The sequence below is a fragment of the Dermochelys coriacea genome, chromosome 1, assembly GCF_009764565.3.
Source record: "Dermochelys coriacea isolate rDerCor1 chromosome 1, rDerCor1.pri.v4, whole genome shotgun sequence".
NCBI classification, from domain to species: Eukaryota; Metazoa; Chordata; order Testudines; family Dermochelyidae; genus Dermochelys; species Dermochelys coriacea.
In genome coordinates, this window is record NC_050068.2 from 258,202,763 (window position 1) to 258,446,555 (window position 243,793).

Sequence of the window (243,793 nt, forward strand, 5' to 3'; positions counted from 1 at the left end):
GCGCTGGCTGGATGGGGTGGTCGTTATAGACCAAGGGTTTCTCAAACTGGGGGTCAGGACCCCTCAGGGGGTCGCAAGGTTATTATATGGGGGGGTCACGAACTGTCAGCCACCACCCCGCCCCCCCTTTATAATGATTTTAAATATGTTTAAAAGTGCTTTTGAATTTATAAGGGGCATCGCACTCAGAGGCTTGCTATGTGAAAGGTTTGTGAAAGGTCCCAGTACAAAAGTTTGAGAATCACCGTTAATGTTGACAATGGGACGGGAGCGCTGGCTGTGGTCGGGTCCCTGTAGACAATGGGGCGGGAGTACTGGCTGGAGGGGAAGTCATTCTAGTTCACAATATGGAAGCTCCACATATGGCCCCCGCTCCCATACCTCACGCTCCCCAGAGCTGTCAGAGGCCCTGCCGCAGTCATGCCTTGTGCACTGCAGCGTGCAAAATCTCCATATCATTCCAAGTGGGTGCCTCCCCTTCCCCTTTGGCCATGTGCAATTGGCGCCACGCACAGACGGTATAGGCTGACTCACTCCTCTTTATGTCATGGCTCGGGCTGCCTGGTCCATCTCCCCTGCTATAATTTTGATGAAGAGAGAACCAGAATTACCTCCCCTCCACTCCTCCCGCAAAGCCCGACTCATTTCCCCCAGTCAAAGGCGAGACCATTTGGCTTCTGTCTCTCCCTCTCTCCATCTCCAGTCCCCCCCCCCTGTGCTATATTTTTTCTTCTAATGAGGACAACACCTGCTTCCCAACCGCATTTCAATACCCCAGCAACCTTTCCCCATGCGTGTGAAACATCGCAATTGGAGCAGGGATCTGGGGAGAGGTGGGGGGCTACCACAGTCTGCAGGCATCTCAGATTCCCTGTGCAAGCACATGCCCAACGCCCCTTCTCCTCTCCCCTCCCGCCACCCTGCAGCCCGGTCTGGAGCAAGCCTGCAATGAATTCCAGCACTTGGAGGAAATAGGGAAAGGGAAAGAGAGGAAGGGAAGCTTTGTAACTAGCTCCCTGGGGAAAGAGAGAGGTGGGGGAATTGGGGGTGGTTGGATCAAGGTGGGGGCAAACAGCACCAAGACAGGACTGAAGAAATAACAATGAGCTGGCCAAATCTGTGGGGTACAGCAGCCTAGGAATGAGAGGTGACTTGGTGGGGGCAACGGTGAGCCCCATATTGGCTCCACGAAGGAGTCTCATGGCTGGAGATGGAACCTGGGGTTAAGTTGCTGTGGGACTGGATATGAAGGGCCCAACTGCCTGGATGCAAAGCTCTAAGAGTCCCACTGCCCCCAGCCTCCTGTGTCCAGTATAATCACATACCTAGTAATATATAACACTCATGGTGCTCCATCTACCCTTCCCAGGCTGTTGTGCAGAGGGTAATGCCTCCTTATAAGACACAGGGCCAGGCTTAGAACCCATCCAGTTTAGGGGAGGCAGATTCAGGGTGAGCATCATATCTGCACAGTTTGTGCCATCCTTATGGAAGATTCTGCATCTCCGCCACCTACCCCATCCCTCTGTCCTCACTGAGGGAGTGCCATGCCCCTAGTCCCAGCCCATGGTTTGATGAGGCCATACTGCGGGCCAGAGCCTCTCAAGCCTCTAGAAGAGAGGGGCAAGGAGACATGATTCAGTGTATGGATCACCCATCAGGAGATGATGCGGTCACCATTGCTAGAGGTGTCCCCAAAGATTCTGTGCAAAGCTAGGTTCTGAGGGCCAGAGGGGAAGCCTGAGGCACAATATTCATGGGAGTGGCATCAAGGTGCGTCAGACCAACAGTGAGCACCTGTCCAAAGAGAAACCTGAATCTTTCACTCATGCAGCACTCAAGGCAGCAGATGCACAGATGAACCTGGTGAGAGCGCAGGGAGAGACAGGCAGAGAGAGAGTGATTGTGAGGGAGAGAGAGACAGAGGGAAGCAGACAGAGGGATGGAGAGACAGGTGGAAGGACATGCTGAGGGATGAAATGACAGAGAGGCAGAGGGAGACAGAGAAGATGTAGTAAGTGAGCTAAGCAGAGAATGGGGGAGAAATGAAGAGAGATGCAGTGAGCGAGGGCTGGTGTCATTGGCGGGGACTCTGTTAGGTTGCAATATAAATGGAAATTCTCTCTGAGCTGGATCAATGCGACATTGGCAAATGAAACAAGGATGCTGTAGAAACAAACAAAAACAAGACAGCCAGGGCAGCCTAGCTAATCCCTTCCCAAGACCCCTCAGATAACTTTGCCCCTTTCAATTAGTGTAGCCTGTCTGGCTGAGTTGGTGCTGTCAGGGTGTGGGACACTGGCTGCAGATCATTTCAAGGGGGGGCAGATCATTGTCTCCTTTGCTCTCCTTATTGGTAGATTAGCACATACATCTACTGGGCTCCCTCTTCCTTTCTCCTTTCCCTGTCCCCCTCTTCCTTTGGTCACTGGCTGGCCAATTCTGGTAACTATGACAATCCTGCTTGGCCTTACCTCGCCCCACTTCAGCTGCTGCCCCTCCCCTACCTTCCACAGAGTCTGTTATGCTGCGTTAGCGTTTCTAAATGGCCCCCTGGGGGCCCAAGAAATACACTAATGGCCCCTGGAGCCGTAGCCACTAATTATTATCCCTCAGTAATAGAATTAGTCCTTCCCCAACAGGTCCCAGTGGAGATGGAGAGGCTGGGCCGAATCATTGCTCATGACACACAGAGTATGTTGCTGTCTAAAGACCAGGCGGTGCCTTGAGAGGAGCTGTAATCAGTAGGATTGGTTGTGTGCATGTGGTGGGGTGGATGGGAAGAAGATCCCTTCTAATCTAGATAAGCTGGCATAGCCCTGGAAGACTTCTATATACCCCCAGGGGTACGTATATCCCTGGTTGAGAACCACTGGTCTAGGACAGCGGTCTCCAAAGTGGGGTGCGCAAGAACATCCCTGGGGGTGCACGGCAGGAGGAGCGCCGCCGAAGGAGCGCCACTGGCACGGCAGCGGCAGCACTCCTGGACCTCTGATTCTTCGGCGGCACACCAGCAGGCAGCTCGGCTCTCCCCGCTCCGTCTTCGGCAGCATGCCGGCGGCACCTCGGCTCTCCCTGCTCTGTCTTTGGTGGCATGCTGGCGGCAGCTCTTTTTTTTGTTGCTGCTTCCCTAGAGCTGGCCCTGGGGGTGCGCAATCCAAAAAGTTTGGAGACCAATGGTTTAGAGGACCATGGTCCCCAGGTGATCTGGACTCTCACATCCTGCAGCACATTCACCACCTGACCTTGAAACCTGATCATGACTTTTTTCTTCTTCTCTCCTCTAGCTCTCTTTCCCCCTCCATCTACTCTTGCCCGATCCCCAGCACTCCACTCTCTTCTAGCTTCACTCCCTGTTCAGCTTCCTCTGGGCTTTTCATCTCCTCTGGTCCCACTCCCAAAATCACCTTTAAGCCCTTTCTCCTCTAGGCCTCCCAGCTCTTCCCTTTCCACTCAGCCCAATTCCTACTTCCAGGGCCACCTCTAAGCCTCCCCTCATCTCCTTTAGCCTCACTCCCCCAACCTTTCATTTTCTCTAGCTCCCTATCTTCCGTCTTCTTCCATTGCCTGCAACTAATGGTGCTGGAGCAGGAGTTTATTGCATGGAACAGTGTGTGATGGTCATATGCCCTTGTCTCTCACACTCTCTAGCTTCATTAGCTGCTCATTCCTATAGGTGCGATCCCAGGGGAAAGAGGCATGGCTGAAGGAAAGCCATCACTGTGGCATTAGGGAAATGGGTCTCACAATGTTTTAGCCACCATCACCTTTTCCCTTGGCTACAGCAAATTTGCACCTAGGCCTCTGGCAATGTAAGTCCCAGAGCTGGAATGCTGAGCGGGATAGGAGACTCTGCTTCCCTGTAGAAGAGAATGGGGAAGTCTAGCTATTGGCAGGTTTTATTTCCATAAATGAAAATGCTGCTTACCATCATTCCACAGGGCATGGGAGAGGACATGACTTTAGCAGAGAGGTATATGTTTTATTGGCGAAAGGATCCCCTCAGCCTAGGATTGAACCCAGCTCCAATTGCTGCCATTACCACCTGGCAGAAGGGTTACATCAAAGTGAGGCCACACCAGTGAGAATGAGGCAGCCTGCATGTCATCCCGATGGCACAGCCTCCATGATGTGCACTGTGGAGTGAGACCCGGAGGATTCCCTCCCTGTGCCACTTAAGCCCAATAGCACCAATTTCACAGCCACAAGGCCTTTGTTTGCAGAAAGTCAAGGGAGATAATGGGCATGCATGAGCAACGTTAGACAGAGTGGGCTTCCCCTGGACAGGGACATGGATGCAGTGCCATGCTGAGGGAGCAAAGGCTGGTCAAAGGGAGAGGGGATCTGGGGGGGATTCATGTTAAGTGGCTGTGCAAGCTCTATCCTGCCTTAGGTAATCAAGCCCCAGTCTCCCAAGTACAGTAGGATTTATTTCCAGGTGCCTGTAAATTGAACTCCACTCTCCGTAATGCAACAGGATCCACCTCTTGGTGTGCAGGGATTGAACCCCAGCCTCCCCAGTGCAGTAGCATCTATACTTCAGTCCCTAGGAATCAGCCACCCATCTCTTCAATGCTATAAATCTCTGCCCACAACCTGGAGGTCAAGTCCCAGTCTCTCCAGTGAAGTAGGAGCTCAGTCAGGAACCAAATCCCAGTTTGCTCACTTTGGCAGAAGCCCAACCAAGCCCTACCAAGCCCTGGGAATTGAATCCCGGTTTATCTCCCCAGGAATACCTCCCCAGCCCTGCCGGCTGCCTCTCCCCAGAAGAACAGAACAGATTTCAATGACTTTGGAGCTGTTTGTTTCTCTCTTGATTTTTCACAAGTGATTATGAGAGTCAGAATTTGTCATCCACACAATGAAAGGAAAATGAACCTTTAATCACAGAAATGCTGATCTACCAGCTGAGACAGAGAGGACGGGGGGGGGGGGGAGGGGGGAAGAACAGAGCAGGGAGAAGAAGGGCAAGAAAGAGAGAGAGCCAAGAAGAGAAAATGAAACAGACAGCAAAGAAATGATACAGGGACAGAGGGGGGAAGTATAAAAAAGATTGAAATGGAGACAAACTGAAAGGAAAGAGAAGGAATATAGTGAAAAGTGGACCAGATAAATAGACAGATAAATAAAGGCAAAAGAAAAGACAGTGCATAACATTTTGAGATGGAGCAGACGGAGTCAGTCATCATGTCCCTTCCCTTCCCCCATCTGGCCCAGCCCCTCTCTTGGCCCAGCTCAGGATTGGTCCCTGCAGCATATTTGTCAGTGCTTCTCCCATCTGGTTTTAAATGCCCCATCCTCCCCTGGCAGTTGTTCCTCCGGCTAACTTCTCACTCTGGCAGGTCGTTCTTACTGCCCTTCAGCCTAGATGGCTTCCCTGCCTGACACCCCTCCCCCAGATACAGCCCCTACCCCATGCACTGCCCTAAATAATCCCCCTCCCTCCTTGTTCTCATCCCTCAGATGTGTAGATAGTTATCACACGTACCCTTAGTCAGCATTTAGCTGAGCTAAACATATTTAGCTCTTAATCTTCCCTGGCAAATCAGCCCCCCTCCACCCCCAATTTTGTTGCTTTTCCCTGAATGCTCTCCAGTTTCTCTCTGGTTCAGTTAATCAGTTGTCCAGCCATGCAGAGCCCTCTAAAGAGGGGCTCTCAGCTCCCTGCTCCGGGACCACGACGCTTGTGTACAGGCAGCCCCAAAACGGCAGCCGAATTATTGTGCCATCTTATTTGCCATCCACAGCGTTGCCAATTTGGGAGATTGTAGCACATTCGCAATCTTTATTGTTCTCCTCCAAGCCCCAGCGCCCAGAGTCAGATGATTAGGTGAGACTCTCACCTTTCAATAAAGAACAGAAGTACCTTTTCTAGCCCTTTGATTTGCAGAGAAAAGCTTGAAAATGTGATCAGTGTGTAGCGCAGAGGCTTAGAGACTAGGAAGGGAAATATAAAGAACCCCAGATGTATTATTACTTTTTAAAATATGATGATTTAAGCACATCCCTTTTTTTTCCCCTTGCAGGGGGAGGGGAGAAGAATTACATGAATTTTGAGCATTTAGGGTTGGCATTACTGCCTCTGGTATCACCCTAGGCGTCTTTAGATCTTCCCTCTATACACTGCTCCATGGCATATGTTCAAGCTGTTCTGCCCCCAATACAGTCCCCTATTCCTGCTCCAAGCACAGGGGTGGAGCATAGTTGCCAACTTTCCTGTGGTAAATAAGCACCGTAACTTTCACAATAAGCCAAAAAATCAAGCTAATCTCATTTCAAAGCAAGACCGAAACAAGCCAATCCCTAAGAACCCCAACACTCTATGTCAGTGGTTTTCAAACTTTTTTTCTGGGGACCCAGTTGAAGAAAATTGTTGATGCCCGCGACCCAATGGAGCTGGAGATGAGGGATTTGGGGTGTGGGAGTGGCTCAGGGCTGGGGCAGAGGGTTGGGGTGTGGGCTGTGATGCAGGATCTGGGGTGGGGCCAAGGATGAGGAGTTTGGGGTGTAGAAGGGGTTCTGGGTTTGGGGGGGCTCAGGGTTGTGGGCTGGGGGTCAGGGATGAGGGGTTTAGATTACAGGGAGGGGTTCCAGGTTTGGGAGGGACTCAGGGCTGGGGTGCGGGGCTAGGGCATGGATTTATCTCTGGTGGCTCCTGGTCAGCAGTGCATCCAGGGGGCAGAGGCAGGCTTCCCACCTGTCCTGGAACCACGGACCGCGCTGCGACCCAGAAGCAGCCAGCAGCAGGTCCGGCTCCTAGGCAGAGGTACGCAAGCGGCTTCGTGTGACTCACCTGCAAGAACTGTCCCCCCGCCCCCCGAGTTCCCATTGGCTGGAGTGTGGAGCTGGTGCTTGGGGTGGGGTCAGCGCAAGGAGCCACGTGGCACCCCCTCCTCCCCCAGAAGCAGGACTGGCTGCTGGCCACTTCCGGGGCACAGTGTGGTGTCGGAAACAGTAGGCACTAGCCTGCCTTAGCTGGGCAGCACTGCCGACGGCACTTTTAACGGCCCAGTCGGTGGTGCTGACCAGAGCAAGGCAACCCAGTGCCTGACATGCCGTGACCCCATACTGGGTCGTGACCCACGGTTTGAAAAACACTGCTCTGTGAGACTAGATCCCCCTGGCTTGCAGTCTGGGACTGTGGTGGGCCCACTGTGCACCCCTGACTCTCTCCCCCCTTGCCCCTGTTTGCCAGGAGCCAATCAAAAAAAAAAAAGGAGCAACAAGCAACAAGCCAAAAACTAGCCAACAAGCAACTCACAAGCCAGTTAAACCAAAAACAAGCCCAATTTCTGCATTTTTATCACAGGTTTGGCACATCTGGGATGGAGCAAATCAGTATCAGGGCCTGAGACAGGGAGCCAAACAGAGAAAGGGCTGGAGAGAAAAGAGGAGAGTGAAAGGCAGGGATGGAGGAGGGGAGTGGGACAGTGGTGAGGGCGATGGAAGAGATTCCTCCCCCCACCCTGACAACAGTACTTACAGTAGTTGAGGCTGTACTAACTCATTTGTCAGTGCTGTGGAAGACAGTAGCACATGGGTGTGGGGTGGACGGTCCCAGTCCTACTGCAAGCAGCTGAGGAGACTGGAAAAGCAATGAAGTTGATAATGAACTGTCATGGCATGAAGGGGCCGTGCTCGTGAAGGGACACATGAGCCAGCTGCTCCCCCTCTCCTTCATCCTGCTCTCCGTCCTCTCTCCACAGAGCCACTCTCAGTGCTCCTGCTGTGTTTCTCTCCCTTCAGAAGGGCTGCTTGGAAAATGCGTGATGAAGAGAATTGATCTTGAAGCTGGGATTCATTTTAGTATGGGGAGATAATTGCTCGGGGAAAATCCCAAGAGCCAGGGGTTGCTTTTCCTCTCACCTAGCCTGGGGCCAGTCAGAGTCCAACAATCAGGTCCACTGCATTACTCAATCTCTGTGTAACCTCAACAGCTTCAACAGCATCCCAGCAGGATGCAACACACAGACATTAACAAACACACCAGGGAGGCACACTCGGACCCCAGGCCCAGACATAGAGAATGTATACATCTACACAACAAAAACACTGTGCAAAAAACACATAGCAGCATGTCATGGAGCAAACATACACACTGAAACCCAGCACAAAGATGAACACAACTAACCCTCAATCGAGACACACACACAGCACACACAGAGAGACTCAGCTCTCTGACACAGACAGAATGCAAGTACACATAACAACGCAACACCCAGAGCACACATACTCTGAAACCCCATGCAAACACCCTGTGCTAACACCCGGAACAAACTCAGACAAATCCCCTGATAGTCAGCATGCCAACACAGAATAAAAACACAAAACATACAAAGGTGCAACATGAACAGCAACACACAAAGAGCAAACACATATCTGCACAACATAGAAAGTAAACACAAGTTCACGTACACTACAACCCAAACCACGACACAGTGCAGATAATTCTAACACAGCACAATCATACATACATGCATGCAAACACTAGGCAGCAGCACTACACAGGCACTGACCCAACACACAACTACATTGGCAGGGCAAGGGTAGGCTCTATTGTGAAGAGCAGTGTGATAGTGACTGTAGAAGTATTTAATGATTGCTGCAGGGCTCGAATTACTGTTTTGTTCATCCAAGGAGCCACAAGATGTCAGCTCAAGTACTTGTCTTGGGCTCTCATTTAGCCCCAAGTTATGCTTATCATATGCAGCTCTCTCCTCCCCAGGTTCACCACTTCTGTCTCTTTGTCTAGCCCATCCTTTCATTTATTCCTCTCACTTAGTTAGTCTCAAGTGAGACAACATATGACTAAGCCAGACACTGAATCCCTCTCTTTTCTAAAGCCACCAGCCCTCTCTCCCCTCAATCTGTGTGTGATGGGGGAGGATTAGCCACAAGCAGCCATCAGAGAACCTGAGCTGCCCACCCACCTCTCTTGAAGGGCAGAGGAAAGTGGATGGAGGAGATGGGCAAGTGCAGAGAAGGATGACAAGAAAATCTCTCCCAACTCCCAATTGCTCCCCATTGAAGTCAAAGGGAGTTTTGCTGTGCCTACTTCAATAGAAGCAGGAGCAGGACCCTAATTAGGAGCATGGCTTGACAATGCTAGACCATGGGCGCCCGGGGGCTTGAGGAGAGTGAGCCTGCCAAAGGATCAGTTTCATTAAGGTGAAGAATAGCAAAGAGCCTTTCCTGAACTGACATCCATCTGTCAGTGGAGTCTGCATGCAGAGACAGAGCTGACAGGGGCCCCAAGGAGAATCTCATTACGAAGGTTTGAAGGAACCCCCTGGTGAGAGAAATGGGGCTTGTTTTCCATCTGCAGGGGGCCTCTTGTGCCTGTCAGTTTATTCCTTCGCCCCAGTGGACGAGTAATACCGACGGAAGTCACAGGCACAGAAACACGACCAAGGAGCGAGGGGCGTTAGGCTGGCTGGGAAGAGGGAGACATTCCAAGGGTGGCCCCAGGCCTGGCTCTGAGCAGACAGACTGGGCAGTGGTCTAGGGCAGAAAAATATATGAGGCAGTCAGCTCCCCAGTGACTGTTTGTGCAGCGAGTCTGGGCCACTGAGGGTGGACTTTGGCCGTGACAGGAGCCCCCCGCCTCCCCCCAGTGCTGGCCAGCCAGAGATAGCTCTTTGCTCTCCGCTTGTGTGGGATGGGTATGTTCAGCATCCACAAGGCGTGTGTTGGCTCCGGGAGGTTTTTATACAGGTCTCGGTTGGATCAATCCAAAGCCCAGCATGGGGTGGATGGGGATAGGTTGTGTGCTCGTTCCCCCTGCCCCCCCTCCTCCTGGACCAGAAATGAGGAGGAGCTCTTGCACTTCTTCTTAGTATATGTGCAACATGCCACAGGTGACAAGGATTCATCACCGAATTTGAGCTGCTGGTTGGATCATTTGCTTCCCTGGGCCGGCTCGGGTACTGAAAGGGAGCGCGACGTGAACGCTGATCCACACCCCCTGCTCTTCCGCTCCCTGGGCAGCAATGGAAACAGGGAAGTATGTGCATGGGCTCCCAGGGCTGTATCTCAGTGTCAAGGGTCTAATCCTTCTGCAGCACCCCTTGGGGGGTATGACGGGGGCATGTGCTCACACAGGCTCTCATCCATCCACATTGGGGCAACTAGCATGACTGGCCCAAGGGCAGGAACTCAGGCCTCCGACTGCACCCTTCTGGAGCTTACCCTTGCTAGGGTGCAGGGGAAACACATGGAAAGGTACAAGCAGGGACAAAAAGAAAAATCAGTCCCTGAGGAGCCACCAGCCTCACTTCCTTCAGGTGGGCCTTGGGCAAGTCACAGTCCAGCTCAACATCCTCCAGGCAACCACCAGAGAGTGCCTTGGTAATCCTTTATAGCCCAGCCCACCTCTCTCTCAGGGAGCTCAGACAGTTTGTAGGCATGGGAGCAGGCTCCCCCTAGGAGCTAGGGGCTTCTCCCAGCACTGCCTCCTACTGAGCTGGGCCTCTCCCTTACAAGTGTGGCAGGGCAGGACTACTTGAGCCCAGAGCATCTCTTAACCCCTTCCTGTCTGGTGCAGGGTGTGTACAGCCCCATCACACTCAGGAACACCTGGCTCTTGGGGCCTGATCCAAAGCCTGTCAAAGTCAATGTGTACCTTTCAGTTAAAGTGAATGGACTTTGTATCAGGCCTTTGTTTTGTAAGCCGTTTAGGGCAGAAACCCTATCTTCTTCCAGGTTAGGTCAGCACAGCGTGAGCACCACTGGAATACAAACGGGAAATAGTAAGCTGGGAACGTCAAAGCCATTTTATAGCAATGAGACACACATCCCCCATGAAAATTAGCAGGCAGGTATCTAAATCCCCTCGCCAATTTTGAGCATCTCATTCATCATAATGTCTGCATTCACTGATGACGTCATCCCTGGGTATTTCTCTTGTGCACGCTGGTGATGTCATATAGATAGTTACATGGTAGGCTTGCAGGGAGGTTGTCACATTGGGATTTTAAATGGGTGCACTGATATTGGCCCTCTGGGTCTTAGGGCACAGTGGGTTTCCATGCAAATTAAGGGTGTCATTTGGTGTCTCATCTAGAGGCTCACATTGGTGATGTCACTTGGTATTTTTTAAAGACTTGCACTGATGGTGGCGCTAGGTGCTTTTAAAGTTTGACACTGACAATGTCTTTCTCTGTCTTGGAAAGCTTAGAAGCTGTACTCAGACAGTAATTATCAATGGCCAGTACCTGGTCCTGCCTCAGCATAGGGAGGCGCACTAGGTGACTCCTCGAGGTCCCTTCCAGTCCCACATTTCTACGAAAGCTCATGTGACAATGTGCCTACTATGTTTACAGTGCTTGCCCCTCTGGTTTCTTAGGGGCTTGCACAGATGAGGTCACTATCTATAAAGGTTTGCAGTGATGATGTCATTCTATGTCTTTAAGGGCTCACGCAGATAACGTCACTCTGCATCTCTAAATGTTTGCATGGATGACATCATCCTACCTCTTTAAAGTCTCACGCTGATGATGCTACACACTGGTACTTTCTCCCATTTTGATGGTGTCATTAATATCTTTAGACTTGCACTGACGCTTTCACTCAGGGTCACTGCGGGCTGCTCCGGGAGTGTATTTCACAGCACGGTGGTCGTGAGACTATAGCTTGAGCGGTCTTTGTTTTCTCAGTACACAGCGAACACGCTTCTCTGCCAGCTGCGGCACGCTTCTATCACTTATCTCCCCCAGGGCTCCTTTCCCCTGGTGCTGGCAGTGCACTCGGAGCCAGCAAGCGTATCCCTGCTACTACCTCCATTCCCCAAGCTCTGAGTCTCGAGGGACCCCACACACACACACACCCAGAGTGCTCGTCAGATCTCATGCTAGTGGCTGGCCCATAAAGAAGATAAGGAATCTGCTACTACTGCTAGCGAGGGGTGACTGAGCTCCAGAAGCAGGAGCCTGCACCACTTAAGCTGAAGCAAAGACCAGGCCCATAGTCCCCAGCTCCCGTGTGACAAGTAGTAGCTGTGTCTGCACCTGGTAGATTCATTACAAGTGCAACTTGACTTAGCGAGAGCGACTCTGTGCTGACAGCAGGCAGCCTCTCCCGTGCTCTGTTCCCTCTGGAGAGGCAGTGGGAGCTGACTCTGTGATGGGTTATGGCCAAGCAGGTGTTGGGAAAGGACAAGACGTCCCCGCTTTCTAACTCTGGGCTGCCATGTCTTTTCCAAGCTGATTTTGCTCAGGACAGGACCCGTATTGACGGCACTTGGTGCTCCTGCTGGCTGGGGCAAAGGAGAGCCTTTCACCTCGTCCAGTCCCCGGGGAAGTGCACAGATCACACACGCAGGCAGCCAGACGGGCAATACCAGGAGCAAAGCAGCTGCTCTCTGCAGAGGACATGCACCTCTGATCCCCTTACCCTCTCGGTGCGGGGAGGGATGGGTGCTGTCAGCCTGCCGCCTCCTTCCCTCCCCACTGCCCGGCTTTTTCTGATGCTGCAATGGCAGCGGCTGACATAACTGACTGGGCTCACAAAGAGCGAGTGCCTGTCCCTTGGGTCACCCCGTCCCCCCGTGAACTCCAGTCACCCACCACTGCCCTCAGCCCTGCGGTTTCCTCGGAGGCCAGAGCGCGGGCAAGAATTCCTGCAACAGGTTCTGCTCAAAAGCCATGCACCTCTTTCAGTCTGTCTCTTGAACACACGTGCACGGACAAGGTGTCTCCCTCTCCTGGGACTGTGGATGCTTTTGAGAGCGAGGCCGGCTTTGGTAGGTGCTATGTGCCATAACCATCTCTCTGCCGGTCTGCGTTCGGTTTGCTTTGTTCCTTGCTAGTATCATTGTCACAGGAGGGTTGTCTTTTCCCCTCCCCCCTTTTCCCGGGGGCTGAAAGGGGACCACTGCAGATGGGGTCAGCACTCTGCCCCAGTTGCATGGGGTTCAGTGCATGCCTGCTGGCTCCTGCTCCAGAGAAAATGCATTGCTGAGCGTAAGTGAGGCAATTGCCTGTGCCAGTCTAAAATGTGCCTCTCAAAACCAGCAAATCTGGTTCAGGAAGGGGACTGGCTCAAGGGAGTCTTTTGTTCCAGTTTTCACGCTGCTGGTGAAGTCATTTTTTCCCCAGTGTCGCCCCTTCTCCTGCAGTGACACCCTGGCATCTGCTCTCTCCCACACTGGGAAGGTCGGTTCTGCCATTCGGATGATCCCGCTGAGTTGCGAGAGCCTAGATGTGAGGCACGTCGTGTCCCTCCAACGGCAAGCTTAGGCGGTAAGTGACGCTGAGCAGCCCCTGAAGCACCACATGGATGGGATGGATTATATGCTGTTTGCCACCACTCAGCACCTTAAGCAGTTTTTGTGGTGAGCTGGGTCGACTGAGAGGGTCTTGTCTGCTCAATGCTGGCTCTGGGAGAGAATATGGGATCCCAGGGGAGGGAGCTGGGACATCATGGAACCAGCAGGAGACAGAGCTTACGGCACTGAGACGCGTGTTCCCCCCTCCCCATCAGGTCTGTTGTTCAAGGGTCGGCTGCCCTGGAGAAGCCCGCTGTTATGATCCTGTTGCCTCCGCTTGGACAGAAGTGAGTCCTGGAGCCAGAGGAACACCTCTTTGTGAGCGGAGCAGAGACAGATGCTGGAAATGGTTTGGTGATGAGGCAGATCCACCTAGCTCTGCTATTAAAAGGGCTGAGGCTTTGGAGGCCCGTGAGCCACTAGTCTCTAGGAAACAGGATTGTGCAGGGCTAGATGGTGGCTCCATGTCTGGGCCTCCCTCAGGTGTGGTGAGCCCTCTTGCTCTGCACCCTGCCTGCTGCGGTGATGACGCTGAGTCCAGCCCAGGGCTGCCCTGCCCCTCAATCCTGAGAGGACGGGTGTGATCCACATGCCAACCAGGCCTGTTGGGCCCGTCCCCCTCCTGAGCAATGTGGATACTGCAGCCACAGCCCAACGTTCTTTGAACTGGCAGAATCCGAAGGAGAGGAGGAGGATGACAACAACCCTTTTGACTCCTTACTGGTCCCTGATGTCCTGGCCAGTAAGCTGGACCTGATGGGTGAGAACAACATGCAGATCGGTGACTTTTGAGACAGCACTAAGAGGAAATGGGGAGTCAAGGTGGAGGCCTATTCCCCCAGTTTGCGATGCTTGGTCCTCCTGGATTCCCTGGATTTTGAGGGACGCCTCGTTTCATTGCCAGAAAACATTTCCATCTCAAGAAGCAGCTGTGCAAGGCTTGGAAGCACACATGTGCTGTTCAGAGCATGTAGACTCCCCAGGCTCGCGTCTCTCCAGGTGACCACACTTCCCATCGTTTCTCTCTGCTCTTTGGTATGCTCCTTCTAGCTTCTATGGCACTGCTCATGCTGGCTCTTTTCAATGTTAATGGGTACCAGAATGGCCCTAAAAGGCGCAGCTTTTTGAATTTCTCAGACAAAAACGGGCTCCATCTTTTTCTTTGCAAGAGACATCCCATTCCCGATAACCAGAGGGACTGCTTGATGGAGTGGAAAGGGGAAGCGTTCTTGAGCCACAGCTCAGAATGTCAGTGCTGGGGTAACTGATCTTTTTTCCTGGGGGAGCCGGGATACTGCCCCTCTCTGCGAAGGAGATTGGAGAGCCAGCCCTGCACAGAGAGGCACATGTTGGTGTTGTGGATTTTAATTTTTTTATACTGTCTCTGCCTCTATGGAGGCATTGTATTTTTGTCGACACTTAACAGCCAAGCAGGGCCATCCTGATAGCATTATTGTCCTGGGGTGTGGAGGGGGACTTCAACTGTACAATTGGCTATGTTTTAGACTGGAACTGTAAGGAGCCAGACCCTCATTCAGCCAGGGAACACATTGTCCCGGCACACTGTCAGGTTAGTGGGTTCTCAAGCCCTGTTAGGCAGTACTCCTGGCTGAAGGCCACTCCCAAACACATCTCAGAGGAAAGATACTCCTGGGGGAACTCTGTGCCAAAAAATTAAAACTTCTGCACACATTTCAAAATTCTGCATATCTTATTTGTCAAAACAACAATATAATCACACCAGTTTCAATTATTTTGGTAATTTATTTCAAAATATGTGTCAGCAAGTATGTCTAACAATATAGGCAACAAAAAAAGATTCAGGAAAATTGCTTTTGACAACTAGATTCCTTACAAGACATATTAAGACAGAACTTTGAGTAATAATTCATTTAAACTATAATACAGACTTCAAGTTACAGAGAATTCACCAAAAAGAAAAGGAGTACTTGTGGCACCTTAGAGACTAACAAATTTATTTGAGCATAAGCTTTCGTGAGCTACAGCTCACCTCATTGGATGCATTCAGTGGAAAATACAGTGCGGAGATTTATATATACAGAGAACATGAAACAATGGGTGTTACCATACACAGTGTAAGGAGAGGTTTCAGAGTAGCAGCCGTGTTAGTCTGTATTCGCAAAAAGAAAAGGAGGACTTGTGGCACCTTAGAGACTAACAAATTTATTTGAGCATAAGCTTTCGTGAGCTACAGCTCACTTCAGTGATCACTTAAGATGAGCTATTACCAGCAGGAGAGCAGGGGGATCGGGGGGGGGGGGGAGAAACCTTTTGTAGTGATAATCAAGGTGGGCCATTTCCAGCAGTTGACAAGAAAGTCTGAGGAACAGTGGGGGGCGAGGGGAGGAATAAACATGGGGAAATAGTTTTACTTTGTGTAATGACACATCCACTCCCAGTCTCTATTCAAGCCTAAGTTAATTGTATCCAGTTTGCAAATTAATTCCAATTCAGCAGTCTCTCCTTGGAGTCTGTTTTTGAAGGTTTTTTTGTTGAAAAATTGCCACTTTTAGGTCTGTAATCGAGTGACCAGAGAGATTGAAGTGTTCTCCGTCTGGTTTTTGAATGTTATAATTCTTGATATCTGATTTGCGTCCATTTATTCTTTTATGTAGAGACTGTCCAGTTTGACCAATGTACATGGCAGAGGGACATTGCTGGCACATGATGGCATATATCACATTGGTAGATGTGCAGGTGAACGAGCCTCTGATGTGATTAGGCCCTATGATGGTGTCCCCTGAATAGATATGTGGAAACAGTTGGCAACGGGCTTTGTTGCAAGGATAGGTTCCTGGATTAGTGGTTATGTTGTGTGGTGTGTGGTTGCTGGTGAGAATTCACCATTTATACTAGTTTAAACATGCAAGTGACCCCTGCCCCATGCTGCAGGGCAAGGCCAAAAGCCCCCAAGGTCTTGGCCAATCTGATCCAGAGGAACATTCCTTCCTGACCCCAAATATGGTTATCAGTTGGACCCTGAGCATGTGGGCAAGACCCACCAGGCAGACACCTGGGAAAGAATTCTCTGTAGTAACTCAGTTCTCCCCTAGTGTCCCGTCTCCAGCCACTGGGGATTTTTGCTACTGGCAATTGCTGATGGGCCACATGCCATTGTAGGAAGTTCCATCATACGATCCCCTATAAACTTATCAAGCCCAATTATGAAGCCAGTTAGGTCTTTTGCCCCCGCTATTTCCCTTCGAAGGCTGTTCCAGAACTTCACTCCTCATGGTTAGAAACCTTCTAATTTTGAGCCTAAACTTGTTGATAACCAGTTTATATCCATTTATTCTTGTGTCCATATTGGCATTTAACTTAAATAACTTCTCTCCCTCCCTGGTATTTATCCCTCTGATGTATTTATAGAAAGCAGCCATATCTCCCCTCAACTTTCATTTGGTAGGCTAAACAAGCCAAGCTTTGAGTCTCCTCTCATAAGGTAGGTTTTCTATTCCTCTGATCATCCTAGTAGCTCTTCTCTGCATCTGTTCCAGTTTGAATTCATCTTTCTTAAACATGGGAGACCAGAACTGCACACAGCATTCCAGATGAGGTCTCACCAGTGCCTTGTATAACGGTACTAACACTTCCCTGTCTCTACTAGAAATACCTCGCCTGATATATCCTAGGACTGTACTAGCCTTTTTCATGGCTGCATCATATTGACACCTCAAAGTCATCCTATGATCAACCAATACACCCAGATCTTTCTTCTCTGTTGCTTCCAACTGATAAGTCCCCAGCTTATAGCAAAAATTCTTGTTGTTAGTCCTTACATACATGACCTTGCACTTTGCACTATTCAGTTTCATGCCATTTCTATTACTCCAGTTTACAAGGTCATCCAGATTTTCTTATATGATATTCCAGTCCTCCTCCATACTGGCAATAGCTCAAAACTTTGTGTCATCCACAAATTTTATTAGCACACTTACTCTTTTATGCCAAGGTCAGTAATAAAAATGTTAAATAAGACTGGTTCCATAACCAATCCCTGAGGCATTCCACTAGTAATCTCCCTCCAGCCTGAGAGGTCACCTTTCAGTAGAACCTGTTGTAGTCTCCCCTTTAACCAGTTCCTTATCCTGCTTTCAATTCTCATATTAATCCTCACCTTCTCCAATTTAACTAATAATTTCCCATGTGAAACTGTATCAAATGCCTCAGTGAAATCCAGGTAGATTAGATCTACTGCATTTCCTTTGTCTAAAAAAAATCTGTTATCTTCTCAGAGAAGATCAGGTTGATCTGGCATGATCTACCTTTTGTAAAACCATGTTGTATTTTATCCCAATTACTGTTCACTTCTATATTCTTAACTATTTTCTCTTTCAAAATTTGTTCCAAGACCTTGCATACAATTGAGATCAAACTAACAGGCCTGTAGTTTCCTGGATCACTTTTTTCCCTTTCTTAAAAAATACTAACTATAGTAACAATTCTCCCATCAGAGGGTATGACCCCTGAGTTTACAGATTCAATAAAAATCCTTGCAATTGGGCTTGCAATTTCATGTACCAGTTCCTTTAATATTCTTGGATGGAGATTATCCGAGGCCCCTGATTTAGTGCCTGTTTGAAGTTGGGTTCCCCCTCAGATGTGGTAACTTCTACCTTCATATCCTTGTTGCCATTAGCCACCCTATCACTACCCCTAAGATCTTCATTAGCCTCATTAGGCAAAGTCTTTGTTTAGGTGTTGGGCCACGCCTAGGTAACCTTTTATCTCTACCCCATCCTCAGTGTTTAGTAGTCTCACTTCTTCTTTCTTTGTTTTCATGTTTATATGGCTATAGAACCTTTTACTATTGGTTTTAATTCCCTTTGCAAGGTCCAACTCTGCTTGGCTTTTGGCAGGTCTCACTTTGTCCCTACACTTTCTGACCTCCAAGCGGTAGCTTTCTTTGCCGATTCCCCTCCCCCTCATCTTCCATTCCTTGTAGGCTTTCTGCTTTCTCTTCATCACAAATTGGAGATGCTTGTTCATCCAGCTTGGTCTGCAACCCTTCCCTACAATTTTTTGTCCCTAGCTTGGTGTGCAGGCTTCAGATAGCTTCTGCAACTTTGACTTAAAGTAGTTCCAAGCCTCCTCCACCTTCAGATCCTTGAGTTCTTCAGTCCAGTCCACTTCTCTAACTAATTCCCTTAATTGTTTTTAAGTTGTTCTTTTGAAATCAAGGTCCCTTGTTAGCTCATGATCACTTGAACTAAGGCTGTCCTCTACAACCAGCTCTTCTATGAGGTCCTCACTACTCACTAATACCAAATCTAAAATGGCCTGACCTCTTGTTGGTTCAATGACTATTTGGTGAAGAAATCTGTCAGCTATCACATCCAGAAAAATCAGGGCCTTACTATTATAAGTAGCACTTGTCCTCCAATCTATGGCATGTGGCCAGAGAGACCCCATACGGAGACGTACCTAGTGCTTCAAATTGCCTTAATCCAGGAGGCTGAGTGTGACTGTTGCAGGTTGTGTTTGCCAGGTGGGACAGGCCTGGTGCTGTAGAAAGTTCACCTGGGAAGGGTGAGAACTCGGGGTAGGGAGAGGACTTGGTCATAACCCTCTGAATGCCGCCCCACTCCCCACCACACTCAGTCTTCCCCGTGCAAAGTCCCTGCCTCATTAGGCTCAACTGATTTAGAGCTTGAAAGGCTTTTTGGGAATTAATGATCTGGGTCATGAATATTTCCCACTGTTTTGTTCTGAATGTGGGCCGTGGGGAGCTGCAGTTATCACTCAGTGCTGGGGGGAGGAGGGAAGTCTCCACTTCTTCTCTGAAGGCAGGCACTGGACAGCATCTGATAAGCAGTGAAGGTGAAGGGAGGGGACCCACTGACCCACCCAAACAAAACCCTCCCTGAGCCCAAAGCCACAAGGATTTACCTGTCTGTCCAGGGTAGGGACAGGTGTACCAAAGTAACTACATTAATGAAGTATAACCCCGATTGGAGAAACCACCCAGGTGTAATTGACCCCAGTAACTGGTGTGTAACACGATGCCCTGACCAGTTGTCAGCAGTGGGTATGGAACCCAGGACCTCTAAAAGTATGAGCCTCTATTGCCTGAGCTAGGAGGGCCTGCTCTGCTAGCTTCTAGGCATCAACCTCTGTGTGTGGCCCAACCACTAGAGGGGGACAGAGCACCACACTGCATAAGCACGTGTTACTGGTGCAAGTACCATCTTATGCAGTGCAGTGCATCTACACTGGGGCTTGCATTGACATAGCTACATCAGTGCAAAAAGACCCCAAACATAGGCAGGAAACGTGGCATGTTACAGATGAGAGGGCTCATAGATGAGAGGACTCAATCTCAGGGCCTATCTATACACAGCAGTTGCACTGGCATAGCTTACATCACTGCAGTTAAATTGATGCAACTAAATCTAGCATGTGTCTTCATGCACGGTGCAAACTACATTGCATGTGAAGCCAAGTGTCTGCACAACAGCACTGCCTCAATTGAAGTGCATCTCACTGTGGGGTGGGAGCCCAGGTCACTTTTCATTGCTGACAGCAGTTGCAGTATTCTGAGCAATTTTCACAGCTGAGTGGGAAGTATGTCCTGGAGGCTGGAGTTACTGTGGGAGAAGGGGCAAATCCCATGACTAGGGCCCTACCAAATTCACAGTTCATTTTGATCAATTTCACGGTCACAGGATTTAAAAAAACGTGAATTTCATTATTTCAGCTCTTTAAATCTGAAATTTTACAGTGTTGTAATTGTAGGGGTCCTGACCCAAAAAGGAGTTGGGGGAGAGGGGTCACAAGATTATTGTGGCTTGCAGGCGGGGGTGGGGGTTTGCAGTACTGCTACCCTTACTTCTGTGCTGCTACTGGTGAGGCACCACCTTCAGAGCTGGGCGCCCGGCCACCGCTCTCCAGCCACCAGCTGGCACTCTCCAGCCACCCAGCTCTGAAGGCAGCACAGAAGTAAGGGAGACCCCCTTTAAAAAAAACCCTTCTGACCCCCCCCTTTTGGGTCAGAACCCCCAATTTGAGAAACGCTGGTCTCCCCTGTAAAATCTGTATAATAAAGGGTAAAAGCACACAAAAGACCAGATTTCTTTTGCGTCTGTGACACATTTTTCATGGCTGTGAATTAGTTAGGACCCTACCCATGAGCCCTCCTGCTGTATCCCAGAATTCACTTGATGCCTCCAGCTGTATCAGAAAAGACCTATGAGATCATCCAGTCTACGTCCCGATCTCCAGTGCAGGAGAGCGTGTGTGTGTCCATCCCACTCTAGTTTTAAATATCCCAAGTGATGATGTTTCTAGCCTCACCCCCCCTTTGGGGAATCTAGTCCACAGCCTAATACATTTCCCCATTAGGAAGATTTTTCTGCTACTCAGCCTTAACAGTCCCTTTCTTCATTTCATCCCAGTACTTCTAGTTCAAACCCTGGGAGGTTTCACCAACCTAAATAACTCCTGTGGCTCCTCAGAGCGTGTGCCCTTGACATACTTGGGGCTGTTATCATTTCCTGCCCCTTAGTTGTTGCTGGGCTGATCTATCCTTAGGAATCTTTCCTTGTGCGTCAGTCCTTCTAATTTCCCAGTCAGTTTGGGTGCTCTCCTCAGAGCTTCTTTCAATTTGCTGAGATCTTTCTGGGCCCAGGACTAGTGACAAAATCCCAGGAGCAGCCACCCTGGAGCCTTATGGAGAGAGACTGTCCTACGCCTGTTCTGAGACAATGTCTCTGCATGAGCAACGAGAGCCTTCATTTTGCTACCCCATCCCATTCTCCGGTCCCTTAATATAGACTGGTTGATTTGAACATGGTTACATCTTCTACACCTTCCCAGCTCTTTAGTAGCAGGTGTTGTTCAGGGAGAAGAAAGAGAGCATGAGGAAGACAGCTAGGCCTCCATCACAGTCTGGCACACAGCTGGCTAGTGGCTTCAGACATCTCAGTCCTCACTCAATCTTACAGACAGTCCAGCAGCAGGTTAGTGGGGTCAGGCCAGTGGAGATCAGCCCCCACCCACTCCCAGATAGTCTGGTCAGGGAATGATGGAGGTTACGGTAGAAGTGCTTGTAACTGCGGGTAGTTGCAGACTCTCGGTGGGGACAGGGCTGGGTGTGCAGGGACGGCATCACAGTGGTTAGCGTGGCAGGCTCTCTGCCGCTCGCAGGCTCGGAACCTCTCGGAGGTCACCCGAATGTTTCAGTCGTTCCTAAGGGGGCTGACGAGGTGAGCTTTATTTCCCCTTCTTCAAGCACTTTCTCTCTGCAACTCCATGCCCAGCTCAGCTCCCCGCGGCGGCAGAGACGGAGCTGCCTGCAGCCTCCTCTCCAAGGTCAGAGCCATCCGTCAGTGCTATGCGTGACTACGGCCAGGTGGGAGGGGGAACATCCCCTCCCCCCTTTACCTTCCTCGCCCCACCTCCTTCCTCTGTCAACCTGACATTAAAATTCTGCAGAGCCACCGCTACTGTCTGGCAGGCAAGTGCTCTTCAGCGAGCGTCCTTACCGCAATGATGGCCCTCCCACCTGTTACCATCCATAAGGGCAAGTGGTGGGGAGGGAGGGGCAGAGAGGAGTAATCGGGGGATGGGGCCTTGGGGGGAAGGGGCAGAGCGAGGGCAGAGTCTTGGTTCAGATGCCATGGTCCCCCCACTTTTAGGAAGCATTTGCCATCATCTGGTGCCCACAGTGGGGAGGCATGTGATAGAGGGCTCCCAGTGGAAAGAGGATGCCCACTGCTGGGGGCATGTGACAGGGGGCATGGCTATTTGTGTCTCCGCCGTCCTTTCCAAACTCCTGGGGCATGCAGCCTTTTTCTGCCTAAGTTTGTGCAGAAGGGGCCGAAGGACTCCTCCCCCCCACACACACACAAGAGCTTGCCACTCTGTGTGCTTTGGGGAGCAAGGCGCTGTCCAGCGTTGGCTAGTCACCTATCTGCCAACACCTACATGCTCTCTTGGGAGGATTTCAGTGACCTCCCTGCAGCAGGAGCCCCATGGATCCCTGGCCCTGTAGCCTCCTGAAGCCCCTTGTTAGAACTTCCATCGACCAGAGAAGCCCCTGCTAGGAGAACCATCCCTGGACGACTCACGCCCATGCCTGATCTGACCTGCATGCCCAGTAGAGGTAGCATCGTGCCCAGCTGCACATTCCAGGGCCTCTCTGATGGCTGTGAGGTGGCCTGTCCTATGGCCAGCAGCAGTTTGCCCCATCCCCACTTCTTCCGCCCCTGTGGAGAGGGAAAGAGTGCCCTTTTCCCAGTTGCCACTTTGGTGCCATCAGCTTCTCTTCTTCAGTGCCCCCCTGCTCCATTCCCCGAGATGGTCCTGAAAGGGGGGGGTATTATCCTCACGGAGCCTGTGTGGAAACAGAGCCCCAGGAAGCCTGTAATTAGCCCTAATTATCTAAATCACAGCTTTGTTCTGGCAGCTCCTGCCACAGAGTGCTCAGCAGACAGCATCACAAATACCAATTAGCTCCCTGGCTGCCACTCCAGAGCGTGAGAGAGATGGGGGACATGGGCAGATGGACAGCAGGGACATAACAATGAGGAAGCAAGGCTGGGGTAAACTGAGGCAGCAACTCACTTTTTCTCCAAGCAGCATGGGCTGTGACCGATATTCCCTGCTTCCTTGATGAGGGGATGTGGTGCCGCTTCATGATCCTTCCCCCCGGGAGAAGGAACCACACACAACAGCTTCCAGTCATGTTCAGCTAGACGGTGTTCAGATACTACCGTGATGGGTGCTGTATAGCAGCTTGACTAGAATCTAGACAGTAGAGACACCACTCTTCTGGATGAGGTAGTGGTTAGAACAGAGGACTCCAACTCTCTCTGCTACTGACCCCACTGGGTGACCTTGGGCAAGTCACTTCACTGCTCTGTGCCTCAATTTCCCCATCTGAAATGGTATTTCTCTACCTCACAGGGCACTGCAGGATTTAAGCAGTTAATGGGCCTTGTTCAGACCAGTGTAAGTAGGAGCAGCTCAAAGACTTTAATGGAGCTGGACTTGCTAATGCTGGATCTGAATTTGGCCCAGTGCTTGTAAAGCACTTTGAGCTCCTTTGGCGGAAGGTGCTAGAGACGTGCAAAACCACAGACTCTCCAAACGCTGCCCCAGCTTCCTGCTGCCACCTGCCGGGAAGTTCAACACAGGACACTGATGTAACCTCTACAGCCTCCTTGTCTCCTGCATCCGTCCTCTGACTCCACCCCAATCCCTTACTGCCCTGGCGAATCAATGTCTCAGGTTCACAGGTCTATAATAAGTACTGCAGTGATCCCTACCTCCTAGGCATAACTCCATTGAGCCCCAGCCCCTTTACACCAGTTGTGGATCTGGTCCCCACTTGGCACCATGCAGGCTGAGGCTTGTACCCATGATTATAAAAGAGTCCCTTGCCCTGTGTCTCTCTCCTCCCCAGACTGATCCAAACAGCCAGAAGCTTAAGGCAGCAAAATAGAAGGTGCAGGAAAATGCTCAGTAACTGTTTGTGACTCCAGGTTGGTGGGGAGGATCTTTGCCTGCTTGCCAAGGGCAGCAGAGAAACCCTAGAACCAGCCCTACGCTTCCCCACTCTCTCGCTTCCCTGCAATTCTTGAGAGACGTCCCCAGCGCTCACTCAGACATCCCTCCCCTGCGCTCCGGGCAGCATCTCCGTCTCCTCTCCCTTCCAAAGCCGGAGCGAGACAAGCAGGACAAGGCACTGGGCTGGAAAATTGGATACAGGAGCTGCAATGAATTCTTAAAGCTGCCCTTTTGGGCTCTCTAGATGGAGATACGTCCTGGAAGGCGCAATTTTGTTGATTTGGTTTTTGTTTTGTTTTTTTAAAAGGGTTTTCTTTAGCTTCGTTATTTAAGAAGCGAGGCGGCTTTTGATTCATTTCCCAAGGCAGCACTGACCGGGCTTGGTCACGCTCCCAACCCGCCGCTGCCTGCAGGCCAGATGCCACACGAATGCTTCCAAGGATCTGTTAGCAAGAGGGAGAGTCACCGTCTTCATGGACTAAACTCAGCATCCCACACACCATACTCTGTTACCCTCGTCCTTCCCCACATTCAGTATTTGTGTTACGGCCACAGCCAGAGCCGGGGCCCCTTTGTGCTAGGAGCTGTACAAACACAGAGCGAGAGAGGATAGTGACAAAGGGCAGGGCAACAGCAGTGTCAGTGTCTCCGTTTTACACATACGGAACTAAGGCACAGAGAGGTCAGGTGACTTGGCCAGAGCCAGACAAGGTGGTCTGTCGCAGAGCCAGGCACTCAGCACAGATCTCCTGCATCCCCAGGCCAGTACCTTGACCGCAAAACCGGGCCATCCATCTGTGGCACTTGGATGCATCTTCTAGGTACCCAGTCACTGGAGTATCTGAGCATCTCCCAGGCAGGGCAGTTCTCCTCACAGCTCCCTGGGAGATGGGGAATAACAGCACTTCCCTATTGGGCAGATAGGGAACGAAGGCACAATATCTTTGAGGTTGTGGGCCTAAGTGACTTGCCCTGGATCGTACAGGAGGTTTACAGCAGAGCAGGGAATGGAACCCAGATTTACCTCAGCTCAAGCTTGGCCTCTAACCACTGGACCATCCTTCCTTTCATCAGCCAGTCCCCATTTCCTTTAAATATTTATGGATTTCTTCCCCCGCCCCCAAAATTTGCTGCATGGGGATAGAAGTTAGAAGAATACAGGTAGTTATTTTAGGGTTACCATATTTGAACATTTCAAAAAAGAGGACACTCCACGGGGGGGGGAGGAGATTTGCTTGTGGCCCCCCGCCCTAACTCTACCCCTTCCCCACCCCCATTCCAACCCCTTCCCCAAAGTCCCCGCCCCAACTCCACCCCCTCCCTGCCCCATTGGACCCCTTCCCCAAATCCCCCCCAGCCCCACTTCCTTCCCTGAGCACGCCGCATTCCTCCTCCTCCCCCCTCCCTCCCAACCACGCAAAACAGCTTTTTCGTGGTGCAAGCGCTGGGAGCTAGTGGGAAAGAGTGGGCGCTCTCTCAAGTGATCAACATTCATTCACTCTCTTTCTTGAATGATCAATTCTTCTTTGGAGAAAAATAATGGCAAAATCCCGGACATTTTTAGATATTTAAAGATTCCTCCCAGACGGCGATTTAAGAACCAAAAAGCTGGACATGTCTGGGAACATATGGATGTATGGTAACCCTAGTTATTTGGCCGGATCACTCCTCGGTCCTCTGCTGAAAATGGCTATTGTGTGCATTTGCTTTTTGTGTACACCTCCAGTCCCCTCTAGGGGGCAGGGAACCAAGGCTGTACCTAGACCTCTTCCCACACTAGAGCCCTGGGCCAGAAATATCCCTTCCCCCTCCAGTCCCTTATATTTTATATAAGCTGCCTGGCAGCCTTCTCTGTATCCCCAGAGCTAGCACAACATGGCAAGCGTCCCTCTGCTCCACTGATGTGTCTCAGCCTTCAGTGGGCAGTTCAGTCTCCTTGACCAGTTTAATCTTTGGCTTCCGTATCTGCTGGCCAGGGGCTCAGTTAGTGCTGTTGGTGGGGTGGCTGCGAGTTCCCAAGGAGCTGAAATACCCACCCATTTCCTGTAGGCCTCTAAACAATCAGCTGAGGGTACCGTACCTGGCAGGGCCAGCCTCAGGGGCATGTAATCAAGGCAGCCAGCCTCAGTGCCAACTTCCAGGGGCACCAAATCAGGGAGGGGGGGAGGTTAGTTTTTACTCAGCCATTTGGGAGGGTGCCAAAAACATTTTCCAGCCTGGCCAATGAGCTACGCAGGGCTGGCCCTGGTAGCTGCTGCTGTCTGAGCGTGGAGGTGGAACTGATCACTGGCCCCATGTCTTATTGCCGTTTCACTGAAACACACCCTGAAGATTCTGCAGCCTTACAATGAGTACAACCTATCCCCTAGGACTTTAGACACCATCCGATGAAGTGAGCTGTAGCTCACGAAAGCTTATGCTAAAATCAATTTGTTAGTCTCTAAGGTGCCACAAGTCCTCCTTTTCTTTTTGCGAATACAGACTAACACGGCTGCTACTCTGAAACCAGAGAGACATGGGCACACTGCCAGGCCTGACACATTCCAACCAGTAGAGGGCAACACTGCACACATCCCTGCACATTGCACACGTCATTACAGCCAAGGGCCTGTGTAATCTGCAGCCATGCAACTTGCCATTAATTCCACCCCTTACCAGGGAAAAAAAAAAAGACACAAATTCTGGTGTATGGTAAGTTTCTAGCCCTCATGGCATGAAAATACCCTTGAAAACAGGAACTGAGTTCAGCCCGATGCAACACTGACTTCCTGAGTCTGCAGACAGCCTGAAACAATAGTTGAGACAACCGAATTCAACTGGATTATACATCCACCCTGAAACGAAACAATGGCAATTTAGCACTGGTGACTGTTTCACTGCTGAAAATTTAGCAGAAGCACTTGGTTCATGCGCTCACCCCATAATCCCAAAATGACTCCAGAGCCTTCCTGGGTGCCACAAGCCACGACTGCCCCTACTCAGTTACCAAAACCACCTGATAGCTTTTACCATGCAGTTTATACAGTCTCCCTTGTAACAGTCACAGCCTCCAGTACACACCCTCATGGCCTGGGGTGGCCCTGCAGCACCTCTGCCTGAATTTCCTCTCTTCAGTGCTCCTTAGAAACACCACAGTCTAAGGCATTCAAAAACAAGACTCGGCTTCTGCGGTCCAGTTTATTAAGCCCTTACACAGTTTCCAGTTGCCCTCCAATTACTCTCCTCTGGCTCCATCTGGACTGGTAACAGAGTCTGTCAAAACAAATGGAACTCAAAACCAAGCCATCTCAACAGTCCTTCCTCTGCAGCATCTCTGCTGGGGTACAGCAGTGTCACCATGCTCAAGAGATCAAAGGTCAGGAGTTGGACCCCCCAAAAAATCATGAGCTGGGGGGTTTGGGAATTAAATTGTGGGGTTTGTTTCTGGTCTGTGTCTGATTTCTAAACTCCCCTTGCCCACCGTGCATGTGACAGTGCTGCTCATACATCCAATGTTACTGGGTAACAGGATTTCAGCCCCTACTGCAGGAGCTCTCACCCCATATCTGATCTTCCCCTGCCCAGCAATTAATTCTGTCCCCATCCACCTAGTTTCAGCACCTCCATCAGTGCAACCCCCTCAGTCTCCTCCATCCCCATTTCTGCCCCCATCAGCTCTTGCCTCCTCCAGTTCAGCCCCCCTACCTCACCTCTGCTCCTCTTGGGATTCTTCACCCTCCTTTCCCAGGCCTGGGGGGGGGAAAGCTGCAGCAGGATCCCCTCTCCCACTACCAAGCAAGGGGGCAGATCCAGGGGCCCTTCATTCCTCCACCCCTTCCTAGGCTGGGGGCTGTGCAGGGAAAGAGAGGAAAGGGGGGAAACTGTCCTGTCCCCATTGCTCACAGGAGGGGAGGGGTAGGAATAGAGCCCCCCTGTGCTGCAGAACTCTTACTCTTTCTGCTTTGCATCCCCTCCTGCCAGGATAGCACTGGGGCGCTGAGGGGAGGGGGAGAGACAGAGAGCTCTGCCTGTAGCAGATCTGATCCATTGCCCAGTCCCAGGAGGCCAGCAGCAGATCAGAGGGCTCAAATTCCCTAGGGGCCTGGAGCTTCCCATACCATCCCAGACTGGTCAGCCCCTGCCCAGATCCTGTCACTGGTGGGAAGGAAAAAAACAATCAAGAGAAACAGCAACACTGCAATGCACTGCATTCTGCCTAGCTGCTGCCAGGGCTTGGAGACCAGGTCCCAGGGCAGGGCAGGGCAACAATCAGCCTTCTCCTGCTAGCTCAAAGTCTTCTGCAGGAGCCTTCTTGCTCCTTGCATCCCCACTACCATAGCCCTCAACTTCCACCATGCTCTCTCCAGGTGTCTTCCTTATCCACCCCAGAGGCCTCACTGAGTCACCTGATCGCCTTCATTTTCCCCTCCTGGGGAAGAGAGCGGTTGGCAACATAGGCTGGCTCAGACCCATCTCACCTTAAAGGGCCAGCCACGCTGTGACATGCTGACCCAAACCTCTGATGTATCAGACACTGAGAACGTGGGGCCAGTGTGAACAAAATCTAATCTCAAAATAAAAGCCAGGGGGTACTGTACTGAATGGATTGTTAATTGTTATATTTAATTCATTAAACCCTCCCAGATGTGTCATTTAATAGCCATAGATCGCTCAGGCTCCCTAGTCTGCACCAGTGATGCAGAATCCAGGGAGCTTGTAACACCTTTCCATGGTGTACAAAGGGCCTTGATTACACCCAGGCCTCCTCTTTCTTACGAGAGCATGCCCACCTCCTCGAGTCCTCCCAGTCCTCCCCAAGCCTGTCCTTTGTAGCTCTCCATGTACAGAGCGATGCAGTGAGTTGAATTCTCAAAAAACAGCCAGCCAGGTACCCTAGAAGGGCAGCCAGGGACTCCTCCTGACACAGAGGAATCCCTGAGTGAGGCACAGCTGCTGTAGCCATAGTAACCCCCTCCCTGCAAAGTGATGTTGGACAGGAAAGGAACTTATCTGGGGAAGAGGGGGGCGGAGAACCGTACATAACACTGTCAGTGTAGTGGCTGGCTGCAAAAGGCATAACCTAGAGCATCCCCAAGGCTCTTCTGTGCTAGGCGGGAGCGGTGTCAGTCCCCAGCAGTCCTGAGATCGGGGGGGGGGAGCAGAAAGTGTGTTTGGGCCACTTTCCCTCCCCAGCCCAGATTGTAAAATCTGTACATCTGAGGGCTGGCTCGTTTGTTTTTGCTGATACAGATAGGAAGTAGAGGCTGCTCAAAAGCTGCCATTAGATGTGTGCAATCGAATCTACATGCATGTGAATAGTATGTGAAGTCCTGGAGAACACACAGACCTTGGAGAAATTGGACATGGAAACACAGCAGGAGTGGACCTGGAACGCAGGGGTGCAAAGTTACAGGGGGCAGGGCAACAAAGTGGGGAGTAAACTGGGTGTGGGATGGATGGAACAGAAAGGACCAGGATGCAGGATGAAGGATGGTGCCAACAAGACATGGAAGAGGTGAGACATAGGAGGGAAATGGGGTACACTTGGAGAGAGAAAGTGGCTAAATGGAGCAGATGTGGGGCAAGAGCAGAGATGGAGGCGACATGGGCATGCCTTTGTTCTCAGTGGACTCTGCTGGGTGCTAAGCACTGCTGCGAATTCAGCCATTCATCTTGCTCTTTCTCTCCCCCAGCTCATTTCCGTCATTCCCCACCCTCACCGACTTTCTCAGCAGTACGTCCTATGGTCACTCCCCCCATCCCATTAAGCGCCCCACCCCAACTCCATCCCACCCCGGGGAGCCCTTCCTGGAGGACTAGGGGGAAAGCCAAGCAGCGAGAGACAAGCAGACTCAAACAAAGACTTGCTCAATTCGTTTTGTTTGTTTTTTGTTTGCTTTTTTTTTATAAGAAATTTATTGCAAATATAGAAATTGATTTTCTCCATACAGGAATCTCCGAGTTGAGGAAAAATGATTTCGTGCCATTCAGTTTAAAACAAGGGGGCAGGGGATAAAAATAAAATAAAAATCAAATGTGTCCATACACAACCAAGGGTCACAGGGTCATTACAGGAGGAGGGACAGGAGCGGCTGGTGAGGAACCAATCTGGGCAGCTGCCTCCGGATCTGCATTACATTCAAGGGATGCATGGGGTGGGCACTGGAGAGGGAACCGCTGGCTCTCTGCCCTTCTCTGGCCCTCCTGTGACAAAGCCATGGGGGTGGGAGAGCTGGGCTGACTCCTCACAACCAGTCTTCTCCCCAGTGTGCCCAGGGGCAGAGGAATTAGGATTTCTAGAGCAGGAGTCACCTGAGAGCAAGGCCTCATGTGGGTTGGGGAAGCATAGGCAAAGGTCAAGTATCCCTATGATGGTGCGGCCTGATGGGAGGAAGGAGGGAGCAGAGGAGAAGGGGAAATCCATCCCTTCCAGGGAAAGGAGAGGAGATGGAGGCATACCACCCAGAGAGGGCTGGGGGGAGCAGCACAGAGATAGCTCCTGGCTGTGTGGGGGCAGGTGGTCTGGTGGGGGCAAGGTACAGAGACAGGCCAGTGCCACCAGAGACTTCAATGTGTCACAGCTTCTACTCTTCCCTCTTGGGGTAAAATGCCAGAAACCTCTGGGGGAGGGAAGGGAAGAGAAGCGATTCTCCAAGACAGCAGATCCCCACGGGGAGATGAGTTAAGAACAAGCCACTCACCACCACCAGTAGCTTGCCTTGTTCATAGAGCCATAGACCCCAAGGCCAGAAACGACCACTGTGCTAATCTAGCCCACCCTCCTTATAACACAGACCAGAGAACTTCCCCAGACTAATTCCTAGAGCAGATCTTTTAGAAAAACAGCCAATCCTGATTGAAAAATGACCAGTGATGGAGAATCCACCACAACCCTCGGTAAGTTGTCCTAATGGTCAATTACCCTTGATGTCAAAAAAGTATGTCTTATTTCCAGTCTGAATTTGTCGAGCTTCCACTTCCAGCCATTGGATTATGGTACACCTCCCTCTGCTAGAGTCAGGAGCCCATTTTCAAATCTGTGTTCCCATGTTCCTTGGGATGCCATTGGCCAGGAAGGGATGCCCTACAAACCTGGGCAGCTTCATGTGTGCTAGGCACTGGTTGGCCACCCCAAGGTGCCTTCCATTGGGTAGCAGGACTTGCTATGCATCCCCCATCCTGAGCTATGCAGGGGGACTCCCTACATCCCAGGCTGAGGAAGTGGGAACTGCGCTTGACAGGTTCCAGATGGAAGGATCTTCACCAACGGAGGCATCCACGGAGGGGGAGTGTTCCAAGATATGCTTCTAGCCATGGTTTGACCGGGCTGGCCTTCCAGTGACGCACACTGTTGCCCCACTTGGCCCATTGCTCTAAGTGCCAGCTCCCTGCCACGCTGCTGCCTGTGTCCAGCCCTATTAGGAAGTGGCACAGTACCCACAAAGAGGGGTCAGAGCCACCCCATCGACCCAGCCTCCTCGGTACTACTCTGTCATCCCATCATCCACTGCCACCTCTCAGACATCCTATCTGCTCCTCCATTCAGTCACTTCAGTCTCCTCCTTCCCTCCTTCTCTCTTTGTTCTCTCCTCTCCATCAGTCCATCCCAGCCCTCTGTCACTTCCTCTCCCCACCTGACACCCCTCCCCTAGTCCCATCTCTACATCTTTGCCATCTCTCCTTCCTCCTTTATCCTCCCTTCGTATAGTCACTGCCCTTCCCCTCCATCACCCCAACTCCTCCTCCTCTCTGTCAACCTCACCCTTCTCCCCTGCCCCCACATGCTTCCTCCTCTCCAACATCCCCACCCTTTTCTCTCCTTTCCATTGTCCTGTCTCCCTCTTCCACTTCCTCTCCATTGCTCCAACTCCCCCACCTCCCGCTCTGCCACCTTCCCTGCTCATCATCTCTCTCTCCCTCTTTTCTCTGTCTCATCCCATCCCTCTCTCCTCTCTGAGCCCATCCATCCCTCCTCTTGCTTTCTGCTGCCCACCCCCACTCCCCTGCTCGCCGGTGCCCCTTCTCCTTGCGAGCTGCCTCAGAGCTGTGGGAGGCTCTGGCGGGCAGGGGTGCTGATTAGCATTGCAAACACATGGACACCGCCTCAGCCAGCATTTCTTGACATTAATTTTCATTTGTTGTTCATGAATATTTCACAGCAGCCTGAGGAGGAATTGTACGACATAGGACACAGGGCAGCAAGGAATGAGTACTATACAGCACAAGTTGGGGCTGAACCTACCCTCTCTTGCAAGGGGAACAACAATCCACCCAGGGTTCAGAGTCCATCCCAGGGGCACAAGAATCCAGCTCAAGTACTTCCCCTTCTCCCCGGGGGGCTGCACCCAGCATCCATCCCAAGGGCACAGGAATCCAGTTCTGCTCCTTCCAACTGAGCGGAGATTCCTGTCCTCCCCGCAACGAATCCTGGGTTCTCTCCACCAGCACAGAAACAAAGCAAGAAACTAGCCATAAGCTTCAGGCTCTGAGTTTGCCCCAAGCAAATCCTTTCCTCTGAATGGTTTCACAGCCTGGCAGTTGGAGTTCCAGGAACTCCAGACAGGGCAGGAGACTCAGGGTGGCCCCCTTAACACACCCCTCCATCCCAAAGGCTTTAGCAGTTCCACCACACAGTGCACCCCGTCCAAGCTCCACCCTGCCAGCTATCTGAGGGGGGGATGGAAAGGGTCGGCTCCAAAGCCCACTCAAGTCAGCAGGAGTCTTTCCATTGACTTCAGAGATCAGGCCTGAAGACATCAGAGGGGTCCTCAAAGCTGGGGCACCCCAAACCAAGGCTCTGTCTCTCCACTGACTGGCCTCACTCATGGGTTCAGGCTGGGGGCCTTGCTCATGCAAGTGGCTCTACTGGCAACAGTGGGGGCCGGAAGAGGAGGAGGGGCTAACGACCACAAGAGTGAGCAAGGGCTGCAGGGCCAGGCCCATCACACCTGACTGTGAGGTAGCCACTACCCTAACCAGGAACTAGGAAACTTGCGGGGGAGGGGGTGAGGGGGATGGATATTGCAGAGTGAAGGGCTGGGGCATCATTCAGCTCTGGCACCTGGCTTGGGTTCTCTTTGGCATCCACTCCCTCCAAAGATCTTAAGTCTCTTGTCCAATCACAACAGGATGAGGGTGGGGAGGGGAGAGACCAGGGAGAGGGAGGGGGTTAAATCTCAAAGAACTGGCACATACACAACAGGTGTTTGCTCAGAAAAATACAGTCAAATCATCATGCAAAGATAAGGTTAGATCTGCTCATTTCAGTCATGGTGTGTGTACTTCGCTGGCTGTCCTTCCCATTCGCCAGCCAGCGGCAGGGAGGAGGGGCAGGCTGTTCCCCCTCCCATCCCCTCAGAACAGTCCTCTTGTGCAAACCTTCCCCCCCCCCCCCAAGGCTGGGGGTCACTGTGGGGCAGAAGGAGCTTGGGTTGCACACCCCTTCAAACCCACCCCCAACCCCACCCCGGGCAACAGGAGGAGTTTCTCCTTCCAGGAGACCAGCAGCAGCCCCCCACCCCTTCACCCACCCCCTTTATTCTCCATCTGCTTTCCTCCCCTGAGTGATGGAATGGGAGCTGAGATCCTGGCAAAGTATAGACCCCACCCCCAGCTCACCCCACATCATGTGGCCACGTGGAATAGCTTATGGGACTTCCCAGGCACGGGCAGTACCGTTCAGGAAAAACAGAGGGGAGGGAAACTTAACAGGACAGGGTATACATAGGACTCGGTCCCGTCCCCTCCCCACCAGAGCCTCACCCTTTCCTGAAATGATGGGAGTCAGCACCGTCTAACCCCTTCCCTTCATCTGCAGGCTCCCTTGTTTCATGAGCCCCCTGGAGTTGGTCTGAACCCCAGATCCCCACGCACCCTTCCCTTCACTATTCAAGCTCGGGGGGCAGAAGGGCTGTGTTACAGCCAGGGTCAACACAGGGCAAAAGAGCCCATGCTGCACGCTGACGAGCAAGGGGGTCTGAGGAAACATGAGCCTGGGATTGCACTAGGATATTTAACATTGGAATCAGCATAGGGACTATGTCCCGAGATCCCTTCCATAGGACCTCCCTTGGGATTATACCTCTGGGATCCCTTCCCTACAACCTCCATAGGGAATAATCCCCTGGGATTTACCACACCAGCCACTGGATGGTGCTGTTGCCCACAAAGAGCCGAGAATCTGTTTGACAGACTAGGTGGGCAAGGTCGATGGCTCGAAAGCTGGTCTCTCTCACCAACAGAAGTTGATCCGATTAAAGATATTACCTCACCCACCTTGGCTCTCTCCTATCCCGGGACCGACAGGGCTACCCCACCACCGCATGTGAGAATCTGTGTATACTAACTAGCTCCTACTAATAGGATCCAAGCTGTCTGACAGATACTGGTACCTGTGCCCAATGGCTACTGTGGAGAGATATCCCGGGCCCTGTATCCTTGTCTCCCCTGCCCCCCAACCCTGCAACACGGCCAGAGCCTCTGACCATCCCCTGGGCTCTGAGCCGCTCCTCAGAGGGAATGCCCCCCTCCCAGGCTCCCTGCGTGGCCTGGGGGCAGAGGCTGGAGCCAGCCGCAATGCAGCCTCCCCCTGGGGAGATAAGCTCAGACAGTGTTGGACGGGAGGGAGGGGAGATCTCAGCCTCTGCCTTGCTCCCATCTGAGAAAGGGGAAAGATTGTCAAAGGTTGGGGAGAGGGGTGGCCAGCTGACTTGAAACAACCCCCATCCCACAAGTAGGCTCCCCCATAAAGGACACGACCGGGGATTTGGTGGGTGCCAAAGATTGTGCTTTTGGTTTCTTCAGACAGGGGGAATGGAGGGCAGTGGGCTGTAGCCCCCTCCCGCACCTCTCCCCAGTTGGCGGGGAGCTAGGGCCCAAGTCCCAGGGAGCAATGCTGGGAGGGGAGCAGGCTGGGCATGTGGGGTTTGCAGGCACATTGAGGATTCCCTCTGATGGGTGGGCACCGTGGCAAGTGGCAGAGAGGACCAGCCCGCTACAGAGGAGGAGGAGACCTGTTGGGAGTTTTGCAGAAGGCAGGGAGAGAGCTCAGCCCAGGAGCAGATAACTCTCCCATCCCAACACCACCTCCATGGCAGAGCCCACAAAGGGAGGGCCCAAGAAATCATCCCCCAAGGCTGCTCCCTCCTTCCCCATGCCCCAGAACCAATCTCCTGGGCTCTCGGATCCTCTTTCCCCTGGCCATTCCCCACATTCTCTCTCTCCCTCCCATATTTTACCCCCTCTTCTCCAAGCTCTCGCCTATCTGTGGGAGGCGCATGTGCCGTATTCGTGTGGAATCCAGGTCCCACACACTGTCCTCTCCAGACTCAGCCTGTTTACACATCCAGTGTAATGGGCAATAGAGAGCTGTCCCTGGTCACATCCACTCATTCTACCCCCTCCCACCCAGGGAGAGGGGGCCCTGCTCTGGTCTAGCTGGGTGGGAGGAGGCATAGGAGCATCCTGTGACTGTTATTCCTCCCTTAGGTCCTCCTCAAGGGTCTGATCCCCCCTCCTCCCCCCCGAAGCACAAGGGGGGGTGCAGAACCTGCAGCACAATGAAGGAGGTGGGAGACATGTGCCCCTCCCCAGCTCTGGGGCAGGGCAGGGGTGGGGGTGAGAGGGGGAACCCTTCAGATCTCAGCGCAGTTGGGAATTCCCATCTTCTTCCCTGCTCCCCCATCACCTTGCCATTAGCAACCCCCACTTTGCCATGCCAGAGAACATGCTCCCCAGCATTTCCTGGAAGACAACTGGACTGTTCGGCTGGGGGTGGGGGGGGTTCCCTTAGAAAGCCGGTGACCTCTCTTCTGAAATGCACCGGAGGTGGGGAGAGCCCTGTGCTGTGTGCCCTACCTCCCCTTCCTCAGTGACCAAGGGAGGCTGATGTGGCCACGAGCCAGGAGATCCAACCCAAGCTCAGGGAACCCTAATGGAGTCTGAGGTGAAGAAAAAAGAGAGAGAGCCTCCAGTTACATGCTAGAGTCTGTACAAACCCCACAAGTCTTGGGGAGGTGGGAGGAAGCCTTGAAGACCCCCAAACCCTTAAAATGCCAAGGAGAAGCTCTTTGTTTTGTGACATCCCCCATTTTCTCTTGGTGGGGGTCTCCACCCAAGGGAGCAAGCAGGAGCCTCACCCCCATCCTTAAACCACCCCCTCATCACAATCTGGAACAAAATAACAACAGGAACATAAAAGCGATGGTTAGTGGTTTAGTCTAGGCCTGGTTAGCATCCTTCTCTGCCCCCTGCCCATGCCTAATCCCCTCTTCGTCCTTCCCTCCCACTAGCCCGTGAGTGTCATTACCACAGTGTCAAAGCAGGCAGCTCCTCCCAACCAGCTGCAGGAGGAACAGTGGTCCCCATAACACAGGAGAGACAATTCATTGCGGGAGTTTGTTTTTTGTTTGCTTTTTTTTTTTTGTAAACTTTGTAAGAAACGGTTCGTTTTTGTCATGTGGGGAGAGGCCTGTTCAGTTTTTGTTCACAGTCAAGTGGTTCTTTTGTTGGTGGTTGTTGGGTTTTTTTCCTTTCCTTTTAAACAGAGAGTCACAACTTCTGCTGAGCGGAGACTCCTTTCCAGTAATCCAGGATGTCGTGCAGATCCTCATCCTTGGCGAACTGGACTTTCTTCCGTAGGGCGTGGCCGGCCGCCATGTAAACCTCCTCCCGATGGTGCTTCTTGTAAGGCCGGAAGCGCTCCCAGATCTTGTGGGTGCTCTCGGACGAGTACTCGGGGCTGGAGGAGTAGCCCGAGAAGTAGTGTCTGGGGGAGAGCTGGGAGTACGTGGAGTCCCGCTTGGAGCGGGAGAGAGGCTTAAGGAATGACACCCGCTGGCTCAGGGTGTCGGCGCTCTCCTCATAGTACAGGGCCGGGAAGGAATGTCGGTGCTCGCTGCAATGGTAGGAAGGTTTGACCTCCAGGTGGTGGATGGCACCCGGGGACACCAGGGGAAGACGATCCAGGGGGCTGTTGAGTGGGCTGCCTTTCTCGATGTACTTGGAATCTGACTTGCTCATTGGTGGGTGGTCAGGCACATCAAGGCTGAAGACCTTGGCACTCTTGATGGAGCCGCTGGATGAGACGCTGCAGGTCTTCCTGGCCACAGCCGCATCCGCGCTTAGCTGGCGCTGCAGGGGGTGGTGGGAGCTCTCCTTGTAGGGTGGCGACAGGAAGCCGGGCCGCTCCAGCCCACCCGAGGAGCCGGCAGGGATGGACTGGCACTCAAATGCCATGTCCGAGTCGACACCGCTCCCTCCTCCCAGGAAGGAGGCCGTGTCCAACTTGAGGGCGTCGATGCAATTGTTGATGATCTGGTTGACTTTGTCCACCTCCTTGGCGATGGTGGAGATCTCAGCTGCCGAGCCTTGGCCATTGTCGAGCTCACGCAGATCATCGTCCCGTTGGGCTCTCTCCAGTGCATCCCCACCGCCCGTCCGCACCTCAATGTAGTTGCCCTTGGTGGTAACTTTGGGGGTCTCCATCCCAGCCTCCATTGACTTGGACGGGGGCAGCTTCTCCCCGATCATGGAAGGGATGGAGGATATCCGCGAGACAGGAATGACGGGCGGCTCACCCAGCTTTTGCGAAGTGTGGACAATGGAGCTGGTGTCTATATCTGAGCCGTAGCGCATCTCCAGGATGGTCTTCTTGACATTGAGAGACTTCTGCTTCTCTTCCTGCATCCTTCGCTTCCTCAGGCAGTAGTACACCACCCCTAGGACGATGACCATCCCGAAGAGGCAGCCCAGGATGGTCATAATGTAATGAGTGGTGGTGGAGGTATTGGGCACTGGGTCCTCCCTCCCCTTGCTCCTGGTGGCGAAGGACAGGCAGGTGTGGTTGTAGCGCTTGGAGTTGCGGATGGAGGCCACACAGAAGGTGTAGTCCGTGTGGGCCTTCAGCTTGCTAAGGGTGACAAACTCCTTCTTGTTCTTCAGGGTCGTGACATCAGAAACGTAGCTGTTGTTGTACTGGACCAGCACGTACATCTTGCTGAAGGGTGAGGGGATCGTCACCACCAAGGTGGCTGAGGTGATGGTTACGTGGTGCAGCTTGATGCTGGGGTTGAATGAGGAGTCGGTGGTGGAGGAGGCCGGGGGCTCGACGGAGAGGAAGTCCCCAGGATTGAACCCCGAGTTCTCATCCATGTCTCTCTGGGAGTCGGGCGTGTAGGGGGTGGGGTTGATCCTTGAGAGGGATGGGATGGTGCCTCCCCGGCACATGGACTGGAAGATGGTGATGGCGTTGCGGTTGTGGTGGGGTCGAGGCATCAGGAGGGGGTAGCCGGCGAACTCTCGGGGGGTCTCACACTGCAGCCGGTCATAGTTCTTGGTGACGTTATTGAAGACCACCAGCCAGGTGAGGAAGCTGTAGAGGCTACAGTCACAGTTGAAGGGGTTGCCAGCTAGCTCACACACCATCAGGTTGCTCAGGCTGGTGAAGGTGTTCCCCTCCAGCCTGCTCAGCCGGTTGGAGGACAGGTCGATGCTGATCAGGCTGGGGCACTCAGAGAAGGCGGTGGGTGTGACCACCTCGATCAGGTTGTGCTGCACGAAGAGGAACTGCAGCCGGGCCATGCCGCGTAGCATGCCCTCCGTCAGGTTGGTGAGCTTGTTGTAGCCCAGCTGCAGGACCTGCAGGTTGGCCTGGCCCATGAAGGCCCCGTCCTCAATGTAGGAGATCTCATTCTTGGTCAGGTTCAGGTCGGTGAGGTTGCTGAAGCGGTTGAGGGAGGAGTATAGCACCACCTTGAGCTTGTTCTCATTCAGGCGCAGGTCATGCACTGTGCTGTTGATATGCTGGGGGATGGTCTCGTAGGGAGGCTGATTCTGGCTGCAGATGGCCAGCCACACGTAACCCTTGTCCCCCTCGATCAGCCAGCAGTCGCCACGCACCATGCCAGGGGAGAACACGCAGAGCAGGGCAGCTGCCCACAAGCCCAGAAGCAGCATGTTCGGATGCGGCACCCCCCCTCCCCCTCCTGGCAAAAAGGAAAACAAGCCTCCGAAGAGCAAAGGGAGGGGATGAGAGGCGACGCTCCCTTGGTGGTTAGCGATAGGAGGGCACAGGCACCTCAGTTCTATCCGGTGCCGTCACCAACATTTTTCGTTCCCCTCCGTGCCAACCCCGGGATGGAGAGCAGCAGGGGGCAAAATCCACTCCTTCCTGCCGCTCCCAATTGGTGAAAAAGGGGGGCGAGTGGAAATCTGTGCTTCTCTTTAAAACAAAACAAAAACAAATCTTCTTGGAGGCTCAGGAACAACACCTCCCCACACCTTCCCCGCCTTCCCCCACGACCCCGAGGTATCTCGGAGGAGCTGCCTCTTCCGTTGCTGAGCTCCCTGGGTTGCTCCTCCTCCCCCTCTCCTGGGTCCCCGCCGAGATGCTTCAGAACTTCAGATCAAACATCTTGAAAACAAAAATATAGAGAGCTAGAGAGCGAGCGAGCGATCCATCTGTCACCGGAATCTGGAGAGGAAACACATGAGAGACAAGTGGAGGCATCAATCGGGGGGGCTTTGAAATACGGAAAAAGACAGCTAGGGTTGTTAGTTTCTTGGGGACAGGGAGGAGCAGAAAAGAGAGCGTTGTGGGTGTGGGGAGGCGGTATTGCCTGCTACGCTGATAAGCCTTGGCAAAGGGATCTCTTGCAACATAATCTTGTATCGGTGATAGCCAGAAGGGTACTTGGGTTTCGTTATGTAATGGAATCACAGCCTGGTTGGGGAGGGAGGAGGGGAAGGTGGGATGGAACAGAGGGAGGGACACGGCTGTGTTATGATCGGCTTAAAACTCCAGAGCATAAAGAAACACAACCCAAGCCAACCCAACCCCAAGGAGTTTCAGCTGCTGGTGTAGAGAACGGAAATCGTGCAGTACACAAACGTGCGCGCGTACTGACGATAAATAAATAAGAATCCCAACTAAATGGGGTTTTTTTCCTTGATGCAAAATGATAAATAATTCATTGGTTGCATAACCGCTCTCCTTCCGAAAATAATTCCCTCGTCTCAGTGCAGGCAAGTGTTGGGGACAACGCGGCCTTTGCAAGCAGGGCTCAGAGAGGGATGTCTGGAACCAGGGGAGAAGGGATTGTGAGTGCCGGACACCCATGCTGGAGCAGAGGGGTGTGTTGGCACAGGGCAGATGGGGGCTGTCAGTCAGAGCCCTCCAGCAACGGTTGGCTGCTTTACTTGGCATGGGACAGGTATACAGAGCTGCACCCCAGTGTGGTGTGGGCAGCATGTGCTGCATTATTAATTTTATTTATTTGTGCTCTCGTGGTGCCTACTGCCAGGGAAGGAGACCAAACTATTTCCTGCCCCGGCTGGTTAAAGAATCCAGCCAGCTTCATTAGGATGAAGGGAAAGGATCATCAGCCCCACCGTGGGAGAGCACCCCCTGTTGGTAGCAGGGAAACACTGCTATCCCCCCGACTCTCAGGCTCAGAGAGTCATCCTGACTTGGAGAATAGCACCCCCTAATGACACCAAGCCAACATCCTCCTTGCTACATCATGGAGTCCCCTCTTCCCAGGGGCTGCCAACACACCCCTCTCTTATGAGAGATCCCCTGATGGTGCCAAGGACCCATTTGCAGTCTCTCTTCTCTGGCCCGATCTGCCCTTCTCCGTTCCATGCAGGAGCATCCCCTGCTGACACATCCCCATTCTCCCACTGACCCCCTCTCCAACTATGCTCTCAGTGCATCCCCAGCCTTGGCTCAGTGCCCTCTGCTGGGGGCTAAGGAGACATTCCCATTCTCCAACTGGGGCACAGGTGGGGGGAGCTATAAGAAATAAGAGAAAAAAAATGCATCTTAGTTATTTAAGATTAAGGATTCTGTCGTCACTCTTTTTTTTCCAGGGACGCTCACTAAAGATATTGCTAAATCCTTTACTGCTAAAGCCCAACCAATTTCCAATGCAGAGACCCGAAGAGCAGAAAGAATGAAGAGTTGGCCGGGAGGGGTGGAAAGGGAGTGGAGAAGAAAAGCAAACCCTTGAAGGACACGGCTTATGTCTGTGGAGAGATCTGAGCTGATCTGGAGCTGCGGAATTACCAGGGCAGCTGGATTAAGGGATCAGAAATGGTGTCAGAGAGAGACACTTGCATATTCAATAACCCAGAAAGGAAAACCAAGAGCCAAAGGGGAGGGCGGGGGGAGGGGCAGAGGATGAGCGGGATCCAAGCAACAAGAGGAAGGAAAAGACCCCTTCCCCACCGCCGACTGGCTGAGGCCTCCACCCTTATTCCACCTGTTACCATCACGCAACAGCCCCTGGCTGAAGCCAGGTTTGCTTTGGTCAGGGACCGTGCTGTAGCCAGTGGCGCTGGGTTCCAAGGTCTGGCTCCTCTTGTCTTCAAGTCTTAATGTAATAATAAATAATGCCCTGACTCGGCATCCCCCTGTGGGTCAAGGGAAGGAGGCTCAGCTGGCCCCAGCTGGGTCACTGCTGATTTGCTCCTGTCGTTCCCTAGCACTCTTCCCCACCTCCCACTGGAGCTGGCTGTCTCCCTACCTAGGTCCAGCTGAGTGGTTTTTGCTGTCCCTCACCCTTAAGCTGTTCTCTTTGGCCCTCCTTCTCCTTTAGCATGGTCTCTGGGTTCCCTGCTCGCACGCACCCAGCCAGCTCCACGAACACAAGGGAACAGGACAAGCAGATAGACAAACGTATTGTTTCCAGAGAGAGCCCCAGGAGCAAGGCTCCCAACACACCCGCAAGTGGACTGTGGGAGCAGCCCCTTGCGGGGAGGGGAAGAACTGAACTGGGTTTCTCTCACATACACAAGTTCCTCTACCTTTGCTACTGTTTGGCTTGGCAACCTCCCCTTGGCTAGTTGTCCCCAATGCAACCCCCCACCTCTCTTCACCATGGATGCAGTGCCCAGACTCTGTTTAGCCCTGGCGTGCTGCTACTGGCTTCGGCCCATTTCATTATGTTGGCTGGAATTGACAGCAAAGCAAGAACTGCCGCAAGCTCCCATGCTCGAGTCACCGGGCCAGCTCTAGGGTGCAGAGCCACCCGAGCACTGGTGCAGGGTGGCGCCTGCACAGCTGAAGGGGAGGCAGCACCCAGGACAGGCCCAAGGTTCCTCTCTTGCAGAGGCAGTGACTTGTACAGAGGAGCCCCGTCCCATGCTAGTCAGATCTGGCTGGAAGAGAAGGCGGTGGCTGGTGGGGAGGGGGTCGAGGAGGAGGTGTGCCTGTAAGGGCTGGGGGGGCACCATGGCATACTAGTCCCCTGTGGCCCCCCATGCATGGCCTGTACTCATGCTGGATCCCTATGCAGTCCCCTCCCATGCAAAGGGACAGAGCTTCACACTCCAAAGGGTAAAGGGCACAGGGTGGGAGAGGTTTCCCCAACCCCAGCTCTCCCATCTCCGTGCCTTGGTTCCTGGCTCATCCGTAGGCAGAGTTCCTAGCCAATAAACTGGCCGGTCATCACATTCCTGCAGCAAGCTTCACCAGCCCCCTCTCTCCTCCTGAGGCGACCCCCTGCACTGTCCTCCAGGTGAGCACCCCACGATGCCTCTCCTTCCTCCGCCAGTACCTGCCTCTGCCATCACAGCCAAGGCATCTGCCACTCAGGGGCAGGGAAGCGGACCATGCTGTCCTGCAGCCAAGCCCTGCTATAAATCACCCAGATGAGTCCAACAATCCCAGGAAACAGCAGTGTCCTCAGTATTGGCCAGAAGGGTGCTGACACCGCACTTGGCCACAATCCTCCCTCTGGTTTCTCCGAAGCCCCAGCAAGGGAGAGATTGATATTCGCGGTGGGTGGGTGGAGAAAGCAGCTGCAGACTAGGGTGGGGGGAAGGGGTGTGCTAGGGAAATGCAGGTAAGAAGAGAAGCCCCATGGGGCGGGTGTGGAAGGAACCTCAAGAGGAGATGAAACCTCTCCCAGAGCAGAGGGTTGTGGCCCCCAGATAACTTCCTTTGTGACAAAGTGGGAATTTTTTGGTAATATTTTTATGAAGCCTGTGCATGCCTCAATTTCCCCTATATTTTGCATTGCTACCCAGTGGGGAGAAAGGATTAAATTTGCTCTCAGGGCAGCTTACAGACAGGGGTGCGTATGTGTTGCTGAGCTGTCTGAGCGGACTGAATGAGTCTGGGAAAGGACTGGCCTAGGTTGACCCATATCACTGGAAAACCCGAGAAGACACTGAAAGTCCAAACGCCAGGCTGCTAACACTTACCAACCAACCACCCAGAGGAAGAGTTCCCCGCTTCTCAGCAGGGAAGCTGAGCAGCTTCAGAACAAAGGCTGGAAAGACAGGAGATGTAGGTTATAGAGGAAGCTTGGGGCACTCTCACCTGGGAACTGACTAAGGAAGTCAGAGAGAGGCCCAGAGCCCAAAAACGGAGCTCTCGACAGCTGAGCTGGTGAATTGCTCGGGTTCTGACCAGAGAGGACTTTGCTTTAATCTTCAGTGCACTGTGCTAACCTAAGCACTTCCTATGCTGCGTTCCAGTTGACTAATAAACTCCACTGTCTTGACAACGCTGTGTGAGCGTCACTACAAATGCTGGCTGAGGTGCATGAGTCCCCCTGACAAGTGCACAAGTCTCTACCAGGGGTCTGTCACTCGGACTCACTGAGCAGAGCTCACAGTGTGAAGCAGAGGTGCTGAAGGCCCAGAGGGTCAGTCTCAGGAGGCTCTGAGACCGTGTGGCCTGCCCTGAAGGAAGAGTGAGACCCCTGGGGGGGTCTGGCATATCTAAGGGGTTCCTCCACCAGACTGTTCAAAAGCTGGAGGCGTAGCACTGATCCTATGGATCAGTGACAGGGGGTCAGAGGACTGAGGGGTTAGTGAGCCAGGGTGGTATGGAGGAATCGGGGGCATCAGTGAGCCTTGGGGGATTGGAGGGGTCAGTGAGTCTGAGGGGATCAGGGACGTGGGTGGGGCTCAATGAACCAGGGCAATATGAGGGGGGGGGAGAGTCAGTGTTTCAGGGGGATTGGGGGTTTTAGAGGTCAGTAAATTGAGGGGATCACAGGCAGTAAGTCAGGGCAGTGCCAGGGGACTGGGGGGTCAGTGAGTCAGGGGTTTTAGAAGTCAGTGAGTTGGGGGGATCGGGGTCAGTGAGTCAGCAGTAATGGGGGTTTTAGAGGTCAGTGAGTCAGGGGTATCAGGAGGAACCAGGGAATGGGGTGGGTTCAGTGTGCCTGGAAGATTCTGGGGGCCCAAGCGCAAGCCCCGTGTGTCAGTAAAAGCACAAGTCACTAAGGGAAATCCTGGGAGTTGAGGCCTGCATTGCTAACATGCCATTCGCATCCCCTCCCCGCGGGGCCCAGCGCATTAGGAGACCGGCGCTTATTCTACCATCACATAAACGGCGCTAAGAGCCTCCCCATTAGAAATTTATGCTTTAAAAACCCACTGAACACTCCTTGCTCCCTGAGGGACTGGAAATCCAGAAACAGGCTGAGCCGCCCTCCCTCCCTGCCTCTCCATGCCCTGTCCAGACGATTGCTCACCTCCACATACCTGCCTGCCTCTGGCTGGCTCTCTCTCCTGCACATGGGGCCTGCTCTGCTTTCAGCTGGGCTCTCCTCCCCCGCCCCCCCATTTCCCTCCCCTCTCTTTTGCTCTCTCTAATCCCTGTGCAGACTCTCCCCTGTATGAAACTGGAACTTATGCCCCCCAATATTTCTCTGCCCCACAAAGATTTGTTCAGCTTTTGCCCCTGGCTTCTTATTTGAGTTCCAACCACCCCGAGTCAGTGACATGTGCCACCTAACCCCCGCCAGGGCTCTGCTTGGTGGGTAGCTTCAGCTCACCCCCTGCCCTTCTGTGCTGGCACTGATACAGCCAGGTCCATATACGGCTCAAATGACAGCTCTCTCCCTCACCCGGGGCACTGCGGGCTGCAGGAGAGCTCCCGCTGTCGAAGCCCCAGCTCACGTGGCTCTAGTCCTGGCTGGCACGGACAGGGCACTGCTATGAGGAAGCTCACGGTGCTAGAGTGCCCACTGGTACTGGCTGGGCGCTAAGCTGAAGAAGCTCCCACTGTCTGAGTGCCAGCACTCAATGATGCGGGGCTTCCCCAAGGAGGTGCACGTTGCAGAGGGCCCAGCTGACATCGACAGGGCCCAGCTGCAAGGAAGCTGGAATCTTGGCTGCGCACTGCTGGGCAGAAGCCCTGCTAGAACTGAATGGGGGAGTTCCCACTACCTGCACCCCAGCCAACAGGGCACTGCTATGCAGAAGCTTCCATTGCAAAGGTCTGGGAGCACACAGATAGGCTACTGCTGCATAGACGCTCATGTCACTGGCCCCAGAAGGGACACACTGGATCAGGAATCTGGAGGTGGAGGAGTATGGGCTGGTTCTAACAGGGTACAGCTGAGAGGCTGCCTCACGGTGTTGGACTCCTAGCTACTACAAGCAGGGCACTGTGACAACAAAAGTCTCCCAGCGGGCACTGCTGTGATGAAGTTCACGGGCAGGACTCCTGCACGGCACCACTGTGGGAAAACTAACTCCTCTGAAGCTCTGGTCGATATTGAAAGGCACATTGCTGTGAGGAAGCTCACAGAGCCTGCACCCTGGTTGGCACTGACCAGGCACCACTGTGAGGAAGCTCAGGGAGCCTGCAACCTGCTTGGCACTGACCGGGCACCGCTGTGAGGATGCTCAGGGAGCCTGCACCCTGCTTGGCACTGACCGGGCACTGCTGTGAGGAAGCTCACGGAGCCTGCACCCTGGTTGGCACTGACCGGACACCGCTGTGGGGGAGCTGCTATGGCTGAAGGGTGGAGCTGGGCACTGCTCAAAGGAAGCTTTCAGCACAAGTCCTCCCCAGTGCTAATATGGAAGGGGCTGAGCTCAGCTGACAACCCAGAGCCACCCTCTTCTCCACACACCAAGCCTGAGGTAAAAGAACACATATCCACTGTGGTGAGGAGCACAGGAAAATCTGTGCTGAGCCGAACATCTTCAAGGAAAAGGTAACCACACAGCAAGGAAAGGAATGATGTAAATAAGCCCTTTGCAGCGATTACATCCCTCATCTGTCAGACAGGAGGAAAGGGAAAGCTCTGGAGAGATAGTCAGAACAGCTCAAGAGTGCAAGAGCACCACACCGATGACGGAGCTTTCAAAGAGGAAATCTTTTTTAAGAGACCTGAGGGCTGGAGAAATTGTCTTCCATGCAGGAGCCACTTCCCAGGCAGGCCAGAGAGAGCACCCTCTGTTTTCCCAAGTGACCCAGGCACTTTTTATATTCATAGCGCTACTAAAGATTCAGGGGAATTTGCATCAACTCAGTCCACCTGGAGAACCCGCAGCAGCTTCCAGCAGGGAAGGGAAGGGTGAGCACAAGAAGGGGAGGGACTGGGCAACATGAGACCACAAATTCTGTGAACAGTTATTAACGATAGAGCTCTCTGCATCGCTCCGCCTGACAAGGGAAGGGAGGACTTCAGTGTCTCTCCTCCACGCTATTCCCCTGGACTGCACAGGAGGAACCAATGTGCACAAGAAAGCAGAAAGTGCTGGCTTCAACCGGAGTCACTGGAGGGAACGGGGCAGAAGCGCTGGCTGTGGGAGGGTCACTGGAGAGAACTGGGGGAGCGCTGACTGTGGGGGGGTCACTGGAGGGAATGGGGTGGGAGCGCTGGCTGTGGGGGGATCACCGGAGGGAACGGGCAGGAGCGCTGGCTTTGGGGGGGGTCGCTGGAGGGAACAGGGTGGGAGCGCTGGCTGTGGGAGGGTCACTGGAGAGAATGAGGGGAGCGCTGGCTGCAGGGGGGTCGCTGGAGGGAATGGGGTGGGAGCGCTGGCTGTGGGGGGAGTTCCTGTAGGGAAGGGGGTGGGAGGGCTGCCTGGGGGAGAATCATTGTAGGGAACAGGGCAGAAGCACTAGCTGAGGTTGGTGTCGCTGGAGGGAATGGGGAGGGAGCGCTGGCTGTGGGGGAATTGCTGTAGGGATCAGGGTGGGAGCGCTGGCTGTGGGAGGAGTTCCTGTAGGGAACAGGGCGGAAGTGCTGGCTGTGGGGAAGTTGGTAGGCGGAAAGGGACAGGGGTCCTGCCTGGGGGACAATCATTGTAGGGAACAGGGCGGAAGCACTGACTGAGGTTGGTGTCACTGGAGGGAACGGGGCGGGAGTGCTGGCTTTGTGGGGGGTCATTGTAGGGAACACAGCAGAAGCGCTGACTGTGGGGAGAGATCTCTGGAGGGAACAGGGTGGGAGCGCTGGATGCAGGTGGGGGAAGGGGGAGTTGCAGCAGGGAATGGCCAAGGAGCCCTGGCTGTGGCAGGGAGGCAGCATGCTGGAGAAGGCCTGTCTGCAATCCGGCATCCCCTGAAAACAATTCCTCCTGCAGCACAGCTCTTGTTTTTGGGATACAAATAAATGAAGTTTGCCCAGATTCCTCCACTGTTTTCCCCTCAATACCCCACTCCATGCTCTGAGGTCTAGCAAATCCCTGACCTAGACACTCCCACTCCTCTCCCATGTTCCTTCTTTGTCTTCCCTATGAGAGGCCAACCTCCAGGAGACCTACTCCAATTTCATCCCTTCTAGAGCAGCATGCAAACTGCATAGCCCATCATCTTGAACTCAGGCACAGACCCGCACGGGGAGATGCATTGCTCCCAAACTTGGTACTACTCTGCACATGCCCTGCTCATCATGGCAGCTAGATACATGCATTTTGCTCTGCCCCGAAAATCAGAGTGAAATTACGATCTCTGGCTCCAAAGCACAGACCTCTGATTCGCCAGGAGCAGTGCCAAGCACCTACGCTCTGCGGTTCTGCCACAGAAGGGGTCATGTGCTCACTTGGCCAGTGAGTTACACTTACAGCTGCACATTTGTTTTGAACTCACCCTCTTCCAAGGAAAGGGATGCAGCCCTCCTCTCTGCATCCTCAACATCTGGGCAGCAGCATTAGCTAGGCACTGCTGGGGAGGACTCTCCCCCACCCACCAGAGAGCTAACACCTGACATGCATTTTGACACAGCCTTGCCTCTCTCCCTCCCCACCTCCACTTGCTTTAGAGCCTGGTTTTTTCTTCCATTGCCAAAACACAATGACTGTTATAATTAACAGATTATCTCAGTGCGACAGCTGCAGTCCTTTGAAAATTAGGTTGAATAACAGGATCCCGGTGTATGGTAATTTCTTTTAGTCTCCAGAATATTTCTCTCTATTTCTCTCTCTCATCATTTTTTCCTTCCCGCTCTCACTCCCCCTGCTCGTCGGGGTTATTTCTTTGGGGTTAGGTGGGTTTTCTGGGTACGCTCTCCCTCTGTCAGCTTCTTTCAATCTTCTTTTACTATCATCCTTCCAGAGGAGACCGGGGTTGCAAACAGGAATGTAAACATGGCAGAAACAGAAGCACAAGTGGCGCCCAGATACCAGGGTGATGGGCACATAAGAAAGCCCAGGCAGCCCACTCACCTACTAGGTTAATCAGCACATAGAAAAGCCTAGGAAAGGAAGCCAATGGAACTATATTTGCACCATATTTACAGACAGGATGGCTTTGGCAACTCAATTCTACTGTCCCCTAAGTACATCACACGGCTTCACTGATCAGTCTGTATCTACCCCAACCCAGCTGTGCCTCCCACCCACTGAAACAGCAGTTGCACTGAGTCACCCTATCCCTCTCAGAGTGGGTACTTCCACCAACAAATCCTAAGGCTCCTCTCACCAAGCGAATGGCTCTCCCACTTAACACTGGCTTCAACCATTATCCACCTACATCTGTTTCTCTATGAACTACATCAACTCACTCTATAATTGTGTTGAACCCATTCAAAATCCTCCACCTAGCAACACCATTCACTAAAACCACATGCAGGACTGACTCAACACTTCTCACTGAACTGAACGACGGCTCTTTCCTCTTAAAAAATGAGCTACTGCATGGAGTTATTCTTTCCTGCCTTGTTCAGTACAGCCCCAACACACTCACTCAAATAACCCCTGCTTCATACAGCCCAAACTCACTCACCCCCCACCCTCCATCTGAACTCAGTACGGCCACAACTCATTCATTCACTCATCCCTACACCTACGGAGTACATCCCAACATACTTATCCACTCCTCCCTACGTCTACTCAATACACTCCAACTCACTCGTTCACTCCACTCCACCACTACTCAATACAGTCGTACTTCTCCCTACCTCTATTCAATACAGCCCCAACTCATTCTTCAAGTTCTTCTTACCCCTGCTCAGTACAGCCACAATCCATTCATTCACTCCTCTCTAACGCTACTCAACACAACCCAACTCACTCATCCTTTACTCCCTATACCTACTCAATACAGCCCCAACTCATTCAGCTGCTCCTCCTACCTCTACTCAATATACCCCCAACTCACTCATCCACTCCATTTCACTCCTGTTCAGGAGAGTCCAAGTTACTCATTCACTCCACTCCAACCAGTAAAACCGCAATTCATTCATTCATGCCACCCATACTCAATTGAATAGCAACTCTCACATTTGCACCATTACTCTAGGAAAATCACAGTAATTCAATATACTGTCAGTCAGTCATGCTAATTCTGTAATAATGCTCCTCCTCTTCACTCTATAGTCTTCCTCTCATTTGAGTAAAGACCCTTGTCCTTCATTCACTCTTTCTTTCTCTTCAGCCCCAGGCATGTTCACTCCAGTTACTGAACATCTCCTCATTTATTCAGTGTTACTTATCCAAATATTCTCTTTATTTATGAATCTTTCTCTTCTTCAGTAATATCCGCATGTTCAATGCTCTGTGCCAAGTGATACTCAGACTGAGGCTCGGGAGCTGCAAGTGCCTCTTGAACACGTCTCCTGCGGTTCCTTGCTGCACATGATATTAAAACACTGTGTGATTTAAGTATTAATCAAACTAAGTTATTAATCAATCAGGATGCTTTTACTATGTTATTAACCAATTGTGGAATACTTGGTCAGTCATTTTGATGTGAGAATAATATATACAGCAAGTGAAACCATGAATTCACACGACTGTGACTCTTCTGGGTAATGCTGATCGCTAATTTGTCTCCTGAACCATTGAGGTCCGAGTATCACTGCTCCATACAGTCTTGTTTACTTATCCAATAATAGTGTTTTCCTAACCAGTGATTCATACCCCCCCATTTGCAATTACAGTTCTCTTCATGCTTAGAAACATGCTTATTCATTTTCCTACCTACAATAACATATGTCTACTCATTACACTACACTTCCTTCAAAAGCCATTCAAGGAACAGATGACCAGTGTAAAATAAATCAGTAATGAAATAAAATAATAAGATTGATGTATATGTTTTTGCATCCCTTTTTAGGTATAGGGGTCAAATCCAAAACTATTATTGCAAGTCACCCAAAAGTTGAGGGATACAGATAGAAGGGGTCCCCAAATTCAAACCCTCCTTAGTTTTGGTTTATACCACTGTTCTGCCCTCTCTCAGCTCCTTACTCTCTATTCTACACTTTTTCCCATTCTTTACTGGATGTAGTAGTAATAATGGTAATGCCCAGCTGTGATCAGGGTTCCATGGTACTAGGCACTGTACAAATATTGTAAAAGACAGTCCTTCCCCCAAAGAGCCTACAGTCAAAATACACAAGACAAACAAAGGTATCACAGAATCATAGAAGTGTACGACTGGAAGGAACTTCAAGAGGTCTTCTAGTCCAGTCCCCTGCACTCAAAGCAGGACTAAGTATCTAGACTATCCCTGACAGGTGTTTGTCTAAAAATCTCCAATGACAGAGATTCCACAACCTCCCTAAGCAATTTATTCCAGCACTTAACGACTCTGACAGTTAGGAAGTTTTTCTTAATGTCCAACCTAAACCTCCCTTGCTGTAATTTAAGGGCATTGCTTCTTGTCCTATCCTCAGAGATTAAGGAGACCAATTTTTCTTCCTCCTCCCTGTAACAACATTTCATGTACTTGAAAACTGTTATGTCCTCCCTCAGTCTTCTCTTCTCCAGATTAAACAAAACCAATGTGTTTAATCTTCCCTTATAGGTCATGTTTTCTAGACTTTTAATAATTTTTGTTGCTCTTCTCTGAACTTTCTCTAATTTGTCCACATCTTTCCTGAAATGTGGCACCCAGAACTGGGCATAATACTCCAGTTGAGGCCTAATCAGCATGGAGTAGAGCAGAAGAATTACTTCTCGTGTCTTGCTTACAACACTCCTGCTAATACATTCCAGAATGATGTTTGCTTTTTTTGTAACAGTGTTACACTGTTGAATCATATTTAGCTTGGGATCCACTATGACCCCCAGATCCCTTTCCGCAGTACTCCTTCCTAGGCAGTCATTCCCCATTTTGTATGTATGCAACTGATAGTTCCTTCCTAAGTGCAGTACTTTGCGTTTGTCCTTACTGAATTTCATCCTATTTACTTCAGACCATTTCTCCAGTTTGTCCACATCATTTTGAATTTCAATCCTATCCTCTAAAGCATGTGCAACCCCTCCCAGCTTGATATCGTCTGCAAACTTTGTAAGTGTACTCTCTATGCCATTAACTAAATAATTGATGAAGATACTGAACAGAACCGGATCCAGGACCAATCCCTGCGGGACCCCACTTGATACACCCTTCTAGCTTGACTGTGAACCATTGAGAATTACTCACTGGGAACAGTTTTTCAACCAGCTATGCTCCCACCTTATAGTAGCTCCATCTAGGTTGTATTTCCCTAGTTTGTTTATGAGCAGGTCATGTGAGACAATATCAAAAGCCTTACTAAAGTAAAGAAATACTACATCTACCACTTCCTCCCTATCCACAAGGTTTGTAATCCTGTCAAAGAAAGCTATTAGGTTGGTTTGACATGATATGTCCTTGACAAATCCATGCTGACTGTTACTTAGCACCTTATTATCTTCTAGGTGCCTGCAAACTGATTGCTTAATTATTTGCTCCATTGCCTTTCTGGGTACAGAAGTTAAACTGACTGGTCTGTAATTCCGCAAGTTGTCCTGATTCCCCTTTTTATAGATGGGCACTATATTTGCTCTTTTCCAGTCTTCTGGAATGTCTCCCATCTTCCATGACTTTTTGAAGATAAACGCTAATGGCTCAGATATCTCCTCAGTCAGCTCCTTGAGTATTCTAGGATGCATTTCATCAGGCCCTGGTGACTTCAAGACATCTAGTTTGTCTAAGTAATTTTTAACTTGTTCTTTCCCTATTTAACCCCACTGATCTTACCTCACTGGCATTCACTATGTTAGATGTCCACTCACTACTAATCTTTTTGGTGAAAACTAAAGAAAAAGTCATTTAGCACTTTTGCTTTTTCCACATTTTGTTTTTGTTCCCCCCCCCATTGAGTAAGAGGCCTATCTTGTCCTTGGTCTTCCTCTTGCTTCCAGTGTATTTGTAGAATGTTTTCTTGTTACCCTTAAGTCTCTAGCTAGTTTCATCTCGTTTTGTGCCTTGGTTTTTCTAATTTTGTCCCTCCATACTCGGGTTATTTGTTTATATTCATAAAGGATTGTTATCCCCATGTTACAGATGGGGAGCTGAGACACAAAGAGATTAAGTGATTCACCCAAAGCCCCATGGGATGTCTGTCGTGGAGCAGGGAATTTAACCTAGATCCCCTCAGTCACAGTCCATCTATCCTCTCCACAGAGCCCTCATAAAAGGCCCGCATCCATACCTTATTGTGCCCCTTGCTCATCGTCCTCATTCCCTCTACCTCTGCTCATACTTTCAGGCCTTGAATCAGCAAACCACTGAAGCACATGCCCAACTTTAAGCACATGCATAGTCCCATTCCAGGGCCCAGATTATTCTTTCTAAGCATCCGTACTGATCCTTTCTACATCTCCCAAACACAAGAGATTCTTCCTGCCTGGGGGCTCTCTCTTGCCTTTGAGTGATCCATCTTCTTTCTCTCTCTTCTCCTCTTCCCCTTGCTTCTAAAAATATAGGCTCCCGTTTACTACTGACTGGACACTCCAGCCTGTCATGTCACCCTTCTTCCCCTTTCCCCTCTGATGTTCCAAAAATACCTGATGTTCCTTTAAAGAGGGAAGTTAGGTCAGGGCACTGCTGTCCATGGTGCTGAAACAGAGCACTGGCAACAAGGTCTCCAGGGGTGAGAAAGAGCAGGACTGTGGCCAAAACTATGAATTGCCATTAAATACATCTCCCTGCTCCATATTAATTCCCCGCCATTTCCACAATCAGCTCTGCTCAGTTTTCCAGGTCAAAATGAGATTCTATTTCCCTCCATCGAGCCGCCAGCATGGACCTGAGGTCTGAAATTTATAATTCACATTGACAATACAGGCTGGGGTGGTCCTGCTGGCTTGGATAGAGGCAGGACAGCAAGAGTGGCTTTTGCAGGGCTCACTAAAGTGTTTCTAAGTCCTTGGTTTTAACTGTAAGCAAAGCAGGAAGCACTCAGGAGGCAGACACACCTGAGAGATGGGGCAAGTACTCATGGTATCCCGGTCTCAGCAAGGAGCTGGAATCCCTCATTATCTCCAGTTCTATGGAAACAGACAAGTGGAAAGAGGGGTTACAGCACGAGGGATGGAGACGGTTGTTTGGAAGCGAATCCATGGGATAGTCCAGCTATCTACCCATGTATTTATCTCTGTCTCTATGCCCTGTTGCATCAAACACCAATTTGAGTGGTTGGTAAACAAGTTAGGCTGTTCAGCTTTCCCATTAATTTGCTCCTTGCCTCACTAGTCTACCCACAGTAGGGAAAATGTATGTTTGGAAATTGGCAGCGTTGTGTATAGAATTACCAGGCTGGGGACCCACCGACTGCTAAAGAAGAGAGAGAGACAGACAGACAGAGAAAGATTAGATATTGCAACATCCATGCCTAGATATGATTATAGGCACATTAGAAATTAGAAGAAAAGAAAAGAAAAAAGAGTCCAAATTAATTTCGGAGTGATATACTGAAAACAATCTTTTCAACAACAAAAAAGGGAAAGAATTAAATACTCATTGACAGGAAACTGGGAAAGAAATCGTTTTTTATGCCCTTGTTAACATTTGTGAAGTAAAGTAACCCAAAATTTATGCCATTAATTTGCCTGTATTACATTTCCCCTGTGTTGCCAGTTTATAGTCTCTGTGAAACCTTACAAAGTGTGGTTTTCCCCCTTCGCTTGTGTTAATTAACGCTTGTGAAATAGGTTTTTGTTTTGTTTTGTTTTACACAGCTGCTGTTGTACATCACTAAACTAATCATCAAATGATCCCTATGCCTTTTTCCATAGGCCACTTCTGTTGCCTCCCCATTCACTTGGGTGTGAGGTGACCCAGGGTCCACTAAACCACATTGTTAACTAAGCATGCCCAGAAGCAGGAGACTCATGCCAATAATCTTTCCAGTTTGCACCAACTGTCATGCAGAGATGGAAGGGGCTTTCACTGGGGATGGTCTCTGACAGATGAAGAGTTAACTGCTCCAAACCACTCATGCTATCACATTGCCATGCTGAGGCACACTGTATTTACACATTAGTAATCACTAGGGTGCCTTGAAATCGGATTCCCGGGGGAAATCCAGCCAAAGACTCACTGAGACTCCTAATGAAACGACTGATGGCCACAGCAAGGAAAAGAAACCAGTGTTAGGACTACAGCATATTCTCATGCTGGTGGTAGAGGAAGGATCATCCCCTGGGTGTTAAGGACCCCTGCAAAGCCCCAGATCTGGAGAAAGCATTCAATAAATTCAATTCAGGTTCTTCCCCTCCTCCCAGGGGCTACCTCCAGAGTCCGTTCCAAGGACCACAGCAGCCCTGTTCAGGTTCTTCCCCACCTAGGTAAATCCTGGTATTCCCATTGCAGGCAGGCATACATTATTCCCAGGGAGCTAGCAGAGTTGGAGAGACCCTTTTCTGCCTGACTCCAGCACAGAGTGTATCTGTAAGATCCTCTTTGAGCTCAGCAGGTATCCCAGCATGTGATTTTCTGTGCTCAGCTGGAGGGGAATCTTAGTCCTGGCCTCATTATGTCCTGACTTTCCCTGCATGTCTCTAAGGCCCCATCCTTACCGGTGCTACAATGACTTGTGTTAAGCAAGAACACAGGTTTTAAGCCTGGTTTTGACACCAGTTGGTTCCTAATGGTGCTGGCCAGCCAAACCTTCTTAGAAACCAGTTCAGCTAGGACCACGATTCCGTTGATGTTCAACATTGATCCTTGTGGGCAGGGCCTGACCCCCTCTCAAGAGGCAAGGCAGGGAACAACGTTGAAACCGTTAACCACTTCAACAGTGAAGATGCTTCCCCCTCCCTCCCAAACCTATTCTCTGCTTTCAATCAACTGAAGGCTCTGGCAGGCACTTTATTGGTACCCAGGGGGGTCTCTGTTGAATTAGAGCGGGAGGGTGGGGTGTGAACCAGATTTCTACTCTGACATTATTACATTGCGGCATGGGGGTGTTAACCACTGGGGAGGATACTTTTGTTTACTCCCTGGCTTTCTGTTGCCTTGGCAACATGAACAATGAATCCAAACCAGGTATCCAGCTGCAATGTGGTGGTAATGGGGCAGGGGTTGGGTTCCCACCTGTTTGTTTGTTTGTTTGGAGGGGAGCAGGGCAAAGTGGTGAAGAGCACCAAGGTGACAAAGGGAGCAGGGATGGACTCCTACAGAGATACACACCTCCCGTACACACCAACAACATAAACACAGGACACCATGCAAATAGACACACGGCCTCCACACTGAGAAATGCAACCACACACCCTCCGGCATCCATACAGGCACAAACAGATACACAACAGGCACAAACTCGCAGGCACATTCACATGAACATACAGATACACCCTTGGATTTTTATTCTTGCCATTAACTTGCACCCCCTGCCCTCCTGGACTATTGTAGCTTGTTTCATGCACTTAGACACAGAGTGTCCCAGGCTTCAAACTCAGGGCTCTGAAGCACAAGGAATACCAGAGGGCCAACCCTGCTAGCTTAGCCAGCGAAGAGATTTTCCATCTCTAAGCTGTGCCAAAAGGCATCCGTGGTTTGCCCGCAGCCTATTCACTCTCCCAGGAGATGCCAAGCAGTTTGCGGCACGTGCCTGCTCAGCCCCTCCTCCTCTGCTAGGCAGCTGGCATCACCGTGCTCCCATTTACACCTTTCAGCACTTGAAACTAGGGATCTGGCTTGGACTAGTGACAGGCTGCTCCACATCTGGGAGTCAAAGCCAACTGTCCCAGCCAGGAGCTGCCTCCCCCATTACAGCCCTCAGCTGCTTCCCCTGCCTCCACCCCAGCCCAGCTGGACAGCTGAGGGCCCTCATAATCACGGCAATTCCCCTCCACTTCTCCAGGCTGGCCCGTCACAGACACAGCCTTCTGACCACAGGGAATGGAACAGGCAACTCACGGGAGCCCAGCTACACACCACCAAAGGGGGGCACTGTAGATCAATGTTAAGCGCTGCTTTGTTTCTTGGCCCCCTGGCGCCACAGTTCTCCCAGCCTGGGCCATGTTGGGTGTCTCTCCCGCGGGATAGGCAAGAGTGGTAACCCTACGCGCACTCTTTCCGGCTGGCTCTGGGGAAGCGAGCGGAGCAGTGAATTGAATCCCCGTCCTGTGTTCCCACGCAGCCTTTGGGCTGCTGCCACTTACACTCCTTTTCTCATGGCCCCCTCTGAGCCCTGGGAAGAGACGACAGCTGTGGTACAGTGCCATGTGGGCATGCCCCTTCCCTGCCCTCAATGGACCCCCTACGCTGGGGCTGAAGGCAGGGCTAGCCCTGAGCCCGAATGCCAAATCTGCTCCAGCCAGAGGGGAGACTGGCTTCACCCACTTCCAGGCTGCCAGAGTGATATTAAGGGGCCTTCGTGTGATGAAGAATCAGCTCCCCACCCTCAGAGGGGGACTCTGCCAGGGGCAGGATCAGGGTTCCTGTGCGGTAGAGAAGGAGGCAAGGCCTGAGTGAAGCTGGAGACTGAATTCCTGTCAGGCCAGCAGAGCAAGTGCCTGGGGGTGAGGGGGTCAAGCCTTAGGGGAGCACTGCATGCAGAGGGACGGGAAGTAGAGAGGGGATGCCCCATTCAAGCCGGCAGAGGGCAAGAGGCCTTTGCATGGCACAGCCAGGGTTTGTTGTGGCTGGCACAGCATTGTGTATGTGTGTGTGTCAGAGGGCGCTCCCTCCTGTCCACCCCACACCCACAGGGCTTTCGACTCCCAATTAGGCTCCTGGCTGCCTCCCATCCTGTGACTCCAAACTCTCCATCTGCTCAATTAAAGAAAAAAAAAAACACACACCACAGGAAAGGAGAAAAACAAACACTTAATTTCTAATCTCACCAGTCCTCTCGCTAATTAGCACCCTCTGAGCTCAGGCACAGGCTTCCTGAGACACCGTGGGCCGGTAATGACTCCCGACCTGCGCACACATATGTAGAGAGAGGAGGGAGGGGGAAGGGGGTTTCCAATCCCTCCAAACAGTGTCGGGAGGAGGTCATAGGAGCATGGAGGCCTTGTTTGCTGTTGGTTTGAATCTACTTTCCCCCCGACCCCCTCCTGCCCCCCAAGTAAACCAAGAGAATGGGATTCTGGGGCAATGCCCCTTCTTGGCAGGATCCCTGGGGTGGGGGAGATGGGTTTAGGGGAGGGGAGGGGACTGCAGCAGATTTCTGTCACTGATCCCACCCTGAAACACATGCTAATTTGTGCCTCCCGCAATCACGTCAGTGGTAATGAAGGGCTCCGTTCAGGACACACGAGACACTAATTAGGGGGCTTCCAAGCAAGCATACTGTGGCGTGCTCTCTAAAGGGGGGCCGGGGGAAGCTGACAAGAGGGGGTGTTCTCTGCTCATTGGAGGAGTTTTGGCTGCTATGGCTGCGGCTGCTGGGAAGGCTCTTCCACCCTCCCTTCTCCTCCTCCCCCATCTCCCATGGCAACTCTAACATGGTAGAAAGCAAGTTGCGGATATCTGTTGTGAGCAGCCCGCAGCCAGCCCAGTGGGGTTTGGTACCAGGCGTATGATGACAGGGGAGGAGTTACAGAAGATAGGTCCCTACTGCTCTTGGAGAGCTGGGGAGACAGAGGGGGAAGGAGACAGAGGGCAGAGAACGAAGAGGAGGAGAGAGAGCATGAAGGAGTGAAGACAGAGCAAGAGATGGAAGATGAGCCGGACCCCAAGTGAGGGAAAGAGAGGAAACTGGAGAGAAGAGGAGACACTCAGAGAGACAAAGAGAAGAGGCAGAGACAGCACGGTACTCATACCAACTGGAGCTGGTCACACTAAGCTTGGTTCCGAAACCAGCCCCTGTATTTTGGGAAGCAAATACCGCCTGACTCTGCTTTCCTCATTCTCCAGAGCGTTTGGACAAAGTGCTCTTAGCCTCTGGGTCCTCTGCAAACTGGGCGGTCTGACCTGTCATTGGCAGGGCTGCGTGGCTGGCTGGCTGTCTACATCCCATCCCATTGCTCCTCACCTATCCGATGGCTGACACATTTTCAACGGGACGAGAGCAAGTAACAGATCAAGCGCTTGCCGCACAATCATCTATGCAACTTCAGGGACTCGCAGGCATTTTCACAGACACCTGGCGCTCATCCAAATACTGATGACTAATGAGTTCCATAACCACACAAATCAGAGCAAGCCCAGCTCGTGGGCACATCAGCCTGTCTATCTAGGCACCCATCTGGCCCACGACACCAGAGCATCTGAGCATTACACAGCACCCCCTGGGAGGAGGAGAAGCACTTGGATTCCAGTGTTACAGATAGGGAAGTGAGATATGGGGGGGGATTAAGTGACTCACCCAAGGCCACACAGCGAGTTTGTGGCTGAACTGCAAACTGAACCCAGGATTCCTGATGACTGGTCTAGGGCCCTAACCACTAGAATGTCCTTCCTACCCTAGGAAACCTTCATGAAAGGTTTGGTGGTAAGTATCACAGTGCTATTAAACAGGCACAGAGTTAGAGATAGAACGAGAAGGACGGACAGAGGGAACATGGGACAGAAGGAGATTCATGGAGAAGGAGAAAGAATGAGTGGGAGAAACAATGAGAGATGAGAGGAAAAAAATATAACTTTCCATTGTCTTCAATGGGCTTTTGATCAGGCCCAGAGAAAGAGAGAGAACAAGGGAAAGAAGAGGAGGAGGAGGAGAGAAAGAGAAGGGGAGATGAGCAAGGGAGAAACCGAAAGAGATGAGAACTGACTCAGAGAGACAGAGACTGAGAGGTGCAGTTTGACTAGTGCTGATCAGCAACGTGCGAAGTGCTGTTATTGAACAGGGTGGCACAGAATTCCCAACCGGGCTGGGCTAGCCTAGAGGCTGCCCACAAGCTGCTTTCGTTGACTCCAGGGTGGGGGCCACACTGTGTTCTGATGGGCCAGGACCTTGAATGTGGCTAAGCCAGCCCAGTGCTATCCTGCAGCCACCTCCTAGGGATGTCGGGCTGGACCTCCTGGGGGTGTCAGAGGGCATCACTGCATTAGAGCCAATGTAATTTACACCAGTTGAGGATCTGGCCATGCCACTAGGCTAGCTCTGGTGCACCAGCCGCTCCATTCCCAGACATGGCCACTCACTAACACTGCCATCCCCAATTTCCATTGTAACATTTGCAAATTCAAATCTCGGGCTTTATGTAAAAAACATGGTGTTTTCTTAGAGCCAAATCTCCCAGCTAACAAGTCTGAGCTGGTGATGAAGCCTCCGCATGCTGGGAAAAATGGCTACCTGCCCCACCACCCCTCACTCAGCACTGTACCATTATCAGCCCCATTCTCTCCTTCATGCACAACGCTTCATCCCCGCCCTGGCTCCAGCAGCATCTATGAGCGCCCGCCCTTTGGGGAGACTCCAGGATTAGCCAGTCTCTCCATGTCCCTTGCTTTCTCTCTCCCCCCACCCTTCTCTCTCTCCTTCCAGAAAAAGCACCCCAACGCATCCACCCACCACAGGGGCAGGACTGTATCATGGACAGGGCAGCCCTGCCTCCCAGGAGATGCCTGGCATCCCAATGCTTCCCTCAGAGGGCACTACCTACTGCCCCAGCAAACCTCTCTATGCCCCTTTGCCTCTCTGACACTTCCCCTGCCCCACTACCTACTGCCCCAGCAAACCTCTCTATGCCCCTTTGCCTCTCTATGCTACTTCCCCTGCCCCATAGGAGTGTTGTGTTGCAAAGGCTACTGCATGTCTGTTCAGTGTATTGGAACAGGCGAAGTGCCCTCTGTGACGTGAGTGGTGGTGTTACAGGAGATGGGCTCTCCCAGGATTGCCTTACAGGAGACCCCAGGTGCTCTCAAAGGAAACACCATGCTGAGCTAGGAGGGGAATACCAGAGGACAGGGCACGCCACACATCCCCGCAGGGGTGCAAAGCATCCTAACCTTTTCCTTACAGTACACACCTCACTGACCCAAGGGATAGCACCAGCGGACAGAGCTCCTGCCACCGCCCCAACAGGAAACACAGACACCCCACTGAGTGGGGTGGGCCTACCAGTTAGCAGCACCCCATTCTCTGCTCCCTGGACTCTGCCTGGGTAGGAATCTCTCTCTTTCCCTGCCTCTGCCTGGTGAGGAGAGCTCTCTGCATCAGCAAATCCTCCCTGATCTCCCAGCTGGCTCTCCCAGACTGGAGAGGAGATAAAGATCTTTGAAGTGGGATTGAAACTACTCCTCCACTTGAGAACCCCTCACTTAAGGAAAAGCCTCCCTGAGTTAACCTGCATCTCTGCACACAAAACAGCATGTCAACAGACAGCGAGGAGTCCGTGAGAGAAACGACAATGGAAGGGGAGGGAGAGAAACCAGTCCCACATTCTCCCTGCTTCTGCAGCCAAGGCTGAAAACCCTTCAATGGAACCTTGAGCCTCTCGGTCACCCCCCCTTCCCTGCCTCCTTCCTTAAGCTATGTTACCCTTGTTCTCGTGACTGGCAACGCTGTCATGGCTCTCCCAACACCCAGTTCTGGAAAGGAATGCAAGGCCCAAAGCTCCAAGGTCCCCCTAGAAACACGGCTGAGAAATGGGCAGGTGCTACTGTTTTGCATCTGCCTGCCCATCTGGCAGGTGCATTTTCCAGGGCGAGGTCAGAATTCAAGTCCCTGTTGGACGAGACTGCGCTGTGGGCACTTGTCTAGCACATATATCTGAGCAGTGTGTATGTGCATATTTTGGAGGCCATGGGCCCCCAGGAGTGCCTTCATGTGCACTGGAGATTGTAAGGGCACCTACCTGCACTCTTACTCTCAGAGTTGGTGCATCAGAGGGAATATTCATGCACATGTGTGGGAGAGGTATTAGCATATGTGTGAGCATGTGTCTGCCCCAGTTGGTACAAGACATGGAGGGTGCGTGAGCACTTGTGCACGAGTGTGACTGCTTATTTTGGTGGGTGCCTGTGCGGGTTTGAGTGAGCCCATGTCCATATAAGCATGTCAGTACAGAGACTAGCATGTGATACCCACGCAGAGGTGTGCCTGTGACTGTCAGTTCAGATCCATCAGAGTTTAGCCGCATGGCAAGCATCACCTGTTAGCATGTATGCACGCACACAGCAGAAGGATAATACATTTTTCGAGTGTGCATAGGGCATGTGTGGATATTAACATGCCTGAATAGGTACACATAGAACAATGTAAACCAGTGCCCAGCTGATGATCAGGCAGACATAGAGTGTGCATGTGTATGTGAGCGTGTGTGCATGAAACTGAGTGCAAACACTGTGAATGACAGCATGCCTGTCTGCTGGGGAACTTTCCATCTAAACCAGCTGACAGCTGCTCCCCTGAGTTTCCTGGACACCAATAACGTTTTCCCTTTCCTAATCTCCCTGATGTAAATCCATTCGCTGCGAGTGCCTAGAGACTTTTAATTCCATCGGCATTAAACTCACTAAAACCTCTATTACCAAAAGCTTTCAGGATTTTCCCCGGAATCTACAAGTCAGGTTTGTAACATGACAAACTCCTCTTCTCTGGGGCGTTTTAGAAATTAATTTGTACTTTCTAAATGCCAGGATCACAATGGGACGATCTAGATATCCCCCTTCTGACTGGAAGCTCCAGCCACTGTGGTGTCCGGGCAGAAGCAGTTCCCAGGTGCTGTGCTGTATTCCTGCAGCTGTGGCTCAGTGCTAGAGGTTCCCAGATGCCCTAATACACAAGAGCAGATGTGCTGTCACAGTAGCTTGGTGTTGGAGGTTCCCAGATGCTGTCAAACAGTAAAAGTGATGCAGATATCTCTTAGTGCCAGGGGTTCCTTGCTGCTTTTATATAGCGGAGGGGATGCAACTGCATCATTGTGCTTGAGGTTCCCAACAAGGCAAAGATGATGCAGTCCTGTCACAATGCTGCAGGTTCCCAGTACTATAATAGAGCAGAGATCATCCACTTTTGTCCCAGTGCAGGAGGCTCGTGGACACGGTGATAAAGGGGAGGGGAGCCAGAGCTGATGGAGGTTTCTAGGCACTGTAATATAGCAGTGGTGAGGCCGCCAGGTCTCGATCTCAGAGGTTCCTGAGTGCTGGAATATAGAGGTGATGTAGTAGTGTCTCAGCCCCTGAGATTCAGGGTGCTATAACGGACATTTCTAAGTATTCCAAAATTACCTCCAGTGGTATCAGAGCCTTTAACCTCTTGAAAAGGTGAGATATAGATGCTTAGGTCTGATCCCTTTTTGTTTCCATTGGAAGCTACTCTGAGTGAGTCATCAAAGAATCAGGGAGCTCCTGCAGAGCAAGGTACTTCAGTGTATGGAATCCAAACGAGGGGTAAAGAGAGAGGAGTACAAGAGGGTCCCAAGAGTCTATTTCTCTTTGGTTAGAGAGCACTGAGCAGCAATACCCCTCATCATTTTTGTTGCCCTTTTCTGAACCTTTCCCAATTCCAATATATCTTTTTTGAGATGGGGCGACCACATCTGCACGCAGTATTCAAGGCGTGGGCGTACCATGGATTTATATAGCAGGAATATGATATTTTCTGTATTATCTATCCCTTTCTTAATGTTTCTCTGCATTCTGTTAGCTTTTTTGACTGCCGCTGCACATTGAGTGGATGTTTTCAGAGAACTATCCACAATGACTCTAAGATCTCTTTTTTGAGTGATAATAGCCAATTTAGACCCCATCATTTTATATGTGTAGTTGGGATTAACATCAGGGGTAGCAGTGTTAGTCTGTATCCACAAAAACAAAAAGGAGCATCTGAAGAAGTGAGGTTTTTACCCACGAAAACTTATGCTCAAATAAATCTGTTAGTCTTTAAGGTGCCACCAGACTCCTTGTTGTTTTTGTTGGGATTAATGTTTTCCAGTGTGCATTACTTTGCATTTATCAACGTTGAATTTCATCAGCCATTTTCTTACCTAGTCACCCATGGGAGCAGTGAACTAAGGTAAAACTGCTGAACTGGGGTACGCTCTTCCCTTGGGAATGGAGAGCTTGGGATTTCTGGGGGTATCCAGTGATAAGGGCTGAATACCACAGGGGGACACTTTGAAGGCTCAGAGGCTGGGGAGCCTTCATAGTCAACCTGCAGGGCAAAGGCAGGGCCCGTACAGCCCAGAGGAGAGCGCCTGAGTGGTTGACAGGTTGATTGTGTTAGGAGCTAATACCCAGCTGGCACAGGCAAGATGCCCTCGAGCTGGAGACTGCTGGCAACAAAGTGGCTCAAAGCCCTGCATGCCCCAAGAAGAGCAACAGTCTAATGATGCACTGTGTGAAAAAGTATTTCTTTTATCGGTTTTGAATTTGCCACCCTTCAGTTTCATTGCATGGCCCCTTGCTCTTGTGGGATGGGACAGGGAGAACAGAAGCTCCCTAGCTACCATCTCGAGACCAGTCACTGCTTTATAGAGTTTAATCATATCCCCCCTTATTAATCTCAACTTTTCTTCATATGAAAGAGCTCCCAGTCCCTGGATTATCCTCTGAACCTCCTCTAATTCTTCACAGTCCTTTGTGAGACAGGGTGACCTGCATTGCTTACAGTATTCCAGAGGAGGCTGCACCACTGACTTATATAAAGCATAATGTTTTTCATATTATTCTCTATCCCATTCCTTATGCAGCCTAACATCCTGTTTGATTTTTTTAATGCATCTGCATATTGAGCGGAGGTTTTCGTTTAACTGTCTACAATGAAGCCACAGTCCCTTTTGTGGGTTGACACAATTAATTTAGAATCTTTTGAGGTGCACGAGTAGTTTAGATCTTCCACTCCATTGTGCATTACTTTGCATTTATCAACACTGAATTTCATTTGCCATTGCGTTGCCCATTCACCTAGCTTGGTTAGGTCTCTCTGAAGTTCCTCACAGCCCTCTCTGGTCCAAACTAACGTAAATAACTTTGTGCCACCTGCAAATGTTTTCTACCTCACTACCTCTTTCCAGATCATTAATATATTAAAACAATGCAGGACGTAGTATGGAATCATGAGGTTCCCCCACTCTTAACTCTCTGCCATGATGAAAACTGATCATTTAATCCTATTCCTTGATTTAGTCTCCCAGCCAGTTATGACCATGCCGATATTTGGCCTCTCATGCCAGGCTTCTTTAATAGTCTTATGTGTCAAAGGCCTTTTGAAAGTCTAAATAAATAGTCAACCTGTTCTCCATTATCCGCTACTTTATTGGCACATTTAAAGAATTCTAAGAGATTAAGGAGACCCAGTTTTGCTTTGCAGAAACTGTTCTGATTAGAACCTATCAAATCATCATCTTCCAGATATCATCAACATAGCTTTTTATTGTTGTTTCAATCAATTTGCCAGGTACAGCTATAAAGCTCACTGGTCTATAATTCCCCGGATCACCACTAAAACCTTCTTTAAATGTAGGTACAACATTTGCTACCCTCTGCCAGAGTGGCTGGCATTAATGAGAGATTGCATGTTTTTGTTAGCAGCTCAGCAGCTTCATACCCAAGCTCCTTCTGAACTCTTGGATGCACCATCTGGTCCTGGTGACACTGATTTTTAAATTATCAGTTTGTTCCAGCACATCTTCTCCTCACACCTCCGTATCTGAAAGTTCCTCATCTTTGTTACCAGGCAAGAACAGGTCTGCGGTAGAAATCTCCCCAATATTCCCAGCTGTGAAGACTGACACAAGAGGAATCGTTTAGCCTCTCAGCAACATCCTTAGGATTGGGACGCTGAGTCACTTTAAATGCACAAAGCATTTGAGGCTGATCAGTAGGATTTCCCCGCATAACCTCCATCCCAAACTTGCCTCATTCTCTTTACCTGCTTGGGTCTGTTGCCTCCTAGTGAGCTCCAGCCTGACCCTGCCCCCTTGCTGGAGGTTTCAGGGCTGGGGAGCGAAGGTTTGACTATCTACAGCCCAGGGCTCAGTGAAGAGAAACTGACCTGAATGCTGAGGGCTGTGTGAACCTGGGAGGAGATGAAACCCAGAGAGGATGAAAAGGAGTAAATCAGAGAGGGAGATGAACAATGCAGAGCTGTTAGCTCCACTGATTGCCTTTCAGCTCTGAATCAGCCAAGAGACATAATAGGATGGGAAATGCTGGGAACTCAAATAAGAAGCCCCATTATCCAAGTATCCCTCTCTCAATGCCAGCACTGCTCACTGCCTTCTCATTGCTCATACTCACTTCAAAGGGTCCTGGGGATCAGATCAGTCTAACACACACATGCCAAAGCACACACGTGTAAGAAAATCCCCAGGGTGCAAGCCACCAGAATATCTGGGTTTGCATGTCTGATTACCACCTGCTCCTGCAGGAAGCCAACCACAGGCACACACATGCAAGCACATGGTCACATGCGCCATGTATCTGACACGCAACAAACAAAGCCTACACATGAATATACGAACACTCACACACAACACACCCATTCACATGTTGCAGCTCCACGCAGCCTCCTCAGATCTCGACAGACTCACCTAGCCATAATATACATGAACCCGGCCTCCACATCCCTTCAGAGCACATTGCTTCATCAAGGATCCCCAAGTGAACATACAAGATACTTGATTCCCATTGTTGTTTCCTAGGGACAATATGAAGCTAGGATTTCTGAGGCTGTGCTTTGGGTGTATAACCAGTTGTCATTATGATCAACCATCCACTGTAGACCCTGATGATGTGTGTTAATGTGGCTGTCCTCACCTCACAACGCCCCCTTGTCCCTTGATGTGGCATTGCAGGGGACTTTGCTCTCTGACCCCCTTGGCCTCACAATGGCTAGTCCCAGCCAGGGTCTTCTCCCAACTCCTTCTGTGGATTGGCCCTCAGACTAAGACACGTGACAATTCACTCTCCTTCCAGGGTAACTGGAGAGGTTCACAACGTCCGCTCTTATAGTTCTGCCCCCTCGGGCTCGACTGAAATCCTCTGCTTCCTGGCCCCGGCACAGATTCCCTTGGACCACTTCTTCCCCAGCAGGATTCCCCCACTGCTTTCCGTGGCTGGGGACTCCAGCAGTTTACATCTGAGAATCTCCCTGTTCTTTGTAGGCCCTATCTCATGGCTCCCCCACAGGCACCTAACCTGCTCCCATGGGTGTCTCCAGGCCTTAATTCAGGGCATTCCCTCTCCCTGACAGGAGCCTATCCTGCTCCCTGTGGGTGCCTCACCTTGACTTCCTCAGGGGAACTCCCCTTGTTCTTCCTTCCTGCACTGTGTTCCCAGCTCTCCCTGCTTCATTGCCACAGCTAGGGTTAGTCTGTCTCATTAAGCCTCATTACCCCCTGCTGGAGTCACTAATTAGCCCATAGCTTACCAGTGAAGCTGATGGCTGAGCCCAGCTTGCCTCAAAGGGCCGGCCAGCCAGCCTGGAACGGTGGCCCTATCTATTATCTGGGAGCTGTCTGGAAGCACAGAAACAGCTGTTCACACATATTCAAGCAAATCTGTGGCCACCAAGCCAGAGCCACTCACTTCACACTTGTCACTGTGCTACACATCACAGCAACACAGGATTCCATGGCACCTTGAGGAACAGGACTTGGTCCTGCTCCAAAATCCCAGGCCCTTGCCACATGAGGTAAAGGAGAATATCCACTAGCTGTTATGGTCTTTGACACACAGTTGGACTGTTCTGATTCCATCCAGTAAAGGGCAGCCTGAACACACATCCTAGCCACTTCATTGCAATATCAAATTTTGGGGGTGGGGGTGTCTTTCTCCTCTGAGTTTCACTGACTAGTTTATTCTGCTTGTTGATTATTTCCTGCCATTTCCTTTGAGACAACCAGCAGGTGGCACGGCAGAGGACATTAGGGAGGGGTCTGCCAGCAATGCCTCTGACCTCCATACTCAGAGCACAGGACAAAGCTGAACAGAAGCAGGATTAGAACCAGCTGCCTGGAGTCCCAGGAGATTCCCATTAACTCTCTGAGCTGGGGAGATGCCTGGGAGAGGCCAATGGTGCAGATTCAGAGTCTCATCCTGCTCACTACTAGTTGCATTCTTGGACAATACAGCACTTTCCTGATCACATGAGCCGGTGTGTCCAGTACAAAGGCCGCCATCTCCTTGGTGTCTGCCTCCCAACTATAATCTTTGTGTAATGTGGGGAGAAATGAATAACTGACCCCCACCTTGGTCCTCTCACCAAGGCAGTCCATGGCCTCACCTCCCTGAGGCGACATGGCTCTCTGTTTCTCTCTCTTCCTTCCTTTTCTCTTTTTCTTTCTCTCTTACTCTCAATCCTTCCCCCCCTTTGTTATACTGCTACCTCTTCACTAGGTATCTGCCTTTTCCTTTCACTCCCCTTCCCTCTCTGCCACATAGATCTCTGCTTCCTTCTGTGTTTCACTCCCCCACTCTCTCTCTCTACTGTGTATCTTTCTGTCTCTCTTTTTTCCCCCATCACTCAGCCTTTCTCCCCTCCTTTCCCCATGTTCCTCTCCCTTCCACTCCCTGTACCTTTCTCTCCCACTGTGTCCTCCTCTCTGGGTGGGTACTTTCTCTCTCTCTGTTACTTCTGGCTCTGTCCCCGGGTATATTGCGGTTCCATGCTCGGCATCCCCAGCAGCGCGTGTGGGACAGGGTTGGCACAGCTCCCGTGGTGCACACACAGCATGCCTGCTCAGTTAGATCCAGTTAAGACGTCTGTCCATCGTCAATGAATTCTCATTCTGTTTCCAAAGTGCAAGGCCACAAACTCCCTTTCTCTCTGCAAACAAACAGAGGCTTGAGAGACTCGCTGCTTCAGCCCTGGCATACAGCAGACTTTCCATTAGGGATTCTCCTCCACACCCTTGCTGCATCCCCTTACCCAGGAGGGTGCCACCCAATTCAGTTTCCTGGAAGGGGGAACAGCCACCTCTCCTGTTCATCATCCCTCATCCACAGCATTCATGCTTTGCAGACATTACCAAAACCTCACGTGTAAGCCAGTCATTGCCATCCCTATGTCACTGGTGGGGAAACTGAGGCACAGAGAGGTTTCCCATGTAAGGGACTTCCCAGAGCAGAGAGCAGAACTCAGGAGTGTCTGGTTCCCAGAACCTTATTCCTTCCAGTACTTCATGCTGTCTTCTGACTTCATTGAGGGGAACCAATGCCAGGCCTCTACCTACCTCACCTGAGTGGTAGGCGTACACTGGAAACACAATCCCAAACCTTCTGGCCTTGGGATATAGAGGGAGATTGACATCCCTGATCCCCACCTGTCAGCAGGATTTGGGGTCTCTCATTGGGGCAGCATGACTCTCTCTCGCTGACCAGCCCTTCGGGGAAAGCCCAGGGGGAGATATTTCTGTAATCCAGCAAGAGATGCTCTTCTCTCTAAGGTGAAGGTCCGACATGGGCTCTGATACAGGTTTAAGCCAAGATGCCCCTACTATCCACACATAAAGCCTTGGGATGTGTTCCTAACTCAGCTGGGGCATAGCACGAGCCCGTGTTCCTCTACAGTGAATGTCTCAGCCTGCCCATTTCTGGGACGTAGCTAAAGCATGTGATGCCAGGCTCAAGTTTGGACAGTCCACCAACGTTGTCCCACGATTCCCAGGGCCTGTGTGTTCCAGCCCTTCTACCTCCCAATTTCCCACTTGCTGTCTGTGCACCAGAAGTAAGCTGCTGGCTTAAATACAGCTGTTCAGCGATTAACCCTTCATTGCACATGTTTTCCTGCATTTCCAACACAGCTAAGCCGAGCTCGTAGAAAGGCAGGGGAAATTGCCCCCCGCTCAGCGCTGACCCCCATACCCCAGCCTGGTGCTAGAGGAGGCAGAGCTACCGAAGGTGGTGTCCACAGCCCTGCAGGAGGCAGTCGAGCCCTGCGGTGGATGGTGCTACAGGCAGTGGTCTGCATGACTCAGGATGAAGCACTCTTCTGGCTGAGTCACTGCCAAAGCAGCGCCCCAGGAGCCTGTGTCATTTGAGCAGAACTGAATGGCTTCTGATTTTCCACCTCACAGGGAGCTGCCTTTTTATGACTAAAAGAAATGATATCCATAGCAGAGCGCCCTCTGCTCGCGCCTATGTCCCACCCCAAAGGCCCGCTCATGCCCCACACAGAGAACAGCAACATATCAGCTATAGAGTCATCACCCTCTAGAAAAGTGTGAACCAGAAGGATCTGGGGGAAAGATAGCCTGGAAATATTGTCTGCCTGCGAGAAAATTCACAGACATCCCATGCATTAATGAAAGCCCCTCCCATTCCACATAAACCAAGGGGGCTTGAAGCAGGGAAGGTAAATGCTGATGGGGATAGGATCTACTGAAGAGAAAAGCCAAAGGGGAAGGTGCTTATGATATATGGAAGGAGAACATACCCATCAAATACACTTTGAAGGCTGAGCACTGTGTAGCTAGGGTGGGGCTGGGTTTGGAGAGCTGAGAGGCTGTCTATGATAAGAGGAGTGTAGAAAGGGACTGGACTCATGTAGCACATAAACCCACACACATAAACGGAGGAAATATAGTGAACCATAACTAAAGGCTCATCCACCAGCATCTGGGAGATGAAATGGGTTTAAGATATGGACAGCCTATCATGCAGCACAGTGCTCCCTAGTGCCATGCTGGGGATATCACCTCCAGCAGCACATTGCTCTAATCCAGCTAGGACCATAGCGCCACGGGAACAGTCCCTTCATTCAGCCGCAGGGCGCCCCCTAGCGCCACGGGGACAGTCCCTACAGCTGCAGGGCGCCCCCTAGCCAATGTTCCCTCTAATTTGTGACAGGCCATGTGCGCAAAAAATTTCTTCTCTGCAAATTTTTGACAGGCCGTGTGCAAAAAATGTCTTTTGTGCAAATTGTTGTGCTTCTGTGCAAATCTGTGTGCGCGCGGTGTTTTGCCGTATGCGCGGGGTTTAGGATCTGTGTGTGCGCACACACGTGCACAGCTTAGAGGGAACAGGGCCCCAAGCGCCACGGGCACAGTCCCTTCCGTCACAGGGCGCCCTCTAGTGCCACAGGAACAGTGCTTCCTACCACCAGAGTAGGAACAGCACTTTCAGCATCACAACGCTCCCTGCTCCTATTCTAAGGGCTGCGGGTCTAGCCCCACAGTTCCCCCGCATTCTGTAAGACCCTGTTGGGAGTCAGAAGCCATGAAAGACAACAACTCAACAGCCCCTTCCTACCGCAGTGCCACACTAGGGACAACAACTCCCTCTGCATGGCGCAGCCCATTGCCAAGCTGGAAACAGTGCCACTAGTATCTCTGGATCCCACAACTCCAAGCAGGATGGGCCGTGGGATGGGATACGAAGGATGGATCTCCCAGCAACACAGCAGCCCCTGGCATCTGCCTGGGGAGATGGAGCCCATCCAGCTCACAAGGGCACGACCCCCAGAAGCATAGCACCCCATTGCTCCATGGGGAATAGGTCTGGGTCTGGTAATGAAAGTCAGCCTCTGCAGTAGCACAGTGCTGCTCCCCATTCTGTGCTGGGGCACTGGAACATGTCCAGATATGAAGCACAGCACAGCATCCCTCATCCCTGTGCTGGGAGAAGGAGCATGATCTAGGCACTAACAGACAGCACAGTCAGCACCACAGCACCTGCAAAAGCTATACTGGGCTGCTCAGCGATGAATGTGCCCAAGCTGAGTTAAAGTGGGGGCCGGGCTGGGAGCCAGGACTCCTAGGTCTCACCCCTATGACTGAGACGGGAGTAAGGTCTAATGGGTTAAAGCAGGCGGGGTTCAGAGTCAGGACTCCTGGGCTCTATCCCCAGCTCCAGGAGGCCTCCCAGGACCAATCTGGTGTTCTAAGAGATGGAGCGCCCAGGCATGATGGAGGACAGCGCCTCCACCTGTAAGTGAGCCCTAATGCCATGCTGGGGGTATGGAGAGCAAGAGAACATTGGAGTTTAGATGGACAGTGGCCTCCAAAGCCCTCTCTCTCCCAACACCCAATGCCATGCTGGGACAGCGCCTCCTGCAGTACAACACCCCTCAGTACACTGCTGTGAGATGCATCTCCAGGAGCCAAATGCACCCCTTACATCATGCGAGAGTGCACAGGGACAGAGGGTGGCTGCACCATAGACTGCACTCTACCTCTTTGCTGAGCAACGTAAAAATCTCTGTCCCTTCCACCAAGAAATGGGGGGAGAGGGAAGCAGGAAGAAGACAGAGGAAGAGAGAGAGAAGCATATGTGGGGAGGAGGGGAGAGACAGAAAGCTCCGGATTACATGCAGCAAACCTGAACAGCTTCCTCCTACAGATTTGCAAAAGGCCCCTCCTGTACCATGCATGCATCGCCGAGATCGGGGGTGGCATCAGCCCCTAACCATGGGTAACAATTTAAGCATAGATTCAATCAACAATGTTTCAGAAACTCAGCCTTCACACCCCCACCTCTGGGGACAGAGTGACACAGAGAGAGAGACACACACACACAATTAGGTTTTCTTACCTCGAGATGCTGTGCTTTGAATGCTGGGGAGCATGGAAATAGGGGCAGGTAAATCCGCGTCCCCTCCCGCCCCTCAGAGCTATATAACGGATTCTTTCAATCACACAGAAGAGCATGCAGAGACTCATTGCTCCAGCTCTTTGATGGACCAAAGCTCCCACAGTTTCATTGCAAAAGTCTTTGCCTTTTGCAAGGAATGGGGAGGGGAAAAACAGCCTAAGACTTGGAAGGGATATACACTTCTTTCTTAGGTTTCCAATGGCAACCGAATATACCACAGATGAATATCCAGAGACCGAGTGTGTGTGTGTGCGTACGTAAGACAGAGACAGAAGGAGTGAGATGCACAGCTGCTGAGTCCACAGGCAGTGCAGGGTGTAACCTGCAGGGGCATGTCAGTGCTCATGGGAAGAGACAAGAGGACATAGACAGAGGGGCAGACAGACGGTCTGAGGGAAAGAGCCTTGAAGCATGGAGGGGAATGTGGCCTCTACCCTAAGGCCTGAGCAGTCCCACCAGTGATAGGAGCGAGCCAGCACCTGGCAGGGTGGAAACAGGGAGGGTCTGCTGTCTAATTGATCCCCACAGGGGCAAAGTATAACTATATCCACATACACACAGGCACGCTTGTAATCCCACAAACACACTGCACACACAAACCCCACACACCAACCTACTGTGCACACACACACACCACCCTACACACACTCCATACATGCAGCCTCACACACCAACTTGCTGATACGCACATTCCATATACATATACCGCCCACATACACAGCCTCATACACCAACATACTGATACACACACACACACCCCTCAGCCCCATACACATACAACCCCCTGCAGTGTCACCAATTTACGGATACACACACACCAGCCCCATACACATACACCCCCACAGCCTCACACATGAATTTACTCTGACACCCACATTTACATACACACAGAAACTCACACACCACTCTACACATACCCCATATACCAATCTACTCATACATATACTCCACCCCTAAACATATGCAGCCCCCTCCACAGCCTCACACACCAACCTGCTCATACGCAAACATACAAACCCAAACCTCCACCACCGAATGAGAGGCTCACCATTTCTCTCAACCATACACAACATGCCCACCCCACCACAACACACACACACGCGTACACACAGCCAAACATATGCTGTCTTTCAGATACTCATCACACAAATGCTTATGCATTCTATACATAACATACACCATCACACAAACACAAATACATGCCAAACACAAACACACCACCACACAAACATGCACCATTACACAACACACACCAACCACTTGAACACATACAACACCACACAAACACACTCCATTAAACAAACAAACACTCATACACAGAGATATGGATACATGTACAAACACCATCATTCAGACATGCATATTTCACAAATATACTATAAATACAAACCACACATAACACACAAACTTACACCAAAAATACACACCAAACACCACCACACAAACATACACCACCACACAAGCACAAATACACATGAACACACCTGCACAAATATTTTTCATCAAACATACTACACACAAACACACCACCACACAAACATACACCAGGAGACAAACAAAGACTACACACACAACACCAACACATCCCAGTGCATGCAAAAAAGTGACATTCTCCAAATAGCTGATAAACAGGAACTTCATTTGGAAATCAGTGTATTGCCCTGTACACCTGCACACTGCACACACTCACCCTCTCACACATACACACACACACAATTGCACCTAATCAGCTTTGACTCTGTCCCTCTCTTTTATCCTTTTATTCTGGTTCGGTCCATTTCTCCAGTCTTCCAGCGCTGTCCATCTCTCTGTCCACCAACATTGCAGCTCAGTGACTGAGCATCTAGAGGAAAAACATCCTACATACATTCACACTCCTCCCTCCCTCCTTCTTCCTTCCTCTTTTCCATTGGTATCAGATGGGTATAATTTGCATGCACAGAAGAGTGTGAGGTCCCACCAGCCCAGAGTGCTGTGAAATTGGCTAATAGCAGCATCAGGAGACGTGACTGCAAAGTCTAAACACAGTGAAGTAATGCATGAACCCTAATGGAAGGTGAGGGGATGGAGGGGAAAGTGACAGTTTCTTCTAGGTCCAAGTAGGGACAGGGAGACAAGGAAATGGGTGGGACGGGGTGGCAGAGAGATGTAGGCAGGCTGGATGCCAGGGATATCAAGAACAGCGTTCTGTAAGGCTTGCTAACAGGCATGGTAATGCCACTGCATGAGGTTCAGAGTTCATGACTGCAGGTGAGCGGGGCCCTGTGTAAGGTCAAGTGTGTGTGCCTGTGCCGTGTTAGAAAGGAGAATACCTGTCTCCGTGCGCGTATGTGAATGCACACGGACGATGTACGGGGGTGTCAGATTGGGTGTAGATGTGAATGTGCGTGGATTGGTTCATGGGGGGAGGGTGAAGGAGCACGTACAGCGTACGGGTTTGGGTATGTGGCCGGCTGTGCGTGAGTTTGTGTCTGTGTGGATGGTGTGGGTGTGAACGGGTTTGTGGCCATCTGGGAGATGTGTGTGTCCCGGTACCTGTACAGTATGAGCAGAAACGCAATGCACAGCGTGTGAGCAGGCAGCCCAGGAGCCCAGCTCAGCCCCGGTGTCAGCAGGGGATGAGGTCAGTGTTATCACACCTGCCTGCCCCGCTTTGGAATCCCGCCCTGCGTGCACCTGGGAGGTGGCACAGGCAGAGCAGACAAATCCTGAAGTCTTTGCGCACGCAAAGCCCTCATTGAAGGCAACAGGTCACCTCTTCAGCTCCTGGCAGTCAATGTGGGGGAGGCCACAGTGCAGCTCCCCTCCCCACCCAGCAGTTCCTGGGGGGCTTGTGCTGGCTCAGGCACGGGAAAGGCCCCAGGCACTCACACTACAGCACACGCTGCGCTATCCTTTGGAAAGGTGAAGTGTGGCCTACACTAGACCCTGTTTGCTGGTGCGGGCAAGGGGCAGATCCTGCCCTCCCCCAACTTCAGCTCCATAGACCGGAGGAGTCGTCCCTGGACTAGGAGAGCACAGGCCTTTTCAGGGCTGGACACAAGCCAGCCCTAGTTTCAATGACTCCCGACCAAGGTGGACTTCCCAGTGACATCAGTGAGTGATTTCCCTGAGCGATGGCTCAGGAAAAATGAAGGAAGGCATTCACGATACAGTCCTGTCTGTGTGTGTGTGTGTCTGTGTGTGTCTGCTCTGATAAGATAAGTACAAACAGACACAACCGACACACACAATCATCAACACAGTTACTGAGACACACAAACACTCTCCCCCACAAAACTGCCTAGCCAACACAAACACCCCTGCACCACACTCCCACATCTCCTCAACACACACACACTCACACACACACACACAGAGCGCTCCTTAGATCACACACTCCTCCCTTCCCGCCCCTACACACATACCAAACACACACACAGGTTCTGATCCTGCTCACGCAGCCCCACAAAAGGACACAGAGAGAGGGCTGGGGACCCCCACATTTCCACCCCCCCTCCCCCCCAGTACCAAAACTAAATCCCCCTTCCTGTGTGATACCAGCTCTCTGGAAGAACCCTCTCCTCACCCTCTGACCTGCAGGGGACCCACGGACCTGGCTTGCGGTGGGTATCCTTTCCTCTCCGATTGCACCTGTGTGCCTTCCCCTCCTCACGTTCTCCGCTAACATTTCTTTTGCATTACAGGTGATAAATAATGCAGGCTGCAAGGGGAGAGGAGAGACAGCACATCGGAGCAGGGGATGGCACGCCCATGATACCGGAACAAAGCCGACACATGCTACTCACACTGGTGGCTGTTGCTGAACCCATTATAGCCACACAGAGCTGACAGCTATTCCAGTGAAAGCGCTGTAGGAAGGGCACTTTAAAAGGGCTCTGTAGTCTGTGTTTCTTGCAGTAGCAGGGGGAAGGCCTCTCTCATACAGGCAGCAAGGTGGATCTTCAGCTCCGAGCTAAGCACTGACAAGAGTTGCCAGTGGAGCTGGAAGCTGTCACCCTAAACCTGCCTTTCTTGCCATCTGCTGTTGGGCTTTATGACACGGCAAAATCACCTTAGCTTGTTAAACAAAGAATGAGATAGAGAGTGAGAGAGAGAGAGAGAGAGAGAAGGTGCATGTATGTTTGAATGGTGTGTTTGTGGGGCTGCGAGTGATGTATGCTGTCTTGAGTTTATGTATGTATGTATGTTTGTGTGGTGTCTGACATGCCCACGCATACACATGCACATGTACCAACAATGTTATGCCTGAGTATTTGTGTAGGATCACTGCGGATAACTGGTGTGCAGCATGTTCCTCTGTAAATGTTTTCTGCATGTGTGTAGCCTCTGCATGTGCATGATATCAATACGTTCTGTATGCACAGCACCTGTGTGAGTGCGGTGATGGATGTGTAATTTGTGCATACATGTAGAGGTGTGTTCTGTGTGCACATGAATATGTTCTGTATGCCTAGCGCCAGTGTGAGCACGGTGATGTGGGTGTAACTTGTGTGTATGTTGGGGAGGGGTGTTCTGTGTGCATGTGAGTATGTTCTGTTTGCATAACACCTGTATCACTGAGGTGATTTGTGTGTAACTTTTGTGTTTGTGTGGTGTGTGCAAATTCTGTATGTATATCACTTGTGTGCCTGGCATCTGTGGAATTTGTGGATAACTTGTTTTTGTTGTGTGTGGTTTTGTGCATATGTTCTGTGTGTATAGCATTTGCATGGCTGACATTGTTAGGGTATCTGTGTACAATGTAGATTGGGTGTGTCTTTACTGCATGTGGGTACGTGTGGTTGTTCATAGGGTGTTCCTTTCTAAGGTGAAACAGACAGTTTGGGTCTCCTCCCAGTCTTTGCTTCTCCTTCCTCACCCTCCCTCACTCACTTGTTCAGTGACCGCACCGTGCTCAGCCCTAAAAATCATTCCCCAGATCTAGGTAGACCAATCCCCACAATCCTTGATACATGCCTGGAATCCTTCTCTCCCCCGGCCGGGAAGCACAACATAGACACTGCCAACAGAGCCAACAGGAACACAGAAGATAGTCCCCCGCTCTTTATACTTAGACTGAGGGGGCTGGGATGGGCGGAGGCAGGCTTGGAGGACAGGGGCATATGTTAGAGAACAATACTGGTCACCTGGAGAATGCAAGGAAGAGACCTCCATTGGCTACCCAGCACTATCCACCCCCAGAATGCATGACTCCCACTGATGAGGCAGGAGCCATGAACCAGACCAGATGAAAGAAGATCTGACCAAAATCTTCATCCCAACATGAGCTGAACCATAAACCTTCAGCCACATGCCTGCATCAACATACAACCCCCTTGAACCTAACCATGGCCTTGAACTTCACCCAAACCCCTGAACCCAGCCATGAGCCTGAACCTCCACCCAAACCCCTGAACCCAACCATGGCCATGAACCTTCACCCAAACCCCTGAACCCAACCATGGCCATGAACCTTCACCCAAACCCCTGAACCCAACCATGGCTATGAACCTTCACCCAAACCCCTGAACCCAGCCACAATCCTGAACCTTCACCCAAATCCCTGAACCCAACCACAACCTTGAACCTTCACCTAACCCCTGTGCACTAAAGCCTAAGCCTTTGCCTAATGCCTCTGATCTGAAGGAGCGCAGGAACAGCAGGGGTACTGAGCCTTTACCCAAATATCAAACCTTGAACCTTTCCCCACAATCTCTTGGCCAAACTTCAGAATCAAGCAGCCCAGGAGCCTTCTTCCAAATGCTGTGATCTGAGGCCCTTACCTGACTCAAACCACCTCAGTGCCCTGAACCAAAATCTTGAGCCCCAAATGTTTGTCCAACACCCCAGTCTTTGCTCTGAACCCTGAATCTTCACCCAAACCCTCTGAAGTGAGCCACTGAAACAAAATTGTAGCACCTGAACCAAACCCCCAAATAGGTACCTTCCCTCAAATCTCCTGAGCAGAGCCTCAAACATCCACTCACCCACCTGGAGGCAAGTCCCAAACTCTCACCCAAGCCTATAGTTCAAGCCCTGACCCAAACCTTCGCCCGACGTCCTTCAAATTGAACTTCAAGCCCTGAATTTTCCCCCATGCATCCGGAATCCAATCCCAAACCTTTGACCAAACCTCATGGAGAAAATCCTGAATCATCACACAGCCCCATTAATTGAAGATGAAGCCTCAAAGCTCCCTCCAGCCCTAAAACAAACTTATGCCCTAGAACCTTGTCCCAGGTCCCCTGAAATGATTCCCCATAGATAACGTGGTATGAAACGCAAGACCCTTCCTCATCAGCTGAAGGAAGCTTTGCTGCCCATCAGTGGGTCAATTAATCCTTTGCAGGTGGGAGAGTTCAAACTCGGAACCTTCCCTCTCACTAGTGTCGCCCACCTGGATCAACAAAGCCTTATGGGAAAATCCTGGTTGGGTTCTTCTGCTGCTCCTGGGGGGGTGCATCCAGAGGCCATTCCGTGGGGTTCAGGAAGCTCTTCCCAGTCTTGTCCCCACATGGCTGAAGCGGCTAAAATGAGCCCCTCTCCCAGTCTGATCCCAGTGCAAATTTAGTGAACCTTTCACTGGTGACGCTCCAGCCAGGAAAACCTCCCTGTTAATATTTAAACACACAGCTCAGACAGTGCCCTCTGAGCCTGGCCCCCAGCACCACCTGCTATTCCACTCTTGGGCTCTGCTGATGTACCTCACTCCTGATCTGTGGCACCTCTTCCCCCATGCCAATCTTGAGTGCCACACACAACTCTGCCAAGGCGCTTCAACCCTCACCTGCAGCCTGCTCTCCCCTCCCAGTTATTCCAGCCCTTGACACACACACGCCCCACAGCCCTGCCAATGCAGTTCAATCGTCCTGCCTTGCAGCATAACCTGCTGCTGCATTTCTAGTGCCCCCTTAAGCAGAAAGAGAGATCAAGTGCCTGATTGCCACTCCAGCTAGATTCTGATTACTATGAAGTGCCCCTCCAGAAGATACATTAATAGCCCATAAAGTTAACTTAATCCAGCCAATCTTGTGTGGTCTCTGCCCGAATTCTTGATTAAATTAACATTATTGAATTTTAATTAGCATGTGAGGAAGAGGTGGCATTATTAATAGAGATAATGCACAACGTTAAAAATAAACAGGCCGTCCTTCCCCCTGCTGCATATGCAAATCCCCTTTGGGATTGAGGTGATGTGAGATTCCCCCAATGATAACCCATGCTGAGGGGAAGAGATGCTCTGGGCCAGAACGAGTGAAGGGACACACGGGCAAATCAATGCACCAGGGAGCGTCACTCCTTCCTGTCATCATCCAGCCCCTCATCCCTGGGCCTAAGTCCCAGATCACTGGCCTCGGAAGCAGAACAGCAGCTGATCCTGACCAGATTCTACCTCCACCATGATAGGTAATTCAGGGGCACCCAGATTGCTCAGGGAGTGAGAGTGCTCAGCCCACACTAATCCCTCTGGTCTTCCAACTCACCCTCAGTGGGAGAGGAGGGCTAGCAAGCAAAGATCTCAGAAGGCCAAGGCAGCACCAGTGGCGACTGCTCCGAGGCATGCGGGGTTGACAGGGAAAGTAATTCAAAGGATCCGATGAAGTGAGCTGTAGCTCACGAAAGCTTATGCTCTAATAAATTTGTTAGTCTCTAAGGTGCCACAAGTACTCCTTTTCTTAATTCAAAGGAGGCAGACAAGGGATCTCTGGGAAGATGGGATGCAATTCACACATGCATTTCTTGACCAGGTAAGGAATGGACTGGGGTGCTAGGTTAGTGTACAGAGGGATAGTGTAATGGGGGCAGGCTTCGCAGTACAGTGGGTGGTTGCTAGAGGCTGGGGATCTGCCCATGGATTAAGATCACAAGTTAAAGGAGTTCAGTGGATCTGAGCCTTGTCTGCTGTTTGTGCACGCCTCAAACCCACAAGCCAGAACCAAGCCGCTCTGTTACTGCCAGCCAAGACAAACTGGCTCTGACCGAAAGATCTGCTGGAGTGGAATAGCAGAGGGGAGGCTGCAGGTCAGGAGAGGCCTGCACAGCCAGAGTCGTGGGTGGGGAGCCCTGGCCTGGACTAGCGGTGGGTGCTGAAAGCTAGGAATAAGGTGCATTGGCAGAGCTGGGGGTGGGAGCTGAAGACTTGCACAGCAGGGGGTGAAGTGGATCTGGACTGGAGTGCCTCAGCAGAGCTGTGGGTGGGAAGCTCATCCAGCGCCTGCCTACGCTATACTGCCTTTAGACAGTGATTTCAGTCTTTTATTTTCATGGGCAGGAAAAATTCACTCACAAAATGTGCAGAGAAAAAAACTGAAGAGCCAGCGACGGCGAGGATGTCTGCACCGAGGGCCATGCTGGGAGCATGTCGCTGGCACCCCCACAGCACGGCCTTGTCCCTGCCTCAGCACCCACAGAGCGTCGCTGCTCCCAGAAACACATGGGGAGACTTTGTGGAGGTGCCAAGGCACATGAGAGGGGCAGCTTGGCATACTCACAGGTGCATGCCATTGGATCCTTAGCACGTCACACAACTAACATCATCATGCTCTGGAGGAGGGCATGTCTCAATGGGCTGAAGTCGCCCCCATCTCTCTTTCCCTGACCGCTAGCCATAACTGCGGAGATGGAGACTTCGGGCCTGATCCAACGCTCACTTGAATAGAAAGGTTCCCAATGGGCTTTGGATCAGGTCCTGAAGTGTCAGTCTGCACTATGTATCTAACTGTGGTGGAAGCTGGTTAGAGTCCCCATCACACACAACAGTGACATTTAGCACCAGGACTGCTCCCTGCAGCATTCCCAGGTCCCTGATGGTCCCAGGGCTGACAAAGCCACCGCAGGGACCTAGCTCTCCCATAGGGCAGTGCAGAGCACTCACCCCTCAGGCCAGCCAGCCAGCCCGCCCCACCAAAACCATTCTTGCAATCATTCTTCTCTAATCCTGTTGAGCCATTTTTCAGTTGCTTTGAGTCGGTAATGGAAAAGCTGCTGCTGCCCTAAGATGTTTCCTGACCTGGCACTACTCAAGATAAAGCCTTTGATTTCAAACATTGCAGTGGGGTCTGTCAATAGTCCATAATATGGATTAAGGAAAACAAACAGAGACACATGGCCCAGCTGGCATTAGGTGAGAGAGTGGGGCTGGAGAAGACAGAGGGAGGAGAGAGAGCACAGAAGAGAGAGGGAAAGGGAGAGTGGAGAGCGAGGGAGGCATAGGAGACAGAAGGGGGGAAGGAGGGACAGAGATGGAGCGAATATATTGCGGGGATTATCTATGGGTGGGAGAGGCTGGGCAGGAGGTATCTCCAGCAGACATAATGGTACCAATAGCAGGGCTGTGGTAAACTCCAGGGACCCAGTTTTTCACCTCAAACTCTCTCTCCTTCCTTTGTGCCCCTCACCTACACAGCAAGTACGTGTTGCACGTGACTGTCTCCACCACCCTCCCTCTTGCTTGAGTCTACTTGGAAAGTTGCCTTTTATACTGAAAGCTACAAAGAGGATCTGGGAAAGGGGAAACAGCCACAATATTAACCCAGACTGCCCAGCCAGGAGGTCTCTGAGACTGGAGCTGATGATGCACAGAGCAGCCCCCAGTTTGCTCTTAGCGTGGGAGGCTGTTGGGAGAGAAGATGGGATACAACCCAGGACACTCTCCTAGTTGGTTGTGGGTAGACTACAGCTGCATGCCATCCTGGTGGGTGCCACACTGCAGACAGGGCCTCCAAAAACTGGGCAGAGGGCCAGGGGAGCAGCAGCCAGAGGAGCAAGAGCTGAGGAGGACAAGGGGGGAGATTATGGGAATAAAAAACGCTGCAAGATTCTGTAGTCTTCTGATATAACTGGATGCTACAGACAGAGCAGCTCTGTTCTGTGCCGCAGATCTCCCCATGCTGCTCACCTCTGCTACTTCCTCCTTCCCCTCCTCCCTCACGCTGGGCCACTCGACCACCCCTCATCCCTCCTTCCCTCTTTCATCATTAAGTCCCCCCTCTTCCTCCCTACATTACAACCACTTTCAGCACCCCGCCTGCAGCTGGTCTCTTCCCCAGCTCTTCACACAGCCCTCCCTAGACCCTAACAATCTCCGTAACCCATCCCTAATTCTCCCTTTCTCAGCAAAGCGCCAGGGAGAACAGTTTTCTCACCAGCCACCTCACGCAGCAGCATCCTCAGCCCTTAATCTGGATGGCTTGGAAACCACTTTCCCTCCTTAGAATTGACCTCCTTCTGTAGGCTGCTGCTCGCTCCTTCTTCCCACCTCTTCATCTCCATCGCCATGAACCACTCCATTCCCCCCAGACCTCCTCTAGAGCCCTGGTTTCCTCCCATTCAGGTTTTGTCCCTCCTTAGCAATCTGCCCTGTCCCAAAGGGCACTCCTCTCTGCCTGCAGGCCTATCTCCACAGGAGTCTGGGGGAAAATTCCTTCCTAACCCCAAATATGGTGATCAGTTAGACCCTGAGCATGTGGGCAAGACCCACCAGACAGACACCTGGGAAAGAATTCTCTGTAGTAACTCAGAGCCCTCCCCATCTAGTGTCCAATCTCCAGCCATTGGAGATATTTGCTAATAGCAAACACAGATGGGCCATATGCTCAATGCCTCAAAGACAGACATGCTCCTCTCGGAGCCTCCTCAAACACAGCTCCATCTCCTCTAGCTCCTTCCTTGATTCCTGTCTCCAACCATTAGTGTCCTCCTGAAGTTCCCATTTCCTGTGTCTGTAAATGGGGCTTCCATTGTTTTTGGCCACACCTTGCTTAATTTCTTTGGAGACAGGTAGATAGCTGTGACATTCAACCCCTCCTGTCTGGGACAGACCTGTTTCTCCCTTTGGGTCACTGATTTTAAAGCATAATATCATTAAGTATCCATATTTCCTCAGATAGCATTAATATACACATTTCACAATTATATTAATCACCAGCATGACATTAGCTTTCAAAAAAGACCTCACTCCATACACTTTTATAATACAGTAATATTGTATACAGTCAGCATCACTTGAGATGTAGCCTCCCGGTTTTTACTGACCAGTAAACCTTTGCAACGTATTCTTTGAAAAGTAAAACCCGGACCAAGTTTCTCTCTCCTGCTGGGACACAGATGCCATGCTGTCTCCTCCCTGACTTGTTGGCTTGATAGTTTTGTTCACCTAATATGTAAAAAATAGACCTTCATTTGCCTGAAGTCCCGGCTAGTCAGAGAACCAACTACACATCACTTTATCTAATGTGCTTACTCACTGCTTGCCAAACACATATTAAGAATATAAATCTAGGGCATATTCTTAACTTTTTGTACACACCTCGTGTATACATCATGCAAAAATATTAACGATCAGTGAGTTATTACTTTTCCAATAAGAAAAGGAGTACTTGTGGCACCTTAGAGACTAACAAATTTATTAGAGCATAAGCTTTCGTGAGCTACAGCTCACTTGTAGCTCACGAAAGCTTATGCTCTAATAAATTTGTTAGTCTCTAAGGTGCCACAAGTACTCCTTTTCTTTTTGCGAATACAGACTAACACGGCTGCTACTCTGAAACCTACTTTTCCAATGATATCCTGCCTGACATCCTTTAGATACAGATTATAACCACAGTGAGTTGGAGTACACTGAATTGGTCAGGCCATCTGAAACCCAACACCTGATACCGGTGAGCCCCTTGCCTTCTGGCACTGGGATACTCTTAGGGTCACACCTGCCCCCTTACAAAGTTGCAGGCAGGTTAGCCACTGGCTGACCCAGACACAGCAGTTCAGGGCCTTCTCTCCTGGAGAAGGCATCTGCCACCATATCTTCTTTGCCCTTTAAATAGAAGAAACCTGTGTTATCACCTTTGTCTGTTTGTAGTCTCCAGGACAGAATAGCAGCGAGAATCCATAATTACACCTACCGAGGTGTTACAAACATTTCACAGTGACATTAATGACCAGTGTGTTATTACATTTTACATGATATATTATAAGTTATCTTTTAAATAATCAACATGCCTCCAGTGTATGAGGTGTAAGGACTATATCAGGACTCACAAGAGTTGCTGACATACCGTACTGAACCACAAATGGGTGTCTGTGTCACACCTTCCCTGCCCCGGAACCCTCTTAGGGAGAGTGTCTCTGGTATGGAGTTAATTCCCCCGACACCTTACCTCCCCTCCCCAAGGGCACTGTTCTGGTGCCTGTCTGTCTGTGACTAAAACCTAATCCCCCTCAAATCCCCATTCCCACTCACTGAACATGTTGTCCCCTTGCTAGATTGTCTGTGACAGAGCTAATCCCTCTGAAGTCCCTTCAACCTTCCTGGACTTCTATCCCACTGCTACACTATTAGAATCTCACAGCTAATCCTTTTGTTATCTGACCCCATTGTCCTGCTCTGTGACTGGGGGCTGATCCCCTTGACCCTGCTGTCCTGGTGCTGGACTTCTCTGTGAGCGGGGCAGAGCCAATCCCCCTCACCCCACTGTCCTGGTGCTGGACTGTCTGTGACAGGGAGGGGGGCTGATCCCCCTGAAATTGTCCTTCGAACCTAGATTATTCTAGCAAGTTTTTTTTTTGACAGAGTTCCCATCTGATCACAGACCATCCCTCCCCCCCCCCATAAGGCCATTTCCTATACCATGTTTCTATAACACTTGGGAGTGGGGGCCTTACCCTCCTTGCAGGCTCAGTCTACAATGGGGCAGGTCTCCTCTCCTCTGGGCTCCCTTGGCTTTTTCAACCATGTCTGCAGTTTTCCCCAGCAGCAAGACAGGAAAGCAATAAAATGAAAAACGCAGTCAACTGAAGCACAAGATTATGCAGAAATTAGAGACGGAAAAGGCCTCTTAAGCCACATCCTCCTGACTCTACACCAAGGCAGGATTGTTCCCCGCAGTATTTTTCACCTGCCTATCTTTAATTGCCCCAAGCGATCACGTCCCCAACACACCCCCTGGGAGACCTGCCCGTAGCCTAACCAAGCCTCACGGCAGGAAGTGTTTCCTGACAGCCAGCTGAAATTTTTCCCTTTTGCTCAGTTTCATCCCATTATTCCAATTTACACCATCTTGCACCACTTTAAATAATTCCTCTCCCTCCTTTGTGTTTCCACCTCTTCACTGTGTGCAGACTGTTATCATGTCATTGTTTAGCCAAGCTCTACATATTTAGTGTGTTTAATCTTTACTCAGAAATCAGTCCCTCCAGCCCCTTAATCATTTTTGTGGCTCTTCTCTGAATTCACTCCACTTTGTCAACATCCTTCTGCTAGCGAGGCACCCAGGACTGATCGCTGTTTTCTAGGCGGGTCTCACTAGAGCAGTGCAAAGAGGAACTATTAGCCACTCGCTCCAGGGCATGTCGTCTCTGGATATTGTCATATACAGACACCATGAGAGCTAGCTCATTACATACAACTGGCACCAGGGAATAGAATTCAAGAGCTTTATCTTTTGAAGCACAAACTCTCTGCCCAGGGAGTTAAAGAAGCAGAACACGAGCTCTGACAGGAAAGGGAGTTGATATATACCTGGGCAAGACTGATCAAGTCTAGGAGGGGGCGTACACATGTGCCAGTACAAAGAGTAGCTCACTTAGTTCATCCAGGAGAGAGGACCTCAGATACGCCAACTAGTCTAACACAGTCCCAGCACACAAGCCACAGCAAGAACTGATGTGAGCCCTGACATATCCCAACAAGCCAAGTGGACACAATCAGGGTAAGAGTTTGTATGTCTAGAGCACCGTCCATCCAATGATCTCAAAGCACGTCACAAACATTAGCTTGTACCAATAGTCATTATTGAAGTACAATATGTGAGTGTTAGGCCCATATTTCAGCTATGGAAACTGAGGCACAGAGCGATGATGTGACTTGCCAAAGCTCACATAGGAAAGCAGGGGCAAAGCCAGGAATAGGACCCAGGTATTCTTACTCCCAGCCCTCACACCTCACCCACAAGACAGGCCACCCACCAAAACCAAACGCCCACGCACGTGCCAGAGAACAAGCCAATATACGTATGTGCAGTGAATAGTCACTGCTCCTCCTCTGCATTGGTACCCACCCGCACAGACACAACAATGCTGATAATGGCAACTTGCATTCATATAGACATTTTAACTCAAAACTCACTGAGTGCTCTACTAAGATGAACCCATCCATTCCCCTCTGGACAAAATCTCTCCTATGAGAACCCTGACCTCAGAATTGTTCTTCCCAACCCTGGGAACCTTGTGCTTTTCTATAGGTTCAACAAAGCTTCTTCTTGACTAAGTTCTCAGAATGCCTGAGATTCTTCAGATTTCAGCATGGCTTGACAAGACACACTGGGCCTGAGGCAGAGCCCAGTAATAGGAGATACATCCCCCATCACCAGCTGGAGACTGGGATGGAGGGGTCTTTGGACTCAGTTTCTAACATATTAGATTATGCAAGGTATGACTAAATAGTTAGATCTGGGTTTTCATACCATATTCATCACCATGGTATCGGATACCATTCCACATTTAGAGTGCTATTTAGCAACAATACCGTCCCAACCCAGGGCCACCTGTAGTATTAATTATCTTTGTGAGTACTGATGACCCCAGTGTAAACCCTAAGATCATTAACATCAGCCTAATGGTTGATCACCTTGCTTCCCCCTAAAATACCTTGGGCCCAAGTCCCATCCCTCCTCCACAGTCAGCCAGGCAGAGATCCCACTGTCTTTGAGTTTCTGTTGACTGGTATGTGTGGAGCACATAAAGCCAGTCTCCTCAGTATTAGAAAATTATTTTACGGATTTCATCTCTTATATATTTTTATAGTTCTCCTCACTGTAGTATGTGGGCGTCTTCCAAATCCCCATGACTCATGAGGTAGGTAAGTATGTTCATTTTCATCTTATAAATGAGGAAACAAGGCACAGATAAAGAAGTGACCAGTCAAGCACACACCTCATTTGGAACTAACTGGAAGTATGCAATCAGGCAGCAGAGAACAAAAAAAAAAATCCCAGCACAAATACAGTACAATAGTGTTTTAAAACATAAACTACCAACAAAATAAAAGGAAAGTTTTTTAAAAAGATTTGACAAGGTAGGGAAACTATTTCTGTGCTTGTTTCATTTTAAGATGGCTAAAAGCAGCATTTTTCTTCTGCACAGTAAAGTTTCAAAGCTGTATTAAGCCAATGTTCAGTTGTAAACTTTTGAAAGAACAACCTAATGTTTTGTTCTGAGTTATGAACAATTTGGAGTTATCAACAACTTCCATTCCTGACATGTTCGTAACTCTGAGGCTCTACTGTAAGTGACATGCCTAACATCACCTAAGGAGTATGTGGTAGAGGTGAGAATTAAGCCCAGGTCTTCTGAAGCCTAGTGCAATGCCCATAATCACAAGACCATCCTTCGCCTGAAGCTCCCAATTGGCTATCCTACCGTTGATGTCATTCCTGTGACACCAATGCCAAAGTAGCGTACCTGGCTCTTTTTTGTCAGCACGTACAACATTAATCCTCTTTCATGACAGTAGGAAAGCTCTCCCACCAGATCACCTCTGGAGGGAGGAGAGTCACTGACCTTCAACCTGGTCCCTCACCTCTGAACTCTTGCCTTTCAGCCCAACACAAGCCATTCTATAAACAGCTTCTTTCTAGAAATGTGCTGCCCAGAATATTTTGTTCCTTGACACCCCAACATTCAATGTGGTGCTAGGATTCCTGTCTTTACGACCTGACTCAACATCATCACCGATTGAGGCTATGTGACTTAGTTGCAAAGCCTCATGTGAAACAGAGATTCCCTGACTGCCTGTAAGAATGCAGGCCAAAGCCAAGAAGACCATGACCATCCAGAAAATTTCAAAACGGTGGTGACCCTGGCTGGGGCTGGCCCAGGAGATTTTACCCCAGCTGCAGAAACTGAAGGATATGTCCAGGGGATAGCACTCCCTGGTTTCCAGCACCAGTGACATCCTGTCATCCTGGCCAGCGCTTCTGTTCTTTTGAAAAAGGAAACAAAACCATCCACACTGAATGCAATGGGGACTGCTCCCTGGCCAAATGGCACCCACACTTTTCCATATGCGATGGCTGTACCACCCCAACCCCACACTGCCTCATGGTCTACAATGGGTCAGGTTTTTGTTAAAGTGAGGCATTGCTCTGGTGTGCCTTTTGTCAGATAATGGTGTGATGTACTCTTCTGAGTTAAACTGGCTCTGACCCAGCTGCTAGGATCTACTGGAGCTTTCGAGGATCTAAACAGGCCTCCATGCGGTTGGTACGATTTTTAATGGCTGAAATGGCTCTGATATGGCCATTAAGGTCTTCTGACTGAGTCTAAACTAGTTTTGATGAGACTGCTAAAATCTCGCCTGCCTGAACTGGCTTTGGCATGGCCTCTAAGATCTCCCATGGCATGCTCCGGGCTGCATCCATTCATGGGGAAAATGCCAAGCGGGAGAGAGGAATTTAAGCCATTTTCACCCCTCTCATTTCTACCCTCATTTGATCAGTTTACCTATGTGAAATTAACAGTCTTCTTGTTTTAATCCCATCCTGCAATCCACTCTGCATGACAAGCTGGATTCCAATAACCCATCCAGAACCAGCCCTGCTCTTTGGCAGGTAGATCCCATGCCCCCAGTGCCTGGAAAGGTCTTCTCACCCACCCAGGCTCATCACCACGGGGTGAGGGCCACAGACACAGCCCTGCCTATAGTGCCTTAGCTGTTGGGCAGGGCTGCCAGTCCCCAGGTTTGCACCCTTGTGGAGCAGCAGCCTTGCATGAGGAGGGGGCATATAGGGGGCAATCTGTTTGATGCGGGGCTCGCCCCTCCCTCTCCTCCCCCACCGCGGCCCCTGACATCTCCTCGCCTGTGCGCTAACAGGGAGGGGGCGGCGGTATTTAAATACATTAATAATGCATGTTCCATGCAAATGAAGCTTTCCCGGGCCGTTGCATTAGCGCTGCCGGCTGGCTGCACCTCCCCCGGACCCACACCGGCGGGGGCTGCCCAGCACCGAGCGCCGCGGTGGCAGCATCACGCCCAGGCGCTTGGGGCCCCGCTCCCCAGCGATCCCACCCCTGCCCCGGGCTTGACACAGCGCGGCGCAGGCGAGCCCCGCGCCGGGTATGGGCCCGGCCACCCACCTCCCAGACCGACCCCCCAGAGCCCCGCTCGGCACCCCGGCCTCGCGGGGGAAGGGGTGAATATCGAACCATTCAGCGCTTCCCAAGGCCCACCCGCACGTGCATGCATGTGCTGTGCACTCTCTCCGACCTGCAGCAGGCTGGCACCCATGTGCACTCAGACGTGCACACACACAGGAGGACGCATGCATTCGCATGCACGTCCCGGGCCGCGCATGCCTGCATGCAGACTGAAAAGGAGGACTTGTGGCACCTTAGAGACTAATAAATTTATTAGAGCATAAGCTTTGGTGAGCTACAGCTCATTTCAGCGGATGCATTTGGTGGGGGAAAAAAAAAAAAAGCTTTTTTCCACCAAATGCATCCGCTGAAGTGAGCTGTAGCTCACCAAAGCTTATGCTCTAATAAATGTATTAGTCTCTAAGGTGCCCCAAGTCTTCCTTTTCTTTTTGCGAATACAGACTAACACGGCTGCTACTATGAAACCTGCATGCATACTGACACACATGTGCACGGCGGCCAGCAGCCACACGCGCACACAGGAGCAGACGCACAGACAGCACCTCCCGAGCATGTCGGCTACTGCAGCACCAGCAGATCTCTGCTGCTCTCCGGCCAGCTCCACTGTCTGTCCTGGGATGACAACGGGATGCGTCTGGTCCCTCTTGTTCAGATTCTCCTCCCCTCACCCCATGGTCCAAAGCAGGGGGCTGCTGACACATACAAATGTGGGCACACTTTCTCGGGTGCAATAAACCGGCGCGCGGGCACGCTGCTCCCAGCACACACAGGCACTCGGTTCTCTGGGCTGGCCCCTGTGGCGCTGGCCAGCTGCAGGCACACACCACACATTCCCGGGGAGCCTTCTGCAGCCAGTGGAGCCTGCCAGCGGAGCACGGGGGAGGCAGGGACAGCAGGAGGAGGCTGACTTTCCCCACCCACCCAAAACATACCCCCGCCACCCATGCACTCCTGCCTCTGCAAAGAATCCCCGCCAAAGTTTGCAAAGCCACAGAGGCTGGAGAAAAAGATGGGGGGGGGGGCGGACTACACAATCTCTCGCTTGCTCCTGTAGTTGCCAGCAAAAAATTAAAACCTACCCCTCCTGCTCCCGCAGGGCTTGCAACGGAGAAATCCAGCAGACCCCAGCCGCCGGCTCGGCAGCTATTCACGACCCCCAGGCACGCAGAGAGACCACGGGCGTGCAATGCACGGCTCCCTCCCTCTCCTCTTCACGTGTGCTTCATCTGGCCGGCCAGCCCCTCGGAGCCGCGGCTCTTCCTTCACCTGCCTCCTCCCCCGCCCCCCAAAAGCAGCTACAGCCCTGGAGAGAGATCGGAGGGGGGAAGGAGAGATGCAGAGGCGGGTTGGATCCTTCTCGCCCTAACCTGGCTGGGAGACAAGGGGCGACACGAAGAGGCGGGGAGCCAGCCCCACGGTGCATGCACAGCCGCCGCCGAGCGAGGCACCTACCTGCCGCTCCAGCGGGGAGACTCTCAGACCCCTCCTGGCTCCGAGGATCGCTAGTGCAAGCGCTGGCGCTCCCGCCGCGCGCGCGCCCGTGGGTGGGGGGGGGTGTGTGCGCGCGGGGGGGCCCCCTCCCCCGGCCTCACCCCTTGGCACGGTGGGTTCCCCTCTGCCCCAGCTGCTTCATTGCCCCGAGGCCCCGCGGCCGGGCTCACGAGCCCCCGGCCGGGGGGAGACGGAGGCTGAAGCCGGGGCGGGCAGAGACAGGCGGGGGATTGGCCGCCGCTGCAGCTGCATCACGGGGAGCACCAGGCAGCAGGGGCTGCGGTGGCATTTAAACCGCCAGTGATTACTTCGGCCGGGCTCTGGGGCGAGGCGATGCTGCTGCTCCCAGCTGGGCAGGCTGTGACAAGGAAGGTCTGTCTCCCCTGGAGCTAGCGCCCAGGCTGCACCGCCTTGCCCAGCCACAGCTCCGGTGCACACAGGTAAGGGGGTGGGCTTCCGTTAGATATGTTAAAGCACACACATGCAACAGCTGCTGGGAGCTACCCCCCTCCCCTCACACGATCGCACACATGCAACAGCTGCTGGGAGCTACCCCCCTCCCCTCACACGATCGCACACATGCAACAGCTGCTGGGAGCTACCCCCCTCCCCTCACACGATCGCACACATGCAACAGCTGCTGGGAGCTACCCCCCCTCCCCTCACACGATCGCACACATGCAACAGCTGCTGGGAGCTACCCCCCTCCCCTCACACGATCCCACACATGCAACAGCTGCTGGGAGCTACCCCCCCTCCCCTCACACAATCGCACACATGCAACAGCTGCTGGGAGCTACCCTCCTCCCCTCACACGATCCCACACATGCAACAGCTGCTGGGAGCTACCCCCCCTCCCCTCACACGATCGCACACATGCAACAGCTGCTGGGAGCTACCCCCCCCCTCCCCTCACACGATCGCACACATGCAACAGCTGCTGGGAGCTACCCTCCTCCCCTCACACGATCGCACACATGCAACAGTTGCTGGGAGCTACCCCCCTCCCCTCACACGATCGCACACATGCAACAGCTGCTGGGAGCTACCCCCCTCCCCTCACACGATCGTACACATGCAACAGCTGCTGGGAGCTACCCCCCTCCCCTCACACGATCGCACACATGCAACAGCTGCGGGAGCTACCCCCCCTCCCCTCACACGATCGCACACATGCAACAGCTGCTGGGAGCTACCCCCCTCCCCTCACACGATCGCACACATGCAACAGCTGCTGGGAGCTACCCCCCCTCCCCTCACACGATCGCACACATGCAACAGCTGCTGGGAGCTACCCCCCTCCCCTCACACGATCGCACACATGCAACAGCTGCTGGGAGCTACCCCCCTCCCCTCACACGATCGTACACATGCAACAGCTGCTGGGAGCTACCCCCCTCCCCTCACACGATCGCACACATGCAACAGCTGCTGGGAGCTACCCCCCTCCCCTCACACGATCGCACACATGCAACAGCTGCTGGGAGCTACCCCCCTCCCCTCACACGATCGCACACATGCAACAGCTGCTGGGAGCTACCCCCCCTCCCCTCACACGATCGCACACATGCAACAGCTGCTGGGAGCTACCCCCCCCTCCCCTCACACGATCGCACACATGCAACAGCTGCTGGGAGCTACCCCCCTCCCCTCACACGATCGCACACATGCAACAGCTGCTGGGAGCTACCCCCCTCCCCTCACACGATCGCACACATGCAACAGCTGCTGGGAGCTACCCCCCCTCCCCTCACACGATCGCACACATGCAACAGCTGCTGGGAGCTACCCCCCCCTCCCCTCACACGATCGCACACATGCAACAGCTGCTGGGAGCTACCCCCCTCCCCTCACACGATCGCACACATGCAACAGCTGCTGGGAGCTACCCCCCTCCCCTCACACGATCGCACACATGCAACAGCTGCTGGGAGCTACCCCCCTCCCCTCACACGATCGCACACATGCAACAGCTGCTGGGAGCTACCCCCCCTCCCCTCACACGATCGCACACATGCAACAGCTGCTGGGAGCTACCCCCCCCCACACGATCGCACACATGCAACAGCTGCTGGGAGCTACCCCCCCTCCCCTGACACGATCGCACACATGCAACAGCTGCTGGGAGCTACCCCCCCCTCCCCTCACACGATCGCACACATGCAACAGCTGCTGGGAGCTACCCCCCTCCCCTCACACGATCGCACACATGCAACAGCTGCTGGGAGCAACCCCCCCTCCCCTCACACGATCGCACACATGCAACAGCTGCTGGGATCTACCCCCCCTCCCCTCACACGATCGCACACATGCAACAGCTGCTGGGAGCTACCCCCCCTCCCCTCACACGATCGCACACATGCAACAGCTGCTGGGAGCTACCCCCCCTCCCCTCACACGATCGCACACATGCAACAGCTGCTGGGATCTACCCCCCCTCCCCTCACACGATCGCACACATGCAACAGCTGCTGGGAGCTACCCCCCTCCCCTCACACGATCGCACACATGCAACAGCTGCTGGGAGCTACCCCCCTCCCCTCACACGATCGCACACATGCAACAGCTGCTGGGAGCTACCCCCCCCCTCCCCTCACACGATCGCACACATGCAACAGCTGCTGGGAGCTACCCCCCTCCCCTCACACGATCGCACACATGCAACAGCTGCTGGGAGCTACCCCCCTCCCCTCACACGATCGCACACATGCAACAGCTGCTGGGCATGCATATACATAGCTGCTGAGACACTATCATTCCCCAAACACACAAGCACAACAGCTACAGGGAAATCATATCCCTCACAGAAACAGACACACACAAGTGGTGTAGAAAAATAATGCCTGCCTCCAACCCCCTGCCCTTCCACACCTAGATATATGCAGCAGCAGAAAGAAAGATAGCTCTGTTCCTCACACTCACAAACACCACAGCTGTAGAAAAACTGGCCACTCTCTGAGACACAAACACACACAGACAGACCCAACAGCTGCAAAGAAACTCCTCATGTCTTTCACCCAAACATACACATGCAACATTGGAAGGGAAATGGTCCAAGTCACTCAAATGCAGCTGCAGAGAAAACTACTCACATCTCCTTCTCCCAACACACACATGCACCCAAACAACAGCTGGAGTGAAACCAGCAGCTATGCACAAATATAAAAACACATACAACAGCTTCTGGGAAACTACTCATCTCTCTGTCTCTCTCTCACACACACACACATACAGAAAATGATGGGAAGCAACTGACATCACACACAAAAATGCAGCAACTGTAGAGAAACTACCCTGTTGATCAAACATATCTGCACAAGTATATGAAACAGCTATGTTATTATTAATTATTGTTTACTATTATTAATTATTGTTATTAATTATTAATTAATTTTATTAATATTAATTATTGTTATTAGTTATTTGTATTGTAATATTACCAAGGCGCCCCAGTCGTGGACTCGGAGCCCATTGTGCTAGGCCTGTCCAAACAGAACAATAAGATGGTACAATTACTCCATCTATCAAACACACACACACACACACACACACACACAAGTGTGGGGAACAACTATAGAGAAACTCTCTCCTCTGTTATAATAATAATACTTAGCTCTTTTCATCCATAGATCGCAAAGTGCTTTGCAAAGGAGGTCAGTATCATCATCCCCATTTTACAGTTAGGGGAAACTGAGGCATAGAGAAGTAAAGTGACTTCCCCGAAGGTAAGCCATCAGGCCAGTGACAGAACCGGGAATATAACCCACATTTCCTGACTCCCAGTCCAGTGCTCTATACACTAGGACACACTTCTTCTTACACACACACACTCACACGCAACTACCCACATCCATCCCAGTGGCACTAATTATGGAGGCTCGGGGGCTGAGGTTTTTACATTTGCTCAGAGTTCCACGGGGTAGAGCCGGGGTGGGACCAGGGCCCAATCACTTTTAAGAAGTGGTCCAATACTAAATCAGAGCCACTGCTGCCGGAGTGGTTCAGAGTACCACTCCGGCTGTGTGGTTGCAACACTACTGAAATTTGACCCAGTCGCCCCATCTCTCAGACATACACAAACACGGGCAACAAGTGTAGAGAAAATAGCCCCTTCCTTTACTCTCAGATTCAAAGCTGCAGGAAAAGTAGCCCCAACCCGCACCCACACATATGCAATAGCTGCAGAAAAGCTATTCTTTCTCCCATACACAAAACACACAAGTACATCAGTGCTAGGGAAACCAACTACCTGCGCTCCACGCACATATTGCATTGGCAGTAGCCTCAAGGAATAATTGTATCTCTCTCTCGCACACACACACACTCTCTCTCTCACACACACTCTCTCTTCAGCTTCAGGAAAACTACTTTATCTTGCCCAGCCACAACTATAGGAAAACTACCCACAGTGCACACACACAGACTTCTTAAGAATCCAAGGGACTATGAATGGACAAGATATATTATGCCCCATCTGGTCCATCCCATGGTCCAGTGCAGAATTCTTCCCTGCAATATATTCTTCACGGCTTTGTCCGCTCCGTTTGTAAATGTCCGTGGGGGATTATCCCGTGGCTGAATAGACTATACACATTAAGAATGTTTTCCACACCTTCGACCTAAGTCAGCTGTAGAGACAGTCCCTCTCCCAGTTCATCACCCAGTAAGCAAGGCCTTCTCCTCCCCCCGTCCACTGCCACCATTAGTAGCCTAGCCTTCCAGACAGTCCTCAGCACTCAGTTTCGTAAACTTCGCCCTCAACGAAGATCAGTAAGCAGACAAGGGGGTAGGGTCTGGGCCCCATTAAGGCATCTGTATGACACTCTGGAGAAGGGGGGTTGAAGTAGCCCCATAGAGGCCCCCTCAGGGTGTTTGGGGAGGGAGGGTGCAGCCATTCCCAAAGGAGCATGAGGGGAGGAAGTCATTCACCCTATCTTCCCCCTCACAGACATACACACACACACACACACTTCTTGATCCAGGTGTGACCCCATGAGTGGGAAGGGGGAGGGGAGGAAAGTGGCTGTATGCACAGGGTAATCTGCCTTTGGAGCCTGGTGAGTGGTGGCAGGGGAAGCGGTCACATTGGGAGGAATTCTGATCACCATGCCAGCTGAGCTCTCTCTCTCCCTCCATCTGTCTGTCTGTCTCAGTCCCTCATTGCAGGGCTGCATTCAAAGTCCCTGCTCTGTGAGGGAAAGAAGGAGGGACCCATGAGGAGGCCAGGCTCAGCCTCTCGCTGCAGTCAGAATCTCTCCGCTGATCTATAATGCGGTGAGCAGTGACAGATTGATTTTACAGCTCTCCTTGGAGCCGGCCGCTGGCCCTGGGCGTGGGATGAATCAGCTTTCTCTGGGCCTTGGCTTTTAGTTCATTATTTTCTTTGAACCTCCCTTGCAGGCAGCTGGAGAGAAAGAGAGAGGGAGAAACACAAAGTTGGCGGAAGGGTTTTTTTTGTTGGACGTTCCCGCATTCACAGCTTGGGGCAGGGACTCCAGAAGGTGGGAAAGAAGAGGGAGGGGGAAGGGAAGGGCCTGTTGTCCATTACAATGGTACCTTGTTCTGCACCTGCTGCCCTGTTCAGAGAAGCCAGGTCCATTTTACACAGCTAACTAGTTGCTCCGTGTACACTGTTTGGGAGATGGAAAGCACTAATAGGGCTAAGTAGTTTTCATGATGATGATGATTATACCAGAGCCTTATTCTGCACTGGGTCTATTTTAATGATACCGGTACTGGGTTCTGCAACATAGAGATTGGGTTCATTTGACATAGTGCCAGTACCAATTGCTGCCCTAAGAGCCCTGTACATAGAGGCCGGTTCCAATGACATGTTGCCGGCACTGGCAGACTGAACGTCGTCCCCTTGGCACATCTACAGGATTGCTGACTAGCAGGCACTCACAGGTGAATTGAGTTGGAAAGTTCTCTGCCTTAGAAATCAGCTCCAAGATGCAGGGATGGCAGGTTTGTAGAAATTTTGGTGATGCCCAGAACCCGCCTCCACCCAAATGCCGCCCCCCACCTGCCCAAGGCTCTGGGAGGGAGTTTGGGTGGGGGAGGAGGTCTGTGGCGTAGGCCCTAGGCTGGGGCAGGGGATGGGGTGCAGGATGCAGGCTCTGGGAGGGAGTTTGGGGACAGGAGGGGATGCAGAGGGAGGAGGTGTGGGATGAGGGCTGTGGGGTGTTACTGCAGATGAGAGTTTGGGGTATGGGAGGGGCTCAGGGCAAGAGTAGGAGTGTAGGGGGTGAGGGCTCTTTCTGGGGCTCGGAATGAGGGGTTTGGGGTGTGGGAGGGGCTCAGGGCGAGAGTAGGAGTGTGGGGGGTGAGGGCTCTGTCGGGCTGGGGGCATTGGGGGGTTAGAGAGGCTCAGGGCTCGGGCAGGAGGTTGGAGTGCAGGGGGATGAGGGCTCTGGCTGGGGCTGGAGATAGGGATTTGTGGTGTTGGAGGGGGCTCAGGGCTGGGGCAGAGGGTTGGGGTGCAAGGGGATGAGGACTCTGGCTGGGGCTGGAGATGAGGGTTTATGGTGTTGGAGGGGGCTCAGGGCTGGAGCAGAGAGTTAGGGTGTCGGGGGATGAGGGCTCTGGTGGGACTGGGGATAAGGTGTTTGGGGTGTTGGAGGGGCTCAGGGCTAGGGTAAAGGGTTGAGGGTGCGGTGGGGGGGTGAAAGCTCTGGCTGGGGTGTGGGCTCTGGGGTGGGGCAGGGCTGGGGATGAGTTTGGGGTGCAGGCAGGCTGCTCTGGGACAGGGGCCAGAGAGGAGGACTCCCCCCAGCCCTTTCCCTGCCAGCAGCAGTGAGCTCTGGGGGAGGAGCCCCCCTTTCCCGACTCCCCAGCAGCACACTCACCCCCACCACTGTCACTGCATATGCTCCTAGGGCCCCTCTCAGGTCCAGGAATCTCTCTCGCCTCCCCTGTGGTGGGTGCCGGGGGGTGCTGCGTGCGCCTCCTCCCCTGCTGTTGCCCCTGACTGTAGCCTCACTGGGGGTGGGGGATGGGGCTGCCTCCTTGCCCAGCATGGTGCAGGAGCGGTGACTGCGGGCGGAGGACCCCCTGTGCTGGTGGAGGTCCCGCAAGAAAAGGGAAGGGTCTGAGGTGGAAGGGCAGGCTCAGAGTCATGTGCCCTGACAGTGGAGGCTCAGAGTCAGTGTGTCCTGGCAGTGGAGATGGGGGACACTAGGACCCTGTGGCAGCAGTTGCTGTGGGGAGGCAGCATGGAGCAGCAGGGAAGAGGCAGAGGCAAGGATGCTCTGCTCCAGGGCCGGGGAGGTGTGCGGGGGGGGGGTCCCAGGGGCAGCAAGAGGCAGCAGGGGGGACACTCGGGGGAGGTAGGGGGGGCAGCAGATGGATCGGGGGGACACCCGACCCCAAATATTGGTGAAGCTGGGCCCCTGGGCTCTGAATATTGCTGGTGCTAAGGCACCACGTGGAGATATAACTCGCCGTCCCTGCCCAGGGGTAGGCATGGCACTGCTGGCATTGGCCAAATTACCCTTCACAATCTGAGCCAGCCGGACTCATCGCTCAGTCCATTGCAAACCCCACTCAAGAGGGGAGTAATAAATTCCACTACCCAGTCTGAAGGGGCAGGATGGGGTCAGGTTTTCAGACGTGTACCTAGGAGCATCGTGTACCTCCAGCATCAGGAGGGAGCAATCAGGACCCTGCACGGAGCCATGGATTTGTGCAGGATGAGGGGCTCTGAGTGACGTATGCCTAATGAGAGGCAGGCGCAGTTTGGTATCTAACGGAAGATAGTGTTATTCCACTCTCTGTCCCCAGGCTCCGTGTAATGAATTGGAGCTGATCTCTGCTACGTCTGAATCTGAATCTAGACCCACTGCTTAAAAGACATGTCAGAGCTGCCTATGGGCTCTAGGGAATGTAACCCTGATGGGACACATCCCTCCCACCTGCCCTGCAGGAGAGAGAGAGAGGAGAATCCTATGTCCAGTTCATTCCAGTCCAGCCTTCTTCCCACTCATGGCTCCCCATGTCGGACCCCACCCATTCCTCCCTCTGCTGGGGTGAAAGAGGAGCTTGGCCCCAATGTTCAGTCTATCCCAGGCTTCTCCTTCATACCCTGCTCTCTGAATGGGGATGGAGCCCTGGGTGAGACACAGGCTGCCTCTGATCCTGGCATGTCCCAGGGCCTCCTTGGAGGGGACAGATTCCTGGACTTACAGGGAGGAATGAGGGTGTCCCGTGGAAGAGAGGAAAAGGAGTGGAGCTGGAGTCATAGGAAGCAGTTATACAAAGGGAGCTATGATATCATTATGGTGGCTGCACCAATCCCAGGCAGACAGCTTTCCACATCAATCCCATTTTCCCCCTCCCCGCCATATCTCCATCCACCCCCCCCCACCCCGCAACTGCCCGTTGACCTGCTCACCATGTTTCAATCATTCCTTTCGGGGACAGCTGGACAGTGATGAGAAAGTGGCCTTCAAGACAGTCGGACAGACTTGCGTACTTCAAAATCAAAAGTCCTTTTGATTTTCAAAGATCAATGGGAGATGAGACAGAGGAGGGTGGGGAAAGAGGTGGCGGGGGAGACAAAGAGAGAGAGTGAGGTTTCCTAGATTTCTACCCCAGTGAGAGGAAGAGAGACAGCACATTCCGTCTCATCCACTTTGGGTAATCTTTTAATCTCTTCTGTTTTAATCTTTCACGTCAGGAATGAGATAAAATAAATATTAAAAAAGAAAAACCCGCAGTTGGAATGGGGGAAGGAGGAGACAGACAAACAGACAGTGGGTCCTTTTCAGGCCTTCTCTCTCCTTCCCTCCCTTTCTCCACTGTCAAGCAGGAGCCTGATTCAAGGCAGTGTGGGATGGTGGATCGAGCATCTAATGGCAGCCAGGACACCTGAGATCATGGCAGTACCATTGACTCACTGTGTGGTGTTGGATAAGTCCTCACACCATTCTGTGCCTCAGTTTCCCCAACTTTTTGAAGGGCAGTGGGAGCAGGAGATGAGAAGCAGGAGATGTGTGAGCAGTAGATGTTGTTAGTGGGATTTCAACCCTCTCATGAGCTGAGGGAGAGAATAACAAATGAGCCCACAGTGAACCACAGAGAAATAATCCCAGCCAGCGTGGCCCACGGAGAGGAGAAGAGTGGGGGCATCATCAATTTCCAGGGCAGAGCTGGGAGATGGAGATTATGATGTGAAAAAGTCATGGCCCCTCCCCACCTTCTCCCATAGCTAATGGCAAAGGATCCAGTCCTCGGTACCATTGAAATCAATGGCAAAACTCCCATCCGTTTCAAAGGCAGCAGGATTGGACTCTCGTTTATTTCTTCTGTGCCCTTTCTAGGCTATTGATTGACCTGTGTTTAGTGAGAGAAAGCTAAGATTTTAAATGAGACATTTGTTTAACAAAAATACAGATCCCAGAAGGAAAATTGTACAGACTTCTATAGCACAGTAATAGATGCTGTCAAAAAACCAGAGAGAGAGAGAATCTTCCTATATGCATGGAAAGTGCTCAGCACGTAGTAATGATGGTAATGCAATTATTATTAGATTTATATAAAAATATTGAAGGCTACAGATTTCACTGTCATAAATTATCAAAACAAATAACATTATGAATATTTTACATATCTATCTCCCTTATATACAGTCCTAGCCTATAGAATATCATTTACTAACCCATGTATCATAAATATTCTAAAGAACCTAAAATTGATACATTATAAAATAGTCAGTAACTTGACGACAGACTCCACTTAATTAGAGCAGGGCCACAGGGATGCTGAACTGGCCTCGTGAACTCATATACCATGGGTAGTTCCTCCCTCTCTCTGTTAACAAATTAGCCCTTCAGCTGCTGCACTGAGGTGACAGCTGCTTCCCTCTTGGTGCTTGATCCTGAATGGTGCTGAGCACTTGGGGTGAGATCCTGGCCCCGCTGATGCATATGGGAGTTTTGGCATTGCCTTCAGTAAGGCCCTCGGTCCGTGCTCCAGCAGAGCACTCGAGCCTACACAGGAACAATTCCACTGAAGTCAACAGGACTGTTTGTGGGCATTGTTGGGTTGGGACCAGAGTGCTCAGCTCTTTGAGGATGGAGCCCTCAGTGTCTGGCTCAAACCCCCATGCCAGGTGAATGCAGTGTAAAGGGGGTTTCCACTGGTGCTGGGTGAATAATACAAACACCTTTAGGCAGCTATTCAGGCAACGCTTTCTGTGGATCCACTTGGCCATATCCATGCCCCTTTCACATTCACTTTCCATAAGAATTTGAGCAATAACGTTTTGGTCACAAACATGTTGGCAGAATATGAATTTCAAAGTTGCAGCTGGTGTGAATACCACAGAGACCGACATGTCTGTTCACACTCAAGTACCTTCACCAGAAATGCTTCTTACATCTTCTCTCAATCAAAGAGCAGGAAAAAATGCATGTGACTTATCTGACCAATCACAACTCAGCAATGTGGTTTGAATGTGGGATATTTGCAATCAACCTAATGAATGCAAAAAAATTGAAATAACATATAAATTGTGATCTGCCAGCAGAAAAAGAGGTTCAGTTGGTTGAATGAATTATTCTTAACAATTAGTTGCTCACCTCTGCTTCAGGATTCCAGAACTTAACAGAATGAGTCAAGCTGGAAATATGGCCAGGAACTTATTAAAGGCTGCTCTTACTTCTTAGTCCAAACCTCATCTTCTGTTGTTTGTTACAATACTTCCTTACATCCTATCCATCTCATGCCTATTACTATTTATATATCAGTCTGATGCCTATTACTATCTATCCATCCATGTGTCAGGCACCTGTCACTGTTACCTATGCAGCGCTCTCACCTGGTATCTCATCCAACTCCCACTGAAGTCAAAGGGAGCCTTGCCATTGCCTTTAATGGGAATTGGATTGGGCCTGCTGGCCCTTTTCCCATAATTCCCCTCTCCAGTCCCTCCACCTGCCCTGCAATCTCCTCCCAGCAGAGTCCCCCACCCTTTACTCCCTGAGGGCCACACTTTTGCGTTCACTTCCAGAATGCCAATGGATAAAGAGAATCTAATCTCCCAACCGACCCCATCTCCGCCCCATCGATAAGGCAGGAAGATGGCTTTAATGAGGAACAATTTGTTATTCAGTAGGTCCTTAATTAATATTAAAATCTAAAGCGGGTGTTGAGTTTTAATTTTAAATCTTCTCTCTTTTTTTAACATTTATTTCACCTTGTTAACGCATTTGTGATTTAGATGCAGTTTCATCTCTCCACCGTGCTTAATGAGTTGCAGGCTTTATTCCCTCTCACTCTTGTCCTCACGGGAGCATGCTTTGATTTTCTAGTGGGTGCATGAAAACACAGATTAAAGCAATTAGACAGAAATAATCTTAGGGAGAGGAGAGAGAGAGATCCAGAGTGCCTAATTATATCATTTTAATCAAGACACAATTATGCAGAGACTTTTATAGATGATAAATTAGCCAAACTCCAAAGGCAAAAAAAAATCATTTTAAATTCTGTGCATTGCGCCTGTTGTTTCCTCCTTTCAATCTTTCCTGAACTGGATTTCTAGGGCTCATCTGTCCTGGGTTCTGGAGGCAGCCTGTGGGAGAGGGAGTTGAACCAAAACTGCATTTCAGTGCTCACTGAATTTGTTAGCATTTTACTGATTAGCTGAGGAAGTTGTGTTTGCTAACAGACCACAGTTTACTGCAGAAGAATTCCAGCGGTTTATAAATCTCAGACAGAGTTTGGGTCTGGTAAGAAAAGACAGGGATCTGGATGCTTGCAACTTCACCATGTTTTATTTCCCCCAATGCACCCCAAAAGGATATGCCCAGCAGCTTCCTGTTAAGGATTCTGGGTAGTGTAGTCCAAGAGGCAATTTCCTGTACTACGTGTTACAATTAGAACCACCACTAGTGGGTTTCCAAAATACTGTGGGCAAGATTCTGCTCTGTGTTGCACTGTTATAAACCTAGAGTAATTCCAACCAGTTTTACTCCAGTGAAACTGTGATCAGAATCTGGTACCATGAGCGCATTATTGTACAGGATGCAGCCCCCCAGAAGAGGAGGGAGAAGTGGAAATGGAATGCTTTCTGCATGCAGCCTCTAAGACTAGGAGAACCTGAAATGGATGTCAGGGCCCACCAGGAATGGATTCCAGCCTCATCTCATGGGCAGGGAAGAAGAGGATTGTTCAGTCTCTATGGCCCATTCAATCCTTGGCTTCTGCTGAGGCTGCCAAGAGAAGAATCAATCAACATCATTCATAATAGGGAACACCTGTCTACTAAAAAGAGACCCCGCCTCCTCACAAATCGAGTTTTTATTTATATTATAGTAGCACCCTGAGTAGGAGTAGAGAGGTTATTTTACCTCTGCATTAGGCAGCAGTGTGACTGCTGCTGGAATACTGTGTCCAGTTCTGGAGACCACAATTCGAGGATGTTGATAATTGGAGAGGGTTCAGAGAAGAGCCACAAGAATGATAAAGGATTTGATAACATGCCTTGTAGTGACAGATTCAGAGAGTGCAATCTATTTAGCTTAACAAAGAGAAGGCTAAGGGTGTCTTGATGACAGTCTATCAGTATCTCCTTGGGGAACAAACAGTTAACAATGGGCTCTTCACTCTAGCAGGAAAAGAGAAATGGCTGGAAGTGGAAGCTAGACAAATTCAGACTAGATACAATGCAAACATTTTTAACAATGACAGTAATTAACCATTGGAACAACTTACCAAGGGCTGTGGTGGATTCTCCATCACTGGCAATTCTTCAATCAGGACTGGCTGTTTGTCTAAAAGATCTGCTCTAGGAATTAGTCTGGGTAAGTTCTGTGGCCTGGGTTATGCAGGAGGTCAGGCTGCATAGATGATCACAATGGTCCCTTCTGGCCTTGGGCTCTATGACACCCTACAGAGATTGGGGCCTCATTGTGCTAGACCCTGTGCAAACACCTAGGAAAAGACAATCTCTGCCCTGAAGATTTGATCATCCAAATTGACAAGACACACAAAGATATATTATCATCCTCATTTTACCGATGGGGAGCTGAGGCACTGAGAGACGAAGTGACTTGCCCAAGGAAGTGTATGACACAGCTGGAAATTCAACCCAATCCTGAGCCCCAGCCTAGTGCCTTCACTACAAGACCATCTTTCTCTCATTTTGCACATGCTATTAAATGTCCATCCTGACTTGTGACATGGAGCTGTCACAAACTAAGAAAGGCTGGACTTGGCCAGACTTCTAAGGATAGTGCCAGCAGCGGCACTGGTGATTCCCTCTCACTCTGCTGTTGGGGGCTATCTAAAACTGAAGTCCTGATCACTTGCAGTCATTTGGGTTTTGAGAGAGAGAAGGAATCACAGCAATGTAAGGCTGGCCAGGACCTCGAGAAATCATCATGGCTGTGATCAAGTGGTTAGGACTTGGGAGACACAGGTTCGGTTCCTTGCTCTGCCACAGATTGCCTATGTCAACTTCTATAAGTCACTTAGCCCTGTGTGTCTGAGTTTGCCATCTGTAAAATGGGACTAATAGCACTGCCCTACCTCCCACGGGTGTTGGGAGAAGAAGTATGTTAAAGGCTGTGAAGCACTTTGAGGTCTACTGCTGAAAAGCATCACAAAAGAGTGAGGTTTCAGAGTAGTAGTCATGTTAATCTATATCAGCAAAAAGAACAGGAGTACTTGTGGCGCCTTAGAGACTAACACATTTATTTGAGCATAAGCTTTCGTAGGCTACAGCTCACTTCATCGGATGCATAGAATGGAACATATAGTAAGAAGATATTTACACATACAGAGAACATGAAAAGGTGGAAGTACCCATACCAACTGTAAGAGGCTAATTAATTAAGAGCAGCTATTATCAGCAGGAGGGAAAAAATTAACTTAGGTTTGAACAGAGACTGGGAATGGCTCCGTCATTACACTAATTGAATCTATTTCCCCATGTTAAGTATCCTCACACCTTCGTGTCAACTGTCCGAAATGGGCCATCATGATTATCAGTTTAAAAGTTTTTTATCCCCTGCTGATAATAGCACCTCTTAATTAATTAGCCTCTTACAGTTGGTATGGATACTTCCACCTTTTCATGTTCTCTGTATGTTTAAATATCTTCTTACTATATGTTCCATTCTATGCATCCGATGAAGTGGGTGTAGCCCATGAAAGCTTATGCTCAAACAAATTTGTTAGTCTCTAAGGTGCCACAAGTACTCCTGTTCTTTTTGCTAGGTATTATTGTATCTCTAGACTAGGTTTTACAGGTGAGCTGGTGGATCATGTTAGCTAACTCAATCTAACTAGTACCTTTAGCGGTCTAGTCAAGACTAAAGTTGTGCTTTAGCACATCCAAGCTGGCCAAGCTAGGCTGTAGCTCAGTTTTCCATTGTGTAAGATGAGTCTAGCAATAAGATCACTTCTGCGAGGGGTGCTGCGAGGCAGTACTTCTTTAATTGTTCAGTGCGTTCAGATGCTAGGAATGAAGGTGCTAGAGAATTATTAAATTGCCTCTCCACTTGCAGGCAGCTATAGTATTCTTCACTTCCTGGCCTATCTAGCTGTGTAGTGTTTCAATGTGCTATTAAGTTGGTGCTGCTTTCCCCCAGTGACAAATAAAGGGAGTTCTATCTATCCATTAACTAGCTCATGAGGATGTTGTGAGGTTTGAGTCATTAGTGCCCGATTCTGCCACCCTTTCTCACTGAGTAGCATCTTACTCGGTGAATAGCTCCACTGAAACCACTGGACCCACATGTGAAGTAAGAGCCTATGCAGTCTGAGTAAGGGGAGCAGAATGCCACCCACGATATTTGTATGCACCCACCTCTGTGGTGCCCAAGTGCTAATAGCCGAGATGAGGTGCTTTGCATCCCAACCTAGGAGTGAAAGGCTCAGCAACCCATTCCAAAATGCCCCCAAGCTGTTCCGTTTCCCAGACTGGAGTGGGTAACCCTAAGGTGAAAGGCTGTCCCTAAGATTCCATATTTACCGTACCCATCCTCAGAGCGTGTGTCTGTGGATGTGTGTGTGTTTATGAATGTGATGCCTTGATTTGCCATGCCAGGAAAGTGTGATTGAATGTTTATGTGAACCGAGACTGTGTGCGGGTGTGCCTGAGCGACAGCCTGTTTCCTAGACATTTCTCTCATACCACTTGTGTTGTCTATTACTTCATCTTGCAGAAAGTCAAGTGGGTTTGCAGTCCCCCTGCCTTGACTGGGAAGATCCCTGTTCACCACCCCCTCACCCAAGAAGACACACCCCACACCTGAGATCCAAACCACACAAACAGGCGGAGGGCCAGGAAAGGGGTAGTCAGCTTTGGGAATCTGCCTGCTCTCACAACCAAGAGCTCAGCCCTGAGGGGGCGTTGAGTAAGTAGTGGTGTTGGAGTGCCCCCTGCTGGCACACTCGCTGGACTGCCAGCTCCTTCACAATCCTCCAAACCCTGCACACTCCCTTACACACACACACGGTTGGTAACACTCCTGCAGATAGTCTAGCCTCAAATTCCCTCCTCCCCTCCCACACACACATTGCTACCATTACAGTCACTGCTGGATCAGTTATGCAAATGAGTCCATCATCTGGCCAACCTCATCTCTGTGACCGCAGCAGAGCCAGTGTGTGAACGTGATGGGAAATCCTTGGAGAAGCAAGGACATAAATAGTGATAAATCTGTGTCTGCCTCTGTGTGTGTGTGTGCCTCTCTTGCTCTCTCTCTCCCCTACTGTTGCTGCAGAGACACAGCGGGGACTCCCAAGAACTATTTGGATCTGTTCCCAGTCTTGGATGAAGGGTCCATCCCCTCCTCTTCCCTGCCCCATCTAATCCAAGAATAAATAAATCAAGAGAGGCTGCACAGGGATGACCTGGGGCCTCTCCCAGGAGCCTGGGCATAATTCAGATTTCAGGCTGAGTGGTGGCAGAGGGGAGATGAAGGCCTTGCCACAGAGTATTATCCTGTCTTTATGGATGTCTCCAGGACTATGGAGGCAACATCCCTCAACTGACCCCCCAGGACCCCTTAGCAGGCCCTAAACAATGCCAGCATGTGTGTGCTTTGCCTTGTCAGTACAGTATTTTCCTTGAAGCCCCTGAAAATGTTTCCCCTGCCTGTATTCCCTGACTCTCTGGCACCACAGAGCGGAAGGGGCTGGTGTACCAGCCAGGGAGATGAGACAGTAAAAGGTCTAATGGTGGGAGCATAGGATTGGGAGCCAGGACTCCTGCATTCTAATCCTAGTTCTACTATTAAATACAATAGTAGTTGGGCCAGAGCCTTGGATGATGTAAACTGATGTAGCTCCACTGAAGTCAGCGTGGATTTACACCAGCTGAGGAGCTGACCCACAGTCTATTTGTGCCTCAGTTTTCCAATCTGAGGATAAAATCCTGACCTGATGGGCATTGTGAGGGTTAATTAGTATCATTTGGTCTCTTTGTGATCCTTGGAATTAAGGTGCTAGAGAAATGCTAAATAGCAGTATTAATTATTATTATAAACAAAAGTGCTGCTGTGGGTAAATAGAAAGCAGGGGTGGGGAATCTGCCTGTCTCCTGGCTCAACACAGCTGGGATTTCTTGGCCCCAGAGAAAAGTGTGGGGCTTAGAGAGATTCAGAGATGGTTCCTGCCAGATGCTGAGCATCCTTGTCTCCTCAGAATTCCAATGCCAACTGAAGGAGCTAAGTATCAGCTAGGATAAGCCCCTGACGCAGCATTACCAGCTGGCATTTGAAAGGATGCAATCAGGTCAATTCAGTCCACAATTTAGGTTTGGTGAAACCCTAAACATCAACGGAAATGTTTTGAGGGATTTTCTTTTGTCAATAAACAAACCCACCTTCAGTGAACACAGTTTGCTTTCAAAAGAATATCGTTTTCCTGCAGCCTCTGCAAGCCAAACAGCACAGGATCCTGTAAGCCTAGGAGAACTGGAGGGTGACACTGACTAGGCCTCCAATCCAGCCAAGTACTTAAGATGGCTCTCAAGCAGTAGTTTAGTTTACTAGAGTGGGACTACTCCCATTTAGAATTTCACATGTGCTTAATTGCCATGCAGGAGGGGGGCAGGCACCTAGAATCAGAAGTGAAACTGACTTCTCTGTGTTCATCCTCCCAGCTAAAAGAAATGCAAAAAATAAACAAACAGCAGCAAGGGTGGAAAGTAAATGGGATTTTTTTTTTCATTTTTAACTAGAGATGGGCCCTAACCCAAACCTCCTATATAGACACACCAACCTGACGAAGAGAAACTATGGATCAATCTCCAAGCTTAGCTCACCTCTTGTTTTAGGTGTACCACAGGGTCGGAAATCTGCTTGGTAAAAATATTGGAATGCCAGCTTTCCAGTGCTCCCTTAAAAAGCAGCTCCCCCCAGGGAAAGCCCATCACTTTCACAAGTGACTTCTGGGCTGCACTTGAGGACACAGTCTGTCTTGCTGAGATACTGGTGTTGAATAGCCTGGCTGTGCTGTCTTGCCAGACCCATCCACTCACCCCTCCTCCTTGGTCCTACTGCAGCAACCTAATGCTAACTACCTTGCGGTGCCAGGGGGCTGAGGAGGGCCTTGTCATCCGCATCACAACACTGATGGGCCCATCTTCAAAGAAAGCAGAATATGGCCCTGAAACCATTCCAGGAGAAATGGAAAGCCAGAGAAGAGCACTCCCTTCGGGATCTGTTAGGAAAAAAGACATGTAGTCTGGATCCCATGCTGAACTCAGCACTTACGTGTTACAGTCTGTTGAACACAAGGGAGAGGGTAACTGATGGAGGATGGGAGTTGTAGGGGCTTTTGTAAATGCCCTTGGTACTCTTGGAAATGTCCAGAAACACAAGCAAAGTGATTGGTTAGCCCTGACGACAATTTTTTCCAGGAGTTCACATAAAGCCTCAGACCCAATTCTTCCCCTACAGAATAGCTACCACTGAAGTCAATAAGAGTTACGGGTATCCTGCCAGGGAGTGATCAGGATCCACTCTGGGGTGTATCTCGATTTGTATACTCTTGGAGGGAATGTCTGAACTGGATTCCTGAATAGGCTGGAATGGACTCTGGGAGGAGGAACTGGATATGAATCTGAACTGGATCCCTGAGTCCCTCTGGAATGGCCTCTGGGTGCAGAACCCTGGTGAGAGGAGAATCAGAAGGGGATTTCTGTGGCTCCTTGGCTGGAATGGACTTTGCGTACAAGTCCCTGGGTACTGTTTCACCCCTTCTGCTCCTGTAAGTGTCTGTGCAGTTTCTTACACCATTCCCATGCTACTTGTGTGCAGGCACATACTATAATGCTGTTCAGTGAGGATTAGAGTGGTTATTAGAACCCTAGCCGAATGCAGGTGATTTAATCTAATCTGCCTATCTTTGGATTTTCTATAGTGCCTACCACCCAAGTCTCTAGGTGCCTGTGTCTACTCCCTCCTTGATTCCTTCTTTGTGCTGCTATTGGCCTGTATCATCCATGAGATGTGACACTAGACTGATTGGGATGCAAGGGCTTGGCCTGAAAAATGGTTAATGCTTCTGCTAAGTATTCCAGGCTTCATCCACTGTAGGAGGGCCATGCCAGATCAGCCCCCACTGGGTGTTTTGTGCCTGATCTCTGTATGCAGGACTCCAGAGCAAAGAGGCAGCTCTTTGATAAACTCACAGCTCCTTGGAAATGAGCAGCTCAGAAGGGAGGGGTGGGGAAAGGAGGAAAGAGGGAGGAGGAACAGATAAAAAGGAGATAAATATGGAAAAAGGGGAAAGAAGAGAGGCACTGCAAGGGTTAACGAGAGAAGAGAAAACTGTGTATGTGGAGAGATGGTTATAGGAAAATAGACAGGAATCAAAAATGAGGGAGAAGGGAAGAGATGCAGAGAAAGAGACGATGGGGTGAGGGAAAGAAAAATGCAGAGGCTGACAGAGAGAATGAGATAGTGAAAGATACAGGGAGCGAGAAAGAGAGGGCATTGGAGGGATTGTCTGATGTCAAATCTGATAGAAAAGAGGATTTGTCTGCAAAAAATAACCCAAATCTAAGCCGCAGCTTCAGAGTAGCTGCATATTTAGTGCCATCGACTCTGCATATTGGTTCATAAAGAGGAGCCAAAGGGCTGCAAAATGAAAGCCATTGCTGTTTAGGAAGCAAAACAAAGCAAGCAGGGATGAGTATGATGGTCCCTTCTGACCTTAAAGTCTATGAGCCCCAACTGGGTTGAATGAACCTCCAGAATGATCTAATAATGACACCGGCTGGGAGGGGATCTGCCAGGTGAGTGGAGTTAGCCACATTTGGCTGGGCTGTCCATGGTGCTGAATGGAGTTGGCTACTCAGTCTGAACTGGCCAAGAATGTAACTGGCCACCCTCTTCCACTAGGCCCCTCTACTCACACTCGCACGCTCTTCTCTCAGAGTAAGAGGCACCAGTTAGAGTGTGCAATGCACTGAGAAGAGGCTCACACATCTGTGACATTGCACTCCATAATGTTTTATGGAAATATGCTTGTGAGTGTGAATTTAATGTAACTGGAATATGCTTCATGCAAAAGGTCTCTTGTAAGGTATCATTACAAAGCTTATGATCGAACGAGTGTAGTCATACTATTTGTTTGCATGTATTATTTCTCTGTCTGAAGTGAGAAAAATAAGATATAAACTTGTATTACTGATATAAACCCATTAAATGGGAACCATTCAGGGTGCTTCAGAATCAATAATCTGTAAATGGCTCTGTTTACTTGCAAACCTTCCTGGGAACCTGCGGGCCAGCCCTGGAGGAATGGAGGCTGGGGTCTCACAGGACATGTGAACATGTCACCTGATACTGGAATCCATCTTAAAGCTGGTGCTTTTCCATTTAGAAGGAGGGGTGGGGACCCAGAGAGACAAACGATTCCCACCTCGTGCCAAAGCTATAAAAGGGGGCTGCCAGTCATGAGAACACCCCTTCTTTCCACCTAAGATGTCTGCTGGAACTAACAAGACAGTACCAGGGGAAAGGATTGGGCCCAGACTAGGTAGGAGTCTAGTCTGTGAAAGAAGCTTATTGGAACATCTCTGAGGGTGAGATTTATCTGTATTCAGTTTCTTAAATGTATTAGGCTTAGGTTTTGTTTTATTCTGCTTGGTAACTTACTTTGTTCTGTCTGTTATTATGTGGAACCACTTAAATCCTACTTTTTATATTTAATAATATCACTTTTGCTTATTAATTAACCCAGAATAAGTGATTAATACCTGGGGGACCAAACAGCTGTGCATATCTCTGTATCAGTGTTATAGAGGGTGGAAAATTTATGAGTTTATCCTGTATAAGCTTTATACAGAGTAAAACAGATTTATTTGGGGTTTGGATCCCATTGGGAGCTTGATAGATAACCTGCTGAGCTGTTTTTGGTTAAAGTCTGCAGCTTTGGGGGTGTGGACCAGACCTGGCTCTGTGTTGCAGCGGGCTAGCGTGTCTGACTCAACAAGGCAGGGTTCTGGAGTCCCAAGTTGGCAGGGAAAACAGACTCAGAGGTAACTTTTAGCATGTCAGGTGACAGTCCCAGGGGGTCTCTGTGACCGAACCTGTCACACACATCAACTTGGACAGAGGCAAAGATTGCCCAAGAAGCAGGAGTGAGTCCTGTGATGTTTCTAACAGCTTCTGTGTAAGGATCCATGGGTCTGGAACCCAGGTCTGCTGATTTCTGGGTGGCTGCCATATCCACCACCCCCAACAGCTCTGGTATAGTAGGGAACAGCAATCTAAGAGCCCTGTGGGTTCAGGCACCACTGGATGTCCTGCCCACAGAGGTCCTGACTGGAAGAGCCTACAGCGGTCTCTGATTGGCCCAAGCATGCTATTCAATAAACATCTGGAGGCAGTCTGTGCAACTAGGTGGATCCCTGGCTTTCTGCTGCAAACAGACCCTGCTGTGCATTCCTGATACCTTGCCTTGCTCCTGATTCCTGGCCCCAGCCTTGCTCTTGATACCTGGCCTCACGCCTAGTCCTGGTTCCTGGTCCCTTGCTCCTTGCTCATGCCTCACCCTGCCTCAGTTCCTAGTCCTCAACTCAGCACCTTACACCTCACCCTGCCTTTGTTCCACTAACCCTACTTTGGCTGACTCACTTGGCTCCAGACTGGTGTGGCCCATTGACCTTGGCTTCGACCTGATGCTATGGCATTGCATGGGTACGGCCTGCTGCTTCTGGCCTTGACCCTCTAGACTGAATTCAGATCATGTTCTTGAGTGCCTTCCAAACCAGGCCCCAGCCTTAGCCCACACCCCTGTAGCTATGGTCCTGACATCCTGATTTATACCTGGAAGGATTCCATTTCACTGCGCAGAGAAACAACATAGGATTCAAGGGGTAGAGGAGGACTAGTGGAAAAGATGTCCAGGAATGAAAGGACATGAAGAATGAATTCCCTTCCCTTTTTAACACTGGAGCAGGATCTATCTAGAGGCAAAGTTGGGGGTCCCATTTGGTGAACAGTGTGTCTACAATCTCCCATTGGGGGAGAGGTGTGTATGTGTTTGCTCACACATACATGTGGGGCAGGGGCTTTCATGATGGAATGAATCTGAACACATGGCCCAGATCCTCAAACATATTTAGGTTCCTAACTTACATTGAAATCAATGGGAGTTAGGTGCTTTAACACGCTTGAGATTCTTGGCCTTAGCTCCCCTCTTGCACTGGGTAATCAGTGTCGCACTAGGGAGGTGTGTGTTTGTGCATTGTGCAGGCACACAGTGGGGGTAGGGCTCTCCAGACGGGAGGAGCATAGAATCCCAGCAATAGATCTGGAAAAGACCTTTTAAGTGACCTTTTCTCTCACATTCGCACCTCACCAGCCAGTGCATGATTGTTCCTTTGAGTACCAGCTGGGGTTCTCATAAGGGGATGCATCCTGCCAGGTGCTGACAAATTTCCAGAGCTGGTGAACACTGAAGTCATTAGGAGATGAGGGCCCTCAGCACCTCCAGGAGTAGCTCTGAATCTTGCAGGATTGGGCCTCAAAGAGAGCAGTGTCCATCTGCATCTGGGCACATATGGTATTGTTGCCCCTTCTTTCGATCCCAGCAACCCCATCGTTCCTCTGCTGAGCAGTGGCAGATATCGGGGGTCTTGCAGATCAACCTCCCCATGGGGAGTTTGGTGTACTCAAAGTGTAACTTGGCATATTTACACACATACATCAGTCCTGGAATAGAGGCAGGACAGTCCTGGAATGGAGGCAAGACAATCCCTTCTTTCAAGGCTCTATCGAACACCAATGTCTGGTTCCCAGGAAGTAACTCAGCCTCAAGAATGGACTCTAGTCAAAGAGCATGGCAGAGATCTGACTCTCCTGCTACTCTCACAGCTCTCTCTACCCAGAACCTCGTGCAACCCCAAAAACAACGCAACACACCTGCATTTCTTCCAAGACTAAAAACTTGCTCACACACTAAGAGGAAAAACAGCTTGGAAGACTGTGTATAATTGTGACACCTGGCAACTCTCACCATAACAGTATGTTTTCTAGCCATGATAAGGGAGAGCTGGTGATACTCTGGCAAACACAGCCACAGATTCTGTGCTCACCATGTCACTATGAAAGCCTGAAAAGTGCCTTGCAACAAGAAAGGGAGGGTCGGGTGGGGAGCAGGAAAGAGACCCATAAAAACCTGATGGAGGTCATGACTGATAGAGCCCACACAGGTGCCTCTGCCATTGGGTAGGTATCTGAGGCACACACTGTAGTGAGGATTGGCTCAGTCTTTCCCTGTAATTGAATTTAGACCCAGATGCCAACTGCTCCAGGGTTTACGGACGTTTGGGACCTCAGTGTTTGGAGCAGCCCATTGCAGATCTGGAGCCAGTCTTGACCTCCTCTCTGATTCCGAACCAGCTCAACATTCAGAGAGGTTTGAATGCAGAGCTTCGGCTTGGCCCCATCTCCACAATGGATGGAATGGAGCCCAGCAGGGGAACGCAGGCTGGTTAGCAGGCAGTCAGGTCTTTTGCCTACAGCAAGGGTGGCCAACCTGAGCCTGAGAAGGAGCCAGAATTTACCAATGTACATTGCCAAAGAGCCACAGTAATAGGTCAGCAGCCGCCCCCCCATCAGCTCCCCCACCCCAGTGTCTCCCATCCACTGGCGCCAGGCTCAGGGGAGGGCAAGGGAAGGGGTGGAGTAGGGGGCATTGCCTCTGGCAGAGCCAGGGGTTGAGCAGTGAGCACCCCTCAGCACATCGGAAAGTTGGCGCCTGTAGCTCCAGCCCCGGAGTCGGTGCCTCTACAAGGAGCCGCATATAAATTTCTGAAGAGCCGCATGGGGCTCTGGAGCCACAGGTTGGCCACCCCTGGCCTACAGCGTGCGCTCCATGTGCTTGGCCATTCTATTGCTTGGGACAATTAAAACTAGACCTGGGAAAGCCCAGGAGGACACACTGTCCAGAGCAGCCCTGTACTGGTGGGGCAGGACAGACTAACTGCCCCACTAGGTCTTTCCCATCACTGCTCCCTCTGGTTCTAGCTGTGCGGAGCAGGTGCTGCTGTTCCCCTCCAGCGGGCATGTGGCTGCTCTGGAAGGGTCTTTTCCTATTGGATTATGGGTCAGAGCATACCAGCTGTTATTTACCTTTGATTAAAACCAGGACTCCTCCCTCCCAGGCTGGAGAGACCCATGTTGCTGTTATTTACTCTGCTGCCAAGCCTGGCGTTCCATCTCTGCCCTGTGGCACTCACTAAAAGCCAAGGCAGGGCGGGAGCCTTGCGTGGGAGTGGCGACGCAGGCCCCACTGTCCCGTTTGTTTCTTTTGCAATCAGGATTTCATGCCAGCTTGGTCCTGGGGCCAGAACTGCCAGAGCTGCCTGCCTCAGTGGGGCATGCTGGGTGAGAGAGCGAGAGAGACCTTCCAGGGCTGGGGGCTGGCCTGCAGGAGAGACAGAAACGCGCTGACCTGGCGGTCTGAGCGTGGGGCATCGGGGGCTGTTCCTGGACTATACTCTGCATTTTCCTGCTTCACTTCGCTCCTCTCTCAATTACCGCCCCCCATTCCAGCCTTCCCACCTCGCTCGCCTCTGCTCTTCCCAGCCTCCTTCAGCTGCCTCTCATTCGCTCCTCACTCTTATTCCTGTGCTTTCCCCTAAGACTCTTTCTTTCATCCTTTCTTTCCTCTCCTCCTCTCTAGCTCATGTCTTCACCCTCCCTCTGCTCTCATCCACTTTCTCGCTCTCTCTTATCCCATTTTTCCTCTGCACCCCCCTCCCCCGTTTGCTTTCATTATCTCCTTCATTTTTCTCATTCCCTCCATTCCCCTTGCTCGGGCTCCCTCTCCCCCAGCCCCAGCTGCTAGTCCAGGACAATAGAGCAGATGGCAGGCTGTTTGTTTTATAAGTCCCTTCGGAAACTCAGCTCGGCTCGCGAATCTGCCACTGTTTCTAAAAACAGACACCGTATAACGCTGAACTGAGCACAACAGGGATCAGGAGGGGGGCTCGACTCTCCCCCCACCTGCTGCACAGGGGCATCATCTCTCTTGCTCCTCTGGCCCACACCAAGCCCCTGGTAAAATAAGTCTATTGCAGTTTCCCAAGCAGCTGCAGCAGAGCACAGTCACAAGTGAAATGAGTCTGGCCAGCCTCTGCTGCAGGGATTCCAGTGATAGGAGACTGACTTTAAGGCTCCTTCCAAAGGAGTCGGCACTAACAGAAGGCTCCAAGAAACCGAGCTGTGTTTCACACAGCGATAGGTGGGCAGGACCCCGACATTCGACTCATGGCTCTGCTGTATGACCTTGGCACGGCGTTTCAGCTCTCCATGTGGTTGTTCCCCACACCTTTCCATCTAGCCTATTTATCTGTAAGCTCTTGGGGGTAGGAACAGTCTTTGGCTCAGGCCAAGGCAATACTGCATACTGCTATTGGCATAGCTATGCTGGGCAGGGGTAATCCCTGACCAATGCAGCTGTGACAGCAAAAGCCCCTAGTGTAGACACCATTTCACCAGCAAAGCTCCATTTTTGCAGGCCTAGCTTATTTTGCTGCTGGAAGAGGGGTCCTGGAATAAGGAGGCCAGGCCAGGGCCCTGAGGGGGCACTGAACGTTTCTCTCTCAGGTGCTCAGCTGGCTGCTTCTTGCTCACGTGCTCAGGCTCTAGCCACAAGTGTGGTCGAGAAGGACTCCTCCCCCAGGTCCCTTACGGGTCTTTCGCCTTCCTCTACAGCGGGTGGGTGCAGGCGTCTTATCTGGGTGTCTCTCACCCATTTCCCTGCCACTGCAGGGGCCTCGGACACTGGTGCACCTCAGTTCCTCTGCCTGCAGCATATATCAAGTCTCCCATGGGCTGTAGCACTTTGGTCGAAGTTCGGCTGTTGGGTTTCGTGTGTGGGTGCTGGGGGCCTGCGATATGCAGGAGGTCAGACTGGATAATCAGGTGATGTCTTCTAGCCTTAAACTCGATGACACTAATAAGCTATATCACCAAAAGCGCAGTTTTGCCCACCCTGGGAGCCCTTTGCTGCTGTAGCAGACCAGCAAAGCACTCCTTGTGCAGGTCTGGCCCATGTGCTTGCACAGTACCTAGCACAATGGAGGCCTATAGGCACAACTGCAGTACAAACAGTAAATACACATCAACCCTGGCGTACAACCCAATTGCAAATGGAACAGCCAGCGTGCCTAGCACTGGGAGCACGTCGGCTCTTCTGAGCCCAATCACTGCTTGACCTCCAAGGACCAGGCAGGTACGGCACAAACACGGTGCGGGTAGCTATGAGGATGCTCTCCTTGGTGAGCCCAGTCCAGCATGGAATTATGACCCACTGGGATGGGGGAAGTCCTGTCTTTTGGCTGAGACATAAGGTCTTCTCCGCTCTGTTGGCCATTAAAGAGCCCAGCACACTTTTTGTAAGAGCGTTCACCTCATTCTCCCCATCATATTCCAACTCAGCTAATTACACTGGCCCGGATCCTCAAAGGGATTTAGGAGTACTTGTTAGAGACTAACAAATTTATTTGAGCATAAGCTTTCGTGAGCTACAGCTCACTTCATCAGATGTATGCAGTGGAAAATACAGTAGGGGGATTTTATATACACAGAGAACATGAAACAATGGGTGTTACCATACACACTGTAACGAGAGTGATCGGGTGAGGTGTGCTATTACCAGCAGGAGAGAAAAAAAACCTTTTGTAGTGATAATCAAGGTGGGCCATTTCCAGCAGTTGACACGAATGTGTGAGGAACAGTGTGTGTGTGTGGGGGGGGAGAATAAACATGGGGAAAGGGATTTAGGCAATCAATTGGACTTAGGTGCCTAAATACCTTTGTATACCTGGGCCTAAGGGGATTGGGAACTATGGGCCAGGGAGCCTGTCAATGCTTGACACCAGCTCTAATGACCAGCAAGCTGTCTCCCACTGGAGAAGCAGATCTCCAAGAGCAAAAGTCTCCCCCTCTCCCTCCCACCAGTGGCCGGGGAAGGAGAAGCAGCTCCCAGGTTTCAGCATTACCCTTCTAGCTGCAGCAGGGCTGGGCTGGCATCGGAGCTGTGGTGATCTGTCCTGGAGCGAGGCTGTTGTGACTCTTCGGCCTGTACCACCGGGTGCTAACAAAGCGAGAGGCGTGCGTGCTTTGCAGATCACAGCCATCCCGCCCCAGCCGCGAGCCGCACAGCTGTTGCAGAGAATGAGTATAAATAATTACAGCGGTGGCACAGGGAACGGCTCCCCAGAGCAAGAGAAGCATCTCGTCACTGAAGCACCGCCTGACCCGAGTGAGTGATGGAGACTGTTCTTAACTGCAGGATTGGCCTGACTGTCAACGGCGGGGACCAGCCTCTCTCCCTTTTCCTTCACAGGCTGCCTCTCCCTCCCCACACTCAGTCACATGTCCTCATCCCTTCCCAATGGGACACATCCTCAGCTGGCATCAATCAGCAGCTACTAAAGTCAATGAGGTGACACTGATTTTCCCAAGCAGAGGATCTGGCCTTATCTCGGTCCCTCATTCTGGCTGTCTCCTCTTCCCCTCCCTTTCCCTCCTACGCCAGCAGCCCCTTGCCCCTGTTTCTTTATCACCCCATTTTACTGGCATGCCCCACAAATGAAGCTGACTTTGGGCAGGGGCGGGAGAAGGTTGCTCCTGCTGCCCTTCCCAGCACTATCCAATTTCCCCACTCTGGCTTTCACTCCCAGACCCTTTCTCAATCTCACCCTTACTTCTTTGCATACACCCCAAAGGACACTGCCCCAGCGGCCTTCAGCAGAAGATCCTCTTCTCCCTGCCAGCTCTGGTTGTGATTACATGGGGGTCACAGTAGTCTCTCTCCACCCCACAGGCCCCTGATCAGTCCTGTTTGCAGCAGGGTTGCTAACATTTCCAGCAGGAGACAGGCCAGATTAGGAGAATCCAAGCACAAAGCATCCCATTTAATTTTTCTCAAAGCTCACTGATAACAAGTTTCAGAGTAGCAGCCGTGTTAGTCTGTATTCGCAAAAAGAAAAGGAGTACTTGTGGCACCTTAGAGACTAACAAATTTATTAGAGCATAAGCTTTCGTGAGCTATAAATGCATCCGATGAAGTGAGCTGTAGCTCATGAAAGCTTATGCTCTAATAAATTTGTTAGTCTCTAAGGTGCCACAAGTACTCCTTTTCTTTTTTTGATAACAAGTTCTGGCTCCAGGAACAGAAAGCAATGGGTGCTGTAAAGAGGTGCATTCAGACAAGATGTCTGAATAACTAACTTGGGCTCACTAAATCGTGGGAAGCAATTTAAACATCAGAGATAGGCAAATCACCCCATCTTGGGGTCCATAATTAATTGCACACATTTTAAACAGTGGAATAAATGAGTTTTTAGCTTTCTTGGAATTCAAGCTAGATCAAATTGCACCAGGCAGAAAATTCAAGTTGTCAAGGGCCCCATCAGTTTAGCCACCACAGTCCTCTCTGAGTTTATTTTACCTGCTATTGTCACAAGTGACACCCCAGATGATAGTACCTGAAAGAATAGAGGGGGAACAAATAGTTGTCACTAGTTTTTTCATCTTCCGATGAAGTGAGCTGTAGCTCATGAAAGCTTATGCTCAAATAAATCTGTTAGTCTCTAAGGTGCCACAAGTACTCTGTTTCTGTGCATAGTTAGTATCAACATTTCCCCTCTTGGAGTGAAATCTTGGCAGAGGCAAAACTCCCATTGATGCCAGTAGAACCAGGATTTAAACCCTTTGTGGATAGTCAGTTAGGCCCTGATCACGTGAACTGTGACACACGGAGCCTCCACTCCAGTCAATGGGGTTCTGCTCAGTCAGTTGCTGGCCTGGGGCCTTAGCCAGTTTTACCTCTTTGGATGAGTGTCTCACAGCAGCCCATGAGAGACAAACATCTAATAGAGCTGGTCAAAACAGCTCAAGCCTCAAAATGTTGCCACAGAGAACAGTGAAAAAATTTCACAAAAACTTTCACATTAGAGTGTTCCCAACAAAACGGGATTGTAAAACCCCGCCGCAGGGATAGGGATAGTTCTCAAACCTGATTTTAAGACAAGGTTTTAACACTGATCAGATTTCAAGTTGCCAGTGTCCCCTTAAGATGGCTTTTATGTGCTTAAAGAAATGCTCTTGGATCCCTTTGTCTGCTTTGAGGAGCCCTTTTCTTTCTAGTATAGCACCAGAACAGTTACCACAGGCCCTTTTGTAGTTCACTTTAACACAACCCTACTTTCCTCCACATCCTGCTCCTCATTAGTTTGCAGACTCTTCATGAGAGCAGATGTTCTCCACAGGAGCAGTGCTTGCTGGTACGGTGAGGAAATGTTCCACCAGTTTAAGAAGGTTTGGACTCACACACCTGCTGAAGGACTCGACCCTTTCAGGGCCCGATTCTCAGCTGGGATAAATGGAGCTATGCCAGTTTACACTAGATGAGGCCCTGAGCCAGCATTTTCCTCCTATTTCTGCAGCTTGTCTTCCACAAGGCTCAGAGTGTGTTGTTTAGTCGCCCCCGTCCCCTCATCCCCCACTATGTTGTGCTGTGACTGCCTCTGCACCTGCTGTCACTTCTTCAGATATGATTGGCTTTTTTAATCTAAGCACTGAGATCTCAAATGTGGGGGGGGGGGGCGAGGGGAAGGGAATTCAGGTACTCTTTTAGGCGCTAGGCTGAATTAGGCCAGACAGAAGCTTTTCCCTGTTCTGTTTAACTTGAAACCCCAAATCACTTCTCTTACCCCAGGGACTTCAAACTCATCCTTAATCTCATCAGATTGCCACACACTTACTCCTGCAGTGTGGGTGACTTCACTTTCAATGGCTTTGATTTATATGGTTACTGGGCTCTCCGTCACTGTGCAAGGAAACCATTATACACCCAGGGAGAGGTAATTGTTATCAGCAAGTCCTTGTTCCTGGTCATCAGAGAGAAGTTTCCAGATGAAAGGATGCATTTCTTGTGACTGAAAGCAGGACTTGAGAGCTGCCTGCTTCTTCAGAAGTTGATCACTGACTGGAAGAAATGTTTGGATTGGAAAGTGACAAGAGGCCACTGTATTCTTCTACAAAAATCAAACCACGCTTTCAATTCTTGAACCGTCTCTGCCCAGGTGGAAACGCCTTTGAAACATGTGATTTTTAACCCTTCAATATCCTACACAAGTGTCTGCAGTGCAAGCCAGGACAATTGTAGTTCCTTTGCAGGGGATTGGGCTGACCAGTTTGCAAAATGGTAAAGACACAGTGGTGCTCTCCGTAGACCTCTACCACACTGACTGCAATAGATGCAGTTGTATTATCCCGTGTTAAAGATTTCTCTTCCAATCTGGATGACTCTCTAGAGAGACCACACCCGCATTTTCATCTGCATTCTCACAGAACACCAGAGGTCCCCCTTGTACACCACTGGCTTTTGAAAAACACCTTCTCTTGAAAAGGCAACCACTTTACATTTCTTTTATTCAGAGCATCCATTGCCATTGAAAGTGGTTTCTTTGCTTTTTAGCTTTCCCCCAGTCTATTCTCTCTATGTGAGCAAGGACAAAACATAACTGCTATTCATTTTCCATCAACTAGGAGGGTCCTTTGGGTAACACAAAAAGCCCAATCCAGGGCAAGAGACATTCCCCCCCAGGATCTGGAAACACTTTGAACAGTCGGCAACGCTGCATGTCCCACCTCTCCCTCTCACTCCTTCTTCTCCTCTCTGCTGCACTGAGCAAGGAATGAGGAGCAGATGAAGCTGCCTGGGGGGCTGAAGAGCAGGGGTAATAAGCTATTTGCCCTTCCGTTTTCACTCCATAGTGAATTAGGGTTTTTTGGCATGGCTCTTAAATCCGCAATCTCCAATCTGCTCCTGTGTACTCCTTCACTATCTCCTCCTCCCATCTTCTACCTCATTCTCCCTTTCTCCCACTCCAAATCCTTCTTTAAGTCTATCCTCTCACATCCCCTCCTGCCAGGTAGAGGCTGGAGTCTAATCTCAAAGAACAGGCTGGTCATTAGAAAGAGGGATTATCCCAATCCCCAATGGAGCAGAGAAAAGGGAGAGTACTCAGGGAGAGACAGAGAGATATCCCCACTTGAATAATGCACAAACCCACACACTCTTCCACCTGCCCATCACATGGGAGACTCCTGGAAGGACCCAGCGCTCCAGCTTCTGGCCCCCCTCCCCTTCCCAGGGCAGTCCCGGTATGGCGCTTCTCATGGGCTGATCTAGCATGAAGACGTGACCACAATGTCATTTTATTGAAACGGATTATCAAAGACTTGAGTTTCTGACGTGAAAATGTAGCCAAACTATCTAAGCAGAGGCTTAGCAAGGGGGCTGGGGCAGGCGGAGTCCTGGCCAGCAGAGGCTCAACAAATGAGAGGACAGAAAAGGCTCTTGTCCAGCGTAGGCTCAGGGAGAAAGGATTTGGGGGCATAAAGGGAGGAGAGAATCTGCCCAGCAGAGACTGAAGTGAAGGCCGGCTGTACACTCCATTCACACTCGGCCCCACACAGCCAGTGTGGCTCAGGATGCATCCAGAGATATGCTCCATCCAGGCAGCAGGGGGCACCAGGTCTCCATCTATCGCTGCACAGCCAGTATCTGTGGCCAAAGTCTCGCTGCGTTAATGGAGGCATAAGGTTATCTCACCCACCTTGTCTCTCGAATATCCTGGGACCGACAGGGCGACAACTACACTGCCTACATTACCAGAGGCTCGTCGACTTCCCTGTCCTGCCCATCCTCATCCCCCACAAGGGTCTCAGAGCCCGAGGGATTGCATTGGGTTGCATTTGAATGTTCCACCAACAGTGTCCTTCCACATTTTCACCTGGACGCCTTGCTGTGGATCCTACCCGCTCACCCTGTGCCGTGCTCAGCGAGCACTGACCCACAAATCTATCGCTAGCTGCAGCAGGGCAGTCACTGCGAAGGAGAGAGGGAGCGCCCAGGGCTCCCTGAGTACCCCCCCACACACACACACAACACGAACTGCGGGTCGCTGGCCTGAGTGGGACCCTTTGGGTGTGGGAGCTCAGACGGGCCGTGGGCACCAGGCAGTGTCCGGGTAGAGAAGGCAGTGAAGGGATTGGAACCTGTGGGAGAGAGGAGGAAGGTTAGGCGTGCGCTGTCACAGCTGAATGAAGAGGCATGGGAGGAGCGTGTCTCCCTGGTGCCCCATCCCACACCAGATGCTCTCACTCTGCACTGCAGCTAGTGATCTACACGTACGCCTCCAGACTTCAAAACTTCACAAGGACATGAGGGCAGTTAGAGATGAGCCCTGGATCCAGATCCAACCAGTGGCAACATGGGCCCAGCTCCCGCCAGGGCCAAAGCGAATGCTACAAACAACAGGGAAGGCAGGATTCCAGCTCCAGCTACACAGTTCTGCCCACACATGCTCCTCACTCCTGAGCAGCAGCCTGCCGTCGCCCTCTTCCAAGCCTGTTTTCATAGGAGACTCTGGGAGCAAGCCAAATGAGCCAGAGACTCAGGCACCCACCTGGAGGGGTCATCGTGCTGGGAGAAGGGGCCGGCCAGCTCAACAGTGTTGAGTTTCTTCTCGAAGACACCATAGCTGAGGGTGACCTGCAGGGAAAGACCATGAGAAAGGAAAGGGGGAAGTTAGGGAACAAGGGGGCAGCTTTGGCGGCTCTCAGCTTTTATGTGTCTAGGCTATAGACATTCCCATCATCCTCCAGCCGGGAGCCACTCTACAAGCTTTGCGTCCCACATGCAGATCCCCACTGCTTCTCCCTTCTGCCCAAGCTGATTTACAGGGCCAGACTGCAGTCTTTCACCCCCTCCTCACCTCCATTTCTTCCACATCTCCAGCCCCCATCTCTCCTAAGCCTCTCCCCCTTCCTCCATGACCTATATGGGCCCCATGGGTGGGCAACAGGCACTTCCTCTGGCAGTGCTGCAGCTCCAGAGGGAAGGGCCCTTCCCCTGCTCTTTGACTGGCAGCAGTTTTACTGGCTAGTTAATTGCCTTTTCATCCTTTGCCCATCATTGCAGAGAAGCGTCTAGGGATGCATTTGTCAGGAAAACCTCATCAAAATAACGTGCGGTTGATTCAATCAGGTCACAATTACCGCCGGAGTGACGCGAGTCATCGCCCGCCTGCTCCACTCCTTTCCCGCTGCCCCCTCCAAATCTCTTCTCCAACCTCTCCTTCTCCCTCCCCTTCTCCGCTCACCTGCTGCAGGAGCTGGGGCCTGGGAATCAGCTGCAGGTTCTCCAGGTGAGAGTGGAAGAGCGTGTTGGGGAGCAGATGCCCACCCAGTTTGCACTCAATGATGTAGCCCACGGTGCAGTCGTCCGGGAGGCGGATGAGCTCCGAGGTGCTCAGGAAGTTACTGCCGCTGGAAGAGAATGGGCTGCATTGATAAGTGGGGAAATACAGACATCAAATGGGATCCCCTTCTTGGAACGGGATGAGAGATCAGGAGCAAGAATCATCCCTGGGGTAACTCCACTGACCTCAGAGAGTCACTTGCCCTGGCTGTGAAGGGGCAGGTCACTGCCAATTCCGTCTGTTTGCATTGCAAGAACTTATAAAGAGATACCCACTTACATGCCAACTCAGCTCGAAGTGCATGCAGTGCCCAGCACGGGTGGGGCCTCTGGGAGCTACCACAACACAAACACATTCCCTTACCTACCTGCTCTTGCACACTCACAGTTGGGTAGGCACACCCACACTGTGCCCTCTCTCACACACTCTCTGTGTGCTCACATACATTCCCACACACACACACCCCAACTCATGCATGATCTTCCATGACATTTCCCTGGGTTTCTGATGCTCACAGTTCTACTGGCTTCATGGCTCACCTGGCCCAAGGTGCCATCTTGACGGCCAGCCTGCGGCTGATGCAGAATCCCGCCCCACCAGTAGCGAACCAGAAGCGCACGGACCTCTGGGGAGGGAAGAGCAGAGAAAGGCACGGGGTTGACCAATGGGTGCCACAGCTCCTGCACCGACAGGTCTCAACACCAAAGCACTGGCCATTAGATACACACACAGACCCAGCTATAACCCACCTTCTGCACCACAACATGGGATGGCACAGAGCAGAGCCTGGCTTCATGGCATCAGCTGGTCGAAAAAGCAGGACAACCGTGCTACTACCAGAATTCTTCCCTCAGCCCAGTAGCAAAGGGGGGCCCTCGTATGGGAGATAAGGAGTCCAGAGATGAGGGCAGATTAGCTGAACGTAGAGGTGGAATTCTCCCCTCACTCAGAGAAGGGGTGGTCCCTCTGAAGCAAAGGCGTTCTATTAGTAGTGCGGTATGGGATGAATCTCTTAGCAGATGGGGTTCCCATCGAGGAGCAGCATGTGTGTGACTGCCTCTCTCTGGGCTGTGCATTGCTCAGATTGAGCCCGCACATGCTGTTGTGGTTGTGTGACACAGGACCAGAAAGGGTTAAGCAACTTGCAAGTTAATTGACCCAGATTTAACCTTTAGAGACATATTAGTAGATAATGTTTCTGGTTTTGTGTGTTTACATAGATAATGCTAGAGGTGAACAATGTAACCAAACCTGCCTATCACTTCAGAGATCAAAAGGAGATATTAACACTTAAATGAGCTGTGACTGGAGTGATATCACTGTCTTGATTTCTCTTTGGAGAATATATCAAATCACCTGAAAATGGTGGGAGATAGGCAATTGCCTTATGTTAATCCATATAGCTAATTACCAGAGATGTTTAGGAAATAGGAGGTTACTTCAAAGACACTATTGTTCACCCAAGAACTGCAGTCAAAAGGCTGCCCAGAAACTGTATAAAGGGCTCTTGGGATCTGATCCTTTTTATCTCCAATCTGCTTATGCTGCTGGGGAAGTGTGAGCCACAAGATTGAGATCTCCAGTTCCATTCTGGGTCACCCTGATACTGAACATTGGATTGAATCTATGGACTAATTCTGAAAGAACTCTTTGCAATTCTAGAGCTCAGCGTCTCTACTATGAACCTGACCTAAGGACTCTATTCATGTCTGTATGTATAATGATCTTTTAACCAATACTCTTTTTTTTAAACACATTTTAGTTTAGTTAATAAAAATTGGCTGTAAGTATGTATTTAGGTAAAATCTAAAATATTCATTAACTTGGTGGGCAATGTGTCCAATCCTTCGGGATTGGTAGAACTTTTTCATATGATGAACAAGATTTTCAATAATCCTCATCATATTTGACTTAGCTGTCTGGGTGGGAGCCAAAGGCTGGGTTGCTTTAAGGGAACTGTGTTCTTGGCTTCTGGGTAACCAATAAGGTATTATAGAAGCTGTTTTGTAGTAAGCTAAGTATTAGAATAACCACCAGTTTGGGGAATTGTCTGCTCCATTCTTTATAGTTTGCCCTAATTGAGAAATCTCAACATGGCCTCCCTGGGACTTTGGTCACAGGTTGCATGGGACCAGATTGGGTCCAGCGGAGGCCAGGCCTGGAGCCCTCCTCTTTTGGGAGTTTGACAAGACATGTGTTCAAGAACCATCAGCTCCCTTCAGAATCCCCAATGAGCCAGTCAGCTGCTTGGCCCCGTTGCTGTGGGGCAGGATTTACCGTCTGATTGTTGGGCATTGTTTCGGAGGCTTGGATGGGCCGGTTCAGGCTGGGCTTCCCAATGTAAATGTCATGGGCTGGAGAGAAGGAAGACAAGAGCTTCAAGAGGGCCTGTGGGTTTAGGTAGTTATCATCATCCAAGTGGCAAAACCAGCTGGCAACAGACAGGGAGACAGACAAGAGGAGGTTAGGTCAGGAGGCTGCTGCTGACTCAGCTTCACGTCATGGGCCTTATTGATAAAGGTCGAGTGCAGCTACATGCTGATGGCCTTTAATTAGCACCTCTGCAAACTAGACCCTTCTTCATCCTTTCCCACTGGAACTCCATTCACAGCCCCCTCTTAGTCACACAAGCAGCCATCGGTTAGCAGTGACAGCTTCCCATCCCTACCAGCCTGCAGTGGGAAGTTCCCTCCCACGCCCCTGCGCGCAGGTGTGAAGGCCACCCCTGTGTGCTCACCTGAGGCCGCTGGCCAAGAACGCATCAAACTCGGCTGCCATCTTGCAGGAGAGGGCTGGGTGGCTATGCTCTGCAGAACAGTTTGTGAATACCACATGGTCACCTGCGGGAAAAAGAGACAAAGCTCCTGATCACTGCACTCTCACCCCACCCCACCCGCCTGGCCTGGCCAGGAAACCCCTCCGGCCAGAGAGAGCAAGGATCAGTCACTGTGTTAATTCAGTTCTGGCCTTCTCACATTCACACCCTGCTCGCCAATGGGGTCCCCACGTCTCTTCTGCCTGTTCCCACCCCACCCTTCTCTCTGGATTCTATCTTCTTCCTATTCATGCAGCTCTTTGCTTCACAACCTACATGCTGTTCACCTAATGGAACATCAGCCTTGCCCTGGAGGAGACCCCATCCCTTCTGCTGGGCTGAAAGGGGAAAACTTATCCCTGTGGGTTTTCAATCCCGGACTTCTCCCCACACAAGCAAGACACCAGCGGGAATGAGCTCACTCCTCACTGATGGTGGCACTTAGTCTGTGCCATGCAAATGATCTGTTACTGCGCTTGTAGCACTGTGGCATGTGAGCGCCTCACAAGCATTAATGACCTTCTCAGGAAGTCAGGCTAGACATGTGGCATTCCCTTCTGGCTGTAAACTCTCCAACAACAGCACTGTGATGCAAGGAAGTACCGTCCTTCCCATCCTGCAGATGAGGAACTGGAGCAGCAAAAGGGGAAGTGGCTCAACACAGAAAGCCTGTTGGAAGAGCTCAGTTCAATTCCTGCCTCTGCAAGTCCAGACCAAGGGCCTTAACAACAGAACCCTCCTACTCACCAGTGTCTGGGACGGAAGACAGGAGTGCCCGACCCCCATGTTACCACCCAGCTGTTCTTCAGGACAGCTGGAATCCCTGCAGCTTCTCCGGCACGTGCTGTGCCAGTCTCCTGTCTCCCTCCTTTCAGAAAACAAGCCCATCTCTCCGACTTTTCAGAAGAGAACTAAGCTTAGCTGAGCCTTGTCCTCAGAGTGAATCAGTGTCACTCCTGCCGGGGGCTCTGCGGGGTTCATCCTATCACACAGATCCAGAAGGGCACCCTATTGTATGGAGGAGGAGGAGAACCAGCCTTCACTCAGGGCCTGATCCAAAGCTCACTGGAGCTGGGGAGCTGCGTAATAGGAAAGACTGGGTTACCCATTCTCTTCTGCAGGGTTTCGTCTTCTTCATCAGTAAAGACGTAGGTCTAAGAAAACAGGAGAGAGAGGAGAGGGTGAAGTTACTCCAAGGCCCGGCGCTGGCTACATTTCTGGCCTCCCAAGCTGTCACTAAGCCTCCTGCCTCCCCATTCTGGCCTGTGCCTTTGACATCCTGCAGCTGCCTCTCGCTAGGCCAAGGGAGGTGGGAGCCGCTGCCCCAGCTCATTGCTCACCCACCTCTCCTGCTTCTCTTGCAGGGGTGGTGGGTGGATAAATAATCCTCTTAGAGCCCTGTGCCCTGGTCGCAAAAGGCAGGCACAGATCCTACAGCCCCCTCCTTCTCCAGTTGACACCAGCTGCAGGCCAGAGAGAGATTTCCCCTTGGTTCAGGGGAGTGAAGGAAAGGGGCTCAAATCCCAGGCCCTCCTCTGCAAGAGGCAAGGGGAGCTGGGAACCCTGGAGGTTAGCTCCCCCACAGAGCTGAGACTCCTTCCTGTGTTCACACTGGGAAGGTTCCCTGATAGTCAGGGAACCCAGGAGTCCTGGGGTCAGATTCCCAGTAGTTCCAATGAAGTCAATGGGGCTATGCTGATTGACACCAGCCGAGGACCTGCCCGTGGAGTCTTGTTTTCTTCAGGGAGACTTCCAATAGTTGGCCAATGCAACAGAAAAGCCTGTTCTGAGGGCTTCATTACAATATGCACCCTTGTTACCTGTAGAGTCTGGGGACCTGTTCTTGAGCAAACTCCCACCCCCCACGGCCCTGCCACCTGGTGAACGGAGAACTCGGGCAGCAAGCCGGGGGTGGGAAAGCCCAGCTTTGGGGTCTGAATGATGTCAAGCAGCAGACGAAAGCAGCCGCTTTGTGGTCAAAGGAGACATGAGTTAAGAGGGGAACATCTGTTTGTGTGTATTGCAGTTATAGCCCCTTGCTGTTTCCCAGACCCTCCCCCTCCCTGCTCGGGTCCATCCACCCCCCTGCCCCACCAGCCACCATTCTATGACACATCCCCCCACCCCAGAGGCAGAGGGGGATCACGGCAAGCTGAGAAAAGCTCCCCTCATGCAGAAAATGTGCTTTCAAAGAACTAAAGGGGCTGAAAGAAAGAGACACAAGCCTTAAACAATCTCCCCACCAGCTGCCCGCAGGCTGGTTAAACACAGCGCCCGGGCTGCGTGCTGGTGGGAGGAGGGGGAGAGTACAAGGGCGTTCAGATGGGCACCTGAGAAAATGGCTCTGGCACTGGGCCAAGGGAGCCCACACCACACACCCTAGCTATCAGCCCAGGTGCCGCATCCCGGCTATTGGGCAAGGCACAGGAGGGCAAAGGGGCCAGAACGCCAAAGGGGAGAAGTCAGATTATGAACATTGGACTGGGCAAGCCTGGGGGAAGGGATGTGAAGAGTTTGTGCTGAAGGCCAGCTGGCACCGGCCGATCCACCGGAGCAACAGGCTCTGAAGCAAGAGGGCGCAGTAGGTGGTGCCGAGAGTGCCGGAGGGGCGAGACGCCGGGGCAGGGGAGGGGGAATCCCCCCAAGGGCAGTTAGGAAAGCTGCCTCCAGGAACACGTTTAGCACAGATGAGGAGCACTGTTTGACGAGGCAGTGGTAGATGGGGGCCACACATCCATGGGGAGATCACCCTCCATCCCCACCCCAACTCTGCTGTGCCTTTCCAGCAGGACCTGGAGAAGCCACTCCAGTGGTGTCAGAGTTCTTCCCGCACTACACAACCCACCCCCCTCACGCCCATTCATTCAGGTCTCTAGTTAGCTGGGACCCTGTCCTGCCCCCCTGCCCTTGCCCTCCACTTGTGTCCGAAAGGTGACTGCAGCAGAAGAGCCAGTGTGCCAGCTGACAGCTTCCTCCCCACCCCGCCACGCCTGATGGAGTCGCTGGAGAGATGGCTTGCCCTGTCTCCCTCAGCAGGGCTGCCCAGGAGGGCTGGGACAGGAGACAGCCGGGAGGCCCCCGTTAGAAACCTGGCAGAGGGCATTTGCTCCAGCCCAAAGGTCCGTCTCTCCAGGAAACGCCAGCTTCTGTTATCCACATTGAAGGTGTCTGGAAGGGGTTTGCTGGAGCCTCAAACCACATCTCCCTCCCCCCCTGCCCCTGCAGGGGACACCCAGCCACTTCCAGACAGGGCCAACTTGGTGCCACTTTTACCAGCTCAGCCGTGGGAGGGAGAAGGTTCCCTTTGGGTCCCCTGGCCGACTGCTGGGTCTGTCTAGGTTCGGACATCACGCCGGTCGCCGCGGTATCCCAGCACCTACAGACTGCCCAAGGGGCTTGGGGCCTGGTCTGGCAGACAGAGTCAGGCGCAACAGAGCTGGAGTTCAACCACACAGGGCAGCCTACAACGGGCACGCTGGCTGGGGGTGGGATTCCCAGCCCCCTGCTCTCAAAGCCCCTGTCTAACGCGTGGAGCTTGCAGTGGCCTTTGCCACTCTTCCTACAGTGGAGTGGGCTCAGGAAGGCGGAGGGGCCTGGATGCAAGTCTATCCTTCAGTTCTGAGGAGGAGTGGCAAAGGGGTGGAGGGGAAACTCCAACTGGAACCCAAGTGCAACGGAAAGTCTGGAGCCCTTGCTGACAGACAGCCTCATCTGGCAAGCTACCCCGGGAGCATATATGCCCACGGCTGGAGAATAAGGACCAGGCTTTGGGCCTGCACAGCCCATGCTGCCAGTGTGTTCATTAGCAGCATTGCAGTAGTGCGTCAGGACTCCCACCCAGACCCCATCGTGCTGGGCATTTTACAGACAGACACAAGGACGGTCCCACCCCAGAGAGCTCACACTCCAACGTTTAGACACCATGCAGCAGGTGAATAACCTGACAGGCAGGAGTGAGGGAACAGGCCGGGATCCAGGGGAAATGGAAATGCCAGGGCCAGCATCAGCGTCCACCCTCACAAGATTAAATTTAGCTCTTCTCCTGGCAGAGCCAGCCCTGAAAATGCAAACCCATCACCAGGGGTGAAAGCTTGTCACATATTAGCCCTCAAGAGAGGCAGCAAAGTCCAGTGAACAGGGGCACTGCGCTGGGACTCAGGATATCTGGGCTCTATTCCCAGATTTGCCACTGACCTCCTGGATGAGTTTGGGCAAATCGCTTCCCTGCTCTGTGCCTCAGTTTCCCCTCCCATCCTTTGTCTGGGTTGTCTGTTTAGGCTATAAGCTCTTTGGGACAGGAAATGTGTGTGTGCAGCACCTAGGGCAATGAGGCCTGATCTTGGCTGGGATCTCTAGGCTCTGCAGTTACTAATAATAAGGATCACAGGTTATCCCGACTCCTGCAAAGCCACCCAGATCTGGCCTTTGGGGCCCCAAGAACCAGCCTGGTCCATTTGAGAGGATCCCAAGCAGATTCTCAGCCCAACGTGGCACTGATAATACAGACAGCTGCTGTAAGCGCCTGCCTGTATAGCGGGAGGCTCTGCGGCTTAGCAGCCAGCATGTCCCAGACCACAAGACAGGGAAGCTAAATTAGCATGAGCAGCAGCTTTTTAGTGGAGTAACTGCAAGACTGAGAGCAAGTGACCCCTGCAGGTTAGTCCTAGTTCTGATACCAACCCTCTCTGTGCCGATAGCCATGTCCCTGCCCTTTCTGCCTTCGTTTCCCTACCAGGCTAACGATACTTGCCTCCCTAATCAGCGTGGGTGTCACAGGGATGAATGAATACTGCGGAGTGCTAGCTGGGGGCTCAAATTCCCCAGAGTGCACCCAAAAGCCTTCATAGGATGGGGTCTGGTGCAGTGGGACACCTGCCCCTTGCAAATCGGACAGGCTGGTATTTATTGTGCAAAACTTTCCTGGGGGTAGAAAAATTCAAAAGCAAAGCATGTCTGATTTTGCAACATTTCTGTTTGGTTTCTAATGAAAACTGAAAGCTTTTGTGTTACAGTTTTTCCTTTCGCTCCCTTCTCCCCTTCACCACCACCTTTTTCACTGGCATGGTAAAAAGGGGGGAGAGGGACAAAGGGAGGGAAAAAGAGGAAAAACTAAAGGTTTTCAGTACAAAAAAGTCAACAAACAGCTCTTTTTGAAAACATTTTTTGAAAATTCCTCCCCTTCACCCTGCCCCCCTTTTTTTCCAGCCAACTCTACTTGCAAAGCTTTCCTCTGTGTTGGCAACTGTACCAGACCTCAGTACAAACAGTGGCACTCCCCTTCTACAGCAGGACCCAGGGGGGTTGGGCACATATTTTATAGAATCACAAAGTCACAGAAATGTAGGGTTGAAAGGGACCTCGAGAGGTCATCAAGTCCAGCCCCCTGCGCGGAGGCAAGACCAAGTAAACCTAAAGTGTCCCTGACAGGTGTTTGTCCAGCCTGTTCTTAACAACTTCCAGTGATGGGGATTCCACAACCGCCTTTCGAAGCCTGTTCCAGAGACTAACTACCCTTACAGTTAGCAAGTTTTTCCTAATATCTAACCTAAATCTCCCTTGCTGCAGATTAAACCTATTATGTCTTGTCCTACCTTCAGTGGACATGGAGAACAATTGATCACCATCCGCTTTATAACATCCCTTAATATATTTGAAGACTATCATGTCCCCCCCAGTTTTCTATAAAGATTTTTAACCTTTCCTCATAAGTCAGGTTTTCAAAACCTTTTAACGTTTTTGTTGCTCTCCTCTGGACTCTCTCCAGTTCATCCACATCTTTCCTATAGTGTGACACTCAGAGGCCTCACCAGTGCCAAGTAGAGAAGGACAATTACCTCCTAAGTCTTACATACAGCACCTCTGTTAATACACCCCAGAATGATATTAGCCTTTTTTGCAACTGCATAATATTGTTAACTTATAGTCAGTTGTGATCCACTGTAACCTCTGGATCGTTTTCTGCACTACTACGACCTAGCAAGCTATTACCCATTTTGTAGTTGTGCATTTGATTTTCCCTTCCTAACTGAGGTACTTTATACTTGTCTTTATTGAATTTCATCTTGTTAAATTCAGACCAATTCTTCAATTTGTCCAGGACCTTCTGAATTTGAATCCTGCCCTCCAAAGTGCTTGCAACCCCTCCCAGCTTGGTGTCATCTGCAACTTTTATAGATTTCACAGAGAGAGGTTCAGGTAATTTGGGATGCTCCAGAGAATCTTCTCACTCCCACTTCCCCTTAATTCTTGGCGTGGCCAGAATAGACTGGTGTCAGTTATGTTTGGGGTAGGGAAAATTGTTTTGCAAGCGCACTCAGAAACACCAAGGCTGGCTATAATCGTGGTGCCCATGTGCCAGCGCTCAGCCCACCTCATAGCACGTATATGCCAAGAAGTATGGTATCCACTAAGAGCCATTAGAGGGTAGGAGGCAGAGCACTCAGGGCTTGGAGAAGCATGTCTAGAAGGGGAAGTATGATATTTCAGATGCTAACACACATAGAGGAAGTGGGTTCAAAATAGGACACAGCTTCCTCTGACAAACCGCAACTGACTAGGTAGCGGAAAGCACCAGACAGTTACAGCTCAGCATGTGGAAAGGAAAACCGCCCTTACCCAGAATGCCCTGTTCTGTCTCAGGTGCTCTTTTCCTCTGCGTGCCCACAACCTAGCCTTCTCATTTAGGCCCCGATTCGGCAACTAGCTATGCATGGGCAGACTTGTGAGCCCCCGCTGACTTCCGTGGGGTTCTGTGCAAAGCCATTTGCAGGATAGGGGCCTTAGGCTGCACCTGCACTTGCAGCACCGCAGGGCAAAAGGGGACCCCAAAGCAGGGAAGCAGCAGTCAAAGAATCCTCCCAGCACCCCTTCAATTATCATGAGATTAGCAATGGGACAGCCAATGGCACTGATTTAGCAGTGGAATTGGTACCATGGCCTCTACCTACTGACCTGTTTAAACATAGCCCAAGTGCCTGGAGTCTACAACAAACCCCACGGGGGCTTTCCCGAGGCTTTCCCCATTATGGAGGGAGATTCCAGGTAGCAAACGGTGTTTTCCCCCAGCCATTATTAAGTCTATTGTGGGTCACCAGTGTGCACTGACCTAATGCGCCCCAAACCAGCTCTCCCATCAGGATGTGAAACTCTCAAGACTCCGCTGGGTGAAGGGGGAAGAACCGTCCAGGCGCTAGTACCAGCACACAGAAACAAGAGCCACACACACAGAGGGGGGCTGAGGAATAGTCACCAGAGTGCATGTGAATGGATTGGGTGCTCCAGCATGCTAGAGACTGACTGCACCGAGGCTGACATGGGGTGTGCAGATGCTGTGCATGCCCCCACATGCAGCTCCACTGCACCCCTCCTGCTGTCCCAGCCCTGGGTCCCACACACTCAAACTCAGCTACATGGCACCTCTGTGCCCTTTGCTGGGCTAACCCTGGGCTCTCCCTCCCCCCTCCTCAGCCAGGGCTCTGCATCTTGTTCTCAGACACCCGTGGCCACTCCAGGTCCAGGCAGTCCTTCCTGAGCAGACACTGCCCAAACCAGAAGTGGTTTGGTGAGGTCTACAAACGGTGTGAGACGGAAGGGAGCAGCTAGTCTGAAACCGCACAAAGTCATTCCGCTTGTGAGCAAAGATCAGCAGTTTGAATCAGGCCTCTGAGGGTGAAAAAGCAGTACACTCAACCCCGCCGTGCCTCACGCATGTTTTAACCCCAGCAGCTGAAGGGAGGACAGCTGTCACCTATGTGCAGCACTGCAGTTTGCACCCCTAGTGCAGCTGGATTTAAAGGAGGGTGAATTGCCCCACTGAGGCTACACTAAGGTGAGAGCCGACAGTCCCTGTCAAATATCACTCTTCTGCCCAACCCTGTGCGAACAGCCAGGGTATACCCCTGTCTCTCTCTACAGGGCTTTCCCCTGAGCCTAAAGCTGTTCAGACCTAGTTAATAGAGCCCTCCACCCAACCAGGGTGAGGTGTCCCTGTCTCTCTGCACAGTGGAATAGACATGATGTCAGAGACGCACCGAATGGGAGAGTTGTTCTTAACCACCTTCAGCATGACCCTTTCTTCAGTATAATGAGTCCTTATTCCTCCCCGCAGGCATTACATTCCTCCTGTCCCCAACATGTCCACCAAGGAGGCCTGTTACTGTAATGAACCCCTCTGTCCCCACCTCCATACACACCTGCTCTTTTGCCTTGGATATCCAAGTGTCCAGCAGCAGCTCCAGCCTGGTCTGGTGGAACCTCTTGGTTGTCTTCACAGCAATGAAAACCTCTCTAAGGTCCAGGCCTCTCCTCACACTAGAGCCCACCTTGGAAGGGCCCGGTGGCTCTTTCAGCTCCTGTCTCCTGCTGCTGTCTCCCAGAACATCCACTGGGGACATTTTAGCCTGGTGCTCCAGGATATCCGATGTCCCATCACCAACCCCTTGGTAGCGGACCACCTCTTGAGTGCCATGGTGCCTCATGGAGAGGAAAGCCATGGTGACAAGGAGCAGAGCAGCTCCAGAGAGACAGCGGAGGAGATGCCGACGCATCACTGCCAACTTCCAACGCAACGGAGAGAAGCCCAGCAGGCAGAGGGAGCTTCTTCCTCTGCACCCCAGGGTCTGTGAGCCCCATGCTGGCCTCATGCCTCCCAAAGGGGAGGACAGGCAGGCTGAGACCCAACTAGGACATGGCCATGGAAAGTGATGGGAGGGGAGCAGAAAGTGGCAGTGAAATTCTTAGAGAGCCAAACACCAAGGCTGAAAGGGACTGTTGCCCCTGGGATGGGGGCAGCCTCCAGGAAAGAGACACAGGGACCAGGAAGACCTGATTTTCCAGCTGGCAGGACAGGTGACAAGCAGACACCTGCAGGCCAGCAAATTACACAGCCAGAGCTGAACTAACCCAGACCCCAGGCTCTTAGCTGAGAGGCTGAGGGTCCTGGGCAGGTGCCCGATCAGGGTGAAAGGTCAAGGGTCCAGGAGGAGAGTCTATTCCATGCAAGGGGCTGAGGGTCCCAGGTTTCCAGGAGGGGTGATGGGGGAATATCCAGGTGAGTGACTCTGGTTTCCGGTTTGCTGGAGGCAAAGGGGCTGACCCAGCATCAAAGGATGCATCAGGACAGGTCCCAGGCTAGAGGCTGATGCAGGCAAGAGGCTGGGGATAGCCAGGTCCAGGGAACGAGCAAGAGAGCTGCCTTCCACCTGCTCTGTCTGTTCAGCTCTCACTGACTCCCTCTAGCTACAGGCTCCAGGCTCCGCCCACCCCTTCCTTGGGCAGAGGGTAGGCGGGGCCCTTCAGCCTGTGGGGAATCCTGGCTAGCTGTCCCCTCTGCTCCCAGCTGCTGCCCTGTGGGCTGCTCCTTGTGTCAGGCCAGGGGAAAGAGCTCAGTTAGACTAAACTGGGAGCCTCCCTGAAGGAGGAAGTCTCCAGGGGACTCTCATGTCATCAGCCTGAGGGGAACATGCTTCTGCCCCCACCCCCAACCCTCGGGGAGCCTCTCAAAACTGAACCAGGCTGTCCGGCGGTTTTGGGGGAATTCACCCCACACTGCAGCCGCTTCGCAGTGACACTGGGGGCCCCAGCAGGCACAGAGCCAGCGTGACACCCCTGCAAAAGGCGATATGCTGGCAGGGCTGGAGGATGCATGGCCAGGAGTTTCAGTGGCCCCTTGGAACTTAGAATGGCCCATAGGAGCCCTTGCAGACAGCATGCAAGCTGGGACAGCCCCTGGCCACTGAAGAATCAGGAGGCACATTGCCTCCCAGGTCAGTCTCTGTGCCAGGCTCAGCACCAATGCAGAGATGAATTCTCCACCAAGGGGCTTTCCCAAACCCCCTTTCCAGCTGCCAGGGCAGTTCCAGGTCCAGTCTCAGGTTCTGTAGGGCCCTATGCAAAGTGACAAACAGTAGCTAGAAAGCCAGCTTAACTGGCTCACTGCCACTCCTTGCCCTGTTTCAAGGGGGAAGGGGAAGGCATCCCTATACTCCAGCAGTCCCCAGCTGTTGGAACTGCCCCTTGGGCCCATGGACAGTTGGGCATAACTTAGAGCAACCCCAAGGTTTACAGCCATTTGCGCTCTCCCCTGTTTCACATATCTCAGCAGCAGCTGGGGATCTAGCCCTTAGCTTAGATATGTTGCTCACCATGCCATCTAACTCTGCTCAGAACAGATCGCCTCCACACGGTGCTTAGGCCAATGGTGAGCCATGCACATTGCAGCTGCTGCTGTTAACCCCTGTGGCGCTGAGCCAGCTTGAGCAATGGCAGGGAAGTTTTGCAAACTGCCCCTAGGGAAGACTATAGCTAGTGAAGGACTTGGAAGTCCACCCCCAGCCCTTGACTGCATGCGCACGCAGACACACACTCCAGCAGATCCCTCCCCTGAGGACAGGCAGAAGAGTTTTTCTAAAGGACTCTTTACATTGGGATTGTACAAGGCTTTTACAGCTGGTAATTGGTGCCCACGGTGGCTAATGGCATTCCACCTGTTCCTTAACCCGTGACTCATTCCTCTACAGCAGGCAGCATTACCTCCCGGGGCAGGGAATTTGGACACCCCCCAGGGAGGAGTGATAAAGGTGGAACCGAAGCCAGGGAACATTACTGGGTTAATGTTTACCTTGGATTCCTCTCTTCCTCTCCATCACATCTGGAACCAGCTGGAGCTGGGCTTATGGAATGGATCAGCGTAGGCCAATGTGACCCCTGAAACAAACCAGGAGGGAATGGAATGACTCCTGGAAGGAGCCTGGGATGGGCAGTGCTGTCTAGTGGTTAGAGCAGTGTGGCATGAGGGTCAGGATCTCCAGTGTGCTGTTCCAAGCTCTGCCAGACTTGCTTTGTGATCTTATAGAAGTCATCCTTGCCTCCGTTTCCCAATCTTTAAAATGGGGATAACACCTATATCTATGGGGTCCTCTCTTATCCACATCTGCTACCATATGTTCAGGTGACAGCAGTGGCCCCGATGACAGTTTATGTTCTGCATCTAACAAGAACATCTCCAAAGATCTAGTGTCTCCCTAGCTCTCATAGGAGGCTCCCCGATGGCTGTATTTGTAGAACCCTTTGAACAGCAGCATATTCTTTCACGGATTGGTGGGGGCACAGCCATGGCATTCAGAGGTGCACCATTCTAGTTAGCCAACCTGGGGATTACTGCCATGCACGCTCCATGGTGTCTTGCCTTGAACTGCTCAGGAGCCTCAGCAGGGGCAGAAGGCAGCTGCCTGATCCTGAATCACTGTCAGGGATTTCCCTACATTCCGTACCCCCCAAACTCCCCCATCTGCCCCCCAGTGGTCAACTATTTATAGGCAATATTGCCAATTTAGTCATTTTCCACCCCACCCCCCTGTAAATGTGAACACCCCCTCTAATTTCAATTCCCCAATTGAGGGCTGTGAGGGCTGGGTCTCAATTTCTGTACCACTTTGGATACAGGTGAGTGCTATTTCAGTTTTATGTACAGGGAAGCATTTGTTATCTTTATATCTATAACCTGTGGAACTTGCATCTAGCTGTCTTTGCCCAGAGCTGGAAAACCACAAAGCACTAGCTCAGGGCTAAGCATCGTTATGGGGACACAAAGGGGACTTTGGCATTGTCTAGCTCATCCTCTGCCTGGGCCCATCACCCACCTCATGCAAAAGCAATAAGCATTCAGCCTCTGCTGATCTCTGCCCCTCCCAGCCCATGTTGTCCCAGTCCTGGGCTCTTGCAGACCTGCATCCGGGCTCTCCTCCCTTCATGCTGCTCCCCATCACCCCTAGCATGGGACTGTGCTGGGGGGCCCCAGCACTGCCTGGCCCACACTTTTCTCCAGCACTGTGTCTGCCTGCACATACCAGCTCCAGCGCTGTCCACCCTCCCCCATCCTCTGCAGGTCCCCCAGCGCTCCCCAAGCATCCAGCCTCTCCCAAGTGCTGAAGGACTCCACAGCTCGGTCAGCAATTGCTCTGCAAAGCAGCCCTAGCACCGATGGAGGCAGGGCTCTCCAAGCTAACCGCATGCCTGAGAGAGCTATCACTCCCATAGGGGTGCTTCTAACACCAGTCACTCTCCCAGGAGTGTGCTGCACACACACTGCCTCCTGACCCCCTCCACTCCTCTCCTTCCTTCTTTTCATGTCAGTCTCTTCCCCACTCTGCTTGTCTGTTCTTCCTTTTTCCTCAGCATGTGAGAGGAGGGGGCAGGATGGGGGGAGGAGGGGCTGGATTTCAGGCACAGCTGGTGCCAGCTCCAGACTCAGAGTGGCGGGGTGAGCACAGCCTCCGTTCAAAGGATGAGGAAATCCCCAGCCTTCCAGCAGCCCCGCTGGCTTGCCCCTCTCCTATTGTTCCCCTGGAGAAGGACCCAGATGGCAGAAGCCCCAGACTCCCGGAGGTAACCAGAGCTACAGGAACAAAGGCTCTGGGCGACCCGGGCAACCTCAGTGTTCCCCTGACTTTCCCAGAGAGGGACCAGCTGCCTGAGTCTGTGCAGAGGAGAGAGCAGGTTAGGAGAGGCATGAGGTAGGGGTAGGAGAGAAATCCCCCAGCACCCCAGTCCTGCTGTTAATGCAAGCAGCAGCCCCTCCTCCATTCCCATTATAAATGGTATTTAATTTTCTTTTATATACAGGTTTCCAATTAAAAAGGGTTCATTAATAATTTATACACAGTAAAGATTACAATTACCACCCACTGAGGAAGCCTGACAAACCCCGCGTAGTGTCGCTCTGCCTGCGGCAGGGCATGTGTACCACCTCCACTTCCATCCGGACATCAGCTGAGGTAGACAGGGTGCCAGAGAGAGCCATGATGGGGAAGGGGAGGAGACGGGGTGGCAGGGGAATGGAGCAATAGGAAGGCAGAGAGTCTCTCTCTCACACAAACACACACACACACACACACACGCTTTCGCAGACTACCCTCTGTTCCCCTCCCATCTGATTCCCCAAATGATTGGGCCATACAGAGCATCTGGGTGCCAAGAGCACTCCTGGAGGAGCGGTGGCTGTAAGCTGTGAGGGGATTCTTGGTGGGAAGGGGAAGGAAATCCCTCCACTAAACCTGGACATGAGGGGAAAGGAGTCCGAATCCGCATGTTACCCCCACCATGGCCAGTCTCCAAGCAGCCTGAAGTGGGCCCAACTCCCTGACACATGAGGAGCCTCCTTGTTCCTCCAGACCTCTGCTGATGGCAAAAACATCCCGCTGCAGCCAATCGGGCAGAAATGGCATGCTGTTTCGGAAATAGTTTGGGGATGAAGGAGAGAAGCCAAGTGTGCTCCAGGCACCACCCTTGGGAAAGGAAACTAGCACCCCACTCCCCTATATGGAGCCTCCCACCATGAAGATATGGCCCCAGCTCTGCCGGGTGTGAGATCACAGCTCGCCATCCTCAATCCACACGACCCTGTTCTGCTCCTGGAAGATACAGCGCCGCACCACTTTCACCAGCTCCTCAGCGTGGCACCAGGACTGGGCATCCACACAGGCCCACGAGCAGGGCAGGGCGTGGAGAGCCTGCTCGGCGCTCCGACAAAGTTTCATCACATCAGAGTCACGCTGGCCTGGCTTCCGCAGTAAGCTCCTGACAGAGAAAGGGAAAGAGCCGTAAACATCATCCACCCAGAGAGCTATGGTACCCCAGTGTACCCCAGCCAGCACTCCTGCCCCCTTCCCTCCAGTGACTCCCCCGCCCCCACCCGGGCAGCACTCTCATCAGGGGCAGACTACCCCCCAGGGGGCCCTGGCCAATTTGGGGGCCCCTCACAGGAGTGTCGGAACTCTGGCGCCGCCCCCTGCTCCTCCTCTCCCTGCCCTTCCTCGCCCCTTGGGGCCCTGCCAGCTGCTCCTCCTCTGCCCACTCCACATCTTCCCGCAATGTTCCCAACCACCCGCTACTCACCTCTCTACACCCCTGCATCTGAGGCGCCCCCGCCCGCCATTCCAGGAGCAAGCAGTGGGCAGGGGAGACCTCGAAGGAGGGGGCAGAGAGGCGCGAGTGGCAGACAGAGGGATCTCAGGGGAGGGGGCTGACTGGCCAAACGGGAGCGGGGCCTGAGCGGGCGTGGGAGTGGAGCGTGGGCAGGGCCTCAGGGGGAGGAGGTCCAGTTGGGGGAGCCTCAGGGCAGAGCCATGGTCTGAGCACCAGAGGCTTAAGGTTGCCAATTCTCCTGGTTTCGCCGGGAGTCTCCCAGAATCGGTTTCTATCTCCCAGAGCCTACTGGAGCCAATCCGGGAGATTTTAGGCTGCTAAAAATCCGGTGTCGCAGCAAGGCTAAGGCAGGCTCCCTGCCTGACCTGACCCCACTCCGCTCCCAGAAATGGCCAGCATGTCCCTGCAGCTCCTGGGCAGGGGATTTCTGTGCGCTGCCCCCACCCCGAGCACTTTGGCTGGGAACTGCAGGCAGGGGCAGTGCATGGAGCCCCCCATAGGCGCCGACTTAACCTCTGCCCTGGGGGTGCTCGACCCCCCCCACCCCAGCACCACCCTCGCCCTGCCCCAATTCCTCCCCTTCCCCCAAGTTCTCACCCTTGCCCCACCTCTTTACCACCTCCTCCCCCCAGCACGCTGTGTCCCCACGCCTTCCCCTCCTTCCTGGAAAGTCCTAAGTGCCGCCTAACTGCTGCTAGGGCCGGAAGCGCTGGGACGGGAAGGAGCGGGGATGTGGTGTGCTCAGGGGAGGAGGAGGCGAGGATGGGGTGGGGGCAAGGGGAGCTTGGCTGCCAGTGCGTGCGGTGCACCTGCTAATTTTTCCCTGTGGGTGCTGCAGCCCAGCAGCACCAGGCTGCAGGGACATGCAAGTGTGAAAAATCGGGACGGGGGTGGGGGGCAATAGGCACCTATATAAGAAAAACACCCAAAAATCAGGACTGTCCCTATAAAATCGGGACATCTGGTCAACCTACCTCTGCCCTTAGCCCCTCTCGGAGCCCACACCCCAAACCCCTCCCACACCCCAATCACCTGCCCCAGCCCTGAGCCCCCTCCCGGAGCCTACACCCTGCACCCCCTCCCACACCCGACCACCTACCCCAGGCTCAACCTGGAGCCCCCTCCCACACTCCGAACCCGTCGGCTCCAGCCCAGAGCCCGCACCTCCTCCTGCACCCCAACCACCTGCCCCAGCCTGGTGAAAGTGAGTGAGGGTGGGGGAGAGTGAGTGATGGAGGAAGGGGGGAAGGAGTGAGTGAGGCGTGGCCTCAGAGAAGGGGCGGGGCAGGGGCAGGGGCAGGGCCTTGGGGAAAGGGCAGGGCAGAGCAAAGGTGTTTGGGTCTGTGTGATTAGACAGTTGGCAACCCTAAGGTGGCCCCACACATACACTTTTAGGGAGCTTCTGGTGCTCTTGCCCAGCCTTCCCAAATGCAGGAGTCACACACCGCCCATGGCCCCGCCCCCTGCTCCTCCTCTTCCCCTGAGGCCCCGCCCCCTGGCCAGAAGCCAAAGCCCAGTGAGCATATTGTCTCCACCCCCAGCTGCCCGAGTCACTGGCCCGAGCCCCTCTCCTCCCCTCCCCACACGCAGAGCTGGGCTGAGCCCTGCCGCTCACCCTCCCCCTAAGCCCCTTTTTGGCAAAACTGGGCATTTGTCCCATTTGCAGTTGGCAAGAGCAAACGTTTTGCCAAAAAGTCAGGATGTTTGGGGCAGGGCTTAAAAAGAGGAGTGTCCTGGCCAAAATGGGATGTATGGTTACCCTAGGCTGTAGTAAGAGCCACCCAGGGAGCCAGGCAGCTGTGGGGAGCCCCGGAGCCCCAGATCCCACCTTCCCTAGGTGGGATGCCTGAGAGCAGCCCCCAGCCCATGTTCCTGCCCTCCTGGGCATGCTGCATAAGGCAGGTGGAGGATCCAAGGCTCCCCACAATGGCTCAGCTTCTGGCCAGGCAAGGGGGTGGGACTTGGAGGAAGGGGACAAGCAGGGGGCACAGCCCCAAAGCGGGAGAGGTGGGGCAAAAGGTTCTTTGTGCCCAGGGCCCCAATAAATCTTAATCAGCCTCTGGCTCCTGCCTCCTCCCCTCCAGAGACACTCCCCCTCCCCCCAGGCAGCATGCCCACCCCCTTCCCTTTGTCTCTCTTTGAGCATGGGCCAGAGTCGCTCTTTTTCCATGGTATGACCTCTGCTAGTCCTCTGAAGGGCTTTCCATACCTGAGTCCCCTGACATTCTTCTCGGTGACCTCCACGTGGATAATGATGGGGTATATTTCACTTTTAATTAGATCCCTCACCCTCTGGAGGCCCAGCTCCAGCAGGCAGTGTTTATTCTGCAAGGAAATTGCATAGATTTAAATGGAAAAGAAATAACCCAAAGTCCCTGACAATTACATTAAATCTAGCCCCATACTGTGAGATATCATTGCTTTTCCAGTAGTAATTCCATTACATGTGGATTTACAGCTAGACCCAAGATGGAATCAGAGAATTAAAGAGCAGGGTCATCTGATACATAAGGGGCTATGTGTCCAGCCTGGCCAGGGGGCCCTCATAGCCCTTCCCTCCCCTCACGCATGTGCAGTGTGCATCTCTGGGCCTTCCAGGGCTTCCTCCACAGAGCCCACATCCACCTCATTCCGCCCCAACTTGGAGAAGGTGAGGAAGGTGCTGGGATGGACCAAGCTCCACTGATTAATTAGTGCTTAGCATCATTAGCATAACACCTGTTGCTCCCCCTTTGATGTGGACTCCATAAAGGGACCAGACCCGACGCTTGATGGGGCCCCAGAGTCTGATGGAAGAAGCTAATGGCTGGAGAACTCCTTTGAAGGTTCCCAGCATCCAAGTCATTGACTCCTTTCCTTCCCCCGACTCTCCTCCCCATTCAGTGGTCTCTTCCCTTCCTCTCTCTCCCCCATTCAATAATCCCATCCTCTTCCTAGTGTCCGGTAGGACCTCCCATCCCTGCCCTGGGCCCACTACCACCCAGCAGGCAGTGTCCAGAAGCTGCTGCTCTCTGCTCAGCACCTTGCTGATGCACTCCCGGATGGTGCGGATCCTCCTGCTCTCCCTATGGTCCTGGAGGGAACCTGGAGCCATGCAGTTCTCCTGGGAAAGGGTAGCAGCTGGCTCGTCATTAGCCAGGGTCTCTGCAGAGGGAGGCAGAGTGGGTTGTCTGTGACAGATATGGCAATTTTGTGCAGTATCCTAGACAAGCCTTACTGAATTACGTTAAACCTCATTGAATTAGGTTTCAGTATCCTAGGAGTTCATTGTTTAAAAATGCAGCTGTTTACCAGTTATTGTGGGGTTGTATTTAATGCCTCTAGGACACATGACTCATGTAAACCCTGGAAAGTGTTATGAGCATCACAAGGCTCCTTGAAACAATGTGCCAGACAAACTAAGTGGGATCCCTGGAAAATACTTGGGAGGAGGGGAGGACAACTTCTCACCTCCGGACCCAGCCTTTTAAAGCTACGCTCTGAAAAGAAAGCCACTGTGGGCTGATCCCCACCTGTTACATGAGGACAAGATCAGAGGCCCAAACTGGATCTGACAGTGACTCACAGATCCATTGGGTGGGGGGACTTGTTCTGAACTAACAGCTGTTATGAACTTGTAAACACAGGGGAAAAACCCTTGGTGGGATCTGAAAGGGTGTCACCAGCCAGAGCCCTTGTAAGTTTATTAGCATGCATGTAGGTTCTTTTCTTGTTTTTAATGTTTTCTCTGTAATGCTCTTACTTTAAGTGTGCTTGCTTAGAAAGAGCTGTGTGGTAACTTAACTGCGGGTAATCACACTGTGTATAGCCTCCAAGGAAGGAAGGCAAAGCTGGCTTGCTGAGGCACTCTGCCTTGCTGGAGATATCACAGTGTAGGCAGGGAGCTGTGCAGCCTGGAAAAACCCTGGTCAGAAGGGAGAGCGCTGCCGGTCTCTGCCCAAGAGAGGTGACAGCAGAAGAGCCAGGAGCCTGCAAGTGGGTGGACCATGAGGGGGAATACAGGTGCAGTTGCCTGAATTGTGGCATTGGCTATGTGGCGGGAAGATGCCAGTTAGACCCGCCTTCACCCTGGGCAAGGGCAGTCCATGGGTGGGGAACAGGCTAGCCAGACAGGGAGCTTGTATCCTCACCATGGTTGATGTCCACAGCCCTTGTAAGTGGCTTTCATAGGGTGCCCCAACACCAGTGTGGTGTAAGAGTGGGGTCCAAGGGGTGCAGGACAGGGCACTCACAGGAGGGCACCCCAGCTGCACAAGTCACACAGCTCGTGAGTGGAGCTAGGCAGAATGTTTACTTTCAAAAGGTTCCTTTGCGATGGAAAATGGAGATTTTAACCCCCCCCCTCAAATTTTTTTTTTAATTTTCCAGTTTGGACATTTCTGAAGGGAAACACCAACGAAAAGGGGTGGCGGTGGTGGGGGATTAGTTCCCATGGAAATTTCTTGCAGAAAAAGAAATCGCTTCCCAACCAGCTGTGCTAATCATAGAACAACAAAAACTAGAAGGAGAGATGTCCTTAGGGGAAAAAGAGCAAGTGCGCTGTGCTGCAACTGGTTACAATGGTCACCTGGAGGCAAGCGAGGAAGAGAGCGAGCTAGCGGCATTCACAAGCTGCAGACCTTCAGGCCAAAGGCAGGGAGCTCCCTGGGAAGAGGGCTACAGACAATCTGGAGGAACCTGCCAGAGCGACCACCATGCAACCAAAGGAAGATGCTCCGGCCAGACCAAGAGACTGGCTGGGTCCCTGGTGGCACGGAAAAGCTCAGTGGGAAGCTGGCCCGCCAGCCGGCCGAAGGCAATTGCAGACCAGATTACAACGGGAGGCATCAGGTGTTTCGGAGAGGCCCAAGCAAAATGAGACACTAGCTGGTTAGAAAGGCTGAAAAATGACCCGGCAGCAGCTGCCGGGTGGGAAGAGCCAGAAAGCATTGCATTGGCTGCTGAGGAGGATATCAAGGCATCTTCCCCCATCCCTGAATGACCTGTAAGTGCACTCCTCAGATCTTCAGGGTTCTTAGACAGCTCCCACACCTGATTGGAGAGGGCCTCCCACGCACATGGATATCACCAACTCTAGAGATAGGAACAACCTATCATAGGTGCTGCAACTAGAGGTGCTGGTGTGTGGCCACACCCCCAGGCTTGAAGTGGTTTCCATCATATCCAGGGTTTACAGTTTGGTTCAATGGCTCTCAGCACCCCCACTATACAAATTGTTCCAGCACTCCTATGACCTATTTTCCACATCATCAAAGCCCTCTCCCTGGTAAGTGGCTGCAGAATAGCGGGAGGAAAAAGGCAATCCTCCCCCAAAGAAAGGCCGTGTGATTAGCGCAGGGACCGGAACTCAGCAGAGTTGGGGTCTGTTCCAGGGGGAGGGGTGACTCCACCACACACTCCCTGTGGGATTCTGGATAAGTCACCTGATTGCTCCTGCTTACTAGCTGGGCACACTTGAAAGTCCAGGCGCGAGGTAGGCAGGTCCAGCAGGTTCCTGATGAGCCTGGGTGCTATGCAGTCAGGGGAGAGCACCACTGGGCGAGGGGCCTGCACCACCAGGGGGCGCACGAGGCTGTAGGGCTTTGGGCTCCTATCTGGGTCTGGAAGACAGGTAGGTGAGTGAACAAGAGCTAAGAGTTGTCAGCAGCACAGAGATCATTTCTTTCTCCCCATGTCATGCCCACTCGTGCCACATGCACCCCACCCTACTAGTACATACAGCCATCCAACCCCCTCCTGCACCCTCTGCCAGACCTACCTGTCACCCCAAACCCACACCCCCACCCTGCCACCTCGACCTGGCACACCCACCTATCAACCCCACCCCGCTGCACCCACTGCCAGACCCACCCCCACCCGCCTGTCACCCCAACCCCATTGCTTCCCCCACACCCCTCCCAATCTCAGCCTGGTAGGCTACAAAGCTGCCCAGACCCACTTCCTGATCACTGTGCAGGGTCAGGGCAGTGACACATAGGGCACTCCTCTCCCTCACCTACCTGCACAAACCCACTGCCCCCTGCAGTCCCACAAGGAACCTGCTGGCCAGGCTGTCTGCCCTCGACCTATGATAGGGAAGATGGAGCCACGAGGGGGGGGCACAGACAGAGCAGCAGCTCACCTGGGCAGGGGTCCAGCAGCAGCTGCCGAGAAGGCTCCCCGTGTGGTTTGGATTTCACCAGCCGCAGCTGGCCCAGGGTCCGTTTCTTCAACTGAGGAGAATGGGGGAGAGACCAGGGACACAGAACCCCTCGCTCCGCTGCTCTCCACTGGCACAGAAAGGGCTCGCATTGGAAGGCAGACGGGCAGGGGGAGCCAGGGAGGCCCGACCGCAGGAGGATCAGGGGCTCCGTTTAGAGGAGTATGCAAAAGCTCAGAGCAGCATTTCAGGCCTCCCCTTCCCAGCCACCTTTCCATGCCCGCTCCCTGACATGAGGCCCCCCCTCAACCCCCCACAGCAGAGCGCTCCCTGCTGAGCATTCCCCCAGGCTGGCCGAGACCCAGCCTGGCACACGCAGCCCTACAGAGCACCTAGGTCTGGCCCCTGCAGCAGACCCAGGCCCCAGGGAAGCGAGAGACTGAGACTCCAGCTCTTCCAGACCCAGCACTGCAGACCTGTTCTTCACGCCCAGCTCAGGGAGCTAACATTGGTACTTCCATGCTCCGGTCATTGGAGACTAGACAGCATGGCCCTGACTGCTCCTCCCATTCCCACAGCACATAGTGGGCTCGGACAGTCTCCAGCAAGGTGTTCTCCTCTCCCCTTCATTTACCCCACAGCATGTTTCAGTGGAGGTGAGAATCCCAGCACAGGGCACGCTTGGTCAAATGACCATGTAACGCCATGCTGGGATTGACCCTAGGCCCTCTGGAGCTCAAAGCATCAGCCACTACTGCTAGAGCCAACAGCCAAGCCTACAGCAGGCTCATCCACCTCTATATGTCTCTATCTAGCGGTGGACAGGACACAGAGTGCCACACTGAGTGAGTGCAGATCACAGGCACTGCAATACACACACACACACACACACACTTTCCACCACTTTCTCCTCCAGCTTACATTTCTCCTGCAGCCCCTCTGCCGGCCTGGGACTTGGCCTTTCTCCTGTACCTTCAAAAGCTGGTGAGCCCTGGGAGGAGAGAGATTACCATCAGGTAGCTACAGAATCTGAAGGGGGCATACCCCACTGAACCCACAAAGCTCTGTTAGCACATCAATGGGAAGGGATATACTCTATCACCCCTTCTCTTGGGTGTGCCTAGATGGCCATGGTGAGGGGCCCTGTCATATGACCTTGAGAAGCTAGACAGCCTGTACTCCTACAGAGCTGCTGGGAACCCAAAGGCAAAAAGGGGGAAGACAAACTCTCCTTCTCCACTGCCAAGATCCCAAAGAGAGGGCTTTCCCCGACAAGGACAACAGCCCCCTATGCCCACATTACCTGCTGTAATTGGGCACTGTTCCCTTGTCCAGGTCCTGCAGTGTCAGGGGGTCGACGCGAGCACAGTACCACTCCAGCCGCCCCTTGTGCATGGTGTCGGTGACGTGCAGGATCTCCCGACACTTGACGCACAGGGCATAGGGGTCTGACTGCTCCAGGAGGGTCAGATTGGTGCGCACATAAAAGGAGTCTCCAGTCACTTTCTTCCCTTCTTCTAAGGCCTCCTTGAGAGGCTGGTACCCTGGCACAAGAGAGACAGAATGAGATTCATCACAGCCAATGCCCTTCTCCAAGGGACACAGGTAGAAGTGAGGTGGGTAGTCATCGCCGGAACTTCTGGGTCTGTCATACAGCTGTGCTACCTGAACTGGTATTCACAGCCACATGGGCCTTGGTGTGAAGACAAAGCCTGGAACTGAACGAACATGGCAATTCTCCTCTGAGGCAGGGTGTGGGGGTCTTATGGTAGGGAGGGACAGAGCCAAGGACTTGGATTGCTCTGGGCTGAATGGACAAGGAGATTGAATTTCCCATATCACCCTGGAAGGGAAGGGGAGCTTTTACCCCAGTGGCAACCATCATTACGCCCAAGACAAGAAGCCACAGGAACTTACCTTGCATGTCGGGCAAGAAGATGAGACCAGCTGGGCCATCCCAGTGCAGCAGGCTTAGGTAAGCTACCTCCCGTGTGCAGTTCTCCAGGTTCAGCACCTGCCCATTTGGCAAAGTCCCCCTCAGCTGCCAAAGAAAGAAGGATAGGAGGGAGAGGTGGTGACTACAACAGGACACACAGACCACCTTGGGCCATTAGATGATAGGCCTTCCTTCTCCACTTCCCAGCTCCCTCCACCCAGCGCCCCAATACAGTTAAAGGACAAATGAGGGCTTTGGAAGGGACTGAACTCATCATGATGCAGGACTTAGCCCAGCCTCTAGCCAGGGGGAAACCATCCGTGACAGCAGGCTACCCTACAGCTGCCTACCACAGAATTTCTTGCACCTTCCTCTGAAGCCTCTGTTGCTGACCTAGATGGCTCACACCATTCCCCAATGCTCTTCATACTGTGGCTCCCCTCTGACCGTCGAACCTTATAACCCCATGCAGCCCATGGCACTTTGGGCTCTGATGTTCATACAGCCATAGAGTTTAAGGCCAGAAGGGACCACCAGAGCATCCTTTCTGACCTCCTGTGTATCACAGGCCACCAGCACCACCCAGCCTGTTCTCCAACTAAGCAGCATCAGGTGCAGTTAATACTCAGATGGGAGACCACTCAGATACTGAACACTCAAGAGGAGATGTTCTTCCCTCCGAGTCAATATCCCAGCATGGAGCCGTGTTGCTGGAGGTGCAGGTCAAAGCTTGTAAAAGAGTGGTTTTTCCAAGAGCAGGGCTGGTCATTCAAGTGGCCTGGCCAAACTGCAAGTCAGGTAATTATATTTTGCCAACATAAATATCGCAAGGCACTTCCACTGGAGCAGTTCTTCTCCACATAACTTCCTACAAAACATGGGAGTGGTCACTGAGGCAGAATGGCTGTGGTGGGGAGTGAGCCAGCCTGGGAAGTGCTTTGGGACCTGCAGAATGGCAGGCACTAGGGAAATACATGGTGGTATTATGGTCCCAGTATTGACACTGCTCCGACTGGAAGGAATCCTTCAGCCACTCATTCCAGAAAGATTCAGTATCTAAACCAGAGGTGAGCAAACTATATCCCACGGGCCACATCCGGCCCATGGGACCATCCTGCCCGGCCTTTGAACTCTCGGCCGGGGAGGCTAGCCCCCAGCCCCTCCCCTGCTGTCCCCTCTCCCCCACAGCCACGCCGCCAGCGCTCTGGGTGGTGGAGCTGCACACTTCTGCTGGTCAGAGTGGCAGAGTGTCTAGCTCTGGCCAAGCAGCATGGCTGCCAGACATGCTGCTCTCAGCGGCATGGTAAGGGGGCCGGGGCGGGGGGTTGAATAAGGGGCGAGGGGTCCCGGGGGTCAGTCAGGGGATAGGGGGTAGTTGGATGGGGCGGAGGTTCTGGGGTGGGGGTGGTCAGGGGGCAGGGTAGTCAGGGGACTGGGAGGAGGGGTTTTGGATGGGGGTGAGGTCCCAGGGGGCAATTAGGGGCAGGGGGTCCTAGGAGGGGGTGGTTAGGGAACAAGGAGCAGGAGAGGGTTAGATGAGTAGGGGGTTCTGAGGTGAGCAGGAAGTGGGAGGGGGCAGATGGGGCGCGGGCCAGGCTGTTTGGGGAGGCACAGCCTTCCCTACCCAGCCCTCCATTTAGTTCTGCAATCACAATGTGGCTCTTGGGCCAAAAAGTTTGCCCACCCCTGATCTAAATAGACCTGTATTGATACGGTCACTACCATTATATTATTCAGCCACTCGTTTCTGTGTGCCACATAGGCAGGGAGTGGCTCCTGGTGAACAAGGGAGACAAAGCAGGGACTCAAGCCTTGCAGAGACCCAGTTGTTTGTGTTGTAATTGTAGCTGACTTGTTTAATAAATGTCTCCTGTTTAAGATGGACTGTGGTTCCACATAGCATGACAATCTCCAGACTCACCTCTAGGAGCCGGCAGCCCTCGCGCAGTCCTGTACTCTCAGCTTCTGAACCTGGCTTCACCCACTGGACATAAATCCCTGTTCTGTTCCCCCCCAGGATGGAGATGTCCCCTCCAAGCCCCCTGTGCTGGGGCACTGGGTTGCTCAGGTGATCCATGATAGACAGCTGCACCACCAGGGATCTGGTGAGGGAGAAAACAACAATGGGAAATTCAAGCCTATTGTCTTTGCAAGGAATTGTGTCCCTCCTCTCATCCTATCAGAATGCGGCCTTCCAGATAGGGTCACGGTCTCATCTGGGAAAGCCCATAAATGACAGAACAGGGAGAGCACCCCAAGACAGGGAGTGGGATCCCCCATTGCCTCAGTGTTCAGGAGATGAAATCCTTCACCTTCCCCAGCACCAAGCCTAACCCCAGGATGAGTCAATGAAAGAAAAGCACCACCTCATGAGCTCCTTCTGGTCAGAGACAGTGGACAAGCAGATCTCCGACTTCACCCTGGTGCATGCGCTGCTGGAAAAGGAGGAGAGACCAGCCGATGAAACAGTAGTGGTGACACTCCCTAGAAAAGAGAGAGGGAGAGTAGAGAGCAAGTCACCACTGATGACTGCATAGACACAGAATCCTGCAGGGGCCCAGCTCAGGGTCTGTCCTACCTGCAGGGTGTTTGGAGTGAGACAGGTAAATTGTGGAAGAAAGGAGGGCTAGAACCTGCACTGGACTCCTAGGCCAGGACTCTGAGCACAGGCAACTTCTCCCCTCCCTCCCCCCGCCCACCCTTTTCCAGCAACAGGCCAGGGGTTGACAGCAGAACCCAGGTAGCCTGCAGCTGAGGAGCCGCAACACTAGGCTGTGCCACAAATCCAGCCAGCCCCGAGATATACAGTGGGACATGCTCTTGAGAGTTACAGCCTGTCACCAAGGACCGATTACAACCCGACGCTGAAGCATTTATCTCTTCCCATTCCTACCCCTCTGACTCTGAATCGAATTCTCCATCAATATAACTCTCTATAAATTACATATACCAGACCAGAATATCCTAAAAGCTCCGCAGGAGACAGGCGAGCCCTCCAGAAACTGCTACTGTGGTTGATGGGGGAAGCATGGGGCAATGGTGCCCCCCAGCGGGCGCACAGCCTTGCAGCTCGCTTCATTGATGGAAGGCACTGGAGCCGGCTCCCTGTCCCCTCTCTCCCTTGTCTCTCCCCTCACGTAGTTCCCAGGAAAGTCCCCCTGGAAAAGTCATGACTGCAGATACCTGTGATGTCCTCCATGCTGCCAAAAGACCCGCAGGACAGGCTGGAAGGGACAGGGAAACACAAAGGGGAATCACCAGGCAACAGTGTTTCTAATACCAGTGTCATGATACACACCTGCTGTGCCTGCATGGCTCCCCACAGCAGCTCCCCTGCAGCCTGCGCTCTGCACCATTTCCCCAGCAGCTCCTGCCCACTGCCAGCACTCCCTCACCCTTCCCACGCTGCGGCCAGGGCTCCAGTCCCATTTCTCCCAGCAGCTTGGGCTTCCTTAGTGGTACCTTCCCACCCCACAGCCAGCACGGCCCCCTCTCCCCCAACCCCCGCACAGCCAGCATGGCCCACCCCTCTGCTCTCCCCCCACCCACACAGTCAGCGCGGCGCGCCCCTCTGCTCTCCCCCCGCCCCATCCAGCCAGCGCAGCGCACTCCTCCGCTCTCCCCCCACCCCACACAGCCAGTGCTGCACGACCCTCCACCCCATACAGCCAGCAGACCCCACCCCTCTGCTCTACCCACCCCACACAGTCAGCACGGCCCGCCCCTCCGTTCTCCCCCCACCCCAAATAGCCAGCATGGCTCACCCCTCCTCCCCCTACCCCCGCGCAGCCAGCATGGCCCACCCCTCCGCCCCCTACCCCCGCCCCACAGAGCCAGCACAGCCTGCCCCTCCTCTCTCCCCCAGCCCCAAATAGCCAGCATGGCTCGCCCCTCCCCCCTCTCCCCATGCGGCCAGCATGGTGCACCCTTCGGCTCTCCCTCCGCCCCACACGGCCAGCGTGGCACGCCCCTCTGCTCTGCCCCCGCCCCACACAGCCAGTGCTGCATGACCCTCCACTCTTCCCCACCCCCACCCCCCATGCGCGGCCAGCCCCTCCGCTCCCCCACGCGCAGCCAGCGCTGCCAACACCCTTCCTCTCAGAGACACCCTCTCCATGAGCGGACAGTGCTCTTGCATCCTTGAATGTTGGTGCTCCTCTCCCCAGCAGCTACACTCCTGCATCCTTCCCTCCCTCACAGCCAGCACTCCTGCACCCTGCAATGATTCTCAAATTTTCAGCCTCCAAGGGCATGTTTTCCCAGTCTGTGAAGCATGTGCTGGAGTTCCCAGGACTGTAGTACCTCGGCGCTCCCCTCAGCCATCACTTCTGCGCCTGGCTGTACAGCATCCCTGGCTGCCAGAAGCTGGGACTAAAGTAGCTGCTCTGTCCCCTCAACCGGGGTCCCTGCCTGTGGCAGCACCTGCTGGGGAGGCTGGAACCGAAGCGACTTGTAAGGGATTTCATTGACGTTCGGAAGGACCAGGACTCCATGTGTTACCTTTTGAAGGGCATGGATCCATCTTCCCGTTGCCGTCGGAGGATGGAACCAGCACAGGGTGGGAAGGGGAAAGTGGAAAGGCGGTTAATGTCCTTCTCGCTCTCTGGAGTCACCTCCTGAACAGAGCAAAGGAGACACCATCTTACACCACACCCACCATCCAGAGCCGCCCTCAACCCAGTTCCAGCGGCACCCCCATCCTGCTCCTCTTTGGGTGAGTCACGTTCAGATCCCAGCCAGAGATGCTAGCACCACATTCCTGTTCAGTGCCCATTTGTTCTCCACCCCTGCCCTGTTCCTGGGCACCTTGCCACCCCAGGAGATGGGGGAAGGGTCTCAGCAGACATGAGATAAGATGCTGCACCTCACTAAGTCCCCATCCCTTTGCAATCTGCCTGACAAGTGGTGTGGTACCAGCCAAGGCCATGGGTAGGTCTGATGGAGGGGGAATACACAAGAAATACCCGTCAGGTCCTTATATTCATCCTCCTCTGTAACACAGAAGGGGTGAGCTGTAAAGGCAATGGGCACAAGTAGAGCAAGGACTCTGTGTAATTAACTATGGAACTTGCCACTGTAGGATATTGCCAAGGATTGGGAGTTTCTAAGGATTGCGGTGAAATCCTGGCCCCATTAAAGTCAATGGGAGTTTTACCATTGAGTTCAATGGAGCCTGGATTGCCTCCGTAGCTTTTTGTGTGTGACTGAAAATCATATCCACAGTGATATTAACTAGGGAACCAGGTACAAGGGCTACTGATCACTGTGCCTCGGAGTGAGGAAGAGACTAGTGAGCACTTAGGGGCACTGGTGGGTGTGAAGAGCTGGTCTGCTCCCCAGGAACGAGCGCCCTCTGGACACTACACTGGGAGCCTGGGCTCTGCTCCCAGCTTTGATACTGACCCTCTGGGTGACCTCAGGCAAGCCCCCGCCCTCTGTGCCTTGTGAAACAGGGTCACGCCAATATGGACCCGCTCTGCGGAGGGGCTGCAGGGTTTAGGGCTAAGGCCCCCTGCTCTTACCATGCTGTGGTGTGTGGGGTCCCCTGGAAAGGTGATGGCGGGGACACCCAGTGTGTCCATGACTCCATTCCCCAGAGGGGAGGGGTTATCGCTCAGGCTCCAGGTGCTGCTTAAGTTGGAGCAGAGAGAGTAGGAGGAGGTGCACACCTGAGAGAGAAGGAAGGGACCCAATGAGAAGGTCATTGGTCCCCTCTATGCCCAGGCCCTTTGGAGACCCCTCAGCTCTTCCCTTCTTCTCTTCCCATTCCATTCCCTTTCCACTCAGGGTCTCCTCCCCAGCCACCCCTCCCTCAGGGTCCTTTCCTTCTACATCCCCACCCGCTCCTTGTCACTCACCGTGATGCCCACATCCCGGTTGCCTTGGCATTGCTGCAGCTGTGCCTCCAGAGTGCTCTCCACACCCTCCGCCAGGCTCAATTTGCTCTGAAGCTCATCTCTCTCCTCCTCCAGGGCCCGAACCCGTTTGCGGTACTGGTCCTTCTCGACCAGGCTCTGGGAGTACTGCAGCTGCACCCTATCTCGGCTCTGGATAGCCTGCAGGGAGAGAGTCAGATCCCAAGGCCAGAAAGGACCATTGTGATGCTCTAGTCTGCCCTCCTTCACAACACAGGTCACAGAACCTTCCCTGGAATAATTTCCAGAGCAGATCTTTTAGAAAAGCAGCCAATCCTGATTGAAAAATTGCCAGCAATGGGGAGAGCACTAAGGGTGAGAGGGGAAGAGGTGATTATAGGCCTCAGGCATGCAGACTTAGCCCCCTCCCAATAGAGGCTAGAGAGGACTCTGGGGGATCAGAAGCAGAGATTCAGCCCCTCTCCTACTGGGGAAGGGGACTCAGGATGGGAGGACAATTCACCTGATCCCTCTCCTTCTCAATCTCCTCCAGCTGAGATAGCACCGTGTTCATCCGGTGTTTGTACAGATCACAATCTTTCTGCAGAGTCCGGTGCTTCAGCTGCAGGTCCTCCACCTCCTGCAGGTACTGGGGACAGGAATCAGAGCGTCACGCCAACCAGGGGCAAACATCCCCGCTCCAGAGGGCCCCGCTCTTCAGCTGTACTGAGGGAGGGGGAAATACCTTATCCCTTAGTTCCTCAGCCCACTGCAGCTCGCTCTGCAGGGAGTGGAGTTTCTGGCACAGCTCTTGCCGTTCATCCTGTGCTTCCTTCCAGTCGTGCTCCAAAATGTCCAGGAGGATCCGCTGGGAGCCTGGTGCCTGGGCCTCGCTTGCTGCCTAGGAGACAAGAGAGTTGAGTAGCCTAACCACAGGCACCAAGGGATGCTTCCTGCTAGGGGCAGCCTCAGGCTCATCTGCTAAGGGGACTGAAAATTGCGTGTTGTTATGGTCACCTTTATTACAGCACCACCCAGCTGAGATCAGGGCCCTCTTGTGCTAAGCACCACCCTGAAGATTTCACGCTCCAAACAGACCAGGGAAGGATTACTGCGGGAAACTGAGGCACAGAGGGATCAGGTGACTTGCCCACAGTCACACACAAAATCTGTGGCAAAGACAGGAAGTGAACCCAAATCTCCTGAGATCCAGTCCAGTGCCTTAGCAACAAGCCTGACCCCTGAGTACTTAGTGCAGGAGCAGCAGAAGGGCCCTAAAAGTGGGGGGGCCCCCACCAGTACCTGAACTGTGGCCCTGGCCTTCCCCGAGGCCCTGCCTTCACACCACCCATTCCCCCAAGGCCCTGGTCCCACATTGCCTCTTCCCCCCACCATCCCGCCCACCACTCACTCCTCTTCTCCCCTCCCCCACCATCGCTCACCCTTACGGCTGGTAAAAAATGGGGAGCCATGGCCCCCTGGACCTTCCTGTTCAGGTTCCCCTGACTTAGCATAAAGGTCCTGTTACCCCACCTCAGGTGTGAATCTGTAAACCTGGACTGCTAAGGATCCTCCAATCACCAAACCAGAGACAGGACCCAAGAGAATCTGAGGGTTTGATTTTAGACAGGGACCTTGTTGCTGTTCAGAATTCAGCACGGGTTTAGTTTGCTATTCCAGTATGCCCTTGGTCCTTCTATCCCATTGTCCTGGGGGCTGTTATTCTGTCATGCTTGGTGCCAGGTTCCCTTTCTAGTCTGGCATCTCTGGCTATAGCCCCTGCTTATTGTTAGACTCTGTAAAGAAATCTGAGCTTTGTATCTGTTTTCCCCACCGTGGAAACAGCGGTATTGAAAACACTCCCAAGTGGAGGACAGCAGAATCTAGGCTGACTGCCTTCAGCACTGCTCAGTCCCCGAGCGGGACGCAGGGAGACAGCTTCAATGGGCCGAACATCAGAACGAACGACAAAGCTGGTGATGGGCAGAACCTAATGCCCACCTCCATACTGCTGCATGGTGGGGTCAGGTGGTCAGAGGACGCCACAGGGAGCATCCACGCCCGCTAGATCAGCCTTGGAAAGGGAGCTGAGTGACTCTGAGGAAGGATTTGAAGGACGGGAGGGGAGCTGTATGGTACCTCAGAGGAGAGAGGCTGCTCCAGGCATACGGGGTGGTGATGGTGAAGCAGCAGAGGAGGGAAAGGAGATGTAGAGACACGGATCAGAGCTGGCAGAGTGTAGGTTGCAAGGAGGATCAAACTGCATCTCACTCCACACTCTTTCCATGCAGTGTCTACCCAGTACCCTATTCATCCCTCACCATCTTCCCTCAGCCCCTCTCCACATGCATCACCCATCAGCTCCTTCTTAGCAACATGACCCACCAGAGGCTCAGCATCACCCCCAGTTTCTTCCATCCCTGCCTGCAACATAGTGGGTGGGCCTCAGCCCCTCTCTCACTCCAGAGCCCTTCCCTGTTAGGGTGAGACTGTGTCCATGTGGGACAGGGCTCTCAGCCCCCTCCCCACAGGACTGTAATCATGAAGGACAGAGCTCTCAGCCCCACTGATAGTCCAGCCATTGAGGAGTCAGGGTCATCCAGCCTTCTCTCAGTGGTGGATAGGGGGTTGTGGGGTCCTGGGCCAGTGCAAGTGGAGGCCCCTCCCCACCCCTTCTGCCTACAGTCCCCTCTCCACCCTCCCCGGCGCTCCTGCCGAGGACTGGGGTCAGGGTGCGGGGGCGCAAGGCAGAGTGTGGTGGGGTTTGGGGGCATCCATTTTTCCAGGGGCCCCATTGGCCAAGTGGCTAATCTGCCACTGCTTCTCTCCCTTTGCTCAGGCTGGTACCTGCAGCATGCTCTGCAGCTCCTGAAGCGATGCCGTCAGCCTCTGGTTCTCGGCCTGCAGCTCAGACTCTGTGTCAGGCTGACCCCGTTCCTCTGCCTCTCGCTGGGGTCCAGTAGACTTGGGTTTCTTCAGCAGCCTGCACTCCTCCTCCAGGCTGCTAACTTTACATTTCAGCTGGTCCACCTGGGGCAGGGAGAACACAGACAGCCTCACGCCCACCGCCTCTGCCTTAGGTGCCATGGAGCAAAGCGGGGAGGCTGGCACACAGGGAGAGGGCTTGGGAGTAATGAAAGCAAGGACTGAGACAATATGATGGGGAAAGCCTTGTACAACTACGGGATGAAGAGGAGCTCTCTTCTGGCTTATCTCTCAAGTGAAAGGGGTTTGGTTGGCGAGACAGAGTAGGCTAGGTCTGTACTAAACTGTGAGCCCCAGTTTAAATGACTGCCATTTTGTATTGTAACCTCATGTTATATTGCAACCTCCAGTGTTCATTAGAGCATCCATTTGGTAGTAGGGGCTTGGCACCTAGTGGAATGACTCAGTGAAGCTAAAACAGAGCAATCTAGCCCTTTCAGCTTTCATTGTTTCTCAATGACTGGCCAGCCCCTGCAGCAATGACCTCTCTGCACAGCAGTCTGACTGGCGAGGAGGAGCTGGAATTTCCCAGCTAGAGGACATGGCTGGGAGAGCTGCAGTTTGTTCTGCTGGCCACATGATCAAAGAGAATAGAGGCTATATTTCAGAAAGGGGGTTCTCTGAGCAAGGCCCCATCCATCGTCAGAAGACCAGGTTAAGGAGGCAGGAAGGGCTGACTAGTTGAAGGATCATAGACTATCAGGGTTGGAAGGGACCTCAGGAGGTCATCTAGTCCAACCCCCTGCTCAAAGCAGGACCAAGCCCCAATTTTTGCCCTGATCCCTAAATGGCCCCATCAAGCATTGAACTCACAACCCTGGGTTTAAGCAGGCCAATGCTCAAACCACTGAGCTATCCCTCCCGCCACTGACCATGCTGACCAAACCCAAGACTCACAGACAGGGTGAGATCACAGTTGCAGGGCTGTGTTCTCAATTGTTATTTTCCAAAAATCTGTGACTCTTGAGTGTGCTTTGTTAAGAGTGAAGTCTCTGTGGCTAAGAAATTCCCATACTAAGCCTGTGTTCCTTGTTTTCCTGCCTTTCTTTTGTCATCTCTGAAGGGGTTAATCAAGAAACCAGAGTTTTCACAGTCAGGTGGGCTCTGGGTGAATGTATCTAAGCAAGGGGAGAGTGGGGAGTTTGGAGGTTCTGGTTCTGGGGGCTAGGCAGCTGAACTGCAGGATCCTACTGCCCAGGAAAGGTGCCAGACATGGGGTCTGCACCTAGGAGCATGCCAGAGGGTACGTCTACACAACAATAGAAGACCCCTGCCTGGCCCAAGTCAGCTGACTCAGGCTCGCTGGGGTGGGGCTGCGGAGCTATAAAATTGCAGTGTTCGCATTTGGGCTTGGGCTGGAACCTGGGCTCCGAGAGTCCACGAGGTGGGGAGGATCTCAGAGCCCAGGCTTCAGCCTAAGCCTGAATATCTACTGCAATTTTATAGCTTTGCAGCCCAGCCCAGCCAGCCATAGTTGTTTTATTGCAGTGTAGACATACCCTGAGAGACCCACAGCTAGGAACTGTGACCAGTCACTACCCAGACCCAGGGAGGTTAGCAGCATATGGGATCCAGCGGCTGGGTCCACTCATCACATCCAGAGAGGGGGACTGAGCTAGACTGTGATCATGGGTCTCACCCTACTCTCTGATGGGTATTTGACCATATTACCAGACCCATAAACTATCCAGCTGCCTATGCTCAGAAGAGGCCTAGGATTGCTATAGCGGAGGGATGCTGGTCAAGAGTGAGGAACATGGGCAAAAGCTGTATGGGGATCCCAGGGCCGAAAGAGCAGAGTGTGAGCAGGGACTTGAGGGCCAAGGGCAAGGCTACATATGAGGGCCCAGCCCTAGAACAGCAGGGGGGCAGGCAGCACCGCAGAGAGGGGCATCGGCAGGGCTGTGTGGGAGCCTGGCACTGGAACGACCCAAGGAACAGGTGTTAGCAAGGACAGGCTTGTAAATAAGCGAACTCAAGGTGCAGCCGTCCTATCTCAGCCAGCAGAAGTGGGTTTGTAACTGCTGGAGGTGAAAGCATGGTATCCTGGGCACGTGTCATGAATTCCTTCTCCCTGGCATCATCTGAGGGGAGAGGAGGTGTGGGGTGAGCTCTTTGCTCCGCACCTAAGTAACACACCCAATGCCAGGCAGTCCAGAGCACCTCGCACACAGAGCCTAGTGCACACACACAGCAAGATACCCACACTCCCTCCTATAAAGGAATGGATACGGACTTTATGTAAGTGGAGAGAATAAATATAACAACAGCCCACACAGAGCAACACCCAGAGAACACACAGTACACACACAGCAACACATAGTACACCACAACAAGCATACACAGCAGAGAGTACATGTACACACATGCTGACAGAGCAATGTATGATACACATACACACTAAAACACACCATCACATACCAATATGTAATTGAACACACACATTTTCAATGAAACACTAATACTCACAAAGACACATTAAATACACCACCTCAGCCACTAGCACACATATATTCATTTATTCCTCCCCTCCCCCCGACACTCATCCTGCCTGCGGTACCAACACAGAACATACACACTCACCCTCCCACACCCCCTCAAGGGGAACTCCCATCACACCCCAGTCCCTAATCTGCAGCCTAATCCATGCCCATGCTCAGTAACAAGCACTCCTCTTACCCATTAACTGCCAGGCGCCCACTCTCCCACCCTGCCATACCACCAGTTGCAAGTCCCGGCTCCGCAGCACGGCCAGGTTCTTCTCCTCACACAGCTGTGCATAGCGCATGGCCAGCATGTAGTTCTCATCCTTCAGCCGCAGCAGCTCCATGCTGTTGGAGTCCCACTCCTCCCGCAGCCTCTGGGATCGCTCCTGCACCTTCAGAAGCTCCTGCAGCCGCTGCCCTAGCCGGGTCTGCTCCTCCTCCAGGGCCTGGTTCTTCACCTTTAACTGGTGCTCTCTCGCCAAGAGCTCTTTCCTTTGCGCCCTCACCTTCTTCACCTCCAACATAAGGAACTGGGTCAGACCTTCGGGGCCCTCCTCATCTGGAAGAGAGAAAAGCAATCAGTTCCTGGGTGCTGAGACAGGGACAGCTACCACCCTGTCTTAGATCTGGGACACAGACTTGTCAATCCCTCTGTACCCCCAAACCAGGGTTCAGGGTGCCGGGGAACCTGGTACACACAGGGCTCTCCACAGGCCCGGGATTCAGGGTGCCCGGGTTCCTCACACACACAGGGCTCTCACCGACCCGCGATTCAGGGTGCCCAGGTTCCTCACACATGCAGGGCTCTCACCGACCTGGGGCTCAGGGTGCCCAAGGGTTCCTCTTGTGACACTGCAGCCCACATTCTTTGCAGTGATATTATTATGATATGATTATGACATAATTATGATGTGTTTTATGCAAGATAAGTCTTGTGAGATGTCATTGGAAAGGTTAGGAGTTGCTGAATATTATTATCCTGTTTGTATGCATGTATCTCTTTTGTATCTGTAGTTATGAATATTGACTCTGTCTCTGCATTTCCAATATAGTTACACCTGGGGAATGCCCACTAGACAAGAGGTTTTCATTCTAGACAGTGAGTGGGGAATGGGCCATTAGGAAAACAATAGACCTTAGGAGAAGCTTATCTCCCACCTGGGAAGCCTTCCTGAGGACTCTACAGAGAGCCTCTGATGACCGCATGTCTCTAGACTACATGTTGGGATGTCAGTGTTTTTCCATTGACTGGTCTGGGAACTAAGCTTTGAAACAAAGGGTTCCCGCCATATGCGAAAGCTATATAAGGCGGGGAGTGACATCACCTGGGGTTCTTCACTCCCCATCCAAGAACATAAGAACGGTCATACCGGGTCAGACCAAAGGTCCATCCAGCCCAGTATCCTGTCTGCCAACAGTGGCCAATGCCAGGTGTCCCAGAGGGAGCAAACCTAACAGGCAATGATCAAGTGATCTCTCTCCTACCATTCATCTCCACCCTCTGACAAACAGAGGCTAAGGACACCATTCTTTACCCATCCTGGCTAATAGCCATGAATGGACTTAACCTCCATGAATTTATCTAGTTCTCTTTTAAACCCTGTTATAGTCCTAGCCTTCACAGCCTCCTCAGGCAAGGAGTTCCACAGGTTGACTGTGTACTGTGTGAAAAACTTCTTTATTTGTTTTAAACCTGCTACCCATTAATTTCATTTGGTGGCCCCTAGTTCTTATATTATGGGGACAAGTAAATAACTTTTCCTTATTCACTTTCTCCACACCACTCATGATTTTACATACCTCTATCATATCCCCTCTTAGTCTTCTGGTAACACCTGAGGAACAAAGACTGAACTGGGGGAAATGCTGGACCCAGGCTAAAGGGATTTTTAGCCTGTGAATGGAATACCTGGGGATTCCAAGCTGTAAGCAAGTGCAGCTTGCCCCTTAAGAATCTGCAAGCTGATTGTATCATCTCTTAGGATGAGAATCTGCTATTTATATCCAATCTATTTTGTATATTAAGTTTAGTTCACGTCTTTTGTTTATTTGCTAGGTAATCTACTTTGATCTGTTTGCTATTACTTATAATTACCTAAAATCTATCTTTTGTAGTTAATAAACTTGTTTTTGCTCTATCTAAACAAGAGTGTAGGAATCATTACTCAGTGGTAAAAGGATATGGCATATTCCTCTCCACAGTGAGGGAGGGGATGAATTTATTTGAGCTTACGCTGTACAGTTCCCTGTGCAGCGCAAGATGGAATAATTTGGGGTTTATACTCCAGAAGGAGTGTGTGCATGAGGAGCTGGGAATAGCTTTCCAATGCAGGGCCTGGATAGTGAACCTGCTTATAACTGCAGCTGGTAGTGTCCCTACCTGTATGTATGCTGGTGAAAGTGCAGGCTAGACAGAGAGCTTTGCAGCTTTTCAGAGCAGTACAGTGTAAAAGGGAGCCCAGGCTGGTGGGTTAGGCGGGCTCAGTGGTACCTCAGTTCCAGGTGGCACCCCTGGGGGAACCCATCATCCCTCACACACGCAGGGCTCTCCCCAGGCCATTGATCAGGGGGTATAGGTTCCTCACACACAGGTTTCTCTAAGCCACTGCACAGCTCGGGAGGGGGAAGGGGGCTGCGTCCCTACCCAGGATCATAGAGCAGCGCTGCACTGGCTCCCTCCCTGTCAGCCGGGTAAAGTGCTCTGGGTAATAAAACTCCAGAGATTCTAGGAAGGCTTCGTAGCCTCGCTTTCCTCGACATCGAAGGATGTCCATCAGGTGTCCTAAAAGAGACAGAGCAACACAGGAGCAAGGCACTGCTAAACCCATGAGCAACCGGGTGTAATGACATCACTGTACCAAGAAGCAAATTCACCAGTTTCCCCTGCTTTTAAGATCAGGGCAGTAGGGAAGGGAGTGGAAGCGTTGGCTGTGGGGACATTTGTGGGAGGAACCAGGGTGGGAGCGGTCACTGGAGGGAACAGGGCGGGACCACTGGCTGCGTTTGGTGTCACTGGAGGGAAAAGGGCCAGGGCATTGGCTGTGGGGGGGTCGCTGTGGGGAACGGAGCGGGAGCACTGGCTGTGGGTGGGTCACTGGAGGGAAAGGGGCGGGGGCGCTGGCTGTGGGGAGGGAGTCGCTGTGGAGGACGAGGCAGGAGCTCTGGCTGTGTGTGGGGGGGAAATCACTGGTGGGGAACGGGGCGGGAGCACTGGCTGTGTGGGGGAGTCGCTGTAGGGTATGAGGCGAGAGCACTAGCTGTGGGGGGGTTGCTGGAGGGAACGGGGCGGGAGCGCTGGATGTGGGGGGGAGGTCTCTGGAGGAATGGGGCGGGAGCACTGCCTGTGGGGGGGAGTCGCTGTCAAGAACGTGGCGGGAGCGCTGGCTGTGGGGGGGAATCCCTGTGCGGAACAGTGCAGGAGCGCTGGTTGGGGGGGTCGCTGAAGAGAACGGGGTGGGAGCGCTGGCTGTGTGGGGAGTCGCTGTCAAGAATGGAGCGGGAGCGCTGGCTGAGGGAGTTGTTGTAAGGAACGGGGTAGGAGCGCTGGCTGTGTGGGGAGTCGCTGTCAAGAATGGAGCGGGAGCGCTGGCTGTGGGAGTTGTTGTAAGGAACGGGGTGGGAGCGCTGGCTGGGGTGGGGAGTCACTGTAGGGAATGAGGTGGAAGTTCTGGCTGTGGGAGGGAGTTGCTGTAGGGAACAGGGCAGGAGTGCTGGCTGTGTGGGGGTCGCTGTAGGGAATGGTGTGGGAGTGGTGGCTATGGGGGGGTTCACTGTGGGGAACGAGGCGGGAATTGTGGCTGTGTGGGGGAGTCATTGTAGGGGGAGTCGCTGTAGGGAACAGGGCGGGAGCACTAGTTGGGGGGTTATTGGAGGGAACAGGGTGGGAGCGCTGGCTGCAGGGGGGAAGTCACTGTGGAGAATGGGGTGGAAATGCTGACTGTGGGGGTGGGAAATCACTGTGGGGAACGGGGCAGGAGTGCTGGCCACGGGTCGCTGTAGGGAACGGGGCAGGAGCGCTGGCTGTGGGAGGGTGTCACTGGAGGAAATGGGGTGGAAGTGCTGGCTATGCGGGGGGAATCACTTTGGGGAACAGGGCAGGAGTGCTGGCCGGGGGTCACTGTACGGAATGGGGCAGGAGCGCTGGCTGTGGAGGGGTGTCGCTGGAGGAAATGGGGCAGGAGCACTGGCTGGGGGGGGAACGGGGTGGGAGCTCTGGCTGGAAGGAATGGGGTGGGAACGCTGGCTGAGGGGGTCGCTGGAGGGAACAGGGCAGGAGCCCTGGCTGGGGCGGGGGGGGGGGGAATCACTATGTGGGCACGCTGGCTGGAGGGGTCACTGTAGGGAATGAGGTGGGAGTTCTGGCTGTGGGAGGGAGTCTCTGTAGAGAACAGGAAGGGAGTGCTGGCTGTGGGGGTAATCACTGGAGGGAGCAGGGGGGAGCGTTGGCTGTGGTGGGGTGTCACTGTGGGGAACGGGATGGGAGCGCTGGCCGGTGCAGGGAGAAGGCGCTGGAGGGAACAGGGTGGGAGCACTGGCTATGCAGGGGGAAAGCGCTGGAGGGAACAGGGCGGGAGCACTGGCCGTGCAGGGGGAAGGCGCTGGAGGGAACAGGGTGGGAGCGCTGGCCGTGCAGGGGGAAGGCGCTGGAGGGAACGGGGCGGGAGCGCTGGCCGTGGGGTGGAATAGTCACTGTAGGAAATAAGAATGGGGGAGCACTGAGGGAGGGTCTTTCCATTGCTTGGCAGGGGTGTCCTGGGGAAAGAAGGCTCCACACACCCACTGTGACAGACTGCTTTCTCCTACCTGTGCGATTGCTCTTGTATGGGAACCTGCATGAGTTCAGCACTTCCTCCTCGTCCTGCTCGTCTATCACACGGCACTGGCGCAGGTAGGGCGTCAGCTTTGCTGGGTTCAAGGACCGGGTCAGCTGGTGCCGCACACTCTCAATCTTCTCCCACAACACCTCCTCCTCCTCCTCTGTGGGGCCATCAGCCTGTCCTGGTGCATCCTCAGAGCCTGGGAAGTGGGAGGGAGAACTTGTGTTGTGACAGTGGGGAGTCACGGACATGGAGTGGCGCTAGGGGTCAGCTCTCCAGGCCCAAATGGCAGATCAATCATCTTAAATACCAGAACCGTCCAGAAGGATCAAAAGGTGCCCACCCACCTGGAGCATCAGAAATGGAGGGTGAAAGAGAGGCCACTCAAGACAATCTGCTACTTTAGGCAAAGCTCACCACCTCCATCTGCAGCTCCCAGGATGAGAATGGAATCATCTTTTGCTAAATTGGGGTCTAAACAATACAGCACAGCAAGGAGAAAAGGAGTACTTGTGGCACCTTAGAGACTAACAAATTTATTAGAGTATAAGCTTTTGTGAGCTCACTTCATCGGATACATGTAGCTCACGAAAGCTTATGCTCTAATAAATTTGTTAGTCTCTAAGGTGCCACAAGTACTCCTTTTCTTTTTGCGAATACAGACTAACTCGGCTGCTACTCTGAAAACTGTCATTATGCAAAGCACAGCAAGGGTGTCAATTTGAGAATTCAGTAAAAGTTAATCCAGCAAGGACAAGGCTAATTATCTCTAGCCTGTTGCACTTGGGGTAATTAGAACACGAAGCGCCTGCAGTCTTTCTATCGGCTAGAAGTCCCTCGGGGGAAACATTATTGCAACAAATATTCTATTCTGAAGCTGTGATTAATTTATTTGTCTGGAGACAGAATTGTGCAGAAGGGGAATTTAACAGCCGCCCTGAAGGGTGTGCTGGCTCCTAAACTGGTCTGCGGAGCTGGCACTGGGCATAAACATACTAAGCAATTGTTTACGGCCCTGAGCAGCTCCAGGGCGCCTCCTACTCCCTTTTTATTATAAGAATTTGCCTTCTTTTGTATTATGGGGGGGTGGACTCAAAAATATTCCTGCCCTTAGGGCCCACAGTAGGCAAGCATTGGCACTGCTGGTTTGGCTGCTAGGTTGAACTCTGCTTCCTGGAAATTGATTTGAGAGTTTGAATTACCCACTCATTAAAGAAATCCAAGTGGGGGCCCTGTCACTGTTCAATACACAACCAGCTTCCTGATAGTCAGTCGCAGCAGAAAGACCAAGGCTAGTTCTGGAGGCTGAATTCCCATTCCCCACCTCCCCCATGGCCCCCTCCAGGCAGGGCTGAGCTGAACTGCTCCAGGTGGTGTGCAGCTTGGTGTCTATAAAAGTATTATCTAATCTGAGTGAACATGGGAGACTGAATTTCCTTTTCCCGTTCGTCTCCTCCCCCCTCACAAGTACACACAGCAGACCTGGGGGAGGAGGGTCTTCCCCAATGCACAAATAGCAAACTGCAGCTCCATAGGCGGGACAAGGTGCCTCCAGGGCAGGACTGTGATGATGCCCTAAGAAAACTCCATGAATCACAGAAAACAGCCAGCCAAAAGAGCCACTAAATCATCTAGCACCCCCTCATTCCTGCCAATGCATGTTTGTCCTGGTGCAGGTCCATTTGCTAGTGGTTTGTGCAGTCTGCCTTTAAAAGTCCTAAATGATGAAGATTTCACACATACCCTTCCCCTGCACACACACGCACACAATTGTGCTGGTACAAGAACACCACACACTAACATCTCCCTTCACTGGACACTTGCCCATGGCTGTCAGGGCTCTTTTACCTGTCATGCCAAAAGGACACAGCCAGAGCCAACCGCTGGATCAAACTTCTGCTCCCACAAATTCCCCTCTGCCTTCCCAATCTGAGCAGCAAGAGTCCCTGTGTCTCAGTACTCTCCTTTCCAAGTGCCTAATCTGGGCTGGGAATGGGATCTGGGACTCAGCCATACTCCTGCTTTGGTTAGCTGACCCTAATTTCCATCACACAGCAAGAATCTAGTCTGGATTGTATTCCCCCTGGGCAGGTTTCTGATTGTATCACAATCCCAGTAGGTGTGTCCCAGGACCTTCCCCGCCCTGTCTCTTTCACAGTCTCCTATTCACCTGATCTTATAGTGTGCAGAGCAACAAACTCTAAGCATGTGAACAGTGTCTAGTCACAGCCTATCCCCCCTCCCAACTTTACAAACCCATACAATGTTAATAAAACAAACTCACCCCTCATCCCGGTAAAAGGGACCTCGGCCCCCTATCAGACAGCTGCTTGGGCCCAGCCCTGGTAGGAAGACAGCGTGCCCTGGAAGTCGACAAGCGTGGGCCTGTGAGGGCAGCCCCAGCACTGAAAACTGCTGGCCCCCTCCTGTTTGAACCGGGGGGGCTCTTAGCGCCAGTCCCTCATCTGATGGCCAATGCCACAGTGCCAACTAAAGAGAGCAATCGCTCAGGTAGCAGGGTCCCAAACCACTGGAGCCGGCTGCTTCTCACCTCTCTCTTTGCTTCCTGCCTTTCTCTCCTTCTCCCTCTCTCTCTCACCTTCCCCCCCCCCCCCACACACACACACACCTGGCATGACCAGGCAACAGTGGCGAGGCAGATTTCCTTTTCAGGAATGCAAGAAGGCCTGAGCAAAAACAAGTGCTGACACCCCTGCTTCCTGCCCAGGAATGCGAGCTGTGAATTCCTTTCTGAGAGAAGAATCCAGCCGGGTAGGCAGGGAGAGGGGTGTAAATCTGACCTCTGGGCTGGAGAGAGAGCACTTCCAGCTCAGGTCTCCCTTTCTTCTGGAACCAGGCAGCTGCATGGTTGCTGGCCTGCCCTCCCTCCACAACACCTCTCAGTGCTCTTCACCTGGCCAGCCACCCCAGCGGCTCTCTGGCAGGATATGGATTGCTTGGTCGCTTGTCCCAACTCCTGTCCTGGCACACACGTCACTTGACATTCCTGTCGAGTCTGGGTGCTCACGCTTTACGGTGGCAAAGGCCATGCTGGCAGCTTCCCAGGAGCCTGTGGGCTGCACCTGATTTGCACAAACAGTAGCATTCCCTTGGCAGAGAGAGATTGAGGCAGTGCTCAGTGTCAGGGTGCTGCAGCAGCAGCTATCAGCTCTGACCAGATCCTGGGGTCACTGAGAGATGGAGAGGGGCTGTATTTTAGAACTCAGTATGTTGCATGCTGTGCATCCAAGCCATGTAGCCGACAGACCCCATTCAGCTGTGACTAGAAAGCCCCCTGCCACTGCCAGAGTTGAAGTGGCATCTCTCTGATGCTTCCTAAGGTCAATGAATTACAGCCGTTCAGTGGGTGGTGCGCAAACTGCATTCTCAGAATTATTAACCACATCCAGGCAAACACCCATCATCTCTGAGAGGTGCTGGCCAAAGGGTGCCCGGGGCCAGTCACTGAAGATGTTGCTCTCATATCTGAACAAAAGCAGCCCTTTTCTTGTCCTGAGGAATCTCTGTAACATTTCCAAGCAGCATCCATAGATCCGTGGGTGGGGTAATGCCCTGCACTGCTATATAAGGGCTTGTCACCGTCTTGAAATTAGGTGCAGGTTGACCTCCCTGTGATTCCTACTCCTGGTCTCTGATACCACACAGCCTGGCAGGGGAAGACAATAGGGTGAAGGCTTGTTGCCCTAGAGATGCTATGTAGGAGAGGGCTGGGTTCAATCCCTCCTGGTGCCTCCCTTCTAGGACTGAAGCTTTTTTGAATCTGTCTGGCAGCCCCACTGATCATTGGTTTCTTCCCCCGTGCCTTCTCTCCTCTTTTCATTCAAACCCAAGAGTCAGAGCCTTGAATCTGGCCAAGCTGCAGGCAGTTCAGGACCCAAAGGGGGATGGCAAAGGTGACTTAAGCCACCGTTATGCTCCCCTGATCCCTGAGCTAGCTAGGGGCCAGTTCAGCCAACCGTGTAACTTGGAGCAGCCTCAGGGCTGCTTTATGTCCCTCCAGTTGCAATGGCCCCAGGCACTGTTTTGCCAAGTGGGGATTTGCAGAGCACAAAGTGTTCCTGCCATTCAAGGGTGGAGATTAGGAAGGCATTGCCCCCCTCCCCTCCCCCCCTCAAACAACTGTATACATTGGTAGTGATGGGGCACAATTTAAAGGTTCATCTGCCCCCCGAACAGCACGTCACTGCCCCCCGCAGACCCCTCCCTGACTCTCCGTCTCCTGGAAAGCAGCAGCCCCTCCCCGCAGCACCCAGTTGTTGCTCCTGCCTCTCCCTGCGGGTGCAGCTCACACAGCCAGCTTGCAGCCTGGCCGCTGTGGTCACTTGACTGGCTCGGCTCTGCCAGCTGCTGTGCAGGGAGGGGGCCTGGCAGCACCATGTGACCGAGCAGGGCCGGCTCTGAGTCAACAGGAAACCCAGACACAGGAGTGGGGCAGCCCCAGCCCCACCCCTAACCCCTGGGTGGTTTCCAGCTGAGGATTCCAAGATGCCCCTCCCCCGGCTGGTGTCTCCTGCACATTAGCCACCCTGTGGCCCTGGTTAAATCCTCCCTGCCCTGCCCCCCCAAATATAGAAGTCAAACTATGCCTATTCTGCCATTCCCCCTCTCACCACCAACACACCCCTGTGCCAGGAGGAGCCAGAAGCAAGTGGCACAGAGGGTGGGGTCCCCCGACCAGTGCAAAGGGAATCCCTATCTGCCCTGCCACCAAAACTTCCTGCCCCCCTTGCTTTGGTGGGAGCAGGGCAAAGGAATGGACTGAGGACAAGTGATCTGTCCCATAATGGGGAGAAAATACCCTATTTTTCCACAGAGGCACAAAATAGGAGAAAAGGTGCGAGGGAACCTTGGCCCCTCTTTCATGAGATCAGAAGGCCCCATCGACAGTTCCCATGGATGGAGTGGCAAAGGAGGGAGTGCACCCACTATGCAGTGCCCTGCAAGGAGTGGGTGGGAGCAAGGCCAGAGAAGCTGCAGCTACCTGGATCCTCTCCCAAGGAAGAAGGTGTGAGGCCTCCTCCAGCATTTAGGCCGGAGCAGCAGCTGTTGGGTTTGACTCTGGTTCTCTGTCTTGGCGAGGGAGGCATTCCTCCGTTTGTCCCCATGCAGCTCCCCAGCACGGCTATGCAGGCTGGTCTTGGGAAGAGAGGCTTAGCCGCTAGCAACCAGGCCCTTTGCCTTTGGTGCTGCATTATTTTCAAGGTCAAGCGCATCACAGACCCGAGGAGGAGATAAAACGATTGAGTCAAATGCTTCATTTGTAAGACTTGATTTATCACCCGTGTTCTTAAATATTCCTCTGCTCACCAGACTTGGCAGCGATGCCTGGCCTGTGCGCTGCTGGAAATGCTGAGGGGCCTGATTTATTTCTGATGCTGTGCAAGCAACACAATATTTGCACTGCAGCCACCAAGCTCTGGTTAACACAGGAACAGTTAACTTGTCTCTGACTCATTCTCACTCAGTGGGGCCAAACGCCAGTCTTCCCAGAGACAGTCACTGCCTGGCTACTGCACTGTGAGGTGGGAGAACTTAACCCGTAGTCTCCAGTCGGCATTCAATGCCGGTGTCACTCCGCTGCCTCCAGTCAGAGGAATCAATTCACCAGTTGTACATGAATGATCAGAAGCAAGTACCTGCAGTGCTGGCTGCTCTGAACTGAGAATGACTCATGTAGAGACAGTTCTTGCTGCTAGTTACTCTGCTGGAGCCAGCCAGAGTCCACCTCTCTCTCTCTCTCTCTCTGTTAAATGAAAAGATTTTCTGAGGGGGATGTCCTAGACCTCAGGCAGCCATTTACACGGCACAACGTGGATGTCAGACACTACCATTCCAAACTGGTAGCACTGCTCACCTGCTTCCCACTCATTCGCGCTGGTGGACATGACTGCACAAGGCACGGAGGATCAAGCCCAGTCTATTTTTCAGAAACAAATGACAGTATATACATGTCCAGCAGGAAGAGCTCTTACCATGATAGGTTTCAGAGTAGCAGCCGTGTTAGTCTGTATCCTCAAAAAGAAAAGGAGTACTTGTGGCATTTTAGAGACTAACAAATTTATTTGAGCATAAGCTTTTGTGAGCTACAGCTCACTTCATCAGATGCATTCCATGAAGTGAGCTGTAGCTCACGAAAGCTTATGCTCAAATAAATTTGTTAGTCTCTAAGGTGCCACAAGTACTCCTTTTCTTCTTACCATGATGTTTGCCTCATTTGAGGACCTGGTTTTGTTTAGATGGGAAAACAAATGAATAGATTCATAGCTTGTAGATTCCAAGGCCAACAGGGACCACTGTGATCATCTAGTCTGACCTCCGGTATAACACAGGCCAGAGAACTTCTCCCAAAATAATTCCTAGAGCAGATCTTTTAGAAGAGAATTCAGTCTTGATTTAAAAGTTGCCAGTGATGGAGAATCCACATAACCCTTGGTAAATTTGCCCACTGATTAATTATTTTCACTGTTAAAAATTGACACCTTATTACCAGTCTGAATTTGTCTAGATTCAATTTACAGTCATTGGATCATATTACACCTTTCTCTGCTAGGCTGAAGAGCTCATTATCAAATATTTATTCCCCATGTAGATACTTATAGCCTATAAACAAGTCACCCCTTAACTATCTCTTTGTTAAGCTAAAAAGATTGAGCTCCTTGAGTCTATCACTACAAGGCATGTTTTCTAAATCTTTAATAATTCTCACGGCTCTTCTCTGAACCCTCTCCAATTACCAACATCCTTCAGTTCTGGTGCCCATAATTCAAGGATACAGTATTCCAGCAGCGGTCGCACCAGTGCTAAATACAAAGACAAAATAATCTCTATACTCCCTCTCAAGATCCCCTTGTTCATGCATCTAAGAATTGCTTTAGCCCTTTTGGCCACAGCATCACACTGGGAGCTCATGTGCAGCTGATTCTTCATCATGATTCCCAAATCTTTTTCAGACTCACTGCTTCCCAGGATAGAGTCCCTTCATCCTGTAAGAGTGGCCTATATTCTTTGTTCCTAAATGTATACATTTATATTTAGCCATATTAAAATGCATATTGTTTGCTTGCACCCAGTTTACTGAGTGATTCAGATGGCTCTGTATCAGTGACCTGTACTCTTCATAACTTAGGCTTGAATAGAGACTGGGAATGGATGAGTCATTACACAAAGTAAAACTATTTCCCCATATTATTCTCCCCCCAACCCCACCCCACCCCCCACTGTTCCTCAGATGTTTTTGTTAACTGCTGGAAATAATCTACCTTGCTTGTCACCATGAAAGGTTTTCCTCCTTCCCCCCCGCGCTGCTGGTGATGGCTCATCTTAAGTGATCACTCTCCTTACAGTGTGTATGATAAAACCCATTGTTTCATGTTCTCTGTGTGTGTATATAAATCTCCCCACTGTATTTTCCACCAAATGCATCCGATGAAGTGAGCTGTAGCTCAAGAAAGCTTATGCTCAAATCAATTTGTTAGTCTCTAAGGTGCCACAAGTCCTCCTTTTCTTTTTGCGAATACAGACTAACACGGCTGCTACTCTGAAACTCTTCATTACTTACCACTCTCCCAATTTTTGTACCATCTACAAATCTGATCAGTGATGATTTTGTGTTTCCTTCCAGGTCATTGATAAAAATGTAAATAGCGTAGGGCCAAGAACCAAACCCTGCAGGACCCCACTAGAAACGTACCCATTCGATGATGAATCCCCATTTACAATTACATTTTGAGATCAAAAAGAAAAGGAGTACTTGTGGCACCTTAGAGACTAACAAATTTATTAGAGCATAAGCTTTCGTGAACTACATCTCACTTCATCGGATGCATTTGGTGGAAAATACAGAGGGGAGATTGATATACACACACAGAGAACATGAAACAATGGGTTTTTATCATACACACTGTAAGGAGAGTGATCACTTAAGATAAGCCATCACCAGCAGCAGGGGAGGGAAAGGAGGAAAACCTTTCATGGTGACAAGCAAGGTAGGCTATTTCCAGCAGTTAACAAGAATATCTGAGGAACAGTGGGGGGTGGAGTGGGGGGGAGAAATAACATGGGGAAATAGTTTTACTTTGTGTAATGACTCATCCATTCCCAGTCTCTATTCAAGCCTAAGTTAATTGTATCCAGTTTGCAAATTAATTCCAATTCAGCAGTCTCTCGTTGGAGTCTGTTTTTGAAGCTTTTTTGTTGAAGTATAGCCACTCTTAGGTCTGTGATCGAGTGACCAGAGAGATTGAAGTGTTCTCCAACTGGTTTTTGAATGTAATAATTCTTGACGTCTGATTTGTGTCCATTCATTCTTTTACGTAGAGACTGTCCAGTTTGGCCAATGTACATGGCAGAGGGGCATTGCTGGCACATGATGGCATATATCACATTGGTAGATGCGCAGGTGAACGAGCCTCTGATAGTGTGGCTGATGTGATTAGGCCCTGTGATGGTATCCCCTGAATAGATATGTGGACAGAGTTGGCAACGGGCTTTGTTGCAAGGATAGGTTCCTGGGTTAGTGGTTCTGTTGTGTGGTGTGTGGTTGCTGGTGAGTATTTGCTTCAGATTGGGGGGCTGTCTGTAAGCAAGGACTGGTCTGTCTCCCAAGATCTGTGAGAGTGATGGGTCGTCCTTCAGGATAGGTTGTAGATCCTTGATGATGCGTTGGAGAGGTTTTAGTTGGGGGCTGAAGGTGATGGCTAGTGGCGTTCTGTTATTTTCTTTGTTGGGCCTGTCCTGTAGTAGGTGACTTCTGGGTACTCTTCTGGCTCTGTCAATCTGTTTCTTCACTTCAGCAGGTGGGTATTGTAGTTGTAGGAATGCATGATAGAGATCTTGTAGGTGTTTGTCTCTGTCTGAGGGGTTGGAGCAAATGCGGTTATATCGTAGCACTTGGCTGTAGACAATGGATCGAGTGGTATGATCTGGATGAAAGCTAGAGGCATGTAGGTAGGAATAGCGGTCAGTAGGTTTCCGATATAGGGTGGTGTTTATGTGACCATCGCTTATTAGCACCGTAGTGTCCAGGAAGTGACCCATGGAAAAGAAGCCCTTCAGGAATTCCACCATGATTTCAACAATTTCCATCCCACCATCAACCTCAGCCTGGACCAGTCCACACAAGAGATCCACTTCGTGGACACTACGGGACCTCATTCCACCTCTTCCTGCCCCCACTCCTCCCCTTTCCCAGCCAGTGCCTTCTGCCTGCAACTGAATAGCAGATCAGCAGCAGGTGGGAGGTGCTGGGGAAGTAGTGCACGCCAGTGGGTGGTGAGTTGGCACCTATGTCCATGCTCTTCTAGTAGTAGGTCCATGTAGAAGATAACAGCTGTCCACTGCTACCGGTTACTCCATTAGCTCACATGGAAGATGACTGTGCTGTGGATCTAAAGATCCCACCCCTGCAGATGACCTCTGTGTGGCATCAGTATGGTTCCAGATGCTGAAATTTTTGGCTTTTAAATTTTTGTAAGATTTTGTTATAAAATTAGGAAGTTGTATCTAAAAAATTCTGGGAAAAGAACATGAAGGTTGCAAAGTCAAGCACTCTGACACTAGGAAATAGCAGAATTGAAGATGCCCATGAAACCTTTGTTTGGCCCCTTTATGTGTTATATATTATGAAACAGTCTTTAATTACATGATCACATACTGTTTTTTCCATAGGAGCCCTGTCTCAATCAGTGCACAGGATGGATGCTGTTCCAAGGATGAATCAGGGCTGTGTAGTGAAGGAGACCGTTGTCTATAGGAGCCCTGCCTCATTTACTGAGTGGGTTGGAAGGTGTGCATTGAAAGAGGCAGGGGCTGCAGGAAGAGGCAGGATAGTCTCATGGCTAAGGCAGCTGAGTGACATCCTGGGGGAGATAGATTATCTCCCTGCTTTTGCCTCTGAGTTCCTGTGGGACATGAGGTGAGTCACATAAACTAACATTTTCCCAGGTAGCTGCTGCATGTTCCTCATTTTCTGAGCACTCAACTTGGGACACCTGGGTCTGATCTGCAGAAATGCTGAGCACTCACAGAAGTCAAGGGGAGTTCCTCTCTGAATAAAGTACTGTACATATTAAGTACCCTGAACAGGCCTACTGACAGGAATTCTGGGCCCCAGGGCTGGGGTTATCCTTGGGTGGGTGGGGCCTGGGGCAGAAGTGACGACTCAGTCACTTCCAGGATGACCCCATGCCCGCCCACGGGGCCCCCCAAAGTGTGGGGCCCAGGCCAGTCGCACAAGCCTAGGAGCCCTGCGGCCTGCCCAGGTGATTTAAAAGGGCCCAGGGCTCCGGGCTGCTGCTACTGCGGCAGCAGCCTGGGCAATTGCCCCCTCCCTCCGTCAGCAGACCTGACCTTGAATGATCAGGCCCTAGGCATTTCAAATTGGGCACCCAAAATTAATTGACATGACCATTTTGGCTTAAGCCTCCATGCCTCAGTTCCCCGTGTGCAAAACAAGGCTAATAATACCACCTCATAGGGGTACTGTATAAATAGTACTTTACAGACCTGAATGAACTTAAGGCACATATCCACAAATGGACAGGCGCTGCAGTGCTGAGGATGGCGGTGCCCGAATTTTAAGCACCTAGAAAATCCCAGGAACAACACTGCGATCCACAAAGCCTGAGTTAGGCACCAGGGCTCTTCTGCAATGAATGGGGAGAGCCAGGTGCTAGAATGTGATACACAAAAAAGTCAGCATGTTAGATGGGGAGCTGCCCAAGCTAGTCAACAGGAGATGCCAAGGAGAGGGGTGTGTGCTAAACCCCACCCCTCTCCTGGAGTTACGAACCTAAATCTAGGCTGTGTAGAGGTGCCCCGCTCTGCTTAGCAATCCATAAGTGGGAACCTGCCACCTCGAATCAGGTGGTGTAGGCACCTAAGCTGTTTCTTGCACGAATGGGTTAGGTGCCTGCCTTGCTCTATACAAAATGGCCCAGAGAAGGAAGTGATGCTGGTGCAGTTCCCACCTTACAACTTTTAGCTGAATGGGTAGAGCACTCATCTGGGATGGGGAAGACCCAAGCTCCCCTTCTGCCTGATTGTGGGGAAGGGGTAAGGATTGATCAGGGGTCTCCCATCTCTCAGGTGTGGGCTCCACTCCCAGAGCTATGGGATATTCTGATGTGGGGATTCCTTCAGTCACTCCTGGTGAAGCTGTTCCACTGTGGATAACTAATGAAAGTGATTGGAGTAGGGGGACTGAATGCCAGGTCTCCGTTGGGGGTGTTCTGAGCACTGTGCTACAGAATCTCTCATTTTATATATATATATATATATATATATAAAAAATTGTATAACAGGCAAGCTGACAGCAAAGCAAGCCCACAGAATTTAGCACAAATCCAGATTGTACACTAACTGCAGGCTGCAACAGATCAAAGATGACATTGCCACACGTTATTAACATAGTAGCATTGTCATGTGTACAGTCCCTTTTATTATAGCTCAACTTTTACCTGACTGGCTTTTCCTCTAGTCGAGTCAAATCAGCCCAGTCGATCAACTTAAGATAAAACAAACCAATCCGACCTTAAATCCAGGGCTTGCAGTCGCCCGCCCTATTAGTTCCCTGGAGATAGACTTGCATGGGGCTACTGCCATACTATCAGCCCCTGCCTGCCTTCCTTCCTTGTTCAGTTCTCCTCCATTTATAGCTGGGCTTGTTCTCCTTGTTGGTCGCAGCTGAGGGTACTTGTCTCCATAAATGGCAGTTCTAGCAGCTGTGCTGAGGTCAGCCTGGTTGCCTATAAGCAGGGAAGGTGCTGGTCTGTATGGGGTTTGTAATCCCTGCTACAAGCAGTATCCCCTCAAACTTTCATGTCTGTGTAGTAGTACTCTTCTGTTGCAGGCTATAGCCACTAGAGGGTAACATGGCCACATCAACTTGTACAAACCAGATGTTCCAGGCAGTGGTATGCAACATTATGGAAAGACAGATATACAGATATAGTTTGTAATTTCTCCCCCTAGAAAACAACTTTGAGATAGATTTAAGGTTGTGGGTAAATGAATATTGATGCCATTACAATAATATCACCATAGAACATTGTATTTATAAAATACAAATATTTGAAAGTGAGAACATTCACAGCTAAGGTTCCCCAACCTAAACTCTGATGACCGTAACCCTCCTAATAGATACAGGAATATCATTACTAGTCCAACAACTTTAGATATGTTTCCTATTGTTGATTTCAATGGAGCTATGCTGATTCACACCAGTTGAGGATCTAACCTGATGAAAAGGGATGTTCTACAGATGCTGGCTCCCATCTCTCCTCCATGGGAGCTAAGAAAGACCTATCTCTCCGAACAGGGTTCTCTCGTGTCTGCAGCCAATCCATGTAGAATGAACGGGATAAAGGCACATTTCTGACCCATATCCAGAGGGAGGGGGTCTCAAAGCCACACTGAGAGGGTGAATGAGAGGGCTACACTGTGGTTACTAATCTATACACAGAGAAAACAGCCTTAGCTCTCTAGATAATTGCCAGATGGTGGGCGGTCTAGGATGTAATCTCCGGACCTTTTAGGAAGGATATGGCCACTCGCCCATAGCAGCAACAGCAGCAGAATGGGACTGTAGGAAGGTCAAGTCAGGTCTCCAGCCTGCAAATTGAAGGTAAGACAGAGAATGAGAGGTTGGTATGCCTAGTTTATAACAGGCGAGCAGACTAGCAGTGGAAGAAAGAATATATTCTGATATATTTGATTAATAAGTGTGTGTTACAAAACTCTCTGGCCTCGAGCACCTCCTTACAACACAATAGGGCAGCGGAGCAGCTCTGCTTTCATTTTCCCTTGGTCTCCCTCAGCTCCACCCAGCCACCAACACCTTTCAGCTGCTTTGGTCACTCAGCCCTCCACTCCAGCTAAGCCACACACTCCCATCCCTTCCAGGATTCTAGTGTCCATAGGCCTTACACTCAGGCCTGTAAATACTTTTCCCAAGGCACAGCACCTCTTTCTTCCGCTTGACTCCAGCAGTCAGAGTGTCAGCTTTCCATTTTGGCTGAAAGGCAGCACCTTTAGCAGAACAGCATCTCCCCATTTCAAGGCTCTGCTCGGGCACTGGGCTCAATACCTAGTGTCGGGGAAGAGCACTGCCTACTAAGCCAATGCCACCACTGCCTGAAGATAGCTAGGTTTTATTTGGTGGAGTTTCATCTGAGTACAGACCAAGCCTCAGCCTAACTTAATGGCGGAGCCCCAATGGAGTTGCAAGTACAAAGAGAGAAGATAAGAGGTAACTCAGCCTCCTCACATGGAGTGTCAACTCTCAGCTTTTCGAGGTCTGGCTCCCAATGTTTTTGTCAGTCCCTCTAATTCAAACTCCTACTCTTGGCCACTCGAGACAGATTCATGACCCACTGGTGCCGTTTTGAGATTGGTGGTGAAACTGGACACACAGGTTGCACAAAGCCCTAGTATAAATGCTCCCAAACCTTGCTTGAGTGTCACAGTGTTAACAAAAAAATTTCGATTTGCTGAAAGAGGAATTTGCTCATATAAGTTCTGCGGCTGTGGAAATGTATCTTCCTAAATGTATACGTGGGGGCCATCTTTAGTGGCCCCCACGTATACATTTAGCAAGATACACAGTTATCCCTTGGTCTCATGATCATAAGAAGAGACATTGCTCCTGATGTCCTGCTCCCAGAACACATAGGCGTCTCTGGCAGGAGAGTCTCTTAACTGTAGTCATAGCAGAGGCTATAGCTGCCACAAGTTGCAGCCACTAGAGGGTGACGTGACCACAGCACCTGAGCAGGTCAGGCAGCCCAACCAGAAGAGGAGGGTATACGTGCCCATTACAACCTATAGCATGTTTCCCTCAAGAGTTTAGGGCTGTAAGCCCAGGGTCTGAGCAGTGAGGCTGGTAAACCCACGTCAGAGACACGCCTAGCCCTGCTATGTTGCTACAGGAGAAGAGGAAGGAGTAGGCACCGGTCCACTCTCCCAAAGCTGCCCAACCCTCCCTCGTGTACCTTGCTGACTCTCCTCCTGAACTCTCACCCATGGGCCCCCTGTCCCCCACCTCCCTGTGCACTGGGCTATGTTTTTGCACTTGGAAAATCTGGTTACCCTGGAGAGGTGGGAGATGCAGCTTCAGGGGAGGGCAGGAGTATCAAGACTCCGCTATGGCACACACAGAAAGGGAACAAAGGGGAGAGTGACCTGCCCTCTTTGCGCCAGAGCTCAAACTACCCATGACATAGATGGGGTAAAGCCAAATCTCCTGCCTAGGATGTAAGGCACTCTCTGCAATTAGCCATGGGGCGGACCCCAATCTGCTCTCTCTGAAGAAATCAAAGGGAGCCAACACAATAAACATCTGCACTGCCATCACCGAGCCACAGGGTGGTGTCACCCTCTCTCTGTCATGCACTCGGACAGGAAGGGAGGAAGGGGTGTCCCCACAAGGATGTTGGCTGGCTTGCTGCTAAGTGGCATGGGGAGTTCATGTAGCTGTAAGCAAAGAGGGGAAAGCCTGTGGCAAGCAAAGGCTGGTGCAATAGCTTTTGATCTTCTTGGAAGGGAAGAATTTGGATTGCTCACGAAAGCCAGGGCTGGAAAGTGCAGCCAAGTGCTGTGCAAGCATCTGCCGGTGCCTCTCACTCCTGACCTGCAACACCCCCTGTTATTTCAGCCGTGGGCTCTGCGTGTGCACACTCACCCACTCCTGACCTTGCTGTCTCTAGGCCTCTCCAGAGGACCGTATGGCAACTTGTGAAGCCCTAGACTGAGACCCATCAAACTCATTACACTGCCGACATAAACCAGAATTGGGGCTCAGGTCTTTTGAGGGGATAAACCAGTGCTTTCACCCCTTACATCCATCTTCCCAGGCCCCCTCCCAACTGTCCCTTGGGAAGTGACCCTAGATAATGAGGGGGTTCTTGAAGCTGTTCTGTGGGCTGCAGAGGGTCAGCTTTGGTGTCCTCATTGCTAACTCACTGTACAATTCCTTTAAATATTCTACTCCCACATTCCTGACCATTCCCAAGGCTTCTCATTCCTGTGTCCTGAGCCAATCTATCCACCCCACAGCGGCCATCCCACAGAGACCAACACCAGCCAAGGACACAGACAAGATCGCATTCAGCACAGACAAACAAAACGAGACACATCAAAGGCCCAGCCCCCGGTGCGGCAGGAGTTATGCCTCAGCTCCCAAGAATCTAACCCCAAATTCCCCACATGGGGAGGATTTATGCTCAGCCCCTAGGCATCTAACCCCAATCTCTGATCCAGTCAGATTTATGCCACAGTCCCTGGGAAACTAACCCCAGCTTCCCTGCCCCAGTAGGATCTATGCTCAGTCCTGGGCAATCTAACCCCAGACTCCCTGGCACAGTCAGCTTCATGGCCTTACAAATCAAAGCCCAGTCTCAGCAGCGCAGGACTACAGCCCTACCCCGGGGAGTCATGCCCCAGCCTGTCTTTCTAGCCACAGACATACCGACAGACCAAGAGCTGTGAGCGCTCCTCCCTGGACTCCCTCCCTTTTTGGGGGGTCTGTTAACCACATAAACAGGAAGAGCCTGGCCCTCCCCCCACTTCAGAGCTAAACAAGTCCCTGTATTCTGTGTGCCTGGCCTCCTGGGGGAGGGCTGTTGGCTGCCCCGACCACAGTCTCTGCATTTCCCCTGGCTGCTTCAGAGGGAGACTAAGCCCCTTATTCTCGACACAGAGCATGTCTCAGTGTAAAAGGGCCTACGTGAGACAGATGCAGGGAGAAAGGAGGTCACTCCAGGCTCTCCCAGCCCCTCTCTGTCACTCCCCAGCGACCACCTAGGGGAGAAGGGGGGGCCCTACAACACTGCATGTGCCCGTGGCTGCCCCCAACCCAGAGGGCAGCATGCCCTGAGCCTCACTTGGGTGCTCCGCCTTAGGAAGGGAGGTTACTGACACATAGTGAAAGGGAGCGCGGAGCACAAAAGGGCAAGGGCTCCTCTCCTGCCCCGGGGCCAGAGTCGACTCCAAAGAGCCTCATTTGCTCCCAGGCTTATTTTTAAAAGCTTTGTGGTGTTCCCTCCCAAAACCAAAGGCGTCCGGGCCAGTGCCAGGCCTGGCAGCTGCCGAGGAGGGCGTGCACGGCAGGGCCTGGAGAGCTGCAGAGGGTGCCCTCAAGGGAGGGGCTCATTTCCTCATGCTGCCAAGCTGGAGCTGGATTGTCCTTGGCTCTCAGAGACCAAAACTTTTAACCCTTGGCTCACTGCACCGTGGTGCAGGCAAAGGATTCAGGGCTGAGACCAGAAGCTGGGTCTCCTGCCTGGCAGCATGGAGCACTGATCCCGAAGGCACTGGCTCGCGCAGCTCGTCCCAGCCCCTGCCAAGCCACTATAGAGTGAGACTAGCCTGGACCTCCTCAGCACGATCCAACCCAGGGGACCAAGACACAAGACTGTGAGTGGAACTTGGGTCTCCCGTGTGTGTGTTAACTCCTTGGCACCAGTCCCAATGGCCACCGGACTCCCAGGACCCTGAGAGTGGGACTGGGATCTGGGTCTCTCACATGGCAGTGCAGAGCACTAACCCTGAGCAGGAAGGAACAAGCACAGCCCAACCCACCTTGATGTGTAGTAACTTCAGCTCATAAGGCAGGGCTCAGTTGACCCCCAGCTCTGCAGGTCCAGGGCACCACTCCACAGGTACCATCCCCTCTCCCACAGTGCTCTGTGCCACCCACAGGACGCTCAGTGCTCACCGGCTGTGGTGTTACTCCCTGCCTGTCTGGTGTAGAAAGAAAAGGGGTGGTTCCCCAGTCGAAGCCCCCTCGCATTCCTCTCTCCACCCCTTCCCACTCTCCCCAGGAATGCAGCAGCAAGCTGCACGTGGGAAACTGGAATCAGCAGAGACCTTGGATGTGTCAGCTCCCAGCTAAGTAAACAAGAGGCACTCTGGCAGGCATTCAGCCCCACAGTCAGAGACCTCATGGAGGGGTGGAGAGACACCCCTCCCCCCCCCAAAGTCTACAAACCTCTCTCCAGGCTCAGGCTCTAGCCCCGCACCCTTTTAACCCCATCAGGTCAGGCCCTGAAGGGAGCTGCCAGGGACATATGCGCCACATACTTGCCATGGCTGGGGGCTATTTAGGCCATTCCAGCTAAGGTCTCTGGGATCTGACCTGGCACAGCCCAGCTCAGGGGACCCCAGTGAGGCCCAGAAAGAAATGTCGAGCAGGATTCTGGGAGAGACTCTGCCACAAGCTGGGGTTAGAGTGCACATGGGGAGAGGAGTCCCCAGGACTGGGTGTTAGAAGAGAATCTATTGTGCTACCAACCCCCCTGCTCTCCCCAGGGGGCAGTCCGAACAGGCTGGATCCAAGGGAGAAGAACCTGAGCAACCAGGACTCAGCATAAGAGAAGAATGGACACTTGCCTATGACTCCAACCGGGGCATGCTCAATAGATGTTGGGTACAGGACAGCTCAAGGGGAGTGGAGTCGTCAGCTCTGAGTCTACACAGACTGGAAAGGTCTCCTTAGTAGCACTAGGGGGCATGCAGTTTGGGGGAAAGGCTCTATCATCCCCTTACAGACAGTCCTGATGGGTCCATTCCCATAGGAGAGCTCCCTCTCCCACCTCTGGCTACATTTCCCACCTTCTGCAGGTGCAGGGAAAGGGGCATCATGTGCCACAGCCCCACTTGAGGCGCTTTCTTGAGTGCCACCGACTGGCCGTGTATCTCATAACGAGCTGTTTGCCCCTCCCAGAACACTGTCTGGTTTGGGGGCACCCCTTGGGGGCGGCGGGGTCCGGCGCAGTGCTGCACAAGGCTCCAGGGCAGCTGTTTGTTCATCCCCCCCTTCCCCTGACCGCAGACTGTGTCCACCCGCCAGAGAGGCGGTCAAAGGCTGTGCCCGCCTGCTGGCCGCCCGCCCGCATCCCTATCGCTGCTCCGCAGGCACCAACTCCAGGAGAATGAGCCATTGTTTCCCAGCCTCACGGCCTCTTCCTGTCCTCATAGGCCTGAGACACAAACAAAGGCAAAGCGAGACGGTTTGGGGAGGAGACCGGGCCTGCTCCCCTCCTCCAGACCCTGCAGCATCTCCGCAGGCAGGCAGACGCCACCTCAGGGGGTGGGTGGGGAGACCCTTATTTTTAGCTGCCTCCCCCCTTCCCCAGGCCAAAAATACCCAAGCAGGAGGGACAGGCAGAGCAATTAGGATAAAATAGCCATCCAGCCCCTCCGTAGCTGCCTGCCTCCCAGCCTCCCCTTCCTCCTGCACTTCCACCCGTGCCCGTCCCCACACACATCTCCCCCCTCCACCTCCGTCTCACTGCCTTACCTACAGGCGCCCACTGCCAACCCCCAACCTTCCCTTCTGGCACCCTCCCCACAGTCTACCTCCCTTTCACTATCTCTCTCCTACAGTCTTCTGGCTCCATCTCCCCTTTTCCCCCTTCCTCCCCGTGCCCAGGCAGTCTCCCTGCGCCCTCTTCCCATCCGCCCCTTAATCTCCCCCTCCCTGGCCCCCCAGTCTCCCTCATTCTCCCCCCATCTCTCCTATTCTTGCAGTCTCCCCCTGCCCACCCCCTAGCAGTCCCCCAACCCCCTTCCTCCTGCCAGCACAGACAGGCTTTAAACTCCTGCAGATGTGCAAACCCCACCCCCTCATCTTCTGCTCAGGGAATACATTCGGGGGCGGGGAAGTGGACCCAGAAGTGCCCCCCGCCCTGTTGCTACACAGGCTCCTGCAGGAAAGAAAGCTGATATCTGAGCCCCCCTCTGCCCCTCCTGGCCCCTCAAGAGCCTGTGAACAGGAACCTGAGAATTAAGAGGGATTTTGGGGGGTGGGGTGAGAAGAAGACGAAGAAAAAAATCCTTTCCTGGCGCCTGGAATTCCAGAGGCGTTTCCGGGCCCCCGGCAGCTGTTCCTGATCTCCACTTACTGTCTCTAGTTTATACTACAGCCCCCCACCCCATGGACACAACCCCACCCTCCCCTCTAGAGGGGGCAAGCAGAGAGTGCCCCTGCCCAGGGCTTTCCATTGCCCCTTCCTCTGCACCCCACTCCCTCCAGCCCTCTGAGCCCACCTCTACCCTCACCACACTCATGCCCTGCCCCCACAGCAGGCACACCAGCATTGCAGTGCATTCCCCTCCACCATGCAACCGGGGCTGATAGGAAGCAAGGATGGGTGGGAGAGGAAGAGACAGAGATATAAAGATTGGGGGGGGAGTGAGAGAGGGAGCCTGGGAACTCAGCCCTCCGCTGGCATTTGGCAGCCAGCGATGCCTGAGCTCTCAGCATCTTCCCTAACTCCCAGGGGAAAGGCACCTCCTCTCCCACTAACCCCCTGGCCACAAGAGGAACGTGGCCAAAAACTCTGACCGTTGGGAAGAGGAAGATGGGGGAATAAAGCCCTGGAATTCCTCGAGCTTCTGCTATTCAATGGCCCCAAGATCTAGAAGCTGGGGGGGGGGTGAAGGAAAGGTCAGAAGTCACCTTCCCCCCCCCCAAAAAAGCCCTACTGTCACTCCATGAGACACACAGAGAGGGGGCAAGTGCCCAGTGCCAGAGGCTTAGGAGAGGGCCTGACAGACTGGCCCTGGCGGAGACGGGGGAGAAGGAAGCTGGATAACCCTAGGCAGGGTGTAGGGAGGAAGGCCCCCTCCCCTCCACTTGTGGCAGGGGGCTGTCTCTGCCCAGATGCCGGCAGTTATTCCCAGACCGTGTGGTATGCGGCCTCACAGCCGCTGCGAGGAGAATGGAAACATCTGGAAGTCGCCCGCAAATGAACGGCACTCCCAGTTAATGAGGAAACATGAGCCCAGGAGCCTGGGCAGCAACAGGATATCTGCTTCTTGTGTGCTGAACCAGACGCCTGCCCCTGCCCCCACCATCTCTCTTCCGGCCTCCCAAATAACTGTTCAGGGACCAAGCACTCAGAGACCCCACTCTGCCTGTGTGTGGATGGAGCTCTGGAGCCCCCGGCACAGCCCGCCCTCAAAGCGGCCAAGGAGAGCAGCAAGCCCAAAGATAGAGCATCGTTCGCAGGAGAGGGAGATCCCCTCCCACCCTAGCCATGCAGAGAGCACTATCACAACATGCACTGTCACCTACGGGTGGGCTCCTGGCACACACCCACAGCCCTCCTTGGCTCACAGACATGGGTCAGGGAAGGGCCACTGGCCTGACATGGAGGGAGGAAAGGAGGCCAGGTTGAGAGACAAGGGGTATCCCAGAAAGGCCAAAGGCCACTAATGAATGATTTTTCCTCTACCATTGGAGAGCACCTTCCAGCATCCGGGAGCCTGACTTTTTTTTTTTTTTTTTTTTACAGACTGCACTGTGGATGGAGAGCAGGCAGATACCCAGCCATTGAACGGCAATTACCCTTAAGCTGGGCTTCAGCAGCCCCCCATCCTGCACCCAGCAGCTCTCTGTGACATGGAAGAGAAGAATAACTGGAATCTCCTTCCTGATCAGGCCCAGCACCCTGGCCTCCTTCAAATCCCATCTTTCAACAAGCACCTCCACCAAACCCTAGGTGTGCGGCCATGGCAGACACGAGGAGAGGGAGGAGACGCAGGGCAACGAAAACTCAAAGCCAGATGGGGAGCTAGCAAGACACACTCTGAGTTCTGCTGCCCAGTCACTTGGCTTTTTATAGCATCCTCACCCCTCACCTGTGCATTAGATTGTAAACTCCTTGGGGCAAGGACCGTGTCTCCTTGTTTTCTCCATGCTTTCGATGCCACAGAAATCAGAGCTAATAATGACATCTCCAGCTGAAACTGTGGAAACACTTGAAAGGCAGGGTAGAAATGCCTATTGATTATTAACTAATTATTATTAATATTATTATTTATTTGTATTATAGGAGTGTCTGGAGGTGCCAGCTGCGATCAGGGCTCCACTACGCTAGGTGCTGCACATATCATAGTGAGAGACTGTCCCTACTCCAAAGAGCTTACAGTCTAAATAGACAAGACAGACAAAGGGTAAAGGAAAGGAAGGATTGTGTCCCCATTTTCCAGGTGGAGGGAGGACTGTATGGAGGTGGAATGTAATTACCCACTTTGGAATGGAGCTACCTGGGCTAACACCCCTGTGCTTGTGCCAGGGATCAAATGTCCTGGATCCCTTTTAAGGCACTTTCCACAGTACAGCACCCCTTCCACTGTGCTGGGCCTGGGTTCAGTTCTGATTCAGAGTGACCCCACTGAATGGCCAGGGCCTCTGGTTGCAGCAGCCTGCATGTTCCTTGGAGGTCTCCTAGCCCAATTGCACCCCAACCTAATCCTGCTCAGTTGATGGGTGGTTTGGCTGCAAAACCACCAGCTGGATTTCCACCCACTTTCCTGGAAACATAGTGGATCCCGCTGCCCTGGAACTCAGAGTTGCTTAGAGTGTGGTGGGGGAGGGGACGGAGAGCAGGAGGAAGAGAGAGTGGACTCCCTGCAGCCCCTCCCTGTGGAGAATGTTGCCCCCACCCCCATCTGGAAGAGATTTGTTCTGCATTCCCAAGCAGGGATGATTGCCACTCATCTGGAATCAGTGCTCCCCAGCACAGCCAGCACCGGGGTGAGTCGGGGGGCCCTGAGACCACAATGTAGGCACAGAAGTACCCATCCAGCCAAAGCCAACTTTGGCTGAGTAACTCCAGCTTGGGAGAGGTGCAGACTGAAGGGGATGCACCATGACAGGGAATAGGATTCCCAGATCCCTCTGGGGATGAATGAGATCTGATGAAAGGGCCTATCCTGCCCCTCTCCCCACTTCAGATGGCTTCCTCTAGTGGGGCAGCTCCTCTGCCAAGGAGAAAGAGATGTTTCAGACATCACCTCCCACCCCTCAAATCTATAGGGCTGGCAGGTTTGCTGCCCCACTAATAACTATTCCAGGAACGCAGGCTTTGCATGTTAACAATATGTTGCCCTAATGAATCTGATCTCCCCTTACCCCCATGAGACAGAAAAAATTATCCTTGTTTTACAGATGGGGAAACTGAGGCTGATTTGCCCAGGTCTGTGGCAGAACCAGGAATGGAATCTAACTCTCCACACTGTGTTTTAGCCCCAAGGCTATCCTCCCCCACTAACCCAGGTCTCACTGCCCCATGAGAGTGTACTCATACTCAGTGCTATTGGTAGGACTCTCCATCCCATCCCAGGCCCATGATATTACATGGGGCCACAAGTAGCCTATCCAAACTTCAGCAGAAACCAGCCATAACAGTGAAACTCCCCAGAATCCTATCAATTTTGTGCTGCTGCTTGGAAAAATTCAGAGCAGCTGTAGAGGCATTCAGGGTAGTCTGCAGACTCTGGAAGGTGACACAGCTCCTAACTTCCCCAAGCAGCTCATGCATTGGCACTAGTTATGTGGAAAGAGGAACCAAAGAGCAGAGGCCCAGGAAGGGGTGGAGAAGTGGTAGCAGCAGAGGTCCTGGAGAATGTAAAAGAGATAGACATCTTCCCCTACCAGGAACTAGAAGAGGGTAGAGCTTCAAACTGATCAGACACTTTGTAGACAGAGGTCCATATCAAAGATGGAGTTTCCCAAGCAGAGTCCACGGACAGCACCCTGGCATAATCTCAGCAGCATCCAGGTAGAGATGCCAAGGGTCTGAGTTTCATTCCCATCTTCCATTTCTCTCTCTGGCTAGCAGCTGTGCAGCAATTTTTTCATGCCTGGCCTACTCAGTGCCAGAGAGCCCCATTTCCTCTCCTCTAACTACAGGCTCCATATTGTGCCACCGGTGGGACCCACCATTCCATTCTGGCCCAGAGCTCCCACACAGAGCCACAGTATCTCATCCCACCTCTACCTTGTACTTCTTATCAACCAGACACTCCGCCCTACCTCTCCCAGGAGACTCCCCTCATGGTGATATTAATGCAACATTCCCTCCAGCAGGATTTTCCACCACACTCCTGTAAAGGGACAAACCCCTGGCAATGGAGATGATCAATACAGGTGCAGAAACCCTACGCAGTACCCCCAATAAGACCCTCCATCCCCACCCTACACAGTGCCACCAATGAGACCCTCCAGCCTTACCCTGCACAGGGCCACCAATGAGACCCTCGGTGATGTCCCAGGTGTTGAACTCAGGCCTGGGCCACCCCAGACAGCTGTCACGTCCTGGCCTCCTAAGCTCTGTCAAAACCTGGTGGACTGAGAAGCTAGAGGACTATAGTCTCAGGCAAGGCACCACCCACAGGAGCCCTGAATGGAGGATCCCCCAGCTCCACTGATTGGTCCAACCACTCTTTTTAAGCCAGAAGGAGGCACAGGAAGTTTGTCTGAGTGACAAGATGGTTTCCTGTTGTGGCTGTGTTGGTGCCTATTTGTGCCTGCCTCCTGCATCCAACCCTGCTCCTGGTTCCTGTTCGGCTCCTGTTCCCCTGGGGGTGCTCCTGCCCTGTACCTGATCCTTGTCTGTCATCCCGTTCCTGCCCTTATGTGTCGCCTCCAGCCATCAGTGACCAGTCCGAGCTCTGACTCTGACTTTGGACCCAACTCTGACTTGGTCCCAGCTCTGGTAACTGGCAGTTGACTCTCGTGCAGATTCTTGGCTTTGTTCCCCAACGTGGACTCCTGCTCTGACCTCTAGGCAAGATTGCCTACGTCCTGCTCCAAAACACCATCTTTCCTGACCCTGCACGCTGCTGCCAGTGAAACCCTCTGTCCCCACCCTGCTCAGTGCCCCTAACAAGACCTTCCTTCCAACCCTACCCAGAGACCCTGCTCAACTCTACTAATGGGACCCTCCCTCCAAGCCAGCCAGAGCTCTCCCCATTCCTTGCTGGTAAGAAGGGGATGTGTGTGGCAGGGGCGATCCTGGAGTAAAAGTGGGGTGAGGGAGGTGAATCTCAGAGCTCTCAAGGACTGGGACGCCCTCAGACATGTTCTTAGTGAGGTGTGCATCTTGCCACAATTCTTAGCCTTGCTGGCCACACCCAGTCACCTGTGGGCAGTGCTGTCCCACGGCACATACAGGCTGGGGCAAGGAACCTGCCATCCAACCATGGCTTCCTGATAGACAGACTCAACTGGACGCTGGCGTTCTCTGAGGCTGCTCTCTTGATGAGGGTGAGATGCTGCCGACCCGGGCAGTGGCGGGGCAGAACAGGAGCTCCTGCAATCTTTTCTCCTGGACAGTTGGACTAATTCCCTCTTTTTCTCTCCCCTCCTTTCCCAGACAGCTAGGGATTGGTCAGTAAATGTGGAGACCCCACCCACTGCTCCCACATCCCCTCCCCATTCCCTTCTCCCTCCCTCCACTGGCAGCAGGGCTCCTGCATAGCAGCCAAGGAACAGCGCAGAGAAGGGGGAGACTGCTGAGGAGCCAGCCCCCAAGGAGTGGGAAAAGGGGGTCACCTCCCCTGGGAGCGGCGGTGCGGGCAGCACTTCACCGGGAGCCATGGGGAACGTTTGAAACCTCTGAGAACTTTTCTTTTTTAAAACCTCTTTTTTTTTTTTTTTTTTCAAAAAGGTAAAAGCTAAAGTTAAGACTTGATGGGCATGGGGGAAAGTTCAGTGGAGCAGAGGGCAAGCGAAGGAAAGCGTATGTGGGGGTGCTGGAGAACAGGGGGTTTGAAGGAGGGGGTAGGGAATGGGGGAAAGGGAAATACAGCAGGAGAAGGGAAGAGGGGAATGTGGAAGGAGGGGGGAGGAGAGGAAGGGGGATATGGCAAAAGAGAGAGGATGGGGGGGTGGAGGAAGGGGTGCAGAAGAAGAGGGGGAAGAAGGGGCACTGAGGCAGCAGGAGAGCTGGGAGGGTTGTAGGGTTCCCTCTGCTGTCCTATGGCCACCCATTCCTGCAGGGTCTGAGAGAGACTTTTTCTCCTAACAGGAAATGGAGAATTTTGGGGGGGGTTGGGGGGGCAAAAAGTGCTGTGTTTGGAATTCCAGCCTCAGCCTCAAAGCGGGTCTGTTCGGAAAAACCCCTAGGTGCTCTCTATATATAGCAGCAGGCGGCCCGGGAGCTGAGTCGCTTTATTCCAGCACACGCAGCCTGCATTTCTCCTGCACTCAGAGGAGCTGGAGATGGTCCTGTCTAGGCCATTCAGCACCGGGCTGTCCCCTACAGCATCCCTTATAGCGTGGTCCAGTCTAGCTCTACGTGACCCAAGCAATGGGGCTGCTAACATTTCCTCTGGGAGACTTTTCCACAGCTTGGTAGACCCTCAGAGCTAGGAATGTTCTCCCAATCCCCAGCCCAAATTTCTCTTCGCTCCTCTCCATCCCATTGTTCCTCAGACCACCCTGGACATCTCCTCTCCCTCTTGAGCCTTTACGCCCTTGGGGCGGGCATGTGGTGGGGGAGTCTGCGTTTGGCAGCCCTGCCCATCTGGATCACTTTTCCCCTCTCTGCTTTCTGCCCATCCCAGTGAGAATAACAGTTTCTTCCTGGGGAGACAAACCAGTGGAAACCAGCTGAAGCTAGGGAGTGGGGAGTCTGGAGAGGGGGGAAAGATGTTGGCAATCTGATGGTGGCTTGCCTTTTGGGGCCTCTTGGGGGAAGGGGAGATGGGGGGAGGATTAAGGAGAAGGGGGGCTGTTGGAGAGGGAAAGGGCCCAGCCGTTGCAGTGATGGGCTGTAACACAGACAGTAGGAGGAATAAGAAAAGGAGGACTTGTGGCACCTTAGAGACTAACAAATTGATTTGAGCATAAGGAATAGAACGCATGCCCTGGCTGACCCTTTGCTCAGAGAATCACGCGTTTCACTTGGATGAAAGAATAAATGGAGTGGAGCTGAAAACGAGAGAGACCGGGTGGGCGGGCAGGGTTCGGAGAGCTTCTGTTGACTTTGAATGGCCACACACTAGCAGGGGCTGACAGGCAAGAAGGAAAGGGGTGACGGGGACAGGCCGGAGACAGAAGGCCTGCCTTGCAGCCTGGGTTTGGCATTGCAGGGGAGGGCAGTGCCAGCTAGAGGCAGTGGGAGCTGCTGAAATCCAGACTGTGGTTGTGGGCTAGTCATTTTTGTGGTAGTGAGGGAAAGAACGAAGGGGAAAAAAGTACCCGCCTCCCCCTCCAAGGATCCCGCCAAGCAGGGAATGGGCCCACAACCCCCAGTCCAGATGGGCCTTTTGCTGAACACCATCTCTCTCTTGCCCCCTTTCCCTCTTCTTTCTGATCTGAGTCCCACTGTAGCTTTGAGCATCTGGGCACCGTGTGCCTCAAGGAGAGGGAGACTCCTGGGGGGGAAATGCAGGGGCACAGCTCATCCCCTCTCCCTGTTCTCTGAGCCTGGCCCAAGGCCAGGGGAGCTGGAGTGCTGGGAACTGTCTCAGCTGCCCCACTGCCTGCTCTGCATGGGGGGCTCGGCTCTTCCTGGCCCCGGATAGCTCAGCAAGGCTGCAGGGGGCAGGCAGGGCCCCGGCAAATTCCCCTGCTCTCCTCACCCCTGTCCTTTTCTTGCCTGGCCCAGCAGATGCAAGCTGTGGATGGGGTGAGGGGGTCTTCAGGGGGGAGCCAACCCTGCTCCCCAGCTGGAGGCAGTGGGAAATTCACACAGCCCAGCCCCGTAAGAGCCCAGCCCAGAGGGGAAGCCTGGATCCCCATTGTAGCCAGGCTTGGCTGATCCTCAAACCCAGCCCCCCCCCCCCCACACCCCATGCCTGGCAGCTCTCAGCTGAGAAGAGAGAGCTCCCCCAGTTTCTCCATTAGCAAGGAGGCAGGGCCCTGGGAGCCATGGGCATAGAGAACCCTGGGAAACAGGCTCCCTGCCCCCCCCATCCCCAGGGAAACAGCCAATGGTTGCAGTGGATTTCAAGGGGAGTTTTGTTTTCCATTTGCCTACCTCTACCCCTGGCAGATAAGAGGGGCCCTGGGTGAGCAAACAAGGCTGGGGTGGGAAAGGACACGTGGCACCAGCATTGACGGAGATTCGTGGCCAGCGTTCCCGGAGCATAGCCCTCTCTGGCACCTGCTCCCCGTCAAGGTGACTTGCGGATGGCAGCACAGGGGCACATGGTGGGGAGGGGAGCACAAAGCGGGAGGCTGAAATAGGCTGGGAGCGCAGCTAGGGACAGGACAAAGGGTGGCTCTGTTGGGGAAAGGGGCCAAAGAGCACTGGAAATGCCACTGGTGGGGGGTATCAGCTGGGTTTATCATTGATCTCCTAGAGTCTCGGCTGGCATTCCTCCTCCACCTTACTTCCTCCGCACCATCACCCCCCGCCCCAGTCCCATACACATACAGCCACGGAGGATATCTGTGCTTTCCAGCTGCAAGGCAGAACCTCAGGGCCTGGGCTATAAGTAATCTCACCCCCAACCCTCCAAGAGTCCTCCAGACCCCAGCCCAGCCAGCAGCCTGTCTGGCTCGCTCTCAAGGCAGCATGATCTCCCTGCCACTAATCCTGCTGAAGGACCCAGCCCTGCCCCTCAGTGTAGGAACCAAGGTGTCTTCAGCCTCTGGCCCTGGGACTGAGCTTACCTGTGCAGGGGGAACATGCCAAAGTGCCAGCAGCATTTGACCCATTGAGTATGCACTCGCTGTGTTGGCAGAGGACTGCTCAGTGGAGGCCTGGAGGGGAGCCCACTGCCCACGTAAGGAGTGGAGCAGCCTCCAGGAGATCCTGAAATGGCAATACCCCACAATGCAAATCTGAACAGCTGCCCTGACCATTCAGGGCTGGAAAGCGAGATTGGGAGTCTGCTAGGAGAGAAACATGGCTTAACCTGGGACCGGGAGCCCAGAGACAACCTGACCTACTGACACAGTCTACCTACTTATTTCCAGCATGCCTATCACTGTAATATTTAGGGACAGATCTGTGCACAGACTGAGAGGTGGCTTCCAATCCCAGCTTTGCCACTGGCTGGATGGATGATCTTGGACAAGTCACATTGCCTCTCTGTCACTCAGTTTCCCTGCCTCCAGAATGGGAGCCCCAAGGGCTGATGTTTAATACAGTAGCATTGGTGAAGAGCTTTGTGATCCTTGGAGAGAAGTTGCCATAGAAATGCAAACATATTCCCTAGTAATCATAATAATTAATGTATTTCTTTCCCCTTCTAGCTACCCTCCTGGTTGGGCTCGGACACAGGTCTGAGTGGTTACAAATTCAGCAGTGGAGTGAGACATAGGTCAGGCGCAAGTGCGAGGGTGGGCAGGCATAGGGTTGGGGGTGGGTATAAGTTCAGATGCGGGGTCGGGGTTGGATTGGGTGCAGGTTCGAAGGCGGATGCAGATGTGGGGTCGGGGTGAGGTCAGGCGCAGGTTCGGGTTGGGACCAGGCGCAGGTTCGAAGGTGGGGGCAGATGTGAGGTCGGGGGTGGGGTCAGGCGCAGGTTCGAATGTGTGTGCAGCTGAAGGGTCAGGGGTGGGACCGGGCACAGGTTTGAAGGTGGGGGCAAATGTGGGGTCGGGGGTCATACCGGGCACAGGTTCAAAGGCGGGGGCGGATGCAAGGTCAGGGTTGGATCGGTTGCAGGTTCGAAGGCGGGTGCAGATGTGGGGTGGGGGGGGATTGGTCACAGGTTCGAAGGCAGGTGTAGATATGGGGTCGGGGTAGGACCGGGCGCGGGTTCGAAGGCGGGAGCAAATGCGGGGTCAGGGTGGGACCGGGCGCAGGTTCAAAGGCGGGGGCAGATGCGGGGTCGGGGGGGGACCGGGCGCAGGATCGAAGGCGGGAGCAGATGTGGGATTGGATCAGTCACAGGTTCGAAGGCGGGGGCAGATGCGAGGTCGGACGCAGGTTCGAAGGCGGGTGCAGCTCCGGGATCGGGGGTGGGACTGGGAGCAGGTTCAAAGGCGGGGGCAGATGCGGAGTCAGGGTGGGATCGGTCGCAGGTTCGAAGGCGGGGGCAGATGCAGGGTCAGGGGTGAGATCAATCGCAGGTTCGAAGGCGGGGGCAGATGCGGGGTCGGGGGTGGGACCAGGCGCAGGTTCGAAAGCGGCGGCAGATGGGGGGTCGGGGGTGGGACCGGGCGTAGGTTCGAAGGCGGGGGCAGATGCGGGGTCGGGGGTGGGACCGGACACAGGTTCGAAGGCGGGGGCAGATGCGAGGTCGGGCACAGGTTCGAAGGAAGGTGCAGCTCCGGGATCGGGGGTAGGACCGGGCGCAGGTTCGAAGGCAGGGGCAGATTCGGGTCGGGGCTGGATCGGTTGCAGGTTCGAAGGCAGATGCAGATATGGGGTCGGGGTGGGATCGGTCGCAGGTGCAGATGCGGGGTCGGGGTTGAATCGGTCGCAGGTTCAAAGGCGGGGGCAGATGCAGGGTCGGGGGTGGGACCAGGCGCAAGTTTGAAGGCGGGGGCAGATGTGGGGTTGGATCGGTCACAGGATCAAAGGCGGGGGCAGATGCGAAGTCGGGCGCAGGTTCGAAGGCGGGGGCAGATGCGGATCGAGGATGGGACCGGGCGCAGGTTCGAAGGCGGAGGCAGATGTGAGGTGGGGGTGGGATCAGTCACAGGTTCAAAGACAGGTGCAGATGCGGGGTCGGGGTTGGATCGGTCACAGGTTCGAAGGCGGGGGCAGATGCGAGGTTGGGCGCAGGTTTGAAGGCGGGGGCAGCTGCGGGGTCGGGGGTGGGACCGGGCGCAGGTTCCAAGGCGGGGGCAGATGCGGGGTCGGGGGTGGGATCGGTCGCAGGTTCGAAAGCGGGGGCTGATGCGGGGTCGGGGTGGGATCCGTCGCAGGTTCGAAAGCGGGGGCTGATGTGGGAACGGGGTGGTATCGGTCGCAGGTTCGAAAGCGGGGGCTGATGCGGGGTCGGGGTTGGATCGGTCACAGGTTCGAAGGCGGGGGCGGATGCGGGGTCGGGGGGTGGGACCGGGCGCAGGTTCAAGGGTGGGGGCAGATACGGGGTCGGGGGGTGGGACCGGGCGCAGGTTCTAAGGCGGGGGCTGATGTGGGAACGGGGTGGTATCGGTCGCAGGTTCGAAAGCGGGGGCTGATGCGGGGTCGGGGTGGGATCGGTCGCAGGTTCGAAGGCGGGGGCAGCTGCGGGGTCGGGGGTGGGACCGGGCGCAGGTTCGAAGGCGGGGGCTGATGCGGGGTCGGGGTGGGATCGGTCACTGGTTCGAAAGCGGGGGCTGATGCGGGGTCGGGGTGGGATCGGTCGCAGGTTCGAAGGCGGGGGCAAATGCGGGGTCGGGGTTGGATCGGTCGCAGGTTCGAAGGCGGGGGCGGATGCGGGGTCGGGGGGTGGGACCGGGCGCAGGTTCGAAGGCGGGTTAGATGCAGGGTCGGGGGTTGGGACCGGGCGCAGGTTCTAAGGCGGGGGCAGATGCGGGGTCGGTGTGGGATCGGTCGCAGGTTCGAAGGCGGGGGCAGCTGCGGGGTCGGGGGTTGGGACCGGGCGCAGGTTCGAAGGCGGGGGCAGATGCGGGGTCGGTGTGGGATCGGTCGCAGGTTCGAAGGCGGGGGCAGCTGCGGGGTCGGGGGTGGGACCGGGCGCAGGTTCGAAGGCGGGGGCAGATGCGGGGTCGGGGTTGGATCGGTCGCAGGTTCGAAGGCGGGGGCAGATGCGGGGTCGGGGTTGGATCCGTCGCAGGTTCGAAGGCGGGGGCAGATGCGAGTTCGGGGTGGGATCGGTCGCAGGTTCGAAGGCGGGGGGAGATGCGGGCTCGGGGGGTGGGACCGGGCGCAGGTTCTAAGGCGGGGTCAGATGCGGGGTCGGGGTTGGATCGGTCGCAGGTTCGAAGGCGGGGGCAGCTGCGGGGTCGGGAGTGGGACCGGGTGCAGGTTCGAAGGCGGGGGCAGATGCGGGGTCGGGGTTGGATCGGTCGCAGGTTCGAAGGCGGGGGCAGATGCGGGGTCGGGGTGGGATCGGTCGCAGGTTCGAAGGCGGGGGCAGATGCGGGGTCGGGGGGTGGGACAGGGCGCAGTTTCGAAGGCGGGGGCGGATGCGGGGTCGGGGGGTGGGACCGGGCGCAGGTTCGAAGGCGGGGGCAGATGCGGGGTTGGGCACAGGTTGGGGGTTGAACACAGGTTCAGAGATAAGTACAGTCACAGGTGCGGGAGCGGGCACAGGTCCAGAGTGTCCATTCTTATTTCACCTGGCCTGTCCCTCCCCTGGCGTTGGCATTACCCATTCCTGGCAGGAACCCTGCGGAGCACCCTGGTAACTCACTCCTGCAGCCAGAACAGTCAGAAAATCTCAGCCTGAGCCTTCACCTTTGCTGTTGTCATTTTTAGGCCGTCTTACATCAGGATCAAGGAGTTTGCCCTGAGATCCCCCCTTCGGCCGTGACCTGTTGCCCTGTCTGCGAGCCGCTCCCACGCTAGCAGGCGGAGGGAGCGGAAGCTGGGAGACGGAGGACGGAGGACGGCGGATTAACATTAATCCCCAGCTTTGCTTACTTCCAGCCGCACGAGAGCTCCAGCGGCAGCAGCCAAGGTCACGACGGACTCCTTGGAGATACCTTTGCCCCAGCCCTGCCGTCCTACCTGCCCAGGGCCAAGCGGGACTCCCTGCACCCACCCTGGGGCTCTTCCTGGAGATATGATGATCCAGAGGCCTGCATTCAATAGCAAAAGCTGCCAGCGGTGAGCCGGTTCAGGAAAGCCTCCCCTGCGCAGTTTAATGAGTACTGTGGAGAGCAATTATCGAGAAGGAACGCTGAACCAGAATAAAGACAGGACCACGCTCCCCCTCAGCAGCTCGGAGTTCATCTCCAAAGATCAGGAGCAGCTGCCTGGCCCAGGACACGACACGGCCAAAAGGAGGGGGTAGCATGAGTGATGGGGAGTCCGTGGGCGTGACAAGCCACTCTGACCCCTCTGGAATTTGCACCCCTCCCCACTGAAGGCCGGGTTCCTGTGTTTTAGGGGAGAGGGTGTGGAGTAACAACGGGGTGTGACATGAGTCTTGGGAAGCTACCGGTGCTCGGCTGGGTGTCGGGCTCCCACGGCAAACGCCGGTTGAAATCGGAGCTGACGCCGGACATGATCAGCCCACCTCTGGGGGACTTCCGGCACACCATGCACGTGGGGCGCGGCGGGGACGTCTTCGGGGATACCTCCTTCCTCAGCAACCACGGCGGCACCGAGACGGCCAAAGCCAACAACTTCTTCGCCCGGACCCTGCGGCATGTGCGGAGGACGCCGCTGAGGAACCGGGGCAGCGGGGGCAAGGCCGAAGCCTCGCCTGCCCCCCCAGACATCTCGCCCATCATCAAGAACGCCGTGTCGCTGCCGCAGCTCAATGAGGGGACCTATGGGGGCAGCAGCCCGACTGGGAAGTTCGCCTTCAAGAGCACTCCAAACAACGTTTCTGATACACACTATGCTTATGGTGAGTGATCCTGTAAGGGGGAGGCATGGGCTTCGGAGACTTCAGTGCTATTCCCAGCTGTGTCGCTGAATCCAGGGCAAGTTCCTGCCCTGCCCCCCTGTGCCTCAGTTTCCCCATCTGTGCAATCTCCATCTCTGGATGGACCGGACTATTTAAGAGCTATGATCAATGGAGTTCCTGGTCCCAAAGAATCCCAGAATGATCCTTTCTGAGATACACCCCTAACCCCCAGTTGTTCCTCCCCTGCACCAACTTCACCTTCGACTTCACCTGTTAAAGGCCCTGGAGAGCTCAGGCCATTATGAGTGGGATATAGTTTCTCACCTCTGATCCACCAGCTCCAGGCCAGTGCTGGGATGGTAGTAACCCAAGATTGTTCCCTTCTGATGGCCAGTTGGTGGCCTGTGGGAAATAAGTCGGTGGGTGGGGGCAGGTCTCGAGCCACCTCCTATAAGAGAAACTTGTTCACAGACAGCAAGGGAGACTCACTGTCCCCCTGGCAGCCTCAGGGTGAGAATGGGCCATCGAGCCTGTGTGCCCCTCTGGGACTGGTCCATCCAGTGTGGAGGGGAAGCCCCGAGGGAGAGGCTATGCTGCTGGCATTCACACAGAAGGGTCATCTCCAGCAGCACAGCGAAGAAAGGAGTGGGGGGTGATTTAGGTGAACTTCACTGCTCCCGAGAGTAGACAGCAGGCGATGCCCCCACAGCCAGTCAGCTCTGCCGACGCAGCCCAGTGGGAGGCAGTGGCCTCATGGCTAGAGCACTGGACTGGGAGTCAGGAGACTTGGGCTCTATTTCCCAGCGGTGTCGCTGGCCTGCTGGGTGAGCTTGGGCAAGTCACTTCCCTGTCCCATGCCTCCGTTTCCCCACCTGTAAAATGGGGATGATGTAAAACGCTTTAACATCTGCTGAGAAAATGCACTGCGGAAGAGCTCAGCGTTGTTACTATTTCCAGGCCTGCAGCTCCCCCTGCTTATCCAGTGCCCCCTCTCCATGCCCCTATGGCTCTGCTGATGCCCCTCCCGGTTGTCCCCTTTCAGCCCTGGCTCCCTGCCCAGGCCCCTCAGCCCTGGCTTCATATGAGCGAGGCTCTGGCGGGTGCCGGGGCCTGGGTTCTTTAGCACAAAGGCCACATTCTCCAAGCTCAGCATTTCCCGGGGCACTAATGCTCAGGTCAGTGTGACCGGTGCAGGCGTGGCTGGGCCAGGGAGGAACAGAGGTTGAGCCGAGGGGGCAGCGAAGGTGGCATGGTGCAATGCTGCCATCTGCTGGGCACAGGTTATACAGCCGTTCCAGAGGAAATCGTTTCCCCGGGCTGGTCACCCGTCACCCTCTCAACTCTTGGCGGAGACCAGTTCCAGCATTGTGCAGTTATCTTCCGATATGGCTAGGCCATGAGTGTCCAGCACTGAGCAGTTCCTTTAACAGTGGGACCGATTCCCATCTTCCCTAGTACAGGCTAGTCACGTTACAATGGAATGTAACTGGTGCTAGTTTTCACTAGTACAGGCCAGACTTTCCCAATACAGAACAGTCACTCGCGGGTGAAACTGGTTCTAGGCTGTTTAGCAAAGTGGTCCATATGAGAGTGATTGATCCCAATATAGACCAGCTGACATGACTTGTCTATCCCCGTTCACATACAGTCACTGGTCCCAGTCTCCCATAGTACAGCCCAGTCCATCCCCACCCAGTGTGACAGTTGCTGCCTCCCCCTGGCTCTTGCATGGCATCAGAGGCTTCCCTCTCACCAAAGGCTCCTTGTCCTTTCAGGGCTGGAGTCCGGGTTCTGCACCATCCCGCGTGCTCCGCGCTCAGAGAAGGCCCGGGAAAGCTCCTTCCCCGCAGAAGCAGAGCTCCAGCGCTCGGACTCCCTGCTGTCCTTTCGCCTGGACCTCGGGCCCTCCCTGATGAGCGAGCTCCTCCAGGTCATCAGCTTCACAGAAACCATGGACAGCAGTGTCAAGTGGGAGGAGAGGGAGGAAGACAGAGCCCTGGCTGGCGGTCAGGCTGCGTCGTCCCTTGCCCTGCATGGCGAGTGGATTGAGGTCGGGGTCCCTCAGGGATCAGGGACACCCCATGCCAGGTGTATAGAGGGCGACATGGCAGAAAGCCTCTGGGGCCGCTCAAGGCAGGGGGCCAGCTCCCCATCAGGACACTTGGTGCATGCCAATGGAGATGCTTATGCCCTAGAGCATGCTGAGGAGGGGCCTGCCTATGCTGAGAGTGGGCACCGGAGCCCTGCATGGGGCTTAACACCCGCTGAGGAGCCGGGGGCGCTCCCAAAAGACAGCCTGTGGCAGGGGCACTGGAATGACTGCAGCATGGAGGCGGGAGAGTTCCACCAGGCTGCCCAGGTCCTGGCTCGCCACTACAGCGAGAGAGGTGCACATTGCAGCCTGGAGGAGGAGGAGGAGGGTCCCCGGAAGAGCCCAGTTGTCGGCTCGTGGCGGGCGGACGAGGCTGGGTGGAGTCACAGCGAGGAGGAGGAAGAAGAGGAGGCTGCGCTCTCAGCTGTGCCAGAAGGGGAGGCCATAGCTAGGGAGGGCCGCAGCGACTCCTTTGAGTATGCCGATGAGGAGGAAGAGGATGATGAAGTGAAGGTCTGAACAACCACCGTCTCTTGTGGCCTTGGGACTCCCCAGCCCTTCCCAAGAGATGTCAGTTGTCTGGGGGCCAGTGCCCCTTGGGAGCTGTGAAGCCTCCTGCCGCAGAAAGTTGGTGGGGATGGAGGCAGGGGAAGCAGTTCTTTGATCCACCCAGCGCCCTGGGCAGGCCTCGCCTTCCCCAAAGGGCAGGTCGTGCTAATGGGGAAATCGCAATGATCACATGTTCCTTCCCCCCACTCCTTGCTGTCGTTCAAAATGAGGCGCCCGCCCCCTGGGAGGCTGGGCTGGTAAGGGAATGTTCCTGTCAGGTCACCGAGCCCCCAGCAAGCAAGGAAGAGGAGCTGATCAGAAAGAGCACTCCAGCCGCACGGCTCGCTCCCCCGCATCTCCCTGAGCTAGAGGCCTGGGGCAGGCTTGCTTTCTAAGTCATCCACCCCCGGCTGGAGCAATACAGCATTCTCCCTCTTCCCTGGGGCCTGAGCACTCTTGGCCGTTCTCCCAGCACAAGGCTGGGCCTAGGTACTGAACCTGGTTCTGCCACGCAGCACCACACAGCCCTGTCCGCAAGTCTCACACAGCTCGTACCAGCCCTCGCCATTTCTGTTGCCTTCAGCCAGCAGCCATGCCAGCTGGGCTAGCTAATTCCTCATTCCCTCCTGCCCTAGCCATCCAGTTTCAGGGGCCTCCCCTGCCCCCAGTGGCCATTCCAGGGGCACAGCAATCCGGTTCCTCTCCCCTCCCCAGGGAGCAGACAGCAGAGTGAGGAGTCCTCCCATCTGAGTGGGGTGGCCCTCCTTCCTTGAGCTGATGCAGGGCTGTGCTCCAGGAGAAAGGCAGGTGTGGCTCCTATCCTCCATCACTACCGTGAGCTGGAGGCTCTGAGGCTGGGTCCAGAGAGCCAGCTGCTCCACTCTACAGCTTTGGGGAGGAGCGGCCACTGCCCCCCCCCCCCAAGTTCCTGCCACACTGTCCTCAGGGAGGTATTCAGAGCAGCAAAACAGGTGGCTCAGCGGAGGTGGGGGTTCAGCCAGCAATGACTTGGTATCCAAATGCAGCATGGCTGGGGAAATCATGCCATGACCCTTAACCTGGGCACCAAGGAGCCCTGCCAGAGTCAGGTGCCAAAACTTGTGATTTTTCAAAGATGTAATTGGTGGGTTCTTTCCATTTGCCCTCCGGTGCTGGACTGCGCAGGGGGGCCCGTTTTCAATGTTTCCCCCTCAACCGGGAGAGCTAGAAACTTCCTGTTGTTGTGTAATGAAAGCTGGGAGGCTCAGGCAGTAAGTGGCTTTGGCAGGTGGGCCTTCAGGGGAAACACCAAATAGCGCGAGAGTTGCAACAAAGTTGTTAGTGTTGGCAATGCTGTGACTCCAGTAATCAGGCAGAATAAGGGAGATGCCAGGGTCCTGTTGCCCTTGCCCCTCGTGGACCCCAGAGGGGACACCCCCAAACTCCAATACTCCCTTTTACCCCCTCTTACAACAAGAACATTTTCTCTGTGCTATAGCATTCAACCCAGGCAGTTGAAATGGGAGCTGCCCTTGGTCTGGGCAGCTGTTCCAGGGATGGGCTCCCGCTGACACTATTTAGAGGGGTCTAAACTCACCCCCCTCCAACACACTTCCCCCTTCCGGTATCCTTTTGCTGGCGGGGGGTGAGGGGCTGCTCATTGTGCTCCTTCTGTCTCTGGGCAACGCAGCCTCTATGGAAGGAGCTGCTCCCCATGCTGTCCTGCATGTGGACACGTTCACACAGAGGAGGCTTTGTGCCACGGCAGGAATGACTGCGGGGTGAGATCATTCTGCTGGCCCACACAGCGTGCCCATTGTTTGCCCAGGGCCCGCGAGCCTGTGGCTGGCGGGATTCCGTGCCCACACGCCTGCTGCCCAGTCGCCCCGGGGTCTGTATCTATCAGGGAACACACGAGAGCATAATAACCAGGCTCTGACGTCCCAGGGGGAGGGGGAGAAAGAATCCTAGCAGTCCGTGCTGCTTCCCACACAGGCCCTGGAGCTGCCAGCTGACTGATCTCATCCAGCGCCCTCAGCCATATTGCAGGCAGCTGCTCAGCTGTGGGGCAGGCTGCCCCTAAGAGAGGGCTGAAGCTGAAGTGAATGGGAACTACAGGTGCCCAGCAGGGCTCTTGAGTGTAGAGTCCAGAGCCTGCAACCATTGTTACCCCTCACTGCTCCCACCCAGGGTCTTCCTCAGGCTCGCCTCCTTGCCCTGCTCATTCCAGCTTGTCACAGAAACTTCATACCAAAGATCCACCCACAAGGAACATCCCAGCTGTCTCCCTCTGCAGCCTGTGCACTTATGATTGATCTTATTAAAACTGTTTTTGATACTAGCCTCTCCTCTGGTGGTTTTTCCCTATTCCCCAGCCAGCCCCAGGATTTGAGCCTGCAGAACAGCAGCAAATCGGTCTACTCTCTCTGCACTTTCAGACTCCAGGGAGTCCTCTACTCCCAGCATCAAGTGCCTGACCCCCCTCCCTGCATTGATATGCTCTGCACTTCTAGTCCTGGGAAAATAGGATTTGCTACCCCATCTCAGATCACTGGACCAACCATTTTGGTCCCTACGCTCCTGCCATCACCCATACGTGTTGCATCAGAGGAAAGCAAAACCCCAATAGTGCTGGCCAGGGTGAGGAGGTTCCATCTTGACCCCCGCAGAGACCAGTTTACACCTCACATCTAGAGCCCTGATTACCCTGCTCATAGCCAGCCTGGCTACAAATGTTATCAATCAGCCCTAGCGCTTGAGCCTGCAGCAGTGAGTTCCACAAGCCGACAACATATTTGTTCTGCATTTTACTGAATGATTCTCTTAGACACCGGAGCACGGTGGAAGTAGAAGGGAAGGAGCAGTGTATGCTCCTTCATTGGAATCTCTCTAAATATCAGTCTCTTCAATGCTTGGCCTTTGCCAACTAAATAACCTTAACGTTTGCTATCTGTATATCCTGAGCATAGCATTAGCCATATGCATTGCCAGACTGGACCCGACCTGAGGGCAATCTAGCCCAGTATCCTGTACTTGACAGTGGCCAGCAGCAGATGCTGGAGAGGAAGGAGTAAGAACCCTGCACTAGTCAACTATGGATGAGCCCTTCCTGACCCCCCATTGTTAGAAGTTGGCTCTTCTCTGAAGCCACTTTAAACCTGGGGAGGCATGTCCCTTTGTGCGGCTAAGGGTCACATCTAATGTCTTTGTTTTCCCTGTGCTGGGAACCCCTTGTCCTGTACTGTTGGAGGGTAAGACTGCCCCCTGCCGGTACCAAAGACTGTTCCTATATTTCAGATACATAGGGGGTGGGGAGGAGGAAGTTACCCATAATGCTCTGAGCCAGTTTTTCTCCAGAGCCATTCTCCCTGTGGCGTGTGGACCTCTGGAGTGAGTCATTGTAACTTTAACCAGAGCAGTTTCACCAGACATTTAGGTAGTGCCAGCCCACGTGAAGGACTCAAGTGGACACAGGTTTCATTCCCTGGCAATTCCAAAGCTGCCCTCTCTCTCCCGCCCACGCTGACTGAGAAGATATGGGAAAGGCTGGGCAATGGATAACTCGGCTGGAATTTCCCAGCAGCTAAGAGATGCAGTGATAAGAAGGAAAGAGAGAGGAATAGTCTCCTTATCTCTTGCTGGATACAAGGCTTATTAACACCTGTGCAATTTCATTCCTGCTGCTAGGTTTCAGAGTAGCAGCCGTGTTAGTCTGTATTCGCAAAAGAAAAGGAGTACTTGGGGCACCTTAGAGACTGACAACTTGATTTCAGCATAAGCTTTCGTGAGCTACAGCTCACTTCATCGGATGCATTTGGTGGAAAAAACAGAGGGGAGATTGATATACATACACAGAGAACATGAAACAATGGGTTTATCATACACACTGTAAGGAGAGTGATCACTTAAGATAAGCCATCACCAGCAGCAGGGGGGGGGAAAAAAAAAAAAAAAAAAAAAAAAAAAAAGGAGGATGCTGTGCGGCTAAGCCCCCTCTCACACCGGCTGGTGGGGAAATTCCATGGTTAGGGACAGCATCCTGTTAGTACCAAGGAGAGACAATCTGCCCCTGCACTGGTAGTGTTCCCCAGCCTGGAGAGCAAGCGTTCTGCAGGTGCAGGACATTACCATCCTCCTACTGAGCTAGGCCTTGGGCTTTGTCTCCACGGGGCCATCACTTCATCCCAGCCTGCTGAAAGCGCACCCTAACCTTGCCAAAGAATCATTTCCCACCTTTGCACATTCAGGCTTGGGAACTCCTCTCCACTCTTTCAGTGCACCCCAGGCAGCACCCCCTTCTGGGGCCCTGGAGACGTTTTCATCCCAGCCACCATCTCCCACTCCACTAATCACACCCACCGGTGCCTAGAGAAGACGTCCTACCAGAATAGCGGACAGCCGCCTCTTCCCAACAGATAGGGAGCCCGGTTTGGGGTGTTCCCCTGAGAACCTTTCCTGCACTGGGTGCTGAAAGATCAAGGCCAAGGAATCACAGGAGCCAGCACAGTTGGGACAAAATGTGGGGTTTTTATTAGAGGAGGGAAGCGGGTCCCATTAATCTTGTTTGAAGGAGATTACTTTGAACCCGCCCTTCACACTCAGATAGCTGATCTTGTCGTAGCCGTGCCTGTTGGGGAACTCCACCTCGTGCCCGTCCGGCAGCTTCACCTTGAACTTGTCTCCCAGGAAGTTGATGATAAACTGCGAGCAGGAAGCAAGAACAGAATCGGGGAGGGGAGTTAGCATCAAATGCAAACAACTGGCTGGCAACAGCAAGCACCTGTCCCTACTGCCTGGGTGGAGAGGCCCCGATTCTGCTGGCCTTAGGCAAGGTGCTGGGAATGGAGCTCAGTAAACGTCTTGCAGGGTTGCGTGCCAGAGGCCCAGACCCTCAAAGGTATTTAAGCACCTAACTCCCACTGAAATCAGAGCGACCAGCTTGTCTCTCAGGAAGTTGAGCTCTTGCCTACACCGGAAGACTGGGGACAACGCCTCCCCCACAGCTGCTAACTCTGGTTCAGCTGCACTGGGGTGGCAATACAGGGAGCCCTAGTGTAGACAAGGCTTCTGCACCCGCCACTGTTTTAAAGCACTGCATTGCTTAGTCCTGCTCTGGATCGGGCGGAACAGCACATGAAACACCAGCGGCTGCAGGAGCCTTGCTCCACTGGCTCGCCCACTGTTACCCCACTGGTGGATCTGACTTGGGGTTACCAACAGTGGGGAAATGCCACTTCTAGTCCCCAGCGCAGACAGTGTGAGGGGACAGGACAGACCTGGGACTCTTTAAAGAACAAAGCTAATAACTGATCACTGAAATGAATCCTCTCCTTCCCACGGGTACTCCCCTGCCTCACCCAGCCCAGCTGGGGAGCGCTGAGCAAGGAGAAGGAACCGTTTCCAAGCCACAGAGAAACAGGGTGATCGAACTGGGCAATGCTAAGAGGCAAACAAAGAGCTGCCCAAGGCAAAGGGAGGTTATAAATAGGGGCCCAAGAGTCTCATTCCACAAAGCACTGGAGGGAAGAAAATAAGGGGTGGGAGCAAGGAGAGAATGATGGATACAGATCTGAGAGGGGAGAGCGATCTGCTCCCCACAGCCCTCTCCTTCCCCCAGCGAAGGCATGAGCACCTGCTGGGCAGAGGCACAGGGGCTCTCGAAGGCAGGTCACAGGCAGCCTCCAGCAAGGGCAGGGTTAAATGGCGAGAGAACAGGGTCTGTGGGGATTGGGACTTCGAGGAGGCCGATGAGGAGGGCAGGAGCCAGAGATGCTGGCAGGGAGAAACAGCACCTGCAGACGCAAGCCAGGAGGGGAAGAAGGCCGAGTAAGCACCTGGCAGCTCATCCAGCTGCCAGCCCCACCCCGCTTTCCCAGGAGCCCCTCACCTTGACCTCCGAGCCCTTGGAGAAGGTGAGGTGGTTGTCGCGGTACTCCGACTGCCAGCAGTTGGCGCATTTGGAGTTGCAGACGATGGTGGATTCATTGAAGCGAGGGTTGAAGTGCAGCCCCAGCTCATTAGTGCTCTTGCCAAGGTTAATCACAAAGCTGCAGGGTGGGAACGGAGCCGGCATTAGAGAATCCCCCCACGGAGCCAGCCTTGCTGCTACAGCAGCCCCACCCATGCCCGAAGGAGGGCAGTTGAATCAGTTACACCCACCTTTCCTTTTACCAATTTCATGGTAGACAGAGGGCCCCGCCCTGCCAGTTTTAGGGAGAGCTGGGGCTTCTGGCCCAAGTGCCACTTACCTGGAGGAAGGTCAGGCCTGTGGCTCAGACACCAGCCCGGGACTCAGGAGAGCTGGGCTTAGCTCCCAGCTCTGCTGCAGACACCTTGGCTGACCACAGGCAAGTCACTTTAACCTCTGTGCCTCAGTTTCCCCATCCACAGACAGGGCCAGGACATTTGTGGAGCACTCAATTACTAGGGTGATAGTGGCTGTATAAGTACCAAGACAGAGAGATGGACTGAAGGATTAATCTCTGCATCAGATAGCCAGGGAAACTGGCGTGCTGCCCCCATCTCTGCAGCCCATGCCCCCCTCGTCTGAGACAGCTCTCTCACACTCACTTCTCAGCATCACTGGAGACCTTGCCCTTTATCTTCAGGGTGCTCCCTGGTTTCAAGTCCAGGTTGATGATTTCAAATTTCTCCTGCAGCAGAAAGACCTGACATCATAAGGCTCCCTGGGTGACCCATGCACGCCCCCGCCCCAAATGAAAGGGAATGAAGCTCAGCAATTCCACCCAAGCAGGGACAAAGGCGAGGAGCAAGTCCCCTGCCCTCCAGTTGCCACCTCATGGCACCAAGCCAGGACCATCCTGGCAGCCCGCACTCCTTGCTTGGCAAGGGGACAAGGTGGGAGTGGGCATGGAAACCGGAGAGCTGGCAAGGAGAGGGGAAATGAACGACTGAGCGGGTGTGATGACAGCAAACACAAAGGCAGAATGTGAGAGCCCACTGATACAGGAGAATAGCTGAGAGCAAGAAAAGGAAAGATGGAGAGACACCGCAATCCTTACAGACATCCTCCTTGCTGGTGCTGGTCAGACGCGGCTGGGAGCTGCGAAGGATCTGGCTCAGGTACACCTCCCACAGGAGATCTTATAGGCCTAGTGTCCCCGAGAGTTATACATTAACAGCTCTCTCACACCCCTACAAGCCATTGAGGAAGGCTATAAACCAGGAGACTTTGACCCCAAGAATTATCAGCTCCCCAATTTCCTCTGACCAAATAATTGACGGTATCTTGAGCAATACCCTGCCCCAGCCCCAGCCCGGTTCCCTGATAAGGGATCAGCACTCTGATGTCTCAGGAAAGTTACTCCAGTTGCCTGACCCCAAGGGGGTTTAATCACCAAGGGACATTTTCTGGGGGCACACTCACCACTAGAGGAGCCTCCTCCTGGCCACTCCAGGGATTAGCACTTCCCAGGTGTTGTGGCCTCCTCTGGCAGTCTGTCAGCTCATCTCATTCTCTCACCCTGCAGCCCCTCTTGCTCCAGGAGCTGCAGCTTCCTGTTTGTGACTTGGCCCTGCGGCCAGGCCATTATGGTCCTCCCCTTCTGGGATATCAAAGACTTTTGGGGCCAACTGTTCCAGGCAGCTTGCTTTACACTACCTCATCAGAGCCATTTCCCCAGTGGCTGGGAGGGGAACCCAGGCCTCCCTCTACTTCAGGTTCCAGCTCAGGGGCCCTCTGACCTATCCCAGACTTTGCTGCCTTTCCCCCAAACCTCTCCTACCTTGCTGGTTCTCCCCATCTCCCTGGGTTTGCTAGCCCAAACTCCCACCTCCCAGGGAGTAACTGTGGGCTATCCTCTGTAGTCCTAACCATGCTGCCCTTCTGCCAGGCAGTGACTGCAGCCTACTTCCCTGTAGCCCCTTTCTGCTCCCCACTCCCAGGCTTTATACAGGCGCCTCCTGTTCCTGCTCAGCTGAGTCTCATGTTATTAATCCCTGCTCCCTGGCACCTCCTGCAGGTGAAGCCTGGGGAGTTCATTGGCCCAACTGCCATCCAAGTCTTGTGAGGGGGTGGAGACCCCCATGGGCGGCGTGTATAAGAGGCCAGGGGAGGTTAAGCCTCCCCAGAACAGCCGGTTGTGCTGGGGGGAAATGCTGCGGCAGCGTGGGTCACCCCTCTGAAGGCACACTGGCCTGCCACCGCCTTTGGAGCACCGGAAGCGAAGCTCCACAGAAGCGGAGAGGAGGCACCAGCACCCGAACCAGGACTCCGCCTGCACTCCACCCCGCCCCTGCTCTGCCTCTTCCCCCAAGGCCCCGTCCTCACGCCACCTCTTCCCCCAAGACTCCCCCCACACGCCGCTCGCTCCTCTGTACCCCCTCCCCTCCGTCACTCATCTAAGACAGGAAAAAGTGATGGGCCCGTGGCCCCCTGCCCCCCGTTCTGAGAAGGGGGTAGAGAGGAGCAAGTGGTGGGCAGGGGGACCTCAAGGGACGGAACGGAGAGGAGCGAGTGGTGGGGGGCCCTCAGGGGAAGAGGCGGAGTGAGGATGGGCTTCGGGAGGGAGAGGCCAAGCGGAGGTGGGGCCTTATGGGCAGGGCAACAGTCCAGGTGCCAGTGGCCCCCCACACTTCTAGAGAACTCCCAGTCCCTCACACCAAAAATCATAATATTCAGGTTACTCCCAGTCCCAAAGGACCAGTCACTTACCCCAGGTCAACTGCACTTAAGATCTGACACCAAAGATGACACTTGTATAATAAACTAGCCTATAATAAACTAATTACAAATTTATTAACTAAGAAAAAGAAGTAAGGGAGTTATTGACAAGGTTAAAGCAGGTAAACACACACACACACGAGTTACATTCTTAGGTTCCAACCGGTGGCAGAAGCATCTATAATAAGCAAGCTCTATATGTCCTTAAGAGCTAACCCAGGCCAAGCACTGGGGATCTTTTGCTTATGCTTAGTAACCCTTTCCCCTCAGAGTCCAAGCAGCATAAAGATACAGTTTCTCCTTGTCAGGGATTTTTATTCGCTTCCCCCAGAGTTCAAGCTGATGGGATGAGTCCACATGCATGTCCCCTGTTCATGGCTGGAGGGGGAAACAATCAGCAAAGTATTTTGTCCTCTGATGTTCCACAATGACTTGTCTGGTGTCTATGGGCCTTCTTTTGTTGGACAGGAGATGAGACCTCTTGTGGCAAAATAGTATTTCACACTTGGTAATGCTGCTCTCCAGATTTAGAATTTCAGAGCCAACTCTTTAATATTGTCTAACATGGGATACAGCTATTGTAAGTGAGATTAACACATGCAGAAACTCACAAGCATTTCATAAAGTCTAAACACAAAATACATTTTTATAAATCTAATACCTATTTTAACAATACTAACACCTAGACTAATCCAGCTATGCATTTGTCAGTGTTCAGTAAGGCCTAGGGGCCTTGCCAAGAGCTGGCACCTGGTCTGTCAACATCACAGGACCATCACCCCATTTGCTCCTTCCCACTCCCACCCCACAAAAAAGTAATGTCCTAGCTGCTCTCCTCCCAGGAGGAAGCATTGGCCTGGCTGATCTCTTTAGCCTCCCCTCCCACAGTAACAGCTACAATTCAATGGGAAACTGGGACTGTCAGATTTCATGGAGGGAAATGATCTTGTTGAGGCGCAGAGGGGACGCTCCGATGTGGTTGATGGGAGGGGATGGGGGTTTCCCCAAAAAAGGGAGCAAGATCTTGAAAGACAGAAGTTACTCCAGAAATCCCCCTCTGCCCTGTCACTTCAGATAGAGGCTGCATGCAAATTCACACCGTCCTTGCAAAGCAGATTAAGGTTTTGTGGGGCCCTGGACCACAGCAAGAGGCCTTTCAGCACCACAGCTGAAACATATATATATACACAGAGAGAGAGCCCTTTTCCTGGTGCATTGGGGAGGGGGGAATTCATCCTTGCCATGTGCCATATAGATTCAGGGAATACCCCCAATGTAGAAGGCGTCTCCAATGGGCACATAGTCAGCGTAGCCAGCTCCATAACCCTGTAGCAGGGGCATTGGTGGAGGAGCAGGAGAGGACAGGGCATTCCCGAATGCCAGCTATTTGGCAGTGGTCTACAGAGATTGTTGCAACCATAGTGTAAATTACAGCTGCCCTGACTGATACCAAAGGGCCAAATCAGCCCCAAGTTAGGGGAGGTGCATTGCCTGCCCTCTTGGTCCCTGCGCCGGGCTCGGAATGAATCCCACCATGTGTCAGCAGAGCTTGTAACTGCAGGGAGGCCTCCACTGTCTTTGATGGAGAGACTACAGGTGGATCTCTGGCTTGTCTCTGCACCATAGCATCGCCACACTGCTGACTTGCATCTGAAAACTGAGATGCAGGGTGTAGTCTCCCCTTTAGCTGGAGGTCAGGCTGGTGGAGAATCAAGTCTCGGGCCCCAAAAGAAGTCCCAGCACATGAGAATCTCGTTCTGGTTCTTTCTGGGTTCGTGAAGGTGAGTCACAGAGGAATCGCCGCTGAAGGGTGTCTGGAAAGGAGGAAGATGGTCTGTGCAGTGAGCTGGGGGGAGAGAAGGGAGGAGGGGAGCGTGTGGGGGAAAGGAGGAAGCAGCTCTAAGGGAAGGGAGGAGGATACCAATTGAGAGTGACCATGTCGGCCAGCACAAACCAGGCTGCAGCCCCCAATGGTGGGGATCCAGCAACCCGAGCTGCCCATACACCTAGCTCCACCAGTGCCTGGATCAGCGTATCTCCTGGGCAGCCTCCTCCAGGCCACATCCTTTTGGATGCCTGGTGAGGGCAATGGGCCTACCACTGGCTGCCCCCTCCTGGTGGTAGTGGGTGTGAATGTCCCCTCCTGGACACAGAGGGGGCATGCAAACTGCACCCAGGTGTGGGTAAATGCAGCCCCACCCTGTGGGAATCATGCCTGAAAGGAGACCCCACGAATGACAGGAAGTGTTTAACCCACTTGAGCCACGGGAAGCCTCTATCCCAGAGGTGGGCAAACTACGGCCCATGGGACCCTCCTGTCTGGCCCCTGAGCTCCTGGCCCAAGATGCTCGCTCCCGGCCCCGCTGTTCCCCCTCACCCACAGCCTCAGCGCGTCATGCTGCCGGTGTCGTGTATTTAACGGCTCCGCGTAGGAACATGCTGCTGGTAGCAGTTACGGGGAGCAATTTACTACACTACACCAGCGCAACACTCTGGGGGGCGCGGCTGTAGCGCCGCCAGCCACCAGTGCTCTGTGCTGCGTGGTAAGGGGGCAGGGAGCAGGGTGGGTTGGATAGAGGGCAGGGGAATTCAGGGTGGTGGTCAGGGGGTGGGGGTGTGGATGGCGTCAGGGCAGTCAGAGAGTGGGGGGGTTGAATGGGGGCAGGGATCCCAGGGGAGCAGTCAGGAAGGAGGGGGGGTTGGATGGGGCGGTGGGGGGAAGTCAGGGGTAGGGGTTCCAGGGGTGGTCAGGGGACAGGGAGTGGGGGGGGTGGATGGGGCAGGGGTCCTGGGGAGGCCGTCAGGGAATGGGGAGGGTTGGATGGGGCAGGAGTCCGGGAGGGGTACCATCAGGGGGCGAGAAGCAAATGGGGGCAGATAGGGGTTGGGGGCACAGCCTGGCACAGCCTCCCCTAACCGGCCCTCCATACAATTTCCGAAACCCGATGTGGCCCTCAGACCAAACAGTGTGCCCACCCCGCTCTACCCTAACCAAATGTGCGCTTTGCAGCTCCATGTATGATCAAGGACAGCAGAGGGCATTGTGCAGCGCCATGCGGAGCCCTCGCCCCAGAATGACTAACTGTCATGAGCAGCCATACAGCCTCACGAGGATGAGCCAGGCTTTCAACAGGATGTGAGGCTGCAATTCAGCGCAGCTAAAATGAGACAATCAGATGAGAGGACGGGGACCTAACTATCATATGGAGAAGAGCATGGGAGTTAACATGGGTCTTATTAATGACCACAACTTACATTTATAGTCCTGTTCATCCCAAAGGGCTTTACAAACTGTACATAGGAATCACAACACTGAAAGGCAGCCACCTCTGGGATGGAACAGGGCAGCTGATTAACAGTGTACGGCAGCAACAGTTCTGGATAGGAAGGGGAGGAGAATACCATTTCTAAAGAGAAAAGCAGAGAATGCATTTACTAAGTTGGAATTTGACCTGGGCATTGAGATTAACATCCCTATAAGGCTACCTAACTTCTTGCTTCGAGGAGATCTCTTAGGCCCTTGGGAATGCTTTCAAAATCTCAGGCCTCTTGAGGTGGACTCAGCTGCCAGTGTCACATACATGTCCCAGCTGTAGCAACCACCACCTTGAACATGGCATTCAATAGTTTTAGAGAAGGAATAGAGAGTTCAGTCCTGCCCTGACCAGCTGCAAAGACAACAGCTCTTTAATCCTTGATCCCTCACTGTTGTCAGAGCTCATTTAAAACGTGGGAGAGATTGTTACATGGATTTCAGACAAAGAGATGGACATTATTTGATGCATTTCATTTCTTAATGGGAGAGAGAGACCAGGTGAGCGTGGAGCCAAGAGGGACATCCAAGGCTTTTCAGTTTCTCACTCTAGGCCGGTATGATCCCTACATGTGTGAAAAGCGTCTGGGAGCTTTTAATGATCACAAGTGATCCAGGCCTCAGTTTCCCAGCTCATCCAAATGGCAGCACCTGCAGCATCTTCCTAGCACTATGCTGGGGACTGGGTCAGTGCAGACTCAGAGGGAACAGTGCCCCCTAGTAAATCACCAGCACCGTTTTCTCTGCACAGCCTGGTCTACAAACAAACTTGCACGGAAATCACAAAAGTTGTGACTAAAACCCGGTTTCATTATTTCGTTGCCAGGCTGTGTGCGGACCAGGCCTAAGTGCCTGTTCAAGATACTAAAAGAGCTGGAGAGAAGACACACTCTTGCTTGGAGTCCCAGCCATTCATATGACGTTATTTTTAGCATTTCAAATAATTTTTACTCCCTAACAAAATGCTGCCCCTTACCCAACAACTGTTTATTTCCCTGAATAGGCTCTTGGGAAGGATTTCAGCAAGCGATTTTTAAAAACCCAAATAAAAACCAAGAAGCCACATGATTTAAGCAAGGCCTGGGAGCCAGAAGTCCTCAGTTCTGAGCCTGGCACAGACAGTGATTCCCTGTGATGGCCTTGGGCAAGTCACTTCTCTTCTCTGCAGGAAATCTCCACTTAAAATGTAGGTCAACATAGCTATGGCGTTCAGGGGGGTGAAAAATCCACCCCAGCCCACCCCGAGCACTGTAGCTAAGCTAACCGAACCCCGGGTGTTAGGGTTAGGTCACTGTTAGGTCAGTGGAAGAATGCTTCCATCAACCTAGCTACCGTCACTCAGGAAGGTGAAGTTCCTATAGCAACAGAAAAACCCCTTCCGTCACTGGAGTCCATGTCTACGCTATGGGGTTGTAGTGCAGTAGCTATGCTGCTATAGCACCCATAGTACAGATGCGGCCTCAGTTTCCCCGAGTATAAAACTGGGACAGTACTATTCTCTTGTCTCACCAGGGCGTAGTGAGGATTTCAATGAGAGGATCCTGGTTTTCAGAAGAGCTAAGCTCGCACAACTTCAGCTGAGATCGATGGGAGATTCGTTCAGGCCCTACTACTCTGTTGAGAATAGATCCTTTCTGGGCGTAGTATCTGAGCACCTGCACATTAGAATGGGTAAAGTTGGGAAGAGGAAAGGTGCTATGCAAAGGCTAAAAACAATGCTATTATCTCACCACCTCATCTAAGATTGTCGTAAGTTTCCTCCCCCCCTTCACAAAACCTCCCTGAACAGGTAAGACGGGAACAATTTTCCCTTTGCAGAGCAGTATGGGTTTGATTCCAATCAGATTAGACTCCTACCTTTACCCAACCCAGCCCTAATCCCTACTGATCAGCCAATTTGTTAAGGGAGGGAGGGATGGACAGGGGAGGGCTAGAAGCAAAAAACGTATTTAGATAAGACAAACGATGGCAGGAGCCGGGTTGGCTTATCTAAATACATTTGGTTGGCTAACCAGGCCCATGCATCTTGGGGGGTGAACACCAACAACCGAAGGGGATTGTGCAGGGTGTCAGAACTAGGAGAAATCTGGCGAGGAAACAGCTCCTGCAGGGAAGATTCATCAGGCTGTGGACCTCAGGGAAGGGGTGCCGGTCCCATCACCTGGATCATTGCCAACTGGACTAGACAAGACACTGGAGAGTAAAGTACAACCACCAGCCCATCCCCTTCATTCACAGCAGTCCTGCTTCTGGTGATACAAGACCTCTCCAGGGACTGCGTGCAGTGGCACGCACACTGCGAGTTTGGAGGAAAGGGCTGCAGGTGTTTGTCAGCGCTAGCATTAGGTAGGTTCTCAACAAGGCCTCTCCCAGGGCCTGGTAAGAGGAATGCTTGTCCTCAGGCCTTCCCACTGGCAAAGGGGAGAATGCAGAGGTTGCTCCATGGCTCTCCCGCTCTGCCTCATCCACTCAGACGGGATGCGACACTGCCAGGCAAACGGAGGGGAGAAGAAACCTATTCACAGGGCTCCGGGAGGAGGGGAAGCCTTGTGAGATCCTGCACTTCCCTAGCACCTTTCATCAGATCTCTGTACAAAGGTTAAGGCACTGTCACCACAGCCCTGGTGGAAGGGAAATATTAGTCTCCTCTTTAGCAGATGGGGGAAACTGAGGCACATGACAACGTCAGGCCTACAGTCTGAAACGTGCCCAGGGATTTGGGGTGCTCCACTTGAGACACACCGAGCCAGACTGTCCAAAGAGCTCAGCCCCCAGCATCTCCCACATGATGAGTGGTCTGGTTTTGCAAATCTGCCCTAGGAGCCTAAATGGGAGCTGAACTCTTTTGAAAATCTGGCCTAGACAACCTGGCGTTCAGAGTAGAGGCCAACAGGAATTGGAGATGCTCACTGCCTCTGAAGATCAGTCCCTTGGTATCTCAAACTGGGCCTCCAAAAACGGAGGCATTCAAAGTTAGTGGCCACTCTTCAAAATTGAGGCCAGGGTCTAACAGGCCAAACTCCCACTGATTTTGAGGGGAGCTTCTCCCATAGAAAGAACTGCGTAAGGCTGCAGGACTGAGCTCAATGCAGTAAAAACAAATCTGCAATTGCTGCTTGCTGAGGAGGCTATGGATTGGGCCCTGCCCTAGCATTCTAACCAGAGCAGCATCTGACCATCTCCACATCCTTCACAAACACTCACCCGAAACGTGATGGTGGTGACAGACAAATCACTGCACGCACATTACATCCAGCCGGGTGCAGCCAACGCTGATAGCACATTATCAGTGACTGTGGCTATTCATCAGAATGGGACAGCAATGACCCAAGGCAGCCTAGTCAAATCTGAAGACTCACAGAAATCCCTAAGCCAGGCAGAAAGTATCTGTCTGAGTCACACATGTGACAGAAATGCCAAGGGTAGCTCATCAACTGGAAAAAAAGGAGAAGCTTCTAAAGTTCAAATAACACTGTTGAGAAAAGCCACAAGAATTCGTAGCTCATGAGCCATCAAGAGGGAGAGCAAACAATGTCTGTTCCCTGGTCATCAAATCCCCAGAGTCCAAGGGGACGGATCCTGCAAGGTGCTGAGAGCATGCAGAAAAATGCCAAGCATCCTTAATTCCCACCAGCTTCAATGGGGTCTGAAGGCACTCAGCACCTAGCAGGATTCGGGCTTAAATGACGGCTTAGATCGGCAGGAGAGGATGTCATGTTGAAACCATATGTTGTTATGAAATTAACTAGAACAAATTCCCTTTGATTGCCTACAGAATGAAACGGCAAAACCGAAATGGATGGAAACTGAAAATAAAAGCCTGCTAGAAAAGGGAACTGAAATCCCCAAATGACTGAGTTCAGTGCTGGGAAACAGACCTCTAAAAATGGGAACCTCAGATAGCCAAAAGAGAACTAAGAGAAGCCCAGGTCGATGCAATGAGCATGCTGCCAAGAGAAACACCAAAAATAAATGAAGCTACTGGGAACAGAGCTGAACTTGAGCTGCAAACACCAGGGGAGAACTAAGGGCTTGTCTACACTTAAAACACTACAGTGGCACAGCTGTAGCACTTCAGTGTAGACACCACCTCCGCTGACAGCAGGGATTCGCCTGTTGGCATAGGTAATCCACCTCCCCGAGAGGCAGTAGCTAGGTCAACGGAAGAATTCTTGCATTGACCTAGTGCTGCGTACACCAGGACTTAGGTCGGCTTAACAACGCTGCTCAGAGGTGTGCATTTTTCACACCCCGACCAACGTCGTTAACGCGACCTAATTTTCTAGTGCAGACCAGGCCTAAGACAACAACCATATAGTTATCGCAGATCGGAGGGGGATCCTGAGAGCATATGGCAGATTCTGCATTCATTACATCCTCCCTGTTCCCCAAGGAAGGACAGGTGACAGCAACTCCCAGTGTGCTCCCCCAGGGTTTCCATCAGGGCAGGGCAGCTTTTGAATCCACCAGCAGTTGGCTGGGCCAAGAAACTGCCTAACTGTTCTGACAAGAGCCCTTGGCTCTTCCGGCGGAGCTGCCCCATGCCAGCCTCCCTATAGCAGGGGGATTGGGGCTGCTTTGGCTTGCCACAATTCCCCCTTTCAATGGACTTTCTGCCCTACTTGCTACACCTGCAGGTGCACTCTGCACCCCCGGCTGAATCCGGCCTTCCGTCTACGCCTGCCCCCAGGTTTCTTGGGAGAGACAAGCCACAAGCGATCCGTTCCTTCTATTGGATTCAGATTGCTGGCTGGGAAACACTCATTCCCACAAGAGGGAAAGAGTACTACAAGTTAAACGCTTGAATGCAGATCAGGCCAGACAAGTTTTATCAAGTACAAGGCTGAACAAGCCAAAACATAGTGCCATCCACCCAGGAACAAACAAACTCACCCAGCCAAGAGATCTGATAAAAGCAGTGGGACAGCTGGCAACACTAACTGCAAGACAGTACCCATCAGCGCAGAGATAACCTTATCTCCTCAGCTGCCAAGATGGGACATGCATCCCCATCTACTACACAACAGCAGTGCCAGGCCTGTGGAGGCCTGTTCTCTGTTCCTGAGCCAGCACGTAGCACCTTAGTACAGCACAATTTCTAAGAAGCATCTCTATGACTCACTGCATCTCGTTAAAATAGGGGAGTGAATAGTCACTGAACAGCTCCATGGTACCAGCTCCCTGTGGATCAGGGACCAGAAATTCCTAAAACATGCTGCCATCTAATCTGGACACAGACTAAATGACATCAGATTACCCCGCTGCAGTAACAGAGCACAGTGGCTACGGTAGACTGAAACGGCAGAGGGAGCACTTACTGCACCAGCCAAAGGGCAGGAGGAAAGGAGGGGCTGTGCTGGTTGGGGGGGGCGGACCCTCTGTTTTTAGCAGGGGAGGGGGTTGTGTTGCTCCGCTGGCACTCCCCTCATTTTAACCCCTGCCACAGCACCACCAAAGAAAGGCCCCGGTGGGAAGAAACAAAGCACAAGCTGTTGGGAAAGGAATAAATAGCCCCTGGACTACTTAGATGGTAAGCTCGTTGGGTCAGGGACCATCTCTTTGTGCTGTGTTTGCACAGAGCCTGGCAGAGTGGGGTCCTGGGCCAAGGCTGGGGCTCCTAGGTGATACAGATAAGAAATCAGAACAGGAAGCGTACAGGCTGAAATGATTTCTAGCTGTGCCAGAATCGCCCGAAGTACAGTATAGCATCATGGAGATTTTGTGGTGTGAGGGTTTAATTGGCACAGAGACTGTGTTCGTACAGCACTTTGCACAACGGGGTGCAGGCTAGGAGTGAGGCTGCTAGGCACCATGGCAATACAAATAAATAATCATATTAATCATGGGCCAGATCCTCTTCGGCTGTGAACCAGTGTGGCTCCACTGACAGCAGAAGAGTTATGGTGCTTTACCCCAGCTGTAGATCTGGCCCAACATTTGTGACTAGAGAGGATTTATACTTTTTCATGCTCTTGGGGATCCCCCAGCTTTAGATGTCACCTGAGATATAAACTAACAGATTCCATCACTCTCACCCCCACGCCCAACTCACGGGGGGCACCCCACTACTCACAGCATCATAGGGCTTAAGGCTAGAAGGGACCACCAGATCATCTAGTGCGACCTCCTGTAAATCACGGACCACCAACACCACCCAGCACCCACACACTAGACACAACAATTATTCACCTATCGCCGCTCACACAGAGTGACCCTTCTTGGGGGTTGCTAGGGCAGGTAGGAACAGACACCCCCGTGTCACAGCTCCCATGGGAGCAGCTGAAGGAATAGCAGCTTGCTTGCTGGGAAATACAAAGGGCTTCCAGTTCTGATTGGGCCAGCTGCCGGAGAGCCTACGCAGGAAACAGCATGCACATGGACACACAAACTACAGCTGCCCCAGAAGGCCTCCGCGGGGGATTCACTCAAAGTCCTGCCTGGGGGGTGGAGGGGTCTAGGATTAATATGGCTACAACAGTTCTCCAAAGGCAGGAAGCTGGGGGCCACCGAATCCCACCTGGAGAGAAGTGTGCACCTATGCAGGTACATTTCAGGTCTCTCCTCCTTTAAGGCTTATCTGCCTTTTTTTTTGTGCCCCACGCCCAGCTCTCTTGCATCTCCCAGCTGCTGGGCTGCATCCTCTTCAGCCAGCAGCCACACCCCCACTGTCCCTTAGAAGCAGGCAGCTGGGGCTGAAGCTGGCAGCATGTGGCAAATGGAAGGGGGCGAGGCTATAGTGCAGCCAGGATAGATAGTGCTGGCAGCAGTGGAACAGCCTCTTCCAGCTGCTTCCCAGTCCTGACTTAGGCCAGGACTGAAGTTTCTCAGGGAGCCTCGGGCAGGATAGCAGATATGGGATTTTCAGCTGGGGCCAAGGACTGCCGGTCAGACTCAAACTAGCCCTGTATCAGATGCACAGCTGAGACCGTATTCGAGCAATGGGGCATTTAGAGGCAGTAACTCCTAGGACCTCCCTTAGCTCCATGTTAAAGCCAGACTGCATAGGTCTGACTTTCCGAGCTTCCCAGACGGCTGTGGGACTAAGCATCCCCAAGAGTAGCTCTGCTATTTCACACTTGATTGCCACCGCGACCTGTAGAGGTATTTACCATCCAGCCCCGGTGAGTCACTGCGCTTGGTTTTCTTATGCTGCTCCGTAACTTCCACCTTGGAGATTGTACTCTGTGCTAGGGCCAGACTTTGCTCATGGAATATGCTTTTGCAATAGGAATTCCCCCACACACACACACCCATCATCCTTTATGGTAAAAATGGATAGCAATAAATCAGAGAAATGTATTTAACCTCCCTTTTACTTCCCCCGTTCCTCCAACCCCTCCCTCCCCTCTCTGGCAGTGGCAGGGATGAAAGCCATGAATCAAGCCATCTGGCTTCTAACAGAGAATCCATTTCACCTTTTCAATAGCCTCCCTCTGCCTTTATCATTTGCAGTGGGCACTTCACCAGCGGAGCATTTGTCCCAACTGGGGCCTCCAATCCTGCAAGCTGCTCTGTGCTTCAGCAACTTCAATGAGGCTCCCCTGGCAGGATCCGGGCCTGGCTTTGTACACAGGATTTCTGCTCTTAAAAGAGGCTCACTTAGCCCTAGTGAACGCCTGCGCTTCTCCACTTAACCTGACAAGAGTTTCACCCTCCCCGTTTCGTTTCTGGTTTAGAGGAACACAACCCATCTCTGCTTCTCAGTCTCCAGGCCGAGTCTGTGATCTGGGCTTTCAACAAGTCTCCTTGCTGTACTCTTCAGCCGGTTACTGAGTCTCTTTGTTTCCATGTTAAAGTCTTCCATCCTTCGTAAAGCTCACTAACTCCCGCCCCTCTGCAAGAGCAAATTCAATTGTCCTCTTTCCCACTGTATGCACCATCTTCTCCTCGTGTACGCGGCTGAGAGGCAGAAAGAGGGGTACTGACGGGGATTCTTCAAAGGCACCAGGGGACCCCTTGGGCGGATGACTCGGCAGGACGGTTTGCACAGGAGAGGGGGAGAGCAGATGCTGATGTTCACCTCCAAAGGCCCATAACATTCATTTCCTCTGCTTCCCTGTCTCTCTGGCCCATCTGCTGCTAGGATACTATTCTGAAAAGGTTTTCAATCCAGAGATCTGAAAGCACTTTAAGAAAGGCGGTAAGTGTAATTATCCCATCTAGGCACAGAGAGGGGAAATGGCTTGCCCAAAGTCACCCAGCAGGACAGTAGCAGCTCCTGATTCCCAGACCAGTTCCCTAGCTACTCAGCAGACTCATGCTAGCATGACTGCAGCATGGTTTCCCTGATCACAAGGGACCCGTCATCCTACAGTAAAAAGGAACCTGCTGCATTAAGAATTTACAGTGTGGAAGAAAAGGGACTGGACAGCTTGTGAACATGCTCCTTATTGCACATCAGTCCCCTAGGAACTGCTGACAGAAACTCCTATTAGACTAATGGGGAAAAGCCTGAAACCTTCAACTCTGTCGCTGGCTCTTAAATAGCAACCCTCCACGGGGAAAAGCATTGAAAACTCTTCCAGAGGTGGGGGACAGCCGAGGTCAGGGAATAGTGGGGCTTCAAATCCAGAAGACTGTGTAAGATGCATGGGCAGAGGTGATGTCAGAAGAGGAGATGCTGGCTCTGTTTCAAGGGAAAGTAGCAGTGGCAACTCAGCGAGAAATCCAGGAACTGTCTGCTGCAGTCAGCTAAAGGAGGCAAATGGGAAGAGAACAAAGGCACTGCAGTACAGCGTCTGCAAAAGTGAGTGGTACAGCATAACGCATCACGGATCAAGGAGTAACCTAGCTGGTGAAACAGAACCCACCCTTACAGGCTACATCTGAAGATCTAGCACCCAGTGTGATGAAATGCTCGCTAGGAGGTGTCAGAAGATGACGCGATACTGCTTGGATCGTACACAGACAACTATTCAAAACCAAAAGAGCCTGTGGTGGGGCAGGGGGAGAGGAAGGACTGATGTGTTCCCGAGGAAATGCACAGATAAACCACAGCTGAGCCCTGGCTGCTAAAACTTTCTTCCACATGATCTTTGGAGTCAGCTGAGGAAATCCCAGATGCAAACATTCTCTTTCTTTCTGATTACTGCGCATGTAATTCTGTGTGTCTGTGATTCAACTGCACAACTTCAGAGATCTTTCGAAACTGACGAATATGCAATAGCCTTTCTCCAGCCTTCCCACCACTGCTCTCTGCTGGATGGAAAGCATCAGAGCTGCTCTAAGCTGTGCGCCCGCCTCCTGCTATCTGTCCTAACTCTGAAGTAACAGGTTTCAGAGTAGCAGCCGTGTTAGTCTGTATTCGCATAAAGAAAAGGAGGACTTGTGGCACCTTAGAAACTAACAAATTTATCTGAGTATAAGCTTTTGTGAGCTACAGCTATTCTCTGTTACTACTAGTGCGCAAACAATGAAGTGCTCCAGTTTGCATGTGGTGACATCCCCAGCTAGCAACCGCAAGCCAATGGTTATACATCATAATACTAATTTGTAAGAAGGAATGTTTTCTGGGTTGAAGTTAGTAATAATATGGAGCTTTTCAGCTCATCATCAAATCTGGTCCAGGAGAGCATTGGCTGAGAGGCATGACTGTCCTAACTACCTGTGTAGAGTGAGGTACAAGAGGTGGTCAGGTTTTCATCCCAGAGGACAATGTCCCACATGGCATAAACCACCACTGTAAGCGCAGCACAAATAAGCTCCCAGCAGCAAACCAAAGCTCTCTTCATTTTACGGGAGTATATTGATGAGGATAGCATCAGTGTGACATGGAATGGATTCAAACAGAGGAAAGGCCCTGTGTTAGGTTTGCGGGAAGGAACAGAAGGTGTTCAGTAGGAGGCCATACATATTGGTGCTGTGTTTGGGTTCATTCAGCATCTTCACTGGTGATCCAGAAGAAGGCCCAGACAGTGTTCTAATTCAATTTGCACATGCTATTAAATTGGGAGGAGCTGCAAACCCTAGGGAGGACAGAAAAAGAACACAACAGGACTGAGAACGACAAGAAGTAGGAGCTGAAGTTCAGTGATCCAACCAGGACAATGAAACTGACAATATCTGATGTGGGGAAGGGAGACAGTCTAAACTGGTATTTAATGGGAGACACTTGAGAAAAGCAGTAATGCCAAAATGCTAAAGCTAGAGACGATCAACAGCCTATTAGATATGGACTTGAACTGATGAGGTCCCTGCACCAAGAGTGTCAGTAAATTTGAGCTGCATATACAAAAGCATCACCTCATGGAGCAGGGAGAGGATACACCCTTTCTATAAAGCTCCGATGTAACTGTACCTAGAATACCAGGTTCCACTCTGGATACCATAAAGATATAAAAGATCCTCAGAAATGCAACAAGAGGCATAAGGGGCCAAAAAGACTGACTCATAAGGAAAGATTACACTAGCTAATGTATAATGTACTGGAAGCCAGTTGCGGGGAGGATATGGCAGTTGTCAGGTATCTGTGAAGGGCATAATAAGGAAGAAAGGGAAATGGCCGGACATGGTGCAATGGAGTAATGGGATAAAATTAAGAAAATATGAAGGTTGAACACCAAGAACTATTTCCTAACATTAAGGCAGATTAGTCTCCTTCGTGGCTAGAGGCATTTAAGATCAGCCTGACAGAATGTGAGAACAGTGGGGTGAGACAGACTAAATGTGACCTAATAGGTCATTTCCCTCTCTAACACCCATGGGCCCAATTCTGCAGGCACTTACACAGGAATCACTGTACCCCTCTGTAATCCCATACACATGAGTAAATTGGCTCTGTGGGAGTCTGCGGAATTGGACTTTTATAATTGAATGGAACAGGTAGGATTACTGGATTCTTCTTAGTGCTACAGGTGGTCCTTCAAGTCCCGACATGCTGGTGAGCGGAGATGATGCTCCAAGTACCCCAGCCCATACTGTGCAGTATCCATTCTACAACTAAGCTGAGGTCTTTCCAAAGTCGTCAAGTTGGCATCTTTCGCCAGCATGACATTTTTTTAAAAAGGTACTGTGTACAGAATGTTCCCTCCAAGACCACAAGAGCACAGAAAATACAACCAGCACTTACTAAGTGTCATAATCAGAGCCAGACTGGATTATTGAAGGAGTAAGGACAAATTGAATTTGATTGGTTTTTTTCCAGGATTTTTTCCAGCAGCTGTTCAAACAAGGAGGAAAAAGTACATTTCAAATTAAAAGAGAAAGGAATGCTGTTTAATAACGTATCCGGCCACTTTAAAGTAAACCAGGACGGGAAGCAGCTCACATTCTGGTTTTTATATTTTTAAACCTTCATTTCCTACAATGAACTCTCACTTTACAGTAAATTAAATGCAAGAGAACTGCAGTAAGATTGAAGACCTCACAAAATTCAAAGGGAAAGGGAAACCATCCTGAATTAAAAAATTCAGTTTGAAAATCTTATACTTAATAGTTACAAATAATTTTGTTAAGGGGAAAGAGGAGGAGAAAAGAATGTCTCCCTCATTCTGCTTCTTTTACACATTTGGCAGCACTTTGTGGGCAGTCAGTTTCAGTTTTCCCTCTCTGTATTCAATCAGTTGTGGATTTAACTTCCTTGTGTGTCTCCACAGAAACAGAAGAAAAATACTGAGATAGGAAAATGTCCTCAGAAAGCCAGTTTCCAGGGGAACTCAGGCAAGTTTAGTAGCTGAAATTACTGCTAGTTCATTTTAAGTTAATTAGATTTCAGGTCAGTATCTCTTTAAGGTTCCAGCAGCATCTGTGACTCAGCCCCTTGCACATACATTACAGTAGATGTCATTTTACAGCCCTGCAGATGGTGTGAACTCTAATATCTTAATATTCAGGCTCAACCTGGCATTGCTTCTGGAGTGTGTACTTTAAATAAACCAGAGGAAGGAAATGTTAAAGCTGCACCTGCATCATTTCAGATCTGTGCAATAAGTAACACAGAATGTTTTCTGAGCCCAAGAGAGAGGAGGCGGTGCATTAGCTATGAATGGTTCAACTGGCAGCCTGTGGTCCAAATACAGCCCTGGGATGATTCTGTACAGCCCCACACGATTTTGCTCTACAAGATGGGATCCTCCATGCAGCATGACGTCACACACACACTGTACTGTATGATCATGCTGTATGGAGGTCACCATTTTGTAAAGCAAAATAGCATCCTCTGCAAAGTGTGACCTCGCACCTTAAGTGTGAGGTCAAACCACATGGAGGATGCCATTTTGCTTCTGTATGTTGCCTGTGGAAGTGCCACACAAGTATGCCTGCGGCCCACATCACTGAAAAGATTGACCCACCAGCAACCAGAGACATTGAGAACAAATGTTGGAATTGCCCTTTTGGATCAAACATGATGTCAAACCACTCCAATACCTTGTCTCTAAAATTTCTACCAGAATTCTTCTTAATAAAGCAGTGAAAAAAAGAAGAACCAGTTGTCAATTTATTTAGACTTCAGCACGAGGTTTCTAAAGAAGCAAAGCAGTCATGGGATAAGGGGTAAAATACAGTCCTGGTTAAAAAACTGGCTAAGAGCCAGAAAGCAAGGATTAGGATTAAATTATTGGTTTTCATCCTGGCAGAAGGTTAACAGTGGGGCACCTCAAGATTCTGTACTAGGTCCTTTATTGTTTAATATATTTATTGATGGTCTAGAAATGGGGTGAGTAGTGAGGTAGCAACACTGGCAGATGACAAAGTTATTTAGATTTCAGAGTAGCAGCCATGTTAGTCTGTATCCGCAAAAAGAAAAGGAGTACTTGTGGCACCTTAGAGACTTACAAATTTATTTGAGCATAAGCTTTCGTGAGCTACAGCTCACTTCATCGGATGCATGTAGTGGAAAATACAGTGGGGAGATTTTATATACACATAGAACATGAAACAATGGGTGTTACCATACAGACTGTAACAAGAGTGATCAGGTAAAGTGAGCTATTACTAGCAGGAGAAGAGTGGGACGGGAGGTGGGGGGGTGGGAGAGGAGGAACCTTTTGTAGAGATAATCAAGGTGGGCCATTTCCAGCAGTTGACAAGAACGTGTGAGGAACAGTGGCGGGGGGGGGGGGGGGGATAAACATGGGGAAATAGTTTTACTTTGTGTAATGACACATCCACTCCCAGTCTTTATTCAAGCCTAAATTAATTGTATCCAGTTTGCAAATTAATTCCAATTCAGCAGTCTCTCCATGGAGTCTGTTTTTGAAGTTTTTTGTTGAAGAATTGCCACTTTTAGGTCTGTAAGTGAGTGACCAAAGAGACTGAAGTGTTCTCTGACTGGTTTTTGAATGTTATAATTCTTGATGTCTAATTTGTGTCCATTTATTCTTTTATTTGGCCAATGTACATGGCAGAGGGGCATTGCTGGCACATGATGGCATATATCACATTGGTAGATGTGCAGGTGAACGAGCCTCTGATAGTGTGGCTGATGTGATTAGGCCCTATGATGGTGTCCCCTGAATAGATATGTGGACACAGTTGGCAAGGGGCTTTGTTGGAATAAAAGTTATTTAGGTTAGTCAGGACCAGAGAGCTAACCAAGCTAGATGAATGAGCAAACAAACTCTGGTGTTAAACGGCATACATTGCAGGAGAAATACCTGCACATTGGAGGGGAAATACACCTCACAGGATTCAAAATTCACTCATTAATCCAAGAAAGGGACTGGGCATTATCACAGACAACTCAATGAAAACTTCTGCCCAAAGCATAACTGTGGTCAAAAACAGCTAACGGGGTTAGTAAGGAATGGGATGGAAAGTACTACCAAAAATCGTAATGATGCCTTTCTATAAGTCAACCTCATCCTGAGTAGTGCATGCAGTGCTGGGCACCTTATCTCACAAAGGATAGTGTAAAGCTGGAAGGGTTTCAGAGAAGAGCAATGAGAATGATCAAAGGCCTGGACATATTCCATATAAAGAGAATGAAAAGTTTGAGGATGTTCAGCTTAGAAAGGAAACATGACAGAAGTATATCAAATAATGAATGGTATAGCAAAGGTGGATTGGATTGAAAGCTTCTATCATCCCTGTCTTATAACACAAGAACAAGGGGCCACTCACTGAAATTAAAATGTGGGACATTCAAAAGGAAAAAGTAAATACTGATTAATTTATTTTTTAATAGAAAGACAAACCACCAGAGCCTGTGGAACTCACTGCCACATGACATCCCTGAGATCCAAGAACATCATAAGCGCCAAGGTGGGGGAGGATATTTATAAGGAACATCCTGGTGAAGATACAAGGCCCTTCCCCGCAGGCCGTGATGGGGGCCCCTACCCCCCAGCAGCCACAGACCAGCTAGACCCCAAAGCACAAGAACGTGCAGCCCTACCAGCCCCTTGTTTCAGTGTTAGCTCCGGCAGCTGCGGTTCCACTAGCCAACCCCAGCGCTTGACCCGGATCCGCCTTGTGGCCGGTAGTTCCGCAGGCTGCCGCTTCCCGTGGGGGGAAGGGCGGGTTTGCTTTTCAGCTGCTCAGAACTCCCCGGGAGCCGCCACCCCCACGCCTGGCCCAGGCAGCAGCAGCAGCGGCGGCGGGGGGGGGGGGGGGGGGGGGGGGGGAGGGGGAGGAGGAGGAGGAGTCCATTCCCCGAGGGGGTCGGGGCGGACGGTACCAAGGGCACCCAGGGCCCTACATCGCCACCCCCTACCCCTCAAACGCCCTTTTAAAGGACACGCGCCCCGAGGCGGAAGTCCCCCCTTCCTCTCCAGTTTCTCGCCACCGGAAATGCCCTTCCTGCCCCAATCACAGGCAGCCAGCCGCCCACCGGGACAAACGCCCTGCTGGAAGTTGGGCTCTATGGCGCCGTCCTGTTCCCGACGCTCTAGCGCCGCCACATGGTCTCTATGGCACACACGCAACGGCTTCTAGACAGTTCTTCCCCTTCGTCTCTTCTGTTGGCCCGTGGCGCGGCGGACTCTTCCCGTCCTGAGCGCTCTGGTTTCCGGCGCTGACGCGCTAGCGGAGGTGGCGCTCTAGCGGAAGGCCGCGCGGCGTTGTGATTCCTGAGACGCTCTATGCGGACGCTAGGGAGCTCCATGGTCTCCGTAGCGGCGCTCTAGACGGGTCTCCCCGATCTCGATGGCTCCGCGCCGCCGGGCCGGGAGGGCGGAAAGGACGTTGCCCTTTTAAGCCAAGGGGCGGCGGAGGCCCGCACGAGCCGCCATGGAGTCGGACACGCTGGAGTCATGGATCAGTGAGTGGGGCTGGGGGGCAACGGGGCCTTCCGCGCGGACACCTGCGGCCCCGGCCGCCCGGGGATCCGGATCAACCGTCCCTCCGTCGGCGCCGCAGCGTGATCCGGATCAACCCCCCCCACACACACACCCGCCGTCCCTCCGTCGGCGCCGCAGCGTGATCCGGATCAACCCCCCCACACACACACACACCCCCACCGTCCCTCCGTCGGCGCCGCAGCGTGATCCGGATCAACCCCCCCTCCCCCTCCCCACACACACACACCGTCCCTCCGTCGGCGCCGCAGCGTGATCCGGATCAACCCCCCCCCCACACACACACACACACCCCGTCCCTCCGTCGGCGCCGCAGCGTGATCCGGATCAACCCCCCCACACTCCCTGCTCGCTTCCACAGCACGTTCCAGATCAGCTGGGCCGTAGGCCGCCCACCCCTGCCAATCGCCCCCACCCCTGCCAGACCAGAGAGCCCACCTCACGGCCTGGCCCCCCGGCCCCTGCTCCTCCAAACGCACCCACCCCTGCCGTGACCAGTTCTGCCCCCAACTCTGATCTGTGGGGGTGTCAGTGTCCCTCTCTTTTAGGCTTGTTCTCAAGCCACTGCACCCTCAGATACACAGTTTGTTCTCCTGTTGATGTTAACTTGTGCTCCTCCATCTCTTCGGTGTGCGCGCCTGTTGTCTCTCAATCATGCATTTAGATTTTTAGATTATAAACTCTTTGGGGCAGGGTCTCTCCTTTCATATTTGTGTGTGCAGTGCCTAGTACAGTGGGGCCTTGATGTCTGGTTGGGGCCTCGGTATTGCCACAATACAGATCCACCAGCCACCCAAACTCTGATCCAGATCCACTCCCATCATTCATTTATGCTCTCCTGACAAGTCATTAATGAAGGATAATGGAGTGGACAGTATGCTTATAAAATTTGTAGATTACGCCAAACTGGGAGGGCTTCCAAGCATGTTGCAGGACAGGATTAGAATTCAAAAGGACCTTGGCAAATTAGAGAATTTGTCTGAAACCAACAAGATGAAATCCCATAAAGACAAGTGCAAAGTACCTCGGGAAGAAAAAATCAAATGCACAACTACAAAATAGGGAGAAACTAGGTGGTAGCACTACTGAAAAGGATCTGGGGGGCTTTAGTAGATCACAAATTGAATACGAGTCAACAACATGATGCAGTTGTGAAAAGAGCTAATGTCATTTGGGGTATATGAACAGGAGTGTCATATGTAAGGCCGTGTCTACACTACGGGGGGAAATCGATCTAAGTTACATTACTAACCTAGCTGAAGTTGACATATTTAGATCTATGTACTACAGGGTCCACACTACCCTATGTGAAAGGGAGACGCTATCCCATCAAATCCCTTTGCGCTTCTTATTCACTAGACCAACTAAATCCACTGCCGATGCATTGATTGCCACACATCAGTAAGTGTAGGCAAGCCCTTAGACACAGGAAGTAATTGTACTGCTATACTCTGCACAGGTGAGGCCTCAGCTGGAGTACTGGGTCCAATTTTGGGTGCCATACTTTAGGAAGGATGTAGACCAATTGGACAACCCGGAAGGAGAGCAACAAAAATTATAAAAGGTTTTGAAAACCTGACTTATGAGGAAAGGTTAAAGAAACTGGGTATGTTTATACTTGAGAACAGAAGACTGAGGGGAGACCTGATAATAGTCTTCCAATATATTAAGGGCTGTTATAAAGAGGACGGTGACCAATTGTTCTCTATGTCCACTGAAGGTAGGACAAGAAGTAATGGGGCTTAATCTGCAGCAAGGGAGATTTAGGTTCGATCTGAGGAAAAACTTTCTAACTGGAAGGTAGTCAAGCTCTGGAACAGGCTTCCAAGGGCCGTTGTGGAATCCCCACTCTTGGAAGTTTAAGAACAGGCTGGACAAACACCCATCAGGGATGATCTAGGTTTACTTGGGCCTGTCTCAGTGCAGGGGGCTGAAGTTGATGACTTCTCAAAGTACCTTCTAGCCCTACACCTCAGTGATTCTCTGTGAGGTGGCGCTGATCCCCTCCCCCACCTTGACTTCACCTGCAGGTAATGTTTGCAAACTTCCTGCCATGGTATTTTACTAACTTTCATCTCAGTTCCAGTTTTGACCCCTTTGGGGGAGGCATGTGGAGGGTCTGCTCTCCCCTCAGTGTGAGCCTCTGTTAATGCAGCTTGTGAAAGGCCAGACTCAGGAGTTAGTGGGTGGAGTTGATATTACACCCCACCCTTACAACCTGTGTGGCTGATCCTCACTGGGTGGGAGATTCTCTTTCTGACAGGATACTCTCATTTCTTCTCTCTCACATCCAGACAGGGCTACGAATCCTCTCAACAAGGATCTGGACTGGGACAGCATCAATGCTTTCTGTGAGCAGCTGAATAAGGAGCTAGAAGGGCGAGTACACTCTTTCTCCTTCCTCCCCCTAACACAGTGGCTCTCAACCTTTCCAGACTACTGTACCCCTTTCAGAAGTCTGATTTGTTTTGGGTACCACAAGTTACACCTCACTTAAAAACTACTTGCTTACAAAATCAGACATAAAAATACAAAAGAGTCTCAGCCACTATTACTGAATAATTGTTTGTTTTCTCATGTTTACCATGTAATTATAAAATAAATCAATTGGAATATAAATGTTGTACTTACATTTTAGTGTATAGTAGATAGAGCAGTTTAAACAAGTCATTGTCTGTAGGACATTTTAGTTTGTAGTGACTTTGCTAGTGCTCTCTACAGAGCTGTCCCTTGGCGAATCAGGACAACTGCTCCGGGCCCTGCACTTTGAGATTGGCCGGAGCGGTCAGTCTGGAAGTGACTGATTTGTCACTTCTGCCCCGCACCACTCTAGGGAAGGCTGTGGCTCTCTAGGTAGCCTGTTGTAAAACTAGACAAATATCTAGATGAGTAGATGTACCCCTGAAAGATCTCTGCGTACCCCCAGGGGTATGTGTGCCCCTGGTTGAGAACCACTGCTCTGACAACTCCTGGCTGCACACCTGGATTCCAAATGCACAATCTTATAAGCTAAGCAGGGTCATTCTGAGTCTGTGCTTGAATCAGGGAGAACCTCTCAGGGAAAAGTCCTTCTGCTTCAGGAAATGGCATAAAAGCCCAGTACGTGGCACTCTTTCTTCTCTCTGAGGCAGTACTGTGCCCTGCTCCTCTTTGGCTGTCCCTCAGTGCCAAGGGGATTCATTGGTGGGTTTTTAGGTGGCTGAGGAGCTCAATTGGTGCCCTGCAGATTTTCCCACAGAAGTGACAGGTGTAATTTTGGAGGAGACATAGTTGTTCTTTCCTCCTTTGTCACTTCTCTGTCTCATGAGCACGCCTGTTCTCCTCAAAGTGAGCTGTGGCTTGTAGTATGGTGTGGCACCGCTGTATTATGTTCTGTGCCAAGTCCTCCCAGTTTGTTGGGTAGATGGGTGTACTTTCAGTATGTCTTTCAAGCGCTTCCGCTTGCCATGGTGTTTGAGGGAGCAGAGGGGGGATGTTACTACTTGATGAGATGTAAAACTGAGGTCCTGGTTGCTTCTGGCCCATGGCTCTTTTTGTGAGAACAGGAGTCCTGGCCAAATTCCTACAAAGATAGTTACATTATGCCAACCTGAAGGTGCCTTTAAAGTTTCACATTGGGAGACCACTCTTCTCTTCCCCCCTCCCCCAATTATGACATTGCAGTGTAGCTTTGCTTGTGCAGAATCACAGGTACATGCCACCCCAGAGGCAGCTGCATTAATGGGGCAGTGAAGGATTCCTACAGAGATTTTGAGATCCAGTTAATTAATGAAGTTGTCGTGTGCTATTGAAACTAGCCCCTTTGCCCCAAACACTTTCAGGGCCCTGTAAGGACTTTGTGAATACCCAGTGGTACCGAGCAAGACCTGTGTCCCCTGGAGAGATGCAGGTCCATTTCTCATTAATAATAATAATACCTAGCCCTTATATAGAGGTTTTTCATCAATAGATCTCAAAGTGCTTTACAATGGAAACCAGTATTATTGTCCCCATTTTACAGATGGGGAAACTGAGGCACAGACTGGGGAAGTGACTCCCCCCAAGGTCACCCAGCAGGCCAGTGGCACAGCCAGGAAATTAACCCAGTCTCCTGAGTCCCAGTCCAGAGCTGTATCCTTTAGGTCATGCTGTTTCCCTACAACCACTGTGCTTTTTCCTCTTCCAGTCCCCCGCTTGCCACCCGACTTTTAGCTCACAAGATCCAGTCTCCACAGGAATGGGAAGCCATCCAGGCCTTAACGGTAAGGGAGAGGCTCTCCAGACGGGTTAGACACATTAAAGGCCAGGGCTGGGGGGGTGCCCTGCCCTGTTTTGCTCTTTGGGCTGTGGAGACTCTCCCGTATTGCTCAGCTAAAGCCCTGGTGCACCCAGGCTGTCAGGGAGGGCTGGTAGAGCTCTGCGCATGGGTGAAGTGGGGGAATCTTACCCCAGAGGGAATTAGTGGGCGCGGCTTAAATGGGCCTTGGATCAGGCCCCTCGTAGACTAGTCCGAGCTAGTGCTGTGAATGCCTCTGCTGTGAGCTCCCGTGTTTTCCGTGTCTCTGATGGATACACACACACACACTCTCTCTCTAATGTGAGCATGGGGGTTCACTGCCTGTTTCTCTAGGGTGCGGGAGGGAGCCCAGAGGACGTTCCCACCAGCTGTTTCTCCCCTCCCGTGGTCTGCTGTGTGTTTCAGGCAACCACGTCTGCCTCTGCGCCCACCCTTTGTGGGGACAGATTGTTCCCCTCAGTCAGAAGGCTGACGCCTGTGATATGAAATGGAAGGGAGCAACAGAGGCAGCCAGGGGTCCCTCCCCGGTGACCCTGACCCCACGAGCCAGGACGTGGGGCCCAGTTTCCCCTTTTCCTCGTTCTGCGGGGTCAGTCCTGCAAAGGGGAGCCGGCTCCTCCGCCTGCTGACTGGCACGCGGCCTCTGCTCTCTCAGGTGCTGGAGACCTGCATGAAGAACTGCGGCAAGCGCTTCCACGGCGAGGTGGGCAAGTTCCGCTTCCTCAACGAGCTCATCAAGGTGGTGTCGCCCAAGGTGGGTGCCAGCGCCCTGATGGCAGTGCGGGATGTCGGGCTGGGAGGAGCCAGTGCGGGACATAGAGAGAGGTGGAGCTGGGGTAGGGATTTCCCCACCCCCCAACCTGTGCAGATCTGCGTTCTCTGTGTGCTCCCAAAGGAGGCCATTGCTGGGAGTGAATGTATGTATTGGGGGAGGGGGACTCGGTTCGCCTCCCTCTGTGATCCATTGGGACATAGCAAGGCAGCTTCTTGTTGGCCACTATAAACTCCTCTCTGCGGAGGAATCTCCCCATATGCACCTTTCCCTTGCCGGGCAGATGGGACTTAAACTGGCCCGTCATCTCACTATGTCTGAGGGCTGCCCCACACTGGCTGGTACTGACTGGGATCTCATATAAACTCTGGCCGTCAGGGCTTCACCCAGCCCCCCTGTGCTGGAGGCCAACCACAGTAAGGGGCATGTTGCAAGGGCCGTTACTCACTCCTTCCTTCCCTTCCATTGTCTGTTGGGAGCCATCTCACTTCTCCCAGGGAGGTTGGCCGTGTGTGGATCAGCTCTGCCCACCTCTCCCCTCAGTATCTAGGCATCCGGACTCCTGAGAAGGTGAAGTTGAAAATCCTGGAGCTGATGTACAGCTGGACACTGGGGCTGCCTCAGGAAGTGAAGATCACAGAGGCCTATCAGATGCTGAAGAAACAAGGTGAGAGCCAGGTATCTCCTTTGGGGCAAGGGCCTTCCTTTGCATAGCAGAAGCTGGGTCCAGGCTGGATTCTGGCCTTCTCTGTGCTCAGGCCTGGCCTAGCCGCTGTATGGGCTGTGCAGTTCAGAGGCCGGAGGGAGCAATCCCAATAAGAGGGGGAGAGTCACTGGTGGTCTGACCTGTGTGTAGGGTGAAAGGGGATGTGACATCTGTCTTCCTCACCAGCCCCCAGCAGATGTGGCTTCATAAGAGGTGGGGCCATAGGAATAATAGGGTTATGGCAGACCAGGACATGTGATACATGAAATGACTGGGATGATTTCCTGCTAGTGGGGACTTGGAGATGCTTAAGACAATGCACAGCTGAAGCAGGGGGTGGGTGGAGCATGGCCCCCATCCTTAAACCTGACGCAGAGCTGGATTGGACCGACCAGAGGGAAAGAAGATGTCCATTGTGTGAGACCTAGAGCAGGGCTTCCTGGAGAATGGTTAGCAGATCAGCCATCTGGTAACCCCAGCACTGCCCCAGTAAGGTGAGAGCTGGGCCCGCTGATGTCTCTGCTCCTCTCCCCTGAAGGAATCGTGAAGTGCGATCCGAAGCTGCCGGATGAGGCTCCCTTGCCCCTGCCTCCCCCCCGGCCCAAGAACATCATCTTTGATGACGAGGAGAAGTCCAAGGTGAGGGCTCTGTGGGAGGAGGAGCAGAAGGCCTGGCCTTCCTGCATCTGTGCTCACTCATCTCCACCCGTGGGGCTGGCTGGCTCAGCAACAGGACCAGGAGCTCATTCGCCTGCTGTGTGCTGTGCTCAGGACAGGGACAGGCTTAGGGCGTGATCAAAGCAAACCAGTAGAGAGATTCCCACTGATGTCAGTGGACTCTGAATCGGGCGCTTAGAAAGAGAGAGACTTGCTGTTTGACCTATTGAACTTGATGCCACTGGATACTGAGTAGGGCAATAGCAAGGGGACTAGTATGACCTAGCATTGACACTCGTATGAATGAATAGCAGCCACCCTAATATTACCGGGGAGATGGCTCCTCTTGCCACTTGGCATAAACTGATTGCAGCTCCGAGTGCAGACACTCTTCCTCTCCCTCCCCCCAGGACACTTCTGGCCCAATTGTTTAAGCCTTCCTTGAACCATCCAGCGTCGGCTCCCTCACAGTTGCGATACCAGACGGATAAGCTACCGCTCTCTTCCTCTCTGGCAGTGCCGATGCTCTTAAAACGGGGAGAGCTGAAATCAGGCTCCTCTGGCAGCAACTCCATAGTCAAGGCTGTCCAGCCGTTTCCAGTGGCAGCCAGGCCGGGATCCCAGCTCTTCACTGTGCAGCGCCCTGCACAGGAGACTTGGCGGCAGGGTCCAGTGTTGATCAGACAAAGTGTTTGTAGAGAAGCGTCTGGAAAAGTGGCTTTCCCCTTTTCCTGAAAGTCACCTGTTGTTGGAACAACTACTTGGTGATGACTCCAAGGTGTGGGTGTGGGTGTGAGGGTGAGTGGATGGGTGTGCAAGGAGCATTCAGAGTCCCTATGGGAAGGGCACTGGGTCGGAAGCTAACAGAGAGAGTTTTACTCCCAGAGGGTTATTCATTGGCATTAACGAAAGCAATGCTTTAACGAGTCTGGGACATGGCTAAACACATGAGTTGTGGTACTTTGACGATACTGATAGAGTTAAAGCTGGAAACTACCCCACCCCACCTCACACACACACTCCCAGCGTGGGCATAGTTATACCACCGTAACTGTGCTGTGTGCTGACCTGTATGGCTAGTCTTATATGGGATGGGGAGTAAGGTAGGCCAGTGTAAGCACCTTTAACGTGGTATAAATGCCACTCTGGGGGTTGTGCTGCCATTCCTGGTACTAGGGAAAACACTCCCCCAGCCAGCATAGCTGCACTAAGACCAAAACTGTGTGTAGACTGGGCTAGAGGGAAAATCCCTCATGTCAGGTGTCACTTTTCTCTGTTAATCAGGTTTAATTTCCTCTGTGCTGGGGAAGTCGTTCTCCAGCTCCCCATACCGTCTGCTGGGGCAGACAATACCGGAATTTCTAATGTAATAAAATAAGCCGGGAAAAAAAGTGTGTGTGTGTGTGTGTGTGTGTGTGTGTGTGTGTGTGTGGCGTGTTGGGGGACCTTTGACTTTGAAAGAAGCACACAAACAAAGGCACAAGCCTAGTTATGTTTCCCTTTGCCGCCTGCCTTTGAGGTCATTTGTGGTCCTTTAACTGGACTCTCAAACGTTCAGGGTCTTCCCTGTGCTGAGGGCCTGGGTGTTCTATTTACCAGCGATCCCCCAGCCTTAGTTCTGGGTTAACGGAACAGTCTGTCTGGGAACCATCTGCTTTAGAGTGACCCCTGCTGCCAGCAACCCAGGCTTGGAATTGCCTTCTCTGCCCCGGTCCACATGCCTCCCTCTCTCTCTTGCAGATGCTGGCTCGCCTGCTGAAAAGCTCCCATTCTGAGGACCTCCGGGCTGCCAACAAGCTCATCAAGGAAATGGTTCAGGAGGTGAATTTCCTCGTACAAGCTGTCACCAGGGAAGGGGCTCTGATGATTTATCCTCCGCCCACTGCCAGGGAGGAGAAGCCTGGCACAGGATGCAGAGAGGTCCTGGGATGGGGTGGAAGATATGGCCTGTGTGCTTGCATCCCCGTATTGACCTGGCAAGCAAGGGATCCCAATTCCCATGACATCGGGGAGGGGCCAATAGGGGGGTGAGGAGAGAGATCCCTGGTATTTGGAAGTAAATTCTGCTCTTCTCAGTCAGGTGGAGGTGGAGGGGAGCATGGGACATGGGCACAGAGGGCGTTCCTAGAGCACCTACCCTGCTGTGGCGCCCTCTGCTGGTGCAATCCCAGCCCCTGTGCCATGCAATGGGTGCTGGATAGTCACCAGTGTAAACTGAATCTCTCCACCCAAGCTGAAACCATTCCAGGAGGAGCCCCTCCCAGCCCTGCTCTCTCCAGATGTCGTTTGAAGGGGGAAGCCGCTCTGCTCGCTATCGAAGCCGTCCCAGTCCCAACTTGTGGGGAGGGAGGACGTCAGACCCCCCTCACCCATCTGCTCCTCCCACTCCAGGACCAGAAGCGAATGGAGAAGATCTCCAAGCGTACGAATGCCATCGAGGAGGTGAACAACAACGTGAAGCTGCTGACAGAGATGGTAACCAGCTACAGCAAGGGGGAGACGACGGAGAGCAGCGAGGACCTCATGAAGGTGAGGGCGGTTGCTGCCCCAGAGTCCCTTCCCTTTGTGTCTCACACCGGGGTGAGGTAGAGGGGCCCTAGGGTGAAGTGGGTTTTTACTCTGCAGCTCCTGCCATCTCCCTTTCCCCGTACCCTTCCGAGCGCTTCCCCGCCGCCCACCTCCGCCCCCTTTCTCTCCCCCAGGAGCTGTACCAGCGCTGCGAGCGCCTGAGGCCCATGCTCTTCCGGCTCGCCAGCGACACAGAGGACAACGACGAGGCATTAGGTAAGCTGAGCCGCCCACCAGCGCAGCGCAGCACAGCCTCCCTCGCTTACCCTTCCGCCAGGCCCCAGTGAACCTCCCCTTCAGCTGTGGCCGACATTGCATTGCTAGGCAGCCTGCAGCCCGTCCCCACCCTGCCCGCTGCGCCACCCCCCTGGGATGAGGGGGGCTGATCTGCAAGCACGTGCTGGGGGAAGCCCAGCTGTGCACGGTGCGTTGCCAGACAGTGAATCGGGGGAACTTACGTTCACCCCTTAAGAACATGCCATTGAAAGTGCAATGGTGGAGGGGTGTGTGGCAGATTGGAGGATAACCCAGGCTATGAGTGATTGTTCTGGGGCATGGGGCTGCGATAACAAAGATGTCTTTGCCAAAGCAAAGAGTCAGTTCCCTGGCTCTCCTCTGCCCCAATCTGTAGAGGGACAGGGCACGTGGCCGGGCTGCCCCTTGACACCCCACCTCCTCTTCTGCCTTCAAATCCCCCTCCCCTTCTATTGCAGCGGAAATCCTGCAAGCCAATGACAACCTGACCCAGGTGATCAACCTGTACAAGCAGCTCGTGAGAGGAGAGGAGATCAATGGAGAGACTGTGGCCGGCCCCCTCAGAGGTGAGGAGCCCTCAAGGAGGGAGGGGAGTTAAAGGGGATATCCAGCCAGGGGAGGTGGCAGTCAGGCGGTCGCAGAGGAGGTGGAAGGGTGCAGTCGGGGGCCTGGAGCAGGGTAATTGGGAAGCTGGGATGAGGAAGACACTTGATGAGCCAGGCGACATGCAGGAGGTGCTTTGGGAGGGGGAGATCAGAGACCGTGGGTGAGGCTGAAGCCAGAAGGGGGAGTGGAGAGGGGTGTGGGGGTAAGAAGGCGGATTGGTGACCAAGCCAGCTCCCAGCAGTGAGAAGATTCTGGGGTGGGGGGACTTCTCTCTTACAGCTGCTCAGTGGTCAAAGCCTCTGTGTCCTCCCTACAGGCAGCACCTCAGCACTCCTGGACCTGTCGGGACTGGACATGCCAGCTTTGGGCCCCTCCTACCCAGCCTTACCCACCCTATCGGGTGGCTCCATGCTCCCTGTGCCTGACCCAGCCAGCTCCGTCTCCTTGCTGGATGACGAGCTCATGTCTCTCGGTGAGGAGGGAGAAAACGCTCAGCTGTTAATGAGTGGTTTGGAAGCAAGCGGCGCCTCGAGGAGGGAGAGCTGCTGGTGGAAAAGGCTGAGAGTGTTTGGGGGGGGCAGGCGGGGTATGTCTGCACTGCAGCTGGCAGCGAGCCGCCCCACCTGGGCAGGGCAGACAGACTTGCGCTAGTGGGGCTCGAGCTAACGTGCTGCAAATAGCAGTGGGGATGTTGCGGCTCCGGCGGAGACTCAGGCTGGCGCCCCGAGCTCAGACTCAGGGGTCACGTAGGCGTGAGAGCCTGAGCGGCAACAGCCACACCACTACTGTTAGCACCCAAGCTCAGCCCCATGAGCACGAATCTGTCTGCCCAGGCTGGGAGTGTAGACACGTCCTGGCAGGTTGAGAGGTTACTGCTCCACACTGCCCCCGTTCGCTTCTGAGTCTTCATGCCTTGCGAGCACCTGGGCCCTTCGCAAGCAGCTCTCGTTTCCTAGAGTCAAATAAACCTCTAGAGCGCAAACACAACGTAGCACAGGAGCTAATGGTTACGAACCCAGAGGGGTGGGGATCTCTGCCTCAGGGCCACACACTCGGTCGCTGGGGCTGCTGACGTTGCCCCGGGGAGCTGCCTTGTCCTGATATGTTGCCAACAGACACTGCAGGCTGCCGAAGCAGAGTAGATGCCAGGGAATGACACTCCCAAGGAGGCTGCTATGGGACATAGGCTCCTAAATCACTTAGGGGCTTTTGAAGATGTTCCCTTTAGTGATTGTCCTCCATCTGCCTCAGGGGGTAGGATCGTTAAGTGACGTTAGCGCTCTCCTTTTGAGGGGCCACCTTGTGCCATTGACTCTCTTGGGTCCCTGCCTGTTCCCTGTGTGCTGAAAGGCGACTGAGTAGCCTGGAACCAGAGAAAGAAGCTGATAGAGAGTGGGGAGTGACCAGACCTGATAGGGCTGGAAACTAGGGGCACTTTGCTTTCTTCCTGGCCCTCCATCTCTGCATGTCTTCTCCACTCCACACAGCTCTGATTGGCAGCTGCCCACCTCTCGGGCTGTTAGCCCCCGCTTCAGTTACCCACAGGACTCTTTTCTCACGTTGGCTCTTTCCTTCTCACAGGGCTGAATGACCCGTCTCCCCAGGCTGTGGACAGCAGCGGCTGGAACAGTTTCCAGGTAATGGCCTTAGAGCAGAGGGGCAGTAGTTAGTGAGAAAGGGAGGAGAAGACCGTCAAGATGAGGCATTATGGTTCTATGGGGCGCTGATGTATACGCACTGGGAATGGTGGGGTAGAGGGGGTGGTGCTGCATATGTGATGGGGACGGAAGGAATGTGTGCAGGGTGTGACGGGGATGGCAGCGTGTGGGGCACAGGGGTGTGGCATGTGTGACGGACAGCAGTGTGTGTGGGGCAGAGTGGAGAGCCCCATGTGTGATGGGGATGGAAGTATATGGGGCACTGGAGTCTGGCATGTGTGATGTGGATGGCGGTGTGTGGGGCAGAGAGGGGAGCGGCATGGATGATGTGGACAGTGGTGTGGAGCAGAGGGGGGAGCGGTGTGTGTGTGACCTGGACAGCGGTGTGTGGGGCAGAAGGGGGTGCGACATGTGTGATGTGGATGGCGGTGTGTGGGGCAGGAGGGAGCGGTGTGTGTGACGGGGATAGTGGTGTATGGGGCACAGGGAGTGCGGCATTTGTGACACGGACAGCAGTGTGTGGAGCACGGAGTGCGGCGTGTGTGATATGGATGGCTGCGTGTGGGGCAGAGAGGGAGCGGCATGTGTGACGTGGACAGTGGTGGGGCAGAGGGGTGAGCAGTGTGTGTGACACAGATGGCGGTATGTGGGGCACAGGTGTGGCGTATGTGATAAGAATGGCGGCGTGTGGGGCAGAGAGGGGGGCGTGGCGTGTGTGACACAGATGGCCGCGTGTGGGGCAAAGGGAGTGCAGTGTGTGTGATGGGGACGGTGGCGTGTGAGGCACGGGGGTGTGACATGGGTGACACGGATGGCGGTGTGCGTGGGGCAGAGTGGGGGGGCCCTGTGTGTGACAGGGATGGAAGTATATGGGGCACTGGAGTATGGCATGTGTGATGTGGATGGCGGTGTGTGGGGCAGAGGGAGGAGCAGCGTGTGTGACGTGGACAGTGGTGTGGGGCAGAGTGGGGAGCGGCGTGTGGGGCACGGGGAGTGCGGCGTGTATGACGCGGACGGCGGCGTGTGGGGCAGAGGGCCTGTGTAGGGAGCAGAGGCCCAGAGTGCTGGGGAGCAGTGTTGTACAGGCCGGCTGTTGAGCCAGGCGTGTCCCTTGCTGTAGTGCCCTCTGGCTGTCATTGCAGGATAGCGGTGAGCCCAGCCTGCCCTCCATCCCAGCTGCTCCCGCACGTAAAGCAGAGGCAGGAACACCTGCCCCAGGCCCTTCCCCTGTCACCAGTGGCTTGGATGACCTGGACCTGCTGGGGAAGACTCTGTTACAACAGTCCCTGCCTCCAGAATCGCAGCAAGTCCGATGGTAAGAGCCAAGGCCAGGATCGGGGGTGAGGAACGGACGGGATCAGCCGGCCTTTCCTTTGCCCTCTTCCAAGCACCATGCGCTTGTTCCAATGGCCTGCTCCCTTATCTCTTCCACCGCCAGGGAGAAGCAGCCGCCCCCCCGGCTCACATTACGGGACCTCCAGAACAAGACCAGCTCTGGCACCTCAGTGACTGCCATCAGCAGCACCCCCACCCTGCTCCAGAGCATCTCCTCAAGCTCTGCGGCCCCCCAACCCTCTCCCTTGGAGCAGCCTGCCCCTGCCACGCTTCCGAGAACCACCCCCACACCGGCCGGAGCTGTGCCACCCCCACTGGGGCTCCCCACTCCCACGTCCCCCCAGGAGATCTCGCTGGCGAACATCATAGTGCCTCTGGAGTCCATCAAACCAAGTGAGTGAGCAGGAGGGGACTGCTGGCTGAGGGCAGCAGGGTTATAAGGAATCCTCCCCTGACTGGGTGTAGGAGAGGGCCCAGGGGGGTTGGTTGTCCCGTCTGGGGGTTTCCATCAATCCCATATCTGTGTAGCATGATAGGCTCCGGCCAGTGCCCATCTCTCTGCTCCTATTGATGCTGTTCCCTGGCCTCCCCTCCCTGCAGGCAGCATCCTCCCAGTGACGGTCTACGACCAGCATGGCTTCCGGGTCCTCTTCCACTTTGCCCGAGACTCTCTGCCCGAACGGCCTGACGTGCTGGTGGTGGTGATCTCCATGCTCAGCACGGCCCCACTGCCCATCCGCAACATTGTCTTTCAGTCTGCTGTCCCCAAGGTAGCGTCCCCAGGACAGGGGGAGGAGAAGGCTGGATCCCCTTGGGGGGTGGGGTGGGGAAGTTACTGCTCCTGACCCAATCTCGGGAACTTGCAAAGGCTGTGTTTCTGCTGCCCCGCCTCACCCCTCCCACAGCAATGGGAATGGTCTACACTCTGCTCATAGTCAGTGAACCAGCCCATCTCTCTCAGGAAGGAGTCTGGACAGGTCACCAACCAAGTGATCTCGGTGCTTGGCTGCTCCAGGGTGGGTGGGCACGAACCCCAGCTCCTCAGTCTGTTTCTACACAGTGCAATGAAGGCAGATTTGGGGTGGGGAGGGCTCCAAGTTAGGGGCTGAGTTCATTCCTTCTCCTCTCCCCACCCCACGGCTAATAGCTGTGTTCCTCCGCACCCGGTGAATGGAAATCTCTGGTCCAGGGGCCAAACATGATCCAGTGAAGAGGGCCAGGGGATGCGGGCTCTAGTTCCAGCTCTGCCACTGACCTGTTGGGTGACCTTGGCAAGTCACTTCCCCTCAGCATCTCTCTCTGTAAAGCAGGGCGACGATGTGTCGTGTCCTCTGGGAAGTGCTTTGAGATCAGCGGGCAGGGAGGGCTGTGGGGCAGCTAAGTTACTAGTGAGGGCTGGGAGTGACTGAGTGCCCTCTGGGGAGTTTCTGGCTCGGGTGGGGGTGCCTGCCCTCATGGGGCAGTGTCTACACTCGGGTTTAGACTGCTGGGCCCTGTCGCCCTCCTCTGGGGGTATCGGATGGTGACACCCCCGGCCTCTCACCATAGGTGATGAAGGTCAAGCTGCAGCCGCCCTCAGGGACAGAGCTCCCAGCGTTTAACCCCATTGTCCACCCGACTGCCATCACCCAAGTCCTGCTGCTCGCCAACCCGCAGAAGGTAAGAGCACCTCGCCTGCTGCACACAGCCCCCTGGGGCAAGCGTCTCCCTGTGCCAGGTGGTGCTGACGCCTCTCTCCCTGACCTGCAGCTCCCTCTCTTTCCCATATTCACGCCAGCTCTACCGAGTCCCTTCCGCCCTCCTGTGTGTGGGTGTCTCAAACCACATCCCCTGACTGCGTTTCCCTTCTCTTCCCAGGAGAAAGTGAGACTACGATACAAGCTGACCTTCACCATGGGGGAGCAAACCTACAATGAAATGGGGGACGTGGACCAGTTCCCCCCTCCAGAGTCCTGGGGCAGCCTCTAGGGCCATGGCTAGAGTGCTTTTCCCGAATCCCAAGGACTCCACATGCCTGCAGGACTGGAGTCCCCTGGGGCTGGCGTGTTGACTCTGGAACCAGCCACTGGGGGCCAGGGCAGCAGCAGTGTGTGTGAAGGCCGGCGGATGAGAGCAGAGCCAGGAGGAGGAGGGTGTCGGCTCAGTACAGGGTGGGGGTGGGGGATGGAGCAAGAAGCTGCTCTGACCATCTTCCCTGCTCTTGTAATCCAGCCTCCCATCCTGCTCTTCTTCTAACCCCGCTTCCCCTTCAGCAGCAGGTGTATTGATCAGCTGAGAGTAACACTAACGAACCCTGGCCTGGAGGCAGAATCCAGAGATCCTCCTTCCTCTTCTGATGTAGGACCTTTGCTGCTCCCCGCCCTGGAGCTGCTTCAGACTCCCCATCCAGTCCCTACTCCTAGCAAACTCTGCTCTGGCACCTCTGGGGGTAACTCTTTGGAGGCTCCCCATTTGCAGCCGGGCCCCAAGTCATCTCTCCCCACCCCGTCATGATTCCCTACCCACAGTGGGATCACCCCGAGAACCCGAATGGAGCAGGCTGGACGAGGGGCCCTGACCACCCTTCACTGCAGAGCAGGCATCTGTCCCTGCTGGGGGCAAGTTTCCCAGAGTCCTTGGCTCCCGCCCAGGGTCAGAGCTTTGCTGGGGAGGCTGGCTGCTCTGTGACATGGAAGCTGTGTAATGCCAGCAGGGAGTTCTTCAGTTCCCTGGCACCTGGGCTGCATCCTGGCTCCCAGCCACTGACTTGAGCAGGGGAAGGGGGTTCTGAACTGGTCATGCCCCTTCAGACTATGTCCCACTGCAGCGAGTGGTCAGGGGCATGGTGGGGCAGGGGGCAACATGCCATATGCGAGAAGGACTAGCAAGAAAGCAGCATGGCCTTCTTGGGCAGCAGTGAGGAAAAGGAGCAGGTATTAAGCATGTTTCCACCCCTGCGTTTGGGCCAGGCTATTCCAACCCGCAAGCTCCCCTCCCCACCTGTTGCAGGAGCCTGGGGTGAGAAGCAGCTAAAAGCCCTTCTTCCATCTCGCCATTTGAACTCCTTGGGTTGGGGGTTTTATTTCCTCCCTCTTGTGAGGATGGGCCAGCAGGGGAGTCCCCCCACACCCCGCTTGTCACCCGGGAGAGTGCAGGCAGTTGCCTGAGGAATGCAAAGGGGGACCCTGCTCCCCTGCTGGTAGAGCCCCACTTGTTGGTACGGGGGAAAGGAAAAGGGGCATTTCTCAGCACTGTTCCCGGAGGGGCTGACTCAGTGCAGGTTAGTGATGAGGGAACACAGCTTCCAGGGGGTTCTTTGGAGGGAGATGGGAAACTCCTGATCTGTCTGATTGACATAAGGGGCAGGTCTTTCTCCATGCATCAGGGATTCCAGCAGTTCAATCACTGTGACACAAAACTGGTGTCTGCTGGACCATGATGCTGGTACAGAGGGAAGCAGATGGATTAATACTTGAGCTGCAAGTAGCATCCTTGCCCACCACACCCTCACCTTGCTGATCAGCTTGCAGGCTGCACTAACCCCTCTTCCCCTGCCCACCTCCAGGCTGGCTTCAGGCCCTATGCTGGGAGGGCTCCGTCTATTTTCAACTGACCTGCATGTCATAGGTAAAACCTCTCCCTGGAGATGCTTTGGAAAGAGGGCTCCTGCATAGGGACCTTGCCCAGGAGTGAGGGCTGGATCCAAATGTCAGAGGCCAACCAGTGGGGCTGTGCTCCTGTCTTGGAGGAACCAGAATTGCTTGGGGGTGGAGCATGGAGTGGGAGGGAAGGCCTCTGTGAGGTGGGGCTCTGCTGTGTCTTATTTTCTTTTCTGGTCTCTTTCAGGGGTTTTGTATGGATTTTCTTTGCAGATCTTGTTGGTTCTTGAACAGACTTGTATATATATTTTTTCGGTGCAAATTCTGTACATGGAAAAGGATTTAAAAAACCGCCCGGCGCGAAATCTGCTGTATTTATGGGAAATAAAGAGCGTTCTTTCCTGATGTCTGTGTTTCCTGAGCCAGGCTTGGGTAGAGCACCCCCTGCTGTCACCAGCGAGTCCCACACCTGTAAGCCATGGGAACTCCACCCCCTGCACTGTCAGTGTCCCTATGCCCTCCCATAGGTGAGTGCCCCCTGTTGGTGCCAGGGAAACTTTTCCATCCCTAATGTGGGGATTCCTCTGTGCAGCCGGACATGAGGAAAACACTGTGCTAGCGCGCTGGAAGTGTCCCCATTCCTTCTGCCCATGTCAGCACACTACAGCCTAGACAAAAACAGCATGGATGCCCAGTAAGAGACAGGGGCTGGATGGTGCCCTCCACCCGCTTTGAGCTCTGTCTACGACAGCCAAACCTGCGGTCAAACCCAAACCTGGCCTTGACGCTCACCCTAGCTCAATTAGCCTAGCCGTGAAACTCAGGAGCCTCCCTGGACCTCATTCACTGAACTGCCCTGCAGGAACCAAGTGCCAGTGCAAATGAGAGCAGCGAATCCTCTTGCTGCCTAGCAGGGGCTGCTCTGGATTTCATGGTCTTGGCTCATTGGACTGGGAGCAGCACCTGCTCCTGTTTTGGGCTGGAATGCCCCTCCCCCTTTTCTCAATTCCTTTTTCTGTGCAAGGCTGATGTCAGGAAGTGCTGCCTGCCACTCCTGCTGCTCCCAGGCTGAAGGAGGATGGCGGGAGGGGACTGCGCTCTGCGGGGCTGAGCAGTATCACCCTGGAGGGGATTGCTAGGAACTCCTGGGGCCCCTGACTGAACAGTCTTGGTCCAGGTTCAAGTGCTGTTTGCAGCCAAGCAGTTCGCCGGGCTGCTTGTAACTGTGCCCACTTCCTCTTCCCCTGGGGTTTTCTGTGGGAGCCTCTGCAGCGGCTGCTGCAGCACGTCCTCGTGTCACAAGCTG

General features: G+C 52.6%; 7 protein-coding genes and 1 long non-coding RNA gene across 18 annotated transcripts; 2 read left to right on the forward strand and 6 right to left on the reverse strand.

The window, feature by feature from the left end:
• Nucleotides 1-36,168: 36,168 nt before the first annotated feature.
• On the reverse strand, nt 36,169-90,932 carry ELFN2 (extracellular leucine rich repeat and fibronectin type III domain containing 2). 3 transcript variants are annotated; one of them, XM_038422209.2, is made up of 2 exons: nt 90,240-90,932; nt 36,169-39,245 (listed from the first exon to the last, which is right to left on the reverse strand). In XM_038422209.2, exon 2 carries the CDS (start codon nt 38,726-38,728, stop codon nt 36,323-36,325), a length of 2,406 nt encoding a protein of 801 aa, XP_038278137.1. In that variant the 5' UTR covers nt 38,729-39,245; nt 90,240-90,932; the 3' UTR covers nt 36,169-36,322. The 3 variants fall into 3 exon arrangements, with proteins under 3 accessions (XP_038278137.1, XP_038278156.1, XP_038278128.1); XM_038422228.2 differs by lacking the exon at nt 90,240-90,932 and adding an exon at nt 89,867-90,067; XM_038422200.1 differs by lacking the exon at nt 90,240-90,932 and adding an exon at nt 66,347-66,442.
• Nucleotides 90,933-120,962: 30,030 nt separating this feature from the next.
• On the reverse strand, nt 120,963-136,425 carry MFNG (MFNG O-fucosylpeptide 3-beta-N-acetylglucosaminyltransferase). Its single transcript, XM_038381416.2, has 8 exons — nt 134,038-136,425; nt 126,951-126,999; nt 125,768-125,870; nt 125,308-125,461; nt 123,570-123,655; nt 122,932-123,097; nt 122,236-122,321; nt 120,963-121,825 (listed from the first exon to the last, which is right to left on the reverse strand). The coding sequence occupies exons 1-8, from the start codon at nt 134,485-134,487 to the stop codon at nt 121,765-121,767; spliced, it is 1,155 nt and encodes a 384-aa protein (XP_038237344.1). The 5' UTR covers nt 134,488-136,425; the 3' UTR covers nt 120,963-121,764.
• A 993-nt stretch (nt 136,426-137,418) lies between these two features.
• Nucleotides 137,419-187,218, reverse strand: CARD10 (caspase recruitment domain family member 10). 5 transcript variants are annotated; one of them, XM_038381404.2, is made up of 21 exons: nt 166,271-166,549; nt 163,973-164,185; nt 161,814-161,951; nt 159,403-159,728; nt 156,546-156,728; nt 154,444-154,599; nt 154,222-154,347; nt 153,702-153,899; nt 153,366-153,512; nt 152,344-152,459; nt 151,027-151,067; nt 150,210-150,327; nt 149,765-149,945; nt 147,825-147,948; nt 147,211-147,451; nt 146,829-146,898; nt 145,890-145,980; nt 145,192-145,368; nt 142,791-142,912; nt 141,978-142,093; nt 137,422-139,420 (listed from the first exon to the last, which is right to left on the reverse strand). In XM_038381404.2, exons 1-21 carry the CDS (start codon nt 166,275-166,277, stop codon nt 139,213-139,215), a joined length of 3,099 nt encoding a protein of 1,032 aa, XP_038237332.1. In that variant the 5' UTR covers nt 166,278-166,549; the 3' UTR covers nt 137,422-139,212. The 5 variants fall into 5 exon arrangements, with proteins under 5 accessions (XP_043376360.1, XP_043376374.1, XP_043376367.1 ...); XM_043520409.1 differs by lacking the exon at nt 166,271-166,549 and adding an exon at nt 165,835-165,953; XM_043520425.1 differs by lacking the exon at nt 153,366-153,512 and having other exon boundaries at nt 137,419-139,420; nt 166,271-166,576.
• A 49-nt stretch (nt 187,219-187,267) lies between these two features.
• CDC42EP1 (CDC42 effector protein 1) lies at nt 187,268-201,185 on the forward strand. 3 transcript variants are annotated; one of them, XM_043520451.1, is made up of 4 exons: nt 187,268-187,775; nt 188,173-188,462; nt 195,126-196,224; nt 198,000-201,185. In XM_043520451.1, the coding sequence occupies exons 3-4, from the start codon at nt 195,792-195,794 to the stop codon at nt 198,833-198,835; spliced, it is 1,269 nt and encodes a 422-aa protein (XP_043376386.1). In that variant the 5' UTR covers nt 187,268-187,775; nt 188,173-188,462; nt 195,126-195,791; the 3' UTR covers nt 198,836-201,185. The 3 variants fall into 3 exon arrangements, with proteins under 3 accessions (XP_043376386.1, XP_043376389.1, XP_038244085.1); XM_043520454.1 differs by having other exon boundaries at nt 195,297-196,224; XM_038388157.2 differs by lacking the exon at nt 188,173-188,462.
• LOC119856795 (basic proline-rich protein-like) lies at nt 192,639-195,270 on the reverse strand. Its single transcript, XM_038404845.1, has 4 exons — nt 195,136-195,270; nt 194,284-194,580; nt 193,444-194,199; nt 192,639-193,082 (listed from the first exon to the last, which is right to left on the reverse strand). Exons 1-4 carry the CDS (start codon nt 195,268-195,270, stop codon nt 192,639-192,641), a joined length of 1,632 nt encoding a protein of 543 aa, XP_038260773.1.
• A 2,165-nt stretch (nt 201,186-203,350) lies between the features above and the next one.
• On the reverse strand, nt 203,351-206,912 carry LGALS2 (galectin 2). The gene is made up of 5 exons (XM_038407550.2): nt 206,232-206,912; nt 205,867-205,956; nt 205,415-205,497; nt 204,732-204,891; nt 203,351-203,545 (listed from the first exon to the last, which is right to left on the reverse strand). The coding sequence occupies exons 2-5, from the start codon at nt 205,870-205,872 to the stop codon at nt 203,399-203,401; spliced, it is 396 nt and encodes a 131-aa protein (XP_038263478.1). The 5' UTR covers nt 205,873-205,956; nt 206,232-206,912; the 3' UTR covers nt 203,351-203,398.
• Nucleotides 206,913-207,568: 656 nt separating this feature from the next.
• On the reverse strand, nt 207,569-225,499 carry LOC119857956. Of its 2 annotated transcripts, none has more exons than XR_005293745.2 (3): nt 225,176-225,499; nt 210,783-210,934; nt 207,569-209,341 (listed from the first exon to the last, which is right to left on the reverse strand). It is a non-coding gene; the product is annotated as an uncharacterized LOC119857956 (long non-coding RNA). The 2 variants fall into 2 exon arrangements; XR_005293747.2 differs by lacking the exon at nt 225,176-225,499 and adding an exon at nt 214,045-215,853.
• Nucleotides 225,500-225,652: 153 nt separating this feature from the next.
• On the forward strand, nt 225,653-242,892 carry GGA1 (golgi associated, gamma adaptin ear containing, ARF binding protein 1). Of its 2 annotated transcripts, XM_038407516.2 has the most exons (17): nt 225,653-226,039; nt 228,371-228,455; nt 230,242-230,317; nt 231,008-231,106; nt 231,668-231,791; nt 232,369-232,469; nt 234,228-234,308; nt 234,879-235,016; nt 235,190-235,271; nt 235,769-235,876; nt 236,233-236,388; nt 237,498-237,553; nt 238,717-238,889; nt 239,013-239,302; nt 239,510-239,679; nt 240,458-240,568; nt 240,767-242,892. In XM_038407516.2, exons 1-17 carry the CDS (start codon nt 226,009-226,011, stop codon nt 240,875-240,877), a joined length of 1,992 nt encoding a protein of 663 aa, XP_038263444.1. In that variant the 5' UTR covers nt 225,653-226,008; the 3' UTR covers nt 240,878-242,892. The 2 variants fall into 2 exon arrangements, with proteins under 2 accessions (XP_038263444.1, XP_038263462.1); XM_038407534.2 differs by lacking the exon at nt 236,233-236,388 and having other exon boundaries at nt 225,818-226,039.
• The last annotated feature ends 901 nt before the right edge of the window (nt 242,893-243,793 follow it).

Bases quoted from the DNA above. Each gene is read 5' to 3' on its own strand.
- MFNG (XM_038381416.2), bottom strand. From the start codon at position 134,487: ATGAGGCCAGCATGGGGCTCACAGACCCTGGGGTGCAGAGGAAGAAGC. The intron at 123,656-125,307 runs GTAAATCCTGCC...TTCCCTCCCCAG, and splicing joins CAATGCCCAACAATCAGACG to AGGTCCGTGCGCTTCTGGTT. The intron at 123,098-123,569 runs GTGAGCCATGAA...ATTCTCTTCCAG, and splicing joins AAGATGGCACCTTGGGCCAG to CGGCAGTAACTTCCTGAGCA.
- CDC42EP1 (XM_043520451.1), top strand. From the start codon at position 195,792: ATGAGTCTTGGGAAGCTACCGGTGCTCGGCTGGGTGTCGGGCTCCCAC. The intron at 196,225-197,999 runs GTGAGTGATCCT...TTGTCCTTTCAG, and splicing joins TGATACACACTATGCTTATG to GGCTGGAGTCCGGGTTCTGC.
- LOC119856795 (XM_038404845.1), bottom strand. From the start codon at position 195,270: ATGTTAATCCGCCGTCCTCCGTCCTCCGTCTCCCAGCTTCCGCTCCCT. The intron at 194,581-195,135 runs GTAAGACGGCCT...ACCCCGCCTTAG, and splicing joins GCAAACTCCTTGATCCTGAT to AACCTGCGCCCGGTCCCACC. The intron at 194,200-194,283 runs GTCCCAACCCCC...CCCCCGCCTTAG, and splicing joins CGCCTTCGAACCTGCGCCCG to AACCTGCGCCCGGTCCCAAC.
- GGA1 (XM_038407516.2), top strand. From the start codon at position 226,009: ATGGAGTCGGACACGCTGGAGTCATGGATCA. The intron at 230,318-231,007 runs GTAAGGGAGAGG...CTGCTCTCTCAG, and splicing joins AAGCCATCCAGGCCTTAACG to GTGCTGGAGACCTGCATGAA. The intron at 232,470-234,227 runs GTGAGGGCTCTG...TCTCTCTTGCAG, and splicing joins ATGACGAGGAGAAGTCCAAG to ATGCTGGCTCGCCTGCTGAA.
- LGALS2 (XM_038407550.2), bottom strand. The intron at 204,892-205,414 runs GTGAGTGTGAGA...CCCACCCTGCAG, and splicing joins GTCTCCAGTGATGCTGAGAA to CTTTGTGATTAACCTTGGCA. The intron at 203,546-204,731 runs GTGAGGGGCTCC...TCCTGCTCGCAG, and splicing joins CCAAGGGCTCGGAGGTCAAG to TTTATCATCAACTTCCTGGG.
- CARD10 (XM_038381404.2), bottom strand. The intron at 161,952-163,972 runs GTAGGAGAAAGC...TGTCTCTTTTAG, and splicing joins ATACAAGAGCAATCGCACAG to GACACCTGATGGACATCCTT. The intron at 146,899-147,210 runs GTAATGTGGGCA...CTCTCCTCCCAG, and splicing joins ACAGTGCCCAATTACAGCAG to GGCTCACCAGCTTTTGAAGG.
- ELFN2 (XM_038422209.2), bottom strand. From the start codon at position 38,728: ATGCTGCTTCTGGGCTTGTGGGCAGCTGCCCTGCTCTGCGTGTTCTCC.